At 51.1% G+C, this 246,332-nt stretch overlaps 11 protein-coding genes and 1 long non-coding RNA gene across 14 annotated transcripts; 6 read left to right on the plus strand and 6 right to left on the minus strand.

Moving 5' to 3' along the window:
- The first annotated feature begins 4,137 nt into the window (after positions 1-4,137).
- Positions 4,138-6,498, plus strand: Gjc2 (gap junction protein gamma 2). Its single transcript, XM_038329010.1, has 2 exons — positions 4,138-4,225; positions 5,160-6,498. The coding sequence occupies exon 2, from the start codon at positions 5,179-5,181 to the stop codon at positions 6,496-6,498; it is 1,320 nt and encodes a 439-aa protein (XP_038184938.1). The 5' UTR covers positions 4,138-4,225; positions 5,160-5,178.
- Positions 6,499-21,128: 14,630 nt separating this feature from the next.
- Positions 21,129-21,771, minus strand: LOC119812547 (peptidyl-prolyl cis-trans isomerase A-like). The gene has a single exon (XM_038327286.1). It carries the CDS (start codon positions 21,632-21,634, stop codon positions 21,320-21,322), a length of 315 nt encoding a protein of 104 aa, XP_038183214.1. The 5' UTR covers positions 21,635-21,771; the 3' UTR covers positions 21,129-21,319.
- Positions 21,772-23,250: 1,479 nt separating this feature from the next.
- On the plus strand, positions 23,251-34,678 carry Iba57 (iron-sulfur cluster assembly factor IBA57). Its single transcript, XM_038328639.1, has 3 exons — positions 23,251-23,634; positions 31,036-31,376; positions 31,564-34,678. Exons 1-3 carry the CDS (start codon positions 23,294-23,296, stop codon positions 31,956-31,958), a joined length of 1,077 nt encoding a protein of 358 aa, XP_038184567.1. The 5' UTR covers positions 23,251-23,293; the 3' UTR covers positions 31,959-34,678.
- A 15,257-nt stretch (positions 34,679-49,935) lies between these two features.
- Obscn (obscurin, cytoskeletal calmodulin and titin-interacting RhoGEF) lies at positions 49,936-192,326 on the plus strand. Its single transcript, XM_038326509.1, is given in 108 exon segments — positions 49,936-50,917; positions 51,351-51,620; positions 52,097-52,357; positions 52,678-52,986; positions 53,289-53,555; positions 54,167-54,448; positions 54,751-54,944; positions 56,555-56,828; positions 66,204-66,479; positions 73,539-73,814; positions 77,453-77,728; positions 81,528-81,803; positions 83,118-83,393; positions 86,257-86,532; positions 90,875-91,150; positions 96,619-96,894; positions 100,601-100,876; positions 103,516-103,791; positions 106,064-106,342; positions 106,484-106,750; positions 106,868-107,137; positions 107,974-108,240; positions 108,596-108,862; positions 109,043-109,152; positions 109,253-109,406; positions 110,156-110,260; positions 110,624-110,890; positions 111,141-111,410; positions 111,911-112,177; positions 112,274-112,540; positions 112,623-112,889; positions 114,212-114,484; positions 115,127-115,393; positions 115,567-115,833; positions 116,997-117,269; positions 117,744-118,010; positions 118,788-119,054; positions 119,150-119,413; positions 119,730-119,993; positions 122,714-122,977; positions 123,282-123,500; positions 124,042-124,305; positions 124,648-124,911; positions 125,265-125,528; positions 129,787-129,856; positions 130,473-130,666; positions 131,020-131,283; positions 132,740-133,006; positions 133,598-133,864; positions 133,985-134,257; positions 134,778-135,053; positions 135,500-135,696; positions 135,875-135,950; positions 141,843-142,115; positions 143,555-143,842; positions 144,066-144,383; positions 145,335-145,702; positions 146,687-147,563; positions 148,160-148,438; positions 149,176-149,254; positions 149,500-149,618; positions 149,818-150,015; positions 150,572-150,604; positions 150,806-150,904; positions 151,024-151,242; positions 151,745-151,805; positions 152,123-152,193; positions 152,981-153,103; positions 153,236-153,258; positions 153,261-153,377; positions 154,048-154,071; positions 154,073-154,228; positions 154,230-154,250; positions 154,407-154,489; positions 154,942-155,115; positions 155,971-156,127; positions 156,565-156,681; positions 156,784-156,948; positions 157,097-157,255; positions 157,445-157,622; positions 158,716-158,829; positions 165,283-165,450; positions 165,720-165,822; positions 166,136-166,265; positions 167,147-167,258; positions 180,669-180,781; positions 181,091-181,259; positions 181,397-181,475; positions 181,582-181,782; positions 182,470-182,530; positions 182,951-183,028; positions 183,298-183,470; positions 183,660-183,686; positions 184,578-184,730; positions 184,828-184,873; positions 185,242-185,319; positions 185,609-187,571; positions 188,188-188,268; positions 188,453-188,545; positions 188,646-188,813; positions 189,433-189,555; positions 189,703-189,873; positions 190,421-190,505; positions 190,702-190,941; positions 191,146-191,369; positions 191,575-191,650; positions 191,843-191,992; positions 192,149-192,326. Coding segments are annotated over 108 exon segments (24,093 nt in total).
- LOC119813547 (ras-related protein Rab-18A-like) lies at positions 60,901-62,022 on the plus strand. The gene is given in 5 exon segments (XM_042055029.1): positions 60,901-61,017; positions 61,392-61,545; positions 61,548-61,594; positions 61,781-61,943; positions 61,946-62,022. Coding segments are annotated over 5 exon segments (558 nt in total).
- A 3,120-nt stretch (positions 192,327-195,446) lies between the features above and the next one.
- Trim11 (tripartite motif containing 11) lies at positions 195,447-207,107 on the minus strand. 2 transcript variants are annotated; one of them, XM_038325685.2, is made up of 6 exons: positions 206,545-207,107; positions 203,601-203,696; positions 202,680-202,910; positions 198,432-198,454; positions 198,250-198,350; positions 195,447-196,805 (listed from the first exon to the last, which is right to left on the minus strand). In XM_038325685.2, the coding sequence occupies exons 1-6, from the start codon at positions 206,947-206,949 to the stop codon at positions 196,279-196,281; spliced, it is 1,383 nt and encodes a 460-aa protein (XP_038181613.1). In that variant the 5' UTR covers positions 206,950-207,107; the 3' UTR covers positions 195,447-196,278. The 2 variants fall into 2 exon arrangements, with proteins under 2 accessions (XP_038181613.1, XP_038181614.1); XM_038325686.2 differs by lacking the exon at positions 203,601-203,696.
- On the plus strand, positions 206,326-215,630 carry LOC119811722. 2 transcript variants are annotated; one of them, XR_006020789.1, is made up of 5 exons: positions 206,326-206,922; positions 207,412-207,656; positions 210,938-211,395; positions 212,943-213,196; positions 214,977-215,630. It is a non-coding gene; the product is annotated as an uncharacterized LOC119811722 (long non-coding RNA). The 2 variants fall into 2 exon arrangements; XR_005285002.2 differs by lacking the exons at positions 206,326-206,922; positions 207,412-207,656; positions 212,943-213,196; positions 214,977-215,630 and adding an exon at positions 207,696-208,282 and having other exon boundaries at positions 210,938-211,730.
- Positions 208,084-215,104, minus strand: Trim17 (tripartite motif containing 17). The gene is made up of 6 exons (XM_038325687.1): positions 214,676-215,104; positions 213,076-213,171; positions 210,800-211,030; positions 209,218-209,240; positions 209,020-209,123; positions 208,084-208,634 (listed from the first exon to the last, which is right to left on the minus strand). The coding sequence occupies exons 1-6, from the start codon at positions 215,102-215,104 to the stop codon at positions 208,084-208,086; spliced, it is 1,434 nt and encodes a 477-aa protein (XP_038181615.1).
- Positions 215,631-223,899: 8,269 nt separating the features above from the next.
- On the minus strand, positions 223,900-224,310 carry LOC119812361 (histone H3.1). The gene has a single exon (XM_038326976.1). The coding sequence runs from the start codon at positions 224,308-224,310 to the stop codon at positions 223,900-223,902; it is 411 nt and encodes a 136-aa protein (XP_038182904.1).
- Positions 224,311-235,890: 11,580 nt separating this feature from the next.
- On the minus strand, positions 235,891-236,283 carry LOC119812666 (histone H2A type 3). Its single transcript, XM_038327500.1, has one exon. It carries the CDS (start codon positions 236,281-236,283, stop codon positions 235,891-235,893), a length of 393 nt encoding a protein of 130 aa, XP_038183428.1.
- A 295-nt stretch (positions 236,284-236,578) lies between these two features.
- Positions 236,579-236,974, plus strand: LOC119812802 (histone H2B type 3-B). Its single transcript, XM_038327751.1, has one exon. The coding sequence runs from the start codon at positions 236,594-236,596 to the stop codon at positions 236,972-236,974; it is 381 nt and encodes a 126-aa protein (XP_038183679.1). The 5' UTR covers positions 236,579-236,593.
- A 4,214-nt stretch (positions 236,975-241,188) lies between these two features.
- On the minus strand, positions 241,189-241,712 carry LOC119812439 (histone H2B type 3-A). The gene has a single exon (XM_038327106.1). The coding sequence runs from the start codon at positions 241,702-241,704 to the stop codon at positions 241,324-241,326; it is 381 nt and encodes a 126-aa protein (XP_038183034.1). The 5' UTR covers positions 241,705-241,712; the 3' UTR covers positions 241,189-241,323.
- Positions 241,713-246,332: the final 4,620 nt, after the last annotated feature.

Raw genomic sequence — 246,332 nt, forward strand, 5'->3', positions numbered from 1 at the left:
GGGCACAGGTGTACTCACTGGGCAATTCCAAAGGAAGGCATGTAGATTTTGGTGGTGCCTACCCAGGCCAGCATCTCTGTTTCTGGAATGCAGTTTAGCTGAAGGCAGCTATTAACCTGTAAGAGTTATCCAGATTCAGAGTTGTGACTCTCATACTAGGCCCATGCTGACCCTTCTATTTTTCTGGATATCATCCCCCTGCCCCCGTTAGTTCTGTCTGCTTGAGCTCCCAGGAGGGTGTTTTGTATGCCAGTCAGGAAAGGTGGCAGGTGAAACCCCATAGGTCATAGAGGGAAGTGGGTAGTTTATACTGGATACCCAGGGCTTGAAACCTGGTACGGCAGGTCCTAATGCTTGTTGGCCACAGTAATTATCCCTGCACCCATTCCTCATTTGCATCTCCTGATAGTCCTGGGGTACAATCAAGGACCTCTCCCCAACACACATACACCAAATTACTGCCCATGTGTTTATTAACACACTGGGCCACATACAGTGCTAGCTTCACGGCTCTGGTCAGTTCAGGACCTAGGGCTGGATGTGTGAAAGAACTGCTTCAGTAGAGGGTACCACTTCTATTCTAGAGAGACTTTCCGAGGGAGACAAGGGCTAAATGAGCTATGTCTTGGGGGGACACCCCCTGATCAAGCTGAAGCACATCGCTACCACCGCAGAGTCTAATTCTGGATCAAGATGTAGGAGCTGCTTTGGAGCAGGAGTTGCTTGATTGAACCCCTTCAATAAGCTGTGAATGCTGGAGATGGCTCCACACCTCTGTTGGAGCTTTGTGTCTTCATGTTTAAATTCACAACAGAGTGGATAACAGTACAGAAACGTTCCCAGAGGACCTCATATCCCAGGCCCCATTAATATGAAGCATGTCACCGTATGAACTGGTGCTGCCTCTGTGCTAGCCGAAGACCACAGGCAGGTGTTTGCTACAGTCGCTGGGCCCTTCCTAACACTGGGGCACCTCTCGGAAGACAGTCTCCTTGTCTTAGCTGCCCATGGCTACTTGGATACCACCTGGGTATTTTGTAGGGTGCCACTCTTGGAAGTTGCTCGGTGTTTTCTCTTGCTCTGTTGGGTTATGGGTTTAGGGAAGAACACTGAGAGTGATGGGCCTTCTTTCTAGATGGTATCAACAGGACTTACGCCATGATGCCCCCAGGTGTCACTGCAAAGGTGCAGGTCCCTCTCATGCTGTCATCTGATACGATGCTGCTATCCACATGCAACTCCTGGAGTGGGGTGTGCGCCTCCTACTCCTGTGGAGACTCTGAGAGTGGTTGGCAGTTCCTCTGCACAGAAGCAGGGGATGTTTCTCCTCAGCCTGATGGTTGTGTTGGATACATGGATGCAGTTGCTGTCATCCAAGGTATCTATAACCACAGCTGCAGTCTGTAATCCTTCTTAGTCTATTGGTTAAATTGTTGCAGCTTCAGTGTGTCCAATCCACTTATCAATGTTCATAAGTGTGTAAGCAAGTTCTTCCTCTTTGAGCTTGCCCCACACTCTTCATCCCCTTACCTAGCCATCTGATCAGCCACTTCCCCAGGGATTCCCAATTCCTCTTATTGGATGAGAAGTTAGAGCTTGGGACCTAGATACGTTCTTTGTTTATTTTATGACTGGGGTTTGAGAAAGGGTTTCAGTGTAGTACAGGCTGGCATCAAACTCACCAATGTAGTGGAGGGTAACCTTGAAATCCTGATCTTTCTACCTATGCCTCCCAGTACTAGAATTATAGGCAGCATGATCATACCCATCTAAGAAAGTGCTTTTACTCCGGTGTTTCTGCAGTCAGGGCCCTTCAGAGGACCAGCCAGAACACACACACACCGCAGCTTTTCATGGTGTATCTGTAAGTATTTGCTGTGAGAGCCGGCCTTTACCAAGCTAAACAAAATGCATCCTGGAGTCCCCAGCACATAGATATATCAGAAAATTAACCCCAATAGTGATTGGGAAACCTCTGATAGGCAGACTGGAGTAATGAGTGTGCATAGGTGGAAATGTGTGTGTGTGTTTATAAAACTTGTATGGCCAGGTGATTGTGTTTGTACAATCAGGGAAAGGCAGCAGGTATGGGCACTAGCATAGCAGAGAGTATAGCAGGAGCCAGCTGAAGAAAGGGCAGGGCACTTAGCACAGTGGCTAAGTGAGACCCTGATATGTGCCCTAGCCAGAAATTACTGAAGGAGCTGAGCATTGTACACGCCTAAAAATCCCAACACGTGGCAGGCAAATAGAGGAGGATGAAGAGTTCAAGGTCATCTTAACTCTTACAAGTCAATGAATAAGGAGTCTGTGCCACATGAAACCTTGTCTTTTAAAAAAAAGCCATTGAGGGCTGGCGAGATGGCTCAGCAGTTAAGAGCACTGACTACTCTTCCAGCAACCTTATATGGTGGATCACAACCATCCATAATGAGATCTGGTGCCCTCTTCTGGCTTGCAGGCACACATGCAGGCAGAACACTGTATACATAATAAATAAATCTAGGCTGGGCTGTGGTGGAGCACGCCTTTAATCCCAGCAATGGGGAGGCAGAGGTTGGTGAATCTCTGAATTTGAGGCCAGCCTGGTCTACAAGAGTGAGTTCCAGTACAGGCTTCAAAGCTACAGAGAAACCCTGTCTTGAAAAACTAAAAATAAATAAATAAAAACAAAAAAGCCATTGTGCATGCATTTAATCCCAGCACTCGGGAGGCAGAGGCAGGCAGATGTCAGTGAGTTCCAGGCCAGCCTGGTCTACAGGGCGAGTTTCAGGACAGGCTCCAAAGCCATTGAAGGACAGCAGGGATAATCTGGTCAGTGTGCATTCTAGGGTACTCAGTGGGCATGGAGCCAGGTTTATAAGGAAGAGTGAAGCAGCTGGGACTAGAGAGACAGTGGCCACCTGGTGCAGGTGGCAAGTGTGGAAGGTTCAGGGTTTACTGATAAACGAAGATGTGCAACTCAGATAAAGTAATCCAAGGGTGGAGAGGTCACATTGGAGGAGAGATTGACATATGGGTCTGACCCTCTGTAGTTTGAGGTGCCTGCTGTGTTCCAGTGCCAGGGCTAGGCAGGAAAGTTACAGGCTAGAGGTTCAAGTTTGGAATCCCCCCCGCCCCATGGCCCGAGCCCAGAGTCCTGGTATTTCCAGGTCAGCTCTTCAACCATAGCACTTAGTGTGGTGCCTGAGAGTGATGGCTGTGATTGCATGCATGCACCGAGTGATAGGTCATTCCAAAGCAAAGTTCCACTGTCTGTCCAGGCCAAAGTCAGCCCAGGGCTAAGCTACGGTGTCTCTTTTGTTGCCTGTACACATCTTACAATGACAGGAGTAGGTATACCAGAGAAATGGCAAGCTGCCAAGCAAGGCTTTACCACAGTTAAATACTACACACTGTTAAGCAGCTCCACTCGGGAACTCCTAGTTCCAGATCCTGCTGGTGAGCCTTAGGCTCCTATGATTGAGGTTTCAAGTAGGGGCCAAGATTGCAGTTGAGGTAAGAGAGTTGAATCCATTCTTGAGAAGGCACCAGGTAGCCCAACTATGTGTCCATGTCTGAGGCAGAGAAGTAGAAGGAGTGGCCCCTGAAGGTGTAGCAGCCTGTGAATGTGCTTGTGTGGATGTGTTTATTCTTGACATGGGAGTGTGCATGTGTAAGGGATCATGTGTGCTTGAGCTCTTCTATGTCTTGATTCTTTGCATGTTGGTAAATAAGTGTATATGAGTGTTGGTATATATGAATATGTGTGTGCCAGCATGTGTGTGCATATATTCATGAGTGTACACATATTTGTGTATACATTTGTGTATAAATGCATGTGTATGCATATGGGTATACACAGTGTCTATGGATGTGCACCTGTGTGCATATGAGGGTAACTGTATGTTGTATGTGCATGTGAATGTTTGAATATATAACACACACATGTGTGCATGCGTGTATGCACGTGCGTGTGTGTCTCTGATTGCATACATGTAGTCCCAAGAGGGAATTCACAGATGTGAGGATGTGGGGGCATTTCCTCAGGAACCCCTGTTGTCCTGTTGGCTGCCCCCTCTTCCTGCCCTGAGGGGAGAGGCCCTAGCTACATAAAGAGGCCTGGAGCTGCCACTCCTAATGGTGGTCCATGCCTGCTGCTGCTACCTCGTAGGCGGGGGAGGGAGTCTGGAGTGTCAGTGCTGAATGCTTGGGGGACTCCTGCCCCAAAGTTTCCCAGGAGCAGGTACTAACTCTGTGGTAGCTGTGAGGAGGGAGGGTGGGCATCAGTGAACCACAGAGCCCTTCTCTGTCACATATCTGTTCTAGACTGAGTTGGTCAGGATGTTGCCATCCCTGAGGCTCACAGGTTCCCAAGTGTGGCTGTGTGTCAGTCTGTAGCCTCACCAGACATGGTCCTGCCTGGACAGATCTGGGACTGTCCAGGGGTTTAGGACTGGGGCTGGAGAGCCCTGGCTGGTCTCTGAGCAGTGGGTGTGGTAGTTGGCTGGCTAAGTGCTGCAGGACCAGCAGGGGGCTTGGGGAGGATGAGGGTCCTTTATAGAAGGGACTTCCAGAACTGCTTGCAGGTTGTGGAAGGAGAAAGATTGAGGCTGCTGGAGGGTTGGAAGCTAAACTATTGGGGAGGGCTGGGGCCCAAAAGGTGTGTATGGTTAGGGGATGATGGAGCCTCAGGACTATGGGGGGGCTGTTCTGACCACAAGAGCTGGGGAGTAGCAGAAGTTGTGAGGGTCTGAGTGGCTTGCAGGCTTCAGGTAAGCCCTAAGAGAGTGGCATCCGATCTGGGGCTGAGCTGGGCTGGCACTGCCCTGTTTTCCCCCTCTGCCAATAAAGGCAGCACACAGGCTCTATGGCTCTAGGGTCCTGGGACAGAGGTGCACGTCCCACAAGTTGGAACTTTCTTCTGGAGCTTTGGGAAAGAGAAGACAGAGGAAGGGCTGGAGCAGTTGTCAGTGGGAGATGTTTTGTCTCCATCCTTAGCACATAAGGTGAGGATGCAGACGAGGAAGAGCTTTTCTGCAAAGTAATGAGCTCAAGGTCATCTGGGGTATGTAAGTAGAACCCAATTGTTGGACCAGCCTGCCAGCACCTCAACTCTGCCGCCCCATCCCTCAGTTCCCAGTTGCCCCCTGATGACCACCAATCATACTTGTCTGTAGGTCCCACCTGCTCGCTCCCATGACCAACATGAGCTGGAGCTTCCTGACGCGGCTGCTGGAGGAGATCCACAATCATTCCACCTTCGTGGGCAAAGTGTGGCTCACTGTGCTAGTGGTCTTCCGAATTGTGCTAACGGCTGTGGGTGGTGAGTCCATCTATTCGGATGAGCAATCCAAGTTCACCTGCAACACACGGCAGCCGGGCTGTGACAATGTTTGCTACGATGCCTTCGCGCCCCTGTCACACGTGCGCTTCTGGGTCTTCCAAATCGTGGTCATCTCCACCCCTTCTGTCATGTACCTGGGCTATGCAGTCCACCGCCTGGCGCGCGCCTCGGAGCAGGAGCGCAGACGCGCCCTCCGTCGTCGCCCCGGCCCTCGGCGCTTGCCCCGGGCTCAGCTGCCACCGCCGCCTCCTGGCTGGCCGGATACCACCGATCTGGGCGAGGCGGAGCCAATGCTGGCGCTGGAGGACGAGGAGGACGAGGAGCCGGGGGCGCCCGAGGGCCCGGGGGAAGACACGGAGGAGGAGCGCACAGAAGATGTGGCTGCCAAGGGGGGTGGAGGTGATAGCAAAACGGTCGTCACTCCCGGACCGGCCGGGCAGCACGATGGGCGACGGCGCATCCAGAGGGAGGGCTTGATGCGTGTGTACGTGGCCCAGCTAGTCGTAAGGGCGGCCTTCGAGGTGGCCTTTCTGGTGGGCCAGTACCTGCTGTACGGCTTCGAGGTGCCGCCCTTCTTTGCCTGCAGCCGCCAGCCTTGCCCGCACGTGGTGGACTGCTTCGTGTCGCGGCCAACCGAGAAGACGGTCTTCCTGCTGGTCATGTATGTGGTTAGCTGCCTATGCCTGCTGCTCAACCTCTGTGAGATGGCGCACCTGGGCCTCGGCAGTGCGCAGGACGCCGTACGCGGTCGTCGGGGAACCTCAGCACCGGGTCCTGGCCCCGTGCAGCGCCCGCCTCCCTGCGCTTTCCCGTCTGCGGCCGCCGGCCTGGCTTGCCCTCCCGAATACAGCCTGGTGGTGCGCGCGGCTGAGCGGGCGCGCGCGCACGACCAGAATTTGGCTAACCTGGCCCTGCAGGCACTGCGCGATGGGGCGGCCGCGGCGGTGGCCGCAGATCGGGACAGCCCGCCATGTTCAGGGCTCAATGCAACCTCTCGGGGGGCACCCAGGGCGGGTGGCCCAGCTTCCGGAACCGGTAGTGCCACGTCGGGGGGCACTGTTGGGGAACAGGGACGACCCGGGGCTCAGGAACAACTGGTCACTAAGCCCAGGGCGGGCTCTGAGAAGGGCAGTACAGGCAGTAGGGATGGCAAGGCCACTGTGTGGATCTGAGGACACTGGGGAGAGCTCAGGGAGGGCCTAGCATGAGGGTTCAATGGAAATCTTTGTCCTCAACCAGTGGCCACTGACAGATCCCCTTAGGGGTATTTAGAAGAGGAAGCTGAAGACCCCTAAGAGGCGCTGGCTCAGGTACCTCCCTGCAGGATGGGAAGAGGAGTCATCAGGGACTTGTCTGTGGCTCCTTGGGGGCGGGGCGAGCTGTATCCCAGTAACTGACTGCCCCTCCAGTCTATTAAACAGGATGACCCCTCTGCTGGGCCTGCCAGCGCTTTCTTCTAGGCTCTCCCGCAGCTTCCGCGTAGAATACAAGTAACTGGCAAGAACCTTTTGGGGACTGTGTTTATCTTCACTGCAGCAGCAGGTGGGTTCCTCTACAGCCCCCTCGGCCCTGAGAAAGTCAGAGAACTCTCAGGTCAGGGACAAGTAGGTGGCTTCGGTCTTCTCCTGGCTCTTGGCTCCCTGCTTGAGGCAACTAAGTAAGACCTGAAGGAGACCTGGGCTGAGTACAGCCTCCTCTCCCTGAGCTGAGGTAGCCAGGCATGGGCCGTTTCTAGGACATCCTGGAAGTTCTGTCATGTCTTGCTGCTTAGATCCATAAGGCTGTGGTCCAGAGCTGTGTTTTTGGCCATGCTGGAAAATTAGAGCTCTGGGGAGCCTAGACCCATCTTTTGTGCCCTCCTCCCTGTTTTAAAGCCAACTTCTGGAACAAATGAAGTAAAATAAAACTAACTTTTGTTTATATCCAAGCGTGTATGTGTGCTTATGTGTCTGAGTCCACATTGCACACTGGTCACAGTGCACCCAGTGTGTGTGCAACCGTGTGTGGTGGGTCTGTGTCTGAGCATTCGGAAATGCATTTACTGCAGTTCATTGTGGGGAGACAGCTTAGTTGCAGGGAGGTTGGGAGAGAAGACCCCTCCTCAGGGACAGGCTTGGGAATAAAGCTGGAAACCAAACCCTGGAGGTCATCAGAACTATGATGGTGCCACTTGGTGCCAGGCAGCATGCCAGAGTCGAGTGTGGGGCTTGTTGGAGCATACAGATGTCAGAAACAAAGAACAGTCAGGCAGAAGGTCGGCCTGCAGCTCCGGGCACAGAGGTGGTCCATCTTGTGTTGGAGGTGCGTAGTGCTGGCCAGGACGGTGGTGTTGCCTTTGGAGCCCTCTCAGAGCAGACTCCAGGTGACCAGCTGCCTCCTGTGAGGGCCAGGACAGCTCTGCACTTCCCAGCTGCACATCCCTTCCCGGAGCCCCTGTCCAGCTCAGCTCAGCCTCAGCCTCACCTCAGCGTGACTGGAGTCAGAGCAGGCTGAGTCTCTTTTCTTCTGGAGCCCACATACCTGGTCCCAAGTCTCAAGAGAGCCCTTACTCCAGCTTAGCCCCACTCCCGGTGAACCCTGCCTTCAGGTGAACCCCACTAGTCCTCAGCTGAATCTTAGCCCAGGTGCACCTGACAACCAGGAGAACCCTGTTTCAGGAAACTCTGACTAGTCTAGGCTGAGCTTCAGCTGAACTTCACCTCTGGGTTAGCTTCTGCTCCAAGGTGAGTGAGCTTTGTCCCTGGGAAATCACAGGCCACGCTGGGAGTGGAGCCTCAGGAAGGAAAGTAAATCCAACCCAAAGCAGCGTCTCCAAGTGGGGTCTGGTGGGGTCCAGTGGAGTCCAGCTGATAACATCTCTGCTGAGAAAGAATCCCTGTCCCAAGCCATTGCGAATTTGGAGCTGTGCTGTTGGGGTGTCATCATAGAGTGGGGACAGGGACTCTATGCTGGGGGCGGAGCATAGAGTTAAATATGCCTGTTAACCAAGTCAGCTCTCAACTCTCCTTCTGCCTGTTTGTTCTAGTTAGACCTTCACCGGATTGGACAAGCCCTACCCGGTTTTTCTCAGTCTACTGATTCAAATGCCATTTACCTCACAGAGAAACACTCTCCCAGACACACCCAAGACATCATTTTTAATCATTCTTAACTGACACGGATAACTGTAGCATCTGATAACTGGGTAGGCGTCTAGAGCGTGTAACCGTCGGAGACAGCTACTGGTGTGTCTGTCTCTGAAGTGTTATTGTTTTTTAGTGCTTTTTAGTGTTGGAGCATTCAGGCCCTTCTCTGCACTTTTTCGACTGAGTATGTGAACAATTGTAAATTACAGCCTAAGAGCTGGCCAGGTATCTAGGCCCCGGTCTCTAGCCTGATGAGAGAGACAGAGTTAGGCAGTTTCCTTTTTAGACAGAGGAAAGAGGCCCCTGAGAAGAAAAACCTTTACAGACAGGCAAAGCCAGTTTCTCAGTGAGCTCTATGTGAGGTTCCCAAGGAGAGCAGCAGATTTACCAAGGCTGTGGGGACAGTGAATGCGGAAGCTGAATCCAGAAAACACACACACACACACACACACACACACACAAATTCATTTGAAATTAATTAAAAGCTGAAAATTTAGCTCCAAAGCCCTTCTTTCCATGAATACTGGACTGGGCCTTGGGAGCACAGTGCCTCTGTAACCAAGTTCCTTCTCTTTAAGTTAGCTTGGGAGTGGTTTTCAAAGATGGTTGACCACATGCTCTTCCTCTCCTCACTTCCTGTTCTTCCCTCAAATCCTCCTGGTGGGCTTTTCCTGAGCCCTTACGTGTCTGCCTTATCTCCCACTTAAACAAAGTTCCCACATCTATCCAATTCAGCTAGACAGAAACCTCTCAATCTGGTCCCTGGTTTACATGGAGGCCCGAGTCAAGGAGACTCAAGCAGTAGGCATGAGGAATGGCCCGGCCAAATCCAGGTCAACTGGAAGCTCCCTTCTGAGTTCCCTTCCTTGTAAGGAGCTGCTTCTCTACTTCAACAAGGCTTTGATTGTCCTTCTGCTGTTCTCGAGATTATTTATTTACTTGTTTATTGTGATCAGTTTTGAGACAATGAACCTAGGAACCACTAGCTCAGAATGACTTAGGTGGTTATAGAATTTCTGGAGCCCCAGTTCCCTGGGTTAAGTGCACTCAAGCCAAGAAATGGGCTCTGTCACATTTAAAGACTCCCGAAAGCCTAGTAGACACATAGAGTTTCCACTGTGGAGGATCTGGAGGTAGCCTAGCTTCTGCTTGGGGGAACTTCAGTTTACTCAGCTAGATAGGAAACCCAGTAAGCAGTAGGTAACCACAGTGCCTGTGGAGTCTGTTTCTCTGGAGACGCCCAGCTAAGAGCCTTGCCTGGAGGTACACAAACTCTATTTGCAGGTGGGTCAGTTTGCTCCACCTCCCTTTATGATTGCTCCATAATGGGTGCCTTGTGCATAGAATTGTGGTCTCCCACAGACGTGGGTGCTGCAAGCTGAGGAGCAGAGTTGGTGTAGGAATGGCTGCTCCTGAGGCCCCTCTTCTTGGCTTATAGACATCATCTTCCCACTGTATCCCCACAATGGCTGGATTAGGGCCACCCGTGTAACCTCATTTACCTTACGCACATCTTTGGTGGGTGAAACTTTTTGAGGCAGGGTTTCGCTGTAGCTCAGGCTACCCTCAAACTCTTGAGCCTCCTGCCTTAGTTTCCCAGTGTGTACCACCACACCCAGTTCCTTAATAATTTCTTTTTGTTTTTCTTTTCAAAACAGGGTTTCTTTGTGTAGCCTTGGCTGTCCTGGACCTCACAGAGATCCGCCTGCCTCTGCTTCCCAAGTGTTGAGATTAAAGGCCACTACTGCCTGGCCCTTAATAATTTTTGAGGCCATCTCTCCAAATGCAACCACATTCTGAGTTCATGGAGTTTAGGATGTCAACATATGATTTTTCCCATACCAAGAGGTACTTGCCCAGCTGAATGTTCTATGTCCATGGAAGGAGAGACCCTTGACAGTAATGACTTAGGTACTGTTGTTCCACCCTCATAGAGTGTCCCTGGCTGTCCCTGGAATTGTGCTGGTTAAGTCTCGACCTCCATGCCATCCACAAATCCTGCCTCTAAGACGAGCTCCTTGACAACATGGACATCACCACAATCACATGTGTGACCTTAGATGGAGAGGGTAGCAACCAACTAGAGAATGGGGGATGGTCTTCAAGTCCAGCTTAGTGAAACAGTGAGTTTACTAGGGCCTTTTTAGGAACATGGGTAACCCCATAGGCAACTGTATTGCCAGGAAGTCACCTGGGCAATTCATGGACATTTACACTGGAGAGTCCTAGGTGCAATGTGGATGGCTCATGAAAAATCTGCCCCATGGGAGAATCCCCTGGATGACTTGCAAGTAGCTAGGCTATTGAAGAGTCTTCTCCTTGAACTTCCCAGGATCCTTCCAGCTCCTGTATAACCTTGGGAAGGAGTGGACCAAGTGAGGAGCTCTTGAAAACCCTGTGAGCCCCAAGAGTCTCCTTGCTCCATCCATAAGGGAACATTAGTGACTTGATCTCATGAGTGACTGGGTGGTCACAGTTGCTCTGGTTCAAGATAGCATTGTCATGTCCTACTTTGAGGAAACAGCTACACAACACGTGTGAGCTCTGAACCTCAAGCTGGGCATGAAGTCTAAGATGCTCAACTCTCTTTAATTTCCTGAGGCTGAAGTCACCTAACTACTAACCTAGCGCTTACTAGCCACTTAACTTCATGCCTTAGATTCTCCACCTCCCTAGGATAAGCACAGGCCTCACAGGACATTCCTGACCAATACCCCTGGCTACCCTCCTCCCTCCTCACCTGTTGGCCCCTGAGCAGGCCTGTGGCCTGGCTGGAAGGCCCACCCTCAATCTGCACTGTATGGCAGCCATGCCTTGCTGGCACAGGATCAATTGGGAGCTGCCTTTGTCTCCTGTCCATCCGTTTCCATAGCCTCAGCCAACTGGCTGCTGCTCATGAGAGTTCATGGAGGGCCAGGGTGGAGAGGGGCATGTTCAGAGACACCCCTAGAATAGGGCAGTTCACTTCTTCCTCTGGGAAGGGAGGAAGCCCAAGGAGAGAAAAACAGGAAACTACCTCCATCCTGGGAAGGGGGACCTGGGAACCCCACCTGGCCAATTTTCCATTTCTCCCACCCCTCCTGATGGCAACAGGACCTGGGCCTAAGAGCTGTTGGTGATGACACCAGTCACAGCTGGGCTCTGAGGCCCAGATAGGCCCCTCAGTTCCCTGGAGCTTTCAGGGACCTGTCCATTGTACCTTCCTCATGGAATCGGGGCAGCAGTCTGGGTGCCAGTCTTGTGGAGGTTTCTGGATATGGAGCTGGGGTTGAGACAGAGTCCTGAAAGGTTCCTGGGCAGAGGCTGCGGCCATCACCAACACACCTCAGCACCAAGTTCCATTTAGTTTCACTGGAGTAAGATACATGGCGCGGACCATGGCTGCCAGAGCAGGCCTGGAGGGAGCTCTCTGAGGTATTCTGAGTGACTGTAGCTAGAGCAGGGCAGTGGGGGGTTGGCTAGATTTCTTACTTGCCCTTCCTGCCCTCCCTGCATGGGTGGAAGCCCATTCCTCTCGTTCTGGCTAGGGACAAATTGATGTGAGGCCTGAGGAATGTAACCCCCGACCCTGTGGGTGTCGCCCCCAGTCAGTGTTGTCCTGTTCCGATTTCTCTGATGTCCTCCCCTAGGCTGGCAGGGGTTGCTAGGTCACCCTCAGACCCAGGGAAGAGGAAGCTGTGATCTTCCAGGGGCACGCATTCCAGCCGCTGGGAGGGTAAATCAGGAAGCCTGCAGCCTGAGGGGAACTGAGGGCGGGAAGACATTAATGGGGGTCTGCCTGGACCTCAGTCAGGAAATATTACTCATGGTAGTTAAGGGGGTGGTTAATGCTAAGGTGGGTGTTCCAACACAGGCCAGGCCACCAGTGATCCAGGGCCTTACAGGATCTGACGTAGACAGGAAGGCCTTGAAGTTCAAGATCAGGGCCTGAGCCCTCATCCTAGCCAGGGGATGCATGTTTAGCCCCTACCCATCCTTTCTTTCTGAGAGGTTGGCTTGATCTTTCTATATAGATGAGGATGCCTTTGAACTCTGGACCTTTCTGCTTGGGCCTCCCAAAGTGCTGGGACTAGAGGCAGGCATACCATCCCCTGCTTGTTCAGGCCCTTTGATAGAGACCTACGTGGAATCATGATTTTTTTGTTTTTATCCAGTAATGACAGAGCTGCTATTCTAGATTTAGGGGTCTGGCCATGAGCTGCATGAAGATTCTCTGCTTGGCTAGATTGTAGTCTCTGTCTGTGCTCAGCCTTAAAAATCAAGCTTTAGTAAGAGCCCTGCCACAGCAGTTTAGTGGGAATCCCCACGCTGAACACTCAGTGGCACCGTTCTGTGACCAGCTCCTTATTCCCCAGAACAAGGTGCTGTGTGCACACCTGGCGGACCTCCAGCGGGAACCTGTTAGGTGGGCTAGGCTAGGGTCCCCTTCACCAGAAGTCTCCTCTTGGTTCCTCTCCAGTCACCAACTGCCCTGTTCCGGTAGGCTCCCAGATTGTTTTTGGGGTGGAGCCTGACTGCTTTCCGACTGCAAGGCCCTGCTGTTGTGGTTCTGGCACCTAGAAGCACAACCCCCACTGACCTATCAGCATGGTCTCAATTATATCTTAAAAAAAGACTTATTTGTGTGTGCACACGTGTGCAAATGCATATGTGTGTGTGCATTCAGAGCACAGGCGAAAGTGTCAGATCCCTCCAGGCTGGAGTTACAGGTGCTTGCAGGATGCCTGATTTGTTACATGGGTGCTGGGATCCAAATTCTGGTCCTCATGATTGTGCAGCAAGCGCTCTAGATTACAGAGCCAGCTTTCCAGCCCCAATTACAGTTTTTAACATCACCTTAGCAACTACCATAAGGAGTATTTTCTTTAAGCTGGACATAATGACACTCACCTTTAATCTCGACACTTGGGAGGCAGATACAAATAGGTCTCTGTGACCTTGAGGCCAGCCTATTCTGTGAGTGGAGTTTCAGGCAACCCAGGGTGACACAGTAAAACCCTGTCAACAAATTTGTTTTTCCTTTTAACATCTACATGAACTCCCACTTGCCTGGAGCTCAGAGATATAAAGAAGGACATTTGCAAGTCTTTGATGTGTTGTGTGAGGTGCAGAGCCCTGGAGAGATACAAGCTAGGCATCTGGAGGCTGACAGCATGGGACCGACGACGTGAGCAGGTTTCTTTCAGAAGATTATTGGAGCTACCCTGAAGTTAGGTGACCCACAGCGAGGAACGTGGTTCCTTCCAGCAGAGAGGCCACTTGTTGAAGGTGCAGCTTCTGGCCGGTGCTCAGGGCTATCACTCTTTGGAGAAGTATACAGTACAGTGGCTACAGCTACATGAACTGCACTTCCTGCCACCTGCATCCACTTGAGTTCAGCCATGGGGAGACCACACAGCACCTCCTAGGAGGACACAGAATCATGTCTAGGCTTGTAACGATGATGGAACAGAAGAATGACACCTGTGCTTGTCCCCAGGCGACACTTGAGCTGCTGGTGTTCCCATGGTTCAGCAGAGAAGATCGGCAGCACCAGCAATACAGTTGGCAGAGCTGGATGGACGAGGTAAAGCAGCAGTGTGGGAACAGTCGGCAGATGGAGCTCATCAGCCACGTGCTGGAACTTTTCTATGTAGAAAACGAGGCTGACTTGGATCATGGTGATCCTCCTGCCTCTGCCTCCTGAATGCTGATTAAAGGTATATACCACCACCCTCCATCTGTTTTTTCTTTCTTAATAAACTGTCTCTAGAAGAGGGAAGGAGAGTTGACCCGGAGGCTAAGAATACCTGTTGCTCTTGCAAAGGATCTGAGTTCAGTTCCTAGCACCAATGTGGCGGCTCACAACCATCTGTTAATGCCAAAACCAGGAGATCCAACACCCTTTTCTGACCTCAGTGGGCACTAGACACGAACATGGTGCACAAACAAACATATAAAATAATAACATAAATAAATCTTAAAAATTCTATAAACGGTTTCTCTATTTCTCACCATGTGTCTTGAATGCAATCCTTTGCCGTGGTGTGGTAGGGGCCTCTGAAATCCATGGAAAAGAAAAAGAGAAGACAGCCACTTGGGCTGAGCAATGCCCTTAAATATATATAAAAAATGATTACATCTTTTCTTCACCCCCATCTTTGCTTAGTGCTCCCAGAGACTTGAAGGAAAGGCAGAGCGGCTACCATGTGGTTTAGTTTCTGCCAAGCTTATGAGATCTTGCTACATTCCCTAAGTGGCCCCCCTCCTCTCATATCTAGGCCACCTTCAGAATCCCACCGTAAGGTTTTAAAATACCCAACAAAATGATAAGTTGCCATGTATGGCAGACAAGAACTCAAAGACCATATAAAAAGTACTGCTGTCACTTTCTTTTCTTTTTTTAAAAAATTTTTAAAAATGATTTATTTAACTTTATGTTCATTGGTGTGAAGGTGTCAGATCTCGTGGAACTGCATTTTCAGACAGTTGTAAGCTGCCATGTGGGTGCTGGGAATTGAACCCGGGTCCTCTGGAAGAGCTGTCAGTGCTCTTAACCGCTGAGCCATCTCTCCAGCCCCACTTTCTTTTTTTTTCTTTTTTAAAGCAAGAATTTCACTGAGACTGCTGGAGTAACAAAAACTGCTTTCCTGAAGAGTCTTGGTGTCTTGCCTCTTTGCTCATAATCCACAGCACTAGGACCCAAGGGCCCTCTGAACTCAGGCCTGAGCTGTAAACACACTGAACCTAGATAGGGGCCCAACACTAAGCATATTTCCCCTGTCCCTTCTCTTTATCTCTGGGTTCTGGCCAAATAAGCACATTTTCCCTTTCCCTGTTGGGGCAGCTGGCCCAATCCCTGCGTTCAGGGGCGTGGCTGCTCCAGCGGAGTAGCATTCCCCTTAAATAGGATCAGGGCGCCGGAAGGACCCCCGTTTTGTTCTCCCCTGCATACCTTCTGCTCCACTGGACCCTTGGATCTGTAAGTTCCCTTATTCCCCCTTTGTATTAAAACTGATTAATTATAAAAGGACTATCGTGGTTATTCCCTAACCCCTACAACCGCCGGTACCGCCGGCATTTGCCGGTACGTTTGCCGGTACATTTGGCGCTCCCAACGTGGGGCAAAACCCCGGGCAGCCAAGCCACCTGAAACCACCCGTACCTCACAGTCTGCTGCGGTCGGCAGATTCCTGCTCAAAATACACAGGCGGGCGGAGCCGGCTCAACTTTAATTCAGCTGATTGAGCCGGAGAACGCATTTTTTTTTTATTATTATTATTCCCACGCCTCCATTCGGAGCAACGCAGTATCCTTTACTGTGCCAGGCCTGCTGCTTTGCTCCGCCCAGGAGCTGTTTGCCCGGCCTCACGGGCCGCTCCACGCAGCGGGACCAGAAACCGCGGCTCGCTCCGGCGCTCTGCGTGCGTCCCCGTAGCCAGGTACAGCCACCGGCCGCGCGCACGCCCGCGCGCGATCCGCCCCCTCGGCTTCCCTCGGCTCCGCACCCCGCACCGCTCGCACGCCCCGCCGCACTCCCCCTCCCCCCACCTCAGGGCGCCGGGTCGCCGCCGCTTCCCCAGCTACTGCGCGGGACGCCATCTTTGGTTTTCCCAAAACACGTGAAACTCGGTGCACTGCGCCGTCTAGTGGCAGACAACGGTAATTACAGGTAATTTTTCATCTGATCGGAATCAAGCATTTAGATTGAAAATGTCTGATAATATCACTATTAAAGGATTCTATAATTTGTTTAATTACACGATGACTGAATTTTTGAGCGATACAGATGTGGTTTCCTTTGGCTGGATATTTACAGGGCTTGGTATCTTCTTTATTTTTGTTTGTTTCATTACAACGTGGTTGGAAAATAAAAAGGAGATAGAGTCCTTACAGGCAGGAGCTAAAAAACTAAACAAGGACATAACTGGTTTGGAAAACACTAATAAACAGCTTGAAAAAACGGTTGCAGCTCTCGAGGAAAGGAATAATAGACTTTCCTCTGAGATGGCTTTGTTACTTGAGAAATTTGGAACTTTCGAGGAGAAGTTTGAATTTCATGAGGAAAGGAATAACAGATCTCTCTCTGAGATGGCTTTATCACTTGAGAGGAAAATGCAAGGTATGGAATCAGGAACAGCGGATCTGAATCATAAGTTACAATCCCTGTCGGTAGAAACTGAAACATTATCTGAGAAGATTCGAACCGTTGAATGTATTAACAAGACTTTATCAAAGAGCTATGAAAGATTGCTGGACAGAATTTCAATACAAGATGGCACCATTCATGCCATGAAAATTCTGTCCAAGGATGAGACGTTATCGGTGTTGGACAAACTTCATACCCTTGAATCCTCTATGAAAGCCTTGAAACATAATACTGGGCAAGAGATTGAGGCATTGCAGAAGGCAATGGTAAATAGATTGAGACTTCGTCAACTAGCAGGCATAGACCCAGCAGAAATCATAGTGCCTTTCACTGCTGATGAGATACGAAAATTGTGGGAAGATAATGAACCATGGCAAAGAGCTTGTGCTAACTTTTTAGGAGAAATTAATAACAACTATCCAAAAAGCAAAAGGCTTAACTTTATAAAGAGAACTTCTTGGATTCTTCCTCGAATTGTCCGTGATGCTCCAATAACTGGAGCCCGCACGTTTTATACTGATGCTAATAAATCAGGGAAGGCAGGCTACAAATCAGAAGACTTGAGCAAGGTGGAACAAAGTCCTTACGATTCTGTCCAAAAGGCAGAGTTATTTGCCATTCTTATGGTGCTAAGGGATTTTAAGGAACCTCTTAACATTATTACTGACTCACAATATGCAGAAAGAGTTATCTTACATATTGAAACTGCTGAATTCATACCTGATGATACTGAACTAACCTCATTGTTTATCCAGGTACAAGAAATGATCAGGAACAGACTTTGCCCTATGTATATAACACACATCCGATCCCATACGGGTCTGCCAGGTCCTTTAGCACGTGGCAATGCAGATATTGATCAGTTATTGATTGGTAGTGTGCTGCAGGCTTCCAAATTTCATGAAAAGCATCATGTCAATAGCAAAGGCTTGAAGAAAGAGTTTTCTATTACATGGCAACAAGCTAAGGAGATTGTAAAGAAATGCCCTACTTGCTCTTTCTATAACCAAGCACCACTGCCTGCAGGGACTAATCCAAAGGGCACCAAAAGGAATAAAATCTGGCAGATGGATGTGTTCCATTTTGCAGAATTTGGAAAATTAAAATATGTACACCATACCATTGACACTTATTCAGGATTCCAATGGGCAACTGCTTTAAGCTCAGAAAAGGCCGATTCAGTAATCACTCACTTATTAGAAGTCATGGCCATCATGGGTATACCTGCGCAAATAAAGACGGATAATGGTCCAGCTTATGTCTCTAGAAAAATGAAACGGTTTTTTGCCTATTACAATATTAAGCATGTTACAGGCATACCCTACAATCCTACAGGTCAAGCAGTCATTGAAAGATCAAATAGGATGATAAAGGATATGTTGAACAAGCAAAAGGGGGTGGAGAATACCCCCAGAAATAGATTACATAATGCTTTACTAACTTTGAATTTTCTCAACGCTAATGAAAAGGGGACAACGGCTGCAGAAAGACATTGGATAATGGAAAAGTCTGTTGAATTAAATCAACCAGTTTATTTCAAGGATGTGCTAACCTCACAATGGAAGCCAGGGGATGTGCTGCGTTGGGGAAGGGGTTTTGCTCTTGTCTCCACAGGAGAAGAAAAATCGTGGATACCATCAAAGTTAATAAAGGTTCGGTTTGAAGAGGAGAAGCCCCTTGGAAAAGAAAAATAACAATTCATGCACAAGGATGGTGAACATACTGATGGTAAGAGACCTATAGTTCGGGGGCAGGGTTCTTTTCTTATCCCCACAGGAAGACGCTCACCTTCAAAGGACCTGAGGGACCCTGGATACCTTGAATATTGATGAATTGGAACCAATTGCAACCCAACAAGGATCAGCATTAACATTGGGTAAGCTCTGTGAGTATAAAAAACAATTTTTGTATGTGTGTCAATATGCATTTCTTCATAGATATTTAGAGCTGGTTTCTTGGAGTTGGACTCTGGCCCAGTCCCTCTCCAATTCCAAGCTTGTTTATAAGAGATTTCTCAGAGTTTCTGTCTCAGGTTAGGAGTCAAATTATGAGACAGAATATTAATAACAATAATGTTGATAATGGTACCAATATATTTGCCTTCTTTGCCTTCATTCATATCTATGGTTGTTTTTAATGCACCTTTCATTGAAGATATGCACGTATACGTCTGTATGTGTCCTTGTAGATAATGCTTATCTCTCTTGCAACAAACGACAAAATTTTTTTCTTCAGTAATCTTTGCAGTTTCCAGAATGAAGACGGGGCCCCGCAACATCAACTCCAACTGGTTATTATGACGTCATGTTTTTGTAGCGCTAATATTTGGCCTGTTTTTTGGTACCAATTGCACAGAACACTTTTGAATGGTGCACATTTTTGACAACATTCTGGCCTCATTTTCTAAAAAAATTCAGAGGCTGGACACATTTTTCCTAGATGAAATGTTACCCTGGGTATTCTACCATCATTTGCTTTCACAGGAACCCCTGGGAAGAAAAGTCGCCCCTATGTCAGCTGGAAGCAATCTTGGATGACGACGCCCCCCCTCCCAACAAAGTTTACCCTCAGATTTAGGGACACTAATTGGTGGCTGGTATAGGGTGGTCGGGTTGTGTAAGGCTTTATATGGACTCAGGGGTATAAATTATGTGTATATCTATATGTGTATATCTATATGTGTATATCTATAAGGGGGAGGGAGGGATTAACTGGTGATCTGAAGGAATAATTGATTTTTGTGAGTTATTGTTTTTTAAAAAAAACTATGAGTGTTGATTCTTGTATATTGATATATTGAACATTGTATGAGAGTATGATACTACCTCTGTTTGAAACAATTGTTATATTGACATTGCTTACTATATTGCAATGTACATCTCTACCTCTGATACTATTTATGTAATGACATTGTTTACTATATTGCAATGTACATCTCTACCTGATATTATTTATGTAATGACATTGTTTACCATATTGCACTGTACATTTCTACCTCAGATATTATTTATGTAAGGACCCTGTTTACATTTGGAAATCATTGTCTTCATTTATTGCACAGTTGTCTATTCTATTAGTCATACAGTTACATAAGTGTTGAGAATCATATGTTGGTCATATTTATATTTAGGACAATCAGGTTTTTTAGACACATAGAGGTTGTATTTAGTATAGATAGCATAATCTTCGACCTCTTTGAAGAGCTGTAGAACATGGCCTTTAATCTAACCTAGAGTTTTGTATTTATGAGACACAATCACTCCTGGCAACAATGCTCTACTCCCGAGAGAATGTTGAGCACCAAAGACACTCCACTGGGAGTTTGTCTTCTACTTGGCAGAACTGGCCTTGGGGCAAAGAAAAGCCCATACCTCCATTACTGACTAAAGTACGAAATATCCATAAGTGGATAAAACAGAATTGTCTTATCTTGCCAAGACAGGATAGGATAGTTCTACTAAAGGTTCCTTGCCATTGTATAATGGTATGTCAGGTTTTTTCAGGCCTCAGCCAAAGTTGGTTGCCTCAACATTGCTATCAAGACTTCGTGTGGTTGCCCAGGTAGTCAATTGTCTCTGTCTTCTGTTGCACATTTTGGAAGTTTCTCGTTTGTGCTTCCTGGTTGCTTTGGTAATTTTACTCTCCTTCTCAGATCTTTGATGGGGTTGAAGATTAGATAATGGTAGCTACCTTCTAGATTAGACTTCCCAAAGTAGAGTGATTAGAAAAATTTTTCGTTATATACTCCTCGCCTGATATTGTTTACTTCTTGTAATTTTATATGATCTGTTCCCATTGTATATAGTTGTATTTGGTTTCTGAATCTGTCTTATTTAGACAAAAGGGGGAGATGTTGGGGCAGCTGGCCCAATCCCTGCGTTCAGGGGCGTGGCTGCTCCAGCGGAGTAGCATTCCCCTTAAATAGGATCGGGGCACCGGAAGGACCCCCGTTTTGTTCTCCCCTGCGTACCTTCTGCTCCACTGGACCCTTGGATCTGTAAGTTCCCTTATTCCCCCTTTTTATTAAAACTGATTGGTTATAAAAGGACTATCTTGGTTATTTCCTAACCCCTCCGACCGCCGGCACATTTCCCTACTACTCCGGGCTTTCTCACTGCTTCCATGACCTTCATTTAAATGCAAAGGGCTCTGTTCTCCAAGCAGCTGTAGGATTTCCAGCTTACCTACTGACTCTCTATTTCTATCAGTGTTCCTATTGCTGTGCCGAAACACCAGAACCAAAATGCAAGTTGGGGAAGAAAGGGTATTTGGATTACACTTCTGCATTGTAGCCCATCACCGAAGGAAGTCAGGACAGGAACTCAACCAAGTGGGAGGCTGGCAGGCAGGAGCTGATGCAGAGGCCATGGAGGGGTGCTGCTTACTGGCTTGAACCATAGCCTGCTCAGCCTGCTTTCTTTAGAACCCAGGACCACCAGCCCTGGGATGGCCCCACCCACAATGGGCTGGTCCTCCCCCATCAATCACTAATTGAGAAAATGCCTCACAGTGGGATCTTATGGAGGCATTTTATTTTCTTTTTTTCTTAGTTTTTATTCATAATCATAAACTTAACTCTGCAATCCAGCTAGACTTGAAGGGGATTGAGGAAAATATGGAACCCAAAGAACTTCAGTGAGAGCAGAGATTACAGGGTACTGCGAGCAGATGGGGCTGGGGTGCTCTCCTGAGCTACAGAAGGAATGGTCTGGTGGGTAAGAAGTCCGCAAGTCAAAAGGATTAGAGTTGTCCACAGTCGGAAATGGTGATCTTCTTGCTGGTCTTTCCATTCCTGGACCCAAAACGCTCCATGGCTTTCACAATGTTCACTCCTTCTTTCACCTTCCCAAAGACCACGTGTTTGCCATCCAGCCACTCAGTCTTGGTGGTGCAGATAAAAAACTGGGAACCGTTTGTGTTTGGTCCAGCATTTGCCATGGACAAGATGCCAGGATCTGTATGCTTCAGGATGAAGTTCTCATCCTCAAATTTTTCTCCGTAGATGGATCTGCCGCCAGTGCCATTATGGCGTGTGAAGTCACCACCCTGGCCCATGAATCCTGGAATAATCCTGTGAAAGAGGAACCCTTATATCCACATCCTTTCTCTCCAGTGCTCAGAGCACGAAAGTTTTCTGCTGTCTTTGGAACTTTGTCTGCAAACAGCTCGAAGGAGACGCGGCCCAAGGGCGGCAAGAGGGGACAGCGGCATCTGCAAAGCCTGGAGGCATTGGATTGTGTCAAGTTGACGTAAAACCACCCAGCACACCTACTCCATTGTTTTTCTCTCAACGGCTCAGAAAAATTGCTCTCAAGTTTCCTTCCAAGGCCATTTCTAAAATCTTTTGTTTACAAGACTACCAAACTACAATAGGGAACTCCAGAACCAAGAACAGGGTCTCTAAGAGACATATGTACCGTCTTTTTTATAGTCGTGGCTCTCCCAGCATTTAGAAAGCAGACACCTCCCCAGTGCCTGCTGACAGCTGGATGCAAGGGAAGCATGGGCAGTCATGTAATGAAGCACAGTTTTTTAAAAGGGATGGGGATTCTAACGTATGGTGCGTGGATGGATGCTGCATGGAAAAAGGCGCAAGAGGACAGACAGGTACAGAAGCTTCAAACCCACGAGGACAGGAGGTAAACTGTGGGTGCCTGGATGTGTGTTTCCGGGGGAGTCAGTGTGGAGATGAGAAAGTTCTGGAGTGGGATGGTGTTGAGGGCTGTGAAACACAAAGCTAGACATGTCTGGGAAGAGGGAATCTTGAGAAATGCCTCCATAAGACTGGCCCGTAGGCAAGTCTCTGGAGTTATTGTCTTGGTTAAAGACTGATGTGAGAGGACCCAGCTTACTGTGGATAGGTGCTCCCGGGTTATATCAGAAAGCAGGCTGAACAAGTCCCATAAAGAAGAAAGCCAGTAAGTGGCTTTCCTCCATGGCTTCTGCTTCAGTTTTTGCCCCTGAGCTCTTACAGCAATGGATGTGACAGGAGAGTTTTCAGATGAAATAAACCCTTTCCTCCCCAAGTTGTTTTTGATGTTTATTATAGCAATAAAAAGACAGTAACAAATGTCTTTTTATTGCTATAATAAAAGATGGCATTTTTTTTGTTTGTTTTTGAAGACAGGGTATTTCTGTGTAGTTTTGGAGCCTGTCCTAGACCAGGCTGGCCTCGAACTCAACAAGCGCTGGGATTAAAGGCTTGTGCCACCATCGCCCAGCAAAGACGGTAAAGTTTATACTGTCTATATTCAACCACAACAAACAAACAAAAAATGCCTGAGTAATTTTTTTTCTCCTTTCTTCTGGGCAGTACCGGGGAAGGACACCAAAGTTTTTTGCCTGCTAGAAGGTGCTCTACTACGAGCTATATCCATCTCCAGCCCTCTTCTTGCTGTTTATTGGAGGCAGGATTTTAATTGCCCAAGCAGGTCTTGAACTGGCATCCTTCTTCCTCTGCCTCCCGAGAGACTGGCTGGGATTGCATACCAGACCCATCATAAAATGGCAAATTTCACGTTTATGTATTTAGCCACAACCACAAGCGGCTTGAACAGGAGCCAAGTAGGAGAAAGGGCGTCAGAGGGCTCTAGCCTAATCTGGGCTTGCGCACCCACCCACCGGTCGAGGCCCCGCCCACTTCTCCCCCCACGCACGCGCGCTGCCCGGCGCCGCCAGGGGCCGCTGTGGCTCCCGCCCTCACTCGCGCCCAAGATGGCAGCCGTGGCGCTGCTCTGGGGCGCGGCTGTGGGGCGCGGAAGCCCGGCCTGGCACTGGCGGCCGAGCTGGATCCCGAGGCGCTGCTTGGCCCGTCGCCCCGGTCTTCTCGGCGACAACAAGGAGGACGGCGTGGCCTGGACCTGCTTCCGGCTGGACGAGCGCGCCTTAGTGCGCGTGCGCGGCCCAGACGCTGCACCCTTCCTGTTGGGACTATTGACCAATGAACTGCCGCTTTCGGGTCCTCCAACCGGCGCAGCTCAGCCCTCTGCGCGTGCGGCGTACGCCCACTTCCTGAATGTGCAGGGACGTACGCTGTATGACGTCATTCTGTATGGGTGAGCGAGGGCAGCCGGGAGGGGCAGTAGGAACGGGAGCGTGCAGGGGGAACTGGCTGAGGAGGAGCACTCCTAGGAGTGGCTGGGCGTTCCAAGGGAGGATGTCAAGGATAAGATTTCCAGGGGATGGGGACACCACTGAGAAGAGGCCGAATTAGATGTCTCTGAAAAAGATTTCCAAAGGAGGATGATCTAGACTTAGGGAAGGGGTCACCTAGAGGCGAATGTCCTGTGCAGGGCATCCAGGTTGGGCCAGTTACTGGCCCGGAGCCTTGTGCCTCTGCTCCTAACCAGCCAAATCAGAAGCTGCTGTCCAGTGACTTCTGGAGTTACGCATTTTCAAGATGAGACTTCACTGGTTGTCACTCCTTCCTAACTGCATGCAAAGGGCTTCAGTGGCCCTTGGGGCTTTATTCAGAGAGCCACTCTGCACAGTCACACTCTCTCCACAGTAACAGATTGTTCCTTGCTTCTGGTTTCCCTTTGTAGGGCCAGCTGCTTGCCTGTGTGGTCTCATCACCCACGCAGACCTGATGGACTGTAAATAGCGTTTGCTGGCCAGTCTGGGCAGGGCCTGTGTGTGTAGCATTGAGTTCTCAGTTGCTCACCTTTCCAGGACCTAAGCTCTGAAATCTGAGCTCCATCTAGCAGGCCTGTGTGTCAGAGCTGATGACCCACCCTCCCTGGCCTGTCTAAGCTGCCTGATTCTCTTTCTAAGATGGGTTTTGCTAAGCATCTTCAGTGGCCACCTAGGCTCTCAAGAGTAAAAATATGTGGAGACCCCTCATGTCTTGAGGGTCTTCCCTGAACCCTTGAGGGTGACCATTCCAGGATGAAAGTGGTCATGGGGAATTGGCAGCCATGACATCGTTCTCCAGTAGTTGTCTGCTTTCTGTGGGGAGACCTAGAGCACCCATCTCCCGGTGCTGAAAGGCCACCATGATGGGCCTTCTAGAGATTTTTTTTTGTGTAATACATTGCTTAGTGGACTCTCTGAATCTGAAATGGAGTCAGCAAATGACAGCCCTTGGGCAGACTCAGTATGATGCTTTGGTGTATAGTGTTCCCTGAGAATCCTGGCACATCCATTTCCTCCCCTCAGTCTGGGACAGTGTCTTCCAAGCAGTGTTAGGGCTGTGATTGGCTCAGGTCCTCAAACTTAAACCAGTCACTCCCCTTTGTAGAAAACACTCATGGGCCGTACTCTGGAGGCTTGGATCTTACTACATTTCCAAGATGTATTGTCTCTGTGTGTTACCAATAGGCTACTGGGTGACCTGGGCCAGGAAGGAGAAGCTGTTCAAGCGCTAGTTTTTGGGGGCTTTCATTTCTCATGGTGGTTGGCCCTGCAGTGGTATTTGCCTATGGAGGTGGAAGCACGTGGGTGCCCTCTAGTGTTGAAGACCGCGAGCATCTGCAGCCTTGGCCCTACAAGTGTTTGCTGTGGGATCTTGTGGATCCAGGATACAGATTCCTCTACTCTGGGCCGCAGTCAGTGTTACAGCTCTTGTATGGATCCAGGAAGTTGGGATTCCTTAGGTGCTAACACCAGCCTTTGTCGCAGCTCCTCTGACCAGGGTCTTAGACCCTTGGCTCTAAAGGCTTGATTATCAGCTCTCTGCAGCTTCAGTGACCCGGGCCTACAGTTTCCCTTCTCTGGCTCTCTGCAACCTTTTCTCCTTTTCTAGTCTCAGCTCGCTACCCGCTTGCTGTCTCTCTGCTTCTGCTGCCCTTCTTCCTGCCCTGGCTGTTGTTGAACTCCCAGCTGTTGCTTCAGCTGGTAGCCAGCTGGCAGTCTTACCTTCTCTGCAACTTGTCAACTGCTCAACTGCGGCTGCCACTGTTGTTCCACTGCCTCTCCTGACCTCTGCTGTCGCTGCTGCTCCTTCCTCTGTTACCAGCCCAGCCTGCACTACTGAAAGTCAGCAGGAAAAGAGGGCAGAGAGAAGCCTTTTATCAGGCCTGGTACTCTCCCACTAGGGGTGAAGTTCAGGATAGTCTCCCCTCACACTCAGTGAGCCTCCACAGCCCGTTTCTATAGCCCCAGAGGGGTGTTGGGAGCAGTCACAGCCTTGCTTATTGGCACCTTCATAATGACTGGGGATTGTGTGTTGGACACCCTGTGTCTTTAGCAATAATTAACAGCAGTCCCTCTTTAGGTACCAAGAGATGTTGTCCCCCTGGCCTAAGTTAGAGGTGGTTGCAATGTCATCTAGAGTTCATTGAGATTTGTGATAGCAAAAAGTCTGATAAAAACTGTTTTAAACAACCCTGGTGGAAGTTGTGCTGTTAGCAGGGGCTCCTGGCATAGGGTAGCCAGGCTCCCTATTTGATAGTCCCTTTGCTCAGGGAAGCAAGGGAGAGTCCCGCAGCTGCCAATTAGTAAATTTCCCATACTCAACATCTTTACTTATTCATAAGAAAATAAGGGTTGTACGCAAGGAGAAATTTAAATTACTTGGTAGGACCTAGAAGTGCCTAGGAAACAAATATTTAGGCATGTCTGTGAGGGAGATTCTAGATTTGGATAACTGAGGTGAGAAGGCCTACCCTGAATAAGAGCGGCCGGCACCATGCTAATGGCTAGGGATCCTGGAGTGAATAAAAGGAGACAGCAAACAGCTGTGCTCACGTCTCTCTGCTTCCTGACTACACATGGCAAACAGCTGTGCTTACATCTCTCTGCTTCCTGACTGCACATGGCAAACAGCTGTGCTCACGTCTCTCTGCTTCCTGACTGCACATGGCAAACTCAGTGCTCACGTCTCTCTGCTTCCTGACCACACATGGCAAACAGCTGTGCTCACGTCTCTCTGCTTCCTGACTGCATATGGCAAACAGGAGTGCTCACGTCTCTCTGCTTCCTGACCGTACATGGGAAATAGCGGTGCTCACGTCTCTTTGCTTCGGTTTGCAGAGACCAGGTGGTCAGCAGCTCAAGCTCCTGTTGCCATGCCTTCCCTCAAACTGACTGTGCCCTCAAGCAGAGCTCAAATAAATGGCTCATTAAGTGGCTTCTTTTCAGACATTTGGTTACAGGAGTGAGAAAATTGACTAATACAAACACTAGCAGGCTTTGGGTTGTTTTGTAAAGGATTCATGTAGTTCAGACTGATCTTAAGTTCCCTATATAGCAACCCTGAATTTAGGATCTGCGAGTCTCCACTTCCCAAATCCTGGGATTACAGATGTGTGACACCATGCTCAGCTAGTAGTGATTATTTTTTTCTGAGACAGGGTTTCTCTTTGTAGCCCTGGATGTCCAGGAACTCTGTAGACCAGACTGGCCTTGAACTCAGATTCTTCTGCTTCTGCTGGGATTAAAGGTGTGCGCCACCACTGCCTACAGCTAACAGTGATTTAAAAAGAAGAACAAGAAGACAAAAAACAAACAAACAATCCCCCCCAAAAAAACTCACTCAGTTTTTTTTGTTTTTTTAGATTTATTTATTTATTATATATGCAACATTCTTTCCCTGTATGCTTGCATGCCAGAAGAGGGCACCAGATCTCATTATAGATGGTTGTGAGCCACAATGTAGTGGCTGGGAATTGAACTCAGGACCTCTTGAAAACCAGTCAGTGCTCTTAACCTCTGAGCCATCTCTCCAGCCCCCCCCCCCTCAGATTTTTACAGTACTCAATATGGTTCCAACTCGGGGATGGATGAGTCCCTCCTACGTGCCTCAGACATTTCTTTCTTTCCCTCTTAAGGCTTTTATATCTACTTATTTTCCTTAATTATCTAGGGCTTTCTGTTTTAGTGATTTTTGATATGTGTGATTCCTGACCTTCCATGGTTGGACCCTCTCCCTCTTGCGGTTCTGTGGATCAAACCCAGGGCTTCATGCAAACACTCTACTAGAGCTGTATGCCCATTGTGGATTTAGGACTTTTTTGACTGTGATGCGGTACAAAAACTATGTATATTCAGTAGAAACTACATTCTGAATTCTGAGTTTGGATCTTTTCCCAGGATCTTTGGCTCAACATTCATAGTGTCTTGAAGTAGCTATGACCAACAGGACTATTGGGAGATCTCAAGGATGGGGCGACTACATGTGTGCTGTGTTGCTGAGCTAGGGTGTTCAGCAGGTAGATGTATTTAAGTCTGATGGGCTTGTTGGGGTGAAACCACAGCAGAAGCTGAAGACCCATTCTATTCTGATAATGGCTGTAAAGATACCCTTGGTGATGTTATGTTGGGTCCCATTGCCTTCCTTAATGCTGCTGTCCCCTTTTGTCTTTCTCTGGATCCTCTCCCTCAGTAAACCAGCTGTCCTGTGAAGGACTTTGGTTTGATTTCTTTGGTCTTTTCCTTCTATTCATGTTTTCCTACCCGATAGAGTTATACCACCAGTTTTCATTAGTGAGCTGTTCTTTCCATTTTTCTGCCAGAGGGGACTTGCCCCCACCAGGGCGCCAGTGCCAGAGGGGACTTGCCCCCACCAGGGTGCCAGTGCCAGAGGGGGCTTGTCCCCACCAGGGCGCCAGTGCCAGAGGGGGCTTGTCCCCACCAGGGCATCAGTGCCAGAGGGGACTTGCTCCCACCAGGGCACCAGTGCCAGAGGGGACTTGTCCCCACCAGGGCGCCAGTGCTATAGGGGATTTGCCCTCACAAGGACACCTGGTCTGTGACTTGCTGTTCTGTATGCTGAGGACACTGCCCTCTTTTTTTTTCTCCTTTTTTTAAGTTAAAAGATTTATTTATGTGTCTGATTGTTTTGTCTACATGTTTGTCTGTGCACCTTATGCATGCCTGTGGATGGTGAGCCACCATTTGTTACTAGGAATGGAACTGGGTCCTCTGCAAGATCAAGTGATTTTAACTGCTGAGCTGTCTCTCCAGCCCCTGGTGTCATGTATGAATGAGTCTTAGCTCTCTTCGCATGCCAGGGAGTATCTGGAAGGGGCTACAGGAGGGTGGATTGGGTGGGAATCCAGGTTGTCCAGTGTTTTGTGAACCACCCTCTTTGATTGAGGTAGTTTTGATTGAGGTAGTTAAAGGCGCTAGCTCTCCTCTGCAGTGAGAAGAGCTGTTTGCCTGGCTATGGCCATTCTCTGCCAGGTACCTTTTCTGCATTTTTTTCTTCTTTTCTGTCTTTGTCTCTCTGTATCTCTTTGTGTCTTTCCCCTCTGTGTCTCTATTGATGTCTCTGTCATTTCATCTCTATTTCTGAAATTAAATATCATTTAAAGTCCATTTAAATACTTATTTGTGTGTGTATGCACCTGCTTCTCTGTGTGTACACCATGTATGCACAGTGCCTGTGGAAGCCAGAAGAAGGTATCAGATACCCTGTAACTGGAATCACAGACAGTTGTGAGCTGCTGAATGGGGGTAATGTGGATGCTGGGAGCCAAACCTGTGACCTCTGTACGAGCAGCAAATGCTCTTAATTGCTGAACCATATTTCCAGCTTCTAGTTTATTATTATTGTATGTGTATGTAATGTTGTCTGTGTGGTCATGTGTACATGCCATGACGTGTATGGAGACCAGAGGATAACTTTGTAGAGTTATCTCCATTCACCTTTATGTGGGTTCTGGGGATCCAATTCAGATCATACATCAAACTTTCTCAGCAAACACCCTTATCCGTTGAGCCATCTCACCAGCTCTGATACCTGAAATTAAAAACATTTTTTTAAATGTCTGTGTGTGGGTACATGTGAAAGCCAGAGAGATACTGTGGTGTCTTTATCAATTCTACATTGTTAATTTTTAAAAATGTTTATTCTTTATTTATTTTGTGCCATGTACACATGCCATGGTGAGTATTCAGACGTCAGAGGACATCTTTTTGGGAGTTTGGGAGTTCTTTCCACTACGCTGTTCCCAGGGGTCAAACTCTGGCTGTCAGTCTCGGCAGGTATCTTTACTGAGAATCTATCTCATCAGCCTTGCTGGTACCCTTCCTATCAGTAAGTTTAGATCTGTCTTTACCATGGAGCCAGAGAGGCAGTGAGGTCAGGTCCTGTGTTGGACTGTGGACAGGAGCCTGGCTGTGAGCTTCCTTGTGCAGTCTCAGTTTCTGTCTGGGCAGTGTGTCCCCTTAGTGTGTCTGCTTTACCCTGGTGCGTGTGTGGTACCCCAAACATGCAGGGACTAGAGTCTGCCTCCTCTCTCCAACTCCTGCAGAGCATCAGGCCTCTGATGCATCTGCCTGTGCTCAGGTCAGCTTGGGTCTTTGTGACCTCAGGCTACAGCTGGGTTCCAGACACCCTATGATTGGCACCGAGGAACAGGAAGGCCCAAGGAGGAGGCTGAGGCAGGTTCCTGGGCATCCAGTCACCTTCACAGGAACTGTTTCCCACGTGGTGACTGCACACTCTTGGTCTGACAGTCCATCTGTGGCCCTTGGGTAGTCTTGGCACCTCCTGGTGTATTCAGTCCATCCTTTGTAGGATGTCTGGGATCCAGGTCTTGACCTCCTTCTTGTCCTTTAACCTCACAGCCTCTGAGAACCCAGAGCTCTGCCACTTACCCTCCCCCATCTAGTGGGGTGAGATTCTCCACCACAGATCCTCTGCGTCGGCCACTGTGGGGTCTCTGGGCTGAGCAGCTACTCAGGGTAGTCCTCATTTACCTCTGTCACAGCTGTCATACATGGCAGCTGGGGGCTGCCTGCCTTGCTGAGCAGCCATAGTGCTCTGTGATTCTTAGCGGTGGTATGGAGTTCTGTTTCCACATGAGCTGTGCGGAACGTGCCTGTATGGGTCTGAGCACACTCTCAGATACCCTGGGGTTAGAGTAGGTCCCATCAGTACTTTTAGAAGCTCAGCCGTGTGTGGACAGACATGGTTGTCTTCTGTTGGTTTCTACAGTGTATTTAGTTGTCTGTATGGTCATTTCATCTGGAGGTGTCGTGTGTGGCTGAGGGCAAGGCTCTGTGCACCTGTCTGTCTGTCTATATTTGTCTTTTTTTTCATTTTTGTTTTTTGAGACAGTTTCTCTGTGTAGCCTTGGCTATCTTGGAACTCCCTCTGTAGACCAGGCTGGCCTCAGACTCACAGAGATCCACCTGCCTTGCCTTCTGAGTGCTGGGATTAAAGTCGTGCACCACCACCCAGCCTGCATGGGTTTCTTGATAAGACTGAGGTTTGCCTGCTCCTGATGTGGCAGAGCAGGCCTAAATCCCCAAGGCCATGGCTTTGTACATTGACTATCTCCATTTGTCTGTCTGCCTGTGTGGAGGCAACTCTTGAGGTAGTCTCATGTCATTGTGGGTATGGCTTTTGCCAGCAATGGGTATAGCTCAAGGGACACAGACTACACACTGGAAGGGCAGCCCCCTGCAGCCCAGGGTACTCTCCTCTGTGTTTTGGTCTTCCCAAGCTTGGTGAGCTGGCAGTGGGCAGGAACTCTGGCCAGCACTAAGCCCATGTCTATCTCCTACAGACTCCCTGAGAGCACCGAGGAGGCACCAGGCTTTCTCCTGGAGTGTGACAGCTCTGTGCTGGGCACCCTGCAGAAGCACCTGTCCATGTATAAGATCCGGCGGAAGGTTACTGTGGAGCCACGTCCAGAGCTCCACGTGTGGGCTGTGCTACCCTGTGCCCCCCACACCCCTGAGGCTGCACCACTAGAAGAGAGGGTGGAAGCCACCACCATCTTCACCCGTGACCCCCGGACTGTACGAATGGGGTGGCGGCTTCTCACTCAGGATGATGGCCCAGCCCTGGTGCCCAGGGCCCAGCTTGGGGACCTCCAAGATTATCACATGCACCGGTACCAGCAAGGTATGAGTAGGGTGATATGCCAGGCTGGTGTTGGGGAGGGGTGGGTAGATGTAGAGGAGTTCAGTGGACCCCAGAAGGGCAGAGATGTTGGGTGGCGTTGGCCTGCAGGGCCGGACTGCACAAACTGCAGGTCTGCACTTGTTGCTGGACATGCTATGCTCATTCTCTTTGCTTTTGAACCCCACAGGCATCCCCGAGGGGGTCTGTGACCTGCCCCCAGGGGTGGCCCTACCCCTGGAGTCCAACCTGGTCTTCATGAATGGTGTGAGCTTCACCAAGGGCTGCTACGTTGGGCAGGAGCTGACGGCCCGCACCCACCACACGGGTGTCATCCGCAAGCGCCTCTTCCCTGTGAGGCTTGAAGGCCCCCTGCCTGCCAATGGTGTCAGTCCTGGTACCTTAGTGACACTGACTGCAACAGGACAGGCAGCGGGCAAGTTCAGGGCTGGCCAGGGACGTGTGGGACTGGCTTTGCTGAGGTCAGAGATGATCAAGGGTCCTCTCCACATAAAGACCTCTGAGAGCCAACAGGTGGTCGTGACTGCCTTGGTGCCGGACTGGTGGCCCACAGCTGCCAAGTAGCTGGATGCCCTGGCGCTTCCCTGGCCTTAGAGTTACCAGGTGCCTCTGAGCCTCTGCCCAAAGTCTTCAGTCCTGTGTGCTGAGCCCTGCTTGGTGTGAGTTCCTTTTCCTGTGGTGGCTTCGTGGAACACACCCACTGGGAAAGTCCCATGTGTTCCCGGCTATGGATTGGCTGATGCTTCTTGTAGAGGGTCCTACTCTTGTGGGCTGCCCTCTCCCAAGAAGTCTGTGACTGAGATATAAGTAGCCATCCTGATTCTGGGAGAGGGAAGGATCTGAGCTCCCCTTTTGAACCAGATTCTGAATGAGATTTGATACCGACTATGATGTGAAGCCTATGTCCAGTGCAGGTCCCTAACCTTGTTTACCCTTGGAAGAAGGTACTCTGTGTGCCTGCAAAGTTGCTGGGTCAGGAATGCAGGCTTTGTGTTCTGTTGAGTCACATCTCAGGGTAGCAATTGTTTGAGTTGTGTGCAGGGTGGGGAAGCTGGGTTCCTTGGACTGGGACATGTGTTCTGTGAGCCACAGGGACTGTGTCCACTGTCCCAAGGGTTCCTCTCCTCAAAGTGAGCTGCTGTTTTTTCACACTCCCCAGGAAGCTCAGGAGGAGTGGAGTCCAGGGCTCAGGTCCCCCTGGGAGGAACTTCTGTGTGGCTAGCCTTTTTGCTGGTTTGGGATATCACTGTGTGCGTTTAGTAGAGAGTGACTTGCTGGTGGGTTGTATACCTTCCTCTGAACCATTCTTGCTAAGCTTTGTAATGTGAACTGGGGGTCTCGCCACAAGGCCTAACTAGTAAAGTGTGGTTTACAAAATGCCCCTTTGGAACTCTTGCTTCATTTCAGGAAGGTCTGGTAGAACAGACCATGGGACAGGTGCCCCTGAAGATCAGTGAGCACACCAGATAAAAGCATCCCACGATTGTAGCTATCTAGCCTGCTTGGTCTTACACTTGAGATCCTTCTGCCTCAGCTCCGTAAGTGCTAGCTAGATTGACAGGTATGCACCACTGAGTTCCACAAGATACACCCATGTCTCTCTCTTTGGAAAGATGTATTTTGTTTTTATGTCTATATGTATATGTCTGTGTATGCATATAGATGTATGTCTGGGTGTCTATGACAAAAAAAGAGGTCAGATACCCTGGAGTTAGAGTAACAGGTGGTCTGAGCTGCTGGACATGCACGATGGGAACTGGACTTGGATCTCCTGCAAGTGTTCTTAACTGCTGAGCCATCTCTTCAGACACAATGTATTTATTTCAGCAGAGTTCTGTGGGCCATACTGGGCTGGCAGGAAGTGGGGAGGCACAGGGAGTGGGTGCACAGGCTTCAGGGTTAGAGTGGATAGCTCTGAACTGTTTTCTTCAGTGCCCTCAAGGTGAGACCATGGAGAGCTGGGGTGAGGATAGCCTGGGTAGTTATTCTAGAGCCAGAAGCAGCAGGGACTCCTAAGAACTGTGACTTTGGAGATTATCTAGGCTGGGATTCTAGGCTCACTCTGTTCTCAAGTGCAGTTTGCAGCAGTTTAAATGAAGGCATGGGGGTTGGTGTTCCCTGAGTAGACTGGTGAGTTGGGGGTGGTTTCCCACTTAGGCAAGATGTGATGGGGCACCCTGCATGACCTCACTTCCCATGGTACTGAATGGGTGGTCAGTGCTGGGGACAGGGACCGGGCAGAGACAACTTAAAGGATGGATGACTTTGGCTCACAATCTCAGGGGTTGCGGTTCATAGTGGAGTTTGTGGCAGTGGGAGTGTAGCTGAGTCCCTCACATGGTAGGGCACCAGGACCCAGAGACAGGGGATCCGCAGGCAGGTATACCTTTCAGAACAGGACAGACCTCACACTCCACAGCTTCTACAGCCTCCCAAGCAGCGCCACCAGCTGAGGACCACCATGAGGCCAGATACGAGCCTGTGGAGGACATTTTACATTCAAACCATGACACTTGGGGCACACACCCAATCTGTGCAGGTCCCAGCATAACTGAAAGGCCCTACCTGTCCTGCTCAGATGGGTCGGCTGGCCTGGTCTATGACTGCCTTGTCTCTGGCTTTGTCTCCGGCTGCCTCTCCCTCAGGAGCAACACTGCAGTTGTGTTGGCTGTTGAGGTAAAACACGGAAGCCCGGACTCCTAGGGTCCTGTGGACCCCACCTAGCAGCTTTTTAAACTGACATAAGGACCTCTCTGGATTCCAGGCAGCTTCCTGTGGGGTTGCAGTCATGGGACTGGCTTTTGCTGTCTCAAACCTGATGAGGAAGTGTCCACACAGGGGTTGGTGCCTCTGGGCCTTGTCCCTCAGACATTCCAGTTTTCAGGAGGCCAGAAGGTTTTAAGGCAATCCTACTGGGTAAGGAAAGGGCAAATCCCAAAAGAGGCAGGATGCTGTTTTGGGCCAAGGCACTGTCTCATGAGTGCAGCTGCCGGCTGCCTGCTGTTGGGCTCTTAAGATCTGTCTCAGAAGTTCAACAAAGCAGCCCACACAGCACCGGGCCCACAGTGAAAGTTCTAATAGGTGGGGTCAGCTGCTGTGCGCTGGGCTGGTCTACAGGGATCTCAGGACCACTCCTAGTGGTCTTGGCATGCACTTGGTCTTCACATTCTCACTTGGGTCTGCCAACCCCAGTGTAGACCCCTGAAAACTCTTTAACTGCCTTTCTGTGTGTTCTGTAAAAAGTACAAAGCTGTGAAAAATAAAATGATTTAGGGGGAAAAAAAGTTGTAGCTGTTATTCTGGAGTTTTTTTTTTATTTGTTTGTTTGTTTGTTTCAAGACAAGGTCTTACTGTGTAGCCCTGGCTGTCCTGGAATTCACTCTGTAAACCAGGCTGGCTTCCAACTCACAGAGATTCCTGAACGGTGGGATTAAAGGCATGTACCACAAAGCCTGGCTTGTTTTTGTTAGTTTAAAACCTCCTCCACACCAGGCTTTGGGGAATGCATTTTTAGGATACAGGGTCCCAAAACTTCTGACACCACATTCAACTAGCTGTCTGTTCTGCTCTCTGCTAAGCAGAGGTCAGGAGTGGCTTTGGCAAAGGCCCCTGGGACCTGTGAGGCCAGAAGGCAGGATGGAGCAGGGGTAAATTTACCTGCATCAGGGTCGCCCAGGGTAAGGGTACAGGTGATGTAAATGACTTTACTGGGCTCAAGCTCCATTACTGGGCTCCTGGCACCCAGTCAGCAAGTCTTCCCAGCCAGGAATGTTTCAGATGCCAGAACCTCACAGGATACTGGAAAAATACCACACATGCTTAATAGAATCCTATGAGAGAGAGCCATCAGAGAGACAAGTCCACAAGTTTTAAGATAGAGTCGGCAGGCACATTGTGGAAGATATTATAGGTAAAGGATTTACGTTTGAGTAAGAACAGGGAGGGACAAGCGATTAGCAGAGAATGAGGCGGGAGGGAGATCGGTTAACAGGTACAAGGTCACAGCAGCTGAGACAAAGACATTCTCTTCTCCTACCCCGAAGGGTGACCAGACAATGACAGTGCTCATATCCTTCAAAATAGCTGGAAGAGCATTGTGAATGTTCTCATCACAGAGAAATAGTAACTGTGTGTGAGGGTGTGACCCAGCCATCCTGGAGCTGATCATCTCGAGACAAATATGCGCACCAGCCATCACACTGGGGCCCCAGAGACACGTGATAGTTTCCAGGTTAAAAATAAAATGTGAGGCCAGGCAGTGGTGGCGCACGCCTTTAATCCCAGCACTCAGGAGGCAGAGGCAGGCGGATCTCTGTGAGTTTAAGGCCAGACTGGCCTGCAGAGTGAGTTCCAGGACAGGATCCAAAGCAACAGAGAAATCCTGTGTGGAAAACAAAACAAAAAAAACAAAACAAAAAAAAAAGAAAGAAGGAAAGAAAAAAATAAAAATAAAATGTGAGAAAGTGACTGAGGGCTCCTGAACAGATCAAGCCCACTTGTAAAAAGAGAGGTTCTAAAGTAAAAGTGGGCTATGCCCAGCACATGCCCGTGACTCCGGCACATTGGAGGCTGAGGCAGGAGGATCAGAATTCAAGGCCAGTAACAACTACCCAGATCCTGACTGGGAAAAAAAAAATGCTTGCCCTGTAAGGAAGTCCTTGAGCATGGTTTCTGGAGAATTGGGAGCTGGGTAATCACTGAGCCTCAAAAATGATTGCTAGGGCACAGGAAGACAGAAGGATGCGAGCTAGGGTAACAGATAGGAGAGTCAGTGTAATACATCGTTCAGCAGCTTGAGGGCGGTTCCAGAGGACAGGAAGAACGCCGGCAGGGATGTAGTGTAAGCTATATTGGTAAATTGCCAAGTGCTATATGCTGTTGAAGCTTGTTGAAAGTGGGTTCTTGGAGTCAAGGAGGGTCCCCCATCCTAGACTCCAATATTTTTGTCTCAAGTCCCCCACCCCCAGCTCCTTGTCCTGAGTTGGGTTGGCCCCATGGCTCTGTAAATGAGGAGAAAGGAAAACAGAATACAGCTAGGTTATTAGAAACATCGTACTTGAAGAAAAGCTGGAAGGCCAACCCTTTTCATCACTGTTGTTTATGCTCTGAGAGGTCAGAGGTCCTTGCACCCTCTCCCCTGGGTGCCCTGTTGTTACCTCAGCTCCTACTCACAAAGAGCTGTGGTTTAAGCAGCCTCCCCATGGGTTCTTTGCCACATCCCTCCGTGGGGAAGAGGACCCTGTGAGTGGGGAAATGGAGCAGAACCAACCAGGTGGTATCACGTAGGTACAGCTTTCTCTTGGGTCCTTTTAGCCCTGTCTGGCCACACTCTCCAAGCTTAGTTTCAGGTGCCCCTATGGCCTGGTTTGCTTCAGGGCTAGGACATCCTGTATGGGGACCAACCTGGTGTCATGTAGGCACTGTGAGGACGCCTGTCAGCTGCCTTGTATGTGACAGGGACAGGCCACACTCCTCCCTGACAAGGAGGAAGTCAGTGGAGCAAGCACACATAGGTGGCAGCCCTTCCAGAAGGGGCTCCGTTCCTTTTGTTCTTTCTTTCTTGCCCTTTTTTTTTTTTTAAAAATTACTTTATTCAATGTACATTGGTGTGAGGGTGTTAGATTCCCCAGGAACTGGAGTTACAGACAGTTGTGAACCGCCATGTGGGTGCTGGGAATTGAGCCTGGGTCCTCAGGAAGAACAGTCAGTGCTCTTAGCCACTGAACCATTTCTCTAGCCCTCTTGCTTGCCCTTTTTAAAAAACAGAGTCTTATATATCCAGTACTGACCTTGAAGTCAATGTATAGCTGAGGATGATCTTGAACTTCTGAAACCTCAGAATCCACTCCTAAGTGCTGAGCTGACAGGTGTGGACCACACACCTGGTTTATGTGATGCTTCGTGCTTGCTAGACAAACACTCCCGGGTTTCTGATTTGACCCCTGCAGGCTGCCAGTCTGAAAGCAGATGGGCAGCCTAGCACCCAGCCTAGCACCAGACAGACAGGCGTGGCTGCAGAGTGGGTTTGGTTCCCAGTGAACCCTGAGCTCTGAATCTCCCATCTCCAAGCAGTATGTGATGAACTGTTTGTCTGGTTGTTTGTGGTTATGGCTCCAAGTCTCCACCACAGCCTCCCAGTCAACCCTGAGCCAGGGGGTTGCGGATTCTACTTGCTCAGACTGTTGCTTTAAGACATGTCAGGGTGGTGTCATTCTAGCATTCTTAAGCATGGAGCTGGTGTCACTTCAAGGCCATGCTGGGGAAAGTCAAGGGTCTCAAGTTGTGCATTTTTAAATTGCAAGGAATATGTATGAAACACACACGCTTGTATAAGAAAGTGCCCAGCACACATGTGGAGGTCAGAGGGCAGTTTTTAGGAGTTGGTTCTTTCCTTCTAATGTGGGTTTCAGGGATCAAACTCAGGCTGTCAGGTTTGGCAGGTACTGCCCCTACCCACTGAGCCACCTTACCTGCCCTTCCCGTTGTAAACAATGCTGCCGTGTGTAGTGAGGGGGCTAAAGGCTCCCAAATGCCCCGAGTTGGACTCCAGCCGTGAGTGTGTATGAACTCATTTTTGAACAGGCATTTATGGTGTTGAGCTTCTATCACACAGTTGAATCGATGAGTCATAGCTAAGAACTACGGCTTAATTTAAAAATATTTATTTTTATTTCATGTGCATAAGTGTTTTGTCTCCATGTTTGTCTGTGAGCTGCCCATGGAGGCCAGAAGAGGGCATCAGATGTCCTGGGACATGAGTTACAGATGATGGTGAGCTGCTCTGTGGGCACTGGGACTCGAACCGGGGTCCTCTGCAAGAGCAGCCAGTGCTCTTAACTGATGAGCCATTTCTCCAGCCCTCTGCTCTGTGTTTAATCAGCTTGAACTTTGCCTGTGATATTAAATTAGTTTCTATGACTTTTAAAATAAGTGATCACAAGTTGGGTGAAAGCTCTAAGATCCAAAAGCAAGGGAGGTCCCAGGGAGGAGCCTCCCCACTCTCTCCCCGCTGGCCCTGGTGTGTACCTGCTGCTGCTGCCGCTGCATCCCAGCCTCTGTCTTCCTCTCACATGGGTGTCTTCTGAGTGACTTCCTATCACATGGCCTCTGTGTGTGTCTGTAACTCTCTATGTCTACAGTTCCCATGCTTATATGAACACCATTTAATGCCCCCCCCCCCCCCACTGACCTTGTCTTGACTGGATTGCTGCTGCCAAGACATTCTTTCTAAATAAGCTTCTATCTCAGGTTCTGGAGTGAGACCTCAGCATAGCCTTTTATTTATGTGTGTATTTTAAATACATGGTTTTGTCTGCACATTAGAACAGAGCATCAGATCCCCTTGGGCTACAGTTAGAGATGGTTGTGAGCCACCGCGTGGCTGCTGGAAATTGAACTCTTGATCTCTGGTAGAGCAGCCAGTGCTCTTAACCGCTGAGCCCTCTCTCCAGCTCTTAGGGTAGCCCTTTGAGCAGATACCCTCCATCCCATAACATGTTGGAAGCAGCAGCCCAGCTGCTTTGTTTCTGAGAGAGCATCCTTCCCTCTCCTTCACAGGGACGCTTAGGTCTGGACATGTGAAGGACAGTCCCCGTGCTCTACACAGTCATCAGTGTGTTAATCTGCCCATGAACACCAATGAACAGTGCCAGAGCCACCAGAATCAAAGGAGAGTGGCTTTCATCTGTCCTAACAGAGCAAATCAAGCACATAGTCCCTGCTAGGGCCACAGCCCTGCTTACAGGCCAGTGATGCCTCACATAGTGGATACTACAGGGATGCCTCCCACCACTGTGGCTCAACCTCAGTTTCTGATCCTCATGGCCAAGGGTCTTTGTTTCAGAGTACCTGATGTGATCCTCCTCAGTTCACTTTTAGGAACATGCTTTCTTCTCTGTCTCCTGAATCTGCCCATTTACTATGACTTCCCTGTTCCTGTGCTGTGCTCTCCACTTCCTGAGAAGCTGGGTTATCAGGAGCCCTCTAAGTCTCTGTGGTTGTCAGGTTGGTGTTAGTTAGCAGAGGCTAGGGGCTCTGGCCTCTTCATGCTTGCACATACAGGTGTAGACCAGTGCACAAACACGCACGCACACACGCGTACACACACTAGTACATGTGGGCAGCTTTTCTTACGCTCTGTGCTCTCTACTCTCCAGCTGTGCTGGCTTTCGCCCTGCCTGCTGGAGAGTGAGCTAGTGATTGCCACATGCAGGTCCCGGGCACCTCGATGGTGTGTCTACAGTTGGTTCTGTCTGAGGCCCTCCCTGAGGGGCCTCAGCCCAGCTAAGGATGAGAAGACAGCGCAGGATGCAGAATGACCCGATGATGGCTAGAACCTGATGTCTGGAACATTAAGTTTGGCACTTGAAGCGCTTCTGAGAGATCAGAGACCCAGGTTGTTCTGAGTCACTTTTTAGGGTATGGGAGCAGGACGTGCCACTCTCTGTGATGGAATTGAGAGGTTGCCACATTAAGTCACCCAGTTAATTGCGGCTGTCAGTCTCTCTCCTAGGAATCTGTGCAGCCCTAGCCTTAGCTGCTGTTGGGGTGGGAGGTGGCACCCTCTTCCATGACAGCTCCTAGTTCCATTGACTCCACTTTTACATTATGACTGGGGAGCAGTGACTGGCGCTGGTGCGGCTGGCGCTGGTGCAGCCGAGCTGGTACAAGGCCTCCTGTGGTTTGTCTCCCTTGGACTTGTCAGAAAGGTTTTCACAAACCCTTTCTACATCCTTTTGCCCAAAGTAGTTTTTTTCTTGACATTTGTTTTAGCCAACATAAGATGGATTCTTAATGTTCTTGTGTTTCCTTAAAGTTGTTTAAATTCTTAGACAAGCTTTTCTCATAGAACATTTTACCAAGTTGGTCATTTTTAGATTTTGCACTTAATCTTCACAACAGAATTCCTCCTGGATATCACAAGAAAACAGATCAGGAAAGAAATGTGCAGAATTCACCCAAGAACCTCAGACTCCCTACCAGTGGGACGCTAGTTAAAGTGTTTCTCAGGATCATCATCATTTTATGCAAATTGCCTTTATTTGAATGCTGCGATTTAGCATTTTTCAAAGATTTCTTTTTTTTTTTTGATCTGTTGTGTGGATATTTCCATTTAATTGGAAGATTTCCTCCTGGAAGAAGGGGGTATTCTTAAGTCAGGAAGCTAAGACATCTTATGAGGCTCCCAAGTCCCCTCCCCAATTAGATACATACATGAAACTTCTGTGTACAGTTACTGGAACAGGGAGCTCCAAGGGGGCAGTTTTGGGACTCGTTACCCATAGATCAGTGGGCTTTTCAGCGCTGCAGCCTTCTGTGAGTCGTTCATGCTTCTGCAAATGACCCCAATGAACCCATTGTTTTGCCAAGATACAATTGTGTGAATGGTTCTTTGCTCTGTCATGGGTGCCCTATATGGGATGAATAAACAATTGTTCACATCTCCCGGGAAAAGTCACATGGCAGGCTGCTAAAGAGGGCTAAGATGACTTGTCCTTTCCCCATGAAGTCCATAGCTTGCTGCCCCTGGCTAGGGTATGACAGGTTAGGCAGTTACACACACACGCAGACAAAGGGACTCTAGATGATCTATCACATTTAATTTTGTTTTGATAAAAAAGTTTAAGAACTAAAAAAATAAAATGTGTGTGTGTGTGTGTGTGTGTGTGTGTGTGTGTGTGTAAAACATGGAGCTCAGAGGACAATGTCCAAGTGTTTGTGTCTCCTTCCTTTCCACAATGTGGGTCCTGGGAGTCAAACTCAAGCTTTTCACCTTGCAGCTGGCACCTGCTGAGCTGTTTGCCAGCCCAAGAGAAGAATTGGCTCCTATTCTGTTTTAAATGTAATTATTATTTTAATTACACACGTGTGTGGTCTAGTGTGATGATTTGACTCATGAAGACAGTGTGTACTGATCAGACTGGGCGGCTAGCACTCCCATGTCTTCCTCGTCTGTCTCCTGGCTGCTAGCCTCCTTCAGCTTTCCTTGTCTCCGATGACTTGTTCTGTTGCATGTGTGTTGATGTGTTTAATGGTGTCTTCCATTGTACTAAGTCTCAGTTTCCTTTCCTTGTTCAGTATATTCCTTATTTCTTTAGGTTGCGTACTTTCAGGCTACCTACAGCGTTACTGATTCTTTCGGTACATAAAATCTCCACTGAACCCTTTAGTGAATGTGTCATTTTAATTATCGGGCATTTCACCTCCAGGATTGACACTTGCTTTGTTTTCTTTTACTTCTTTGCTTATTTTGAGGCAGGGTCTCTCTGTGTAGTTCTGGCTGTTCTGGAACTTGCTTTGTAGACCAGGCTGGCCTCCAACTCAGAGATCTTCCTGATTGAAGGTGTACAACAACATCACACCCAGCTTTTATTTTTTTCCGAGATAGGGTTTCTGTGTAGCCCTGACTGTCCTAGAACTAGCTTTGTAGACCAGTCTGTTCTCAAACTCACAGAGATCCACCTGCCTCTGCCTCCTGAGTGCTAGGATTAAAAGTGTATGTCGCACCAGCAGGGCAACTGTAGTTCTCTGAGCGAGGGACGTCAGGATTAACACACAGAACACTTCAGGTTCTGCAGACAAGCCTTTATTCCACTTTCTCACACAGTATATAGCCCTCAGCAGGGGAGGCCGAGCCAGCAAAAGCAAGAAACTCATCACCTTAGGGGTAAACATCTTTAGAAACATTGCTGAAAACATCAGATTGTTCTTGTTTTCGGAACAACCAACCACAAGAGTGCAAAACAGATCAAGTGGGGGTGTGAAGGCCTGTCCTCAAGGGACCCAACAGTGTGCACCACTACCGCTGCTGTGGTGCTGTTTTTTTCTCTTTTCCATCCTTCTTTCCTTCTTCCTCCTCCCCCCCACCCCGGATCTCACCATCTAGTCTTGAATGGTCTGATACTTGATAAGTAGACCAAATTGGCTTCCAGTTCACAGAGATCTGCCTGCTTCTGTCTCCCAAATGCTGGGACTAAAGGCCTGCGACACCACCATCTGGCTTTTTTTCTTACCTCACTAATAGGATTTTCTGAGCCAGGATCCCATCCAGGGGTGACAAGACATTGAGTGCCCCTGTCCCTTGTCCCCAGGTCTGGTCCACATTTTTCACTCAGGAGAAACTGCTTTAGCCTTGGTCTGTTGTAGGCAGGAAGGCACCGTTCCTTGGGAACATATGCTAAGAGCCTGACCCGGAAGGGCACTGGAAGGTGAGTGTGTGACTGTGGGCCTTTGCTTCCTACGTTGGGAACATGTATTTGCCAGATGCCTGACATCCATGAGGCAACCAAGCCCTGGAGATGCTTTCCAAATAAAGTACCCAGGGTGGAATTAAACACGAGCTTCTCCAGAGTGCGCAGCTTATGCACAGACACCCCATCCTATAATATTAGATGTAACACACATGTAGGAAAGCGCTCCAGAATCCCCGGAGACCAAATTTTGTTGGTTTCTGCCTAAATTTATTTTCTTTGACCCCAGTGTCTTTTCTGAGGTGTAACTCATGAAGATCACGTGCCTTTTAGAAGTGAAATGGGACGAGCTGGTGTGTGTGCACACTAGAGAAGAATCCATGGCCAAGCTAAGGAGCGCAGTCATTACTGTCCCTGCTCTGCACACACGTGAGGGCTCTTCAGCTGGATCCTCTGGGAACTGAAGGAGACACACGGTTTTGCTAACACAGACACGGGGCTGTGTAAGAGTCACAGAATGTGCTCATCCTTTTATTTTTTGCACATTTTGGTCTGTATTTCCTCTGTTTCTTAAAAAGTTAAAACTATGTCCACCATTAGTCCAGCAGTGCCTATCCTGGGGATATAGCCAAACAAAAAGAAATTAGCCTGAGAGGCCTCTACACTCCTGCGTGGGCTGCAGCATGGTCACAACAGCCAAGGAACGGAAACAGCCCTGTGTTCATCAACAGATCAATGAAAAAAAAACAAAAAACAAAAACAGTGTGTACTGTTGTCATTTGATATCCTTAGGGAATTTGCTCCAGGAGCCCTTCCTCAACCCCGCTGTTGCCAAAATCCACAAATGTTCAAGTCCTTGATTCAAAATGGCTTAGGGGTTGCAAAGAAATTCCATATATCCTCCTTTCCTCTCTTGTTCCCTCCCTCACTCCCCCTTCCTTCCTCCTTCTTCCCTTGGCTTTTTGATACAGGGTCTTACATCACAGCCTGGGCTAGCCTCACACCCAGTCCTGCTTCAGCTTTCTAGTGCTGGAGCGATATAGCGTTGTACCACGCTATCCAGCTTCTCCCCTGTGTTTTAGTTTATCTCTAGCTGACTGGGAATGCCTAATAAAATGTTAAAACTGTGTAAATAGCTGTCTGCTTTGCTTGGAAATTAGTGACAAGAATAGTTCATATAGTTCAAGATAGACAATTCTTCTTTTTGGTTTGCTTTTGAGACAGAATCTCACTGTGTATCATTGGCTGTCCTGGAACTCACTATGTAGACCAGGCTAGCCTCAAATTCATAGAGATCCAACTGCCTTTGCCTCTTGTGGGCTGAGATTAAAGGTGCGTGCCACCACTGCCAGTTTTTTTTTTTTTTTAATATTTTCAATCTGAGTGTGTCTGAATCTGAGTATAAAGAATCCAAATATTAAATGGGGGTTAAGTGTACCCACAGAGTGGAGCCCTATTCTACCTAATGCAAAATTCTGTTATTATCGAGTGCATGGATGGAAGAGGATATGGAGGGACAGGTGCCAGATTTCTCACTCGAGTGTAGAGTAATAAAATAGATAAAAAAAATTCCAGACAGGCAAAGTAAGTGCTAGGGTCTGGCAAAGGGGCAAATGGGGAGAGCTGTTGGGGGAGGGTGAATTTGGGTTTTGCATGTGTTATTCAGACTCAGCATTAGTGTGAATGTCCTCGCTGGGGTAGAGAAGTGGCCAGGCCCCTGACTAGACGGACAAAAGCACAAATACATACACAGACAGAGAGGTGACCCACATCCTGAGGACACAGGGGTACAAGCCACTCCAGGTGCTAGCTCCCAGGCAGGAAAGGGGAAGGGCAGTTCCTCTTTCAAACAGACTGTCCAGAAGGGAAGTATCAAGGAGAGACCAGAAAAGGGCAATGCTGCGAAGGGGAGGGGTTACAGGGAGAGGAGCACAGAGTGGGAGGACACAGTCGGAGAGGAGGAGGAGTCATAGAAGAGAGGGAGGAGGAGCTGTAGAACAGGAGGAGTCCAGGCCTTGTCCAGGCCGGGGTTGATTCACTTTGGGCTGTGACAGCTTGGCGACAGTCCTGTTTGCCTCCAGCCTCTGTCTTATAGTATGTACGGCCGGCCGTTCTCCTTTAACACGTCTCAGCTGTGTAAATCCCTGAACGTGCATTCCTGTGGGAACTGGTGTCTCTCTGTGGGTCTAGAGTCAAAAGAATCCGCTTCTCTATTATACCCCACGATGATGAGAGAGGCTCAGGAAACAGTTTGTTTGTCAAAGGATGCAAGCAAGGAATGGGGCAGATCCTGGGCTGAGCACGGAGTCCTGTAGACTTTGATGGGTGGGAGATGCACAGGTCTGCAGGGCCCACTGCAGCTTCAGGAAGTTTTGGTGCAAGCATCACTCAGGCCTAGGTGGGAGTCAGAAAACTCAGCCAGAATGGCACTTCATGGGTGAGCCAGTGAGGTAAGGGTGAAGACCAACAGAACCTAGGGCCACCCTGGATTTAGGAGGAGTTGGGCCTGGTACCACGCACTTGAAATACCAGCACTCGGGAGACTGAGGCAGGAGAACTATGAGTGAGTTTAAGGCCAATCCAGGCTACAAAACAAAACCCTGAATGGTATCACTCAAGAAAAAGAAGATCCCACTTTCCCAGGAGGCTCTGGAGGTAGTCAGGGAGCTCGATAGTTTCCTGTGTCCTTCCATGCATGCCCTGGGAGGGCGTGAGGCATGCATGCCCTGGGAGGGCGTGAGGCATGCATGCCTCCACATAAGCTGACGTCTCCATACCCACGCACACACATGTGAACTAACACCTGCACAGACATTTACACTCACACCCGTAAGAGCTCATGTGCGTGTATCAACCATAGCTTTTCAGAGTCTTGCTCCTGGACCAGGTGTCTTCCATTTCTCTTTCCTCATGGAGATTAGGTGCTTCTCCTTTGAAATTCAAAAATTAAAGCCCCCTTTAATCCCAGCACTCGGGAGGCAGAGGCAGGCGGATCTCTGTGAGTTCGAGACCAGCCTGGTCTACAAGAGCTAGTTCCAGGACAGGCTCTAAAGCTGCAGAGAAACCCTGTCTCGAAAAACCAAAAAAAAAAAAAAAAAAAAAAAAACCAACTAAAGCCCCTCCCCATGTGGTACTCATGTTAGGGGTGGGGCTTTTGGGGGGGTCTGGAGGCCATGAAAAGGGAAACTTGTGAGAAGAATGAATGTACCCACACAGGAACCCCGAGAGTCCTCTTGCCCTCTCTGTCAGGTGAGGGTTGGGGATACTATCAGAAGAGAACCCTTACCACAGGCTCTGAGTGCAGGCAAGGACACAGAACCCTGGCTTTGGCTCCAGAATAGGGGCCAGAGTGGAGAGGTGAAGTAGCTCCCAGCCTGGGTCCCACAGAACTGGCAAGTGGGGGGCAGCTACAGAGTGTGTGGGCCACAGAAGACAAGCCTTGGAATTTCGCCTTGATTCCCCATGTCCTTTAGTGGGGCTGGCAGGAAGAATTGCATGCCTTCCTCAATACTGTCTCCTAAGGGTTCGGAAAGACCAAGGATCCCACCGCTAGTCCTACCCCAGGCTTCCCGGCTGCCAGCTCATCTTCTCCTTGGGCAGAATCTACTCCAAGTTTGGGGGGGAATGGGCAGTCCTGCTTGGGACACGAAGCAGCAGGTACAGCCAAAGTCCACAGTGGAAGAATGAACAGCCCTGCCCGGGCATGAGGCAGTCAGTGCTCAGCTCAATCCCAGCTTCAGATCCCATGGCCCTGGCTAGGTTGGTTCTTATTAGGGTTCCACTCTCATTTAAGGCCACCACAGACCCAAGCCAGCCTGAGCACGGCATGGGGACCAAGGTTGCCTGGGTTCTTCTAGGTGTGGACAGGGCAGAGCAGGTGAGTCAGGGACCAGTGTATGGCTAATGGCCATCCCCTTACACTACTGGGTCCTAGGTAGGCCAGGTGGGGAGGAAAACAGACTGTCCTAGTCCCCTTGGGGTAAATCTGATCTCTGATCCTTCTTAGGGCAGTTGTGGGTTTTCTTGGGTGCCCATGGGTTCCTTTAAAGTGCTTGGCGGGGGAGAGGAATTGGAGAAATGGCTCCACAGTTAAGAGCATTGCTGACTGCTCTTCCAGAGGACCCGGGGTTCAATTCCCAGCGCCCACATGGCAGCTCACAGCTGTCTGTTACTCCAAGATCCGACAAGCTCACACAGACATACATGCTGTCAAAACACCAATGTGTATACAATAAGAATAAATAAAGTGCTCCTGGGTCTTTGGGTTGATTTGTGTCCCCTTGGGCCGATTCTAGACCCCTATGTGGTCTTGTGACCCCTTAGATGTTGACCTGGTTCTGTGTGGTCCCCTTCATGGTCAGTGTCAAGTTTTGTCCTCAGGACTGCTTACTGGACCCTCTTGGCACCATCCTGGGACCCTATGCTCAGTCCCCCCCCACACTCCAGCTTGCTGGTCTGAGGAAAGCTAGACCAACTCCCTGCTGCCCACATCGCAGTGGGAGGACACAGGCATCTTCCTGCTCCTGACCACCTGCCCTTTGCCTGCTTGGGACTGAGGGTGAAACCGAATCCTGGACTGTGACACCAGGGGCTATTTTGGAGCTAGGCTGGGCTGGGCTGACCAGAAACGGGGGTGGGGCAGGGGCGGGCCCAGCCTTCTTCAGCTGACAGCATTTGCCCGTCCTTTCGTCCCTGTCCAGTCTGAGGACCGGCTGGAGAGTGGGCTGCTGGGTGGGAACCACGTCGGCCTGGGCCCCAGGAAGGAGGCAAGACCCAGCAGCCCCTAACTTACCATCTGTGCCCCTTGCCTGGGCGCTGCCCCAACACCTGGACGCTGCCCCAAGCCCAGGTACACACAGGTGAGGAGGCAGAGCTGCTTGGAGGGCCCACTCTTGCTCCTGGAGGTCAGATGGACTGAAGGTCATGGTGGTTTGTGGAACGTGGGGATTTTAGGGGCTTGGTCAGCCTGGGCCTCTCCCTGAGATGACAGTGGGCTAAATGCCAGAGCTTGGTCCTTCTGTGACTCTTGAGTTGAGACCTCAGAACGGGAAGGGACAATTTGCCCTCTGGGATTTGGGAGGGTTGGGGCTGGTACTGTGCAACCACTGGCCAGGTTACCCCCCGTCTTCCTGCTGCCTGGGGGTCTGGTTGCCCTGCCCCCAGCTCTTCCGAGATGGATGCCCGCTGACAGCTGGGGCTATTTTGGGCCTGTTGGCTCAGTGGAGGGGACAGCCAGAGGGGCACTGACACCTGACTCCGGGAAAGAATTTCCCGGGGAGCGGGGGAAGCCACAGTCCCGGGGTCTAAGGTGAGGCTGAACTCAGGGGCTGCCCTTGGAAATCCGCTCTAGAAGGGCACGGGGGCCACAGGCCTGCTGGTTCTGCTCTCGGAGTGGTGGAGAGGAGAGAGAGGGCCAGCAAGGTGGAGTTCCAGGGAGGGGATAGCCTGCTTCTGGCCAGTGTCTGTGTGTCACCTCCCACTGGGTTCATCCAGAAAACTGGTCCACCCTGCAAGAATCAAAGTGGCCAAGTTCTGTTAAAGTTGTGGAGGGTGTGGGTGATGTGGCCAGTTGTATAAGCCAGTGGCAGGGGTTTCTGCAAACCACCCTGGGCAGTAGCGAGGTCCACGGCACCTGCTGGGTTGGAGAAGTCCTCTAGGGGTTGAGGAAGAGCTGACTTCCGAGGAGGAAGAGGCTTCTTTGAGAGGATGGGGCTGGTCACCTGGACAGTGCCCTGCTTAGCACACATGTCCAGAGCCTCTAGTCCAAACCAGGTGAGAGGAGGGGCCTGTCTGGGATAGATTTCCCGAAGCTTCTGTCACAGTCTCTGTTTCCTCATCTGTAGGAAAGAAAAGAGAACAGATTCCCAGTCCCGGGAGCCTCTCTCTGGCCTTAGACCTGCTTGTCAGGGTGGCTGAGTAGCTCTGAGGCTGTCATTCTGACCCCATGATAGTGGCCAGTGCCTTGGTGTGCCACTGACTGGTAACCTAGTTGCGGAGGGAACCAGGCCTTGAGGTAGACTCATAAGGTGCCCTGCCATGCTCCTATGGAACCCGCAGACTGAGTATGGAAGCGAGAGAGACCTCTGATGCCAGGACCCTGATACTGATGTGAAGGCAGACCTTCTACATAACAGATGCCGGAAGGCGGGTCCAGGGGCTGCTCACAGACCCCAGTAGGTGCTGCCCCACAGCCATCCTAACCTTAAGAGATGAGGCCTGTTTGTGGGTGGGGGACAGAGGCTGACTGGACAGTGAGTCAGCAAACAGGCCAGTGCAGCTCAGTCCTAGGCCAGAGTCAGCCTCCTGGAAGAGGATTAGGGGGATTAGCTACCTGAATCACAGGACTGGAAACTGGAGGGTTGGGGGGGGGGGAATATAAACCCATCCACTGGCCGGCCCCATAGCAGGCAGCCCAGGAAGCTCTGGTAAAGCGGGGCAGATGCAGAGGTGGTGGTTAAGGTCTCTGCGCTGGGGTGCTCATGTCTGCCAGGGGTGGAGGAGGTGAGCCTGTTGAGCCAGCCCTGGTGCCCACTGTTCTTATATAAGACCCAGTGCAGGCAGAGAGTCTCATCCACTCCCTGGATCAGAAGCTGGCTGGCAGGGGCTAAGCCTTGATCGGGCAGAGGTCAATGTTATCTGGGTGCCGATGATTCCCAGGAGGGCTGAGGCATGCAATCTCATTCTTGCAGAGGGTCCAAGTTGGCAGGACCATGCTAAGGACTGAGTAGCGTGACCCGGCCATCAGGCCCCAGGCTAAGCTAGGCCCAGCTGGGCCCCAGCTCTCGTAGAGAGAAGCTGTCCGTACTGACCCCAGACCATAGGGACCCTCTTGCTAGCCTTTGTAGCCATTGGCTGCACTTTCCCACACCCTGCTCTTACCTGGGGCCAGGCTTTCCCTGAAGACTTGAGGGCAGACAGGTGCTAGTGATTACAGGGCCACCTGCAGCCCAGTGGCAGAGGGCACTTCCGTTAGGATGAGCTTCATTTCGGGAGAAGGTGAAGGTTCCTTTTCTGTCCAGCTGGTTGAAGAACATGTCCCCTTGGGAGGCAAGAGGACTTGCTGGTTTGGGTAGTGAGACTGGGGTAGGGGGTAGACCGGAAGTACATCAGGTAATTGAAGACGCTAGACTTCCAAGTCACAGAAAGGGGCTAATCGGAACTGCTGGATTTTGGAGCTACTAGGCTGGCTTGGGAGTGGAGGAGAAAATGAGGCTTACTGAGGAGGCAGCCCACTGAGTTTTCCTGTTAACCCTGGATAAGGAAGAGGGCCAAATGTGGCACAGGCGACTGGCTCATCTTAATAGCATCACGACCTTCATCTTTGCCCTTTGTAGACCCCCAGCCCTGCTATCATGGAGCACTCCTTCAGCGGAGCGCCCCGCTTCCTGACGCGGCCAAAAGCTTTTGTGGTATCTGTGGGCAAGGATGCCACGCTGAGCTGCCAGATCGTGGGTAACCCCACGCCACATGTGAGCTGGGAGAAGGACCGGCAGCCAGTGGAGGCAGGAGCACGCTTCCGCCTGGCCGAGGACGGGGATGTATACCGCCTCACCATCTTGGATCTGGCACTCGGTGACAGTGGGCAGTATGTATGTCGCGCGAGGAATGCTATAGGGGAGGCCTTCGCTGCCGTAGGCCTGCGCGTAGACTCGGAGGGCACATGCGCTGAGCAGGCGCCCCACTTTCTGCTGCGACCCACCTCCATTCGCGTGCGCGAGGGCGCAGATGCTACCTTCCGATGTCGCGTGGGCGGCTCACCACAACCTGCCGTGAGCTGGTCCAAAGATGGGCGGCGCCTGGGCGCACCCGATGCCCCCCATGTGCGCGTGGAAGATCACGGAGAGGCCAGCGCGCTTCGCATCCGGTCGGCGCGGCCTCGCGACGGTGGCACTTATGAAGTCCGAGCAGAGAACCCGCTGGGTTCCGCCAGCGCTGCCGCCGCGCTCGTGGTGGACTCAGACGCCGAGGCTGCCGGACCACCCGGAACCTCCACCGCCTCGCTCCTGGCGCATCTGCAGCAGCGGCGCGAGGCCATGCGCGCAGAGGGCATCCCTCCCTCCCCACCCGGCGCCGGCACACGCACCTGCACGGTGACCGAAGGCAAACACGCGCGCCTCAGTTGCTTTGTGACCGGCGAGCCCAAGCCGGAGACAGTGTGGAAGAAAGACGGGCAGCTGGTGACCGAGGGCCGGCGACACGTGGTGTATGAGGATGAGCAAGAGAACTTCGTCCTTAAGATTCTTTTCTGCAAGCAGTCGGACCGCGGCCTCTACACCTGTACAGCTTCAAACCTCGTGGGCCAGACCTACAGCTCGGTGCTGGTGGTCGTGCGAGGTGAGCAAACTGTCTTCTCCACACATGCGCAGGGGTGAGGCTCTTTCCCGGACTCCCCACACCTCGTCCTTTTTACCTGAGCACTAGGTGCCGTCCCAGGTGATAACCTGGTCCAAAGATTGGCCAGGGGCTGGTGGCTGCATCCCGAGTGGGAGGTCTGGGCGACTCTGGTTCCTCAAAATGAACAGGCGAGGATGGTTCCTGGCATGAACCACCGCAGGGAACCCAGTCACTATCCCTACATCCCTTCTTCCACACCTCTATTTCACACTACACATATCCCCTGCCGTTGTCTCTTCCGTGCTCTACTTTCTCCTTCTCTTACTCTCCACTCTATTTCTTCAACTTACCTTGCACCCTCTCCATTTTTGAGCCCTTGGTCCGTTGTGTTTACCCCCACCCCCCAATAACCCCATCGGCCTCTCTCCCGCAGAGCCGGCGGTGCCCTTCAAGAAGCGACTGCAGGACCTGGAGGTGAGAGAGAAAGAGTCGGCCACATTCCAGTGTGAGGTAGCGCTGCCGGCCACCGAGGCGGCGTGGTTCAAGGAGGAGACGCGGCTGTGGGCCAGCGCCAAATACCGCATCGAGGAGGAGGGCACCGAGCGCCGGCTGACCGTGCGCGACGTTTCCGCAGACGACGATGCGGTGTACATCTGCGAGACCACAGAGGGCAGCCGCACAGTGGCAGAGCTCTCTGTCCAAGGCAGGCGGGGCGGGACTGGGCGGGACTGGACGGCACTGGGCGGCACTGGGCGGCACTGGGCGGGACTGGGCGGCACTGGGCGGGACTGGGCGGGACAGAAAGGGAAGAGAGAGCAAGAGCACTAAAAGTGAGTCAGTAGGTGGGGAGGTTCTAGGGCATAGAGGTGTGCAGTGACCAGGTGCTGGGGACAGATGAGGCTGGCAGCTGTCAGAGGGAGGCTAGGGTTAGGGTTAAGTCTGGTTCTGGAAAGACAAGGGACCAGAAGAGGTAGGATTGGGCAGAAGGTGTGTGTGTGTGTGTGTGTGTGTGTGTGTGTGTGTGTGTGTGTGTGTGTGTAAAAGTGAAGCAGGTGGGAGGATGGGCAGGATGGGTAGAGAGATGAGATGGAAGCCACACGATTAGGGGTGTGTGCAAAGGAGTATGGGATACCCAGGGAAGGGGCTTGTCTTACCATCTTGGCAACCTCCCCACTCTAGGGAACTTGACCAGAAAGCTGCCTCGGAAGACTGTAGTGCGCACTGGAGACACAGCCATCTTCTGGGTGGAGCTAGATGTCCCCGAGGGTCCTGTCCGGTGGCTAAGGAACCAGGAGGAGATGGTGGCAGGGGGCCGGGTAGCCATCAGCGCAGAAGGCACGTGCCACACACTGACCATCTTCCAGTGCACCTTGGAGGATATGGGTGAAGTGGCCTTTGTGGCCGGTGGCTGCCGAACGACCACCCAGTTCTGCGTATCAGGTAAGCGTTGGAAGAATGGTCTTTGGGTGGCCCTCCTGGCAGGGACACGGTTGTACCCCATCCTCCCTCAGTGCTGCGGGCTCCCCTTGCCAGTAGAGGTCCTAGGGTGGCAGAAAATTGTGGTTGTGGGTCCTCCACTCTAAGCTCTTTTCTTGAGGAGGGGCCTTCCCACTGCAACTGTGTGGCAGCAGGTCTGGAGAGGGCACTTCCACCAGAGCAGTGCCAGGGAAAGACTCAAGTTCTGACATTTCCTTTCTGGGTGACCCGAGGCTGGAGGAGGGAGTTCTCAGTTGGTGAGATCAACCATGTCTTTCACACAGCGCCCAGGAGGCCTCCCCTGTGCCCCCCTGCTGATCCTGTGGTAAAGGCCAAGACAGAGAGTTCTGTGACCCTCAGCTGGTCCTCACCACCCCGTGGGGAGCGCCCTGTCACCATTGATGGTTATGTGGTGGAGAAAAGGAAGCTTGGTGCTTATGCCTGGAGCCGGTGTCATGAAGCAGAATGGCTGGTCACAACTGAGTTTACCGTTGCTGGTGTGGCTGAGGAGGGGGACTTCCAGTTCCGTGTGTCAGCCATCAACCACTTTGGCCAGAGTCCTTACCTTGAGTTTCCAGGGACGATCCACTTGGGTGAGTGAGACCATCTAGTAACATCACAGGCGGATGCCACCTGCCCTTGAGTTACCCACCCCCAAAGCGTGATTCTGCCTACAGGGGAGGAAGGATGAGAATCTTAAGGGGACTCTATATGTGGGCTGGGGGATGTTGAAGCCTCCTCATACAGGAGGGGATATCCTAAGACAGGACCCAGCAGCCTCAGGGAGCCAGGCTTCAGCTACTCCATCTCTGTGGGGGCAGGGCAGAGGAGGGAAAGCCAGAACCTGTGCTCTTTTCCGTCTCCAACTCTTACCATGTTTCTACCCTCCCTACAGTCCCCGGGCTGGCAGTAAAGACACCTCTGAAGGCGGTGGAAGCAGTGGAGGGAGGGGAGGTCACCTTCTCTGTGGACCTCACGGTGGCCTCTGAGGGCGAGTGGTTCCTGGATGGGGAGCCCTTGAAAGCCAGCAGTGTATACGTGATCCGCTGTGACCGTACCCGGCATACGCTCACCATCAGAGAGGTGCCCGCCAGATTGAATGGGGCACAGCTGAAGTTTGTGGCTGATGGCATTGAAACCAGCATCCAGATGGTGGTCCGAGGTAGGCCCGAGTCCCTGAGTCCTATTTTCTCCTCAGTGTGGTAGTAGGCAGGAGAGGTAGTCTCTTGGAGAAGATTTGTCTGAGGGCGATGTGATGAAGGGGGTAGGACAGTTGGGGGCTTGAGGCTGCTCACCCCAGGCTGGCAGTTGAAGCTGGTGTGTGTGTGTCTCTCTCTCTCTGTGTGTGTGTGTGTGTGTGTGTCTGTGTGCGTGCGCTCATGCATGCGTGTCTATGGGATACGGGATGCCCCAGGGCTGGACGGCATCTCTGACTGCCTCTTTTTTCATTCTCTCTTCTATCTATCCCTATGTCTCCTCTCCGCCTGCCTGTTCCCTTCTCACCTCTGCCTCACTCCCCCTACATCTGGCTTTCTACATGGTCTCCCTCTCTCTGCTCCCTTCTGTCTCCTCTTCATACCCTTCCTCTCTTGCCTTTCACTAACTTGCTTTCCTTCCAATCCACCCTTTCCCCTGGGTTTCTCTTTTCCCTTTAATCTCTCTTTCTCCATCCTCATATCCTCTCCCCTCTCCCTCACTGCCTGTGATTCCTTTTGCCCGCTCTCTTATGGTCTTTTTGTTCCTACCATCTGTCTGACCATCCCTGACCTGTAGCAGCTCTGGGGCTAGCCAGCAACAAGCTTCCTGCTGTGGCTGCCCGGGAGGTGCTGGCCCGGTTGCACGAGGAGGCACAGCTGCTGGCTGAGCTGTCGGATCAGGCTGCGGCTGTGACATGGCTGAAGGATGGCCGCGAGCTGCCCCTAGGACCCAAGTACGAGATGCAGGTGTCAGCTGGGAGGCGAGCCCTGCTGGTGCGGGATGTGGTGCAGGATGATGCTGGCCTCTATGAGTGTGTTAGTCATGGGAGCCGTATTGCCTACCAGCTGTTGGTGCAAGGTAAGCACAGGTTTGCAGTGGGGCTGGCATCATGTCCTGGGGCTGCACTGTCTTTCTGGATGTGTATCCTCTGTTCCCTAGCTCCAGGCATGCTCTTGAGGGGTTCTAGGGAGTGGGTAACTGTTTTCCGGTATGTATGTGTGTGTGTGTCTTAATGGTGGTGGATAGCTCAGCTCTGTAGGCCTTTCTAGCTGGGGTTGGAACCTCTCTGGTATGGGTGAGAGTCAGAGTCACGTGTAGTCTAAGTCTGGGCATCTGCATCCATACCCTGTAGGCCTCACAGCTTTTTATTCATGACATAGCAGGTGACTGTGGCTGCTGTGGTTGGGAGCCAAGTTGGACCCCAGAGGCACATGCTGGGACAAAAACAGCAAGATGCTTGGGTCCTTCTTGCCAGTGCTTCTTGCAGTAGGACATGGGGATATGGCATTGGCTGAGGGCAGCTTCAGACACCAGATAGGGCAAGGGTATCTCCTCCTGTTCCCTGCATGAAGATGCTGTAGACTTACAGCTCCGGTATAGGTGCATCCCACCCTTGAGAGGTCTGGGGTTCCCCACACTGGACTATTGGTGGGGGTCCATGTATGTCTCCACAGCTAAAATCTCTTTGATGCCTTCCAGAGGCGTGTGTTCCTCACACGGGCTCTAAAAATCCACACGCGCATAAATTCTGTGCAACAGCATTCTTAGTAATATATATATGACTTTTAAAATTTGACTGTTTCCAACAGTAAAAATCATGGTTCAGTCAGATTCCAGGTGGTAGAGAAAACTGGGGATGTGTTTATGAATGAATGGGACCTTCCTCTGCTCTGTGGAAAGTGTTTGGGTAGGTTAGGGAATTGGAGAATGCTGTCGTGGCCTGGAAGGTCTGGCCTGGGGATTTCCCGTCGCCACGCTCTGCCAATCGGACCTGGCACCACACATTGACTGGACACTGCACACTCACTGCCAAGCAAGGGGCTTTGGGAGTTTCCTGGATTCCAGAGTTTATTAACCAGAATCCAGGACTTAGGGGCTTGGAAGGAACCACTGAACAAGTGTCTTTGTCTGCCTGTTCCCAGAGGCCAAGATGGTGTTCACCAAGGAGCAGCAGGCTCGCAGCGAGGTGAAGGCAGAGGCAGGGGCCAGTGCCACACTGAGCTGCACGGTGGCCCAGGCCCAGACTGAGGTGACCTGGTTCAAGGACGGGAAGAAGCTGAGCTCCAGCTCGAAGGTTCGAGTGGAGGCCTCAGGCTGCGAGAGGAGGCTGGTGGTGCAGCAGGCGGGCAAGGCAGATGCTGGGGAGTACAGCTGCGAGGCCGGGGGACAGAAGGTCTCCTTCCGTCTGGATGTCACAGGTGGGTGCCAGGGTTGTGCTCAATGGGGTTATCTCAGGACATATTGGGTATCTTGGGCTGGTGTTCTCCCTGTCCTTAGACCTCAGTGTTCGTTTGTCCCAGGGTTCTGGAAGCCCTCATTGGCCATGTCATAATTCCCATGAGACCATGAATGTGTGCCCAACCCTCTCCACCCTGTCCTTGAGTCTGGGAAAAGGCCACACACCATAGCCACTATTTCCTGCTTGATTTTATTGCATTTTGCTGTCTTGCACTTCCTCTCTGCTGTGGTCCAGAAAGATGTGGGTTTCTGGTTTGGGATTGAGGTGGCCGTTCCTCCCAACTATGCCTCCTCCTGCTGTTTGTGGTCTCTGAATGTAAGAGGGCTAGGAAGCCATGGATGGCCTGAAGTTTCTGGGGGTTCCAAGGCAGGGCAGTCAGAGTTCTGTCCTTAAATGTCAGGACAGGTACTGTTAAGGGACACTGGCTGTGATGGCCTTAAGTGCTACCGTAGCTCACCTGCCAGCAAGCATCAGAGTGGGCCTGCAGGTTGTTAGGACAGTGACAAGACCCTGCATTCCCAGACCTTCCACGCATGAAGCTTCAGCAATGCAACTTGGGTCCCATGTGACACAGAACCTTGTTTACGATCACATGATGATCTGTCAGTTATGGGAAGTGTTGCCTTGGCCATGTCTGGGCTCTGATGAGGCCCTGAAAAAGGGTTATGTCTGGTTTGGAGTCTCTGACCCACCGTGTTCCTGTGTGTTCCCATCTGTCCCCAGAGCCCAAGGCTGTGTTTGTCAAGGAGCAGCAGGCTCACAGCGAGGTGAAGGCAGAGCCAGGGGCCAGTGCCACACTGAGCTGCACGGTGGCCCAGGCCCAGACTGAGGTGACCTGGTTCAAGGATGGGAAGAAGCTGAGCTCCAGCTCGAAGGTTCGAGTGGAGGCCTCAGGCTGCGAGAGGAGGCTGGTGGTGCAGCAGGCGGGCAAGGCAGATGCTGGGGAGTACAGCTGCGAGGCCGGGGGACAGAAGGTCTCCTTCCATCTGGACGTCACAGGTCGGTTGGTTAGACATTTGATTCTGTCATGGGACAACCCCGGGGGAAGTGGTCTAGTGTGGGCTGGGTGCTGGGTGTGTTGCACAGGCTGCACAAGGTGTGTATTGGATAGTTCTCCACAAGTAATCAGCAACCCCAAGTTCAGAGGCGTGAACAAGAAGTATGTTTTTGTCTCTCTAGTTCACGGAGTAGGAGACACCAAGTGGTCTGTGCTGATGGCTCATTTCTGTCCAGTGTGGTGCCACTGGGGCTGGGAATCCAAGCTGTGCGCGTGTTTGCATCTGACATCCTCACTGAGATGGCCCCGAAGGAAGGGGCTGTATGCGACAAGAGGCCTCTTTCCTAGCAATGGAGCTGACCTCAGTACTGCTTTGGAAGCCCTCTGCCTCTCTTTGTGGTCTCTCTTGCTTGGCAATAGCTTGTCCCTAGAGTGGTGGTCTCCATGCGGTCCATCTGGGCCTCTTCTTGAGGTTTCCCTCAGGGTGCAGGACCTCTTGAAACTCTGCTCCGGGAGACCAGTGTGTTACTCTGCTTGTTGTTTGGCCAGAGCTAAGAAGAAAGCGCGCCTGGTCCTGAGAGCATAGAGAAGGAGACCTTTCTGTGGGCACCTGAGTGGCGTGTCCTATTGCACAGGGGTCTGGTCACAGCGGACTAAATCCTGGGCTACCCTTTCTGACCTTTTATCACAGGCTTCCAGTTTGTGTTATCTTCTTTCAAATCCTTTCTGCCTCATGGTCACACATGGCTCCGACCGTCACCTTTAACTTTCAAAAGAGGAAAGATATGGAAGGATTAGTGCTTTCTCTCTGGGTATATGTGTGCGTGTGCGTGCACACACGCACTTGTGCATGCATGTGTGCATGCACATACTAAATTAGTTTTTATTTCTTTGGTTTTAGGGTCCTAGCCCAAATCCATTATCTGTATCAGTACACTGACTGAGGTGTGTTCCCCGCACTCCCCTCTAGTTGTCTCACGGTGTCTGATTTTATGTTTAGGTCTTTGATACATTTGAGTTCATACTTGAGTAGGGAGAGAGTTAGGACCTTCCTTAACTGGTCACTGTGAACTTTTTTCTGTTTTTGGCGGGTGGGGAAGGGGGTCAGACTATATAGTGTTAGCTGGCCTAGAACTTGATACGTAGGGCAGGCTAGCCTCAAATTTATGGAAATGTGTCCACTTCTGCCTCCAAAGTGATGTGATTCAAGGCATGTGCCAGTATGCCTGGCAAATCCCTGTAAGGAAAAAAGAGCCCGCATGTCTGTATACCTACCATATGTGTGCAGTACCGGAGGAGAAACATACAGGGCCGTAGACTCCTGATGCTGGAGTCACAGGTAGCTGTGAGCTGTCGTATGTGCTGGGAATGGAACTCCAGTCCTCTCTGAAGGAGCTGTGTGTGTTCGTAACTGCTGAGCCGTGTCTCTAGCCCCGGGGTGAACTGTGATGGTTCAGTAAGTTTTAAAACTGGAGATGGAACTCCACTAATTTTGTTCCTTTTGTTTTTCTTTTAAAATTGGTTTGTTTTCTTAAAACTTTGTTATTTTATATGTATGGGTGTTTTGCCTGAATGTATGTCTGTGAACCACACTTGTGCCTGGTGCCCATGAAAACCAGAACAGGGCATCAAATCCCTGGAACTGGAGTTATGAACACTTGTGAGCTACAGTGTGGTGCTGAGAGCAGAACCCAGGCCCTCTGGAAAAGCAGCCAGTGCTTGACCGCTAAGCCACCTCTTCAGCTCCTCTTTCTTTTAGAAAAGATTATAGTGGTCATCCAAGTTACTCTGAATTTCTGTTAACTTTAATGTCCCTTCTTAAATTTTACCAAGTAAGGATGCATAATTCACATGGCCACACAGATCCACCTCAGGAGTACTCCCTTGTAAAGATTAGGACTTCAGAGCTAGCGCTGCAGGCCAAATGCTGGGATACATCACTTGGCGCATGTATACCCCTTGATCTTACCCACCCCTACTCTCTCCCGCCAGCTCCTCCCGGCCTCCATCCAACAGCGCTCCCATGTCCTCCTTTCTTTCTTCTAAGTTCAATCAGTGCTGCTCATATGGGCATGTCCATGATCATCCAGTGGGCATGGGCATTCACCAGTGGCAACGTTCCAAAAGAAAATGACTCATAAGCTCCCAGATGCCGTTAGCCCCTCCGCTGATGCTCAGGTGGAGGATTGATTTCTGTGTATTCATCTTGTGCCCGCAACTGTGCTGAACCTGGAAGCTAAGTTCTGAGGATTTCCAGGCACAAGGCTGTAGATAGCAAGGGCTGTGCATCTTATTTCTGGTCTGGATGCTCTGAGCTTAGATTACTGATTCAGTCCTTTGCCGACTCTCTGGGTTTTCTGTCTTTTTTTTTTTTTTTTTCTTTTCTTGGGTCAGTTTCGGTAGTGTTTCCCAGGAAGCTGTTTGTTTCATCTAGGTTATCTTTTTTGCTTTTATGTTTCCTTCCTTCCTTCCTTCCTTCCTTCCTTCCTTCCTTCCTTCTTATTTTTCCCCCTTGAGACAGGCTTTCTCTGTGTAGCCCTGGCTGTCCTCGAACTCACAGAGCTCCCCCTGCCTCTGCCTCCTGAGTGCTGGGATTAAAGGCGTGCGCCACTACTGGAGGGCTGTTATCTAATTTGCTGACACACAATCATTCACAATGTGTTTTGAGAGTCTTTATAATAGTGGAAAGTCTGTTTTGATGTTTCCACTTTTATTTTGGATTTCATTAAAATCAAGCTATTTCTTTCTTAGTTGAGACAGTGGTTAGTCTGTTCTATTGATCTTTTTCAAAGAACTAACTTTTTATTTATTCCAATATACTCTTTTCTTTCTTTCTTTCTTTTTTTTTTTTTTGGTTTTTCGAGACAGGGTTTCTCTGTGGCTTTGGAGCCTGTCCTGGAACTAGCTCTTGTAGACCAGGCTGGTCTCGAACTCACAGAGATCCGCCTGCCTCTGCCTCCCGAGTGCTGGGATTAAAGGCGTGCGCCACCGCCGCCCCCAATATACTCTTTTCTTTCAAAGAAAAGGTTTATTTAAAATTGTTACTGACACGTGTTGCTGGTAGTGTTTGCGTGTTGGTGGCATCTCTGAGCTAGGCCATAGAGGACATATTCATCACCATGTGACTGGACAGGGCAGGTCTGTGGCTGTTAGCCATGGATGCCCCTCTTCCTGAGCAGGTGTACACTGAACTCAGCATTACATCAGGCCGTCACTGAGGTTGCCCAGGTGTGCAGACCTTTCTTTCTGAGCATGGCCACTGTGCTAGGAGATAGCAACACACTCCAAAGCCCTCTGTGGAATTTCATTCCTTAGCTTTTGGTTGGACTTGTTTGCTACAGTCTGTTCTGCACTGTCCAGGGAAGCCTGGAATTAGGCAAAGACTTCCGGTTGCCCTATGGTCCTTCCTGGGGACAGTGCTCTGCACTGAGAACTCAGAACTAATGGAGACAACCGTGAGTGAAGCTCAGAGACTGAATCCATGCATACATCAGAGGATGCTGGTTGTCTGGGGGCCTGGTCTGCCCTGCTCTGTCTGCGGCTGCAGACGCACCCCTGGGTTCAAAAGCACATTGGAGTAGAGGGGGTGAGGAACAGTGACATATAATTCCTCACTTGGTTGTCTGCGACCCAGATTCAGAGGTTTCTCTTGACCATGTCTGTTCATCCTCAGATTACTGTAAGCCACTGGCCAATTTTTCTTTCTTTCTTTCTTTCTTTCTTTCTTTCTTTCTTTCTTTCTTTCTTTCTCTTTCTTCCTTCCTTTCTTTCTTTCTTTCTTCCTTTCTTTCTTTCTTTCTTTCTTTCTTTCTTCTTTCCCTTCTTTCCTTCCTTTCCTCCTCCTCTTCCTCCTCCTCCTTCTTTTTCTTGTTCCTCTCTTTTGGTGGCACTTGGGACTTGGGCTAATGTTCCAATTTCTCTTATCATAGAAATGGAAAATGAACTTCAAATGCATTCAAAAGCACACACTTATTCTGTTGGGCCATCCCACACACCCGGGAGCATTTGAAGACACACGGAGGTGTCCACTAAGGGGAGAGGTCCTCTGTTCTTTAGATTCCTGGAGATAGGAACATGGAGATGATACATTTAGCTTCTAAGAGGCTAAATGGGGGAATTGATTTGGATGAGGGGAGACCAAAGGCAAGGAGAGCAGGTATGAGGCTCTTCCTTACTCCAGGAGGTGACGAGGTTAGGAGAGACAGTGACTCTGAGCACAGAGAGGAGGCTGAGGTTTAAGAACTGTTGTAGGGGTGACAGGAGCAACACTAAGAGGCATGGAAAATAAGGAAGAGGGAGTCGTGAGGTATAGTCTAGACTTGGGCAACAAGAAACAGAAAAACGGGCTGGAGAGATGGCTCAGCGGTTAACCACCATGAGGCTCATAACCACCATGAGGTAATGAGGTCTTGTGCCCTCTTCTGGTCTTCAGACAGAATATTGTATACATATACATATTAAGTAAATAAATAAATATTTTAAAAAAAGAAACAGAAAAAACGGTGGTTACGGATGTGCACATGCACAGGCCGTAGGGAAACACCGATGGGGACAGGTCCGAGTAGAGTGGACGCAGGAAGGATGAGGACGTGCTGACCACTCTGAAGGTCCTCATCTTCAGCGAGCGTGGGGTGGGTAAGTCCAGCCTGCTCCTGAGGTTCCCAGATGACACCTTTGATCCAGAACTCGCAGCAACAATAGGTGTCGACTTTAAGGTGAAGTGATTTCAGTGGATGGGAATGAGGCTAAATTTGCAGTGTGGGATCCAGTTGGTCCAGAGCGGTTCAGAGCATTAACTCCCAGCTGTTACAGAGGCACATGGGAGTTCTATTAGCTTATGATGTTCCCCAGAAGAGGCACCTTTGCTAAACTGGATAACTGGCTAAATGGATTGGGAACATTCTGTACAAGAGATGACATAGTAAACATACTAGTTGGAAATAAAATTGGTAAGGAAAATCGTGACATTGATAGATATGAAGGCCTGAAATTTGCACGCAAGCATTCCGTGGTGTTCATAGAGGCAAGTGCAAAAACCTGTGATGGTGTTCAGTGTACCTTTGAGGAACTTGTTGAAAAGATCGTTCAGACTCCTGGACTGTGGGAAAGCGAGGACCAGACGAAGGAGTCAAGCTGTCACACAGGGAAGAGAGCTGTGGAGGGGGAGCCTGCGATGGCTACTGTTCTGTGCTGTGAACTCTGGGGTTTCTTTCTCTTGTATATTTGATCAGATAGTGACGTCTTTCTGCATATAAACTCTCAGCTGCTATGAGGGACCTTGCAGTTTGCACATAATTATTTTTACCAGGGCAGTGAGTACTTGCAAGAAACCCCTCATCAGCTTTCCCAGACGAAATGCCATGGCAAGCACGTACAGTTTGCAGTCTCTAGGTTTTTTTTTTTTTTTTTTTTTTTTTTTTTTTTTTTTTTTTTTGTGTGTGTGTAACGTAAAATAGGTGTACCTTCATGAGTACATTTGATTCTATGAGTTACATTTATCTTGTCATTTTTCCTTTTTATTGATTTTTATTGAGCTCTACATTTTTCTCTGCTCCCCTTCCTGCCTCTCCCCTCCCCTTCAACCCTCTCCCCATGCTCCCAATTTACTCAGGAGATCTTGTCTTTTTCTACTTCCCATGTAGATTAGATCCATCTGTGTCTCTCTTAGGGTCCTCATTGTTGTCTAGGTTCTCTGGGATTGTGATTTGTAGGCTGGCTTTCTTTGCTTTATGTTTAAAAACCACTATGAGTGAGTACATGTGATAATTGTCTTTCTGGGTCTGGGTTACCTTAATCAAAATTATGTGTTCTAGCTTCATCCATTTGCCTGCAAATTTCAAGATGTCGTTATTTTTTTCTGTGGTGTAGTACTCCTTATCTTGATATTTTAAAAAAAATATCCGTCTAGAATGTGTTGCTACAAGTCTGCTTTTGTTTTCCCTTTTGCTCAAATACTCTGACCAATTACTGAATTACTTGGGAGCAGACTAGAACCATGGGGAGGTAAGCAGACACCATCAAGCCTATTCAGTTTCCCTCGAGGAGGAACAAAGCCCGATTTACAGCTTTTCTTGGATGCTTGAGAGTCTCAGTTCAGAATGGAGCCCAGGACGATCCATCACTAAATCTCTGTTTGTTCTGATGATGCTTCCAAAATAACATTGATAAGTTAAAGCAGTTTGGTATTTTAATTTACTCCAGTGGTTAGGTCAGTACCTGGAAATTTACTCTGTTGCATGTTGTAGTTGCATGGCATCTGGCAGGACGGCAGCGAGGCTTTTCCCTCATTTGGGATTCAGAAGGGCATGAACTGTATATTCTAACTCCTTTAATACTTCTGCTTCTAAAACCCAACATCTTTCCTCACGCCTGTTGGCGGTGTTTGTCCAGGTGTCTCAACTGTGGCTTGTGTAATGACTATCTGTATCCTATGACTTCCGTAAATGGCTAATTGGTATTCAAAAACCCATTTCTGTGTTTTAAAGGTGGGGGAGAAAATACTAAGTGATAATTTGAGAAAGGCATATTGCTTCCAGATTCTGAATGGTGGGGAAATGTCAGTGCAATGAGATGGTTGATAATTTACTGTAACAAGTAGCCAATAGTTTATTAAATACCAACTTGTACAGAATAATAAACCTTTTCCACAAAAAAAGAAAAGAAAAAAGAAACAGAAAAACAATGGTGGCATGGTGCCCAAAGCATTGAGAGAAATAACTGTCAGCTGCAAATCCCATGGCCCGCTAACCTGTCATTCAGGAGTAAAGGTGAAATAGCACATGTTCAGGAAGTATCTTTAGAGAGTTTACCATTCATGAAAACTTACTGAAAGAAGTTATATTCATTGTCAATGGATATTGACAATGCTCAGAATTAAAAACCTCAATCAAAAGCTAAAAGAATGGGATCCTTGAGTCACCAGAGTTTGGGAACCAAGGTAGATTTTAATTCAGTTATACAACTGTGTGTCCCTGTTTGTCTCCAGAGCCCAAGGTGGTGTTCGCCAAGGAACAGCAAACTCGCAGCGAGGTGAAGGCAGAGACAGGGGCCAGTGCCACACTGAGCTGCACGGTGGCCCAGGCCCAGACTGAGGTGACCTGGTTCAAGGACGGGAAGAAGCTGAGCTCCAGCTCGAAGGTCCGAGTGGAGACCTCAGGCTGCGAGAGGAGGCTGGTGGTGCAGCAGGCGGGCAAGGCGGATGCTGGGGAGTACAGCTGTGAGGCCGGGGGTCAGAAGGTCCTCTTCCGTCTGGACGTCACAGGTGGGTGCTGCGACACTAAATTAGTTTGCAAATGTTATGAGCCTGGTTCTACCGTCTTTCCACCAAGTATCATCTTTGCCTATCTCATCCCTGCAGCTGGTCCAGGTGGCCCTGCATCCCTGCAGCTGGTCCAGGTGGCCTAGTCCAGGTGTATTTGGTGCATATGTGTTCAGATTGGTCAGGGTCTCTTGTGTGCCTCAGGAGGTGTCTTAATCCTATAATGTTCTGTTTTATGTTCTCAGCACCTTCTTAGGTTCTACCAGTGTTGCTCCGTGCCACGGACTCTGGTCCTACTTGTGTGTAAGTCTGAGGTGACCAATGTCTGAGGTCCCTCCTACAGCTCTCTGTAGTCTCACCCTGTCCAGCATGAGCTGTCTCTTAAAGAGAATTTTTAATTCATGTTTAGCCAGGGTAAGGAGGAATTTCAGTCACATAATCATATTTGAAACTATATCAACACTGAACCTGGGGCTGCCAGGGTTCGGTTAGGTGTTTTTGGAATACTCTCCCAGCTGTCCCTGGGACTAACGCAGGATTGAGAACAAGACCTTTCTCAGTTCAAAGACCTTTCTGTGCTTGACCCAGAGACGTAAGGCACCAGAAACTCAATGACCACCAAAAGTCAGCCTGAGCCAGTGGTTCTTGGTTTGTTTCTTCATGCCAGAGAACATAAGAGATTCGGAGATTCGGATAACTTGTGGGAGCAGCAAAGTGGAAGCAGGTTTTGTTAAGAGAAATTAAGGAAAAGTGAAAGACCTTCCTTCCCCCCCCCCTTCAAAAAAAAAAAAGTGAGCAGGGATTCCAGAGAGGAAAAGACACCGAACTTCTTTTGTCTGGAAGGTTATTTTGTTTGTTTTTAAAGATTTACTTATTTTGTATACAGCATCCTATCTGTAAGTCTGCCTGCAGGCCAGAAGAGGACACCAGATCTCAGTACAGATGGTTGTGAGCCACAATGTGGATGCTGGGAATTGAACTCAGGACCTCTGAAAGAGCAGCCAGTGCTCTTAACTGAACCATCTCTCCAGCCCTGTCTGGAAGTTTTTTTATACGACTCCTGGCAGAAACTGGGCAGAGACTGAGGCAATTACATTTTAGTCAGCCAATTAGAGAGCCCCATACCCTGTCCCCGATCTCCTGGTCCAATCAGAGAGATTGCCTGCAGTGCCAGTCTAGTTAGGAGATTGAAGGCCCTCCTTTTCCATCTCTGACTCCAACTTGTACTTATTGACCTGTAAGCCATAGAGCTGGCGACGCTGTCCTCTGACCTTGCAGGTGTCTCAAGTCCAGTGAACCACTGTGTGAGCTCTCTATTCTCACAGCTACCAAGAGGTAGCTGAAGTTGTTGTTTTTGCTTATTTTTGGTTTTTCAAGACAGGGTTTCTTTGTGTAGCCCTGCTGTCCTGGAACTCGCTCTGTAGACCAGGCTGGCCTTGAACTCACAGAGATCCGTGTGCCTTTGCCTCCTGAGCACTGGGATTAAAGGTGTGCGCCACCACCACCTGGCACTGCAGCTGTTCTTAGTTAACTTCCAGTCTCTGGATGGTCAGGAGTGGCTTTAGCTTTCCCCATGGACTTTTTCTCCTTAGGTACCACACGGCTCGCTCCTGCTTTATTAGTTCAGGATTCCTGAATTCTTTGTGGAACACACGAGGACCTTTGGAGTGGTAGACAGATGCCGTGTGTGTGTGTGTGTGTGTGTGTGTGTGTGTGTTTGTGTACGCGTGCGCATGCGTGTGCTCATTCTGCTGGTGCCCGCTAGGGAAGTGCTTTACCACTGTGCTTCCCCCTTGTTCAGGCTGAACTCTTCTATGTGAGAATGTCCCCTCAAATCTGATTTATGCTTGCCGATGAGGACTGAGCAGCTCGTGGGGCGGTGGCTCACTTGCCAGCACCGAGTTACTGTTATAAAGTAGTGTCTAGTCCATAGTCCTTCACCAATGATTCTGCCCTGCCTTAACTGCCCCTGAAGCGATGGGCGGCATGTGTGGATGAACTGTAGTTTAATGCTGAGAGGTATGAGGGAGTTCATTCTCCCTCCTTTCCGGTAGCCTCATCCAGGCCTTTTCTCCATGTGACTTTCATAACTCAAATGGCTTCTGATGTCTGTTCCCAGAGCCCAAGGTCGTGTTCGCCAAGAAGCAGCAGGCTCGCAGCGAGGTGAAGGCAGAGGCAGGCGCCAGTGCCACGCTGAGCTGCACGGTGGCCCAGGCCCAGACTGAGGTGACCTGGTTCAAGGACGGGAAGAAGCTGAGCTCGGGTTCAAAGGTTCGAGTGGAGGCCTCAGGCTGCGAGAGGAGGCTGGTGGTGCAGCAGGCGGGCAAGGCAGATGCTGGGGAGTACAGCTGCGAGGCCGGGGGACAGAAGGTCTCCTTCCGTCTGGATGTCACAGGTGGGTTCTCTCTCTCTCTCTCTCTCTCTCTCTCTCTCTCTCTCTCTCTCTCCCTCCTTTTGTCTTCCTTCCTTTCTTTTTTGATGTTCTGTAGTGTGCATATCAGACATTAGGGTGAGACACTGGACCTATTTTCCCAGCTTCACCTATAGTCACTGCTCACAATTGCTGGTCTCTTTCGGGTGCCTTGGTTTTGTGAAGTACATCTTACTTATAAAAGGTTTTGAACTTCTCAGCAATTCTATGAGAAAGAATCCTGACTATTCCCATTTTAAGGTGGGCACAGAGGAGCTTTGACTTGCTGAGCCAGACAGTTGCAGAGCCAAGGTTTGGGTCAGCGCTGGCTTTCCTCCGAAGACCTCTGCCCCCTGGCGTTGCTGCAGTGGGTCTCCTGGTGTGTGGCTTCTCCAAACTTCTGTTTGAAAATACTGGTTTTTGGCAGTTGTGCTGGTTGGTTTTATGTCAACTTGACACAAGCCAGAGTCATTTGGGAAGAAGGATTATAAGTTGAGAAAATGTCTCTGTAAGACTGGCTTCTAGGCAGGTCTGTGGTTCATTTTCTTAAACAGTGATTGATGTGGGAGGGCCCTGCCCACTGCGTGCAGTGCCACCCCTGGGCAAGTGGCCTTGGGGTGTGTAAGAAAGCAGGCTGGCATGGGAAGCAGGTGCACAAATAAATCCTCTTCTGCAACCCAGAGATGATTGTCCAGTATGAGCTTTGGTACCCAAGGCGGCTCAACAGGGATGCCTGTGGTAGTGATGAAGTTTGAATATGAGGCTGGAGTGGAAGATCCCTGTGGATGGATGCTTGTTAGTGTAGCACTGGTGTATGCTGCATACAGATTAGCATTCCAGTGTGTTAGGGAGGAATATGACGTGAAGTGAGAACAGACCTGCTTTAGAAGGATTCCTAAGGTAAATTGTTTGAAGAAATTGCCAGAGATCCTCTAGTGGAGAACTTCAGAGTTGTCCTGAGTGTGTCTTTAATTCAAAGAGAGATGAGAGAATAGAAAACTCACAGACTGATAGCACAACTGGATTAAAGATATTTCTTTGAGAACAGGTTAGGTTCAGAAATCTTGAACTCGAGTGACCTCAATGGACAGTGAAGGGATCACAGGTGAAATCCCCCAAAATAATTTTGTCGATTTTTATACATTAAAAGAAAACTTTTTACACAGTTGAAAGAAAGAAAGAAGGAAAGAGAAAGAAAGGAAGGAAGAAAGGGAGAAAGGGAAGAAGGGAGGAAGGGAGGAAGGAAGGAAACAGGCTGAGCGGGCCATGAGGCGCACTTCTTCATGGCCTCTGCATCAGCTCCTGCCTCAGGTTCCTGCCCTAAGTTTTTGCGCAGAGTTCCTTCATGGTGGACTGTGCTCGGGATGTGTAAGCTGAAATAAACCCTTTTCTCCCCACATTGCTTTTGGTCATGGTGTCTCACAGCAACTGACGCCCTGATTAAGACAGTAGTGTTCCAATGAGGACCTCATATGGTTTGCTTAATATTGGGGGCCTGAGCATCTTGAGCCTGGGGGCTTATGTCTCTCTGTTGTGGGAATTCCTGGTCTTGGCTGTTTTGTCCCATCTGCCATCTGTCCCTGGAAGGACTCCTGTGACTCTGGCCGACCCTTTCATATTTTCCCTGTTGTCACACATGTGCTTCTCTCTGGTTAGTTACGTTCCTCTGTGCTTCCGACTCACTAATCTTACGTTGTAGCGCACATAATGACTGCCAGAGCCACTGGAAGTCGGTGTGCTTTTAACTGTTGCATTTTCCAGCGTTATCATTTCTGTTTGATGGAACAGAATCTATGGATTCTTGTGCACACATGTGCGTGTGCGCACGCAAACACACACACACACACACACACACATGATACACACATACACATTTTGGTGTTGCATCCAAGGCCTTTTACAACCTAATCACATCTTCTACCATTGAGCTCTATCTTCACGATGTCACCACGTTCGGTTTTATTTCTTCTATGAATGCACCCTTGTCTGACAGCTCTACTGAATGCGGTTGCTGTTCCTGAAAGGGCAGCCCCATGACCCAACCATGTCCCACTAGACCCCACCAGTTTTGCAATTGGGGGCTTTTCTCATATCCATTCCTGTCCTGGTGTGACAGAGAATTTTTTTTATTGACTTACACATTTTATGTTCCGTCTGCTGATTGTGATGATGTCCTCTAGTCCCTCTATTTTCTGGGTGCGCCAGGCTTTGTCTTTGGGGCAACCAACCAGCTCCCAAAACATGAAATAGAGTCTTCTTATTAGTTTAAATGCTCAGCCTAGCGTAGGCTTGCTTCTGGCTGGCTCTTTTAACTTGAATTAACCCGTTTCTCTTTATCTACCTTTGCCTCGGGGATTTTTACCTTTTTTTCCTGTATGTCTTACTTTTCCTGCTTCTTCCATGTCTGTCTGTCTGGTGACTGCCTGGCTGACTTTGACTGACTGGCTCCGGAAGTCTCCCATTCTCCCCCACCTTCTTTCCTCTTTTCTTCTCTAGATTCCTCCTCCTATTTATTCCCTCTGCCTGCCCACCCCACCTAGCCCTTCTCCTGCCTAGCAGTTGGCTGTTCAGTTCTTTATTAGACCAATCAGGTGCCTTAGGCAGACAAGGTGGCAACAGATCTTTACATAACTAAGCAAATGCAGCACAAACAAATGTAACACTTTTTTTAATTTTTTTCCTTTTCTTTCTTTTTTCTTTTTTTTGAGACAAGGTTTCTCTGTGAAGCCCTGGCTGTCTTGGAACTAGCTCTGTAGACCAGGCTGGTCTCAAACTCACAGAGATCCGCCTGCCTCTGCCTCCCAAGGGCTGGGATTAAAGGCATGCACCATCACCTCCGGGATCATCTTTACTTTGTTAAAAAGGCAGCATAGACAAATGTAACACATCTTTATATAATTAAATATTCCACAACGGCTGGGCAGGTGGGAAACACTCAGTATTGGAGCTGTTCCAGGCCAGGTACAGCTTGCTCATGGTTGCCTATTTCTCATCTATCCTGAGTCCTAAGCAAACTCCTCCTAGGACTCCTGCAGCCAACCACCCTCCAGCTCAGAGCATCTTTGCTGCTCTCTGCGGGGTTTGGGTGGCTGGCTTCTCATATAGGCTTGCATGTTGGCATTTGGTTCCCCATGTGTTGAGATAGGAGACATTTACAGGGTGGGCCCCGATGGAAGGTGCAGGCTGTGGAACTTCTAGCTTCATGATAGCTAATGCCAGGTCTTGTGGGACTGGTGTGAATGGGTTCTCCTGAGTGTCTGTCACCTCTCAGGTCCCTTTCCCATAGGCAGAGCTTTTCGTTGGTACCACCAGCTGGGTCTGTCCTGTCAGCTGGCTCCCAAATAACCACAGAGACTTAATATTAATTACAAATGCTCAGCCGACAGCTTAGGCTTGTTTTTGGCTAACTCTTTAACTTCAGTTAACCCATTTTTATTAATCTATGTGCTGCCTGAGACCCGTTTACCTCATCTACAGCCTTCCCATCCTGTTTGCTCTGGATCTCCTTAGACTCCTTAGACGTCTTCCCGGCCCTCTTGCTCTGGTTCTCCCACCCAGTCTCTTCCTGCCGAGCTATACGCCAGGCAGCTCTGTATTAACCAATGAGAGTGATGCATCTTTACAGTGCACAGAGACTGTTCCACAGCTCCTTCTTAGTCTCCTCCCACTGCTGCTCTCCTCTGTGGGTCCTCATTAGAGCCAAGCCAGTCCCAGGGCTGTTTCCTTGAACCTTTGCAAGTATGAACTGAACAAACCCATTTTAGTTATTCATTTATTTTAGTGAAGTACCAGCCTCAGGCTTTTTGTTCTAGCAACACACACTGACTCGGGTAACTTTGTAACCTCTTAGGCAGCTTTACAACTCACCCACCATGGAAGGGAAAGTTCTAGAGTGTGGACCCTCGCCCCACACTATTCATTGGGGGTTTGTCCTCATAAATTTGAGTTCTGCCTATAGGAGATGTCAGCCACCTCATTGATTGCTTTCCTATTTGTTTGTTTACTTTGTGGTCCCTCCCACCTCCTGTTTCTTGTAGAAACCCTGTGCCTAGACTCAGGTCTGGTTTCACGGTCACACTCTAGCTAGGATAGAAAGGCAGGGGTGGGAGTAGCCAGGTGTGACAGACACTTTTCCCCAGCATTCTGTATGCCACAACTCAGGCACCCACTTCCTCCCTCCTGCCCTCTCTCCTTCCCTCCCACCCACCTGTTTCTCTGTGTGTCTCTGGCTGTCTTGGAACTTTCTCTGTAGTCCAGGCTGGCTTCGAACTCACAGAGATCCACCAGTCTCTGTCTCTCTGAGTGCTGGGCACCTACTTTCTTGCTCACAGTTTCTACCAATGATATAGATCTTTTGTACTCCAATGTTCTACTTGTCTGGCTGTGTGTCCCTTAAATACTACTGCACACCAAGGCCCCTGGCTGTGCGTGCCTTAAATACCACTAACCACCAAGTCTAGGTCATCTGCTTCCTTTACCATGCCAGCTTTGATAACAACCTTGTTTCGTGCACGGGTGCACCTTCATCTTCATGTTATAAGTTTATGCCCCACCCATGAGACGGTGAAGTGTGAGCCTCTGCAGTCCACTGCAGGCTTCCTAGCTCTGGTTGCCCCTTAGGAGGCCCTCTGCTAACCTTGCCTGTGGAGGTGGTTGAATAACTCATCGAGGTGCTTCCCCAGCCTGGGATCACATTTTCTCTTCACCTGCACTTTTTCCACATAACATGTGCCTTTGAAGATTATATACTAATGACAAAAATTACAGCAGTTCCTATGTAAATTGTCTTAATAAAATATTCATTTAGAATTTAATGTAATTAAATCGCCTTTGCAATTTATGGACATATTAAATGAAAGCATCTTACCGATGCAGAAATGAGCAGAATCATGGAAGCTGGTGCTATATGACTATGACATAGGTTCTGATTAGAGACAGATGAAACACGCACAGGTTAAGAACATGGATGACAGCAGGCATGGGGTGGGAGATGGAGAACCTGTTAATAGAGCAGTGTCCCTTAAAGCCAGAGAGCCCTTTGTGCTGATTCCATCACCAAAGATGTAGCCAAGGATGTTCTTTTTTTTTTTTTTCGAGACAGGGTTTCCCTGTAGTTTCTAGAGCCTGTCCTGGAACTAGCTCTTGTAGACCAGGCTGGCCTCGAACTCAGAGATCCGCCTGCCTCTGCCTCCCGAGTGCTGGGATTAAAGGCGTGCGCCACCACCGCCCGGCTAAGGATGTTCTTAAGACGCTCAATTTTTTATTTATGTGTATGCCTGTGTGCAGGTATGTGCATACGAGTGCAGATGGGCTCAGAGGCCAGAAGAGGGTGTTGGATCCCTGCAGCTGGAGTTACAGGTGGTTGTGAGCTACCCTACATGGGTAATCAATTACTTTTCTACCTCTATGACAAAACACTGTGACAGAGTCATACTCATAAAGAAAGCATTTAATTGGACCATCGTGGTGGGGCAGTATGGCAGCAAGCAGCAGGCATGTTGGCTGGAGCAGCTGAGAATTTACCTTGATCTTCAAGCAGGAGACAAAGCGAAGGAGACACGCAGGGAAGGGTGGGAGACTCTTGTAACCTCAAAGCCTGCCAGCAATACACCTTCTCCAAGATCAAATCTCCTAATCCTTTCCCAAAAGACCTTCCACCAATTGGGGACCAAGTATTCAATCCTGGGTAGGGGGGCATATTCTCAGTCAAATCACCTCAGTGGGTGTTAGGAACTGAACTCTGTCCTCTGTAAGAGGAGTTTGAGTTCTTCACCACTGAGCCATCTCCACGGACACTAAGTATGTTTATAGCAGCTTTGTTGATTGTATCTCCAGGTGAATGGCCCAAATGAGCCGTAAGAAGGAATGGAAAAGTCGTTCAGTTATGGTTTTCAATGTGGTTCAACCCATAGACTGGTACATAACTCCTATGCTGGTGCATGTAGCAGCGTAAATGAATAAGCTTCTTGTTATGTAGCTCTCTCTATGTAGCCCTGACTGACCTGGGACTCACTGTGTAGTCCAGGCTGCTTCTGCCTCCCCAGTTAAAGTCGTGTACCACAATGCCTTACCCAATGAACAAATGATCCATGGCACAGATGAGTCCTTCAGACAAACCAAACGAAAGCACACAAACCCGCCAGAATACAACAAAATAAACATGATGAAGAATTAGTTGTTGGGTGATTTCCCATTGTGTGGGTACCACAGAGTGCAGTCACACAAATGGAGACAGCTCGAATGTTGCAGGGTAATACTACCTTAAGGGACCATCATCATAATTTTGGGGTCTGCCACTGAGTGGAGCAACACTATAGAGCATGTAACTGGCCTAAAGGGTGTGAAGTCAGAGCCCAGGCAGAAGTAACTGATGGTGACAGAAATCAGAGTAGTGGTTCTATGTGTGTGTGTGTGTGTGTGAGTCTCTCTCTGTGTGTGTGCTTACACCTGTGTATGTATATGAGTGTGTGCATGTATGTGTGTGTTTGTGTATGTGTTGTGTGTGAGCCTGTGTGTATGTGTGTGTGTTTTTGTGTACTTCTCTCTCTCTCTGTGTGACTGCCTATGTGGTGGCAGTCTGTGGATGGGGAGCTGAAATGCTCTGTTTGTTCGTAGGTTTGAGCTCTATGTGGAGAGAGAGATCCATTTGGCGTTCACTGAGCTGAATAGATGCTTGCGTGTACTTTGTGTATGGATAAAACCAGCAGAGCATGAGGCTATAGTCCGCAGAGCACACAGTGTGCCAGCTCTGGGATGTATCACCGAGCAATGGAGTCTGCTGCAAACATGACAGAGATAGTAGACACAAAGGTAGAGAGCTGGAATAGCCCAGCCACTTTCTTTTGGATCTTGAGTCATGATAACTTCCAAATGCATATCTGAGCCACTGAGACAAGACCCTGTGTCTATGAAGACTGTCTAACATCTCACTGGACACCTGATGTCCATGACTCCAAGGACACAATTTATGGAACCTTGCAGAATTGGTGTCTGTGAAGTAGGTAACATATTATATCTCTCACCGTGTGCCCCTTTTGTCTCCAGAGCCCAAGGTGGTGTTTGCCGAGGAGCAGCAGGCTCGCAGCGAGGTGAAGGCAGAGGCAGGGGCCAGTACCACACTGAGCTGCACGGTGGCCCAGGCCCAGACTGAGGTGACCTGGTTCAAGGACGGGAAGAAGCTGAGCTCTGGCTCGAAGGTTCGAGTGGAGGCCTCGGGCTGCGAGAGGAGGCTGGTGGTGCAGCAGGCGGGCAAGGCGGATGCTGGGGAGTACAGCTGCGAAGCCGGGGGACAGAAGGTCTCCTTCCGTCTGGATGTCACAGGTAGGTGCCAGGGTGTGCTCAGTGGTTATCTCAGGACATATTGGGTATCTTGGGCTGGTGTTCTCCCTGTCCTTAGACCTCAGTGTTTGTTTGTCCCAGGGTTCTGGAAGCCCTCATTGGCCATGTCATAATTCCCATGAGACCATGAATGTGTGCCCAACCCTCTCCACCCTGTCCTTGAGTCTGGGAAAAGGCCACACACCATAGCCACTATTTCCTGCTTGATTTTATTGCATTTTGCTGTCTTGCACTTCCTCTCTGTTGTGGTCCAGAAAGATGTGGGTTTCTGGTTTGGGATTGAAGTGGCCGTTCCTCCCAACTGTGCCTCCTCCTGCTGTTTGTGGTCTCTGAATGTAAGAGGGTTGGGAAGCCATGGATGGCCTGAAGTTTCTGGGGGTTCCAAGGCAGGGCAGTCAGAGTTCTGTCCTTAAATGTCAGGACAGGTACTGTTAAGGGACACTGGCTGTGATGGCTTTAAGGGCTACCGTAGCTCACCTGCCAGCAAGCATCAGAGTGGGCCTGCAGGTTCTTAGGACAGTGACAAGACCCTGCATGCTCAGACCTTCCACGAATGAAGCTTCAGCAATGCAGCTTGCGTCCCATGTGACACAGAACCTGTTTATAATCACATGATGATCTGTCAGTTATGGGAAGTGTTGCCTTGGTCATGCCTGGGCTCTGATGAGCCCCATGACCTGAAGAAGGGTTACATATAGTTTGGGGTCTCTGACCTTGTCTTTCTCCAGAGCCCACGGTGGTGTTCGCCAAGGAGCAGCAGGTTCACAGCGAGGTGAAGGCAGAGGCAGGGGCCAGTGCCACACTGAGCTGCACGGTGACCCAGGCCCAGACTGAGGTGACCTGGTTCAAGGATGGGAAGAAGCTGAGATCTGGCTCGAAGGTTCGAGTGGAGGCCTCGGGCTGCGAGAGGAGGCTGGTGGTGCAGCAGGCGGGCAAGGCAGATGCTGGGGAGTACAGCTGCGAGGCCGGGGGTCAGAAGGTCTCCTTCCGTCTGGATGTCACAGGTAGGTGCTTATGTGTCTAGGTGGCTTGTTTGCAGGTGATGGGAGATTGGCTGATGACCCCAGTGGTCCCAGTATTTTTCTTCTTAGAAAAACTCTCTGCATGTGGCTTCCTCTCTGGTTGAAATATTTGCTTCATGCTGGAATGTGTCTGTGAGAGAGGAAGGGGCTTGGGTCCCACAGTCCCCTTGGAGGGTACAATCCCAGTGACCTAGTGTCCCACTAGACCCCTAAATAGTAAAGTTTCCACCACCTCCCAGCAGCACAGTCTGGGAACCTAGCCTCTAACACGTGGGCCTTTGGGGAGCATTTCTGATCCAAACAGTAGATCCAAAGAAGAAAAGCAGGGAGCCTTTGCTGCACCCCGGGTTAGCCTATGCTAAAAATCACGTAATGAAGACTTGGGTGTCTCAGTGCAGGGATTGGAAACCAGACTGAAGGAGCAGACGGCAGAGCTCAGGGTGGACTCTGACAGCAATGGATTTTCCATCCCCCACCCCATCTACACCTCTCCTCTCCCCTCTGGGACTCATGGAACAACTGCAGACAATATGATTGTTTCATGAGAGATTATGAGAGATTATTCAGCTATACTGAGGAAATACTGGACCAGTGATCACCATATACAAATCCAACTGTAGATGGGTTCCAGACTTAGAATAGAAAGAGAAGCACAGAATTCTCAAAGTGACATGCAGGTATCCCTGTGACTCCACTTAAGGACTGAATTCATTATTTTGAACATATTTAACATGTAACACTCTTCAGAGTGACAGTGAGGTGCAGCGTGGGATCTGATAACATGCCAACGATGTGCACTGGTCAAACTTGGGCAGTCCGTGTTTCCAGTTCCTTTGATGCTTATCATGTTTTTGTTGGAAACATTCAAAGTCCTCTCATGTAGTTATCATGAAGTACTTAAGTTGTTCTGTACCGTACAGGTGAACACTGGAATTATGGGATGACTATATGTGCCAATAGAACAAATGTACACTTCTGGAACACACACACACACACTTACACACACTTACACACACTCACACACGCACACACACACACACACGCTGGGCATGGGATACAGAGCTCTGTGCATGCGAGGCACAGCTCTACGGCTGAGCAACCTCGGTGCCCGGGAACAAGAGAACAAACACAGTGACCACCATAAAACACATATGAATACTTCGAAAATGAAAACTGAGTTAGAGCCGGGCGGTGGTGGCTCACGCCTTTAATCCCAGCACTCGGGAGGCAGAGGCAGGCGGATCTCTGAGTTCAAGGCCAGCCTGGTCTACAAGAGCTAGTTCCAGGACAGGCTCTAGAAACTACAGGGAAACCCTGTCTCGAAAAACCAAAAAAAAAAAAAAAAAAAAAAAAAAAAAAAAAAAAAAAGAAAACTGAGTTAGGTCTGGTGAGATGGTTCAGCAGGTTCGGATGAGCTGGTGGGTGAGCAAGCCTCGGGACCTGAGTTCAATCCACGTCAGTGTGGAAGGAGAGAACATACCCACAGTGTTGTCGTCTGACCTCCACCCGAGAGCTGTGGTGTGTGCGACCCTCCTGGCCATGTCACGTACAGCAGTAATACTAACTGAAAAATTAAAGCCCAGCGATTTAGCAGAGCCTACCAGAATCAGCGAGAAGACAGGTAGCACAAGGGAAGTGTCTGGAGTGTATGCTACCGTCAGTTTACTATGGCGAGACTAGGAGATATGGACAGAGATCCTACGGTGGCTGCCTAGAAGAAAGGGTGCTATTGGAAGTTAGGCAGAAATTGGCAGGGAAAAAGCTGCCTAGTGACACCAGAAAGGAGTGATTGTGTCAAATTTTGCTACCCCCTGTCATCCATGGTTCTAAAATATATGGAAAATTTCAGAAATAAGCAGTTCATCAGGGGGATGCCAAGGGATCACTTCACTTCTGTTCTGTTGGTCCTTATTTTACTTGATAATGGTCTAGAGCATGGGCTTTTGTTACACTATGTTTCTTTAATTTTTCTATTTTATCACCAGCTGTTATGATTTTTTTGGGGAGGAGGGATTGAGGCAGACTCTTTCTACATCACCCTGGCTGTCCTGGAACTCACTATGTAGAACCAGGTCAGCCTTGAACTCACAGAGATCCACCTGCCTCTGCCTCCCAGGTGCTGGGGTTAAAGGTGTGCTACAGCACCCAGCTTTTTTTTTTTTTTGAGTCAAGGTCTCACTATGCAGTCTTGACTGGCCTTGCCCGGAACTTGCTATGTAGACCAGGCTAGCAGTAAACTCACAGACATCTGCCTTTCTCTTTTTATTGAGGGCTGTGATTAAAGTCATGCACCACCATGTCTGGTTAACGAGTTTCTCACCAAGCCTAATTTGTTAACTAAACTTTCTCAGGAAAAACATACACAGTATTTGGTGCTATCTGCATCTGAGGCACCGTCTGCAAGTCTTGGAATGTATTCTGGGTGGGTGAGGGAGCATGACTTTCCCTGTGTTTAGAGGCCCTGGGGTTTGTCCTGAGCACAGAGAGTGCAGGGCCTGGATGACATTCTGCTTTCCAGCTGACCCACCCAGGGTCTTTCCCACTGTGACCTTGCTGATCTAGATAGTGCTCTGACTTTGTGTTTCTATCTGTCCCCAGAGCCCAAGGTGGTGTTTGCCAAGGGGCAGCAGGCTCACAGCGAGGTGAAGGCAGAGGCAGGGGCCAGTGCCACGCTGAGCTGCACAGTGGACCAGGCCCAGACTGAGGTGACCTGGTTCAAGGACGGGAAGAAGCTGAGCTCTGGCTCGAAGGTTCGAGTGGAGGCCTCGGGCTGCGAGAGGAGGCTGGTGGTGCAGCAGGCGGGCAAGGCGGATGCTGGGGAGTACAGCTGCGAGGCCGGGGGACAGAAGGTCTCCTTCCATCTGGACGTCACAGGTGGGTGTTGAGATATCAGTTTGTTTGTGTAGACATGATGACTGGATCAGGTGCATCGCTGACCACTGGGTTCTTCCTGTCACACTTTGTCTATTACCATCCTCTGCCCTCCCTCCTGCTCTCTCATATCCGTGAGGAAAACAAGCAGGTGTAGGCCTTCTTACATACCTTGAGTGGTGTCCACATGGTGTAGCTAGCTGTGTGTTCTGAGAGCCAGCCCAGCATCTTTTGGTTGGTTCTGTTGGAATCAGTAAGTTCTTGGTTGTAAGGTGACCTGGTAACCTTCACCTGGGAGAGTGTTTGTCCTTGTATCTGGGGCACTGGAAACTTCCAGGGTCTCTTCCAGAGCCATGTGTGCTTCTCCATAGCCAGAGCTGCCACTTACTCAGGGTAAGGACAAGTCACAGGCCAGATACTCGGTCATACCTGTAACTGTCTCAAGGCTTTCTTGCTATTCTCAGCTTTTGGTTTCCTGTGCTCCCCTTCACTCCCTTTCCGGGGATTTGGAAGCCAGCCTCCTGCACACTTGTCTGTAGGAACTTGCCTCTTGGTGGGCGGCTGCACAGCTCGTGTGAAGTGCACAGAGCGGGGAGTGATCATGCGCGTCGATAGACACATGTCAGGGCGGAGTGGGCTTTTCGATCATGTCCTGGGCTCCTGTTGTTTTTCACCAGAACATTCTCATTGTCAGCCCTTGGCAGCTGATGCACAGAGTTAGCGTGGAGAAGCGCTAATGTGGTGTGTGGCCATGTTGCTGCGAGATCTGCCTCTCTCCTTTTGCTAAGTCATTGTAGGCTGCACTTCTGCTCTTACCCTGCAGGTTTGTGTTGTGTCCTTGGTGTCCTTCAGAGTTAGTTCCAGGATCCCCACTGCAGATGCAGGATCCTCGGATGGGCCGGTCCTTTATATAAAATGTTGGTGCATTTACGTATAACCAACACACATGTTCTGCATGTGTTCTTCTAAGATATATTTCATTTTTTAAAATGATGTGTGTGTGTGTCTCTGTGGGTATGTGCATGCGAGTGTAGGCACCTGCAGAAACCAGAAGAGGGCATCAGATCCCCTGGAGCTGGAGTTACAGGTGGTTGTGAGCTGCCCAAACTCAGGACGTTTGAAAGAGAAGGAAGCATTTTTAACTGCTGAGTCACCTCTCCAGGCCTCAGACCCCCTGGACCTGGCAGCTGTGAGTCACCATGTGGCTGCTGGAACCCAACTCAAATCATCTGCAAGAGCAGCCGGTGCTCTTAACTGTGCAACCATCGGAACCTGTTCTCTCTGGACATCTCAGCTCCTGTCCTGGCTGACTGTATCTGTACCGTGTCAGGGCCATCAGCTGCCCGTCTGTTATCTGGGGACTAATGACAAGAACAAGCCTACGCTTCTTGTAGATGCCGTTCTGCCCCACCTCCATATTTTCTGTTTGGTGCCGTTGAATCCATGATGCAGAGAGCCAACTATACCATCAGTTGTGAACACGGACAACTGTTAAAAAAGAAGCCTGCTGTTTCTTTGTGGGACATTGTTTGAAGAGGATATGACAGCTGATTTCACAGTTTAAAGAATTGGCAAGTTGTGACAGTTTGGCTGATTCCTGGAGAACCATTGCCAAAGCTGACAGAAGAGGAAACTGAAAACTCAGACAACGCTGTAAGCGTTAACTAAATGGAAGCAGGAGTCTAAGAACTGTTTCAGGGGCAGGGTGTGCAGCCAGCAGGGACATCATTCCAGAAGTTCTGGAGACAAATCGTCCTTAACTTACAGAAGCTCTCTTGGGAAACAGGAGGAATGCAAGATGGATCATTTTATGCAAACAGTGTGACATACAAACCAAACATGACAGGGAAAAGATGCAGAACTCGAGGCCACATCCACGCCAGGGCCGGATACTGAATGCCTGGTAGAAAACTGCTCTGCAGGAGTTGAAGGCTGTGTGGAAACGGGAGCCAGGCACGAGGCATTGGCTCAACACAGGCAGAGGTCGGGCACTGAGGGGGAAATGCACAGAGATCCAGCGCGTGTGGAGTGACAGGATTTCATAACATTAACTCTCTTGGGACTAGTGGGATGGCTGAGTGCATGGAGGTGTTTGCTGCCAAGCCTGAGGATCTGATTCCCGGGACCCACATGGTGGGAAGAGAGAACCAGCTCCTGCAGGTTGCTCTCTGATCACACTCATGGTGTGGCACGCACATGCTTACACACACACACACACACACACACACACACACGCCCACACACACATGCCTACACACACACATGCCTACACACATGCCTACACACACACATGCCTACACACACACACACACACACACACACACACACACAAAATAAAAAAAAAATCAATCACCATCTCATATCCTGAAAACTCTTCAGTAAAATTCATCATGAATTCTTTACAGAAATCAACAGCCCCTTCCCCGCCCAACTGTGAAAGACAGACCTGCAGGAAACAGCAGCTAACATCCCATTTTGGGTGAGAGCTTTACCTTTGAAATGGCAACAAGACAAGGCAGAGCAGGCCAGCAGGCGTAGGGTCGACTGTCACCGGTTAAGAAAGTTCCTGAGGCCAACAGTGTAGTGAGAGCCCTGGGAAGGATTGCCTCCCACAGAAACCCAGCCTGCAGGAGACATCGCTCCCTCCAAACTCCGCAGCGAAGGCCTGGAAAATGAAATTCTACGGAACACACAGGAACTGCAGGTGCATCGTTTTCTAAACTGATGCCCAACAAACGACATTGGAAGCCCAGTGAGGAAACGGTCGAATATTTCTGAAGGACTGTGAGACTGTGATGAACATCTGAAGAAGAAGAAGCTACTAGAAACCACAGAAGACTTGATTTCATGCCTGGATCAGGATCTAAACACATTTGTTTATTTTGAGTGTGACGATGAATGACAAACTGATCGCGAAGGTTCTGTGCACTCTTGAAGATGAACGTCTGAGAACATTTGCTTCCAGAGACCGGCCTTCATCATAAGGCCAGACTAATAGGACAGGGACCAAATGTGGCCCTAGGAGAGTAGAGCAGGATGAGAGTGGCTTCTGGACCAGCTCTTGACTGACGGTCGTCGTAGGCCCTACCCCTGTGGACTAGTGTGAGCATGGAGCTAGGACCGCCTTTCCCTATGGTACTAAGTGCGGTGCACATTTGGAAACCGTGTTAGCCCTGGAAGTCTCTCTGCAAAGCATACGCTGTAGTCAACAGTGTGCTGATGACGACCTCAGAGAAAACAGATATGACTGATAGCTGAGTGGGCCACGGCATCACCATGTGAACGATTTCAGAGCCAGTACGTGAGTACATGGCTTACAGAGAACCAGGGGATGTGTTGCTTGATGAAAATTTTTGATTTAACCAGAACACACACACACACACACACACACACACACACACGAGAAGCTGAAGCACACAGATGGGAGAATATTGTCAATAAATGTAGCTGGTGAGACTCTGGTACTCAAATACATACAGAGCCCCTAGGATCTGAAGACAATGCAGGTATAAATGGGGTCAGCCTGGAACAACGGACCACTGAAGGGGCTGAAAACATCAGGTCTCTGAAAACAGAGCCTCTGGAGTAGCCATCGAAGAGACAGTCTCCAGAAGAGCTCCTGCAGCAGAGGCAGGGTCTGTGCCTGGTCTGGCTCTGTGCTGAGAGGCACAGGGGCTTCTGGGCACCGTGGCTGTGGAGTCTGGGTGATGTTCTGCCCTCCAGTGGTACCACTACCATCAGACTTTTCCCCAGGTGGCCTTCCTGACTTAGTGTCTCTGACTCACTGTATCCCTATTTACAGAGCCCAAAGTGGTGTTCGCCAAGGAGCAGCAGATACGCAGCGAGGTGAAGGCAGAGGCAGGGGCCAGTGCCACACTGAGCTGCACGGTGGCCCAGGCCCAGACTGAGGTGACCTGGTTCAAGGATGGGAAGAAGCTGAGCTCCGGCTCGAAGGTTCGAGTGGAGGCCTCAGGCTGCGAGAGGAGGCTGGTGGTGCAGCAGGCGGGCAAGGCGGATGCTGGGGAGTACAGCTGCGAGGCCGGGGGACAGAAGGTCTCCTTCCGTCTGGATGTGCCAGGTACCTATTTGGCCTTGTGAGACAGTGGACAGGGGCCTGATTTATCTCTTTGACCTTCATCTTTCACATTTCCCATCCTTCCTCCTCCCCTGCACCTAGGCTGAGAATGAATACATAGGTGGAAGAGGGCTCCATGTTGTGAGCCGTGAGTGGCGTTACTGTGGGGGTAATCCAGAGTCTCACGTTCCCAGAACCATCTTTGCTGTTCTGTATGGCATCTGGGACTCTGACTGGACCTAGTACATAGTCTCAGTCCTCTGTCCCCTCTTACACAAAGAGTATAATCTAAAGCAAATACCACTTAGTCTTTACTTTCGGTTTGGATAGTGTACCAGGGATCCTCATAGGGTTCCTGCCCTGAACTCAGGGATGGTAAAGGGTGAAAAGCTCCCGCCATCACATCCAGGTCCTCAGAGGGACAAGTCTGAGACAGACAGATATTTGCCTTGTGTGCAGGTGGAGCCTTGGGGACTTAGAGGGTGGGCTGCAATTCCAGCTGGCCTCTGGCACTGCCACACTGCGGTGGTCTATCAGACTTCTGCGTAGCTTCTGCCATGTTTAGATATTGAGAAACGAGCTAGCGTCTTCATAGAGATATCATCATCATCATCATCATCATCAGGTTTTCTAGACAAAGTTTCTTTGTGTAACAGCTCTGGCTGTCCTAGAACTCACTTTGTAGACCAGGCTGGTCTTGAACTCACAGAGATCCACCTACTTCTGCCTCCCGAGTGCTGAGATTAAAGGCATGCACCACCACTGCCCAGCAGAAATGTTATTTTAAGAGGCTACCATAAGACATTTTATGGGAATAAATCTGAAAAGTTGTGACAGTTTGGCCGGTTACTAGCAAACTGTGTGAAAACTGACAGAAAAATTCAATAAATCCCATGTGTTTTTAAATAAGTGGAATAACAACCAAATCTTCAAATAATTTTGTTGGGAAAACATCAAATAGTTCTGGAAACAGTTATTCCATGATTGCAGAGACTTTTTCAGAGACCAGAGAAAGGAAGTGAACCCGTAGGTCATTTCATACAGTCAGCATAGCACTGACCTCCAGATCTGACTGGGAGGGTGGGAAGAGCACGGACCAAAGATCCATCTACTGTGAGTGCCACAGCGGAAGTCTACAGATAGTGCTGGGGGAGCAAACTCAGCAGAGACAGGAGGCCTTACACTGTGATGAGGGTTGTAGTCTTCACATCAAGACCGAGAAAGTTCTGTCCTCCATTGCCCAAGCCGGCTCTTTTCCCTGTGGCCTTTCTGACCCAGACAGTGTCTCTGACCCTGTGTGCCCTTGTCTGTTCTCAGAGCCCAAGGTGGTGTTCGCCAAGGAGCAGCAGGCTCGCAGCGAGGTGAAGGCAGAGGCAGGGGCCAGTACCACACTGAGCTGCACGGTGGCCCAGGCCCAGACTGAGGTGACCTGGTTCAAGGACGGGAAGAAGCTGAGCTCCGGCTCGAAGGTTCGAGTGGAGGCCTCGGGCTGCGAGAGGAGGCTGGTGGTGCAGCAGGCGGGCAAGGCGGATGCTGGGGAGTACAGCTGCGAGGCCGGGGGACAGAAGGTCTCCTTCCGTCTGGACGTCACAGGTGGGTGTTGCCGTATGAAGTTAGCCCTGTGTGGAGGTGGTGGAGGCTGGCTATGGCTTGGACAGATCCTGGTACTATTCCCTTAGAGATTGACTTCATTATTACTTTTTAATTATGTGCATATGTGTGTGGTATAGGCACACGAGAGCAGGTACAAATGAGTCCAGAAGAGGGCAGCATTGACTCCCCTTTAGCTGGAGGTACAGGCAGCTGTGAGTAGCCCAGTTTAGATGCTGGGAACCAAACTCAGGTCCTCTGCGGGAGGATTATGTATTTAACTGCCAAGCATCTTCCCAGCTCTTGCTAGTCCCTCTTTCTGCTTCGTCCTTCAACCCCTCCTTCTGCTTCTGATTTTCCTTCTTTAAGCTGAGCTCAGGGCAGCTTGGAGAGAAGAGAGAGGGCCTCCTGCAGCTTGAATACTGTTCCCATCACTGTATTAGGAACACTCTTCATGTTGTGGGTAGTGTGTCCTGAACAATCTTCCTCAGATCCCCTGGGGACCTCTGCTGAGATGTAGCCAGGTCCTTGGCATCCACCACAGAAGAGAGTCCAGGTTCAGTCAGAGTAAAGTAGGATTAGTCAGCTGATTGATGCCGGTAAGCGCAGTAAGACAAGACACATGGAGAGTCAAGTGCAGGCAGAGGAACACAGTTCCTGTTGCTGTGTATGTGATTTGGGGCTCTTGAATCTACTTTATCTGCAATGAAGTTTAAATATTAGCCAAAGGATGTGCTGGTGTATTCCTCTTCTTTTCAAACCCACAGAATTTTGTTCTTGACATCGGACGGAGACTGTCCTAAGTGGACTATGCAGGCTTGCAGCTGGGAGGAAATGCTGGTTAAACTCAAATGTTCAGCCAAAGAACTCGCTAGGGACACACGGGTCACAGGGAGGTGGACTTGAGGCATAGGTCGTTGGCTGTTTTCAGAATCTTGTTCTCCATGTTTCTCAGAAGGGCAGTATAGGGTTTTGATTGTTTGTTTGCAATTGATCTGATCAGATTTGTCAAAATTTCTAGCTGTCAGCCAGTGAGCCTCGGGCCTCAGAACCAGAACACAGAGGGGCCTTAATTGTCTCTCTTTCCTCACTTCTACAATGCTGGGCTTAACCGTTCATTTCAGAACACCTGCAGCCCAGGGCCCCGATGCTGCGTGGTAGACTCTGGATGCATCTGGCGTGTGGTGGTTCAGATATCTCTCGAGGGTCAGTCAGACCACCTGTACTCTGTGATCTGGCTGAGAGCTCTGGAGGGGAAGGTTACACACTTGAAGTAATTTAATCACCATTATTGTTACTGCCTGTCTGCGCATGTGTGGGTATGCATGCCATACTATGCGTCAGAGATGAATTTCGTGGCATCTGTCCTCTCCTCCTACCTTTCTGTGGGCTCCAGGGATCAAATCCGGCTGTCTGGTTTGCAGGGCAAACGCTTTACTTACTGAGCCAGCCCAGCATCCTATACTCTTAAAGAAAGCGCGAGCATTTTCCTCTAGTTTTGTCTGGGTTTACTCTACAGCATAGCAACCTGATCCGGGGCCCTCACTGCAGAGATAGCAATAGATGGAAAGAGCAGAGCCTTGGGCTCTGGAACCCACCCATGTGTGAACCCATTCCTCCTCCCTGCCCTGGATTTTAGACCCAGCAATGATGGGAGAAGGAATTTTTCATGAGAGTTTTGGGGCATTGTCTGCTAGTTCAACATCCCAGAGGTCAATTCCAGGTGTATTGGAGACACCAGGGTCCCAGGTAAACCGTAGTCCTGATGTGTGTTGCTTCAGGCTTTCAGGATAAGGAAAGATTTGTAGGAAACAAGCGCACTAGCCCCAGTGGAGCAATGATGATCTATTTAGCCACATCACGTTGAAAACCAGAGCGATTAGATGGGGCCGCTGTGTGCAACTATCGCAAAATAACAGAGGCCATGCAACTTATAAATCAGTGACTAATGAAGGTTCGGATGGCATGGTATTGGTGTCCTTGTGAGGGATCTAATTCCACAAAATGGCAGAGAAGTAGAAAGGAGCCAGGTTAGGAACAGGAGGGGACAAACACAGGAATATTTGAAGCTCTGCTCTTGTGGGAGGCCATTTGTTCTGTAGACTCAGCCTGTGTCTCCGGATCAGCGTTAACTCATAAGGGAGTGGGGTTCCGATGGTCCAGAACTTCCACTAATTTCTACCTTGTCAAAATTTCTCCACCTCAGCGTCACCACATGAGAATCCAGCTTTGCAACCTGTAAACTTTTGGGGGTACCAGCCACAACTAACCATCTGTAACTGGGGTCAGACCCACAGGTCAGACAATGAGAGGAGATAAGTCCTGTAATATGTAAACAGACTCCTGAAATAAATGTGAAGAAGCAGTCTTATTGAGAGTAGGGGCTACTTGAGCATCAGCTATATGGAGGACACACACACACACACACACACACACACACACACACACGGATGGCCAATGACATCACTGTGCCAGAGAGCAGAGGTCCACAGATGGCCCAGGCTCTCACTTGCAAGGGCTACAACTGATAATACACAGAGTAGGGAAGGGCGTGGAGCCTTGGGGATTCTTACCTCTGTGAGGCATGACCTACCAAGTCCTGGGAGACTCTCGATTGTCACTGTGGGACACGTGCTTGTGTTGACTCACAGCCTGTTCATGGAGGAGTGTAACCATGTCTCCCCTCGAGCGACCCTGCAGCAGCAACAGAATATGGGGATAAACCAGGGTTTTGTGTTGAGAGGCCCTGGGCTTCCCTGGACACTGTGTGCAGAGGCTGGGTGATGTTCTGCCCCATGTCTTTCCCCATGTGACTGTCCTGACCTGGATGGTGTCTCTGATCCCGTGCATCCCCATCTGTCCCCAGAGCCCAAGTTGGTGTTCGCCAAGGAGCAGCAGGCTCGCAGCGAGGTGAAGGCAGAGGCAGGGGCCAGTGCCACACTGAGCTGCACGGTGGCCCAGGCCCAAACTGAGGTGACCTGGTTCAAGGACGGGAAGAAGCTGAGCTCCAGCTCAAAGGTTCGAGTGGAGGCCTCAGGCTGCGAGAGGAGGCTGGTGGTGCAGCAGGCGGGCAAGGTGGATGCTGGGGAGTACAGCTGCGAGGCCGGGGGACAGAAGGTCTCCTTCCGTCTGGACGTCACAGGTCAGTCCTCTGGGACAGTTCACATGTGTATTCATAATTATTACATCTTTTATCTTCCATTTGGGCTTCTCAAGAGAGGCTTTCCCAGTAGTTATGGAGCCTGTCCTGGAATCTGCTCTGTAGACCAGGCTGGCCTCGAACTCACAGAGATCCGCCTGCCTCTGCCTCCTGAGTGCTGGAATTAAAGGCATGCACCACCACTGCTTGGCATGACATCTTCTTGAGACTGCTCCCTTTACTAAGGTGTAGTGAACTTCTTTGTCCCTCGGACTAACTTTAGCTTGGAATCTGCTTGGTGAACTGCAAACATAGCTACTCCTAATTTCCTCCATTTGTTTGACTCCTTCACTCCTAAGTCTGTATTTTCCGGTGAAACGTGTTTTTTTGAACACAGAAAATAGTTCCATACATATCAAGACAATTATTAACATACTTAAAAATAGCTTTAGATGCCGGGCGGTGGTGGCGCACGCCTTTAATCCCAGCACTCGGGAGGCAGAGGCAGGCGGATCTCTGAGTTCGAGGCCAGCCTGGTCTACAAGAGCTAGTTCCAGGACAGGCTCTAGAAACTACAGGGAAACCCTGTCTCGAAAAACCAAAAAAAAAAAAAATAGCTTTAGATTTATTTATTTTTTTTCACATGAGTGAGCATTTTGCTTGAATGTGTATCTGTGCACTGTGTGGATGTCTGGTGTAACTCATATCGAGTTCCAGATGGTTATGAGCCACTGTGTGGATACTGGAAATGGAGCCTGGGTCCTCTGCAACAGCATCAAATGCTCTTAGCTGCTGAGTCATCTCTTTAATCCCTGGATCTTACTTTTTAACCCATTGCTCTGTTGAGGAGTTAAGATTGTTTATGGTTAGGATTATTATTGAGAGGTCTTTTCTGATTCTTGTGCTTTTTTTTTTTTTTTGGTTTTTCGAGACAGGGTTTCTCTGTGGCTTTGGAGCCTGTCCTGGAACTAGATCTTGTAGACCTGGCTGGTCTTGAACTCACAGAGATCTGCCTGCCTCTGCCTCCCGAGTGCTGGGATTAAAGGCGTGCGCCACCACCGCCCGGCTTGATTCTTGTGCTTTTATTGATGATTTTGGTTTAGTTGGATTAGTGTGCTTTTTGTTTTTGTTTTTTGTTTTTGGAGACAGGATTTCTCTGTGTAGTCTCGGCTGTCATAGAACTTGTTCTGTAGACCAGGCTGGTCTCAAACTCAGAGATCCATCTGTCTCTGCCTCTTGAGTGCTGGGATTAAAGGTGTATGCCACCACTGCCTGGTTTGGGCTTACTATTCATTATTAAAAATGATTTACTTTAATTTTATGTTTATGAGTGCTTGCATGTTGTGTATGCACATTACATGTGTGCAGTGCTCTCAGTGGCCAGACGAGGACATCAGACCCCCCGGAACTGTTATACGGGTGCTGGGAACCAAACCGTGGTTTTCCACGAGAGCAGCCAGTGCTCTTATCTTCCGAGTCATCTCACCAGTTTCTTGTTCTTTCTTCCTCCTTCTTACTGAATTGGTCCCAGCTCAGTCTTTTTCAGTCGTCCTTGGTCACCCACTTTCCTATCTATTAATTCATGTGCTGCTGTGGTTAGGACTTTTCTCCTCCCCCAGCTTCGGGATTCCTGTTAGAATGAGACACCGGCAGAGGTGGCTTGGTTGTTATGAGTTGCTTTAGTTTGTTTCTCTTGCACCGTCTTTATTTCTGTTAATTTTAAGAGATAACTTTGTTAGAATGGTCCTCTTAGCTGCAGCTTTGTTTAGCTCTCTCTCAGGGCATTCCTTGTTTTCCTGGGCTTGGGGGTTTCCGCTGATGTCTGAGGTTACGCCATCCATTTCAATACTGAGATGTCTGAGGTTATGCCATCCATTTCACTGGTCCTCTTGCACTTTTAATAGTGTTTCTTTTAAAATAAACATTGTCTATTTGCTGAGTTTCAGCTTGTTTCTTATAATGTACTGTGAGGAGATTCTCAAGCCATGTTTATTTGGGGCTGTGAATAACCCATGTGTTCTGTGCCCTCTTCATTCTCTAAATGTGGGAAATTCTCTACTCTAATTTCATTGAGCTGATTTTCTGTGCTTTTAGAAGTTTGTATCTCATCTTCTTCTACCCCACAGACTCTTAGGCTTGAGCTCTTGACCGTGTCCCAGAGTTCCGGGATATTGTGATCATGCTTTTGTTATTTCTTTTCTTTGCTGCTGTCTGGCCGCAGTCTTTCCCTGTGTCCTCCATATGTGACAATCTTTTTAAAAAAATATTTATTGGGTTGGAGAGATGGCTCAGAGGTTAAGAGCATTGCCTGCTCTTCCAAAGGTCCTGAGTCCAATTTCCCAGCAACCACATGGTGGCTCACAACCATCTGTAATGGGGTCTGGTGCCCTCTTCTGGCCTTCAGGCATACACACAGACAGAATATTGTATACGTAATAAATAAATAAACTGGCCTTCAGGCATACACACAGAATAAATATTTATTTATTACGTATACAATATTCTGTCTGTGTGTATGCCTGAAGGTCAGTTTATTTATTTATTATGTATACAATATTCTCTCTGTGTGTATGCCTGTAGGCCAGAAGAGGGCACCAGACCCCATTACAGATGGTTGTGAGCCACCATGTGGTTGCTGGGAATTTGAACTCAGAACCTTTGGAAGAGCAGGCACTGCTCCTAACCACTGAGCCATCTCTCCAGCCCGGTAATCTTTCTTTCCTATGCTTGGTTAATCTATTATTAATGCTTTCTAGTGTGTTTAATTTTATTGAGCTTTTCATTGCTATCGCTTATATTTTTTCACCATCTTGATGTCTTTTCTCATGCATTCTGCTGGCCATCTCTTCTGTGTTACTGACTTCCTTATTTACATCCTGAGCTGATTTTGTTCCTTTATTCGTGTGCTCGTTTGTTTCCTACTTGAAGTCATTAGCTCTCTTTACTTGTAGACTTTAGATTTATGTGTTCTAGCATTTCAGCCATTTTGGTGTCTTTGAATTCAGTAATTGAAGAGTTATGACCTTTTGGAGGTGTGGTTTTGTGTGGCCCTTTTATGCCAAAGTCATCAGCCTTGGTAAGAGGTTTGAGAGTGACTTCTAGGCCATGGAATGGTGTAGGGGAAACACTGCTATGTTTGCACGAGAGGTGACATTTTTAGATCCACATGCCTGTCAAAGTCATCACCTTCCCAATTCCAAGTCCTCTGTGGTGTGCTGACACACTCTGAAAGACAGTGAAGAAGGTAAACTAGATGCATACAGTCTGCATGGACTGCAGGCCATCGTTCTTGGTTCAGATGCACCAAGGGACGCCTCTGTCCAAGTGGGAAAACATTGAGCCAAACCACTGTCAAAGATCAACTGGGGGGCACTGGCTATACCAGGTGCCAAGACTCTTCAAAAGCTAAAATAACCCAGAAATTGAGTCTAAAGAGAGGAGCCAATAATGAGACCTAAACAGTTAAGAGGTGAGCTCAGAACAGCCTGTGTATAAGCAGATCCACCCTCTTCCCCTTCCCCCAACCCCAGCGCCCTGTGAGGTGCACAGGACAGAGGGCAATAGAATCATATTTGGCATCCTCCTCACACCGAGGAGCCAGCTGCAGGGGGTTAGAGTCACCAAAGTGAAGTAAGCAGGACTAGAGCAGGTGTTGCAGGTCCTTTGCTGTTTCCAGGGTAACAGCAGGTTCTTGAGCAGACAATGGGTATCTTTGCCTGCAGTGGAGCTCACCGGCTGCTCTCTCAGAATATACCGCACGAGTCAATGGTGGGCACGGCAGTCACGACAAATACAATACCGACACGTTAGCAGGGAGTTACACGAAGGGCTCCTGAAGGGAGCATGAACACCACAGGGCCTTTGAAATTAGGCTAAACACTGGAGCTGCAGCGTGGAGCAGCGAGCACCAATGACCCAAGACTTGAGGTCCCCACCCTCAGGACCAGGCAATAAGGGCCACAGGTAGTTCAGGGTGTCCTCTGAGTAGAACAGCTGAGGATGTTTGGAGCTGGCAAGGGAGCGGAGCTTGGGAGACTCTGTGAGGACATGTTCTGCACCGTCCTGCGGGAGACTTTCCACTGTCACGTGTGTTCTGAGCCACAGTTCCTCCTCCTCGGAGGCTTGCTCAGACTCTGTTACAGAGGGCCCACTGGAGCAGCCCTTGGATCTGTGGCAGGGTGTGTGGGTGAACTGGTTTTGTTCTAAGAGACTCGGGCTTCTCCTGGGTATAGCTAGTGAGAACCTGGGGTAGGTTTTGCCATCCGGTCACCTATTCAGACTCCATCGCTGTGGCCTTCCTGACCTGCACAACGTCTCTGACCCTGTGTGCCCTGTCTATTCCTAGAGCCCAAGGTGGTGTTTGCCAAGGAGCAGCAGGCTCGCAGCGAGGTGAAGGCAGAGGCAGGGGCCAGTACCACACTGAGCTGCACGGTGGCCCAGGCCCAGACTGAGGTGACCTGGTTCAAGGACGGGAAGAAGCTGAGCTCCAGCTCGAAGGCTCGCGTGGAGGCCTCAGGCTGCGAGAGGAGGCTGGTGGTGCAGCAGGCGGGCAAGGCGGATGCTGGGGAGTACAGCTGCGAGGCCGGGGGACAGAAGGTCTCCTTCCGTCTGGATGTCACAGGTGGGTGTTGGAGGGTACTAACCTTACTCATTTGGATGAAATGCCAAGACTGACTAATAACCTGAAGGACCCTGGCACTCTGGTTCCACACACAGGGCTTGCTTATGAGAGCAGAAATGAAGGTGATTAAGTCAAGGGAGCCATCCTTATCTCTACGTGGTAGCATTTATTACCCCCAAACATCCCGGGGGTTCTCTGTTGCTTCTTGGTACCCAGGGACATTCGTGGCTCTTCCTCGTGTTTAGGATTAGGATAAGCTAAGGATTAGGCTCTGTGAGTGTTCAAGTGTCTGAAGGTCCTCCATGCCATAACCCTGCTGAGACAGCCATGCCTCTGGTGGGCTGACATCCGAACACTAGCTGCCACCTGCTATAACTCTTACGATCCCTGACAGTTCTCAAGAAGCATTTCATTCAATTTAAATAAAGCTAAGAAGATTTGGATTCCCTAATCATAATTGGATTTTCATGCAACAGAAGCTGACTTATTGTGAGTTCAGGTACCTGGCTACTCCCGCCTAGTTTCTGAGGTGCAGAGACCTCTGTGTGTACTGAGGTTGTAGGTCCACACCGCATGGCGGTGTCTGTATAAAGTAAGGAGAGAGCAGGAGGCTTGTGGGCGCACTGCCGTGAGAGCGGAACGCTCTCCTCAGGGAAAGTCTTATTTTCTAAAGCAGATAAGAAAACAAGCCAGTGTCAGTATTCTCCTTGAGCACCTTTAGGAAAAGAGAGAGAAGTAACGTATGATCGTTTTTCTATAAGGTGAGTTCCTCTAGTGCGGTTCTCCGCCCACAGTCAGTGTCAATGTCACAGAATCCCTCAGGAGTTTGTCTGTCTGCACCTTTCCCACTCATCAGACAGAAGTCCCAGGTGTGCATCTGTCTTCCTTCACTCAGGGGTCTTCTCTACTTCTGGGTGTCACCACATCACATTTTAAGTGTTTCACTACTAGGAAATGGTTTACGGGTGAACACACCATCAAAATAAAACAAAACAACAAGAAAGGAAAGAAATCTTGTATCTCTACTATTTTTTTTTTATTTTTAGAGAATATGTAATTAGAAAAATAAAACCATTTGACTATTTTCTAGAAATTTGTATAAAAAGAGACACAAAAAGAAGTAGAAATCTTGAGTAGTCGTAATGTCTTTTTGAAACAGAATCATAAAGGCCAAATTCATCATAGGAAAGGGTGTTAATACAGGAGCTTATGGATAAATCATATCAAATGTCCTAGAAGGTAATTATTAGTTCCTGTGCTTTATTACACAGTAAGATGATGATCGTTCACAATAATGTGCGATGCGTTTCCAAACAGCTAAGAGGATTTAAAATGTTCTCACCACAAGGAAATGATAAACAGTTGGTACAGCAGATATGTTAATTACCATGTTTGATTACAATGTAGATAGGTTGTTGAAACATTACATTGTATCTAATAGTTTATTGATTAAAAATAAAAAAGAGGAACCAGTCAGATGGGTCAGAGGTTCTTTTTTATTTTTTAAGATTTATTTGTTTAATGCATGCCATGCTCTATCTGCATGTATGACTTTATGCCAGAAGAGGCCTCAGATTCTGCTATAGATGGTTGTGAGCCACCTTGTGGCTGCTGGAAATTGAACTCAGGATCTCTGAAAGAGCAGCCAGTGATCTTAACCACTGAGTCATCTTTCCAGCCCTGGGTCAGAGGTTCTTGCCACCAAGTCTGATGGCATGAGTTTGATCCCGGGACTGAGTGAGTCAGTCTCACCTATTGGAGGCCTTAAGACCTCAGTACCTCCACATCGAGGACCAAATTTCCATCACATGAACTGTGGGAAATACATGACATCCCAACAAAGCACAGGAGGGAATAATCAGGTGACCAAAGTAATAATAATGTACCATGTGCTCAAAAATAGCTCAAAGAGAGCATTCCAAATGTGCACAGAAAACAATGTGCATGTGGAAATGGTTTATAGTTCGATTTAATTGTCAACTTGGTACAACCACAAAGCTCTTGGGAAGAGGTCTTACCCAGAATAGATTGCATGTGGCCACATCTATGAGGAACGTTTTTGGTTGATGATTAATGTAAGAGGATCCGGCCCACTGTGGGTAGCACCATCCCTATGTAGGTGCCTGGGCTACGTAAAACAGCTAGGCAATGGAGCTAGACAGTGAGCCAGTAGGCCGCATTCCTCCGTAGCTTCTACTCCAGGTCCTGTTCGAGCTCTTACCCTGTTTTTCCCCAGTGGTCGTTGTGACATGGAAGTGGAAGCCAAATAACCCTTCCCTCCCCAAGCTGCTTCCGGTCATGGTGTTTATCACAGTAGAACGCAAACCCGAATATGATGGATATTTTATCTAGTTTGTCTTCTTAACAGTTCCATGCTGTAACATGCATATATCAAGATGTCACATTGTGCTCCATAAATGTCTATGAAAGCTTTTAGATACAGTAGAGGACACTGAGACAGAAATTGCTCTTTGAGGCATTAGGATTTATTTAAATGACAGACAGACAGACAGACAGACAGACAGACAGAAAACAGCATGGTAGGCACTCTGAAGAGAGTTCAGGCTGTAGTACTAGAGACAACATGGTGGATGGATGCTCTGCAGAGGAATCAGGGTCCACATGGCAGAAAGGGGCGTCTCTACAGCTCTTTGAGGAAGAGGAAAGTTTTACAGCAGGTGCCTGCAACCAGACTGAGCTAGGAAAAGAATTAGGGCAGAGGGTATGACAACCAGCCGCCACCTGGGATGAAAACTCACGTCTCAAGGTGAGAAATCCTGCACCTGCAGTCCCTCAGCTAGCAGCTTACAGACAGTGTCTCTGTAAGGAGCTTGCCAGTGTCCCTGAGAGGGGAAAGATGCTCTGCTGTGGAGTGTGATGGCCCGGGCAGCAGCTGGATTCTAACATACATGTGTATAATGCACAGTATGATTCCAAGTTAAAATATTAGTAAAAAACCCAAATCATTATGTAGACAGCATTTCTTTTCATTGTCTAGTGGAACACCTTCTGGTGGAAGGTAAGATTTTAAAAGACAACACAAAAAGTCCATTTCTACTTCTAAATCTAAAAGGGATTCCTTTTTAAAAAATATATATTTATTATGTATATAGTGTTCTGCCTCCATGTATGACTGCAGGCCAGAAGAGGGCACCAGACCTCATTACAGATGGTTGTGAGCCACCATGTGGCTTCTGGGAATTGAACTCAGGACCTTTGGAAGAGCAGGCAATGCTCTTAACCTCTGAGCCATCTCTCCAGCCCTAAAAGGGATTCTTAAGGCGTCCATAGGGAAGAGTTGTTACAAGGTTTTGGAAGATAGTAAGAAGACCAAAGTGCATAGAAATCCACGGGCGACCCAAACATATTTATGTCTGATAAAAATCCAAGTGGATGTCTTACTTTGGGGAGTTGGAAGTTGGGAAGATTTGAGGAGGAGACAAGTGTGAACACACAAAGTGCCACAACTTGTGAACTGTCTCATAAACCCAACAAACAGAACAGGAACCATGACCAGACTTGTGAACAAAATAATTGCCTTTTTTTTTATCGGCAGGAGATTTGGCTCACCAGGTAAAACCACCCGCTGCCAAGCCTGGCATACTAAGTTCAATCTCTAGAACCCACATGGTGCGGGAGAGCTCTAAACCCAGAGGACAGGATTGCAGCGGATTTATTTGTAATTCTAGAATTGTACAGCAATTTAGTCCAGGGAAAGTTCTGCCCCAGAACACAGGCAGCTTATGTTAACAGTCAGAGAAGAGGGAGCCACACATATCAAAGGGAGGTGAGGTGGAGACAGCCGGATTGCTTTCCTCGGGTGCCTGTCTTGTCACATGAGTAACTTATAGCCTGATCACTTTAAGATAAATTAGAGTTGAACAGCAGCGGCAAAACTCTCTAGACCAGATCTAATCCAGTTTAATACAAGGAGACAACATATTCTCAATGCAAGAGTGGTTAACAGATAACAAGAATATATATGCATGCAGAAGGAGGTGTCTTAGTTACTCTTCTGTTGCTGTGAAGAGACACCATGACCAAGGCAACCTCGGAAAGAAAGCATTTAATCTGGGGGAGCACAGAGGATTAGAGTCCATGGCCATCATCATGGGGAGCATGGCAGCAGGCAGGCGTGGTGCTGGAGCAGTAGTTGAGAGCTTATATGTTATATCTTATCTGCAAGTTGGAGACAGAGAAATTGAAACTTGCCCTGGTGTGGGCTTTGAAACCTCAGAGGCACTCCCCTTGACACAGCCGCCTCCAACGAGGCCACACCCCCAATCCTTCTCAAACAGTTCCACCAACTGGGAACCAAGCATTCCAGCACATCAGCCTCTGGGGGCCAGTCTCACAGAGAGCATCACAGAGAGCAGTGTCCATCGGCCACCCCCTTAGCTTTCTACATCCGTGTGGAGTTTGTAGAAAGGGACAGGATCTTCACAAAAGGCACGTGGACCATCCTACTGTGCGTGGGAAAGACTGTATGGTTAGCATAGCACAAATGGCATGTGGACCATCCAACTGTGCATGGGAAAGACTGTATTGTTAGCATAGCACAAACAGCACGTGGACCATCCTACTGCGTGTGGGAAAGACTGTACAGTTAGCATCTGCACAAATGGCACATGAACCATCCAACTATGCATGGGAAAGACTATACGGTTAGAGTAGCAGCTCAGACCCCGTGATCGAATCCAGATGGGCTTCAACAAAGGATAGGAAGTGTCAGTGTGAAAGCTGAAGATTATGTCATGGTTGCTCTAGGGACGGCATGGGGAGCGTTCCAGAAATGCAGGTGTTCTCATCGAAACCCATGCTGGGTGCTTGGGAGCATGTGGAAACTGAATGCACTGATTCAGAAGGACCGTTAGCAGAGCAGTGGAGACAAAAGCCAAGGGCAGCCCTCTCCCACACTTTGCCAAATTAATAACATGTCACCATCCAGTGAACCGAGGCGTGAGAAAGAACCTTGAGTTAGGACAGCACAGTGCATATGCACAGCAAATGTGTCCAGAAAGATCAGAGGCTTGCCAGCATCAGGACCAGGCAATAGGGCTGTGTGTGGTCCAGGCTCCCCTGCAGATGCAGCGGCTGGTGATGGTTGAAGCAGGACAGGGCGTGCAACTGTAAGGACTCTGAGACCTTGTGAGAACACACCCTTACATGTCTATGGGAGACCCTTCATTGTCAGGGAGGGGCAAGTGGACAAATGTCATGACTCTCAGGCCTTTCCAGGATGAGCCTAGGAATGGGCACAACTCTCCCAGAACAGCCTGGGTAGCAGCGGCAAGCTGTGTGCATCTATTTTGGTTCTGTTCTGAGAGGGACCATGGTTTCCTCTTGGTTCAGCCAGTGACAAACCCGGACAATGCTCTGTCCTCCCCCTGTCCCATCCAGTACTTTCACCCATGCGCCCTTCCTCATGGATTACATCTCTGACCCTGTGCATCCCTGTCTTTCTCCAGAGCCCAAGGTGGTGTTCGCCAAGGAGCAGCAGGCTCGCAGTGAGGTGAAGGCAGAGGCAGGGGCCAGTGCCACGCTGAGCTGCACGGTGGCCCAGGCCCAGACTGAGGTGACCTGGTTCAAGGATGGGAAGAAGCTGAGCTCCAGCTCGAAGGTTCGAGTGGAAGCCTTGGGCTGCGAGAGGAGGCTGGTGGTGCAGCAGGCGGGCAAGGCAGATGCTGGGGAATACAGCTGCGAGGCCGGGGGACAGAAGGTCTCCTTCCGTCTGGATGTCACAGGTGGGTGTTGTGATACTAAGTTGACCTTGTGGGGGATTTAGTGCCTGGTTCATGCCCAGGACTGGCTCTGTGTCCTTGTGTCACACACTGTCTCTTCACCTCCCTCCTTTCCCATCTGCATGTTTAGTGCAGCATTGAGCAGGACACTGAGTGGCAAGGGTGTCCCAGGAAGGTCCTCTCCTCCCTGGCTACCTGGAGAGATATTCCCAGGTTGGGGAGTTTCATCTTCGTCATGTTTTTGTTCTTTCCTGGAGCCTTCCTGATATTGTGTAGGTCCATCTTTTTGACCAGAGTGTGGCCAGGTGGCCTCACTTGGGATCTGTGTCCAGGCTGCACTGGCTGTGCCTCCATGTGGAGCCGAGAGAATTCTCTTGTTCAGACCTCAGTGGCTCTGTGATGAGGGGAAGTTTTACTTCCTGACCATGCTCAGAATCGTCTCCAGCTCGGGCTTCAGGTTATCCATGGTTTGGTGTCCGGACAACCCTCTCTGCCTTTCCCTGGAGCCCTGGGCGCGCGGCGGTGCCAGCGTCCATGTTTTCCGGCAGCATCTGTGCAGAAGACCAATAACGCAGGGTCCTGTGCTTGGTACCTCTGAGCTTGGGATCTCCTTTCACAGAAAACCTTGTCTTTCTTTGGCCTCAACCAGAGTATTGTACAGGATTGTACCTCTTAAGAATTTTTTGTATAATCTCTTTCTCTCTCCCTCTCTCCCTCCCTCCCTTTCTAAGATTTATGTTTTAATATGTATACATTGTTCTGCCTGCATCTATGCCTGCAGGCCAGTAGAGGGCACCAGATTTCTTTACAGATGGTTGTGAGCCCTCATGTGGTTGTTGGGAATTGAACTCAGGTCCTCTGGAAGAGCAGCCAGGGCTCTTAACCTCTGAGCTATCTCTCCAGCCCTAGTTAGAGATTTCTAAGGCCTATGAATCTCACTCTATAAATGACAGTTCCTGTCAGGAAAGTAGCTCTTGTTCCACCATTTTCCACAATATCCTCAAAATTGCCTAGAAATTCAGGCATCTGTCTCTCCCTGCGGGGGGGGGGGGGCACCAACAGATCTGTAATGTAAAATGACATTACTTTCCGTGGTGAGAAACAATCAAGCTCGGGAGCTAGAGAGATGGCTGGGTACGTTAAGAAAGTTGCCACCGAACCTCATGACTCTTGTTTAGTTTCCTCAGCTCACCCAGTGGAAGGCAAGAAGGGATTGCCACAAACTGTCTCCTGACCTCCACACATACGTAGTAGCATGCCCCCCACAAAATCAAAAATAAAGATAGGTTAGCCTGAAGAGGGTGGCTTGAATCCCTCGGAGTGCCACCACGTGGCAGTGTGGGATTGTTTTCATGAAACGCCTTGCTGTGAAGACCAAGTGAAGAATCCCCGAGGACAAAGGATTTGAAGGAACTGTGACATTATATTTTGAAGAGTTGCATTAAGTACGTCAATTTCTTAAAACTGTTTCAAAATTTACAGATGAACAAACAGGGAATTCAAATAGCCCTATAGCCCTTTAAGTCGGTAAACACTAGTTTCAAAAAATGTTATAGGAGGGGGCCTGGAGGGATTGTTCAGCTGTTAAGGGTGCACAGGACTCTTTGTGGTAGACACAAGTTCAGTTCCCAATGCCCCTATTGGGCCACAGCTGCCTGCAACTCCAGCTCTGGAGGTTCTGATTTCTGACTATGTGAGTGACGTGTGCACGTGCACGCATGCACGCACGCGCGCGCGCGCACACACACACACACTCATACACACCCTCTCACACAATACTCCCACTCTTGCACACACACATACATACTCACACATAATTACACACACATGCACACACATGTGTACACAATCAGTTTTTTTAAATAAATATTATAAAAGAAGAGTTAAGTTCAGTAGCCTGTAGGTAAGTTAAAAATATTCTGGAAACAGATAGTTTGTGCAATGGTCTTTTCTCTAGACTTCAAAAAGTATGTATATACTTTCTCACTCACTTTATGTCGCTAGTACAATATTGACCAAAATGAGAGACATTATTAAAACTGAAAGTACAAGCCAATCTCTCACAGATGCTGAAATACTGTATACAAAATATTAACAAACTGATTGGGGCAATATGGTAAGAGCTGAGTATACTGGGATAATCTTAATTCAGGAATGCAAGATTGGCTTGATAGTAGAATGTAGATGCCGATAGAATCTATGATGTTGGAGAATTCGAGCTGGAGAGACGGCTCCGTAGTTAAAAGTGTTACCTGCTCTTTCGGAGGACCTGAGTTCAATTCTGTGACTCTGACTCTAGGGAATCCGTGACCTCCATTAGCACTGGTACACATAATTAAAAATTAAATAAATATATGTTTTAAAAGTTTTAAAAAGGAGCCAGGGGCACATGTCTTTAATTCCAGCATTTGGGGGGACAGAACTAGGTGGATTTCTGTAAGTTTAAGGCCAGCCTGATCTAATAACCAAAATCAAGTTCTAGTACAGGCAGGGTTACGTAGTAAAACCCTGTCTTGAAAAAAAATTGCATCCTATCTAGGAGATATGAAATCTAAATCTACTTATATGTATTAACAAATCCTTAGGTTGGGTATGTGGCTTCATGATACAGCCCTTACGCAGCCTCCCTAAGACCCTGGCTCCAGAAAGAGAATCTCTTGAACTAGTAAGAAGAGGATTCCTAAATTTCACCACGAGTGTATTGAGAGCAGCAGGTGTCATGTTTAACACGCAGTCATAAATGTGTTCTCTTTCATCGAAGATTGCAGAGAAGTTTAATGAACAACACATGGCCGGCATAAAGTCCTAAGGAGTACAAATAAAAGAGATATAATTTACAGAAAGATGGATGTCATAGATGGTGCTATTACCGTTTCTGTATTGAAACTAGCAAAAAGGAGTGGGAAATGATATATGAAAAAATTGTAATTTCTGGGGGTGGTGGCACACACCTTTAATCCCAGCACTTAGAAAGCAGATGTAGGTGGATCTCTGTGAGTTCAAGGCCTGCCTGATCTATGGAGTGAGCTCTAGAATATCCAGCTGTCTTAAAAACAAACAACAAATAACAACAAAGAAGAATTGTCATAATATCCCAAGTGCCAAGCTCCCAATTCAAAGTCCAGTGAAAAATATTCAGGCTTCTGAGGGGGAGCATACTTCAGGAAGACAATGGAAAACACTGGCAAGGGTATCAGTTGGTGACAGGCATGGAGAATCCAGAGAGGCCCAGTCCTACTGACCATCCAAGAGATGGTCTTTTGAGTGTGCAAGCCAAAAGATTTACGAAGGAAGATTGTAAGAACATTTCATCTGCCAGATGTTAAAAGTTATTTTTGTTTTATCTCTCCTGATGGTCCAGGCCACCTCTTCAACATAGCATCAGATGAATCTCAGAGAAGACAGGGGCCTTGCATGGTCCAAGGGGAGATTGTCCATTGTCTCTGTAGGGCAAGTGCATGTGTCTCCTGATGTAAAGTCCCTTTCCCAGGGGTCTTTTACAGATGCTGTCATCACATCCCGCTGCCACAGTAATGCGCAGCGTGGCAGAACTGTGGTTTCATGCTGGGAGGTGCTCACACTTCTTCTGGGCACAGTGAGCGCTGTGTCTGGAGGGTGTTCTGCTCTCCAGCTGCCCCATTCAGATCTCTATGTGACTGTTCTGACCTGGATGGTGTCTCTGATCCTGTGCATCCCTATCTGTCCCCAGAGCCCAAGGTGGTGTTCGCCAAGGAACAGCAAACTCGCAGCGAGGTGAAGGCAGAGGCAGGGGCCAGTGCCACACTGAGCTGCACAGTGGACCAGGCCCAGACTGAGGTGACCTGGTTCAAGGACGGGAAGAAGCTGAGCTCCAGCTCTAAGGTTCGAGTGGAGGCCTCGGGCTGCGAGAGGAGGCTGGTGGTGCAGCAGGCAGGCAAGGCGGATGCTGGGGAGTACAGCTGCGAGGCCGGGGGTCAGAAGGTCTCCTTCCGTCTGGATGTCACAGGTGGGTGCTGAGACACTAAGTTGGCCTTGTGGGGGTTCAGTGCCTGGCTCATGCCCAGGGCTGCCCCTGTGCTCCTTCTGTTTGGTGAATCCCAGCTTTGGTCCTCATGTATGCGTGGCAAGGACTTTATCTGCAGAGTCATCTAACTTAGTATGCTCCCATAGCCTTTTAAAGAAATGCAGCCCTTCTTCAGAACGTCATAGGAAAATAGTCAAGTTCAGTGACTTGTGAGTGAATTGTACAAAATCTTCTAGAAAGAGCTTATTCTGTGTTTTTCACAGTGATTCTACCAGAGATTATAAAGGGAATGTGCACTGCCCTGGGCTGCATGTTAACGGGACAGTGTTGACCCCGAATGGCAGGCATTCTCTTACGTGCGCTGAAGACGATGTCTGTACACACGTTTGGCAAGGTGAACCGAGCTAAGGGTTAGTGTGCAGGGGTGGAGATTGTCACCCAGGAGTGCAAGGTCGGTGAAACACGGAAGTGTGAAAGGGAAGAGGACAAAGACTTTTTTTAAAGAAAGAGAGAAGAATCTTGTGCATTTAATAAAAACAGAGCAAAGTGTTTGCTAAAATTTTAGATCATATATCAAAGGCAAAGTTTGACGTGTCCTCATGTGAAATCTCGCCTCGGTGGAGGTGCGGCTCTCAGAGCCTTGACCTTGCAGTTCTGAGGTCTTGGCACTACCAAGAACCTTGTGGCCTAGGAATAGGGGGTTCCTCAACCTCCGGAAGGATGCTCCTCAGAGCGGCAGACATCATGAAGAACTGCAGTTGTGCAAGCTTTCTCGTCACCAAAGGTTTCAAAGGGCCTTAATGTGACAGTGCATATCCAACATGAAGCCCTGAGGAAGAGCACACACTGAAGAAGTACATTTATCATAAAGGCAGATGTTACAGAGATGTTCCAGGGATACATGGTGGAAAAGGATAGCTCAGAAGAACTCAGGGACAGCATGTGTCATGGCTCTTCTTCCATGTCTAATGATGCATATTTAGGGCTTTGGGGGGAACTTTTTTAGGGAGAACAGAGAGGAACAGATCTGGTGTGGTAAACCAGATATGTTTATTTCTTTATTTTAATTTTATGGGTGCATGGGTATTTTGCCTGCATGAATGACTTGTGCTCTACATGGGTGCAATGCCCCCTGAAGCCAGAATAGGGCATCAGATTCTCTGGAACTGGAGTTATAGACAGTTGTTAGATGCTTGTGGGTGCTGGGAATCGAACCTGGATCCTCTGGATGAACAGCCAGTGCTCTTAACTGCCGAGCCATTTCTCCAGCTCAAGAGAGAGATTTATTCCCGATGGCCACCAAAGTGGAGACCTTCTGGTATTGTCAAAATTGACATGATGCTTCCAAGGCCCAAGTAGAGTCAAAGGAGTCATGAAGACAGAATATTTCATCTGCTAGATGTCCAAGGTTATTTTGATGCCGTTGTGCTGGAGACAACTGAATGTCAGTGTAGGTACGGGCAGCAGAGCCAGAAATGGAGTAGGGAACCTGAAAACAGACCCGGCACCAGTCAGGACCCCGCCCTTCCTTTGTGTGTGTTTTGACCATGGCTCTGGTTGGAGGCATGGAAAGAAAGTGCCACAGGCAAATGGTGATGCGGCCACGCAACCATCCACATCAGAACAGAAAGTGCAGTAGTGACGGATGTGCTCCCCGCACCAGAAAGACACTGGCACCCAGCAGCAGCAGACCCAGTGAACACTATGGGTTGTGTAAGACTCCGGGAGAATATGACTGGAACGGAATATGGATGCCCTCAGCACGAAGGACAACAGCACTTTTCCTTCGCCTGAAGCATTGCATCCATGTGACCTATGCTATGTCTTTACATCATCAGAAGATAGCACTTGAGAGGAAAAAGAAAGGCCCGTGGCTGACAGGAAGACACTAGTTCACAGTACTCAGAGCCCTAGTGTGTGAAAATATGTAGTCTGCATAAAAGGGCTTTGAGAGAAGGCTGGCAACACTATTGGTCGCTGAATAAACGTTACACTAAGGGGACCAAGCACTAACAGCCAAGACTTCCTGGAGAGGCATCAGGATAAGGTCTAACCATAGACAGCCAGCCCCTTCCTGACATAGCAGCTGACATCCTCTTAGCAGGCAAGAGTGAGGGGTCTCAGGGACCCTCAGCCCTGGTGATGTTCCCTGGACAATGCTATTGGTGGAGTTCTGTTGTCATGGAGGGGTCTAAGCATGTATGCTATGGGCCTGCGGTCCTTCCCTCAAGGAGGCTTGTCACCGACACTCTGCCACATGCCCTCCTGCAGTGTTAGTGTCCCATGTGGATGATCTGACTTTTGTTTGTTTTTCAAGACAGGGTTTCTCTGTATAACAGCCCTAGCTATCCTGGAACTAACTCTTATAGACGAGGTTGGCCTCGAACTCACAGAGATTCACCTGTCTCTGCCTCCCAAATGCTGGGCTTAAAGGCGTGTGCCACCACTGCCTGGCAGGATAATGTGATTTTGTACTGAGAGGCTCTGAAGTTTCTCTGCTGGGCATAGCCAGTGCTGAGCGTGGAGGAACTGTCCTCTAGCTGACCCGGCAAAGCTGTTTTCCCATGTGGCCTTCTTGACCTGGACAGTGCCTCTGACTCCATGCATCTGTTTCTCTCCAGAGGCCAAGGTGGTGTTTGCCAAGGAGCAGCAGGCTCACAGCGAGGTGAAGACAGAGGCAGGCGCCAGTGCCACTCTGAGCTGCACGGTGGCCCAGGCCCAGACTGAGGTGACCTGGTTCAAGGACGGGAAGAAGCTGAGCTCCAGCTCAAAGGTTCGAGTGGAGGCCTCAGGCTGCGAGAGGAGGCTGGTGGTGCAGCAGGCGGGCAAGGCAGATGCTGGGGAGTACAGCTGCGAGGTTGGGGGACAGAAGGTCTCCTTCCGTCTGGACGTCACAGGTGGGTGTTGTGATAGTAAGCCTTGTGTGGAAGGGATGACTGGCTCATGTCCATGACTGTGCCTTCCGTGAAGTCTGGTCCCTTTGCGTCTTTGTGCATTAAGCCATGGCTGACCGTGGCTGACCGTGGCTGACCATGGCTGACCATGGCTGACCCTATGCTCTCCTGTTACATAATCTCTTCATTTCTCCTCTCTTCCCATCCCTGTGTTTAGTTCAGTGTCAAGCAAGACACAGAATGGGAAGGGTGTCCTTTTCTTCTTGAGTACCTGGGGAAATTCATCTTGGTCATGCTTTTGTTCCTGCCCGGTGCCTTCCTGATGCTCCTTGGGTCCATCTTGTTGGTGTTTAGCAAGGAGCAGCAGGCATGTAACCTGGCTGCCTCAGACTCTACTGAGGAGGAAAACAGCTCTGAGTAGACACTATGGATTCTTTGAGATCTTGGGATAATATCACTACTCAACACAAATGAAAAGCCGCACTTTCGTCTCTGATGGGACCTTGTATTAGTGTATCTTACATCTGACACATGGCAGATGGGAAGATACTGCGAGCACTGCAGGCACCTTAGCATGCAACTACATAAAGAGTATCTAGAACTGACTGCCAATAGGGCAGGAGCAGGTTAGCCATGAAGTTAAGTGTCACATCCTGGAAGACCACCCCCTAGTGGCCAGAACCAGGAATGGCCCTCCACCTGTGAGGCATCAGGAATTGTAGAGAACCCTCCTGTTGCATGGTGGGATGTGTGCATGAACTGTGGTTTTGTGTCAAGAGGTACTAGGACTTCCTAAACCCTCAAGTATGGAGCCTGGAGGGTGCTCTGTCCTACGGCCACCATAATCCAACCCTTCTTTCTCTGTGCCATCTTCCTGACCTGGATGGTGTCTCTGATCCTGTGTGTCCCCATCTGTTCCTAGACACCAAGGTGGTGTTCGCCAAGGAGCAGCAGGCTCACAGTGAGGTGAAGGCAGAGGCAGGGGCCAGTGCCACGCTGAGCTGCACGGTGGCCCAGGCCCAGACTGAGGTGACCTGGTTCAAGGACGGAAAGAAGCTGAGCTCCAGCTCGAAGGTTCGAGTGGAGGCCTCAGGCTGCGAGAGGAGGCTGGTGGTGCAGCAGGCGGGCAAGGCGGATATTGGGGAGTACAGCTGTGAGGTCGGGGGACAGAAGGTCTCCTTCCGTCTGGATGTCACAGGTGGGTGTCATTGTGTTTAGGCAGAGATGCAGCTGACCCATTTGAGACACGAGGGTTCCTTGTCTGGTTCTCACAACCCTGTCTCTGACCGTTTTTGTTCCTCTACTGTCCCCTGCCTTCTACTCTGAGGACAGAGCCTCTTTCTCATGTATTCCTGACGTCCCCTGTACCAGTCTGTGTCCCTGTCCACCTCCTTCCTCATCACCAGTTCTGTTGGGCTGGCCTCTTTCTCTTCCTCCTCCTCCTCCTCCTCCTCTTTTTCTTGAGACAGGGTTTTTCTGTAGCTTTGGAGCCTGTCCTGAAACTCACTCTGTAGACCAGGTTGGCCCAGAACTCACAGAGATTTGCCTCTTTCTGTCTCCCGAGGGCTGGGATTAAAGGTGTGCATACCACCGCCCGGTATGGGCCGGCTTCTCCAGGTGTAAGAGCTGTTGAACCCCTGGGGAGAGGGCCTTGTTTAGGTGGGGCCTCAGTGGACCGTCCTGCAGTTCTGAGTCCTTGTGAGCTATGAGGTTCAGGAACCTGCTCTTCCCGTTGCAGGCCCGTGGGCCTTATATTGGCCTTGGAGTCCTGGTGGTTCAGCTGTAGCGTGTTGCCATGGTATTTGTCTGCAGTTGGCCTCTACTGTACCCACATAGCTGTGCTTGTCCTTAGCGGTGGCCCTGGACAGACCTGCACATCTCAAGCACATGGTTCGTCTAAGTGCAGTTGCTGGGCGAGGCTCTGCCGAACCATCTTGGTCTCCTGCATACCTACCCTTACTTTTGTTAATGATGTTTTGGCTCCCAGGCTAGCTTTTCAGGCAGCTTCTATGACTTCCAGTCTCATCCCAGGTCAGGCCAATCATACCCTGGGCTGCGAGTTGTCTACCCTTCTATGCCATTCTGCCCTGTGGGCTGACGTCTCCCTGGAGGCAGGACTCCTGGGATCTTGGTTGGGACAGTACTGGTGATGATGGCCCTTAGGAGGCATTATGTTCTTGCTGGACACAGCGAAGGCAGCAGCTAGCACTCATTGTTGGGGAGCCGTGTGTGCTTGTCTTTTCTTATATGCTTTTTACTTATTTCTCAGAACCAGAGCCCGAGTCCCAAATTCCAGAGAGACCCAGCCGCAGGGAGCCTCTGGTGATCAAGGAACATGAGAACATTGTCCTGACGGCCACTCTGGCCACACCCTCTGTGGCTGCTGTGACCTGGCTCAAAGACGGTGTAGAGATTCGCCGCAGTAAACGACATGAGATCACCAGCCAGGGTGACACCCACACCCTGACTGTGAGAGGTGCACAGGTGTTGGACAGTGCCATCTACAGCTGCCGTGTTGGCAAGGAAGGCCAGGACTTTCCAGTGCAGGTGGAAGGTAAGGAGTCTGGATCTCCTCCAGGGTCCCTGCATCTGCCCCAGAGACAAGTAAGCAGTATCCCAGAGCAGCCCCAGAGTGGAGCTCAGGACACTTGGCCATCTACCCAGATCACTGGTTGACACCCTTTTCTACCCTCAGAGGTGGCCACCAAGTTCTCCAAACCCCTGGAGCCTGTTGAAGGGGAATTGGGGGGCACTGTGAAGCTGGTCTGTGAGCTGACCCCAGAGCAGGCCGAGGTCGTGTGGCGCTGTGGGAGCACACAGCTGCGGCAGGGCAAGCGTTTCCAGATGACATCGGAGGGGCCTAGGCACACCCTGACCGTGTCTGGCCTCCGAGAGGATGATGCAGGGGAGTACATGTGTGAGAGCCGTGATGACCGAACCAGCGCACAGCTCACTGTCAAAGGTACCCGTGGGTGAGCTCAAGTGGCTTCCGAGGGGAGGGGTCCTTCCACGTGTCTGTCTCGGATGCTGCTCTGTGGAGCTTCTCCCGTGGCCCCTGAAGAAGACTTTCCCTCTGCAGTTCCCCGAGTGGTCAAGTTTACATCTGGATTGAGCACCGTGGTTGCAGAGGAGGGCCAAGAGGCCACCTTTCAGTGCGTCGTGTCCCCCAGCGATGTGGCGGTTGTGTGGTACAAGGATGGCACCCGGCTGCTGCCCAACGAGAAGTTTGTTATGGCACAGAGTGGGGCCACCTGTAGTTTGACCATCTTGGGCTTGACCCTGGAGGATGCTGGCCATGTCACAGTAGAGGCTGAGGGTGCCTCATCTTCTGCCACTCTCCGGGTCCGAGGTGAGCTGGAAGCCGGCAGGACTGTCAGGATAGCCAGTGGGTTCTTGCAATAGGTGCCTTTCCCTCCGCGTGAATGGATAAGGCAGCCTCATAGTGCTCACGTGTGTTGGGATGATCTGGTTGGCCTTGGAGGACATGGACTCCGTGGTGGCAACAGAGGTGATTTGGTGGCGGGGGGACTAGGTATTGCCTCTTCAAGTGTACTTGGTAGGAGCAGGGATAAGGCCGAGACAATCCAGAGAGACCTCTTTCTGGAGAAAGTGGTCTCTGGTTGAGTCTGCCGTGGCGAATCAGGTGGGAGGCTGCACTCAAAAGCGGAAGGGATGGGTGCACTTCGAGAGCCAGGACTTTATTTGAAGATGTGGCAGGCTCTTGAGTATGGGGGTAATGAAGATGGGTGGACCTCCCGGAGGAGGGGGGATGCTGGGTCAGCAAGACCCACATTGGAGCCATTGTCCTCCCCATATATCTTAACATGAGCAGGCATCCTGGGGCATCGTTAAAGGGAAGACAATGGGACAGTGGCTGAGGGGTTGTGGAGTGGCCCTGCTCAGAAGCTGAAGGCTGGCCGTTGTGTTATCTACCCATAGTTAGGAGTCCAGTACAGTTGATCACAGCCAGGCAGCAGGGCTTGGGCTGGGGGCAGGGGAGATGGGATTGAAGAAACAGCCTTAGCTTCCCCCATAAAATGCACCTATGTAAGGTTTGCAGTTGGGGCCTACCCTGATTGAAGCAGGACTGCTTGCACGCTGGGGCTCTCTGGCCTAGACTCAGGCTGGCCTAGGGTGGGGCCTGACCCCCATGACCAAGATGACCCCTGCCCTTCTGTATCTCAGAGGCACCAGTCCTCTTCAGAAAGAAACTTGAGCCTCAGACGGTGGAGGAGAAGAGCTCTGTGACGCTGGAGGTGGAGCTGACGCGCCCCTGGCCTGAGGTGAAGTGGACACGGAACGCTGCCGTCCTGGCACCCAGCGAGAACGTGGAAATCCACGCAGAGGGAGCTCGGCACCGCCTGGTGCTGCGCAGCGTGAGCTTCACTGACCGCGGCTTCTTTGGCTGCGAGACACCAGATGACAAGACCCAGGCCAAGCTCAATGTAGAAAGTAAGCCCAGGGTCGGGACCTCAGAGGAAGGGAGGGGTTCTTCCAGAAGTGGGGGTGTGGCTTTGTGTCGGCTGTGAGGTTGCTGGTGGGGTTGCTTTTTGGGGAGGCAGGCAGTCCACCCTGGTTCCGGCAAGTGGATCCAAAGAAGGAAGAGTTGGAGGAGGAAGTAGGGGGTCAGGCCTGGGGGTCAGCTGGGGTTGAGGCAGAGCTGGATGGAGGTGGGGGCTGGGGGGTTAACTCCTGGGGCCTCACTCTGCTCTGTGGCCTGTGGTGGTTGGCTGAACCCACATCTGTGTCTGAGTCCCGGCTGGTTGGAGGGTCTCAGCTTACTAGCTCACTGGAGTCCCTCTGACAGTGCGGCAGGTCCGGCTGGTTCGAGGGTTGCAGCCCGTGGAGGCTAAGGAACAGGGCACGGCCTCCATGGATGTGGAGTTGTCTCATGCTGATGTGGAGGGCAGCTGGACTCGAGATGGCCTGCGGCTTTACCCTGGGCCCGCATGCCACCTGACCGTGCAAGGCCCTGTGCACATCCTCACACTCTCAGCCCTGAGGCCACAGGACAGTGGGTTGGTGGCCTTCAGGGCTGAGGGCGTGCACACGTCTGCACAGCTGATAGTCACGGGTGAGTAGGTGAAGGCTGGCAGCCCCCCTCCCGAGCACACCTATTTCAGCTTCCTGAGTGGTCCAGGGAGGCAGCTGGGACCAGGCAGAAAGTGGAAAACCCCTTGTGTGGCTACAGTTAGCCCACGGCATCAGAAAGCGCCTCCTAACTCCGCGGCTTCTTCCCTGCCTCCCATCTCAGAGCTGCCGGTGAGCTTCACCCGGCTACTGCAGGATGTGGTGGCCACCCAAAAAGAGAAGGTGACCCTGGAGTGTGAGTTGTCACGGCCTGTAGATGTGCGCTGGCTGAAGGTATTCCTCCCTCCTCCCTGCTTCTCCCTGTGGGTGTCTGGGAGGCAAACCCCTTCTACAGAGCCACTCTAGGGCCTGACCAGTCCTCTCTGCCCCACAGGATGGTGTGGAGCTGCGGCCAGGCAAGACTGTGGGCATAGTGGCCCAGGGAGCCTGCAGGAGTCTCGTTATTTACCGGTGTGAGATCGGGGACCAGGGTGTCTATGTGTGTGATGCTCTTGATGCTCAGACTTCGGCCTCTCTGAAGGTGCAGGGTGAGTTCTGGTCAAAGAGGGCAAGGAAGGTTGGCAGGTATAAGTAGTGCTCTCTGGTACCCCAGCTCCCCACAGCCCAACGGCAAGATGGCGGCTGTGCTGGGAGTAGCCTATGCTTCTGGGCAGTGGTCTCAGTCAGTGTTCTATTGTCGTGAAGAGACCCCATGACCATGGCAACTCTTATAAAGGAAAGCATTTAATTAGGGCTGGCTTATAGTTCAGAGGTTTAGTTCATTGTCATCACGACGGGAAGCATGGTAGGGCACAGGCAGACATGGTGCTGAAGAGGTAGCTTGAGAGTTTTACATCCCGATCCACAGGCAGTAGGAAGAGAGAGACACTGGGCCTGGCATGAGCATTTGAAACCCCAAAGTCCACTCCCAGAGACACACTTCCTCCAACAAGGCCACACCTCCTAGTGCCACGCCCTAAGCATTCACATATAAGAGCCTATGGGGGCCAGCCTTGTTCAAACCTCTGCAACAACCCTCTTTCCTTTCCCCTAGGCCGCAGTGTTCAGATTACGAAACCACTGGAGGATGTGGAGGTGATGGAGAAAGAGGGTGCCACTTTCTCCTGTGAGGTGTCCCATGATGAGGTTCCTGGCCTGTGGTTCCGAGAATCCAGCAAGCTACGGCCCAGTGACAACGTGCGCATCCGGCAGGAAGGTCAGAGGGCTGCGGGGCAGCAGGGTGGGTTTCCCAGGCTGCGCTTCTCTCTCAGTAATACGGAGTGTCCTTTGTCTCCAGGGAGGACGTACACTCTTATCTTCCGGAGGGTACTGGCCGGAGATGCAGGGGAGATCAAATTTGTAGCTGAAAACGCAGAATCAAGAGCCCACCTCCGAGTCAAAGGTGAGGAGGGCTCAGGGGAGGACAGAGACTGGACATGGTGAGCTGGGCCTCGCAGGCAGCTGGCCTCCCACAGCTGGGATGCCTTAGGACCCCTTCCTGACAAGGCAGCAGTGACTCATGGAGAGGGGAGAGTATGGTCTCCTCAGTGGTGAGAGGAGGTGCAAAGACACCAAGCTCCACTTTGCACCCAGCAGACTCTCGGGTAGCCCTGGGTAGGATGCTTGACTTGGCCACCTGTTGGCCCAGGTGGAAGGCATGGGCAGCTGGTTTGGAGCAGAGGTCAGTCTCTTGGCTCCTAGGAGGTTGCCAAGGCAAAATGTCCATCCAGGTCACCATGCTGACCCCACTTGACTGTGCCCACAGAGCTGCCTGTGACCCTCCTGCGCCCACTGCGGGACAAGATTGCCATGGAAAAACACCGGGGTGTGCTTGAGTGCCAGGTGTCCCGGGCCAGTGCCCAGGTGCGATGGTTTAAGGGCAGAGTCGAGCTGCAGTCTGGGCCCAAGTATGAGTTGGTCAGCGACGGCCTTTACCGTAAGCTGGTCATCAATGACGTGCAGCCCGAGGATGAAGATACCTACACCTGTGACGCCGGGGATGTCAAGACCAGTGCCCAGTTCTTCGTGGAAGGTATGGGATGAAGGGGTGGACGGTCCTCCTGGGTTTTGGGGAGATGATTTGCGGTTTCTGTGGCTTTCCCTGGAGGTTCTGGTGGCTTCCATGTCACCTCTGAAAGGGGTCTGACTAGGGACCCTCAGACAGATGGGGAAGGATGCTTAGCCACGTGGTAGAGAGAGATAAGAAGGGACAGACAGCTTGTGGGATGGGGAGACTGGTCCCTCTGGCTGAGTTTCACTGGTGACCAGCTCCTCATCCACAGAGCAATCCATCACTATTGTGCGAGGCCTGCAGGACGTGACCGTTATGGAGCCTGCCCCAGCCTGGTTTGAATGTGAGACCTCCATCCCTTCCGTGAGGCCACCCAAGTGGCTCCTTGGTAAGACTGTCCTCCAGGCGGGGGGCAATGTGGGCCTGGAGCAAGACGGCACGGTGCACCGGCTGACACTACACAAGACCTGTTCCACCATGACGGGGCCTGTGCACTTCACCATCGGCAAGTCCCGCTCCTCGGCCCAGCTTGTTGTCTCAGGTTAGTGTACTTTCTGGGGCAAAGCTGAAGATGGACTCAGCTCGGAGACGGGGGTGGTCCTAGTCTAGGGCCGTGGGTAGAAAGACAGGAAAAGTGGCCAGGCACAGGTGGCCGGGGCTGAAGCAATCATGCTTGGGCTCAAGGCTGTGGGTAGACACTATTCAGTGATTTGACAGCATGTGGAGCAGAACACTGGTCCTGGGTGGTACATGGGTGGACTTAGTAGGAGCTGACTTTGGGAGTGGGGATATGGTCGGAGGCCTGAAAAGTGGGGTATAGGTACTCAGGCACGGCAGGGCGTTGGGGCAGGGCAGCATGGGGCAGTACATGTTGGCTGGGACAGAGGTGTGTGGGCAGTGAGGGGCTTGTGCAGCACACTCTCAAGGGAAGTGATCAGCACATTGTAAGGGCTGTGTTTGCAAACAGGTTAGCATCTGGGCTAGGCAGGGCGGTCTGGGTGCTTGCGGCTCCCAGCCCTGCCTTTGCGCTGTTCTCTCCAGACGTTCCCGTGGTATTGGCACGGCCACTGGAACCCAAAGCAGGGCGTGAGCTGCAGTCGGTAGTCCTGTCTTGTGACTTCAGGCCGGCCCCCAAGGCTGTTCAGTGGTACAAGGGGGACACGCCCCTGGCCCCGTCCGAAAAGTTCAAGATGGTGCTGGAGGGCCAGATGGCAGAGCTGCGCATACTCCGGCTTACTCCAGCGGATGCTGGGGTCTATCGGTGCCAGGCGGGTAACGCCCAGAGCAGTGCCGAGGTTACTGTGGAAGGTAGAGAGCTGGGAAGGAGTGGAGGGCGGTGGACCCCACTCCAGGGCCGGGGGTGGCTGATAGCACAGTACTGAGGTGATGGTGTGTGCCTTGCAGCTCGGGAGGTGACGGTGACTCAGCCTCTGAAGGATGTTGAAGCCACGGAGGAAGGCCGGGCCTGCTTCTCCTGTGAGCTGTCCCATAAGGACGAGGACATCGAATGGTCACTCAATGGGATACCCCTGTACAATGACAGCTTCCACGAGATCAGCCATGAGGGCTGTCTCCACACGCTGGTGCTGAAGAGTGTCCGTCAGGCTGACGCAGGCACTGTGCGTGCCACCTCCCCGAAGGTGTCAGTTTCTGCCCGGCTAGTGGTCAGAGGTGAGGAGTCCTGTGGAGTCTGTGGGGTGCCCTCCCCCTGGGCAGGCACAGGCTCCCCTCACGGGCCATGCCATTCCTTTAGCAAAGCCGGTGGTGTTCCTGAAAGCTCTGGATGACGTATCTGTAGAAGAGCGTGGCACGCTGGCCCTGCACTGCGAGGTCTCAGACCCCGAGGCACGTGTGGTTTGGCGCAAAGATGGCGTGGAGCTGGGTCCCAGTGACAAGTATGACTTCCTACACAAGGCAGGCACTCGGGGCCTTACGGTACATGACCTGAGCCATGAGGATGCTGGACTGTACACCTGCCACGTGGGCAGTGCGGAGACCCGGTCCAGGGTCAGTGTGCATGGTGAGTGGCTGGGACTCTAATGCAGGATGGCTATCTTAGTTAAGGTTTCTGTTGCTGTGGAGAGATGCCATGATCACAGCAACTCTTATAAAAGCAAATGTTTAATTGGGACTGGCTTGCAGGTTCAGAGGTTTAGTCTATTATCTTCATGGCGGGACGTGGTAGCGTGTAGGCAGACGTGGTTCTGGAGAAGCTGCTGAGAGTTCTTCATCTTGATCCACAGGTAGTAGAAGCAGCTGTGTACTGGGCATAGCTTGAGCATATATGAGATCTCAAAGTCAGCCCCTACAGTGACACGCTTCCTCCAACAAGACCACAGCTCATAATAGTGCCACTCCCTATGGGGACCATTTTCTTTCAAACCACCACAGGGTGCTAAGCCTTCTTCCATCCAGAGGCTCCAGGCTGCCCTTCAAGCCCGTAAGGCTGTTCTGTGTATCCAGGAGGTACCAAAGATGTTGTCTATAGCACATAGGGCTTAATGTAGCCCTTTGAGGTCCAGGGGCAGGCAGATGGGCTAAGGAACAATTGTCTACGGAGCCTCACAGTGTGGGGCTGGTATGGATCCTTTCAGGTCTCTGGCATTTGCTCTGTACCATGTGCTGGGACTGGGAGGGAATCAGCCAGGCATGTACGAGACACTAAGAGGTGTGACCAGGAGACAAACCGTAAAGGGCTCCCAGCCAAGGGCAGATGTGCTACTTGCAGGTGAACAGGCCTCCGGGCCATCTATGCTCCTGTTCTTTACAGAGCCCCAGCAAGGCCATAGGTTCATAGGTGCTGCCCCACGCAGCCCCGTTATTTCAAAGAGGTAGGTCCCTTTGAGCACACCTCTCTCAGCCTGGCCAGCCACCTGGCTCTGGCTCGGGTCTGGCATCCTGGCTTGGAGGAGACAGGTTGGCAGCCTGTTCATTCATGGTCTCTCTGGGGCTCCGGGACGGCCTTATGGGAAGGGAGCACAGTGAGGTTTTCATAGGACAAGACTTGCTCTCTCTGGAAGGGGTCATTTATGGGGTCCCTGTCCCTCCTCTCCTGGTGTTACAAGATGGTTAGAAGCGTGGAGGAGCCTCCTTCTCTCAACCACCTTAATTGACAGCTCAGAGGTGTCAATCATGCAAACACTAGGCCATGCCAGCTTGAAGCTAGGCTTTTGGTGCCAGTTTTGTGATGGCACTCTTTGTTGTCAGGTGTGGAGCTAGGAACAGTGGGAAACCAGGTCCTGCAGTGTGACCTGACCTTTCCCACTGCCTGGCATGGGGACTACTGTTCCCTGAGGTTGACATCTGTGGGCTGACTGGTGACCTGTTTCTTATATCCCACAGATCTGCATGTGGGCATCACCAAGAGGCTAAAGACAGTGGAGGTGCAGGAGGGAGAGAGCTGCAGCTTTGAGTGTGTCCTGTCCCACGAGAGTGAGAGTGACCCAGCAGTGTGGACCGTCGGCGGGAAGACAGTGGGTAGTTCTGGCCACTTTCGAACCACTCGCCAGGGCCGCAAATATACTCTGACGGTCAAAGATGCTGCGCTCAGTGATGCAGGGGAGGTGGTCTTCTCGGTGATGGGCCTCACATCCAAGGCCTTGTTCATCGTCAGAGGTGGGTGCTGTGGCTGGGGCCAGGGGCCTGATACCATGGACTGGGGCACTGTTGGGATGCTGCTAGGGACTGTCTACTCATCATGGTGGGGACCCAATATGTCTGGTGCTGGGGGAATTTTGATTATTGAACGGAGTCATATCCCTGCCTGAACATATTTGAATTTCTAGAGTGAGCTGAGAATTTCAGTCTCTCATCCATGGGCTGACTGCTCTCAGTGTGTGTGGCTGACTCAGCCAGTCTGACCCTTCAATTGAGGCCAGGGAGGCAGGGAAGTAGCCTGGTGTCTTGGAGCTTGTGTTCATGGGTGCATCTGCACATGGACCAGCCAAACTGCGGCCATAGCCTTGTATGAGCCTTAAACGAGCTACCCTTATAGCCCATGCTTCCTAGATCTCACTGTCACAGTGGGGGCTTCCAGAACTTCAAAGTCTTGAGTCTCTAGCTGTCTAAGGTCCCAGGAGTCAAGGGCTGTAGGTTTTGATCTCTAGAGAATGCATGTTCTCCAGTGTCTGCCTGTTTTTATCCTGGCCCTGGCTGAGGCAGTTTATAAGAGGTTATTGCAGTTGCAGTGTGCCTTAGGTCATGGCTGATTCTGCGGCCAAGGGTGTACCTCATGGGAACCAGCCTTACTTATTACAGAGAAGCCAGTGGAGATTACAAAGCCCTTGGAGGACCAGCGGACAACGCTCGGAGAACACGCGACGCTGAGCTGTGAGCTATCCAGGGCGGGCACCTCTGTGCGCTGGCTGAAGGACGGGAAGGCCATCCGAAAGAGCCAGAAGTACGACCTGCTCAGCGAAGGCACAAGGGCTGTGCTGGTCATCCGCGAGGCCTCACTCAAGGATTCCGGAGAGTACACCTGTGAGACAGAGGCTTCCAAAAGCACCGCCAGGCTCCTTGTGGAAGGTAAGCACGCGACCTTGTCAGCCTCCCCTGCTGCATGGCCTGGGGCCACCCCCGGGACCTCAGTGGAGGTACCCCCTCAGGTCAGCCTGTGTGCCCAGGTTGTGGGGGGACGGTGCCTGCATGGTGTAAGGAGCTTTAGGCCCTTATCTCTGCCTGTTTTGTCCCTTACCCAGAAAAGGCAAACCGTTTCACGGAGGAGCTGGTTGACCTGCAGGTGGAAGAGAAGGGCATGGCTGTGTTCGCATGCAAGACAGAGCACCCAGCATCCGTCGTGACATGGCGCAAGGGCCTCCTGGAACTGCGTGCCTCAGGGAAGCATGTCCCCAGCCAGGATGGCTTAACCCTGAAGCTCACCATCAATGCCCTGGAGAGGAAAGACAGTGACACCTACTCCTGTGACATTGGTCAAGCCCGGACCCAGGCCCAGCTCCTCGTCCATGGTGAGGCAGCCCTAACTTGCATGCTGCTTTTGGTTCCTTCATGGCTGCTCTGGTCTTCTTGATCTGAAGCGGATCAGTAGTTAGTCATTAGGCCTCTGCTTGTTCTGGACCAGCTGAGCCTCAGTTTCTCCATGTCTAAGGGTAGAGCAGGTTGCCTGGGCTTCGAACTCACAGAGAACTTCGAACTCCGCCTGCCTCGACCTCCCAAGTGCTGGGATTAAAGGTGTGAGCCATCGCCAGCAACAACGCTACCCTTTTTAATTCAACAGTCAAATATTTCTGGGAATGTACATATTCTGTCCCCTGTGTGTTTGGATCTGAGTGTGTTTATGTGTGTATAGGTACCTGAGGAGGCCTTGTGTTCTCTGGAGCTAGAGTTCCAGGTGGTTGTGAGCCATCTGATGTAGCTGCTTGGTATTGCACTGGAAGAGCAGTCCAAGTCTGTGAGACACAGGGTGATCATTGGGTGTGTGTTGGGATCATGTAGGGATCTGATCAGGCTACCGGGCATTTCTGTGCTTGAGTAGTTATCAATTTCTGCATGTCGTGAGACTTTAAACTTTCCCCTGAGGTCTTTAAAATGTAGGTGAAGTAAGCCAGGCACAGGGAGTCAAATACCACAGATTCTTTATGCTTGTGGATGCTGAAAACCCCATCTCGTGGAACCAGAGAGGAGAATGGAAGGGACCAGATAGAGAGGAAGTAGGAAGGCTGGAGTCGGTTGACTCTGCGGCAGAGTGGGGGTTGGGGAGCCGCGGCCTTTTCTCACCCACCGTTCATCTGTCGATATGAGATTGCCTGCGGATGACTTGTGCCGTGCTGTGGTGAGCACTGCTGGTGTAAGCGGTTTGGGGAGTGGGTGGTCTATTTGTTGGCAAGCCCAGTTCCGTATGAAGGGCAGGAGAGATTACATGAGCTTCAGCTGGCTGTGGGCCCTCCACCATCTTAGCAAGAGGACTTCAGAGGGGGATATAGGTTTGGGGTCAGAGGGTGACGTACAAAGGACTCCTTGGCTCAGATCTGCTTTCCAGTTTCATTGAGGTAAAAAGTAGATCACTTGCTTATGACCCCCATCCAGGGTCTTGGGTGAAGCTGTTTCTCTTGGCACTCAGTCAAGCCTGGCCCTAGGCTGCAGGAGCTCTGAGGTGACTCTTGCTTGGCAGGTCAGAAAGTGCGCATTACTGAGGACCTGGAGGACACTGCCGTCCAGGAGGGCTCCTCTGCCAAGTTCTGTTGCCGCATCTCCCCTGCTGACTACAGCCCCGTGCACTGGTTCCTGGATAAGACCCCCTTGCACAGCAACGAACTGAACGAGATCACTGTCCAGCCTGGAGGCTATCACGTGCTCACCCTACGGCAGCTGGCACTCAAGGACTCAGGCACTGTCTACTTCGAGGCGGGTGACCAGCGGACCTCAGCTGCCCTGCGGGTGACTGGTGGGTTTTGTGTCTAAGGGCCATCCATGATGGGGACACTACATGGCCTAGAGAAGCCTTGAAGAGGGGCAGATGACAGCTCTTCCCAAGCTCTGCCTTGTGCCCAGTGTGGTCCCGGGGCTGATGGAGAGACAAGATTAGCTGTCAATGGCAAGGGGGTCTCTCATTCCACGGAGGTAGTGAATGACATGGGGGGCATCTCCCATCTCCTAGGAGTTGGTTCAGAAGACTGAGTTGGGTTCTTTCAGAATTAATTTCTGAATTCAGAATTTGTGGGTGATGTGATGTGTGCTGTCTTCCTCCAGGATGGGAGCTACACAGAGTCTGCCTTTCTGCCTGGCTTAGCACTTCCGTCTGGCTCCCGCTTAAGGGCAACAGACAGATACGGGTCCAGGCCTTGCATGGCCTACTGTGTTAGTTCTCTCGTGGAGGAACCACAGTCCTAAGTACCTTTGCCTTTTCTCTATCCCCCAGAGAAGCCGAGCGTCTTCTCTCAGCCACTCACAGATGCCACAGTCACAGAAGGCGAGGACCTGACTCTTGTTTGTGAAACCAACACTCTGGAAAGCTCTGTTCACTGGACCAAAGATGGGAGGACACTGAAGCCATCTGCACGATGCCTACTGAGCTACGAAGGCTGTCGGGCCCAGCTGGTCATCGCTGGCACCACCATACAAGATGGCGGGCGATACAAGTGCGAGGTTGCTGGAGCCACCAGCAGCTCCATTGTCAGGATTCACGGTGAGTGCCAGGTGTCCATGTTTGGGGTAAGAATAGAAATATGTCCACAGGAGACGGGGGTCCCTGGAGCAGATTCTGGTTCCTTTCCTTTGCCTCCACCTGCTATGTGGGCACTTGACTTCCTTGTGTCTCAGGGTCCCTACTGCCCCAGGAGTCTCCCACTCTCTCTTGGCCTCCTGACCCCTGCTTAGGGCCCATTCCCGACTTGGCTTTGGTGGACTCCTCTGGAGTCCCTCTTCCTGCCCTGTGGCTTGCCTCTGTCTGGGCTGCCTTAGGCCAGCAGTACAGTCAGTCAGCTTGCACAATGGGAGTCTGTTGTCTACCTGCTGAATAGGCCAGAAGTAGGAAATCAAGGCCTTCTGGGGTCTGCCTCCTTGGCTCTCAGATGCCACCTTCTTTGTAACTCCAGGTGCTCATTCCTCTCTGCTGGTGCCCTAATTAAGCACACCAATCCGATGAAGTAAGGATTCATTCCAACAACCTTATTCTGTTTTATCTCTTTGAAGTCCACACGGTCAAACAGTCACATTCTGAGATCCCAAGTCAGAGCTTCAACATCTGGATTTTCGGGGGATACATTTCTGACTGTAATAATTGCCTTTAATCTGTTCCATACCCACCTTTCCATTTATGAACCTTCAGACCCATCTTTCCCAGAGGTCTTTGGGGTCTTGCCACTGGCATCCACTCTCTGAGTTGTCCCACAGCCTAGAGCTGCTTCTGGACCTCAGGTGGGGTTCTCCTCCAGGAGGCTGAACTGAGTCTGCCTGTTCACAGCTCGACCAGTGCACTTCAGGGAGCCCCTGAAGGATGTGGAGGTAGCAGAGGGCAGGGCCGCCACACTGCGCTGTGTGCTGTCATCCGTGGCTGCGCCTGTGGAGTGGCGTCGTGGAGAAGACATCCTGAAGTCCAGCAGCAAGTACAGCCTGCGCCAAGATGGTGCTATGCTGGAGCTGGTCATCCGGGACCTGCAGCCCCAGGACAGTGGGCAGTATTCCTGCTCCTTTGGGGACCAGACAACTTCAGCCACACTCACAGTGAAGCGTAAGTATGCCTGGCTGTCCTGTGCTCAGGCTCCAGTGGGAAACTCCCTGCAGTGACTCATGCAGGTCTTTTGTATCTATCTGTACCTGCTGCAGCCACCTCTGCCCAGTTCGTAGGAAGACTGAGAAACAAGGAGGCCACAGAAGGGACCATGGCCACACTACGGTGTGAACTGACCAAAGAGGCCCCCGTGGAATGGAGGAAGGGGGCAGAGACCCTGAGGAATGGGGACAAGTACAGCCTGAAACAGGATGGGGCTGTGTGTGAACTGCAGATTTGTAACCTCGTTGTGGCAGATGCAGGGGAGTACATGTGTGTGTGCGGACAGGAGAGGACTTCAGCCACGCTGGCTGTCAAGGGTAAGGACCACACATGTGGTCATGTGGGTCAGTGGTTTACCCAGGAGTTGACCTGGCGCTCCAGCTCCCCCAGTGCTTTTCCCTCATGTTTGTGCACCTTCTCTTCATCCCACCGTGGATCCCACCCTACTCCTTAGTCTTTATATGAGCCAGGAAATACTAGTATCCGCAGCTGGCTTCCTGCTCTTGAGCCCTGGAGGGTTCTGTCCTGTTGCTCTGCCGTATTCTGTCTTGTTCCCAATCCCGTCCTATGTCATGTTCTATCCCGCAACACTCTATAGCACATCTGATGTTCCTGTCTGTCTTACTGTCCTAGCTTTGCCTGCCCACTTCATTGGAAGACTCAGAAGCAAGGAGGCCACAGAAGGGGGCACGACCACACTGCAGTGTGAGCTGAGCAAGGCTGCCCCTGTGGAGTGGAGGAAGGGAACAGAGACCCTGAGAGATGGGGACAGATACAGCCTGAAGCAGGATGGGGCTGTGTGCGAGCTGCAGATCCACAGCTTGGCTGTGGAAGATGCTGGGGAGTACTTGTGCATATGTGGGCAGGAGAAGACCTCAGCCACATTGACCATCAGGGGTAAAGACCGCGTGTGTTCCTGTGTGCGGGTGCCCTGTGCATGGGTGGCTCTATGCCTGAGCGTCTTCTCCTACTCACCTCCCCTGATATTCTATGTCTCATCTTTATCCTGTTAGCTGGTATTTCTCAGGCTTGTTGTACAGGACCCACTTTAGATGCCAGAAAACAATGGAGAATCAGGTTTTTCCCAACTCCAGGAGTGTCCTGGTTGGGATAAGTGTGTGTGTGTGTGTGTGTGTGTGTGTGTGTGAAAACAATTACAAAGATGCAATTATAGGTCCTTGGGGCACACCAGGAAAAGGGGGAGGCAGGAAATGGAGGAATGGCCCACCCGGCAGGAATACAGGAAAGACAGCTTTGACGTGTACCTGAATGGGAAGGTGAAGATTCACCATGAGTCAGGCAAGGTTGAGGGCCCACTCCCTAGGAGTCATATAAAGGTGAGGCCCCACTTTTTGGGAGTCAGGGTGGAGGTAAGGGTCCAACATGCACAAGTCAAATGAAGATGAAGGCATACCCTATGGGTATCAGGCAGAGGTAGGCACCTGACCCATGGGGAGTCAGGTAGAGGCGAGGGCTTGTCCCGTGGTGGTGAGGAGAGGTGAAGACAAGTCTGTGGGGGGTGAGCTTGACACTGCTCTCCCTGCACTTTTCTTGGTCAGTTCCAGGTCTTCCCACTGAAGAAGGACTTGACGATCCTGCCTCTGGCCACTCTGTGTGTTCTGTGTTGTACGTGTACTATCTGTGGCCACTTTTGTCCACGGCTACAGAGTTTAATGATCTTCTTTGTGCCTATGTACCCCCCGAAGCTGTGTATCCCCCACACAGTTGTGAACAGAACTTCACAGATAGTTAGAGGCCTGGGGAGGGCACTACCGGGAGTAAGGTCACACTGTAGTGTGAACAGAGCAAGGTACCTCCCTGGACATCAGGATATTAGGACATCAGAGACAGAGGCACTCACAGATTGAGGCAGATATGATATATGGAGCCCTGTAGCCTGGCTGTCATAGATCCTCGGAGCCCTCATGTCTATACCGGCAGCAATAGACCTTCCTAGAGTGGCTGACCTGCTGGCCTGTGCTCTTTCGGCACTATTGTGCCCAGGAAACTGGAATTTATGTCTTGGTGTAACTGGTGATCTAGGGATGACTCAGCTCTCTGTCAGGGGTCCTTGGAGGGTCCGAGCATCTCCCTTCAGAGAACCAGATGGAATGCACAGACATTATTTGAGGACCCTGGATATCTTGGAGAGTGAAGATGGAATGAAATTCCCACAAGTGTGAAGCCCTGGGCCTGGTGGGCTCTGCTCTTCTGTGAAGAACTGACTACCAAGGGTGCTGAAGAGGAAGGTATGGTGAGGCCTGGCCATCTTTGTCCAGGCTGTGGCAGGTGGCTCCTGTCATCATCACAAGCATTAGAGACACTTGAATGAAAACCAATTGCCATGTAGATGGATCAATGTCAAAACACAGAGGCCTGGCGCCGTCATGCATTCAGACATTCCAAGAAATGACAGAAGGATGCACCCGTGGCCTGTCCCATGGCTGAAGAGTTAGAGAGAGGTCGCGGGAAACCCTTCTCCCTATTCCCATCCCCAGGACACACGGTTGATGGCTGAGGTGTAGAGGGTCCTGGCAACCAGCTCCTTCCAGAACTGGGTTTGTCTCAACAAAGACTGGACCATGATGGATACCTTACCAGGACCTTTCTAGAGAGTGCTGCATTTTCAAAAGCTAGCCCTGGACCACAACGTCCCGAGAATGCTCCAAGCACGCAGAGCTTGGTGTTCATGAGTTTTCAGTTATGGCCTGGTAGCCAAAGGAAGGCTTCAGCTTTGGCAAACAAGAGCCGGTTCGTCCCTCCTCTTCTCTGTGACCACTTCCCACATGGCAGTGAAGGACTTGTTCCTCTCATTGTTCACTCATGGACATTCAACACTGCTCCCTCACACCAGAGAGTTTGCCTGCACCGTGAAGATGGGGCAGAGCCCTGCGGCCACCTATTCTAGGCTGACAGTGCCAGGAAGAGACCCAGCTAAGCTGTTCCTTCTTCCCAGTCTGTTAGGAGAAGTGGGGTTTGCTATGATGGGGTGCTGAGGTCCAGGCACCCTGTGATCTCTCCCAGCATCATCGGAATGATAGCACAAGAACTATGTGGAGTCGTTCACAACCATGACACGCTGTGACCTAGCATTCAAGACACTGAGCATGGAGTTTGTGTGTGGGTCATGGTGGGCACAGAAGCTATGGGGCCAGGGATATTGTAAATGCTTCTGCTGTCCAGTTCCTGGGTGCTCTCTCTAGACCTCCTTATCTTGAGGTGCTGTTACTTTGCTGCTTCAGCAGGGTCAGGATGACCGTTCTATATGCTGGCCCATCTGTGCTGTTCCCCACGCTTGTCTGCTTGTTCATACCTTACAATCTCCAAGGTGTGCTTTACTGTTGTATGTTGTGTGATGATCTTGCATCATCAGGATGTTGTCCCCAACCCCACAAGCCAAACTCATATGGTCTGAGGCCTGTGGAAATCACAGAATGGGCTGTGGCCACGAGACACAGAGTCTCCACCAGGCCAGGTCCCCTTCTCAGCTGTGCTTGTCATGCCCGGTGTGTGGTCTGTGTGTGGTCGGGCTTCCTGTTTTCCCTGTCCATCCACATCTAGAGTCTTTCATGTTTTCAGAGAGTGTGATTGTGCCTGTGTCTTTCTGACCTCCCTAGCCCTTCCAGCTAAGTTCACAGATGGTCTGAAGAATGAAGAAGCTACAGAAGGAGCCACGGCTACCTTGAGGTGTGAACTGAGCAAGGCATCTCCCGTGGTATGGAAGAAAGGAACAAAGACCTTGAAGGATGGAGACAGATACGGCCTGAGTCAGGATGGAGCTGTGTGTGAGCTGCAGATCCGCAGCCTGACCACAGCCGATGCCGGGGAGTACTCATGTGTGTGCGCACAGGAGAAGACCACAGCCACGCTGACTGTCAGGGGTAAAGATGGGTCGTTCAGCTTCACGTTGTCCCTGTCCTGCCTTCTGTCTTCATATGTGACACAGCCCCTGTGTTAGCTACTGTCCTCACGCTGATGTCCTTTGAGTATTTTTTATTTGCTCAAGTGGATCTTCCTCCTACTGCTGTCCCTTCCCAGCTCCCTGTCTTCTTCACCATGGGTTCATAAGCTCAGTCGTTCACACCGTGGCTCTTGAGTAATGTGTGTGGTTCTTTTGGGGTTCCATGTCCACACAGAGACCTTGAGAGAGTTTCATGTTCTCATTGGTTGCTTGACCCTTTCCAGGCCTGCCTGCCGAGTTTATAGAAGACTTGAAAAGCCAAGAAGCCACAGAAGGGGCAACAGCAACCTTAAGATGTGAGCTGAGCAAGGCTGCCCCTGTGCAGTGGAGGAAGGGGTCTGAGACCCTGAGAGATGGAGACAGATACAGCCTGAGACAGGATGGGGCTGTGTGTGAGCTGCAGATCTGTGACCTGGCCCTGGTGGATGCTGGGGAGTACTCGTGTATGTGCGGGCAGGAAAGGACCTCAGCCACACTGCACATTAGTGGTAAAGATGTGTGGCTGATCCGATCTGTGTCTTGGTGTCTATGGACATGCTGCTTTTCTGGCTCATCCCATATTCTGTCCCTTTGTCTGTGTGTCACCTTTCATAACTGGACAGAGTCCCAACTTTTTGGGGAACTATATGAAACAGGGAAAATCACATATGCAGCTTGTGCCACCATGGGTTAAGTACTACTTTTCTGGTAGAGTCCATGTCCTGTTGTTATCCAGGCTGAGTCATGCCTGCTAAGGTTCTACAGAGAATGTGGCACCCTTGTGTATTTCTGGCCCCCTTTGACCATCATGCCAGCTCTATGGAAAGGACCATGGTCCTGACATTAAGAGGACATGCCATGGAACATAAAATTAGTGGCCTGTTCTCAGCATAGCAGCACATGGCCCACCCTCAGAGGGGTTTGTGTATTCACAGTGCTGTTCATGTCTTGTCCACTTCGTGTGCTCCGAGTGTAATGATTCCTGTGCCTTTCCGACGTTCCTAGCCATGCCTGCCAAGTTCACAGAGTGTCTGAGGAATGAAGAGGCCACAGAAGGGACCATGGCCATACTGAGGTGCCAGATGAGCAAGGCTACCCCAGTGGAGTGGAGGAAGGGAGAAAAGACCCTCAAAGATGGAGACAGATTCACCATGAGGCAGGAAGGGGCCACATGTGAGCTGCAGATCTGTGGCCTGGCCATGGAAGATGCTGGGGAGTACTCGTGTGTGTGTGGGCAGGAGAGGACCTCAGCCACATTGAGTGTCAAGGGTAAAGGTCATGTGTGGCCCCCTGAACCTGTGACTTGATGTCTCCATGTTATCTCAATGCTATGTCTGTTTTTCATATGTGGTACAGCTCCCATGGTGGCATCTGTCCCATAATTGGGGTCATCTGGGTTCTCTACTTTCCTTTTTCCAGGTCTAGGAAATATTTTCATGTTTGTGCCTACCCCACTGCCCTCTCTACACCTCTCTGGGTTCTTGCTTCCTCCCCGTCTCTTCACTGTTCCTGTCAAATCCTTCCATAATGTGTGTCTCTTTGTGTATTCCATGTTGTGCACAGCATGTCCTTTGGAGTTCCGTGTTCTCAGTCGCTGCTTGGTCATTTCAGCCCTGCCCACCAGATTCATAGAAGACCTGAGAAGCCAAGAGGCCACGGAAGGCACCACGGTGACTCTGAGGTGCCAGATGAGCAAGGCTGCCCCTGTGGAATGGAGGAAGGGGTCTGAGAGCCTGAGAGATGGGGGCAGATACAGCCTGAGACAGGATGGGGCCACGTGTGAGCTGCAGATCCGTGGCCTGACTGTGGAAGATGCTGGGGAGTACTCGTGCGTGTGTGGGCAGGAGAGTACCTCGGCCACACTGAGTATCAAGGGTAAAGATCGTGTGTGGCCACCTGAACCTGAGACGTGGTGTCTCCATGTTGTCCCATCGATGCTTCTGTCTCCACATGTGGTTTCCTATGGTGGCCCTGTGATCATCTATTCTGCCCCTTCAGTCATCTTGGCATCTCCACCTGTGCTTTCCACGTCGTGCCCAGATGTTCTTGTGTTCACATCCAGGCCACCGCCCTCTCTGTTCTGCACAAGATCACTGCCTCATCATCTGCACCTTCCATCACGTGTTAATGCTGTGTTCCTTTGACAGTGTGTCATTCTGTGTGGGTGTGTGTCGTGTGTGCCGTGTTCTCCAGCTTCATGTTCTCAGTGAATGCTTGGTCCTTCCCAGCCCTGCCCGCCAGATTCATAGAAGACCTGAGAAGCCAAGAGGCCACGGAAGGCACCATGGTGACTCTGAGGTGCCAAATGAGCAAGGCTGCCCCTGTGGAATGGAGGAAGGGGTCTGAGAGCCTGAGAGATGGGGGCAGATACAGCCTGAGGCAGGAAGGGGCCACGTGTGAGCTGCAGATCCGTGGCCTGGCCGTGGAAGATGCTGGGGAGTACTCGTGCGTGTGTGGGCAGGAGAGGACCTCGGCCATGCTGACTGTAGATGGTAATGACTTTGTGTGGCCACCTGATTGGTCTGCTTTCTCCCATCTCTCCTGTGTAAGCTTTGCCCTCCTATGCCTCTCAGTGTCATCATGTCGTGCACAGTCACATGTCTGTGATCCATTCTCCCAAACCACACGGGGTTAGCCCAGTCTAGAGCCTGTCCTAGGACATGAACCCAGGGAAACTAGTACACAGTTGTAGAGGAGTTACTGGCGTATTCCATCGGTGTCCAATGGGAGATCTGCTAGAGCTACTTGCATCTTGCTAAGGCCTGCTGAGACTTTGGGTTCTTTGGTTCCAGGCTTGCAGTTGACAGATGTCTGTCCCTTGACGGGCGTGCACAGCAGTGTGTGGTCCTGGCTGGAGGTAGCCAGGCAAACGCTACTGAAGTTTAACTGTTGCTTTGAGATAACGCCAGGCTCTGAAGGGCTTCTGCCTGAGTCGGCTCATAGTTCTGGAGGCTGGAATTCCTTTGCTGATATATTGGCAGTATTGTTGTTTCCCCCGAAGATGTCTCTTTTCTCCGACTCTTCACATGGTCATTCCCTGTGTCTCTGACCTAATAGATCTATGCTAGCCACTTTGCACTTGAGTCTAGCCTGACCTCATTTTGACTCATTATTTACTTAAATGTTCTTGGAAATGGAGTGACTCCCGGGGGCACTGGGGAAATTGCAGCTTCAATGTGTGTATGAGGAGGCGGCACAGTTTAGCTCATGTGTAAGTCACTTGTCTATTGCTGTGATAAAAATGCCATGGCCAAAGCAGCATAAGGAGTTTATTTGGACTTCCAGGTCCAGAGGAATAAGAGTCCATTATGGGAGAGAGCCGTGGCAACAAACAGTAGGCGTGGCAGCAGGAGCAGGAGTCTGGGTCTCAAATCTTGACCCGCAAGCATGAAGTGAAAAGAGTGAATTAGAAATTTTATGACTCTCAAAATCTCTCAAGGTGACAAACTCCAGCAAGGCCACACCTTTTAAATCTACCCAGACATTGCCACCAGCTGGGAACCAAGTATTCAAATGTCTGAGACGATAGGGGGTGGGTCACTCCAACCACCATAGCCTATAACTTTCCACCTCCTGGCCTCTGCAAATCCGTCGTTCTTTTTGCACGTGACAATGCATTCCTCCGGTTCCTACAGCCTGAGGTCTGTCTCTTCTAATTGTGATGTTTTAGGTTTCATTCACACAGAGGCACATTTGCCTCTTACTTATGAAGCTACAGACCCAGGTAGAACCATAATGCTAGAACAACGGTTCTCCACCTGGGGGTCAAAAACCCCTTTCACAGGGGCCACATAGCAGATAAGCTATGGAGCAGATGTTTACATTAGGATTCCTAACAGCAGCAAAGTTACAGTTGCGAAGAGAAGTGAGAACAGTTCTATGATGGGGGTCACCACAACATGAGGAACTGGATTAAAGGGTCACAGCTTTAGGAAGCTGGAACAATGACAGGGCATGTGGCAGATGTCCTTACCCAAGGAGGAGGAAATTGGGATAAAGAGATGGGATATGGAATCCACCAATCTGAAACAGCTGGGCAACTCTACTGGATTTCAAGGCAGGAGAATTATCTCTGGCTCAAGTCCCTGTCCTCTAGACCAGCCCTCATCGTCCTGAGTGGAGATGACCCAGGGCCAAGGAGGAGAGTGCCTTCTCCCCAGGCCTGTGGCCTTGGGGCTTCTGGTGGCAGTGGCACCGCTTTGATCTTGATCCGCTCTTCTGAGTCACTCTCTTTAAAACTTGTTTGCTATGCAGCCCTGGCTAGCCTGAGTGGTTAGTGTAGGACAGTCAGGCCTAAAACATGTGGGATACCACCTGCTTCAGCTCCTCAAGTGCTGAGGTTACAGGCAGGAGCCAGCCACCCAGCCATGGCCATCTACCTGAAGGGTCACGTATCGCAGATGGATGATGGCTCTGTAGGCTCATCAGGTGTGATCGCCTTCTTCCTTCCCTTATCCCCATCCTTTTCTAGTCTAAGTGGTACTCCACCTGGCCTGACATTCTCAATGACCTTACTTTCCTGTAAATTCCCAAAGGGTCCTCCACAGCTTTCCTCTCTGTCTGTGACTTCTGCAGAGATGACACGGTTAACTACATACTGGAGTTCTCTTCAGAACATACGCTCTCTTTAATTTTTAGCAGCATGGGTAGGCTGTAAAAACCTCAGAATCTTCGATTCCTTTTCCATTTTACTTATTAGTTCTTCAGTTTATCTCTCTATTATCTCACTCTTAATGTAAGCAGAAAGAAGAATCCAGACCATGCCTTGAACACTCTCCCTATAAACCTCCTAAGATAAATGTTCGATTTCAAATTTACAAATTCTGCAGCCCACAAGGCACTAGAAGAGAATTTGGCCAAGCTCACTGGTGCCGACAGAAGGGTCACCTTCCTTCTTTCTAGTTTTGTTTCCCCATTTATTTCTGAGGCCGGACTAGATGTGGAATTAATGTCCATATTTCCCTTAACAGATCTTTCCCAGTGATCTTGATTTTCTTTGATATATACATCAACAGCCACCTAGCCTCTAGTCGTCAACTGCTACCAGACAGCTCCAGATTCTTAGGTTTTTGTTACAATAGTATCCTCAAATATGTGTTGTTTGGGTTACCATCACAAAGAACAGTAGATCAGGACTCTTAGAAGTTAGTTTCCTTCCAGTTCAGAAGGCTGGAGGCCTGTGAGTAGACGGCCAGCAGGGTTGGCCCTTCCAAGGCCTCTCGCTGGCTCCCAGGCAGCTGTTTTCCCCAGGATCATCTTGTTTGTGTCCAGATGTCTTATAAGGACATTATTCCTACTGGATTAAGTACTTATCTGCATGGTTTCATTTAGTATTTTTCTCCTCTCCAGGGCCAACCTCCAAATACACTTATTTTCTGAAGCTGTATCAATTAGACATTTAATATACATTTAGAGGGGCACAGTCAATTACAATATAACCAGGATGAGCTCTGACCAGTCAGTGGGGAGGACAGCAGGATAGATCCAAGGGTCAGAGGCCTGCCTAGGAGTTCCCAGCTGCAGTCTATCAGGGACCAGGAGACACGAGCCAGGGAGGTGGCACCAATGGGTGGAATGTGGTTCTAGTAGTGTCTGGACAGGAGCATGAAGTCTAGGAGATAGGGCCTTGTATAAGCTGTCAGGGCGAGTCCAAGCATGGACAGTGATGGATGGAGGCCCTGGGTGAGTGGGCATCTTATCTATAAGGCTGGAAGGCATCGCAGTTGGGAGATGCCTGCCGTGGAGGTCGGTCAGGAAATGTGTTTGCATGCACGATTGATCTCAGATGCCTGGCATGTCTCCTAGTGATGAGAAGACCACAGGAAGGCGAGTCTGAAACGGTACCCACTTTCCAGTCCACCTGCATCTCAGTAGGCACAGCACAGGAACCTCTGCTCACACATTTTGATCTGCTCCTTCCCATGATCTCTAGCCTTTCTGCTTCTGATTCCATCCTGGGTACTCATAAAATGACCTTCGAAACTTTCATAGAGTTTGATGGCTTCTGTCCACCTGATCCTTCTTAGCCCTGCCCACACGGTTTATTGAAGAGCTGAAGTCCAAGGAGGTTATGGAAGGGTGCACAGCCACTCTGCAATGTCAGCTCAGCAAAAAGACCTCTGTGGAGTGGAAGAAGGGCACAGAGACCCTCAAAGATGGAGACAGACACAAGCTGCGGCAAACGGGAACCATGTGTGAGCTGCAAATCTATGACCTGACCATGGCAGATGCTGGAGAGTACTCATGTGTGTGTGGGGAGGAAAAGACCACAGCCATGCTGACCATCAAGGGTAAAGATCTGTGTGATGGTACCCAAGTCTGCGCGTCATCTGCCCATCACTGCGGGGGATCCATTTCTGCTTCCTGGTTGTGTTACCCAGAAGATAAGAACATCTGCAGCCACTTCTCCACTGCCGTGTGCTATGCGGGGTTTGTGTTGTTGGATCCTGTGTCTCTTGTTCTCACTGTCGTGCTCTGAACCCCAAAGTTCTCTAGGAAATCTGAGGTTCTCCATGCTGTTCTATCTTTGACTCTGCATGCCAGGTCCATATGAAATATAGGAGCCAAGGAAGCTGCAGATGGAGCAAGGTGGACCTGTGCACAGTCTAGCCCAAGGAATGCAGCCCCAAGTTCTCAGCACGCTCGCATCTGTCCTTTGGTTGAGTTCTGTGTCTTCTTTGTGTCATCTGTGTCCTGTCTTCCACTCGCTCTGACAGAATGACCGTGCCTGTGTTTTTCTGACCTCCCTAGCACTACCAACCACGTTCACAGAGGGCCTGAAGAATGAAGAAGCCACAGAAGGGACCATGGTGACTTTGAGGTGCCAGCTAAGCAGAGGAGTCCCAGTGGAGTGGAGGAAGGGAACAAGGATCCTCAGAGATGGAGACAGATATAGTCTGAGACAGAACCAGGCTGTGTGTGAGCTGCAGATCCGTGGTGTGGCTATGGAAGATGCTGGGGAATATTTGTGCCTCTGTGGGCTAGAAAGGACCTCAGCCACACTGAGTGTCAAGGGTAAAGATCATATCTGGTCACCTGAACCTGAGGCATGGTGTCTCAATGTTATCTTGATGCTATCTCTGTCCCCCATATGTGACACAGCTTCTGTGATGACCTGTGGCTATCTGTCATGAAACTAGGGTCATCTGGACATCTCCATTACTAGTTCTTTTTGTTGAGGAAATATTCTCATGTTTGTGCCCACCCTACCACCCTCTCTACACCTCTCTGGGTTCTTGCTTCCTCTCAGTCTGTTCACTGTTCCTGTCAATTCCTTTGCCAGAATGTGTGTCTCTTTGTGTGCACATGATGTGCACAGCATGTCCTTTGGAGTTCCATGTTCTCAGTCACTGCTTGGTCATTTCAGCCCTGCCCACCAGATTCATAGAAGACCTGAGAAGCCAAGAGGCCACAGAAGGTACCACGGTGACTCTGAGGTGCCAGATGAGCAAGGCTGCCCCTGTGGAATGGAGGAAGGGGTCTGAGAGCCTGAGAGATGGGGGCAGATACAGCCTGAGGCAGGAAGGGGCCACGTGTGAGCTGCAGATCCGTGGCCTGACTGTGGAAGATGCTGGGGAGTACTCGTGCGTGTGTGGGCAGGAGAGTACCTCGGCCACACTGAGTATCAAGGGTAAAGATCGTGTGTGGCCACCTGAACCTGAGACGTGGTGTCTCCATGTTGTCCCATCGATGCTTCTGTCTCCACATGTGGTTTCCTATGGTGGCCCTGTGATCATCTATTCTGCCCCTTCAGTCATCTTGGCATCTCCACCTGTGCTTTCCACGTCGTGCCCAGATGTTCTTGTGTTCACATCCAGGCCACCGCCCTCTCTGTTCTGCACGAGATCACTGCCTCATCATCTGCACCTTCCATCACGTGTTAATGCTGTGTTCCTTTGACAGTGTGTCATTCTGTGTGGGTGTGTGTCGTGTGTGCCGTGTTCTCCAGCTTCATGTTCTCAGTGAATGCTTGGTCCTTCCCAGCCCTGCCCGCCAGATTCATAGAAGACCTGAGAAGCCAAGAGGCCACGGAAGGCACCATAGTGACTCTGAGGTGCCAGATGAGCAAGGCTGCCCCTGTGGAATGGAGGAAGGGGTCTGAGAGCCTGAGAGATGGGGGCAGATACAGCCTGAGGCAGGAAGGGGCCACGTGTGAGCTGCAGATCCGTGGCCTGACTGTGGAAGATGCTGGGGAGTACTCGTGCGTGTGTGGGCAGGAGAGGACCTCGGCCACACTGAGTGTCAAGGGTAAAAATCATGTGTGGCCACCTGAACCCGAGGCGTGGTATCTCCATGTTGTCTTTTTCTGTCTGATGGCACCTATGGCACAGCCTCTGTGGCAACCCGGTAGCCATCTGTCCTTAACTGGAGTCGTTCTGCTTGCTGAAGAGATACTTGCTTGTTCTCAGGCATCTCACTGCCCTTTCCTTTCCTCCTGGAGTTCTCCCCCTCACCATCTCCACCTCCCTCCACCTGTTCTCTGTGGTGGTTTTCGTTCTTTGTGGGTTGTGTGTCCTGTGTGTCCAAGGTTCTCCAGTTTCATGTTCTCAGTGACTTCTTGGTCCTTCCCAGCCCTGCCCGCCAGATTCATAGAAGGTTTGAGGAACCAAGAGGCCTTGGAAGGTGCAACAGCCACACTGCGGTGTGAGCTTAGCAAGAAGGCCCCTGTGGTGTGGAGGAAGGGGTCTGAGACCCTGAGAGATGGGGACAGATACAGCCTGAGGCAGGATGGGGCTATGTGTGAGCTGGAGATCCGTGGCCTGGCTGTGGAAGATGCTGGGGAGTACTCGTGCGTGTGTGGGCAGGAGAGGACCTCGGCCACACTGAGCATCACAGGTAAATGAGCATCCTGTGGCCACGTGATGATTTTGGACTTCTGTTCCTACTCTCTACCTATCCTGTCCTGCTCTACCTCTCCCCACGATGTCCTCTTTCATCTTTTCCGTGATGCTGTGTTTGTCCTGTCTGATCCCAGCGATGGTATTCTCAAGGGTCTTGGTGTCTGTAACTTACCACTTGTGCCCTCACACTGCCAGCCATCATGTTGGGGACGGGCATGTTATTCTGTGTTCCCAGATATCCTACCCTTTGCCATCTACATTCAGGTTCTGTGTTTCATGCTTAACCGAATATTCTCTTGGACTGGGGCAAATTGGGTGTTCAGAGGTGACATGTGGATCCCCTAGTAGGTCCTGGACCCTGCAGAATGGGGTCATGTTCCCATTGTGGCTCTGTAAAGCCCAATGACTGCTGTTTCTTGATGTCTCCAGACCATGGAGGCCAGAGCCCTGCCTGATCTTGAGAGGACTGGCTATTTCCTGGGGTCTATGAGGGACCATTCCAGCAGCCAGGGAAGAGCTAAGCTATGCTCTGAGGTCTGGCCTGAGGTTGTGATCTTGGAGGACAAAGCCCTTTCCTGGGTTCTGGTCTGTGGGGACATGACTAGACTTGATTCTATTCTGGGTAGTCTGACATCGGTGCTCCCTGGATCCTGTGGATGTAGCCCTGTAGGGGACTGGTCTGTCTAAGCGGGAGGCAAGCACCCAGCGTCAGATCTTGAGTTCTTCCCAACCTCCCCATCTAGCCCCATGGTCTTATTCAGCATCAACCCCAGGCAGGGCTGCCCTAGGACCCTGTCTGTCTGCCTTCGGGTGCTCAGGGGTGCACCTTGAGTTGAGTCTGTTAGCTTCTCATCCTCTCACAGCCCCACAGGTGGTGTTCCAGAAACCACTACAGAACCTGAAAGTAGAGGAAGGATCCACGGCCAGCCTGCAGTGTGAGCTGTCAATCCCCAATGCTGCTGTGGTCTGGAGCAAGGGTGGCCTGGAGCTGCAGGCCGATGCGCGCCGAGAGTCCCGGCAGCGGGGGCCTGTGGCGGAGCTGCTTCTTAGGGATGTGTGCCGCGAGGATGCGGGCGAGTACAGCTGCACCTGTGGTTCTCAGAGCACAAGTGCCACGCTCATGGTCACAGGTAGGTGTCCCAGGCTGGTCAGCTCAAGTGGCGGGGGCTGGCTGTGTGGGTGCAGTTTTCATGCTGTCGTCCACGGTTGCAGCCCTGTTTCATGGGTCCCAGCTAGGAGAAGTCATTCTACTTAGTGGCCCTGAGGTCTGCCTCCCTCACCAGTACCTGGGTCCCTGAGATTCTCCTGGGCATGTCCTTCATTCTGTCATTGTTAGGTGACCCACCATCACATGCTGTCCCTCTATAGTGGCTTCTCCACCGTCCTGCCAGGTGACTCCAGTCTTTTTGTGTTCTCTGTCACTCTCCATATCTGCCCCATAGTTCTTTTTGTCACCTGCTACAGTTTCACTGCCGTGTCTCTGTGACCTTAGCTGTTCCTGCTCCCTGGCCCTCAGAGTTATTTCTTCAGGCGTTCTCCCTGCCCTGGTAGCTTCATGGGCAGGTGCAGCAACTCCACTCACTGCTGTATTCAGGTCCCTAGTTCCTCCTGGCAGCAGTGTCCCGTGGATCCTGACCACAGATCCACTGTGGGTGGTTCCCTGACAGGAACTCCATTCACGACTCAGGGACCTGCTCTCACGCAGTCCCCCAACCTTGCAGCTGCTCCTGTGCGGTTCCTCAGGGAGCTGCAGGCCCAGGAGGTGGATGAGGGGACTAGTGCACACCTGCACTGTGAGCTGAGCCGGGAGGCCGTGAGTGTGGAGTGGCGGAAGGGCTCCCTGCAGCTTTTCCCCTGTGCCAAGTATCAGATGGTGCAGGAGGGTACCACGGCCACACTGCTGGTCCGTGAGGTGGAGCAGGAAGATGCAGGCGAATACATCTGCGATGCAGGCCACGCCCAGAGCGTCGCCAGGCTCTCAGTCCGAGGTGAGCTGCCTGTAGCTGTGCCCAGCCCCCCTCCTACTCTTAAGAACAGGAGATCTTGTTTAGTCAGAGTCAGGGGATGGAACCTGAGATTTTAAGTCTTTTTTTTTTAATACTCCTCAGCCCCCAAGCCCAAGTTCAAGGCTGGCCTGCAGAGCACACAGCAGGAAGCAGGGGGCGTGGCCCAGCTGTGTTGTCAGCTGAGCGAGACTGAGACGGGGGCTCCAGTGCAGTGGCTAAAGGAGGGTGCGGAGCTGCATGCCAGCCCCAAGTATGAGATGCGGTGCCAGGGAGCTGTGTGTGAGCTGCTGATCCATGACCTGGAGACTAAGGACACGGGAGAGTATGCCTGTGTGGTGGGTGGCCAGAAAACCCTGGCCTCCCTCAGAGTCAAAGGTGAGTAGCTAGACTCCAGGAGGAGAACTTGAACCCTTCCTGTCATGCCCATCCCTTAGGACTCTCCTGGGTGCACCTTGTATTGGAGCCAGGACCATCACATCACAATTCTGTCCCCGTCATTCCTGCACTACTTCCAGGTCTGATTCCCCAGCTGAAGGGCCAGAGCAGCCAGGACAGACCTCAGTCCCCAAAGGCAGCCCTGACTCCTCTTTCCCAGAAGGCAGAACAGCATTGCTGGCCTTTGAGGTGTTCTCTGTGCCTGACTTATTCCTATTGAGGGTTTTGCTTCATGGTGACCTAGCCAGGATAGGGCTGGCAATAGCATTAGGGCCAAACACAGCCCTCACCATTGTATGCCCAGTTTCTCTCTCGGCCTGTGGAGAAGCAAGGGCCCCAGCTCAGCTTCCATGCCTGTGAGACCAGGTGACAGGAGAACCCTGGAGTGTCAAGAAAGGCTTTCAAGGATTCGGGCTCAGGCTGATCAAAAGCCTCTCTCTCCTCTGTCCCTCTTCTACAGAGCCCGAGGTGACCATTGTGCGGGGGCTGGTTAACATGGAGGTACAGGCTGATGAGGATGTGGAGTTTACCTGTGAGGTGTCGCAGGCAGGAGCTGCGGCTGTGCGGTGGAATCTCCAAGGTCTGCCACTGCAGTGCAATGAAGTGACAGAGGTGGCGGTTCTTGGAGATGGCCGTACCCACGTGCTCCGACTGAAGGCTGTGACACCGGAGGATGCTGGCACCGTCTCCTTCCACGTGGGCAGCCATTCATCTTCTGCTCAGCTCACAGTCCGAGGTATCTGGCTCCGGGGGACCTGGCCTTCTCTCACCTGGGATGAGACTTTCAGGCTCAGATCATTTTGGGGAATGATAGATACTCTTTTTGGGAGAGGGAGGTTCTGGTAGTGGGGAGAACCTGTGTGCTGGTAATTCTCCAGCTGCATCCGGCTGGTAGGCAGGTTCAGTGGGCTCCCAGAAGCTCATATTGAACCTACCCACCAGCCCTCAGGACATTCTGCAGACTGTAGCAGTCCTAGCCCTAGGTCACCTCTAGATTCCCTGTGGGTCAGAGCCCAAGCTGTGTTATCTATATAGATATAGGTAGAAGGGGGTTGGTAGCGTACTCCCATGGGTTCTCAGGGATTGGGGTGAGGTATCAGGGGGTTTCTGGGATATGAGAGCTCTGCCATTCAAGGGAGCCTTCTAGATGCCAAGGCTGACGCCCATGCTTCCTGTGTCTAGTCCCCGAGGTGACCGTTCTGGAGCCCCTGAAAGATGTGCAGCTCAGTGAGGGCCAGGATGCCCACTTCCAGTGCCGGCTGTCCAGGGCCTCGGGCCAGGAGGCCCGCTGGGCTTTGGGAGGGGTTCCCTTGCAGTCCAACGAGATGAACGACATCACTGTAGAGCAGGGCACGCTCCACCTGCTCACTCTGCATAAGGTGGGGTTCTGGGACCTGCCTCTGCCTCAGAAGGTTCAGAGTCCATTGGGGAAGATTCTCCTCTGGGGCAGTGGGCTGGGGAGGTGACAAGCCCCTATCATGGGGTCTGGGAAGATGGATCGGCCCCTTTTGATCAGGATGAGGTGTAAGGGCAAGCATCTACCTCCTGCCTCCTTAGGTGACCCTGGAGGATACTGGAACCATCACTCTCCAAGTGGGCTCATGTTCCTCCGAAGCCCAGCTGAAGGTCACAGGTGGGCATCCCTATCCTACACCCAGCCCATGCCCATGAATGTCTTGTGTTTCCTAGCCCTGCATCCGTTCGAGGGGAATCAGGAGCCCCAGACTTCTAGCTGGGATTTTGCACTGGGGATGTCAATTTTGCAGTGTGTGGTATCTCAGGCCAGAGTTGATTCTGCCTCCGGGAAGAGCTAGAGGGTCTGACTAGCACAGGCTTGGGCCTTGAGTGGAGACAGGATCAACTCTGTGGTTTAGGTCCTTGCACATGCATGCATGTCCATGTCCATTTGCTCACTCACAAGGGTGCAATCACATACCAATGACACAGGTATGGATTTGGCCATGGTAAACATGGCTCCAGTGTGCAGGTAAGGCTTTAGGAATCTTCACTTTAGAGTAGACCTTGTCTCCAGAATAAGTCCATTGTATAGAGCTTGGCTTTGAGCAACCTTCCTGTGCTGCCTCGTCCTGGTTCTCAATGTGATGCCATTGCCCCTCCATCATCTACCCTCTTCCTGGTTTATCCTCTATCCATCTGCCATGCACAACACATCCATCCACTTATGGTCACCACTTGTCACCCACCTAAGCCCATTCTTTATCAATTTTCCATTCATCTATCATTCATCTTCCACATCACACTGACCCACTTATTGAGCTACTCATGATTTGTCCATCCATCTGCTTATCATCCATCTAGCTATCCATTCATCCATCCTACCATCTGTGCATTTATTATCTGCTTACCATCCAACCACTCAGCCATTCACCTACCATCCGTCCGTCCATCCATCCATCCATCCATCCATCCATCCATCATCTCTCCACTGTTCATCCACCCATCATCTCTCCATCCATCCATCCATCCATCCATCATCTCTCCACTGTTCATCCACCCATTATCTCTCCATCCATCCATCCATCCATCCATCCATCCATCCATCCATCATCTCTCCACTGTTCATCCACCCATCATCTCTCCATCCATCCATCCATCCATCCATCCATCCATCTCTCCATCCATCCATCTCTCCATCCATCCATCCATCCATCCATCCATCCATCCATCCATCATCTCTCCACTGTTCATCCACCCATCATCTCTCCATCCATCCATCCATCCATCCATCTCTCCATCCATCCATCTCTCCATCCATCCATCCATCCATCCATCCATCATCTCTCCACTGTTCATCCACCCATCATCTCTCCATCCATCCATCCATCCATCCATCTCTCCATCCATCCATCCATCCATCCATCCATCATCTCTCCATTGTTCATCCACCCATCATCTCTCCATCCATCCACCCACCCATCCATCCATCCATCCATCCATCTCTCCATCCATCCATCCATCCATCATCTCTCCATTGTTCATCCACCCATCATCTCTCCATCCATCCATCCATCCATCCATCCATCCATCCATCATCTCTCCATTGTTCATCCACCCATCATCTCTCCATCCATCCATCCATCCATCATCTCTCCATCCATCCATCCATCCATCCATCCATCTCTCCATCCATCCATCCATCCATCCATCCAAGCCCCTATTTGCCACCCAGCCATCTATTCACTATTGGCTAACACCTCTGATCTACCCTTCGTGTCTAGGATTTCAGGATGGGTTATACAGACAGCTTTGCCACGATGGAGCCCTTGGTCTACTGAGGGGAGCTAGATTGTATGTAGAATAGAGCATGTTCTAGAACTTCAGAGATGGTCAGGCATGGTCAATTCTATGGTCTGTGGGGCTGAGAAGGACTGCCAATTGCCAATATATGACGTGAAAGTTGATTGATGAAGATTTTATAGTTGTCATGAGTACGGGACAGGGCAGTAAAGGTCTGTGTTTCCTAGGGTACAGCATGGAGCTGCAGGCTGTGTTTCTGTCCTGCTCTAGGCTAGATGTTCCCATTCTGAGAGAACTGGCTTGTGTACAACTTTGTGTGGCCTTGGGAGGAATGGTTGTCCTGGTAGCTTTGCTATGGACAGGCTTGGGAGTTGGTGCTGGAGGAGGAGCATCCATGGGGAATTGTGTGGACAGACTTCTAAAGGAACCCTCTGGGGTGACCCTCAGGGCTGCCCCATCTTGCTGGGTACTGATGTCTCTACAAATGGTTCCTGACTGACTTCTCAGTCTCATGCTATGGTGTAGAAGCAAATGCATCAGAAACATCTGGACTTTATCAGTTGCCCCCAGGAAGGCATCTGGTAAACGCTCAGGGAGAAGCATGGGGCGGGGTGCCAACCTCCTTACCTGGTCCCAGGTAGCAAGTGTAGACGAGACCCCACTGTTTTTTTCCTGTCTGTCCTGGGCCTTTGGAAAGCCAGCTATGAAAGCATGCCTGCCCTGGAGTGCTTGGGCTCTCCACCTGCTATGGGTCCCTCAAAAGGTAGATGGGCTGCAGGGAACTGGGTTGGAACACATCTACACCTGAGGCTTCTGAACCTGGGGCTTGCCGTGAGGTGGAGAAGCAGTATACCCAGCCATTAAAGCCGTGGGTGGCAGGATCTCGAAGGACATCTAGACAGACTGCCCCTGTCTGCTTCTATACCCTGAGGAGTAGACTGAGCCCCCACATTCTCGGACCACCAGGTCCTAGGATGCATCCTTCCTGCACCATTAGATCAGAGGAGGCACCTGTTGTCAAGAAGAGCCCCAAATGTGGAGTTCATCCATTGTTCCTTCTGAAAAAGATGCCAGATAGGTGCCATTGGCCTCCTGGGGGTGAAGCCAGGAGTGCTCCGAAGGTGTGTGGGATATTCAGTGGCTCACACGCTTTTCATGTGCTAGTGTGGATGGCCTCTGTGCTTTTCTCTTTGAATAGGGTGTGCTAACTGTCTAGGGTGGGTTTTTTGGACCTTTGGTCCAAACTATTCTGTTCTGGGTAGTGCCTGATCCCAGAAGATGCCACGTGGCTCATGTCAGGCACTCTCAAGATTGTTCTAGTAAATTCCCTCGGGACCCCTGTCATAGGGCACAGTATTCTTACTGCCAATCCCCTCTACATTCTGCACAACACAGGACACCTGACTAGAACAGTGGTTTGCCCACACACCAAGCAATCCTCCAACAGACACCAACTGGATGCAGTATAGCTGGTTTCAATTCTGGCGTTCCACAAGTTAGCACAGATTCATTCTTCACAGGAGAGCGCCCCCCCCCCCCCCAATAAAGTCAATGCAAACCTAACCTTGCTAATTAAGTGGGTGTGAGCAGGGGGCTCTCACTGCCCACCTGGGTTGGACAGCTGAAAGTCATGAAACAGTTGCTGTCTCTGGTTGTCACACAGGGCATCACCCAGCAACAGTCAAAGACTAACACAGTGAGGGGGGAAGTTGACAGGCGCCCCTCCCTGTTTCCATACGTCCTTCTCCACCCCTTTAGTCCCCAAGACCATCAGATTTGTTTACAATTATCCCCAGCCTTACTGCTCTCCCTGAGGCTGGTAGGTTGGGCTGGACATTTGAACCCTCTTGTCACTTGATCTTCCTGGTGACCGGACCCCTTCCTGGAGCTGGCATCTCATTAGCATAGCCTCTGATGTGATCAGAAGGTGTTGGCTATGAGCAAGAGCACTTGTGACACTCAGGAAGTTCTGTGCTAGGAACTGGGACAAAGACCTATTTGGCAATTGGATCACATTCCCACACCAGTGCCCCCGAGTGTGGCCCCATTCCCACAGACCCCAGGGAGCCCCAGCCCAGACTTCCTTCTCGCCCTCTTGCACAGAGGCAGCCCTGTGCCTGGTACGTGGCTTGCAGAATGTGGATGTCTTCGCGGGGGAGGTGGCTACGTTCTCCTGTGAGGTATCTCGTGCAGGTGGGCCCGAGGCCCGCTGGTGGCTGGATGGCACCCTGCTTCAGAACAGCCCTGAGAGTGCCATCACTGTGCAAGAGGGGACTGTTCACTCCCTCATGCTCTCGGGCCTGGGGGTGGCCGACTCGGGCACCATCACCTTCCGCACAGGGCCCCTGGTCTCCACAGCCAAGTTATTGGTCAAAGGTATTGGCCAAAGGGGACTTCCCCACGCTGGCGCTTCTGCCCTTGCTGTCCCCGCATGCTTCCTGCAGGGTCCTGGGGAATTGAACAGTGTCAGGTACTGACCCCAAGGGCCATGGTTGAGGCATTACTCTCTGCCTGTCATGTACTCAGGGCAGAGGATGGGCTTCCACTCACCTCCTGAGTGGGAGGGTAAGTCTCTGTGAACTGTTTTGTTTGGAGACTGGCCTCCTGAACATTTGCCGTGTGAGACCTACACACACTGACCCTTGTTTACTGCCCTACTGGGTAGATATCCCAGCCAAAGGCTAGCTTCTTGAATGGGGGTTTCCGGGGCTCCTGATGGAGAAGCCACTGCTTCCAGTTCTGGTTTGCTCCTGTGCACACCTGCTTCTCTTCCTGTGCACACTCTTCTGGGGAAGCGCTGGCTGGATAGGGAGGGCAGCAGGTTGTCAGGGGCTCTAAACGGCTCCTTTCTAATCTTCCCCCCAGTGTCTTTGCCTAAGGCCTCCTGTAAGGCCTCATAGAGCCAGATCCAGGATGAGCCGTTATTGGTTGTGTAGGATTTCAACAGGTGGGGATGGGGTGGAACCCCAAGGGTGTCAGCAAGCATCCCCACACCCTTGGAGAGGGACAAGATGGTCTGCAGCTGCAGACTTGCAGGATCTGGGGTCCAGGTGTGTTTAAGATGGGACCTGGTGTTCACTTTGGGCTAGAGGGGCCCAGCTTAGACAGACATTGTCCTCTGCCTTGGCATTATCATCTGCCATGGGTGCAATGAGGCATGTCTGGTGTATAGGGCAGCTGTGATGGGTCCCCTTCCTGGCCACATGCCAGGCACCTATTGCTAAGCCATTGTCCACCACAGCTCCATGCTTGCAGCCGCTGAAGCAACTAACATGGACAGCAGAAGGTGGGTGGGCCATGGTGGCACTGTCCTAGGGGCTGATGCTTGTCTGGGATGTTGGCCGACAGATCCCACAGTGGAGGTGGTGAGTGCCATGCAGGACCTGGTGGTGGAGGAGGGTGGCTCGGCCGAGCTCCTCTGCCAGTACTCGCGGCCCGTGCAGGCCACGTGGAAGATGAACGAGCGGGAGGTGTGCGCAGATGGGAACCGTGTCATCATAGAGCAGGACTGGACCGTAGCCAGGCTGACCCTCAGGCCAGCCCTGCCCTGTGACAGCGGCATCTATTCTTGTGAGGCCGCAGGCACTCGAGTTGTGGCACTGCTCCAAGTGCAAGGTGAGGCCACCTGGCAGGCAGGCCTAGCATGATCACGGTAGAGAGGCAGGCAGTGGCCGCTAACCTTGCAACGCAGGTGACCTATACAGTGAGAACATCCATGTGGGTGGCAGCACAGAGTTGTAGCTAGGTTAGGACACAGTCTCGGCTTGTGGCTTCTATGAGAAACAGTGATTAATATAACTGGAAGGAGGGGAGAAGGGGGGTATGGATTGGGAGGTCTCCAGTTGACACCGATTTGAAGATAGCATCCCAGGCACCAGGACAAGTCTAGCAGGGCTGGGTGGGGTTCTTGAGGAAAGGGTGTAGCTCACATCTTGAGGCTATAGGCACCATTGTGGGAAAGGACAGATCTGCATCTCCAGTGGGCTTGAGTCTGGGCTTGTGAGCTTCTGGTCTGTGAATACCTATGGCATTTCTCATCTGTGAGACACAGGATGCCCCTGCTAATGTGAAGCCTCTGGAAAGGGTGATGGGATGGGTGGGGCTGGGAAACCATACCTCCTCCGGAGGACCCTGAGTGCCACCCTTTACAGTGGCTGCTGGAGTCCTGTTCCGTTTAGCCTACTATAGTTTTGGAGGGCTCTTGCAAGAAACAATAGTGAAAAATTTTTGGAGGTTCAAAAAGCCCTGAACCCTGCTTTCTTCGCAGCCAAGAACACGGTAGTGCGTGGCCTGGAGAATGTGGATGCGCTGGAGGGCGGCGAAGCCCTGTTTGAGTGCCAGCTGTCCCAGCCCGAGGTGGCTGCCCACACCTGGTTGTTAGATGATGAGCCTGTGCATACCTCGGAAAACATGGAGGTGGTCTACTTTGAGAATGGCCTGCGGCACTTGCTGTTGCTCAAAAACCTGAAGCCACAGGACAGCTGCCGAGTGACTTTCCTGGCAGGGGACGTGGTCACGTCTGCATTCCTCACCGTGAGAGGTACTGAGAGAGGGCGTGGTTGGGTAGATGGGGCTCTTCCCCAGGAGGCTGAGCTGCAGGCAGAGGTGGTAGTGAAGGGGGTCGTCTTAGAAGGTGATTCTCTGAGGTCTCGCCATCGAAGCCCGTGCAGGACAGGAAGGATGTTGGATCTGAGTTCCTTCCATGGGGCTGCTATCTCAGTGGAACTCAATAGGATGGAAGGACTGGGGCCTGGGATGGGAGCCACAGGTGGGAGAGTCATTTCCAGGGTGAGATTCTATTGCTGCTCCTCAGGAGTGGAGACTCCACTGAGAAAGATGACAGTCCTTTCCATAAAGGCTCTACCTGCCTGGGAGAGTCAGGTTTCAGCTCTCCAGACTCTTCCCATTGGCTGGACCTCCTTGGTCTACAGGGATTTAGGGGCGCTGGGCTGGGGAGTGGCATAGGAAATAGGAGACACCCTCCTACCAGCCCTCCCTGAAATCTCCGAGGCCCTGGTGGCTGCCAGAGCAGTGGGAGCGAGGCTGCAGGTGAGGGCTGTTGGCCTCCTGGACTCCCCAACACGAGGCCTTCCTGGGCCAGGAGAATTAGGTGGATCAGTCTGAGATACCTTCAACTTGAGGAGAAGTTGGGGGAGGCTTTGTAAGGGCCAGAGGCCTTGCATTTCCCTTCTGGATCACCCCTCCTGCTCATCCATCCTGCTCCCCACAGGCTGGCGCTTGGAGGTCCTAGAGCCCCCACAAGATGCATCTGTGAGAGCTGGCATGCAGGCCTCCTTCACGTGCACGCTCAGTGAGGCGGTGCCTGTGGGCGAGGCCACTTGGTACATCAACGGGGCTGCTGTCCAACCCGACGACACCGACTGGACGGTCACCGCAGATGGCAGCCACCATGCCCTGATGCTGAGCAACGCCCAACCCCAACATGCAGGAGAGGTCACATTTGCAGCACGTGATGCTGTGGCCTCTGCACGCCTCTCTGTGTTGGGTGAGTGGGTGGCAGAGGTCCCTCCCCTTCAGTTTGGGTCTGGGGCACACCTGACCCCTCCCCCCAACTTAGTGACCATTCAGAACTGGCTTCTGTGCAGTCCCATTAGACCCTACGAGCCTGAGGATAGTGGCTGCAGTAGCTCCTGCTGCAGGTCCAGGAACACTCTCTGAGGCCCCTTGAGAGTGTACTCTCTTCTTTGCCTACTGTATATCTAACCCCAGCTCTTGAGGGAAGGGTCAAGAGAAATGAGATCCTCCAGTCCCAGTGCCTGCCCTTAATGGTGGGTGCTTAGATGCACAAATACAACCCCATCGAGGCACAAGCAGTCTGAACCACTGGGTTCAGGGTCCGACAGGACTCATAAGGGAGTCTACCCCCAAAGTATATGCCATGTTTAGTATTGGACCTCAGTAACTTCCGGAAGGACTTCAGATTCCAGTGTGTGTGCTAACCAGCTCTCTTCCACACAGCTCTCCCTGACCCCCCTGAAGACGCTGAGGTGGTGGGCCGTAGTGGCCATTCTGTGACCCTGTCCTGGGTGGCTCCCATGAGCGATGGTGGCGGTGGCCTGTGTGGTTATCGTGTGGAGATGAAGGAGGCATCCACAGGCCAGTGGAAGCTGTGTCATGAGCTGGTGCCTGGGCCAGAGTGTGTGGTGGATGGCCTGGTCCCCGGCGAGACCTACCGCTTCCGAGTGGCAGCTGTAGGTCCTGCAGGTGCTGGGGAACCTGTACATTTGCCCCAGATGGTCAAGCTAGGTGAGTTGCTGTTCTCAGTCCACGAGAGTGCCCAGCTGCACAAGCTGGAAGGAGAGAGCTCTTTAGGGTTGGCTGGTGACCCTGGAATTCATCGTGGCTGATGTGGCTTATCATCTGTGAACACTGTTTTCTTTTTTTTTTTTTTCTTCAGCAGAGCCAACAGAACCAGTCCCAGCCCCAACCCCAGCCCCAGCCTCAGCCCCAGCCCCAGCTCCAAACTCAGCCCCAGTCCCAGCACCAACCCCAGCCCCAGCCCCAACCCCAACCCTATCCAAAGCCTCAGCCTCAACCCCGGCCCCAGAGACATGTCAGGCAGTGGTTGGGGAGGACGTGTGTCTAGAGTTGGAAGTTGCGGTTGAGGCCGGTGAGGTTGTCTGGCACAAGGGAACAGAGCGCATCCAGCCCAGCGCACACTTTGAGGTCCTCTCTCAGGGACAGCGGCAGATGCTAGTGATCAAGGGCTTTAGGACAGAAGACCAAGGAGAGTACCGCTGTTGTCCCACGCGGGGCCCGCCCTCCTCAGGGACAGCCACTTTTAATGGTAAGTCTGAGCTCTGGGGTTGGATGCTGTGGGAGTGGGGAAGAGTTGATTTGGGTTTTCTTCTTGATATGCTCCGGACCTAAGGCTGAATCCATCTCAAGACTCCATGCGATGTGCAGAGAAACCAAGGCTTGGCCAGGCCAGGCGGGTCTCATGTGATTGAACTGTGCTGTAGGCTAGCCTCCTGTCCCCGAGTAGGATTGGTGGTGAATTTCTTAAGTCCTGGGACTCCTGCGCACAGGAGTTCTGAGACCTCTTCTGAAGCTCCTTGTAGTCTCTTCTCAGTCTGCTCTGCCTTCCAAGACACTCCCACACACCAATACTGTCTGCACCCCGACCCACCCCTGCTCTGAGCACCATCCTCGAGAGGCTCCCTCTGCACCAGGCACTTTGACCTTCTCCTACTTCCCTGTGCCTGAGGTCCCACCCACACTGAGTCTCCTGTCCCTTGTCCCATGCTCCCAGACCTTCCATTGGTATTGAGTCTATACTTTATCAGCCCTCCTTCCCAGAGCCCCTCGGTGTTATGCATATCTCCTCCACACGCTGTCTTCTGAGCCACATTCTGTACTGGGGTCTCCTCCTCTCACATTCTGAGCCTGCCCCATTGTGAGCATATCCTCTCTATGCAGTGTTAATGTCCCTGCGAGCCTGGGCATCTGTACCAGCAGCAGTGCTGAACAGGTGGAAATACATCTAATTTTATTTTGCTGAGCGATTCCCTGTCCAGTGACTGTGTGCCCCTGGCAAGGGGTAGGCTGAAGGGGGAAAAAGTGACGGTGGGGAGCTGGGTCTTGGAGCATCTCAGAACAGATAAGGTTCCTGGTGCAATTTGGAGAGCAGAGGTCCAGAAGACCACATCCAGGCTGTACCCCATCCAGCAGCAAAGGCAGGTGCGGGGCTGCAGCTCTGTCTGACCTCACCCACTGACTGCCCTGTTGCCCTCCACAGTGGTCACGACCTCTGGGGATGAGGTCCCCACACAGCCCAGCCTGCCCCCTGAGGCAGCCCAGGAGGGTGACCTGCATCTGCTTTGGGAGGCCCTTGTCCGGAAGCGCCGCATGAGTCGGGAGCCCACACTGGATTCCATCAGCGAACTGCCCGAGGAGGACGGCCGTGTGCAGCATCCACGGCAGGAGGCCGAAGAGACAGCCCCTGATCTCTCTGAGGGCTACTCCACAGCTGACGAGCTAGCGCGCACAGGAGAGGCTGATCTCTCACACACCAGCTCTGACGATGAGTCCCGGGCTGGCACCCCTTCCCTAGTTACCTACCTCAAGAAGGCTGGGGGTCCTGGGATCTCACCCCTGGCCAGCAAGGTGAGCCTCCTAGTTGGCATGCAGGAGAGGGTTGGAGGAGGTCTCAGATATTGCATATCCATTTCTGTGCCTTAATCCCATAATTTATCCATCTATTCATCCATCTCAATACCATGTACCTGTATATGCATGCATAGTCTTACCATCCTAACGTCCATCAGCTGACCTGTCATTCACTCTCCCCTGTCCTTGCATCTGTCCATCTATCTGTCCATCTATTCATTCTCGACTCACCATCATTCCATTTGTATATCAGTCTCTCCACCCATCCAACCATCCTCCTGTACATCTGTCCATCCGTCTGCCTATTTGTCCACTCATCTGTCACTCCTGCACCTGTTGAACCGTTTGGTCACCTACCCGTCGGCCTGTCCCCACCCACCTGTCCATGCATCTACTATCCATACCGCCTGGACTTATTTTCCAGCTTATCCGTTCATGTTCCCATCTGTTTACCCAGGCATCCACCTCTCCGTGGTCCACTCCTCCAGTATCACTTGTTCTTCCCCCCCACTCACCCATTTACTCACCACCCCCCATCCACAGTTCATTTGCTCGTTACTCCTGTATTTGCTCACTGGCTTATTTACTTTTCTCCTGACTACATCCCCACCCATCTACCCAACTGTCCTTCCATCCGTTCATCCTCCCACTACCCGCTCAGCCTCATAACCAGCTGCCTGCCTATTTTTTCTTGCCTTCGCCATTCACCTCCCCGCTTACCTACTAAACAGTTACAGCTGAATAGATGGGCCTGGCCTTTCTGGTGTTCCCCACAGTGCTGTTGGTCCCCATCTGGGTCACTGCATACTGGTATTTCTAGGACGAGCGTTTGCTTTGGGGAGCAGACAAAGCAGGGGTTCAGCCAGCACCTGGGCAGCCACTCCGCTGGAGGCAGATGGAGTGCCGGAGGGGTACAGGGCCTGGAGTGTTATTGGTCGTCATTTCCCAGTCTTGCTCTGACCTCACATCCTGTGTCCACAGCATGCAGCCCAGGTTGCCACCTCTGTGAAGCCACAAAAGCAGCAGGAACAAGGAGTGCCCGGGGGCTCACTGCCGGGAGACTTGAGTGCAGCCGACTTGAAGGATCCATCCCTGGACAAGGCAGCTGTGAAGATCCAGGCTGCCTTTAAGGGCTACAAAGTACGGAAGGAGATGAAGCAGCAGGAAGGGCCTGTGTTCTCCCGGACATTTGGGGACACAGAGGCACAGACTGGGGACGTGCTACGCCTGGAGTGTGTGGTGGCCAGCAAGGCTGATATGCGGGCCTGCTGGCTGAAGGACGGCGTAGAGTTGACGGACGGGCGGCACTACCACATAGACCAGCTCAAGGATGGCACCTGCTCTCTGCTGGTCACTGGTCTGAGCCCCACTGACACTGGCCGGTACACCTGTCAGGTGAGCACCAAGTTCGGCCGTGTGAGCCACAGTGCCTGCGTGGTGGTCAGTGGGACAGAGAGTGAGGCCGAGAGCTCCTCAGGAGGCGAGCTGGACGACGCCTTCCGGCGGGCAGCGCGGCGCCTGCACCGGCTCTTCCGCAGCAAGAGCCCAGCTGAGCTTTCAGAGGAGGAACTCTTCGTCAGCGCTGATGAAGGCCCCGCCGAGTCAGAAGAGCCTGCAGACTGGCAGACATACCGAGAGGACGAAAACTTTGTGTGCATTCGCTTTGAGGCACTTGAAGAGGCCCGCCGGGCAGTTACCTGCTTCCAAGATATGTTTGCCACCATGGGCATTGGGGTGGAGATCAGCCTGGGAGAGCAGGGACCCCGGGGAGTGGAGATGCGCATTGGCAAGGTGGCTCCCACTGTCACCCCCAGGGTGCCGCTAGCCAAGACACCTGGCCTGCAGACTTCAGATGCTGGTGAGCCATGGGCCACAGTGGCATGGGGTGGGGGTGGCAGGGCTTGGCCTGAGAGGGTAGAGGGAGAAGAGGATGGGGGCTGAAATGAGGCAGAACCAGAAGGGAGCTCTGACTGGTTGTCCCCCAGGCTGTGGGGGAACATGGCAAAGACACAACTTTGAGGTTAGACAGTTGACTGTGAACCTCAGTTTTATCTTTCACTAGCGGTGTATGTTGAGGTCCATTCTGTATGGTAGTTTCTGTGTCAGCTACTGGAAGTAAGACAACTTCACCATGCACTTGAGTCTCTCCCAGGCCACGAGGAGGTTATAATGAATGACCCTCAGTCCTGAGACTTCTCCCTAGTTTAGGGTACCTGAGGTTTAAACTTCAAGCCTGTGAATCCTTTCTGTCTGCACTCCTCTGCCTCACTGGGAACCAAAAGAAACTTCTAAGAGAAGGATGGAGAGAAGCTCAGAGTGTCTAGCTGTGGAGTTTAGGGAACCTCTTCTAGGAAAGCCTGCTGTGTCACACACCACCAGCCTGCATGGGCGTGGCATCTGCATGTATGGGCATTCCAGGGTTAACTCTCTGTACCCTCTGCCTGTCTGTGCTAGCCCCAGTGTTCCTGACTGAGCTGCAGAACCAAGAAGTACAGGATGGATACCCGGTAAGCTTTGACTGCGTGGTAACAGGCCAGCCTGTGCCCAGCGTGCGCTGGTTCAAGGACGGGAAGCTGCTGGAGGAGGACGACCATTACATGATCAACGAGGACCAGCAGGGTGGTCACCAGCTCATCATCATGGCTGTGGTGCCAGCAGACATGGGTGTCTACCGCTGCCTGGCAGAGAACAGCGTGGGCGTCTCCTCCACCAAGGCGGAGCTTCGTGTAGAGCGTGAGTGCTGGACTGAGCTGGGTGTCTCCCGGGTGGCCTGGGTGCGGTCTGATCACCTCCCAAAGACTCTGCCTCCTAATACCAATACCACTCTGGCTCTTTTTTTACATTGTATGTGCATGTGTATGTGCGCGTGCATGCGCGCACATATGTGTTTCTGTGTGTGTGCCATGACACTTGTATGGCATTCAGAGGATAATTTGTGAGAGTTGGTTCTCTCCTTCCACCATGTGGGTTCCAAGGATTGAACTCAGGTCATTAGGCTCGGTGCAAGCACCTTTACCTGCCGAGCCATCTGGCTAGCCCAAGATTAATGTTTTAACATGTACATTTGTAGGACACAAACATTGGATGTGTAACAGCATAACTGTAGAAAAATCTAGTCTCTCTTACTATATCCTGGCTGGAAAGTCCTCGGCTTGTTGGTTTTGAAGCCAGTATTTCTTTAACCCCTCATGGTATTGTAAGATGGAACTGGACATCCTGCCTGTGCTGTTGTAACTCACGGAGACAGCAAATTGTGTGACGCCTGTAGTTTGTTGGGTCAAAGAGGCCTGCAGTTAGTTAGAGCCTGGAAGTGTCGGCCCCGTCACGGGAGGGTACGCGCAGCTGTTGCCCTTCTCCAAGCTGAGTACGGTATCTCCCTGTAAGGTTGCACGGTCAGAGCCTCATACAGCCAAGGCGGCCCTGGTGCACTGTGCTTTAGGCCTGTCCCTGAGTCACGCTTTCTTCTCCAGTGACCAGCACAGACTATGACACTGCAGCAGATGCTACTGAGACCTCATCGTACTTCAGCGCCCAGGGATACCTGTCCAGGTGGGGTCCCAGGATCTCTGAGGAGGCAGCCATTGCTGCTGCCTGGGGCAGGGGGTTAGGGTCCTTGGATTGACAAGCCAATTCTCGGGGACTTCCACCAGGCCCTGGTGGCTCTGCTTCCTCTGTCCCGCAGTTCAGGAAACTTCAGGATCCCTCCATGTCTGACATCACTCCTGGGACCCTCCTGCCTTGAACCTTCTTACTTACTGCTTTATGGGCGTTCCCTTGTTTGTCCTTCCTGACAGCCGGGAGCAAGAGGGGACCGAGTCAGATGAGGGGCAGCTTCCCCAGGTGTTGGAGGAGCTGAAAGACCTCCAGGTGGCCCCTGGCACACGCTTGGCCAAATTCCAGCTCAAGGTGAAAGGTGAGGAGCTGGCGAGGAAGTGGCACTGTCTTACTTAACAGAGACCGAGTCCTACCAGCCACAGTTGGGAGGGGACCCCAGCCAGCATGGCTGGTCATGTGTGTGTCCTTTCTGAATAAGGAGGCCAGCACCCTTTGGTCTCTGAGGGACCTTGCTCAGGGTCTTCTGTCATCACAACCACCTGCCTTTGTGTCCCCAGGCTATCCAGCCCCCAAACTGTACTGGTTCAAAGATGGCCAGCCACTGACCACATCTGCCCACATCCGCATGACTGACAAAAAGACCCTGCATACCCTGGAGATTGTCTCAGTCACCCCGGAGGACAGCGGCCAATATGCAGCCTACATCAGCAATGCTGTAGGTGCTGCCTATTCATCGGCCCGGCTGCTAGTCCAAGGTGGGTTCCTCAAAGGACTGGACAGAGCTGACCCGCTACCCTATCAGACTTGGGTCCAAGGCTTGAGGTCATTGCTCCAGTGAGCAGAGACTCGGGTGGCCAGAAGTCATCCCTGCAGGGAGCAGGTGGCTATAGCAGCCTTGAGGCTCCTTCTTCCTGAACATGGGAAGTAAATTCCAAACTTGAACCAAACCTATCTTGCTAGGAGGGGCCCAGTGCTACCTGTGGCCTCTTTTGCCAGATCTTGGAAGATGCTGCTCCCTAAGATGCTGGGTTGTTCCTGTGCCTATACATTTGTTTGCAGATCAAGGCTACAGGTCTGGGGAGGCTGGGAGTAACAAGAACGGGTTAACAGTATGTTATCTATCAGGTCTGTGTGATCTGTGGCCATCCTCATGCTAAGTGGTGACTCCCACAGCTCTCTGACTAAGGTTTCAAGAGGTTTGGGTATCTTTGCCCTGGGAGTGGAGCTACCAGGGCAGCTCAGCACCATGTATGGGATTAGAGATCAGAGCACCTATGAGTGTTTAGTATCTGACTCTCTCTGTGTTTTCAGGTCCCAGTGAACCAGAAGAGAAGCCAGCATCAGGTGAGATAGCTCCAGATGGGCACAAGAGGGTGGTAGACCCTGGTCAGGAAGCCAGAATGGATGGACCTGGGGCTGGCTATTGTGGAAGTGTGGGTGGTCAGTGCACATAGGTTTCAGGGGATCCTCTGGGATTAGCACACTGGGGTGGGGTGGGTTTCTTTTATGTCAGGGGGTCCTTATGGGTTGGCCGTGTCATTCCAGATGTGCACGAGCGGCTGGTGCCACCCCGGATCCTGGAGAAGTTCACCCCAAAGAAAGTGAAGAGGGGCTCCAGCATCACCTTTTCAGTGAAGGTGGAAGGTGAGGCAGCTCTCCTGGAGAGGCTGACAGCCACGTACTGCCTGTCCCTGGGGGCAGGCCCAGTTCCTGGTGGGGTTCTGTTTCTGTCAGGGATGGACTCACTGCCCTCTGTTCCTCAGGACACCCAGCCCCCACTGTGCATTGGCTCAAGGAGGAGGCAGAGAAGGGAGTGCTGTGGATTGGCCCCGATACCCCTGGCTACACTATGGCCAGCTCTGCCAAGCAGCATAGCCTGGTCTTGCTGGACGTGGGCCGACAGCACCAGGGCACCTACACATGCATTGCCACCAACGCTGCTGGCCAGGCACTCTGCTCTGCCAGCCTGCACGTCTCTGGCTGTGAGTGAAGGGTCAGGGGGTAGGCAGGTACATATGAATGGGAGGGGACCCAGAGCTGGGCAGTGCAGGCTCACGGACTTCTTAGAGCATGCAGATGTTCAGCCTTTGTATTTCTCATCCTTCTGTGGTATCAGGACACCTCCAGAGCACATCCGGCCTCACGGGTGTAGGGGAGTTTGGTGTGGGGCTTCAGAGTTTCTCAGGTTCAGCACTCGCCCTGCTCTGTATGTGGGGACGGGTTTCTAGGGTGAGCTGAGTTCTCTGCTCCAGAGCCTTGCTCAGTCCCCCATAGACTGGCATTCGGAGGGTAGACTCATGTTCGTGGTTACCATTGAGGTGACCATGGTCAGGAGCAGGACAGTACCATTTCAGAAAAGTGCCTGCTCAGGGCTCAGAGAACAGAGTCTAGGTTCCTGGGGCAGCTCAGATGTCCTGAGTATGTCTGAACCTGAAACTTCAGAGTCCAGGACTTCATGCTGATGGCTCTCTGCTCTCTTGACAGTAGCCAAGGAGGAAGAGCAGGAGAGAGTAAAAGAGGCCCTCATTTCTTCCTTCTTGCAAGGGTGAGTGGATGCTATCCAAGGCCCCAGGGCCAAGATCACAGAATAGGTCTGGGAACTGGGCTCAGGACAGCTATGCTGGTGGAGATCACCCTCTCTTGCAGATAGACCAGTTCTGGCTTGCACAGGGTGTGCACTTGGGCCCCCTTTTTTCTTCGCATGCCTCAGTTTCCCCAGCATAGAATGAGGGTCTCCCAGGGTCCCTCTGATGTGGAGATGATGACTGATGTCCTAGACCTTTGCCTCCTGCTCAACGGTGGAAGGTGGGAGACGGTGGTAGCTCCTACCTCAGGCCTCTCAGGATGCCCCTGTCTCCACAGGACGAGCCAAGCTGTCTCAGCCCAGATGATGGAATCTGCAGGTTTTGCTGATCTTGCCGGGCAAAGGAAAGGTACGGGTGGGATGGGCACTTTGAGCACCCTTCACCCCGAGCCAGGCCAGGTGAAAGGGACGCTGCTGGCAACGGTGCTGGGTCAGTGGTCTCCTGTGGCCTGAGCTTTGGTTGGAGTCAGAGCCATCTATGACTCTGTAGATCTGGGAGCTATGGGATCCCCAAGGGAAGTGTAGCCTAGATGCAGCGCTCATATCAAATGGGCTGTGGAGGCCAGCAAGCCAGGCAAACAAGAGCAGAGGTGGCATGGGCCATACCCCAGGTCCTCCACAGCCTGATAGCCAAAGTCTGAAGCCTCTGCCACTTTGTCTTCCCTTCTTTTCACCCTCTACCCTGTAGCCATGCTGGTCAGCGTATCCACTGTCCATAAGCTACCTGCCGTTTAACTGTGCCTACCATCCCTAGTAACTGTCTGGATCCTGGCTGTGTTGTCCAGTCCCCGATTGGCTGCTGTCCCTTGACTGCCCAGTGGGTACCCTGCTGATCCTCAGCCACCCCTAGTGTCCCTCAGCTACACCTACTGTGTCCCCTCTGTCCGGACTTGTTCGCTTTATTCTCAACCACATTGGCTGCGTATTGACTCAGACCGCAGCAAGCCTCTGTCAACGGCCGGCCTCAACACCCCTGTCCTGGAGGCTAGTCTCCTTTTCAGACCCCAGCACCATTAGGAGGCCTGGTCTCCTGTGCCTGGCATCCCCCAGGGCTAAAATTGAGCCTGGAGTGCAGGGGGTACTCAGTAGACACCTGGGGGAGGATGGTTGCTTAAGGGTCACTTTTGCCACCCCAGGGGAGTCCCTGGCGGCTGACGAGGCCCATGGTCACCTGTCCCTTGCTGAGGTGGGCACAGAAGAGTTCCTGCAGAAGCTCACCTCACAGATCACCGAGATGGTGTCGGCCAAGATCTCACAGGGTGAGGAGCTAGTACGTGTCCCAAGGGGGCGGTGGGCCCAAGTGCTCTTGAGCAGGGCGGAGGACTGTCCTGCCTCCATGATCTAGAAAGTGGCTATTTGGGGGGGGCATCACCACCCTTGTGCCCATCCAGCCAAGCTCCAGGTGCCTGGAGGGCGGACAGCGATGAGGAGTCCAAGACACCATCTGCCTCTCCTCGGCACGGCCGGTCTCGTCCTTCCTCCAGTGTTCAGGAGTCATCCTCAGAGTCAGAGGATGGGGACTCCCGTGGTGAGGTAGGTGGGTCAAGACCCTTGGAGAACACTCTGGGGAGGGGACTCCTTGAGGGAAGGTATAGGGATGAGAGGCACAGGTCAGAATCCCAGGGAGGAGGTCTTGGAGGAGAGCGAGTTAACACCACAGGCCCTCAGGAAATGCGTTCCTGGCTGAGGGCAGGGTACTGGATGAGGAACTGGGTCCATTCCCCAGGGATCCCTGGAGACTGCTTCTCCTGAGTCCTCCTCACGCCTTCTCCCCTGCCTGCTCCCTTTTCCTTCTCCCATCCCCCTCTCCCTCTGGTTTGTAGCAGGCACCCCGTAGGTCCCAGGCAGCAGGTGGACAGGTAATAGTATGTGAACAAGTAGTATAGGCAGCTCCAGCTAGAGACCCTGAGGGTGCACTGCTTTCTTTCGGGGGAAGACAAGGGAGAACATCCACATTCCTGCTGTTTGTATGGGGTTGAGAGCCAGTGTCTGCACTAAATGTCCCCAAGATTCCTGTCCTGTGTTCTGGACTTGACAGGTTTGGCTGATACCTTCTTGGGACTTCCTGACTCAGCCTCTTCCCCAGGGTTTTGTGGAGACTTCTCATCTTCCCTTCTCTGGTGGCTACCAGGGGTACTGATAGGCTAGGTCTGCAACGCCTCCCCTTCCCCGCAAACTCATGTCCTCTCTCTGCCCCAATCAGATCTTTGACATCTACGTGGTCACAGGCTGACTATCTGCCCCTGGGGGCAGAGCAGGATGCCATCATTCTGAGAGAAGGCCAGTATGTGGAGGTCCTTGATTCGGCCCATCCTCTGCGCTGGCTTGTACGCACCAAGCCCACCAAATCCAGCCCTTCTAGGCAGGGCTGGGTGTCGCCTGCCCTACCTGGACAAGAGGCTCAAGGTAGTTGGCTGGGAAACTCAGTGAAGAGGGTCTTCAGGTCACCAGCCCAGAGGACTCTGGCATTGTTGTTCCCGTTTGGAGGCTAGGAGCCCCCAGCCTCTGCAGGGGCAGATCCAGGGCCCAACCCGCCTCTGACAGACACCTGTTTCTCACCAGCTGTCTCCTGAGTGGGGGCCCACTGAGGCCTCTGAGTTTCCTGGGGAGGCCGTGTCTGAGGATGAGTACAGAACGAGACTGAGGTGAGTTTCTGTGGAACTTTCCCTGGCTGGCCCGCTGCCCATGGGACCTGTTGCCTGCCTCTTTTAGGGTCCAAATGGAGTTCTGACCATTTTATGGGGGCCTGTGAATGCCTACTCTACACTGGGAATGGGCAGAGGTCGAGAACAGAGTGGGCACCAGTTTGACTCTGATTCCCGCAGCTGGCCTCTCATGGGCTATGCCAGATTACTTCTGTGGGGGTCGCGGTAGTCATGTGGAGGAGTAGTTCCTCACGGGTACCACTCATCCCCTCTCTGAAAGTTGACAGAGGGGTTCTGGTAGCAAGAAGTGCCCGAATCCAGCAGTTGAGAGAATGGGGCTACGAGAGAGTTGGCATTCCTGTAACAGCGCTGTTCCCAGAGCCTTGACAGGGGCAGGAGCCTGTGGCCACTGGAGCCCCCAAGTGCCCCGTAATGGCTTCTCCTCCTGCCAGCTCTGTCATCCAGGAGTTGCTGAGTTCAGAGCAGGCTTTTGTGGGCGAGCTGAAGTTCCTCGAGAGCCACCACATGAAGCACCTGGAACTATCTCCCCGTGTGCCTACAGCGGTGGCCAGCCAGAAGACAGTCATCTTTCGTAATGTGCAGGACATCAGCCGTTTCCACAGCAGGTAGGAGGGTGGGACTGCATACAGGCACGTGTGTCTATGAGCACCCAGCTCCTACTGCAGGCCAGGTCTCATGGCAGGGTGGTGGAAGGGCAGGAACGGAGGAAGAGGGAGAGCCTGTACTAGTGTGTCACTAGGGTAGACCTTCCCTTTCTGAGTATCTGGCTCATGCAGGATGAAGCCCTTGCAGTATTCCTGCCTCTGACAAGTGTGTGCACAGCCATATGCATGTAGATTTTCATGCGCAGGCACATACACACACACGTGGCATGCGTGTGTATAGGCATAGCTGCCACATTATGCATGCACATGTGCTTGATGTGGATGTGCATATTTGCACACACATGAAAAACTCATGCGTACATCCCTGCTCAAGGATATAATATATATATATATATATATATATATATATATATAAAACATTTCACATCGTGTACATATACATGCTAACGGTACACACATTGTGGTTGTCTAATATGTGCACTGTCACACAAGGCATACAAGTACACACGAGCATACATATACTGTATGCGCCAGTACTGAGATTCATGCCACACCAGAATGTGCACACCACGTTGCACATAGACAATGTCTGTACATGTATGTGTTCACATTTGTACATGTTTATGTGTATAGGCATGCATACTTTTAGAAAACCTGCATATGCTATTGTACATGTGCACACGTGATATATGTGGTACTTGTGCATCGGCAGATGGGAACACAACTGTGCACTTCTTGCACACATAGCTCAACATACTCTCTGAGGGCTCAGGCCCTGCTAAGGCTTCTGGCCTTGAGGAGAAGGCCTGGACTGGTAGGTGGAGGGAGGCGCTGACGCTGTCCCCTTCGTGGCAGCTTCCTGAAGGAGCTGCAGTCCTGTGACACAGATGATGACGTGGCCATGTGCTTCATCAAGAACCAGGAGGCCTTTGAGAAGTACCTCGAGTTCCTGGTGGGCCGCGTGCAAGCTGAGTCCGTGGTTGTCAGCACCCCCGTCCAGGAGTTCTACAAGGTGCTTCCTGTCTGTCACAAGGCCACCCACCCTACTTGCTCCTAGACCTGAGCTCTTGCCCAAATGCCCTTTGAGGTATAGCTCTGATGGTCCACATGGCTAGCCCAAGCTTGTCTTCCTCAACCTACCTCACTGCCTGCCCCACCACCCTGCCTGAACCCTGGCTCAGTGGGGAGATGCTAGTAGGAGTACCCACAACTTTGCAGTCCTCAGTCGTTACGTAAGCTGCTCAGGCCCTATGCCACCACCAGTGAGATGGTGACCCAGTGACCCTCGTGCAGGGCTGTGTGTCAGCACCCTTGGTACCCTGCTCTAGCTCACAGGGGACATAACCGTGCCTAGGGAGTTCAGGGCCGTGCCTGCAACACCCCTGCAGTGACTCTAGCCACCCAGGGACCACACATTCATGCGCAAAACCACTTCTGTGGCTCCTACAGAAATATGCAGAAGAGACACTGGCAGCCAAGGACCCCACGCAGCCACCGCCACCTCCACTTCAGCACTACCTGGAGCAGCCAGTGGAGCGGGTGCAGAAATACCAAGCCTTGCTGAAGGTGATATGCTCCAGCCTCGTTTGTGCAGGCTGCACCTGTTGAGGGAGGGGGATTCCTGGGTTCCGAGCATCCTGGACTCATGACTCTTGACGCTCACCCCAGGAACTGATCCGCAACAAGGCCCGCAACCGGCAGAACTGCGCGCTGCTGGAGCAGGCCTATGCTGTGGTGTCTGCCCTGCCGCAGCGCGCCGAGAACAAGCTGCACGTGTCACTCATGGAGAACTATCCCGGAACTCTGGAGGCCCTGGGAGAACCCATCCGCCAGGTGGTGCCGTGGGATGCTGGGGGGTGGGGCCCTGTAGGAGGCTTTTGGAGGTGGGAGCCTGTAGATGACTTCATGGTTTCAGTGCGGAGTGGGATACGTGGGTGTCATGGGGGAGGCTTGGTTGACCAGAGTCCATTCACACCTCTAGGGCCACTTCATAGTATGGGAGGGGGCACCAGGGGCCCGGATGCCTTGGAAGGGCCACAACCGGCATGTCTTCCTCTTCCGAAACCACCTGGTGATCTGCAAGCCCCGGAGAGACTCTCGAACCGACACCTTCAGCTACGTGTTCCGGAACATGATGAAGGTCTGTATGTGCAGGGGCTGCTGAGGGCTCTGTAGGCCAAGTGGCTGTGCCATGGGTGGAGTCCCGTTTCCCTCTCAGGCTGCGGCGTGGATACTGGTGGCTAGTCCGTTGGCCAGTGTGTCCCTCCTGGGTTATCCCACATCATCCGAGCGTGGTCACATCCTCCCTACTGATGTCCTCTCCCCACAGCTGAGTAGCATCGACCTGAATGACCAGGTAGAGGGGGATGACCGTGCCTTTGAGGTGTGGCATGAGCGGGAGGACTCTGTGCGCAAATACCTGCTCCAGGCACGGACCGTCATCATCAAAAACTCATGGGTGAAGGAGATCTGTGGCATCCAGCAACGCCTGGCCCAGCCTGTATGGCGTGAGTGTCCTTTGGTGGGGCTGGGCCATAGTGGTCAAGATCAGATGGGGGACATGACCCTTAACCCTAGGTGTCCAGCTTGGGTGCACCCAGGCTGCGGAGACCCTGAGTCTCAGGTAGTAGGGTGACACTGCCTTGGCTCTTGCCTACTGGGTATAAGGGGTGCTTTTGGGAGCAGAGGGCTCCACTCTCTCTTGTCAGCTCTGGGTGGGGTATAAGAACTGCACCCTCACTGCGAAATCCAGGTGGAGTATCAGGTTACCCTCAACTAGGGAGAGGGAACACTTGGGGAAATCATAGGGAGTTCCCACACAAAGACCCTAAGATCAGGACATCCATCTGGATTCTGCAAGATGTAGGGGAATCTTGTAACTTGGACCAGATTCCTCAGCCAGACCAAAAACATATCATCCAAACCATATGTTTTTTAAAAATTAATTTTTAATTAATTAGCCAAGCGGTGATGGTGCATACCTTTAATCCTGGCACTTGGGAAGCAGAGGCAGATGATCTCTGTGAGTTCAAGGCCAGCCTGGCCTCCAGAGTAAGTTTGGGACAGCCAGAACTGTTACACAGAGAAACCATGTCTTGAAAAAAAATTAATTGACTTTTGGTGATATATGCATATGTGTATACATGTATGTACCCATGTGTGTTGATATGTGGGAATGTGTACATGTGATGGAACCAGAGGAAGAGATCAGGTGTTCTGCTCAATCACTCTCTGCTGGGATTTCTTACTGAATCTGGAGCTTACGTTTTAGAGGGAGGCTGTCTAGCCAATGAGCTCCAGAGATCTGCCTGTATCTTCCTCCACAATGCTAGGAATACAGGCACATGAAGCTACATGATGGGGCTGCAAACTCAGGTCACAAACTCTTTATTTTTTTTACTATAGCCCCTACCCCTTCCCACTCTGTATCCAGTTTGCCTCACTCACCTTTGATTCTACATTGGGACCGCAGATGGTAACAACCACACTGCTGAACATGGAGTTATAGTGTTGGGTAGGGTAACCTGCCAGGGCATGTGCAGTTGAGACGGTAGGCCTGGCCTGTACACATAACATGAGGACCTCCTTATGTATCCTCAGGTCCCCCTGATTTTGAAGAGGAATTGGCTGATTGCACCGCTGAGCTGGGCGAAACAGTCAAGCTGGCATGCCGAGTGACTGGCACCCCTAAGCCTGTTGTCAGCTGGTACAAAGGTACCCAGGGACGAGGGTCTCCAGCCTTACTGTGGGGTGCTGGCTCTGCAACAGGGAAGGACCTCTTGAGAATGTAGGCTCTGTCCAGTGGTCCATGAGGCCTGAGAGGCAGGAGACAGGACAAGAGGATGATCAAGAGGAGGAGGATGTAGGGTAGGGGACAGGTGATGGACCGATAAATAAAACCTAAAGCCAGATAGTGTTGTGTGCTACCCAGAGGACTAGTGGCTTGGGGGCAATGACAAAGACAAAGCAGCCCTCTGAGATAACAGGTCTGAAAATTCTGCATGAGTGAGAGACAGACGCGAGGGCCGGAGTAAGCAATAGCCATGGCATTGAGGAGCAGCTCTGGTCAACAAGTCACATGTCACAGCACACAGTCACATGAGGAACTAGAGCCGAGAGGATGGAGAGGCTTGAGACAGTGTTGGGATTGAGGGTCATGATGCTCACGCCTCCCTCAGCTGTGATGGGAGGAGCCTCAAGGGTCAGTCTCACCCGACCTCACCACTGACGCCACCTGCATGTTTGGGTTCCCTTAGAACCTTTATTCCTGACATAACTGTGGCTTGAAAGGTCCTCAAGAGCACTTAAAAAAACTTCTTTATTGACCCTTTGGGAGTTTCACATCATGCACCCCAGTTCAGGTTCACCTCCTGGTCCCCCCATCCTTCCCTCATCCCTGCCACACTCCCCCACATAAGGAAAACAAATCAGAGTAAGCAAGGAAGTGAACAAAAGCAAAGCAAACAAAATTAAAACCACATTAGAAAAATCTCTTTGCTTCTCTTTCTTTCCCGTTTCTCTAACCCCTCTTCATTCGCCCTGGTGACAGTGGAGGCTCCAGTGGGCCTTATAGTATTCCTCTTTGTCCCGTCAGTTTTACTGGCAAATGTCAGTTGCAGTGAAGTCGCTGGTCTGGTTCAAGGCCTCTGTCTCCCGGTGCACCATCATCACTGGGCCCTCACAGGAACTCCTTCTGGGGGTCTCCTGTGGCTGGCACGAGTCTTGGAGATCGTTGTGGGTGCCGTTTCATAGGGCCAGTCCTTTCCCCAGTTCTAGCAGGTCCTAGATAGAGTAGATGCTAGGGCAGGGTCAACCCCAGGCCTGTGCTGTAGGCCTGCATGGTAAGCCCAAGCTTGGTCAGACTGGGCCCCTGTGGGTCACCCACCTTGGGCGAGTAGGTGGAGTCAGCTCCCCTACATGCATGCCCTCAGGGTTGGTTCACCCTGGCCTATAGTGAGGGGTGGGGGGGCATCTCTCCAGTGTGCAGAGACCAACTCTTTTGCTGTAGTGGCCAGCGAGAGGCAAGGCCAGCTTTCCCAGGGCCAGCAAAGGGCAGGACTGGCTCAGCATAGCCCCCTGATTTCATCTCTCATGGTTCCTAGGGCCTCCTGCAGTGACACAGGCCACAGACATCCCCACAGAGACCCAACTGTAGCTGGGCCACAGACCCAGACGGGCCCACGGCAGCAATTTGGGCCTGGGGGACATCCTGGCTCTGGGTGGAGGGACTGGTCAGTCAGGGAGTACCTGGTTTCCTGATGCCAAGTTCAGAGATCTCCAAGAGCACCCACAATTCTGGTGCCAAGTTCGGGAATCCCCAAAGCCCTCTGACTTAACACAAGCTGCAGGCTCAGAGTTCCAGGAGCCCCTTCCAGTTTCACAATTCACCCCATGGACTCACCGAAATGCTCTCTTCAGGGTTGTATTTTACTGCAGTGCAAGGGGCCAGGCTGACGTCATCTGGGCAGGGTCCATGAGTTGCCACGCATAAGTTTGTGTTTATCCCTCCCAGTGTCACGTGGCCAGCTCCCTTGTCCCCCAGCGTCGGTGCCTGATACAGAGAGCAACAGAGTACTGTTAGCCAGAAATCTCACTTGAGCCTTCCATTTCAGGATATTACCTGGATCTGGGTCAGTGGCCATGCCTGACTGCTCACACGGCCAACCTCAGTCTGAAGTCAGGCTGACACTGCCAGAGCCCGGAGTGCCCACCACAGACACTAATAGGAGGTGTCTGTAAGGCCTGAAGCTTGTACTGTGGACTTATCATTGGCATTAGTGGGACCATGTGTCATCTGACTTCCAGAGTCTGGAGAGAGGAGGAACAGTGGGGGCGGGGGGACGGGGATAGACTACAGTCAGCAAGGATGAGGCAGGTGACCAGCTTGACAATGACCATCACTTAGAGCCAGTCCCAAGACTGAAATAAGCCTCTGTGTCCACCTGCCTACCTATGGACCACCCCATCACAGATCATACACACTGCACATACTTGTATATATATGACACAATATGTAATTTGAACATTAAACCAGTACATACTAAAACATGTCACATGTATGAATATAATGCAGAAGTACACACTAGACACACATGCATGCCAGATATGCTCTAGCATGTGTACACATACACAAAGATACAAACATATATTCATATGTATACTACACAGGTATATGGACAGACAGTGCACATGCATACAAACACACTGCAGACACAGGCATAGAGACTCACTAATACATATGCACAGATACAAATGCTCCACACATTTACACATGCACACATACATGAACATCACAAATATATATGTACACAGACATGCCACACACATACACAGATATATGCACACACAGACCTAAGGTCTAGGACAAAGACATGTTTGCTCCTGTGATACAGCGGACAGTAGTGTCCTGAAACATGCCTAGTTCTCACTGGGTGGTGGGAATAGAGGAATTGGCTCCTGATGGTGACTTGAAAGAGCTGCCCTGGGTGTCATCTCTTGGCTCTAGAGAAGGTCACTTGTGACCATTGCTCCTGGGACTGGAAGGTTCCTTCACAGCTAACTACACAGAACCTTCCCCTTTACCCATCTATCCAATCTCCCCCCCCCCCATGTTCAGAGGTCAAGTGTAGAAAGCAAAAACCTTTTCATAAAAACAAGTCAGAGGTCAGTTTGAACCCCTGGTGCCTTATCTCTCTTGGCTGGGTTGTTAGTGGGCAAATGAAGCCTTGTAACCAGCCCCTGCCCTTTTTTCCTATTATCCCAGTAAGGAGCCTGCAGGGGAAGAGACAGTCTTTTGGGGAGGAGGGGGCAGCTACTTTCAGTGACCCAAAAAACCTTCCTGAGGAGCATGGACCAGAGGGCATGAGGGACAGCCAGGTCCTGGAGTGGCTATTGTGGACGGTCATCAGATGGCAGGAAGCCCCCCCACCGTGGCATCATGTGGCTCATGCTGGCCACAAGGCCACATTCACTGATCAGAAACAATATGTCTGGTTTCATGGGACCTCCTGCCAAGGTGGGGTGTAGGTACCCCATATGATGTGACCATGCTCTCTGTAGACTTGGAGAGCATCTCTCAGTAGCCTTCTGTCTGGTGTGAACATAGCTTTGGTTCTGCCTAGCTGGTGGTGTTGTGTTGTAATGGCTCCATCCAAGAGTTCTGGTGGTCTGGGTTAGGTGTCCTCAATCTTTCAGGTGTTTATTTGATTTATGCTTTGTGGTCCCAAAGAGGGACTCCTTTAACCTGTCACTAGCTGTTTACATGGCAAAACAGCTGGCTAAGTAATGATGTAATGGTCTTCACTAAGGAGAGCAGCATGGGGCAAAGCTACAAGAATGGCTTTGAACTCTGCCCACTGAGCAGAGGATGGCACCTCTGTCCAGCTGCAGCGCTTGGTCTGTGTGCTGCTGACTTTCTGCTTATCTGAACAATGAATGATTCATGGGTCCAGACCTTCAGGGAACCAAAGCAGTTCGGCCTTGGGACTAGAAAGGTAGAGTACCCCATCCTGGGAGGGTCATCGCTTTTCATGTGAATTTGGTGATTGAGCTGGCTGGGCACTGCTTGTCATGCTTGTCACAGGCATCTGAACTGGCTCATCATAGAACAGACACATAGAGTATCACTGAACTGAATGTCTGGTTTCCACCAGAGCCCCAGAGCATGCAAAGAGTTGGTTTGGGGAAGTGACGTGTCTAGTGGCCATGTTGGAAAGAGGTCAGATCCAAACCCTAGGCTGGGCTTCCTTTGCCAGAGTCTTCAGTTGGCAAAATGATGAGTCTCAGAAACTTAAAGTTTGCCCAAGACCATGTAAAAGCCTGCTGGCATTTGGGCTTCTGTTTCCTGTTGCTGTAACAAAGCAACAGATTTTTTTTTAAGGTTTCTCTGTAACTTTGGTGCCTGTTCTGGAACTAGCTCTGTAGACCAGGCTGGCCTTGAACTCACAGAGATCTGCCTGCCTCTGCCTCCCGGGTCCTGGGATTAAAGGCACGTGCCATCACTACCCGGCTAGAAATTTTTTAAATAAACTTAATGTTTAATAAAAACATTGTATTGGAGGCTGAAAGGCCTAAAAGCACAGTGTCGTCTGGTGAGGCTCCTATTGTCTGTCTGCAGTACAGTGTGGCCGCGGGCACGGCGATGGGAATATGTTAGCTGGAGGGAGCAATTATGGTAGACCGTAAGGAAGAGGGACTCCATCTGGGCTTGCTCTCCAAATAACTCTTGAAAATTTGAGTTACACTTATAGATCAGTATCAGTCCCTTCTCAAGGCGCTTTTATCCGTGGTCTAATCCACTTCCTCCGCAGCCCGATCCACTGTCCTCCGTGGCCTGATATACTTCACCTGGAGCCCTCCACTAAGGTTCTCCACAGTATCAACACTGGGGACCAAGCTTCCAACACAGGAACTTTCAGGGGACCCACACTGGACCCAGAGCAGTGCTCACGGGAATCCCTCCTACGGGGAAGTCCAGAAGGTCCACAGCTAGCTGCAGCACTCTGAGAAACCCTCAGGTTAACCCCAGACTGACTGGCTGAGACCCAGGAGAGGGTATAGGTGGGGCATACACTGTATCCCAGCGTCCAAGAGTCCCATAAGGCATTCTCCCATAGAGGACGCAGAAGACAAAGATTGGTTATTGTGAATGCCGACATAGTGCTGAGGCACTCCCCACCAGGAACAGACCCTGAATCTTAGGTTTCTCAGGCCGCCCTACTGGTGAGCACACTCAGGTCTAAACATCTGCGATGGATGCTCCTAACTGACCAACCAGAAGAGCACTGATCCCGTAGAAATGGACCGTTAAAGGACCTTGAAGGCCAGAGTGCTGAGTCCAGACTTAGAGTTCCAATAGATGGTCACAGACCTGGTCTTGTGAACTCAAAAAGATTTTGACAGTTGTTATCCAAGACAAAAAGGAGCCATGTCTGATGTCGCTAAGATGGCCATCAGCAGCTGCTAGACTCACCAAGGATGTCCACACCAGCGGAAGCCACATGGGCAGTGCCTGATCTGACTGAGCCAATCCATTTCCTGTAGCTAGCACCCTGCCACCATCCAAGGTCACCAAGGAGGACTTGACCTCCAATGATCCTTGGACTCTTTTCCCTTCTGGGTTTTGTGCTGTCTCTGTCAGCCAATCTGGGAAGGGACCAGGAAGCTGGGTTGCCTGAGATGTTTAGGTGGATGCTTGTATGATGACTTAGCCTTCACACACACACACACACACACACACACACACACACACACACAAACACATTTTGAGACAGGGTTTCTCTTTGTAACAGCCCTGGCTGTCCTGGAACTTGCTTGCAGACCAGGCGGACCTCAAACTCACAGAGATCCACCTGTCTCTGCCTCTGTCTCCCAAGTGTTGGGATTGAAGGTGTGCACCACCCTGCCCAATCTAGCCCTCGAATCCTTTACCGTGAGCCATGCTTTGCTCTCACTATTGTTTCAGAATTTACTGCCAGTCTTCAAATAGGTTTTACCAAGGTGATGATTTAAAAGATAGGTGTCTAGTGTGTCTGCCGCAGATGGTCCAAGAGTGCCTAACTTTAGGGTGAGCAGGGGTATCCCTGAAGGAGATGCGTTTTCCCTAAATGGAGAGGGGAGGTTCTGGTTGCTCATGGCTGAGGAAACTGGAACTTTACCTTTGAGAGGAAAGGCACAAGGGTGTGGCCTGGGAGGGGGGCTTGGTACTGAGGTCTGAGCTGTCTGCTGGGAGTGGTCTCCACTTGCTCAGGGGAAACCCTGGTGCTTGTCTTGCTACAGGGGATGGCTGTAGGACAGGGTTGGCGGAGGGAGGAGGAGGAAGGGCCGCTAGGGAATGGCTCATGCCGTTAGGTTTTCAGGGTGGAGGTGATTGATGGAAGAGGAGTCCACATCACGTATGCTGGGTGTTGTTGTCTTGTAAGATACCCAGAGCAGGTGCAGTTGTTGAGGAGAGGAGGTGACCAAGAGCCAGCACCCCGACAGTTCAGACCCTTTCAACACCCTCTGTTTCTAGAATGTTCAAGTTGGACGGAGACAGATAGCTGAGATCGATAGCCTTTGTGGAGAGGCACTGGGGTGGGGGAGAAAGAGAGGGAGAGGAAGATTGTGCCTAGCCTCTTGTTCTCCCTTTGGGACCTTATTCCATAAGAGCCTGCCCCTGCTTTCCAGATGGGAAGCCAGTGGAGGTAGACCCACACCACATCCTCATTGAAGATCCTGATGGTTCCTGTACCCTCATCTTGGACAACCTGACCGGTGTAGACTCTGGCCAGTACATGTGTTTTGCGGCCAGTGCGGCTGGCAATGCCAGCACCTTGGGGAAGATTCTAGTACAAGGTGAGCAGGATGGGTTTCCTGGTGTGGTGGACACCCCACCAGTCCATTGTCAGTGGTGTGGACTCTGCCCAGAATACAGGCTGTGGGAGGGTGGTGTGTGGGATGAGCCTGAGGATGGAGCAGGCCCGGTGACTTGGGGGTCTCCTAGAAACCCCCAGAGGAAGGTCGCTTCTGGAGGTGAAGACACCGCAGTCCCCACCCCAGCTCTCCCTCAGTTCCATCACAGACATCTTTCTGTCTTTCCTGCCCTTGCCTACCTCTGCCCACAGTGCCCCCACGATTTGTGAACAAGGTCCGGGCCACACCCTTTGTGGAGGGGGAGGATGCACAGATCACCTGCACTGTGGAAGGTGCCCCATATCCTCAGATCAGGTGAGACCTGGGCTGCAGAAATGGGAATGCAGCTCCTGCAGAGGCGGGAGGGCTGGGCAGCATGATCTCCTAAGCCAGGGAGGTTGTCCATGGCCACTGATCTTGGGCTTATGATTCCCTCTGTAGCTAGGAAGAAATGGCTGGACTGTGGCTTCCAGGAAGGTAACTTAGCTAGGGACACTGGATCTGTGGTAACCTAGTAGGGGTTTTAAGCACTAGTAGCTCTCTTTGGAGGTGCCCTGAGTACCCTGAGGGTACCATGAGGATGGCTCTGGCTGGACACTGGCTCACAGGGCCTCCTGACTGGTTCCAGGTGGTACAAGGATGGTGCCCTGTTAACCCTGGGCAACAAGTACCGGATGCTGAATGAGCCCCGCAGTGGAGTGCTGGTGCTGGTGATCGGGGCAGCCAGCAAGGAGGACTTGGGACACTATGAGTGTGAGGTGAGGCACGTGTGTGAGGCATGTGTGTGATAGCCTTCCTCAGAGGTCTGACGGAAGCCAGGTTCCACTGTAGATGTGTAGGTGTAGATGCTCTAGGCCAGCCATAGAACGTCAGGCTGCTGGCACCCACCCTCCCCAGCCACCTGTCCTCTGCCTTGTAGCCTGTCTTCTGTCACATTAGGCTGTGCCCTGTTACCTTGTCCCCTTGCCATTGTCCCTACCATTTTAAGATGATGCTTAGCATCTGCCTGGTGGAAGGGACCTGGTGCTGACCTCAGTTGTCACTCACTAAGGTAAAAATGTAGTGCCATTTACTCAGTGAGTCTGGCATTGCACGTGCAAAGCTCACCCTTGCCCCAGGCACAGCTACCCTATGTCTCTGTGCTCTTCATCCTCAGATCTGAGGTGGAGACCAGCCTGGGTCCTCTGGCCTGTGTCCAGCTCTTACTAGAGCTGTTGTCTGGAAGCCAGCCCCCTCTGTATGGCTTCAACTGCAACCCTAGGACACTTGTCTCCCATCAGGTTTCCTGGAAGCAAGGGCACTCTGGATTAGATAGCACAGATGCCAAGGGACCATGTAATGACTTCAATAAATTAAAGTGGAGTCCACCTGCAGGTTCCTGCTATTCTTGTTCAAGTACCCAGCCCCTGCCCTCCACCCCTAGCTGAGCAGCCACATCCTGGCCAGGGAAGAAAGAGATCAGACTCCACATTATGGGTCTCTAGGGAGCCCATGGTTGGGCTAGAAGCCCTTTCCCCTGTGCAAAACATATTCAGCGGAGGGCCCAGGCTCACCAGATCATTGGAGTGGTTCTAATGAGAGGGTCCAGACCCCTTGAGCAGCCTGGGTTCTTAGTGGGCCTTTGTTGTCCTTTTGCCAGCTGGTGAACCGGTTGGGCTCAGCACGTGGTGGGGGAGAACTGTACATGCAGAGCCCTGCACTGCGTGCCCGGGACCAGCACCATCGGGAACAGCTTGTGGCTGCAGTGGAAGGTAGGTTCTGTGTCTGTGCTGTCTCAGTGACTCGCGAGTTCTAAGCCCCAGGCGTGAACCTCCACCGGCCTGGAAGGAGCCTGGTGGAACTGAAACTATCATCCCTGCCAACCAGGAGGGGCCTCTAGGAGGAGGGGGCTAGATCTCAGGGTGGGAAATGATGGAGGCCAAAAGCTGGGGAGGCTGTGCAGGAGGTCAGAGGAGGCGGCTGCGGGGTCATGTGTGCACCTGTGGGTGATGGGGAGGCTGTAGAGGCAGTCAGAGGAGGCGGCTGTGGGGTCATGTGTGTACCTGTGGGTGATGGGGAGGCTGTAGAGGAGGTCAGAGGAGGCAGCTGTGGGGTCATGCATGCACCTGTGGGTGATGGGGAGGCTGTAAAGGAGGTCGGAGGAGGAGGCTGCGGGGTCGTGTGTGCACCTGAGAGTGCTGGGGAAGACATGAGCCCAGAGTGAGAGCAGGAAGTTGCCCTGGATAACGGGCATCCCACAGTCCTGCTCAGCCTTTATCTCTGCAGAAGGGACAGAGCAGGGCCTCCATCAGCTTGACTGGCAGTGGTCATGGAGGCTCCGTGCAGGTGGCATCAGGAGTGGGTGAGGGGCCCACGCTGAGTGCAGAAGGCACGGCTGCTTGGAGCAAGGGCAGGTGTCAGGACATCCCGTGGGTATGGGCTGCCTGGAGCAGGGGCAGGTGTCAGGACATCCCGTGGGTATGGGCTGCCTGGAGCAGGGGCAGGTGTCAGGACATCCCGTGGGTGTGGACTGCTTGGAGCAGGGGCAGGTGTCAGGACACTTGTGGGTGTGGACTGCCTGGAGCAGGGGCAGGTGTCAGGGCACCTGTGGGTGTGGATTACCTGGAACAGGGGCAGGTGTCAGGGCACCTGTGGGTGTGGACTGCCTAGAGCAGGGGCAGGTGTCAGGACATCCCATGGGTGTGGACTGCCTGGAGCAGGGGCAGGTGTCAGGGCACCTGTGGGTGTAGACTGCCCGTGAGAAGCACAACGCTGCAGTTCAGGATTCTGATCAGGGTTACTGCTGGTGTACCAGGGGTAGGGGTGGGAGTCATCTCACTAGGGACTGGAGAGATAACTCAGTGGTTAAGAGCATTTGCTGCAGCCGGGCAGTGGTGGCGCACGCCTTTAATCCCAGCACTCGGGAGGCAGAGGCAGGCGGATCTCTGAGTTCGAGGCCAGCCTGGTCTACTAGAGCTAGTTCCAGGACAGGCTCTAGAAACTACAGGGAAACCCTGTCTCGAAAAACCAAAAAAAAAAAAAAAAAGAGCATTTGCTGCTCTTGTGGAGGACCTGAGTTCAGTTCCCAGTACCCATGTCAGGACACTGCCTGTCAATCTAGCTCCAGTTGGGCACCTGACACCATCTTGTCTCTGTGAGGGTCAGCACCTATGTGTACAGAGATAAAATCAAAATAATTATTTAGAACAAGATATAGATTAGCCTGACTAGGGACAGAAGGTGAGTTTTGTTAATTGTCCTGGAAGATGTAAACAGACATCTGTCCATTTACTTCTGATAGCGCATCAATAATGGACCAAAGAAATAATTCTACACAAGTCTTAGTAAGCGGATGAATTTGTTGGGATTGCTTAGAGGCATATGGGTAGGTGGTTACTTACAGAAACATGAATAACTCAAAGGCAGCTGCCTCACCAACAGGTCCATCCCAGCATGGGTATTGTATGACCCAGCATTGGATGACCTGGAGGGGGGTCTTCCTTCCTTCCTGTGTCCCCGTGGGTTTCCCTCATAGAAGGCGTGGTCCATTAGTTCAGTTTGGAAGATGGAACCACATCATACTCCACCCCTTCCCCAGACTCTTCCATTCTTTCTGACTCCTTTTGTTGTTTGATGTTCTCTGAGCCTCAGAGGGATGGTAAATATGTCGGATTATTTTCTTCTATCTATGGCTGAGTGTGGCAGAGAAACAGTCATTTAGTTTCGGGAGCTAATGGATTATGGGTCTCTGTAGCACACCCCTCCCTGGAAAAAAATAAAATTTCCTCTATGACTGATCAAAATGACTGACCAAAGCTAACAGCAGCAGTAATTGATGGGTGTAAATACAGATGTTTAGAAGGCAGTTTGATAGGCACATCACAGCCAGTGAAGAAAGCAACACCAGTTGCCTCCACTCAGGGACCATGGGCTTTCCTTCCTTGCAGTACTGTATGTGAATTCCCTCTCATGGAGCAGGCTTTGAATCTAATAGGAAATCAGATGGTTGCCCCATGACGGCTGTGCCGCCATTGTCCTAGCAAGCACAACTTGTGTGCCATGTTAGTGTGGCATGTTAGTGTTGTAGTGCACATGGCCACTCCTAGCTGATGATGACCATTGGTGACCCAGTGGTCCAAGCAGCGCCTACTGGCACTAGCCAGCAAAGAGGGAATTTCCACTTCAGTGCTAACTTTATTTTCCATGTCCTGTGTCACAGTGTGTCAAGGCTTCAGCAGCAGGTTCTTACCATTTAGACCTGTTATGCAGCCGTGACAACAGCCTTTCTGGTTTGTAAGGCCCTGTAGAGGAGTAGCCCAGCCCTGGCTCTGGGACTTTTAGTCCACACTGTATGCTTCTACGAGCGTCTTCCTGTCCATGTAGGTGCTTTCATTTCAACTCCATCACTGTTCTAGATGCTTTAACTAATCTGTAAGAGTCTCCTCAGGGGTCAGCACTATATGATATCACTTCCTTTTTAAGCAGAAGGTGGGTGGGTTCTCTGAAGGCCAGCCATCATCCATTCTAAGTATCAAGTGGTCTTGGTCAGCTAGGGCTTTACTAAAAGAGAAACATTATAAAAGGCCAGTATATAGTAGGAAAAGATCACATCCGTTGCTTCATCCGAGAGTGGTGTCAGGCACAGATAAGAGGTACTACTTCATTTAGCCTTCCATAATTCACAGACATTTGTCAACGAACCATCTGGTCTCCTCATCCTGAGGTGCCATGGCTGCTGCAGAACTCATGGGCATCACCCCACTTTCGATGGCCTCAGCAGGGTGGAACCTGAGTTGCATATGTCAGCACCCACTGCAGGATCCGTACAACCCCTGCATCCCACGTGTCTCTCACTCTGCTGGCCCCTCTGCAGCCACCACTAGTGTTCTGTGACTGTTACTAGTGAGATGAAATGTCTGTTTGTCCCAGATATGGCATGGATGACAGACTGAAACATTTCTACTGGAGTCTCGATTAGCGAACCGGTGAGATGGCGGGGGTTACGTTCAGGAACACGGGTGACACAAATGTGGGCATATTACTGGAAGCCTTCTTTGGCAAGGGCGAGGACTCAAAAGGCCGTATTCTCAGAACTTGTAGCACAGCCTGAAGGCTGCTCTGCTGGGCTCCACTCCCCAGTAGTTGTTACTGCTTAGGTAACTTGGGAAGCCGGCAGCGCCTTGGAAATTTTGTGGACTTCTTGAGTCTTAATGAACCTCCCTTAATGAGCGGGTGTTTCAAATTGTAGTAAGTGGCTACCTTAGGAGGGTTATGACAAGACACTTGCATGGACAGTCAGGACGGGAGGAGCCAGCTAGTGCTGTCCCATCTGGAAGGACTCCAAGACACTGGAGAGCCTCACATCCCTGGGGGCATAAAAACAGAGACTGGACCAGCACCAAGTGAGCCACAGTGCCCATAGTAGAAGTGGTGACATATATATCTTCTGAACACCGAAACTGGCTCATGTGGTCCCTTGGCCACTGGAACCAGTTCCTGCCATCTAGACCCTCTCAGAACTGAGCTGCTCAGAGCCCAGCAGCTCAGCCTTGGGACCTCTGATGTCCTCCACTGTCCTCTCAGAGATACCCCTTTCTTTGATGAGCAAAGGTCTTTGATTCTTGTCTCTCATAGGGTCAAAGACCCTTTTCTGTGACTTGCCACACACAGGCTGTGTCTGACCACAACCTGGTTACTGAAGCACCATGCATACTTGCGTCTGCCGCCACCGGCACAGTCTCTTCCCATGTGCATCCTGTTGGGTACACACCTCATGGCGTGCAAGTGCATCCTACACAGTCATTTACTTGGTTGTCGTGATGAGTCTTTTTCTGGGACAGAAGAGGGGTGGCAGCATGGAAGAGCAGGCCCAGGACTCACTGGGATTGGATGTGTATCAATGCCTTGGGGAGGCGAGAAGGCTGGTCCTGGAAGACCCTGGAGCCAGAGTCCAGCCAACCTGCTTCCTAACCCCCGTCCTGCTTCCTGTTAACCCTGCGGCTCTGCAGCCAGAGTGGCCTGACAGAACTCTGTGGGTGTGGCTGCCCTCTTGCTTTGTCCTGCATCAGGCTGGGAGCCCTGCTTCGCACAATTGCAGCCTGCCTGTGGCTGCCAGTTACACCCAGGCCCAAAGCTGGTCATGTTGATTCGCTGTGAGCAGAGGGGCCAGGAATGTAGCATCTCAGAGGTGTTGTGCCTGCTGCTCTTGAGAGCAGTGAAGTGGGATCCATTAGGGAGGGTGAAGGTGCTAGAGCAGGTGGGAAACACGTTGCTTATCTGTGTACACCGAGCTCTGGGGCTGGAACCTAGACTCTCACTGCGGGGTCCCTTCACATTAGGGGAAACCTTTACACACACACATTTACAAACACATACTTGCCTATACACACATGTGTATGCATATGTGTAAAAACTTATGTATGTACATATATAAGCATGTATGTGCTTTGTGAAAGATAAATATGCATATATGTGCCTATACACAACACATAATAAATGCATCTTCTATACACACAGACTGATGGTACCTTATCTCACATGCACCTCGGCTGAGAGAGGCTGTCACGCTCTGTTGCCTTCCTCTGTGTGAACTTGCAGCAAACCAGGACTTATGAGATAGTGTCCTAGGCTACTCCCCTGGGCAGTTTCCCCCACAAGGTTATAAAGACCTCTACTAAAATGTGAGGGTGTAGGCTGTCTACGAGCTGCCTACGGCCCGGCTGCTGAGCCTTTGCGGGGCATCTGGGAGAGTCCATCTGAGGGTACTGTAGAGAAGAGCCCTCTTGCTGGATAGAGCCAGAGACAGTCTGGTCCCAAATGAGTCCCAGCCAGTTTCTCAACCTAGAGCTCCACACACGAGGTGGGAGCTGCTGGTCCTAAGACAGAGACATGCTGGGGTTGTCTCTCCTGAGAGACAGGTCTTCCCATCCTGAGACACTGTCTAGGGCTGTTGCTAGAAGGACATCTGTGGCCTCCCACCACGGAGCTCAGCTGTGCCATTTTTGGAACTCTAGGGTCCATCCATCCCCGCTTTTAGTCTTTGTGATGTTATTGTAAAAGAGGCATCGGTCATCCTATCCTGGTCTTATGTGGCTGTTGGCTCCTTGTGCAGCTCCAGCCCCACCCCTGGCCCTGCCTGGGGTTCAGATTCTATGTCTGAGAAGTAGAACCTTATGTGTGACAACTTCACAGAACTCCCATGGCCTATGGACTGGGTGAGGTTTTATACTGAGGCAGGCTCTTCTTCCCACCCCCCCCCCCCCCCCCCCAGCCCTTGTGATACCCTAAGGTCACTAGGTCCTCCATGTGAGATGCAAGGTTGACACTTCCCATAGAACAGGTATTGTTCCCTGTTTCACAGAGAGGGAACTGGATCCCCCTGCTGCAAAGGTCTTCCCAGGAACACTCAGATAGGCAGGGCCAATGCTCCTACACCAAACAGGTTGCTACGCTATCAACACTACTCAGCTCAGTCCCCGAGTGCTGCTGGTCTGTAACGGTTGCTGTTCCGACTGTTTTCTTTGTAGTCACTGAGCAGGAGACAAAACTCCCCAAGAAAACCGTCATCATGTAAGTGCAGGCGCGACTCTCATCTTCCTTTTGACTGTCGTGCCCATGCATGCATGCTACTAACTCCCTCACCTTACCAGCCTGATGTCCTTGCTGCCTGCCAGCCTGCCTGCCTGCCTGCGCACCTAACCTTCACATTCTGCATGGGTCATCAGCATCTTGTGGATTCTTGCAGGCACCTAGCCCAGCCACTTCCTGGGGTCTGTGGACTCTGTACACACCACAGCTCTCTTCTGAGGCCTCAGAGCACACGCCGCAGGGTGCTGTTATTCTACATATTTCATGGTGACTCACCAGGATAGTGGCTTTCCAGCATTTGGGGAGAGCTGGCAATGAAATCTATTTCCCTCAATAGGCTCAAGACAGGTTTCTGCCCTTTGGTGTCCGAGAGTTTAGGCAATGTTGGTAACAAGTCTTTCTGCAGCGATGGAGTCCCAATAGAGTCCCATTCCATAACCTGCCCTGCCCAACAGCATTTTTTAAAAGATTTTATTCATTATATATACAGTGTTCTGCCTGCATGTACACCTGCAGGCCAGAAGAGGGAACCAGATCTCATAGATGGTTGTGAGCCACCATGTGGTTGCTGGGACTTGAACTCAGGACCTCTGGAAGAGTAGTCAGTGCTCTTAACCTCTGAGCCATCTCTCCAGCCCCCACAACAGCATTTAAATATGTCTAGTGCATCAGACAGCCAAATCTTAAATGTGACCCAGTTTTTATTCATTGGATCTAACCTAAATAATGCTACCATGGTAGGTATCATAGCCCTGGAGCATTTGGGTCTCCAAGCCCAGCTGTTACATTTAGAAGATGGGGAAACTGAGGCTCTGGGAAGTAAGGAGGCCATCTGAGAGCCACTTCCACCAGCCAGCCTTTTCTTCATTCTCTAGTGCTTTAAAGCTCAAACAAAAATCCTATGTATGAATCCCAGGAGCTCGGAGCATGGCGACCCCACTGAATGTGGGATTTTGGGGACCAGGAGAATCTGGAGACGAGAGAGGGTACAAGAGACAGGGAAGCCCAATAAGGGGAGGTCTCTTCTGTGCCATGGGTGGCCATGTTGCTGGAGAATTCTGTCTGCAGACCTTGGATGACGTCTGGGTTATCCCTTATTGCCCCATATCCACCTCTCTCCGTCTAAGGCAGCTGCTCCCATGTTGCCACCCAGCCTGTGCTCACCACCCCAGCATGGCAAGGCCCCATGCTGGAGGTTGGCACAGATGATTACCCGTGTCTGCCATATGGGTAGCAGTATTATCAGACACCTTGAGGCATCCAGATCATGGTCCCTGGTTCCAGAGGAGACCCCAGATAGCCAGTATTTGTGAACTAGCCTTTCCATTTTTTATTCCTACCTCTGCTGGGAACAAGAAGCAATTGAGCCCAAACTTAAAAACGTGGAAAGTCCTAGCCAATGCCTGTCAACTCACTCTGGTGCTCAGGTTTTACCTCCTTCTGCCACCTTCACTCCCATTTTGGAAGGTGGAACTTGAAGAGGGGATGGGGTATGTGAGAAGTCCCAAAAGGCCTATGGCAGCTCAGACAGGTCCAGACAGAGCTAAGTAGCCCCTTCAAGTGTCCTTGTTGGCCTGGGGAGCCCTCACTGCTCTCATCCATTCAAACCCAGAGACCAGGAACCCCAGCTGCAAGTCAGAGCCGGTGGCACGCTGGACTTGCTATTGTGCATATGGCTGCTGCACCAGCCAGCCATCAATCCCTATTAGCCGAGGTGCTTGGGGCACTGAGAGCTGGCCAGGCACCATCCCTAGGGGACAAAGCACAAAGCCTACTCCAGGGATGGGAAGGAGGGGTGACCAGCACAAGGGACATTTGCAAAGCACACCTCACTTGGTGGTGGGAGGTACCCAGTACTCTTGTTTCAGATCACATCCTAATGTCAGGGGGTTGATCACTGGGACTTTGTGCTTTGTTCCTATGGTTTTCTTAGCAAGGGCTGTGCAGGGTGGGCTCAAGCGCATGTGCAGGAGTTTGTGCTGTCTTAGCCTCTGTTCACTCACACATGCACTAACCAGGGCTCTGGCATATGCTGATGGCACTGTGCTGGGTGAGGCTGTGGGTCTCCGTGCCCATCTCTTCTTGGGCCCTCTCCCCCTACCAGAGAAGAGACCATCACTACCGTAGTGAAGAGTCCCCGTGGCCGACGACAGTCCCCGAGCAAGTCTCCCTCCCGTTCACCCTCCCGCCGCTCTGCCAGTCCGCTGAGGCCAGGGCTTTTGGGCCCCGAGATGCTGTACCCACCAGGGAGCAGCCCATCCCGGAGACTTGAGGTAGAAGCAAGCAGGAAGGCCCCAGTACCTGCATTATATGTGACAGAAGCTGAAGCCGTCGCTCCAGCCTCGCAGCCCAAACCCAAGTGGTTAGAGGTTGAGGAAACCATTGAAGTCCGGGTGAAGAAGACAGGGTCACGGGGTGCATCTCCTGTCCGAGAGATGCCCAGCAGTGGAGAGGGAATCCTCTTCACACTGCCTAGTGGGATCGCTGGCAGGGACCCAAATGCCAACAACTCCAACAACAAGAGTGTGTCCCAGGAAGCTCGGACCTGCAGTCCCCCTATAGTCCATGTTGGTGAACCCTTCATCTTCCATGTGGACCCAATGGGCAATGTGGAGTGGGCAGCTGCCAGCCCTGAGCCAAAGGAGGTCAGAGCCTCCCAGGAGGAAGGGAACGTTGCAAAGGATGAAGGAGACAGTGACAGAGAAGAAAATACCTTCCTACTTGAAGAACCCCAGGACGCAGGTAGCCTTCATGGCCGTGACCCCAAAATCCTCACGCACAATGGTCGGGTGCTAACATTAGCTGACCTGGAAGATTATGTACCCCAGGAAGGAGAGACCTTTGGCTGTGGGGACCCCACCCCCAGCACCCCTGATGAACCTCCCTGCGAAGTCTCCGTGCTCCAGAGAGAGATCAGAGAGCCCACTGTGGGGCAACCTGTCCTACTCAACGTGGGGCGTCCTCCAGGCCCCAGTGCCATACCCAGCTTCTTCAGGTCAGGACCCCAGGTCCACAGCCCCGAGGGTGTCTCCTTCCGCTTGCGTGAGGCCTGGACAGGACCAGTGAGTGCCACCCCTTGGACAAGCTCCTTCCGCACCCATGTCCAGAGCTCTGTAGATGGCGGCCAGAATAGCTTCAAGACAGAGGTCTCTACCCGGACAGTCAGCCTCGGGGCCATAGGAGAGACAGTCACTCTGCATATTAACCCAGATGGGGGAGAGGCTCCAGGCCCCTCCCAGGGTTGATGCCACACCCTGGGGACAGAACCTGGGGACAACAAGGTAAGGCAAGTGGCCCAGAGCCTTGGGCCCTGCCAGGTACCAGCGTCTACCCTGGAACCCACAGCTTACCTCAGGGACCTCCCACCCCCTGCTCTTCTCCAGCCTGGGATGGAGTCTTCCTTGCTTTCCTGCTCAGTCCTTCCTACCTCACTGGACTTGTTCTCTGCGGGGAAGACGGGGAAGTACCTGCCGTGTTAGAATACGCTGCTGTCACAAGAGCTCTGGCCAGGAGCAGCTTAGAGACCCCGGCTTTGGACTTCACCCCGCAAACCTTCTGTGGGGCTCTCAAAACAAGATGTGGACTTGGGTGTTTGCCCTGAGACATATCCCCACTGAAGGTCTTCCCTAGGGCTACACCCAAGGCATGTGTTGGCCGGCCACCAGCTCTGCGGATCTTCAGGGCCACATCTATGGTGGACAGGCTGCAGGGTGGGGGGACTCCCAGGCCATTACCGTGACGAGAACAATAAAACAAGTCCCAAACCCTCCTCTCTGCTTCTTCTTGATTTTTCACCTGGAAGTTTAGGGTCCTATTCTCATTTTTTTTTTCGAGGTCACATCTCAGGTCATATAGGATCCCTAGGGTGGTTGGCTATCTGTGTACCCTGATGACGGGCATGCAGGTCCCAGTCTGTCTTGAGCTCCATGGGTAGAATAGGGTCAGCAGTGAATCTTTCCTTGACAGTCTATGGGGCTGGTCCTTGAGACTCACAGTGTGGACCAGGGCAGCCGTCATGCTCACCTTTGGCCTGTCAGAATCTGGGCGGATCTTCCTAAGCCATGGATAGTTGAGGCTATTGTAGGAGAAATGGGGAGTCATGAGTGAGACTAGGTGACCTGCGTGCCCTAAGCTCTCAGCATATGGGGTCAATTCCATTGTCTTCAGAGGGGATGACCTACAGTCCTTGCTCTTGTCTGTGAGTGCCAGGCAATCTCTAGCCCTGGGGCTGTTCTAAGGGTGCTGTTGACCTCTTGGAGTTGGGAAGAGTGTCTGGGTGTCCATCCAGCCTGGGTCTGTAAGCGTCAGAGATGCCTCATCAGCAAGCACTGAGGAGGATCTGGGTGGGGAGAAGGTTCGGGCAGGGGACTTGCTAGCAAAGGAGAGGTAAGCAATCCTGGGGCAGCTGTGTGGGAACCTCATGTGGGTCTGAAAGGTACAGGGGAGAGAAAATGAGCCACACAGGGGAGGGTTAGAGGATACTGGGGTTGCTCACTAGGAGCTGGGGAAGGACACAGGCCTGGGCTGGGCTTGGACCACTTAGGTAGGGGCAGGAAGCTGTCAGTCACATGGGGCGAGGCCTACGTGCCCTGGGAGATGAAATTTGGGCGTGGCTTCCTGAACACCCAATCCTCGGTTCCCCTGGCCCTTGATAAGTGCCAGTCTGTCTAAGCTTTGTAGTCTAGAGCTGGCTTTGAGGGGAGCCAGGTCTGGATGGAAGGTGTGTGGGACTGGAAGCACGTTGAAGACAGGGGCTTTCTGAAGGAGATGTGCTTGACCTTTAGCTTCAAGGAGGGTGGCCCTGGGGGTCCATGGCTCTGGAGGAGGAAACAGTGGCTCTCTGTCCCTGGGCTCAGAACTCCTCACTGTCCCATATCCTCCTGGGCCTCCCCATGCAGGTGGTTTCCAAAGCAGGGAACAGCAGACGGCAGGACAGGCGTGAGAAGGCAGTCTCTGAGAACTGGGGTGGGCACTCAGAGCCTGTGCCTGGGATTTCGGTCCCCAGGCCAGACTTACCTTGTGTTCCCATTCTCCTGTCCACAGACGCCTCTGTGGAGGACTCTGTCCATCCCACCCAGGATGGAACTGACCAAGAAGCCACTTCTGCCCTTTGGAGAGTGCTGAGCTCAGAAGCCCCCAGCCCCTCCCCAGGGGATTTCCCCTACACCAGACAAACCGAGCCGCCTGCACTTGAAGAGGCTGCTCCCCAGATCCCAGGCATGACAGCTTCAGGTACACCTGGTGAGGCCCAGTGGGGAGCTGACTCCAAAGACTTCTCCTCTCCCTAACTTGCTAACCCCACCCTATCCTTGGCCATACGATCCAAGGGGTCACCTTGATTGCCCGCTACATGCTTTCAGACTTGCAGAGCTCTGGGTCACCTTGGAACCTTTATGGCCTCATGTGCTGTCATGCACTTTGCCTGGTCAAGGTCTAACCTTAACTTGTCCTCAGTTTTCCTGTCTGTGAGCTGGGCCCACCCATGCCATGTACCAGGACCCAGAGGTGCCCACTCCTACCTAGAGTCTCAGTTTCCCCAGATGTGCCATCTGTCACTTAGTTTGTCCCAAACTCTTCTTTTCTAACTAGTCAGTGTGGTGTGTCTTACCTTGTCAATGAGTAAAGTGTCCTCCATGGGGTCCCACACTGCCACCTGTGTCCTGCTCTCATGTCACCGTAATGCCAGCCTGGCTGGGTGTACAGGTCCCGAAGGGCAGAGCTTCTCCATCCCAATGCCAGCCTGGGCAGAGCCTCTCCTTCCCAATGCCAGCTTGGTTGGTGGGCTAGGATATCAGGCTTGTCACCTTACCAGGGAACTGGAGGACCTCGATGTCTGGCTTCAACAGGACAGCCAGTGTCCATTACTATGCTGTGGGGGTCAGGGCTCATTGTGGGGGCCTGGTTCCTACTGAGGGCCCTGGTCCTGGAGCTGCTCTTGACTTTGCGATTCACCCCACACTGGCACATGGGGTCCCGTGCTTGTCCTCCTGACTCCAGCCTAGCTTCAGCTCACCAGGCTTCCTGTCTCCTACCAGCCGAGTCCCCAGAGGTCTCACAGCCTGACACACACAAAGGCCTGGAGCAGGAGACAACAGCAACTTCTGGGACCCAGGAACGGACTGTACCCATTCGGTAACTTCCTGAACTGGATGGGTCGTGTGTGGGTGGACCTGCCCTCCGAAGGACGTCCTGGGTTGGCAGAGCAGGTTGGCCCACCTGCTCTGGCTTCGTGGCCTTGAAGAGTTGGCTCTCCAACACACTTCTTACAGGTTCCAGCCCAAGCTGGTGGGCAGGGGAGGGAAGAGGGACCCACCCTAGAGCCTAAGGGAGAAGTCTGGGGCCTCTGCCCATACATCTGACCTCACAAATAGGGACATTAGGGTTACCATCCCGTCCTGAGGCACAGCTGCCTGAGAGGTACAGAGTCAGGGTGCCTCACTGAGCAGAGACCACCCTACCTTGACTCCAGGGTGGAGGGAACAGCCTGGCCAGGTGCAGGAACAGGGCAGCTGCTCTTGGATGTGCACAGCCAAGTCATCATGGAGACCACGCAGAGGACCTATGTGTACCAGGCTGCTGATACAAGTGCCACAAGTATGGAAGTGGGCCATGCAGAGGGGGTGCACCCATGCCATCCAGTGGGGGTGCACCCATGCCATCCAGAGGGGGTGCACCCATGCCATCCAGAGGGGGTGCACCCATGCCATCCAGAGGGGGTACACCCATGCCATCCAGATGGGGGGTGCACCCATGCCATCCAGAGGGGGGTGCACCCATGCCATCCAGATGGGGGGTGTACACATGCCATCCAGAGGGGGGTTCACCCATGCCATCCAGAGGGGGGTGCACCCATGCCATGCAGATGGGGGTGCACCCATGCCATCCAGAGGGGGTACACCCATGCCATCCAGATGGGGGTGCACCCATGCCATCCAGATTGGGGGTACACCCATGCCATCCAGATGGGGGTGCACCCATGCCATCCAGATTGGGGGTGCACCCATGTCATCCAGATGGGGGTGCACCCATGCCATGCAGATGGGGGTGCACCCATGCCATCCAGATTGGGGCCATACCCATGCCATCCAGATGGGGGCTGTACTCATGCCTTCCAGATGGAGGTGCACCCATGCCTTCCAGATGGGGGTGTACACATGCCGGGCGCTAGAGGCGTTTTTATGAGGGTCTATGTCACATGGCATGCCTCAGCCCACGTTCCCCACCCTCCTCTTTCTGAGCAGCCCCTTCCCTCTTTTCTGGGAAGAGACCACCAGCAGCAAATGTGGTTACCTGCAGGTTCTAAATTCGAGAGAGCTTTTTAGCATTCTGCCTGCTTTGGCTTGACTGTCCATGTGATTGCTTGGCTGGCTGAAATTAAGGCAGGGGAAATAGAGGCTGGAATGAAGAAAGACCTTTGCGCCCGCTAGATGCCCAGGCAGTGAGGTGGTTGGGGTCCCCGTCACCAGGGAAGGAGGTGGGCTTTCTGGGCCCAGGAACACACACCAAGGCTCCACTGACCACAGATGTACTGACTGTGCACCTAGGGCTGTGAAGCCTGAGGGGCCACACATGGGTTCTCTTTCCCCCTCTCCCAGGGGCCCCATCCATGCAGGTCACTATTGAGGATGTACAGGTAGAAGCTGGTGACGTGGCACAGTTTGATGCTGTCATTGAAGGCAACCCACCTCCCACAGTGACCTGGTACAAGGTAAGAGGAGGCCCAGGCTGCAGGGGGAGGAGATAGGCTTTGGGGGCTGGAGGGTATGGGTGCATGTATACATTAAACCACATGGGCATATTGGGGCTCATGCACCCCACCATGCAATCTGCAACCCCCACTCCATGGCCCCACCCTGCTGTCCTATCCTGTACCTTCCCATGCCACTTCTGGCCTGCACCTGGGGCTGGGCATACAGCAGGTATTGGAAGCGCTGTTCCAGGAAAAGTGTGCGGGTCCAGGTGCAAGTATCTCCCAGGACAGGCTGATGGTAGCCCGGCCTGCCTCTCATGTGTTCAGGACAGCAACCAGCTGATGAACAGTGACAGGCTGAGCCAGCGGCAGGATGGAACTAAGTATTCCTTGGTGTTGACTGACGTGGCTCCAAACGACGCTGGCGTCTACACGTGCTTTGCCCGTAATGCAGGGGGACAGGTGCTCTGCAAGGCCGAGCTGCTGGTCCACGGTGGTGAGTTGCCTGGCTCCTGCCCGGTTCTGGGTGGGGTACAGGGACCAGGGAGCAGTCCCCGTCATTGTGTGGGAGAACAACCGGGCCAAGGCTGTCATCACTGCCTGAACTGTACATAACCTGTGCTTTGACCGTAGGGGACAAGCTAGACTCAGAAAAGCAAGTGTATCGGAGGAAACTGCATTCCTTCTATGAAGTCCAAGAAGAGATTGGGAGGTATGGCTTCCCCATCTTCCCCACAACCTGCGGTGCTCCCAAGGACTCCTCTTCCACCCTCAGCATGACACCTATCGTGGTTCCCTCTCTCCCTCTTCTCCCCCAGGGGTGTGTTTGGTTTCGTGAAAAGGGTTCAGCACAAAGGGAACAAAATGTTCTGTGCTGCCAAGTTCATCCCCCTGCGGAGCAAAACTCGGGCCCAGGCATACCAGGAACGAGACATCTTGGCTACGCTCAACCACCCGCTGGTCACTGGGCTCCTGGACCAATTTGAGACCCGGAAGACTCTCATCCTTATCTTGGAGCTGTATCCTGCACCTGGACCCTGGGAGAATCCAAGAGACATCGGGTCCCAGGCTAGGGTTGGAGTTACTGAGAGTGGGGTCCCTGGGCTTGGGCGTTATAGTGACAATTACTAGCCACACATGTGAGCATTCCTGTTCCTGATGTTGTGACTATGTGTGACAACAGCTCCAGATCCTATAAGTTAGTGTGTCGTGATTTGGGGAGGAGGGCACTAATCCTGAAGGTTCTCAGCAAGAATAGCCTGGGGTTCCTCTCACAGGTGACCTCTTGCATATTGGAGAGGATTTTCCCATCCCAGCTCCTCTAGATTTCCGTCACTGTCATAGGGCTTTGTTTGAGGGTCTTCTGTCCTGCATGATCTGGCTGCCCTGTCATTCCCAAATCTGTGTCTTGGGATCCTGGAGAAGGGGTGTTTAGTGTGGGCTTTTGCAGAGATGAAAGGGTACTGCTATTCCAAAACACTATTGCCCAACAGCCTGTCCCCGGGGTCTTTCTGAAGACCACTTTCTCAGGGATGGTAACCAGCTGGGACCCTGGAGGTCTCCATTTCACCCTCTTTTGCCTGAGAACCAGCACCGCTAGATCTAGATTGCAGGAGCGTCAGGCCCTGCACACCTCTCTGTGAGTATAGGTGCCCAGGAGTCAGGCGGGTTCCAGTCAGTTGCGGCTTCTCCTTGACCAAGCTGAGGTGCTCATCTGAAGAGCTGCTAGATCGCCTCTTCAAGAAGGGTGTGGTGACTGAGGCCGAGGTAATCATCTTTACCCTCTCCTTGCCTGAATGGGGCCCTAGGGTCAGTGTCTCTTGACCTAAGACCCTTGTAGCTTCCAGGGTACCCAGACATATCCAGCTGTCTCCTACCCCTCCCGGCCGTATCTGTCCAGCTGCGCTGGTGGTGCCCGCTCCTCCCTGATTTGAACAGGCTGCTGCTTCCTACCTACGCAGACTCAGCCCATCTTTGGGGACTCCCCTCCCCAACCCTGGGGCTCACAGATTTCCTGAAAGACTTTCTCAGTAACCTGTCCTGTGGGGCCTGAATTAAGAGGGGGAAGGCTTGACTACAGGGGCAAGCAGGAATGTAATAGAGGAGGAGGAGGCCGAGGCTGGCCCCTCACTACCCGAGCCAGCCTCTTAGGGCTGGTCCCCATTTTAACCAGGCTTTTTACCACAGGTCAAGGTCTATATCCAGCAGCTGGTGGAAGGCCTGCACCATTTGCACAGCCATGGTATCCTCCACCTGGATATAAAGGTACTGACCCCAGGGTACCTCCAGAACTCAGGGTGGGGATAGATGGGAGCCTTCCTGTGCTTGAGTTGCAGTGAGCATAGAGGACTTCCCAGCCCCCGGGGAAGGGTTTGGATCAGAAGGAGTAGAAGAGGTGATGCCGGGTCTGACCTTGGGGCTCCCCAGTGCCCTTTGCTCCAACAACTTTTCAGTGCTCCCCGAGGTCCAGAAGGAAAGGTGTCGCCTCTCTCATGACACGTAGCCCTCAGCAACTCCCCAACTCTGCCTGACAGCCCCCCAACATCTTGATGGTGCACCCAGCCCGGGAAGACATTAAGATCTGTGACTTTGGCTTTGCCCAAAGAATCACCCCTTCAGAGCCACAGTACAGCAAGTATGGCTCGCCTGAGTTCGTGTCCCCAGAGATCATCGAGCAGAGTCCTGTGAGCGAGGGCTCAGACATCTGGTAAGTGGATGGACCACAAGGAGGGCTGTGCTTCTGTCTGTCTTCTGTCTGTCTGTCTGGCATCTGAGGATTCCCTGAGCCTCTGACTCCTATCCCAGTCCCAAGCTCCTCCAGCCCCCACAAGCACATCCCCTGCCTGTGGGCCAGGCCTGGTTTGACTCACGGTGTGTGGTGCTTTCATTCTTGCAGGGCCATGGGCGTCATCTCCTACCTCAGGTGAGCGGACCCTGCCCTGTTGCCTCTTCCAAGCTGACCCCTCCATGTAGGCCACACACACTGCTAGCCACTGCCTTCCTAGATTAGCCCCGAGACCCAGCAGGCGGCTATTTTGAGACCAGGCAGGAGGCCAACCCTGATAAAAAGGTTTCCTTTAACACTTCTCACTGACAGCCAGCTGTCACGAGGCAGAGCTTAGCCACTTCCCTGCAGCTCTGGGGGCTTGCCCATGGGACACATAGTGGCCATTGCTGCCCTGAAGGTGCTAGTGGTATAGCCTGAGCTTGGATCTCCTCTGTGGGCTGAACCCTGATCTCTACCCTGGTAAATGTTGGTCCTACTCTAAGTTGACCTTGAATCCCATCCCCTTCTGAACCTGAAGTTCTGCCTCGGATTGAGGCTGGGCGCCACCTCAAACTGACCTTCATACCTGGATCAGCTTGAACCCAGATACGTCCCTCACATTAAGGCTAAATCCATATCCTAAGCTGAAGCCCTGTCTCCCTCCTATTTTGAACATGAGTCCCCATGTCAGGATAAGGGCAAGTAACCACCCTAGGATGAACCTTTATCTCTACCTGGGTCAGAGCCAAGACACCTCTTCAGGCTTAGGTCATATCCCCTCCTCAAGCTGAGCCTTCTATAGGACAAGTCCTAACCCCCACCTCAGATTCTTCCTTGATCCCTATCTCAGCCTAAGCCTGGATGTACACCCTAGTCTGAGTCCTGAGAATGGCTCTAGGCTTTGCCTGGTTCCCTGCTCCAAGCCAATCCTGGATCGCTGTGGTCCAGCCTGAGGCATCTGCTAGAGCCCTCAGGTCTAGATGAGTGTAGTGCATATCCAGCCAGGGACTCTCCTCTAGAGTCAGTCTTTCCCTTTCTGGCTTTCAGCCTGACCTGCTCATCCCCTTTTGCTGGAGAGAGTGACCGTGCCACCCTGCTGAACGTTTTGGAGGGGCGGGTATCTTGGAGCAGTCCCATGGCTGCCCATCTGAGTGAGGATGCCAAAGACTTTATCAAGGCCACACTGCAGAAGACCCCCAGGTGAGTGCACACCTGTCCCTTCACCTGCCCAAGCTCTGGTCACCCTGTCATGGGACCACTCGACTGACTAGCCCACCTGTTTTTCTTCTTCCTCCAGGGCCAGGCCTAACGCTTCCCAGTGTCTTGCCCACCCCTGGTTCCTGGTAAGTAAGCCCATCTTGGACTCAGCTCCCTGCTCTGCAGAAAGGGAAACGAAGGCCAAGATTTCTCATCATCATGGATTGTTCTAGCCTGTTGTCCCAGTTCAGAGGACATCAGTCCCTTCATATGGGCCAGAGGGTCCTGGACCCTCAACAAATTGCTAGGCAGCTAGAAACAAGGTGTTCCTTCTGCTTTTGTGGGCATCTGGGTAAGGGACTTGCCCTCAGAGTGTCTGAGTGGAGGAGGTCCTGAAGCTTGCAGCGGGGGCCAGTCTGCTGCCTCTGCCTTTCTGGGCCTGGGCATCCTCAGAGGGACCCCACCAGGGTACCAGTGTCTCTTTGTCACCATGGCCACTCTCCTCCCACTGCAGAAATCCATGCCTGCTGAGGAGGCCCACTTCATCAACACCAAGCAACTCAAGTTCCTCCTCGCTCGAAGTCGCTGGCAGGTGAGTCCCCTTTCCCCAGGAAAGAGGCGCTGAGGCCAGGGAAGGGAGCCTGAATCTAGCTGTGTGTGCCGTAGGCCAGGAGCACAGGACTCAGGCTGGTCTGTTCCATGCTTCTGGGTTCCCTTGAGTGTGCCAGGTATTGGGGGCAGAACAACAGAACACCAGATGCGGAAGACCCAGATGCCCTGGGTAACCCCGCTGGGCCCCCTGGAAGCATAGAGGCAGTGGGCACCCCACCCCTGCCATGCCCAGCCATGCCCAGTGGATGTTCCTCTGTCCTCATTTCCAGCGCTCCTTGATGAGCTACAAGTCTATCCTGGTGATGCGCTCCATCCCTGAGCTGCTCCAGGGTCCTCCAGACAGTCCGTCCCTAGGAGTGGCCCGGCACCTACGAGGGGAAGCCAGTGGCTCCTCTAGCTCATCGTCTTCCTCGGACAACGAGCTGGCCCCCTTTGCCAGGGCGAAGTCACTGCCGCCTTCCCCTGTGACTCACTCCCCGCTACTGCATCCGCGGGGCTTTCTGCGGCCTTCAGCCAGCCTCCCAGAGGAGACAGAAGCCAGCATGCCCCCTGCTGACGCAGCCCTGTCAACATCCCCCCAGGGTGCTGGACCTCCAGCAAGCCCAGGTTGCGTGCCCCGACACACTGTCATCAGCAGCTTGTTCTACCAGCAAGGTGGCGAGAGTTCAGAGCGTTCAGAGCGTGGGAGCAAAACCTTGGGTGCCAAGAGGCACCCGGCTCGGAGGCGGCACCTGCTGAAGGGCGGGTACATCGCAAGGGCCCTACCTGGTCTTCGGGAACCACTGATGGAGCACAGTGTGTTGGAGGAGGAGGCTGCTAGGGAGGAGCAGGCCTCTCTGATGACCAAGACGCCCTCCTTTGAGACTGCCCTGAGACTACCTAACTCCAGTACCCGAGAGGTCTCAGGCCGAAGCCGCTCCCTGGACCACAACCCACCGGACACCACTGGCCCCTCTCCTGGGGAATGTGGGGGGCAATACCTCTTCCCACCCTCCTCAGGGGTGACTCATGAAGCCACTGCCAAAGACATGGGGCACTCAAAGGGGTTCTTGCAGGGGTCTGCCCCCTGTTCACCTGCTAAGCAAGAGGGCTCTTCCCAGGGCAGCTGTAGAGGGAAAGCACCCTCTTCCTGTCACTCTGACCTGGGTTCTGGCTCCCAGGAGGGGTGTGGCTCTCCATCATCACAATCGCTTGGCTCCTTACCTCCACAGTCTTTGAATAAGGACCTCTTGACACCCTCCCTCTCAGGACAGCCTCAGGCAGCCCCATTCCCAAGCCAAGCAAGCCCCTTTCCTGGTTCTAAGGAGCCTCAGGATAGCTCTCTACAGGGAAGGCCCTGTCCGGGTCCCTCCAGTTTCCCAGGGCCAGCCTCCCAAGTGGGTGCCTCCCTAGATACTGAAGGCTTGTCTGAAGCTGAAGACACATTTGACCTCACACCCCCCCTGCCGCGGCCTCAGGAGCAGGCCACCACCCGGAAGTTCTCCCTGGAATCCCGTGGGGGCTATGCAGGGGTGGCAGGCTATGGCACCTTCGCCTTTGGTGGGGATGCAGGGGGCATGCTAGGGCAGGGTCCTCTTTGGGCTAGGATGGCCTGGGCTGTGTCCCAGTCCTCAGAAGAGCAGGATGAAGCTGGGACCGAGAGCTCTAAACCTCTAGACAGCCCAGGGCCCATTGCTGAGGCCAGTGGGGTTCCCCTAAGGACTTCTCCGAGCTTCCCCCCATGGCAGGAAGTTGAGCAGGTTTCCCTGGTACAGATCCGGGATCTGTCTGGTGATGCGGAAGCAGCTGACACCATCTCCTTGGACATTTCTGAGGTAGATCCTGCCTACCTCAACCTTTCTGATCTATATGACATCAAATATCTCCCCTTTGAGTTCATGATTTTCAGGAGGGTCCCCAAACCTGTAGAGCAGCCAGAGTCACCTGACTCTGAAACTGAGGCCGGCCAAGGGCTGGCAGACTTCCTAGAGGAGACGGCGTGGCCCTGGCCAGGAGAGCTGGGCTCGCATACTGGCTTGGAAATCACAGAGGAGTCAGAGGAGCCAGAGGACCTGGAAGCATTGCTGGGAGAAGCTGCCCTGGGCAGAAAACGCAAGTGGTCCCCTTCCCGGGGCCTCTTCCAGTTCTCTGGGAGGTGCCTGTCAGGGGAGGAGCCTGTGGAGCTCGGGCTGCGCCAGAGGGTGAAGGCTTCCATGGCTCACATCTCCAGGATCCTGAAGGGCAAGCCGGAAGGTGACCTTCCCCGACATCTCTCATGTCCATGTGTCCCTTGTGCTGCACCCATGGGGCTACTTCATCCTCTTGTGCCGCTTCAAGTCCCATTGTCCGCCTCCCTGTTCTATGCTACCCACACCAACTGGCCTGACTTCACAGGACTTGGCTCAAATTCTAGGATCCTCTCTGCAACCATGACACCCCTCCCTGACACGTAACAGCTGCAGGGGCCTGGAGCCAGCAGCAGGGTCAGACCTTTGGGGAGAGATAGGGTTCATGGATCAATTCACCAGACCCCAAATCTCTGGCCCAGGAGCCACTCCAAACCCAGACTCTCTGACAGGCCCTCAGTGACCCCATTTCCCTTCCTCTTCAGAGCCTCCATGGCCTCTGGGTTTCCTGACACTGGGCCCAGCCCCCAGGTACCCTGAAGCTATCTATCTATGTCCTGTGCTCAGGCCTGTGTCCTGTATGCCTGTAGCCGAGGGAGGTTGGTGGTGGCTTCAGCAGCTTAGCTCTGGCTTCCCACATACTTTCTAAGGTCTTGGCCTTTCCCCTGGCCGATTTCCCAGGTTGGGGAAGCTGATGCTGTCTTGCTTCTCCCCATGAGCTCCTGGCCCTCTTTCTCCTGCAGGTCCTGAGAAGGAGGAGCCCCCCAGGAAGAAGGCGGGCCTGGCTTCTTTCCGGCTGTCAGGCCTGAAGGGCAGGGACCAAGGTGAGCAGGGATCACAATTGTGGGAGTCCAGTGTGGGTTTCTGGTGTAGAGGTCTAAGTCATTTTGGAAGGCTTCTTTTGAAGCCGAGGGAAGAGCTGAGCAGGGTCTAGCCTGGGCTGTCTGGTCAGGAAGTCTCCCTCAAGGCTCATCTTACGCCCCCTCTCAGCACCGTCCTTCCTAAGAGAGCTTTCAGATGAGACTGTGGTCCTGGGCCAGTCAGTGACACTGGCCTGCCAGGTGTTGGCCCAGCCAACTGCCCAGGCTACCTGGAGCAAAGGTAAGGAGCTGTCCCAGAGACTGGGTGCTGGATTGGTACAGTCCCAGTGGGATGCTGTGGCTGTCCTGGGGAAACCAAGGCTGACTTTGTTTTGACACAGATGGGGCCCTCCTGGAGAGCAGCGGCCACCTCCTCATCTCGTCCACCCTGAAGAACTTCCAGCTGTTGACCATTCTGGTGGTTAAAGAGGAGGATCTGGGTACATACACCTGTTGTGTGAGCAATCCGCTGGGGACAGCAGTCACTACCGGTATCCTTCGGAAAGCAGGTGTGTAGGCCACACCAGACGTCTCTGCCAGGCCAAGGAGGCTGGGCTGGGGGTTCCAGGAACCCTGATCTTGATTAGTGAGCAGGACGTTGCTGGCTTCTTATGTGAGGGTCCATGCAACTGGGACTCGGAGGGAACTCAAGGAAAGTCAGAGGTAGATAAAGCTGCTAATGTCATCTTGTGCCGATCAGAGAGCTTCCTCTCCAGATGGTTCCACCTCATTTTCTTGTACTGCTTTTTGAATTGGTTCCTGTAGCATCCAAGGGTGTTTCTGGAGCAGTGAAGAAAGGGACTGTTGGCCTGCCTCTGGTACCCGTCCATCACTGGGTGGCCTGTATGCCTTAGGCTAGGGCACTCAGAAGAGATGAGGCACTAACCAGAGCCACTCCCTAGGGTCTTGAGTATGCCCGGTGAGGTGCCAGCTGAGAGAGATCGTGACAGAGATAGCCAGGCAGATATCCCTGCATCCCCACAGCCTCTTCTCCTCATCCTATCTTGAAACCCCTCTCCAGAACCAGTAGAGGGTCGGCCCGGCAGTTGTTGAGAGTGAGATAGGTGTGGCCAGAGATTTCTCCTTGTGGGTTGAGCATCCATGCTGATCACAGGGTTGCCCTTGCAGAGCGCCCCTCGTCCTCTCCACGCCCAGAGATAGGAGAAGTGTACACGGATGCAGTGCTGCTGGTCTGGAAGCCCGTGGAATCCTGCGGCCCAGTGACCTACATAGTGCAGTGCTGTATAGAAGGTACAGGCTTCCCGAGGCTTAGGTCTCTGTGCAGGGTTGACACGGAGAGGCACTGTGGGTGCGTCTGCTCTGTGTCTGTGGGTGGCCTCAGGAAACGGGTTCCCTTGATTTGCCAAGACTGCTTCTCACTCTCTCCTGTGTGGTCAGGAGGCAGCTGGACCACCCTGGCCTCTGACATCTCTGATTGTTGCTACGTCACCAGCAAGCTGTCTCGGGGTGGCATGTATACCTTCCGAACAGCATGTGTCAGCAAAGCAGGAATGGGCCCCTACAGCAGCCCTTCAGAACAAGTTCTCCTGGGAGGGCTCAACCACCTGGGTAAGCTTTGGGGTGGATGGGGCAGAGAAGGGCGGCCATCAGATCAGGCATAGACACCCTCTTACCCATGGATGATCTACTTGCTGGCATTCAGCATTCAGAGCTTACACTCCCTGGGAACCCTAGTATCTTCCTGTCCCCCTTCACTCACCAGCTCCCTCCTCGTGTTACCCCGGGAGTTGATCATGGTTGATTTTTACTTCTATGGGTGCTGTGTTTGCATCTGATGGGAGATTGGAAATGGCTGGTGTAGACTCCAGAATGGCAGATGTCATTTGATTGATTGCTATCTGGCTCCCCCCTGGAATGCCCACCACCATTATCACACACGCAATCAGTCAAGATGGCAGACTCTGCTACGATCCTCCCTTGTCCAAGTTTCTCCTCCATCGCACACAAAATTGTTCAAGAAATGAGGGGTCAAAGTGCATGGGAGCTTAAAGAAGGGCCACATTTCTGGGGTCTGGTGAGGGACTATGAGAGATGCGAGGGACAGGGCTACCTGGATGTCCCTCCCTGACTAGGTCCCCTATCTCTCCTTCTACAGCCTCTGAGGAAGAGAGTGGCCGGGGGAGGCCAGCCCAGCTGCTCCCCAGCACAAAGACCTTTGCCTTCCAGATGCAGATCCGGAGGTGCAGGGGTGTCTGCAGAGGGTGGGAGGGTGGGACGGTCCCTTAACTCCGCCCGCGGGCTTTTCATGCCCAGTGTCCCAGTGCAACTGCCCAGTACACCTGTCACTGGCCCCTTACCTTATCTGCTCATTGAGCTTGGTCCCTGCTGCTCTAAGTGTGGGGACTCCTCACGAGCACCTGTGTTTCCTTTACGCAGGGGCCGCTTCAGTGTGGTACGGCAGTGTAGGGAGAAGGCCAGTGGGCGGGCGCTGGCTGCTAAGATTGTCCCCTACCGGCCTGAGGACAAGACAGCTGTGCTAAGAGAATATGAAGCCCTTAAGAGACTGCATCACCCACATCTGGCCCAACTCCATGCCGCCTACCTCAGTCCCCGGCACCTGGTGCTCATCCTGGAGCTGTGCCCTGGCCCTGAGCTGCTGCCCTGCCTGGCAGAGAGGTGAGGGGTAGCACGGGTTGCCTGGGAGACAGGCAGGCAGGCAGATGTCTCTGGGAGAGACCGTGAGAACTGTGACCACATCAAGCAGGGACTCCTTTTTGGCTTTTGCCAGGACAGTGTATTCAGCCTTCCCCATGTGTGCCTAGCCCTGGCAGAACATCCCCACCTGCCTTGGGCCCATCCTGAGCCCTCTGTTCCCCCTAGGGACTCCTACTCAGAGTCTGACGTGAAGGACTACCTGTGGCAGATGCTGAGTGCCACCCAGTACCTGCATGCCCAACGCATCCTGCACCTGGACCTGAGGTCCGAGAACATGATGGTCACTGAGTACAACCTGCTTAAGGTGGTGGACCTGGGCAACGCTCAGAGCCTCAGCCAAGAGAAGGTCCCACCCCCTGAGAACTTCAAAGACTACCTAGAGACCATGGGTGTGTATGTGACTCCCGGTCTGTGGAGGGGGGGGGGAGCTCGTCCCTAACTGGCTTCCCTCCCTCCCAGCTCCACTGACACCTCTCACATGCTGGGCATCTGGGCTCAGATGCCTGGCATGTCACCTGACTCCTCCACTGACATCCACCACCTGACCCACCCAACTGTGTCCAACCACCTGTGTCCACCCATGCTCCTCTGCAGCTCCGGAACTCCTGGAAGGCCAAGGGGCTGTTCCACAGACAGATATCTGGGCTATTGGTGTAACAGCCTTCATTATGTGAGTCCCTCAGGCGTTTGGGGAAGCTGTGCTAGGTGGGTGGAACAAGCCCCGCCCCCCCCCCAGCCCTGTGGATCCCCACAAATACATCCAGAATTTGGTCCCCATATGCCATCATTCATTATGGTGGGCTTGATGTCCCTACATCTCTTATCCATCTCTGAGCGTCTCCTGTGCCTCTCACCCACGCAGGCTGAGTGGCGAGTACCCTGTCAGCAGTGAGGGGACTCGTGACCTGCAGAAAGGCTTGCGCAAGGGACTCATCCGGTTGAGTCGCTGCTATGCAGGGCTGTCTGGAGGTGCCGTGGCCTTCCTGCAGAGCTCACTGTGCGCTCGACCCTGGTAAGGAGTCCAACCTGTGCTCTGCCCGCTCTCGCGGGCCCTGCCCACCGTGCTGGCCTCACCCACCGTGCACCCTTCCCTCTCTGTTTGTTTTGCCCTACACCCCGCCCTCCCAGCCTAACCCTCAGACCCTGGATGGTTCACTTAATGTTTCAGGGGCCGCCCATGCGCCACCACCTGCTTGCAGTGCGGGTGGCTGACAGAGGAGGGTCCCGCCGGTTCCAGACCCACGCCCGTGACATTCCCCACCGCACGATTGCGCGCCTTCGTGCGCGAGCGCGAGAAGCGACGGGCGCTACTCTACAAGAAGCATAACCTGGCCCAGGTACGCTGAGGTCCTGCTCTGCAGGGCAAGATGTGCCTAGCCACAGGAGGACACCTGCGCCAATAAAAGATGCAAAACAGCCAAAAGTTTCCTCATTGAGTCACCTTCCTGGTGTTTGGGATCTTCATTCATAGAGTTTTGGAACTTGAGAATCACAACTTGTGTCCCAAGTCATATCCAGTCACCCATCCTCAATAAACCAATTAAAATGTGGCTCCATTGGGAAGAGGGACAAAGAGACATAGCAAACCCCTCAAGTCTCTCTTCAGCATCGGAAGTAAGACTTAAAGTTTAGAGGGCCAAGGATAATGCACATCTCAGCAGTGCCGGCCGAGACGTGGGTGGTCTCGTCCATCCTGGCCATCTGGGTTCCACCTACATCTTGTGAAATGCTCTGACGGGTTCACAGAAGTGTTTGAAATCTTTTCGGAGATAAGTGGCCCCTCTGGATGGTGCCTTTTTCTGGGGTGGGGGTGGAGGGATGGCAATGACTCCTATTTCTTTAGGGTCTGTTGATAAAATTGAGAGACACAGGTGCTTCTTTAGAACATTATTGCTGCCAGACTGGTAACAATTGGAGCAGACCCCCCAGGAACCTTTGGCTCCGGAAGCCTGAAGTGGTATAGTGATGGTCTCATATCCTGTTCCTGTATTTCTGTTAATCTTTGGGCCTCAGCTCCTCGTTGTCACAGAAGCCCATGGGCCCCTCCCCTGCCCCAGTGTGCAGCTGTGACCTGAACATCTTGGTTGTGTCAGTTCTTGGTCAAGAGATCAATCAGGAGGCACTGCTGGGGCTGAACAGATGGCTCAGTGGTTAAGGGCACGGACTGCTCCTCCAGAGGTGCTGAGTTCGGTTTCTAGCAACCGCATGGAGGCTCACAACCATCTGTAATGACATTTGCTGCCCTCTTCTGGCATACAGCTATACATGCAGACAGAGCACTCCTACAGAAAATAAATATTTGAGTAGGTAGGAAGAGTACCTCTTGGCCATGAACCCCTGAGGTCTTTATCTAGGTCTTGTCTTGGGATTGCTGGTTCACAGCCATGGTGAAAACAACGCCATCCTTCAACATTACCTATACTGTGTGTGGCCTTGGATCCCCTGCTTTTACATATGGATGTTCTGATGAAGTCGCCCCATTGCATTCTCACGAGAGACTGTGGTGAAGAAACCCATCACTGCCTCTTCTCAGAGCAGGAAAAAAAAATTCCCCTTGGCCAGGATCCAAAAAGCAGTTTTACTATCTCCCCAGAGGGCTGACCTGAGGGACCTCCCCACAGGGCCTTGACTCGCTAAGATCCTAATGTCCAGTAGCAGCACACTAAAAAGCAAGCCTGTGACACTTAGATGCCTGAAGGCTAGTCCACCTCAGGACTGCAGAAGCTCAGGCAGGGACATCTAGAAGCAGGCAAGGAGGGAGGTCCCCCTCTTGGAATAAACCCCCTTGCAGAATCTAACGTTAGGGGGCAAGCCCTTTCAGCCAGAGCCAGGCCCCTTCTGCCATGGATAGAAACAAGGCTTTGCTCCCCTTTTATCATGGACATAGGCCAGCAATTCCAAACCAGTCTGAGAAAAACCCCGAGTGTTCATGGCCAGTGGTTTCTCCTGATTTTCACTTAGTCAAAGACTGACTTGCGCGCTGGGTGCCAGGGGTTGCTGCTCTGACTAATCTCCTGTGGCTGAGAGGCTTTAAGGCACCAGTTTGTACTGTCTCTGCTTTTTGAGAGCATCCAAGCTGGAACCGATTCTTGTTTACTGGCCCCTTAGGTCTTTTTGCACCTAGGGTACCTTGATCTCAGAACTGGGACTGGTCCCCATCTCGCCAATCTTCCCACTGCTCCCATCTCCCTGCTGTCTTGATTTCACCAGGGCCTGTGCACAGACATGCCCCATGTTTGTCGCTATAATATATATAATAATTATAGTATAATATAGCACTCGAGGCTGCTGAATGTGACAAGGATCATTTATCTTCTCATTTGGGAGGGCAAAGTCCAAGTCTGTGCCCCCATGACTCTGCCTCTGGTGACAGCCCCTGACTGTGTCACATCCTAGTGGATGGTACTGACAAAAGATAAAATGAGATGTCATCATGTTAATTATGAAAACTAGAGGGTGGGAGAATGAGATAACAGCTAAAGCCACAGATGCAAACATACTACAGAACCTAGGCTTCAAGGTCCACCTACTGGGATAGAGCTCAGCCACTGCTATGCTAGAGCTCACCCACTCATTAATCTACGTCCTTGAGTCTCACTCACTGCGTGGTGTCTGCTCCACTGAGGAGCTCCTGGCTGGATGTATGCTCCCTCGGCAGGGGCCCTCCCTAGAGACCCATATTAGCAGCACACTAGACTTACAGAACCCAGTATTTGGCTTTGGTCATGGACTTCATCCTTCCTCAGAACCTGTGTCCAGCTCTTTTCCAAAGCCATGGCTAGGGCTCTGAGCCCATGTTGGTCTCAAGCACATGGCTGTCCCCTCTGCTCATCAGGGTTTCCTTGCACCAGAAATTACACACACGGGACACTGTCTATAAGCCACAGCCAGTGCTAATGCATGGTACAGGTATTACATTTACCTGCTAGGCTTCCCCTGCCTGGAACAAATATGTGGAAGTGTCATAGGGCATCCTTTTCAAAGAGAGCTGGTTACAGGTCAGGAACAAGATGATGAGCTACGTGAGAAAGTACCCACTAACCCCAGGGGATCAAGTCCTTTTGGTGCCCCCCACACACAACACACATGTGGCATAAAGAACACACAGAACCTCCAGTTTGCCATGCCTGTGTGGGAAAGAGCTGTCTTAGATCTTAGGTGTCCTGTGAGCCTCGTTTCTTCAGCGACTACCTCCTTGAGCCACGTCTGCCCGGCATGTCAGTTTTTTCTTCTTTTGCTTTTTAACTGTGTGTGCGAGAGGGTTTTAAGCAGCGTATGAGTGCAGATGCCCTCAGAAGCCAGATGTGTAATTCCTGGGAGGCGGAGTTACAAGCAGTTGTGAGCTGCCCAACCTGAGAACTGAAAGCAAAGTCAGTTCAAACTCTGCCAAAGCAGCATGTGCCTTTATCTGCCTTACCAATCCAAGGTCCCAGCTATTTTACCCACAGGATAAGCAGAGGACACTGTTCCAGATGACCGTTTATTTAAATGTTTCCCTTTCAATAAATAAAAGCTAAAACTCCCGGAAGTGTAACACGAAAGCAGTCACTGCAGGCTCCTGTGCACTCGGGAGGGGCTGTGTGGCCCACTCTGCCGCGGGCAGTGTACCAAAGCTAGCCAGACGCCAGGGGAGCCCCTCTGAAGGCAAAACCAGACAAGTCTCAGAACAGAGGGGTGTGTTCAAGTGTTGTTTCCGAGTTCCACTTCTGGGCCCCTTTTGTGCTGAATACAAAGGTGGACTCCTTTAGGATTCCGCCCTCAGCAGACTTCCACCTCTGGGGCCAGGCTGCTGCCCGCTCATCCTTCCCTGTAGCCACACCCACCATGGTAAGGACTCTGAGCAACCCTTCCATTTACTGGACCAAATCCTGAGATGCTGGTGGTCTTGAAGCTGGCTCCCTACCTAACCTTACCTAGTTCATTTTGGGGATGGCGTGGCACGCTTTTTGGCACAGCAGTGTGGACAGGCCTGGATTACTTCTGGAAAAGCCCCTCCCATCACTGGAACCTCAAGTCAGAGGTGCTGGTGACACATGGGACTTAGAGTGATTTGGTGAGGGCTTTTGGCACTAAGTGCCATCAGTGGCGGAGAGGATCCCCACCCTGAGAACAGAGCCCGGTCTAGCGTACTCCCACTCATCCTGTCTCTGAGACCGAGGACTTGTGATCCCCATGTGTGGTCAGAAAGGCACTGTGTGCGTCTCCTAATACTCACAGGACATCGTCTGCCTCCTGGGCCTCTGCATGGTCAGGGCCAGGGACCAGGAGAGGTGAAGGGACTCCTCTAGACTGTCTGGGTCACTGGGGACCTATCAGCCTGCAAATGGTCATAGGGGCCGGACTACTAGACAAAGGTGAGAAGAGGGGCCGGAGTGTACCTGAGAAGGGGGTCTCAGGGAAAATAAACAACAGCGACCCATCTGTGGCACTGTAGAAGGAGAGATGACCAGCTTCATAGTCCAGAAAGATCCCCACACGCTTGGGAGGGTCCCGTAGGGGGGAGAAGGCCCGCTCGGTGGAATTATAGAAACTCCCCAGGAACACCAGAATCCAGAACCCGTTGCCAGCTGACAGTTCCCCCTTCTCCTTCCTGTTGACATTTTCTTTACATACACCAAGCGCCCAGCTGGTACGGTCCCCAACTTCTACCTCCCAGTAATGGCGGCCAGAGGTAATGCGTTCCTGGCCTAGCACACAGGGGCCTGGGTCAAACCGCTCTGGGCTGTCAGGCAGGGCCTGCCGCTGGTCACCACGCTGCACACTCCTCCGGTCCTCAGATAAGACCAGCTCCGGGTTGGCGGTGTCTGGATCCAGAGTTATGTCCCCTGTGGAGAGGCCCGAGGTCAACCACACTCCCAAGTCATCCCCATCTGCTCTGGCAATCAGCCAAACCGTCCCCTGCTGTTGGCTGGAGCCTCAGGTTGAACTAACTATCCCCAGTGAAGAACTTTCCCACCCTGGGAAAAAACACCTACTCTATCCTTACCCAGAATGTTCTAGAAACCAGTCCCACATCTACTTCTGATTACGAGAGGGCATTCTGACTGCTTGCTTACTACACAGTTGAGGGTGACCTTGAAGTGTGGATTCTTCTGTTCCTGCCACGTCCTGACCACATTTTACATTTGGTTTGTTTTTTTTTTTCTTTCACTCCCTAAAAGGAAGACTGGGTTTGGGTGGCAGCAGCACCCTGGGCCCTGTAGGATTCTAACAGAAACCGGCTCAGAAACTTCCAGGACCACAGTCTCAGGGGACTTCTGGTCTACCTACCTCTGGGCCTGGTGTACCCCCACCCAATTCCACCTTTGACTTGAACCAAGGGCAGCGGTTCCCTGGACAACCAAGGCTTAGCAACAGAGTCCATCCCTGGCTCCTGAGGAAGGCCTGAAAATGTGCTCTGCCAGTCGTAATGGTCCCCTCACATCACACCTGAACTTATGCTGTTAAGATGGTTCAGGTGGGGCCTGCTGATGATGTCAGGATGGGGCTCGTCACCACAGCCAGCTGTGGGATGGAAGAATGTGCACTTCAGCCTCATTCACGGCCTCCAGGAGAGGAGAGGAGGCAGGGGTCAAGTTTGCTCATAATGATCTGGCACACTGCACCCACAGAACAGAACCTCCCCCAAACTCCTTAAAGGTGGGGGTCCAAGGGGATGCTGAGAGAGGAAGCTCATCAAGGTGCCAGGAGGGCAGTGTCCAGTGAGGGCGGGAAGGCTCCGTGCCCATCCTCCAGCCTTGTCCACGCATCTTTTTGTTGTTGTTTTTGTTTGTTTTTTGTTTGTTTGTTTGTTTTTCGAGACAGGATTTCTCTGTAGCTTTGGAGCAAGTCCTAGAACTTGCTCTGTAGACCAGGTCTGTAGACTAGGCTGGCCTCGAACTCACAGAGATTCGCCTGCCTCTGCCTCCTGATTTAAGGCGTGCACTACCACCAACCAACCACATCTCTTTTTTAACTGCAGCTTTTGTAACAGTTAATACTAAGCAAAGTGTCTCCTGGATTTTGTGAGCCACCCTTGCAAATTATCTGACATTAGGTAGGGGCTGTCCTCACAACCCTTTGGAGGAAGAGCAGGGAGACAGAAATTTGGGCACCCCTGGGTCTTGGAAGTGGCACTGAAGTCTTGTGAGGCTGGGCCTGATGGAGAACGGCTTGGTTTGGAAATAGCCATGCATGGTAACACGTCCCTAAAGCAGAGGGAAGTTTCTAGAACAGCTGCTCTAAGCTACTGGATCCATGACAGCGCTGCTCCCAGGACTGAACACCTACCTCGGAACCTCCGCAGGATCTCCACCAGCCCTGGGACCCGGCACACGGTCCTCAGCTCCATGGGCACCACCTCTGGAGGCTGCAGCTTCACATCCTGCACCCTACAGGGGACAGCTCAGCTTCATGCTTGGGGCCAGCAGCTAGGCCCCACCCAAACCCTGCCCGGCTGCCCAGGCCCATACCTGCATAGGGCGTCCTTAATGTCCTGTAGGAGAGAGAGGGAACACTCATTACCAAGGCTTATGACCTCACCGTGGGGCTCCCCAGATCAGTCCAGCCCCATTTGGCAAAGACACACGCACAAGTGGGATCAGGTCACAGGCCAGACACCGGAATGCTACAGGGGTCTAGAGCCCTGCAGATAGATGTCCTGGAGGGTCGACCAGGCCCAGGTCAGGCTCTGCTTTTTCTTTTCACTTACAGGAAATGATGGGTCGCTGCCTGCTCTGTCCACAGAATCCCACGTAGCAGGACTCCCTGCTACTCTTAGGACAGGACAGGCATATGTGTTTGCCTCATGAATGGGAGTGCTGTGTCAGGTGAGGCCCTCATTAAGAGCCCACAGCCCTGTGCCCCCACTATGAACCCACTGTGTCCTCTGCCCCTTCTCCTAACACTGCCTCCAAGGTCCCACAGATGCCCCGGCTTGGCCCTATGCCTTGTTCATCCTTCCGTGTCTGTTTATCTAATCTGCACCAGCATTGCAGTCAGCAGCCAAGCTGCGTCCCTTCCTCCTCCAAACCTTGGAATGTAACTGTATTTCAAGATACAGTCTGTCAAAAATTACTATTAGATACATCCCTATTTTTTTTTTATTGATCAGAGAGGTTCCAAATGCCCCCCCCCACCACCAAACACAGGCTTACCACTGCTCTTGGTTACCTACCATAAATAGAAGGTAAGCCTCTATTACTGAAAACACAACACATTTTGGTTTGCAGGCCATAGAGAAATCAAGTTGAATGGACCGGAAATTACCTCCCTGATGGCTAGCTTTCAGAGGACCAAAGTCATCAACGGACTCACTTAGAGGTAGATCCTAAGTGCAATGCCAACCTATGAGGCAAGATGTGCCCCTGCCACAATAGTGGCATGGAGGCTATGGGGGCAACCAACTGCTTATCCACTGGATCTGAGATCTGCTCAGCAGGACGAAGGAATTTATGCCTGTAAGGCTGGGGAGGCCGCAGGCCCTCGAGGGGAACCTACAACTGTTGCTTTGCTAAGCAGACATTTGTCAAGCCACCTTCTAAATGTTTATGTTTCTATCTATAGGCAAGTGCTGCCCTCAGCCTTGGCTAGAGAAGATTCTCTCTGCAGGAGGCATTGCAGAGCCTCAACACTAGTCAAAATCCAGAGAATGCTCAACGAGTCATTTCTGTCCGCATGGGCATCCCCACAAGGGACATCACAGGAGGGAGCGGAGGATGAAGAGAAATGCTGGGAAATGCTGTCTCTGGACCTGACACTGCCCACTGGGCTTAGGAATTCACGGCAGCTGTGGTTACCCGCACAAGACCAAGCCAGTCAGGAAGTCCAGCATGGTGAGGGAGGGCTCATTAGGTGACTGCCAGGTTGTCTAGCACGTATGGGCAACACAAACTGGACTCAGGGTCATTTAAATGAGAGAGAGAGAGAGAGAGAGAGAGAGAGAGAGAGAGAGAGAGAGAGAGAGAGAGAGAGAGAGAGAGAGAGAGAGAGGCAGAGAGAGACAGAGACAGAGAGACAGACAGAGACAGAGAGAGAAGACAAGACGAAGGGAAGAGCAAGTGCTGGGGGTGTCGGGGAGTAGGACATAAGTGTACAAAACTTAAAAAAAATTCTTTCCTTTTTTTTGGTTTTTCAAGACAGGGTTTCTTTGTATAGCCTTGGTTGTTCTGGAACTCACTCTGTAGACCATGCTGGCTGGCCTTGAACTCACAGAGATCTGCCTACCTTTCTCTGCCTCCTGAGTGCTGGGATTGTGCGCCACCACCACCCAGTGAGAATCAATAAAATTTCTTAAAAAAAAAAAAATCGCAGCAGGGAGGTGATGTTGCACACCTTTAATCCTAGCACTCAGAGGTTGAGGCAGGCAGATCTCTGTGAGTTCAAGGCCAGCCCGGTCTACAGAGCGGGTTTCAGGACAGCCAAGACTACAAAAATCCAGGGAAAAGAGGAGCAAGAAGCAGTGGGATACAAGTGGGAGAAGATGGGGCACAGGTGCAGCTAGGCAGCCTGGTGGTGTGACATACGAGTGGATGGCCAAACCCACCACATACAAAAACAAATTCAAATCTGGTATTCACACAGATCTCTGCACCCCCAACTCCAAGTCACCCCTTCTTCCTAAAACCTTCCAGCATTTTGTTTTCCTATAGCCCAGGAGGGTGACTGTGGCTAACAACCTGTACCCTATCACGTCTGATGAATCACAAGAGGGGTTTGACTTTTCGTGTTTCCCATCTGGACCAGTGAGTCTCACTAGTTGCTCACATGAGTATGAGTATCTTATCGTGGGTACACCACACACACGCACACACACATACCACACACACACAAAAAAACCTTTTCCTAGCAACATACAGAAATGTGTATTTATCTTTGAGGGGCATGAGATTTGAATGAAGTTAGCGTGCATGCGCGGGCACACATACACACACACACACACACACATTAGGTGAGAGGCATGTCAGTGCATTTAATCTGCTCTACTGGCAGAGGCCTCTGTCTCCTTCCTCTCTGTTCCCCTGGTCTTCCCTTCAAGAGCTCCCAGAGACATTTCTATTTGGCAGGTTCTAACCACCTGACAGCTTGATAAAGGTCAAAATCCCTGGGTGTCTCTTCCCAGTGAGCCACCCTCCTGCTATGTACACTGCCTCTGTCCTACATGAAAGGCAAAGAGCCAGTCTTAGACCCCACATCTACATACCAGGGAGATGGCACTAGGGCGTCGGGTGGCACAAAGCACAGCCAAGTTCCTAAGGAAGGGCAACAGTGAACCCCACAGCCTGCACTCAGCAGGCACCCCCTGAATCCCATCAATGCCCACTTGACAAATGGGAAGATTGAGGCCCTGAGCCTGTTGAAGGGTCCTAGAACTGACTGCACACTGTTCATGTCATCTAGACTGCCCGGTGACAGAGGGCAGAGGGACAGAGTGTTCTGGCTTAGGGGAAATGAAGCCAAGATTCAGGGAGGAGCAGAACGGAGGCATACATCTTGAGGATAACTTTGAAAAAAACATCAAAGAAGAAGTGGGGTGCAAAGGGACCGGCTACATTTTGAGATACATATGGAAATTTAATCCCTACCACGAGATCTTCTGAGGAGGACTTTTCTGAAGTGATTTGTCCTAGTGGTTCCGAGAGCCATCAGAGGCTGTTGCCTGACCTTAACTCCCCAGTCTCACATTGCTGTAGCAGAAAATGATGGGGACGACCCCCCACAAAGACAACTGGACATTCAGGAGTGAGTGGGGAGTAGGGAGTTTCACAAGCTAAAAGGATTGGGGTGGGAGTCCTACTGAGAGCTCTCAGGGTCCAGGAGCAAGGATGAGTAACCAGCGAGGGACAGAAGTGTCCCTCTGAGCTAAACGAGTCCTATCCTGTCCCCCAAAGTACATGGGCTGGCCCACATCCACTCTGTGGTGTCCACAGAGAACAGCAGGTGAGGCCAGCCAGACTGAGAAGGTGGGAAGCTGTTGCTGGGACTCCTTTCATGGTCTGCCTCATGGTGTGCCCTCGTTTCACACCTGTACACTCAGCTGACTGTGGGTTGAAAGTAAAATCACATCTGGACTGAACACATGACATTTACCCTTCCCATTATCCCTTAAAAATGGTGCAGCAGCTGTTGACAGCGTGTTCTGAGTACTCAGACTGTCCGGTCAGCCCGCAGCAACTGAAGGCAGGCAGAGGATGTGCAGAGCTGATACGCAAACCCTGTACCCTTTCGTTTAAGGAACTGGCGCATCCCCACTGGGAGCCTTGGGGGCTGGCATCCCTCTCTGTGGACATCAAGAGCTACTTCTCTTTCTTTTATTCATCACACTGAGTGTTGGGTGGCAGAATGCTGGGACACCCATCTTAGTCGCTAGGATATTTACAGAAAAGATGGGCAGGCCAGGCTCTCTGTAGACTTGAGTCTGTTATGGACAAGCTCTGCCAACGCTTTCTCATTCTGAATCCTTTGCCAGCTCACCCCCCTCACATGGAGCACAGTATGAAATACCAGGCCTGCATGTGGCCAGAGGTGGAGGCAGAAGGCAGACAAGTGGCTGGGACTGGGGGTTGTAATGCATGCCCCGTGGTGACCCTGCAACAGGAAGGTGCAGACCCTGTGTGTCTGGAGAGGAAGCAGCGTGCCCAGCAGTGTGGTGAGGGGTGCGGACCCCATGTTCCCCTTGGGAGTACCGTGGACCTCCAGGACATTCCACCCAGCCCACTCACCTGCAATAACCCCAGCGCTGGCAGCTGGCAGCGGCTCTCAAGCTCTGAGATGAGGGCTGCCAGCTGTGTGCTTTGCTGGCCAAGTCTCGTGGCACCTTCGCGCAGCCGTGGCAGGACCTCCAGCTCCTCTTCCTCCAGCTTCTGCAGCAGTTGCTGCTCCTCCTCTGCCAACAGGCGGCGCAGCCTCTCAAACTCGCCCAGCACATTCTGCCGCTGGCTCTCCACCATCTTCTGTAGGGCAAAAGAAAGACAGCTGAGGGTGAGGCCTGATGCCAGACAGAGACTGTCCATTTGGGGATGCCCACACCCCAAACCCTAGGCTGATGAGACACAGAATAGACCATCAGGAGCTGTCTAGACCCCAAGAACTGAGAGCGCATCCAATCTGTCACCCATGGCTGCCCAGATACACTGACAACTCTGAGCAATTCGCAACCCAAACCTACCCCTTGAGCCATCAGACCTTCAATCTACCAGCCAACCCCCAATCTACCACCTGTGGCTACTCAGATTCAAGATCCATTCCTGGGACCAGCCACACCCAACATCTGTCACACAGGCCCCAAGTCCATCCCCAGATGTCAGCCAGACAAAGCTGCCACTACAAAGCTAGACAGACCAAATTTACCCTAATGCCAAATACCTCCCTGACCCCTAAATACACTACTGGAGACCTCCCCATACCTGGCTGGCTCCTGACATCCATCCAGATCCACCCTTGGGATCTCTCATGTCTGTTCCCTCTATGACCCTGAACTCAAGCATGTCAGGACCCCAGGAAGGGCAGAAGGACAGAATCAAACTTTAGCATCCTCGATTACACGCACACACACACACACATTCTGGCCTGACCACAGGGTGTCTCAGGCTAGTCTGGCACCCAGCTACTGCTCCCTCCTTCACCCCAGACCCAGCACCTGCCTGCCACAAGGCGCAGGTTTCCTCAGCCTGGGCTTGGAACAGCATCGCATCCTCCATTTGTTTCCGCAGGTGCTCCAGTGACTTCTCCAGCCTCCCCTGGTGGGATGGAGACCAGGCGGGGCCATGAGAATCCCAGTTGGCATCGGGCCCTATAGGTGGGGCCCAGACACAGAAGTCTGCCTCTCCTCTTCCCTCTTGACCAACCTCTTCCCCACTGGGTCAAATTTGTCCAGATAATGGCAGGACACAATGCTCCCCAGTGGCAGGTATCCTCTTGATTTGGTTGTATCCCCTTTAGTGACAAAGGCTACCCCTTCCGAAACTTACCAAATGTCAAGGTTTCTCCTTATTTTCAGTTCTAGCCCTGTGACCTTACGCAAGCCCTGCTCGCCTCTGCAGAGTAGACAAGCTTGTTCCCTGCTTGGTGCATGCATCCATGCTCCCTCAACAGGACACACCCACCAAGCTGGCACTGAAGACTGAGCTTCCCTCCTCCCTCCAAGCCACTGCCCCCTCCTCTTCCCATGTGGTCATAAGGGGTCACAGCAATTCAGAGGCTAAGATTTGTGTGTCCCCCAAAATTCCTAGGTTGAATACCTGATCACCTAGGTGATGAGCAAGACTTTTGGAAGGTGACTGAGATATAAGAGTAAGGCCCTCTGGATGGGATCTGAGAGTTCCTGCTTCTTCCATGGGAGAACGTAACAAGAAGGGGGCCACTTGTGAGCCGGGAAGCAGTCCTTACTAGACACACACACAGTGCCCTTGGACAGCCTCCAGGGCTGTGTGCCACAGCTGTCTGTGGTTAAGACAGAGGCGGGAACGTACCACGGGGGTTCAAACCAGATGCAGATATGACTTCCCATCCCACCTTTTCTCCCAGTGCCTCATCGTCTGGGTTGGATCTGATCCCGTTTCCATTTCCACGTTCCTGCAGTTTTGTGTACCCCAGAATAGCAAGCATTCCTATGAAACGGTCAACTGGGTAGCGTGTGTCTGTCTCCAACAGAGTCTGTTTATATCGACCCAAACCTTATCAACTCCAGGCCTGGACAAGGCTAGGGGAAATCCTGATGTCAGTCAGGGAGGAGAGATGGGACCCAGCTGGCAGCTGGGCTGGGCCGTCATCAGGGCTATGGCAGAAGCCACGGGCCTGTCCCAGATGCTGTGTAACTTCTCTTGTCAATTGGCCCCATCATTATGTATACCTCCAGCTTGCGATCCAGGTTCTGTCCACGTCTTTCCCGTGTTTCTCCCAGAACACAGGGCCTCACACATGCTAAGCGAGTGCCTCACCACTGAGTTACACCTAGCCCTCTCTCTATGTTGTAACAGGGTCTTACTGAGTCATCGGTACTGGTTTTGCACTTACTCTGCAACCCAGGTAGGGCCTGAACTTTGATTTCCCTGCTTCAGCCTCCTGAGTAGCTGGACAGACATGAGCCGCCATACCCAGCCATTTTCTCATTAAAAAAAATCCTTATTATCTTGATTACACATATGTCTGCAAGTGGGATGTGCACCTCAGTGTGCATGCCTGTAGAGGCCAGACGTGTCAGCTATGAGCGGCCCAGCATAAGTGCTGGGAACTGAACTTAGGCAATCTGAAAGAGCACTAAATTCTAACTACTGGAGACATCTCTCCTGCCCCCATTTCCCCATTTTCCATGCTGAGGTCAGGGACAGCATTTTAAACAGAGTGACCTTGTGAAGCTGCAGCATGTGACACCAGCAAAAGCTTCAAGTTCTGGTTGCCCTGGGATAGCCTGGGTTCTCCCCTCAGCTCCCAGTTCCTGCTTATGTGAACCCTCCTCCCATCTCTCTGATTTTACTGCAGAACTGGAGGCTCCCCTCTGGGTACTACTCACTCATGGCCCTGGGAGCCACAGCCAAAGAGTGAACTTGTCACCAGTGCCATGGAAGCCAGCATGGCCCAGGGGATCCCATGCCAAGCTCCGATAAGTGGAGGAATGGCAGAGCCACTGATCACAGGTAAAAGCTGTTTGATGATTTCCTGGTGTCCCTGCTAAACTGTGTCTCCATTCGCAAACCTGCCCAGGTGCTGTGAGGTTTAGGTGGAGGTGAGCACTTCTGAACAGATACAGATATAGGCGGACAGGAGGCAGAGCATCTGTTCTGCAGGAGACACTCTGCCTTTAGCGTCCTACGTCCTAGACAGGTCCACAACTGCTGAGACCAGAAAGTCCGGGTCTCTTTCTGTTAACTCCACCTGTTTGGGCAAGAGCCCTAGGATAACGGCTTCTCTGAGTGTTTCTTTCTTTTTTCTTGTGTCGCCCTATGCAGGAGAAAATGCTACCTAAGCTGTAACTTCTCTCTTGTTGATCTGTCTTGGCAACTTAATTGTTATGTTCAGACAACGACCCTAACAAGAATGAGGACAAGGCTTTTCTTCTTCTAATAGGGCAGTTTTAGTGTTGCCCTGCCAGGATTTATCATGTAACTTCTGGAAAGATGTGGGTCCCTTTCAGCACCATCAAGGGGCTTGCGGTGGCAGAAAGGTAAACCCACCGAACCAATGAATCCGGTAAGGCGCAAGCAAAACCAAAACCACAGGGATAGCTGTTTATAAGGTTCGATCCCCTGTGCTGAAATCCAAAGCAAGGGAGGCTTGGTGCCTGTTTATTCTGGTGACCCGAGTTCATGCTGGGATGGTAACATACTGGCCTAGTGTCAACTCTGACGTCAGCCAAACTGTTCACCTCACAGCGGCCCCTTCAGTTCTCCCAGCCCAATCAAGACTGACTGCCAACACCCGGTTTTCCCGGAATGCCGGTGCAATCGTATCCTGGGAAAAGACAGGCTACACTTCGACCACCTCACGGGACCAGGATAACTGTAACTTACACTCCCTCACCCAAGGAGGGACAGTGACGGGACTTCCCTTCGCTCCAGGCACGGACCGGTTGCACCCGGCGGAACGCACCTTGAGGTCCTCCGCCGCGTCCTGCAGCGGTCGTACCCGGTGAGCCCAGTGCTCTGAGCGCTCGCAGGAGGGACACAGCAGGCAGAGGTCGTCGCCGCAGAAGGTGGCCAGCGGCTCGCGGTGCGCCGCGCACACGCCCTGCGGGACGGGCGACGGCGGGTGCAGGCGCCGGGCCATTTCTGCCATTTTGGCGAGCGGGCGGTTGGGTCGCAGGTTCCTCTGCGCCGACAGCTCGCGGCACTCGGGACACGCATACGGGCCCTCGGGCTGGCCCCAGCAACGTCGGATGCACTCGCGGCAGAAGTTGTGACCGCAGTCGGTCATCACCGGGTCGGTGAAGTAATCGAGGCAGATGGCGCAGGTGGCCTCCTCCTGGAGGTTAGTGGACAAGTCTGGGGCGGCCATGGTGCAGCGCCTGGACCAGGCTCTTGGCGGTGAACGAGGATCAGGCTACTCCGCTAGCGGGGGCTGAAAGGGGCACGGGCTCGGGACCAGGTGAACACACTCCCGGCCTCCCGTGTAGTCGTATGCCAGGTATTAGGCTCGCAGACTTCCGCCGGAAGAGGAACCGTGGCGGAAGCAGGAAACTTTTTTTTTTTTTTTTTTGGAACCCGCTTTTGTCCTGGATTGGCCGGCTGCTTGTCACACGGCCTGGGGGTGGGACCGAATTGGAGCGCATTAGAGCGCCTATTCTCGGTGACAGGTCTCCGCAGGTGGTGTCCCCGCTCCCCCAGGCTGCAAACTTTGGCCGCGGATCCGGAAAGAGATGTAGAGGAATACCGAGGCACAGGACGACCCCGAGGACATGCAAACACCCAGGCTATGGAGTTGGTGGTTTCTCAGCGCACTTTCACCCTGTGTCCTCAGCCCGCAGCACCCCTGGACTGTTGTCGCTCAGACACCCCCAACACCACCCTCATGTCTGGGGGCAGACCCGAAGAGATCAGGGATGGGAAACGAGAAACGGTGTCCGGCGCGGGGTCCAGAAGGCTCAGAGTGAAAACCACTTCGGAAATGCGCGCGCTTGCCAGGGTGCCAGTAACTTGTAACAGGAATGGAAAGCGAGGGGTCCTTCGGAGAGGGAGTGATAGGAACCGGCACTTGGAGGAAGGGTGAGGAACCCTCCCTAATTATCTTAAGAGGGCGGGGGCGGGCGCGGGCTCCGGCTCCACCTTTTCTGTGAAGTATCCGAAGGCCAGAGGGCACTAGGAACCAAGACGTCAGCAAGCTTTGGGGCGGGACCAAAGCTAACAAAACGGAAGACCAACTTGCCCGGTGAGCAGGTATATGTTTAGAAATTAGTTCACTCGGAAATGTCGGAACTCTTTCCAAAGTTACCCTCATTTAGCATCTTATCAGTAGTCGGTTCAGAATTTGAGCATTTTAATCGTGGTTGTAATTCGGGGAATTGTCCTGACAGCACAGGTATTGGCTCTCAGCGCTCCCAGTGAAAGCCTGGGTAGGTAGCCACGGTGGTGAAGTGCCCTGACTTCCGGGGAACCCACGGCACGCTCAGGGACTGTGTCTGGTTCCAAGCCTCTATCCCTTCACCCACATGGTCACTGTGGAGATGACCATCTGGCCCGACTTTGGAGTTCCCAAGCAGAAGAACGGCAGCAGCGGCCCAGGGAAGGCAGCCTGGGAGAAGCTGTGCAAGTGACACCCATCGTTCACACTGTAGAAGGACACCTCCCCAGCCTGGAAGTCCAGGAAGATGCCCATGTGGCTGGGAGGCTCAGTGAGTGTGATGGGAGTGGAGTCGGGTAACAGGGAAAAGTGCTTCTTCCCCTTGGACAGCTGCACTACCCAGAACCCATTTTCCGGGGATTTGGGCACCCTGTCCTTCCGACTCACGTTGTCCCTGCACACGCCTAAGGCCCAGAGTGCATCCCCGGTAAGATTCATGCCCACTTCCCAGTAGTGCCTTCCAGAGGAAAAGCTCTTCTGTCCCACAGCGCAGGGGTAGGCCACGAACCGGTCCTTGCTGTAGGGGGTGCTGCCCTCTGGTGGTGGGCTCAGGTACCGCTTTTGGCGGCTCTCGTACAGGAGAAGATAGGGGTACGCAGAGCTGGGGTCCGGCACCACATCTTCTGCAGAGGGTCCAGGTGGACAGAGAAAAGTAGGGGTCATTCAAGGTCAAAGGTGGAAAGGTCAGAACTCTAGGGGGTGAGGCATGGTGGCCAAATGGCTCTTTTCCATACCCACTCAAAATCCTCCCTCCACCAGTTCCAGCTGAGAACTGGGGTTACCTAAGGGTTCCACACTCCAAATCCCTGTGGACATTGATGACGGTGAGTCACTGGGGATAACTGGGGAAAGCTTAATTCAGCAGATGGTCAGACTTGGAAAGACATTAAGTACAGTTTAAGGCACTAATCTCCAGTTGGTGACTCTGATCCTGCGTGGCATCTGGGTAAGGTGGAGCAGTGTCCAGGGAACTGGGACTCGCGATTGGAGACCTGGGTGTCCACTTACCTTGGAAGCTTTTGAGCACTTCTATCTGCCCTGGAACTCGGCACACGGTCTTGATGGCCACGGGGAGGGCCATCTCTGGATACTGCACGCAAAGGCTCTCCTTCCTCCAAGGAACATAGGCTCATGTGTGCTCTGGCTCTCCGTGTGGCCCTCCCTCACCCACCTCCACCACGACCCCTACTGAGGGCGACAGGGTACCTGGCCAAGGTGTCCTTCACATCCTGCAAACAACGGGGAAGAGAGCTAAGTTTTGGTCCTGCTGGTTACCTCTAAGCTACCTCTGTTGCCTGCTGCTTTGGGACATGTCCCCTTCCGGACAGCCCCTTCCCAGATAGCAGGTTCATGCGCTCCCTGGATCTTCCCTTTCCCTCCATTTGGCAGGCGCTAACCATCTCCTCACTGCACGGTCACAAGCCTGAGATCAGCAGAGAGTAGGTGGCAATTTCTGGGAAACCTGCACCACTTACCTTTGCAGTCGTGGGGACAGAACACAGGGCCCCTGCTAAGCAAGCACTCTACCACTGAGCCACCCCCCACCCACCTCTTTACCCAATACTTCGTTTGAGGCAACTAAGCCATGGATCAGTTGTCCTTGTATGGACCACACCTTTGCCCTTTGCAAGTCTGGCATAGAAGATGCTAACAGAACAGCACCACCCCTAACAATAGAGCAAGTCTGTGTTCCCCATCCATCCACACGACCCCAGCAGGTGACCTGCAGAGAGCTTTGCTTGAGGGAGGCTGCTCAGGCATCTCCGTGACACAAATAGATTGCCAACTTCTCTGCTCCTGTGCTTCGGAGCCATTGTTAACTAAGTGCACACCCACAATCCATGCCCCCACAGTAGCTTTGACAGCCGAGACAGTTGTTGGTGATAACACACAGGTACCGTGAACTAAGGATTGGTTCACACCCTGGGTGGATTTTATCTGAGTATCCCCAGAAGAGCATGTGGTTTAAAACCCAAGGATTCTCTGCTTTCTGGATTTTTTTCCCCCTTAGGTATTTTCAGGTTGAGCATAAGTGAAGCCATTCAGGAAGTAAGGCTGTGGATAAGGAGGGCAGGGTCCTGAGTTTTCCTTCTTTGGGCTCTAGCAGCTGCAGCTCCAGTTAGGGTGCATACAGCAACGGGGGAGCACAGTGGGCACGGTTTGAGGAGAAAGAGCCCAGGGACCCTGGAGAGTTTCTAGAAACCCAGAATCTACAGACACCATTAACATTCTGGCCTGGGAAATCCATGCATTTATAGTGTTTCCCAGTGGTTCACAGTGTTGAGCAGTCACAGTGTGGGCCCTTAGGAGGTGAGGAGGCCACAGGTCCCTCGGGGTAAACGGAGGTGAGAGGGGGTAAAGAAGTCAGCCCGCCTCATTCACGCTGGCATATGCTGGCTGACTTTTGTCATGAGGCCTTCACCAGAGGAGAGCAGCTGGCAGTACCATGCTCTTGGGCTTTCAGAACTCTGGGCTAAAACAAGCCTTGTTTTTTTTTAAATGCATTTTATTGTCTCTCCCTCAGAGTGTGTGTGTGTGTGTGTGTGTGTGTGTGTGTGTGTGTACTGGTGGGCACTGTGAGATGTTCGCTGTTCAGCACTGAGATGGGATAGGTAGTTGGCCCTCAGCCCAACCCAGCCCCATCCTGTGTGTCAGGCTGCATGTGTTCTGCAAGCTCCTGGGCTGAGCGCACATCCTCAGACCATGCCCTCCCCCATTCATGGTGCACCCACAGGTCTGTGGCAGCACAGGGAAGATCCCAGGGATTCTCAGCATCCTCTGGCCTCACCTGCAGCATCTGGAGGGGCTCCTGCTGGCTCTGCTCCTCCAGCTGCAACAGGAGCAGGTCCAGAGTGCTGCTTTGGCGATCCAGGAAGGCCTTGCTGTCCTGCAGCCTCCCTAAGGTATCCTCTTCCTCCTTCTTCAGGACCTGGAGAAGCCGACGTTCCTCTTCCACCAGGAACAGGACCACCTTCTGGAACTCCTCCAGGATGCGCTCTCTACGCTCCTTCACTTTATCCTGTGGCAATGGGGTGGGCCCAGACAGGATGGCTTTCCTTCAAGGTTGCTATACAGCAGTTCTGGACAGTTGGTGATCTAGAACTCTTGGTCAAAGTTGGAAACCAGGACCTTTGACAGAGGTCCCCATGCCATCCCTTGTGAACCCTAACAGATCAGACCCTGAGTGGCAGCATTCACACATTCAAATGTCTGTGTGTCCTAGTGTGGGTGGGTTCAGAACATGCCACCTCAAGGAAGGACACAGGTATGATTCATAAAAAGGACAGCAGGCTCCTAATGACCAGGCTAAAAGTCAGACTGGAGTTACCCATATCCCTGAAGCTGACCAAAACTCTTAAGAAATCAGAATTTCACAGACAAGAGGTAAACTTTCCAATAGGCCCCTCCCTCTTTGCTTTCCTCTCTCCTACCCCCACAGTGTGTGTGTGTGTGTGTGTGTGCGTGTGTGTGTATGTTATGTACTTGTCTTCCTTTTTTTTTCTGAGACAGGCTCTTCCCAGGTAGCCCTGGGTGGCCTAGAACTGGCTCTATAGTCCAGGATGACCTTGAAACAACAGATCTTGCTTTTGCCTCCATGAGCTCTGGGGTCACACAAATGTGCACCAATAAGCCCCCCCCCCCGAATAGGCCATTTCCAGTGAACAGGAGGAAGTCAATCCTTGCCCAGCGGTACCACAAGATAAAGGACTGTTAACCCTTTCATGTTAATCTTTGAGCTGCTGAGGATTCATGTGTGTGTGTGTGTATGTGTGTGTTCACATGCCTGTGCTTGTCACTGTGGAAGTGTGCTTGCACATATTTTCTGTGTAGACGTGTTCATGTGTAGTTAGAAACATGTTTACCTATGTGCAAGTTTGTATGCACATGTGTCTGCATGCCTACACGCAGCCCCTGTGTTTGTGCATGTGTTTGTGTGTCCATGTGCCCTATCATATTACAAAAGCATTTGTTCAACTATGTTCATAGCAGCATTATTTGTAATAGCCAGAACCTGGAAACAACCTAGATGCCCTTCAGTGGAAGAATGGATGAAGAAAGTGTGGAATATATACATATTAGAGTACTACTCAGTGGTAAAAAACAATGACATCTTGAATTTTGCATGCAAATGGATGGAAATAGAAAACACTATCCTGAGTGAGATAACCCAGACCCAAAAAGATGAGCATGGGATGTAGTCACTCATAATTGGTTTCTAGCCATAAATAAAGGACATTGAGCCTATAATTCGTGATCCTAGAGAAGCTAAATAAGAAGGTGAACCCAAAGAAAAACATATAGTTATCCTCCCGGATATTGGAAGGAGACAAGATTGCCAGGCAAAAATTGGGAACTTGGGGGTGGGGTGGGATGGGGTTAAGGGGAGATGGGGAGAGAAAAGTGAGAAGGGGAGGATGGGGAGAGCTTGGGGGAATGGGATGGTTGGGATAAAGGAAGGGTGGATATGGGAGCAAGGAAGTTTATATCTTAATTAAAGGAGCCATTTTAGGGTTGGCAAAAAACTTGACTCTAGAGGGTTTCCCAGGTGTCCAGGGAGATGTCCCCAGCTAGTTCCTTGGACAGCTGAGGAGAGGGAACCTGAAATGGCCCGATCCTATAGCCATACTGATGAATATCTTGCATATCACCATAGAACCTTCATCTGGCGATGGATGGAGATAGAGACAGAGACCCACGTTGGAGCACTGGACTGAGCTCCCAAGGTCCAAATGAAGAGCAGAAGGAGGGAGAACATGAGCAAACAAAACCTTTTGTTTGTGATGTGCTGTAATTTGTCCTCTGACAAACTTCATTTGTTCCAGCAGGCTCCATCACCTGAGACTCATTTTTCGTTTGAGGATCATCCTCACTGTTTTTAAAATCATCTTTTTAAATCCTGCTTACCTGTCTTGTGTAAACTTAACTCCCAGGTCAGACACCAAACTTTCAGAGTCCAGGAGCACCTCTCCTCCCTGAAGCCTCCCACCTTGAAAGGGCCCTTCCTGTCATGGGATGAGGATGGATCTGGACACACAGGGTGGACGACAGCCATTGGGCACCCACCTTCCATTCAGTTAAGGTCTCTTCCCCCTTGGCTTGCAGCGTCTCTGTCTTCATTATCTCCTCCCGAAGATACTTTATGTCTTCCTCCAACTTCGTCTGGATACACAAACACAGGCTTCAGGTAAGTGAATCTCATCTCTGCTTATGTCTGGACTGTGGTCTTTCAGGAAGCTCTTACAGGAGCTCAGGAAACCAGACAGTCCCCACACCCAAAAAGCCTCAGCCTCCCAGATAGCAAGAACTATAGCCATGCACTTCTGCACCTGGCTAGTTCGGATAAATCTTTAAAATTCATTTTGCCTGCGTGTGTTTCTGAAAAATGTGCATGCAGTGCCTGGCAAGGCCAGGAGAGGGCGCTGGAACTCCTGGAGTGGGACTTAAAGATGGGAGAGCCACTTGGGTGCCTGGAATCAAAATGAAACGAAAATCCGAGCACTTTGGCAGTGAGGTGTTCAGCAGACAACACGCTCGAACAAATGACCTTCAGTCAGGAAGTAAAACTGGACGACTGAAGGTTCCAGCTTCCCACTCCAGTGGCCATGCCAGGCTGTGGGCCCTGAGTTAGCCCATGAGACGTTCAGGAAAGGAGTCTTTATTGACCCGGGTTTGGGAGGTTAGATCACTCACTGTAATATACACAATATTTGTAGATTGTCTATGCTGTTTGAACTCACTGAGCAGCTGGCTTTGGAAGCAGGGTAGCCTTGCATCTATTTTACACCCAGGCATGTTTGTCTCAAAATGTCCTTGAAAGCCCCTTGTCCTGGGATTGGCTGGCCCCCTAACTGTGATAAGTAGGGGGAAGAAAAAACAACAAGCAAACCGCAAAAATAGCCCAAGAATAAAAAATGTGCCCTTGAGAACAACTAGAAGACAAGGCATTTTCCAGAAGTTAGAATTGTTGATCCTGTGTTAGAAAAATGCATCATGAGAAACATCCGTGGAGAGAAAGCTCAGTTAAAACAAACAGAAGACTCCAGCTGACTGCCCCAACTGCCCCAGTCAACTCTGCTGGCGTTTCTAAGTCCCTGATTTGGCAATGTTAATCAGGCTCCTCCCTCAGTTGTCTCCAACCCAAGTTGTCAGCTTGCTGTTGTCAACTCATTGGATGAAGTTTTGCGTTTCTCTACTGCTTCCATTCTACTCATTGTCTTTACTTTTGCTTGCTATACACCTGATTACATCACTCACTAATAACGTGCTGCCCTAGACCCTCCTTGAGAACAGGCACATCGGTCATACTGATGGGGGCAAAGGACACTTCCTTCATGTTGCTTGGCCTCCTAGCATGCACATGCACATGCATTTCTATTCTCTCTCTCTCTCCTCTCTCTCTCTCTCTCTCTCTCTCTCTCTCTCTCTCTCTCTCTCTCTCTCTCTCTCTCTCTCTCTCTCTCTCTCTCTCTCTCTCTCTCTCTCTCTCTCTCCCCTCTCAGCAGTGCTCCTTTTATGAACTGAAATTCTACATTCCTCACACCTTGAGTAGAGGCCAACTTGACAGATCCCCCAGCCCCAAGCATTGATCACTAGCTCCTGGTCATTCTTCCCCAGTGCTGACCAAGGCTCCTCCTGGACAGGAGGCCCCTGATCTTGCATTCACCTTATACTCCCTTGCAGCCTCGTCCACAGGCAGCACACTGTGCACCCGGTGCTCCTGGGCCTCTCTGCAGACCACACAAATAGGGATCTGGTCATCCTGACAGAACAGCTTGAGGGGCTCTTGGTGTGTCTGGCACAAGTCTCGCTTCTGCAGCCCAGGGTGCTGGCGGGCCATCTCTGCCACCTTTATCAGTAGGCGGTTGGGCCTCAGGTTCCTCTGAGGGGACATCTCCCTGCACTCGGGGCAGGGAAAGTAGCCCTTCTGCTTCTTCTTCCCTTTCTTGCCCTTCCCTTTCTCCCAGCTCATCTGGATGCATTCTCTGCAGAAGTTGTGGCCACAGGAAGTCATCACAGGATCAATGAAATAATCGAGGCAGATGGAACATGTGGCCTCTTCTTGCAGCCTTCTGGCAAGTTCCACAGCATCCATTGCTCCTGGGGAGAAACAAGGGGAAGTTTCCACTGTAACCCCCTGACAGGCAGAAGCACAGAACTGGCACCCCATGTCTGCCTCCTCTGTTGCTCTTCATGGATGAGAACAAATGCTGGTGTCCGAATGTGGCATACAAAGACACTCTGAACAAATGCTAGCCAGACCCCTGAACCTTGGCTGCTATGCATGGACTTGGTCCCTAAGTCAGCTTAGCCACAAGCTCCTTCCCATACCTTCTGGGACTCCCCAGCTGTTGTGCATCTGCAGTCAAGTCCCAGCTCGGCCCTAGGGCCACACTCCCATCCCAAAAGGCTGCCACAGAGTCAAGTGCCAGAGTACTGACTTTAGCAAATCCCTGGTAAAACAAAGGAACTTAGAAAGGAAGGGGGATCCTTTCAGTTAAGATGCAATGCAGAAAGGACAACACAGGACACACAGACAGAGGGGCTCCATGCAGACACATGGACACACGAACACATGCACACACAAACACAGGGGCTGCGTGTAGACATGCAGACACATCATACAACATCATACAAACTTGCACACAGGTAAACATGTTTCTAACTACACATGAACACGTCTACACAGAAAATATGTGCAAGCACACTTCCACAGTGACAAGCACAGGCATGTGAACACACACACACACACACACACACACACACACACACATATGAAAGGGTCCAGGAATAAGAATATAAAAACGTAGATTCCAGAAATAGGAATGTAAAAATAAAGAAATATAAAGTTGTAAGCCTAGGAGAATGAGAACAGACTGTCAGCAGCTTCCTCAGCAGCTCAAGGATTAACTATTAACAGTGGGTTACTCCATTTTACAACCCATAGCTCTATTCACAAGGCCAAAGCATCTCTCTGCAAACTGAGAGCTAGCCTACAGACATGAGCTGAGTCAACTTCTAGGAAATAGATATATGGCTTCTGGGTTACGCATTATCCCTGCTATGTGAAACTGGCACCCTCAAAAGGGAAGGCACAGGGTTCAGTAAACACTATCTGGAAGTACCAAGGAAGGCAATAGGCTAAGCACAAACATTAGTTTAACTGAAAAATGAAGATTGTAAAGTAAGGTAATCTGTATCTGAGTTTTACCTTGAGATTGTGTGAGAAGCTTTCTGCTATCTTCTAAGTTCCCAGCCTAAGAACCAATTATTCTAATTTATTAACCCTCTGATATTACTAGCAGTCCCTTTTTCTGACTAATTGCTAAAGACATCTGTTTTCTTGCAATTAGTGACTTTCACTGTAATTTCCTCTGAAACATGTTTCATGATAGCTGCCTAGTTACCCATTGACGTTAGAACCCACTCCCCCTTAAGGTCTCCCTTGACTAACCTGCGGTCAGGGCAAGATCATAAAAATTCCTTTGTTCAGCCCTAATGCTTGGTGTCCCTACTACAAAAAGATGGGTTCAGAAACCAGCCGTTTGCCACAGCCTAACAAACACCATCTCTGGCTGTGGTCTCAGCTAGCTGATAAGCTTCTGTGCCCTGTGGTGTTTTTATTTTTATTAATTATTAATATTAATATTAATCATAATAATTTTTAAGTTTGCTTCTGGTTTTCCTGGAATAAAGTTTACTTCTGGTTTATTAGACTTTGGTGGTCTGTCCCCATCTTTGCACGGCCCCCCTGGACCCCACAACACACACACACACACACACACACAAACATACATACACACGTTCATAAACACATGTACAATGGCTCCCTGGAGTCTTCCTACCCTGAACTTTCGCCATCCTCCTTGCCAAAATCCCCACTGAGAGTTCGGAAATGAAGCTGACCCAATGCTTCCTTCCTGTCCCCTCTTCTCAATCCTTAAAGTCAAGGCATTTTCGGACATTCCGGAGTGGTTGCCACGTTAGTTCATCTGAACGTTCTGTGAGCGGAGCACAGGGCATTAGCTCCTCCTGAACCTCAAGAGCCCTGAGGGGTGCACCGCTGACCACCTGGTCAGAACGGGAGGGAGGGCCAAAGGGGGGAGGGGACCTGGCTCCACTGGAATAGAATCAGACCTCGAGGCTCTTGGTTACCTAAAGTCCTTTGTCAATGAGGGCTCATCTAGGAGACCTATGGAGTCAGAGTGATTCACGGTTGAAGCCTACAGTTTGAAGTGTAACCTTTGATGGGGACAGGATAGTTGACTGAGACGGAAGAGCACTGCGAACTAGTAGTACAGGAGGGGCCCCTAGAGTCTCGGCTCAGGGGATGCTGGAGAGTTCTCTGGGTGGCGAGTACTCACAGGGAAGGAGTCTTGCACTGCGCCAGATGCCAGGGCAGGTGCGCCGTGTAGGGAGAAAGGTTGAGTTTGCCCCTTAGCACTGGGAGAGGCCAGGGGCTGGGGCAGAGGGGCTTTGTGACGTCAATGCACGCAAGCTGGTTTCCTAGCAAAAGAGCCGCGGGGGCGGGGCTGAGACTGCTACGCGGAAGGATGGAGGTGGGGCCTCACTGGTAAGGGGTGGGACCAACGAGAAAGGGGCGGGGACAGACCAATGGATGGCAGAAGATGAGGGATGGGGTTTATGGTTCCGATGGGGCCTTGGTGACCTGGTTGATCCTGTAGGGAAGGAAGGTATGGGATTTGCAGGGATGGAGGCCAAGAAAATAGAAAAGGGAAGGTTTAAAAGTTGGGGCTGAAAGCCAGGCTGTGATAGTGTACGCCTTTAATCCTGTCACTCGGGAGGTTAGAGGCAGGTGGACCTCTGAGTTTGAGGTCAGACTGGTCTACAGGCCTATAGGAGTTCCAGAACAGTCGGGGCAGACTACACAGAGAAACCCTGTCTCAAAAAGCCAAGAAAAAAAGAAAGGAGGCGGGGAGGAAGAGGATTAAGTAGTTGGGGCTGGGTCGTTAAGGACAGGGCCTGGCCTGGGGTCCTTGGACTTGCCAACCCTAGCTCTCCTACTTTGTCAGCTCCTAGACCAGGGAGGAAGGAAGCAGCTGTCCTGGTGGACGGTAGGGAAGGTTACTGCCAGCATTTGCAGGATTTTGTCTGTGAGATTGTCCGGCTTGTGTAGCACTGGCTGTACTGAAAACCCTGGCAGGCTCCTGCCTCAGCTTCTCCAGTTCTCCAGGTGGGAACCACCAAATGGGTTTTTGGGGTGGCTTTGATGTAGTGGCCCAGCATGCTTGGAATCTCAGTCCAACTGAGAAACTGATGGGACAGATAAAGCTGAGGCTGGGGTTATTGGGAAAAGAAGGAGACAGAGGTCAGATCCTTGGGTGGCTAAGCAGCGCCATGATGTCATCCCCATGGCTAGACAGCCTGGCTCTCTGTGGAGATGGTGTAGCTCACTGGCTTTCCCAGAGCTAGCTGGGCAATCTTCTCCCTGGCAGGTGTGTACAGCAGTCAGTGGGAAACCAGCAGACACTTGGAAAGCAGGAGTGGGCGTGGGGGGCAGAGCCCTGCCTTCTGATGGCCATAGGTGCCTCATGTCCACCAGCGAGCGGATTCTGGATCCTGAGCCTGCTCACATTTGGAAAAAGGAACCACAGAATTTTAAAGGAAGTAATTTTTAAAGCCAAGCAAACAGATATCAGCACTAATGAACACACCCTCCCACTCCATCACCCTCCCACCCCATCACCCTCCCCACATCAACTGCCTAGACAGCATCTTGCTGGTCTTGCTAACTGCTGAAGTTCCTCATTGAGAGATTTTTCTTGCAGAGCAGAATGTTTTCATCTGTGGGTGAACCTCTGGGTTTTTGTTTGCACTGTAGGCATTTATAACTTATTATTTATTTAATTGTATATGGGGGAGTGCCATGGCACACATGCGGTAGTCATAAAAAAAAAGCTAGCAGAAATTGATTCTCTCCTTCCATATACATCCTGGGGATCAAACACAGGTCTCGTCAGGCTGGCAACAAGCCCCTTTACTTGCTGAGCCACCTTGCCAGTCCAGCACTGCCCGGATAAACAACAGTAACCCCTGCTGGAAATAGCTTTTCCCTCTAGCTATTGCCAAGGGCAATGCTGTTTTAATGCCCTTGGTTGTTTGCTGTCCTCCTTTCTCCCTGTCACAGGATTAGGGGGCTTAGCCTGTTACATGGGACACTTGAAGAGAGTCAGCTCTCAACCAATAGAAACAACACATGATAATTTATCAGTATAATCTGTATTATACACTACGCCATGAGTGCTTGTTATAATTATGTTGGAATGTCCTCTAAAATGCCATGCATGAGGCCTTGCCACCATAGTGTGGCACCAGTAAGAAGTGGTAGAGGCATGGGTGTTAGGACGCCTGGGTGTGTCCACGAAGGGCGTTAGAATGGCAGTCACTTTTCATCTTGTCTTTTTGCTGACGAGGTGAACATCGTGACCTCCAGTCGTGTTCCTGAAGAACAGCAACAACATGAGCCCCAAAGCAATAGCCAGCCACACTGAAACGCCTAAACTCATGATCCAAAATAAAGCTCCCTCCTTCGAAGGCGATCACCTCAGGCATTCATTCTGTCACTGGGACACAAACTGAGCAACAACAGGCGTGCTTTCGTTTTTAAATTTTATTTTTATTTTTAATCGTGTATATGTGTGGGTCCCTGCAAACTTGGGGCTGGCCGTGAAATGAACCCCAGAGGTAAGAAGGAAACCCAGTTCACCAAAAACTTAGCCGGGCTGGTTCAGACTTCTGGAGTCTGGCCTCCAAGTGGTTCATTTTTGACATATTTAAGCACAGCATAACTCCGGAAAAAAGTTTCCTTGTAACGATTATCACAATAAAGCTTAAGACGTGTATATTGAGACTCCTTTGCCTAGCACATGTCTTTTGCCAAGTGCCTCTTTTATAAGAACGGGTTCTGTTGACTGAGAAACATGGCTGGGATAAGGATCTAGGGAGGAAGCGTTTTTAATGAGCATAATAGTAAAATTCTTGCAAAGTATATGGAACCTCTTTCATAAGAATGGGTTCTATTGGCTGAGAAACAAGGCTCAAGAGTTTCGGGGGTTGGGGTGAAGCCTGGATCTACAGAATAGCAAAGATTACCTGGCTACAAACAACATCCATTCCCAGCCTTCTGGGTGAAACGGGTGTAAATCTCTTCCACTGAAGAGGAGAGCAAGCATGTTTAACAATTCTGGTTTCTCTATTGCCGTCTGTGTGCACGGGGACCTCATGTCATTTTACAGTGTATATGGGTCTGTATATGAGAGAGCATTGCCCATGGAGGCCAGAGGTGTAGAGACCCTGGGGCTGAAGTTACAGTCCTTGTGGGCTGCTCCACGATATGAGTGCTGGGAACTGAACTTGGGTCCTCTGCAAGAGCAGCAAGTGCTCTTAACCAGCTCAACATAAATGAAATACAAAGTCCTAATGACCTGTTCCCTATCTAAGAGTTGGGCAGCCCAGGGAAAGGGCCATCCAGCGCCAGCAACTCCTAGATGCCGCTGCAGCCTAAAATACAGAAAAGGGTAGGCTGAGTTCACCTTTGAAGTAGGAAAGGCTCTTAGAAGAGACAGACACACCGAACACTCTGGAGGTTTTCCCTGGACCAAGAGAGGGAGAGGGGCTTGAAGAAAAGGCAGAAATTGCTGAGGTTGTCTTGGTACAGCACAGAATATACCAGGTCCAGAGGACACACTCAGGGGCCAACCTGCATGGCACCGCTCATTTGCAAGCACGTGGAATTTTTCCTCTGGAGTCTTTTCTGCGTTATCAACTTACAGGAGGTTGGAGGAAAGAACATTAGACTTCAGCATTCTCTAGATGATGCTGTGCCCCTCAAGCAAGCCACAGAACTGATTTGAATCTGTTTTCCACACATCTGATCGGGATAGGGCACTTTACAAATGAGGTCTTGGGAACATGGTCCCCAGTAATTGGCTGATCTAAGGCCAGTCCAGCACCTCAGATCCGAGCTGGTGATCATCTGTTTTTCTCTGCAGGACTATTTCCCCTGCAATAGCTCCAGAGTCTCATAATTCCTACTATACTTACAGGTACAGCAAGAGTACATAGCTTCTCTTGTTTTGAATTCCAGAAGGCCTTCCCGGTGCTCTGCGAAGGAAGGAAAACAAAAAGTATTCCTTTTGTTGTTGTTGTTGCTGCTGTTGTTGAGGAGCTGTGGTAGATAGGGTCTGAGCCCCGAACTTTGCCAGCTAGGCAAGTGTTCTTCTGTGGTTCCTGCAGAATCCTGCAGCTGGTTTGATTCCAGAGTCCTAGCACCTAGCTTTGATCTGCCTTTTGTGACCGCTACCTTTGGTGCCCAGTACCCACCATTGGGAGTATGTAAATCTTATCTGAGAGTTTTCTAAGGGTTCAAAGCTTATGCAAAACCTGGTCTCAGAAGGACTCAGCAAACTGAGACGTCCTGGGACTTTGGGAATTTGTGTTGACATTGTCTCTAAGGGGAGCTTAAATATTTGGTTTTGGTATACAGAAATTGACTTGCTAAAGGTGTGAATTGTATAACCATAAAAAAAGCCCTTTGCTGAGCTACAGTGAGCAGTTTGCCAGAGGCTGACTGCTCCACACCCCCCGCCCCGCCCCGCCCCGCCCCGCAGCTGGAAAGGCCAAAGAGAAACCATCCTTAGCTCGCCTCTGTGTCTTCTTTCCTCGGATCAGTGGGAACCCACACCTGATACAACATTCTACCAGCAAGTCACACCAACTGTGCTCATGCTAGGGGACTGTATAGGAGATTGTCATAGACATTTTTAAAAAATTGTTCTTATTGAGCTATATATTTTTCTCTGCTCCCCTCCCTTCTTCTCCCCTCCCCTTCTACCCTCTTCTACTATCCCCATGTTCCTAATTTACTCAGAAGATCTTACATAGACATTAAAAAAAATATGAGGCTTTCCTATGTATTCCAGCCTGGCCTGAAGCTTGTGGTCTTCCCATCTCAGTTTCTCAGGTGCTGAGACTACAGTAGGCATGCTGCACCGCCGCTGGCAACACTGAATTTCTTCCTGTCGGAAAGGTTCCAGAGGGCTGCCTCTTTAAGGCTGCTCCTGGCTTGCAAGTCTTCTCTAGGTCCTGTGTGTCTGTGTCCTTGTCTCTTCTTACAAAAACACCTCTCACCCTGGCCTCAGACCATCCCACCAACTTTAATATCTCAACGACCTTCAAAGTCTTAACCATGTGAATGTTGACGTTCAGCCCCCGAAGACCCCCAAAGGCAGGGGATTACTGTGAATGCCCAGTATGATGGTTACTACATTTCAAGTGACTTTTCATGGCAGCCCATATATGTATATATGTATGTATGTATATATATAATTCATGGTGGTTTTGAGTAAATAAGACCTAATGGGTTTCAAATCTCTTAAGTTGCGTACTAACACCTCATGCACACACTTTGTTAGGAGTACTTTTTGCCATCGATGCCGAAGCATACCGCAGGTCTTAACACTAAGCACCTTGAAACCAATGGACACAGATTGGAATGGTCATGTTCCCAACACTAGGCGGTGGGTGCTTGATTATGTATTTAACAAAGCCATTAATGGGTGATTCCACTATGTAGCAGAGGTAAATTTTTTTAAAATTAACCTCATGGTCATATATTCAGGCTATTCCCCCCAGGCCTCCACTATGCAGTTCAGTTAGGTTCCTTCCTGTTTGATTTCTGAGCAGGCTGGTTATTCTCTATGACTGTCATCCCTAGTACACCATCAGCTCTTTGTATGATTCAGAAGCCTGTTACACAGTACTGGACACATGAGAAATCGGGGCTAGTGACATCCAGAGAATAAAATCCCTGGGCAAAACATCCTCTTGAACTTCTAGAGGATCCTATTGCTTACCACTTAGGGTGAATCAACAGCTATTGGCTAAACATTCCTACCCTAAGTGGAGAGTCAGAGTCTAATACAGGATCCTCTGGATTGATGTGGGATTTCCCTCTGTATGCTGTGATTACCATTAATGAATAAAGAAACTGCTTTGGACCTATAGCAGAGCTATAGGGGAACAGAGCTAGGTGGGGAAAACTAAACAGAATGCTGGAAGAAAGGCGGTGGAGACAGAGAGAAGCCATGTAGCTCCACTGGAGCCAGATGGAACTTTACCCGGTAAGCCGCAGCCACATGGCGATACACAGATTACTAGAAAGGGGTTAAGTTAAAATGTAAGAGCTAGCTGCAAAGAAGTAAGAGCTAATGGGCCAAGCAATGATTTAATTAATACAGTTTCTGTGTGATTATTTTGGGGCTGAGCAGCCGGGAACTAACTAGTGGCTTCCTTACTACACTGGATGTGTCCCTGGAAACTTTTTCTTTAACTGCCCTAGCAGATGGGCAATGTTAACACAGACTAGACTTTAATAAAACACACAGCTCCCTGTGCTTTCCATCATAGGGGAAAGACTAACTTTTAGTGCACAGGAGTAGCCAGCCTTTTTAAACCAGGTGAGTTATCCAAAGCACAAGATCTGCTGGGCTCCTAGTAATGGGCAGTTAACACAACTGGCAAGTGGAGTTAGTACAGAAGAGCACACCAGGCCAACACTATAGTTGTGGTAGTGGGTTTGCCACCTGTGGGGCTTCTTTTACTAGGCAGGGCCAGTCGCAACTGCCAACCTTGAGGCTACTATGCCTTGTAAGCGAAGGCCTAGGTTAAATAGAGACAGAACTGCGGACCAAAGAGCTTAACGGGTAAAGGTCCGTGGCTAAGCCTATGTACTAGGCTTCCCTGTCGACTTGTCCTGATGGCCACATACAAGGTGGGTGGGGAGCATGAGATCCAACCTAGGTTACAACCACTTTTTTAGGTTTTGTGGGTGGCTCTGAAAAGAGCCTTTGGGTTGTTGGTGGTAAGGACCTAAGCCCGCTCTCCGCGGATGCGCCGAGCCAGCTGGACGTCCTTCGGCATGATGGTCACCCGCTTGGCGTGGATGGCGCACAGGTTGGTGTCCTCGAAGAGCCCCACGAGGTAGGACTCGCAGGCCTCCTGCAGAGCCATCACAGCTGAGCTCTGGAAGCGCAGGTCGGTCTTGAAGTCCTGGGCAATCTCACGCACCAAGCGCTGGAACGGCAGCTTGCGGATCAGCAGCTCGGTGGACTTCTGGTAGCGCCGGATCTCGCGGAGCGCCACCGTGCCCGGGTGGTAGCGGTGCGGCTTCTTCACGCCGCCGGTGGCCGGTGCACTCTTGCGCGCCACCTTCGTGGCTAACTGCTTGCGTGGAGCCTTGCCTCCCGTCGACTTCCGCGCCGTCTGCTTGGTGCGAGCCATCTCTCTGAAGCCCCTTCCTTCGCTGCTCCTCAAAGGCACAAAATAGCCTGCGGGCACGGCTTTTATAGACCCTGCTGCGTTCCTATTGGCCGCCCAGCAGGCGGCTTGATTGAATACTGCGCTCTGATTGGTCCATGGGGCATTCCTCTTTACAGCCTGCTCTTTAAATTCTCTCACGGTGGCACTATTTCTAGAGTTGTTAGCCGAGGCTGTCTGGGTAGGACGGCAGCGGGGATTGTAGAAAACTTTAATAAGTCATTTTCTCAGCGTCTTTTTTTAACAACCCTGCCTCAATTGCCAAGTCTCAAAGAACCTAGAACGTCTTCGTGCTTCCTTTATATGGCAACGAGGCATAATTTTCCCGAGTTCTGGGTTATTAAAAAGTAGTCGAGGTCTGGAGGTGGTTCAGCAGTTAAGCGAACTATCTGTCCTTTAGAGTACCACGGTTCAATATCCAGCACCCATATGATGGTCACGTCCACTTGTAACTCATCTCAAGGGATCCAACCCCACCTTCTGCTGGCACCAGGTATTCAAATGGTACACAACATACGTGCAAGCAAAATGCCCGTAAACACACAAAAATATCTTTATAGTAAAATATTAAAATTTTTGTTTTGTTTTTTGAGACAGGTTTTTTTGTAGCTTTGGAGTCTGTCCTGGAACTAGCTCTCGTAGACCAGGTTGGCCTCAAACTCACAGAGATCCGCCTGCCTCTGCCTCCCGAGTGCTGGGATTAAAGGTGTGTGCCGTGCCACCACCGCCCAGCCTAAAAAATATCTTTATATTAAAACATTTTAAAATATTTAAAATTAAAAATTTTAATTTAAAAGTATTTTAAATTAAAACTATTCTAACATTACAAATATTTTAGCACTAAAATATTTTAAAATTAAAAGTACTTTAAAATAAAAAATATTTTAAAATTAAAAGAATTATTTAAAAAAATCTAAAAATGCCCCTGCTGTGTCCTTGCTGGCCCATGATAAAGTCTTGACACAAGCACCACAGGTTCCCAACTTTGCTACAGCAACAATTAGCTGAACTTCTATCTCTCACTAATCAATCTCAACAGATGTGGTCTTTTGTTTTGGTTTGTACCCCTGCCCCAACTTTGGATCAGCTTCTCTCTTCCCTTAAAGACCCATGCGGTGGTGTGAATAGGAACAGCCCTCATAGGCTCACATATTTAAATGCTTCCTCTCTAGTTACTGTAAATGTTTTAGGAAGGATTAGGAGGCGTAGTCTTTAGAGGAGGTGTTTTCCCTGGAGTTGGGCTTTCAGGTTTCCTAAGCCCTTACTAGGCTTGCTCTACCTCCTGCCTGCCTATCTGGGTGTAAGAAAGGAAGCTCTCTTCAGCAAGCGCTACTTGAGCAGCCCCTGCTTCAGCAGCCCACTGCTGGCCTGTCTGCCGGCCACTATGCTGATCATGGACTCACCCTCTGAATCTGTAAGCCAAGTCCCCAACGAACTGCTTCCTTTTATACTCTGTCTTGGTCTTAGTGTCTCCTTGGAGCAATAGAAGGGTTACTAGGACAACTTTTTTAGAACAGGCCCATGCAAGATCGCCTGTCCTTTAGACATCCTTCATCCCACTGACTCAGGAAAGCCCCTTCTACCTGCCCCACACTTTCCCAGAACCAGACTCAACTTTTAAGATCTCAGTGATTCTTCTCCAGCTGTTTCACACAGTCTCCGATTTTCATTCAAGACGATCACAGGAAAGCTGGGCATATTGACACCTATGTGTAGTCCCGAACTTGGGAGGTAAAGGTAGCCAAATCAGGAAGTAATCCTTGCCCACATAGTCCACATGTAAAGGTTCCTGTAGGTCTGATTCCCTTGTCTGGGAAATGTGATACTGGGTTTTTTTTTTTTTTTTTTTTTTTTTTTTTTTTTTTTTTTTTTTTTTTTTTTTTTTTTTTTTTTTTTTGTCGGTGAGCTACCTATGTTTTTTCCATAATGAGAAATGACTAATTCTTACTTTCAGAGTTTACCATTTATAACTGTCTAGTAACATCAAAATAATGTTATGTTTTAGTAATGCTAGAGAAGTTTTATTAATTTTAAAAGATTTATTGATTGATTTGTATGTGTGGCTGTGTGGGTTTAAGCGCACCATTTTGTGAGCCACTGGAAGAGGGGCAGGAACTAAACCTGGGTCCTTTAGAACAATAAGGGCTATTAGCCAAGGAGCCACTCTTATGGTGACATACATTTAATTGGAGCTGGTTTGCAGATACAAAAGTTTAGTCTGTTAGTGTCATGGTGGGAAGCAGGCAGACATGGTGTTGGAGAAGGAGCTGAGAGTTCTACATCCAGATCCGCAGTCAGCAGGAAGACAGACACTGGGACTGGCTTGAGCGTTTGAAACCTCAAAGCCCACCTCCAGTGACACACTTTCAACAAGGCCACAGGTCCTAATCCTTTCAAATAATCCCAGTCTCCATGAGCCCATGGGGACCATTTTTATTCAAACCACCACACTGTCAAATATGATGAGTCATGCTTACAAAGTTCCTTGTGTTAAAAGATCACTGTCCTTTGAATATCCTAGCTTCATCGTGGCATCAGGAAGCTATGGTTTGTGTCTGTGCTCTGAGCAGATGATGTGCTATACCTCAATTCTGTCAGATGTCAGATTTTCCTACACCATGATTTGAATGTAATCCATAAGATAGGTCTTGTGCTAATGAACTTTCCAGCACAATGCAGTGTCTATATCTACACCCCAGAGGGTTTGATGGTGGGATGTGGCTCGAGCTTAGTAGAGCAGGGCTGGGTCAAAGGTCACACGACGCATGCCCCCAAAGTCTGCACCCAGTTGTCAGCAACAGGAAAGCTACGAGAAAATGGCGTACCTCATATTAGTCTGCTGGGAGTCGATGGGAAAAACTGGATCTGACGGAGTTTAATGAGGTGACCGATTGGACTGCTAAGAAGCTTTTATTTGAATCTTCACAGAACTCAGGGAATACCGATATATTTTTTGCAGACCTTTTTTTTTTTTTTTTTTTTTTGGTTTATAGATAGGGTTTCTCTGTGTAGCTTTGGAGCCTGAACTGGAACTTGCACTGTAGACCAGGCTGGCCTTAAACTCACAGCCTCTGCCTCCGAAGTGCTGGGATTAAAGGCGTGGGCCGCCACTACTCTGCTTGCTTTTTTTTTTTTTTTTTGCAGGGTGGGGGTTTGTTGAGACCAGGTTTCTCTGTGTAGCCCTGGCTGTTCTGGAACTAGCTCTGTAAACCAGGCTGTCCCTGAACTCAAAGATTCACCTGCCTCTGTCTCCGTGTTCTGGGATGAAAGGCGTGTGCCACCACTGCCTGGCTTGGGTGCAAAGACTATTTTAAAAGATACAAATGGCCAGTGGGTCCTGAGCACAGGAGTTTCTATCCCTGCAGTGTCACTTGGCACTCCCTCCTGGTGTGTGAGATTCTTCACCTTGGGGGCATTCCACGAATCCCGTGTCCAGCAGCTCCCTTACTGCACAGCCATGATTAAAGTGTGCACAACTCTCAGGGCACAAAGGTTATGATCTGAAGTGGATGTAACCGGCTAAGCCCAGCCAGACCCATCTCCTGGAATTTCTTTTGGTCTCTCTGTGGAGCAGACACTCCAATGAAACTTGGGGTGTGTGTGGGGGGTGGGGCTGTGATCATCGAAAAGGTAGGTTGAGAAAGTCTGTGTGGCTGGCTCCAAGGCAGAAAGGCACGGGAAGGTTAGAGGATATTCCTAGGTTCTGTGACCTGCCTTGAGAAAGAGATATTCCAGTCTCTGTGGCCTGCCTACAGAAGGGAAAGGATTAGTTTAAAAAATACAAAGCAAAAAGGAGAGTGTGAGTAGATACAGGGAGGGACAAGGGGACGGAGGGTTTCCTTTCTGAGGCCTAACGGACCCCAGCATACAAAAGATTATTTCTATAGTTCTGAATCTGACCAAAAGTTGCTTCAAGGGGCTGAATAGGTGGCTCAGCCATTAAGAGCATCTGTTGCTTTTCCAGAGGTCCTGAGTTCAATTCCCAGAAACCATATGGCGACTCATACGCTCCCCTCTGCCCTCTGAGATCTGGTGCCCTCTTCTGGCCTGCAGGCAGACATACAGGCAGAACACCGTATATAATAAATAAAAAAAATAAATAAATCTTTTTTTTTTAAAAAAAAGTTGCTTCAAGAATCAAGGGAAAAGGCCAAGTACCTTAATAGAACATATGCTTAGGGTTTTTGTTGCCTAATTTAAAAAGGGGGGTTCTAGGAGTTATAAACCAGGTCTATGGGCCAAAACAAAATACATAGTAAATTTTAGTTACACACACACACACACACACACACACACACACACACACAAAATCACAAGCTATGAAATTATATAGACTTGGCAATTTATAACATCAGAGACTCATTTCTCACAGTCTGAGAGCTGGAAAGACAAAGCCAAGGCCCAGGCAGGTGGATTTGATGTCTGGTGATGGCCATGGATAGAGGCTTCTAGCTGCCTTTATTTGTAGAGTGAGAACCTTTACCCCAAGCCCTTTCTTAAGGACTCTCGCTCGACTAGCGCCTCCTAAAGGCCCCACTGTTTACCGCTCTCACACTGGTGACCATGTTTCTTTTCAGAGTGTGACTCTGGGGACACATGCAGACCACAGCACTAACCTTTGCTCTCTAAGCCAAGTAGCTAAAAAAGAAAACCTAACCTATCTGGTTAAAGGAAACAGACTACTTTATTCTGTCAGTAACAATGGAATATGGCTGGGCAGTGGAGGTGCACGCTTTTAATCTCAGCCCTTCGGAGGCAGAGGCAGGTGGATCTCTGGGTGTTTAAGGTCAGTCAGGGCTACATAGTGAGATACTATTTTAAAAATGGAGGGGTGAAATAGAAAAAAAATAAAGAAATGAGAAAAAAAGTAAATTAATGTTATTTTCTGGAAAAATGGATAGAACTCAAGATCATTGTGTTAAGTCAAATGAGCCAGATCCAGAAAGGAAAGCAGTGCATAGATTCTCTAGCATGTGAAAACTAGACACTTTTTTATAAAGATGTGAAAATGGGGAGGGGGTATTTATGAAGAGGAAGGTGACAGGGGAGGAGGGGAGAGATGGTGTGTGTAGATATGAACAAACAACATTATATACATGTATGAAATTATCAAAATGAAAACCATTACTATGCACAGTTAATATATGCTAATAAATCTAAAATATACGGAAAAAAAGTAATGACTCAAAGACTAAGAATAGCAGGGCATGGTAGTTCATGCAACATTTGCAGCACTTGGGCTGAATCAGGATAACAATTTTGAGGGTCGCTTAGGCTACTTTGAAAAGACCCTTTTTCAAACAAAATAAAACGCAGCTGGATCTGAAAAACAAAAGATTTCTTGAGGCCGGGCGGTGGTGGCGCACGCCTTTAATCCCAGCACTCGGGAGGCAGAGGCAGGCGGATCTCTGAGTTCGAGGCCAGCCAGGTCTGCAAGAGCTAGTTCCAGGACAGGCTCTAGAAACTACAGGGAAACCCTGTCTCGAAAAACAAAACAACAACAACAAAGATTTCTTGGGGCAAATACTTTCACGGATGGGCTAGACTCAAGGGTCTTCCACAGGACACTACGTCACAAGTCACAATCTGGGCAACAAGAAATAATAATGGTTATTTAGACCATGTCAGAGTATGGAAAAGGTAGCCCACATAGTTCCAATCGCGAGTCGAGAAAAAGACAGAAATCAAACTGTGTTGCATTTTTATGGATTTGGTAAAAAAGGAAAGCACTGACCATTATCGTGCTTTGTTTCTAAATATGTATGTGTAGTCTAAACACAGCCGCGAGCGAATATCGCAAAGGGAAGCAGGAGCCGGGTGTTCAGGGATGCGGCCGCGGGGAGGCGCTGCATCATCCCGAGGAAGGGGACGCAGGTCGTCCGTGGGTGGCGCCCGGAACCGGGTCACCACTCTCTGGTACACATAGTGATGTGAGGAAAATGGCTTCATTTTCAGAAAGAACAAACCGTATCTCTTTCTTGCCTCTGGGAATACACGACCTTTTGAGACACCAGCGGCGTACGGTATTTGAAATCCTGAGGGAGTTAGGGATGAGCTGTGGCAGAGACCGGGAGGCGGCGGAGCATCCGCCCGGGCGGCCGCATCAAGGAGCCGACGAGATCAGTCAGAGCTTTCGGACTGACCACTCGGAAAACGCCCTTGAGCAAGGCCAGGTTCTGGTGCCGAAGCGTGCAAAGAGCACCGGTTCTTCAGCACCCAGAGTCAAGGCGCCCACCAGAGGCCGCCGGAAACCTTCCCTGAGCCGGGCGCTCACACTCCTACACTCTGGCACCCCAGACCTCCTGGAAGGCCGAACTCTGTGCAATCGTCGCCGGGGTGGTTACCAAAGCTGTGCACTGAGCCCACGAGTCCCACGGCCTTAATCTTAAATCTGTTTTGCAATTCCAACAAGTCTAAACTGAGCTTCCCAGAGAGGAGTCGCGCCATGCAACTGCAGAGCAGCATCTTAATATCTGGCAAAGAACTTCTTTCTGGGGCCCGTAGTTTCCTTTTCCTGTCAAATTTCTCCCAATCAGAACCCGAGTCGCACTATTGGCCTTGTAGGAAAAGATCAAATGGAGGTTTAACTTGTAGTATTAAGGGTGGAAGGTGGGGATGGAGGTGGAACATGGGAGCGGGAGCTCAGCTGGGGGACGCCACTACCCCCTCAGCTCTATTCTGCTTGCTGTGGGAGCTCAATTTCTTTCCTTCTCTACATCACTGACCAGACAGGGAAGAAGTCCTTTGTTTTAAATTAATTTTATCAAATACCTGTTCAACATTATGTGCAGGGCATACTTAACACAAATGTGCCTCTCTGCCCCTCTCTATGTCGCTGTCAACTAGGGTAGTGAGGTGGTGAGCTGGCCACAACATTGCAGAGTTTATCTCCTAGGCAGGAATAGGGTGATATAAAGGACTATAAGCTTATGAGAGTCCTGGAAAAAAGAAGACGCTTTTTTTTTAAAGCAGCCATTGTAACAGGAATGAGGCGACACCTCTTGGTTCTCTGATTGTTCAATGACAGTAGGATGTCAAAGATCATGTGTATCTTTACAGAGTCCCTATTCAGGTCCTTTGCCTAGTTAGAACTCGAGTTGTTATTGAACTCTAAAGCTTTGCTATTTTGGGTATTATTCTCTGATCAAATGTATGGTTACAAAATAATTACTCCAGTTGGGTGGTGGTGGTGCACGCCTTTAATTCTAGCACTCGGGAGGAGGAGGCAGGCAGATCTCTGTGAGTTCGAGGCCAGACTGGTCTACAAGAGCTAGTTCCTGGACAGGCTCCAAAGCTACAGAGAAACCCTGTCAAGAAAAAACAAAAAATAAATAAGCAAAATAATTGTTTCTCATTCTGTAGGTTGCATTTTAATTTAATTGGTTTAATTATCACTAATTTCTGTGTGCATATTTTTATCATAGCAACACAAGCATACACAAAACAGGTATATTTTGTCTCTTTTTCTGAATCGAATCACCAGGGTGAGGACCACCTCGTGTGATCTTGGCACCAGTGAGGGTGAGCTGCCATTGGCAGTTCGGTGGGACTGTCCAGCACGTGCTGTAGGCATGCAGCTTGGGGAAGAGGTGTGGGCTTGTGGAAGTCATGGTTTGGGGTGATAACACAGAAAAGGGGGGCCCTCCTTGGCAGCAGCCTACACATGTGATGTGCAACACTGAAGCCTGAGACCCCTCCCTGCCTCCTGAACACAGGGCCTTGCAGCTCATCACGTTAGGGAGGAATTGCTGCTTACACAGCCCGAGTGCAACTGGCCCAGTGCTTGTGTGAACCCCAGATCATAGCTGGAGGGACAGTGCTTGGGCGAAGCCACTAACCCCCTGGAGAAGCTTTGATGACTCTCCAGCTAACCTCTGCTGATTCTTCAGCTGACCTTTCCCGGTGCTCCAGTTCCTTCCTCTCTCTCTCTCTCTCTCTCTCCTCTCTCTCTCTCTCTCTCTCTCTCTCTCTCTCTCTCTCTCGTCATCTCTTCTGAAACCACAGAGAGCGTTATGAGAATGATTCTTGATCAACCCAGCACAACTACTTACCCTATACTTATGTCACATTATGTACTAGAAGTTATGTTGGCTTAATTTAAAGTACTGGGGTCCCTGTGACCAATCCCCCTGTAGACGCCAAGGGATACTGTAATGTCCTCTAGGTTCATCTCTATCCACATGATAACAAATGCAATTCTGTTTTTCAAACCTATGTAGTATTTAATCCGTGTGTATGTCTTTTTTTGTTTGTTTGCTTTTTGTTTTTCAAGACAGGGTTTCTCTGTGTAGCTTTCGAGCCTGTCCTGGAATTTGCTCTGTAGACCAGGTTGGCCTTGAACTCACAGAAATCCGGCTACCTCTGCCTCCTGAGTGCTGGGATTAAAGGCATGTGCCACCACTGCCCGGTGTATATACCACATCTTAAAGATATATTTGCTCCTTCATAGACATTTAGGTTGGTCCCATGTCTTAGCTCTTGACAGCGCCAGGATGAGCATTTCAATACATATGTCTCTTGCACATACTGATTTCATTTCCTTTGGAAAGACACCCAGGAGCTAGAGAGATGGATCATATACTAGGTCTATTTTTAAGTTTTTGATGTGGGGGATTATTGGACATGTGGATGAGCCCGCAAAGAAATGGTCCCACAGAGCAGAGACAGAATGTGGGAGGCAGGGTTGGAGGAAAGACCTACACCTAGAAGAGAAACAGGATGCTGGAGAGCCAGGTGGAGAGCCCCCACACCCTGCAAACAATGTCTGGAGCTCTTTCCAGGGCTGGCTCCAGCTGCATGCTTCTGGAACCCTCTATCTCTTTTTCTTGTCTTCAATAAACAGCAGTGCACAGAGACACATGGACAGTGACTAAAATAATTCTAATACAGGCTTGTGGGTCAGGAAAAGACCTCCATGCTCCCACACAGCACGCATATGGGCCGGACTTTCCAAGGCCAACTGCGAAGGTTGGTCCAGAGGGGCTGCGGTATCAGGATGTCCATACCTGCTCTTCCACGTGGTCTCTGATGATGGCAGCTCGGGTACCTGAGTTCAACCTCCTTCTACCTGAGCTGGGTCAGTGTTGTTCTAGAAAGCAAGCACAGGAACACATCGGTCTTCTTTCTGTCTTCCGCCCCGCTTCCAGGCTTCCATCTCTCCCTCCCTCCCCCCCTCTGTGTGTGTGTGTGTGTGTGTGTGCACATGTGCATGTATGAATGTCTGTATATGTATGAGTGCAGGCAAACATGTGCCTCATGTGTGGAGGTCTGAGGACCATCTCAGGTATTGTTCTCAGGTTCCACCTTGAGGCAGGGTCTCTTTGTTAGCTGCTGTGTATAGCAGGCTAGCTGGCCTGGGAGCTCTAGCGATTTTCCTATTTTCCTTAGGAGCATTGGAATTATGGTCAAGTGCTAACCTGGTCCTGCGCTGCTCTTTATTCTCCCCATCTCATTAGTCCTTCTCTGTTTGGTACACACTCCGACTTTCTTCAAATTTAGGTGAGATTTACAAGATACGATGAACCACTTTCATGTGAGCAGTTGAGGGACATCTAGTACATTTCTTTTGTTGTGACCATCACCTGTGTCTTCTTCCACGACCACACGAGGAAGTTCTGTTCTCTCCCCTTACAGCTCCTGTGTCTATTGTTGGAACGTGCCTGTTCTGGACTTTGAGGTCCAGTCATGTGCATGAATCAGTGTTTCATTCCCTTCCGCTGACTAGCAGTCGGTTATGAGGACAAACCCGTCTTGCGAATCTGTTCATCAGCTGATGGATATTTGGGCTCCTCTTTTAGCTTGTATAAGTGATACTATTGCTGCATCTGTGTAGCTTCTGCTAGATATCTATTTTCATTTTATTGGGCATATACCCTAGGCATGGCCATGTGGTGCTGAATCCAGTGAACATTCTCTTTTCAAGGTAGCTGCTACTGGTACTTTACATTTCTGGAAATGGTAATCCAGAGGACCAGGTTTTAGGTCAGGGTTGTTTCATTCCAACTTTCTGTAATATTGTAGACACATCCAGAATCTGTGCTCTCTAGGTATTCACTGGCCACATAACCCTGAGCAGTAGACAAGCCACATCTTTATGTTTTCCCTAATGGAAAATTAAATATTCCTTTTGGATGGTGGTTGTGCATTTGACAGGAAGCCTTAAGAGGTGGGAGATGAGAAGCTAATCCAGAACATCTTCCTCTACAATGCTTCCACGACACCATTAAATAGTAACATCCAACTCCTAAAAAGTTCAACTGCCACTCAAGAGATTAAGAAACTACAATGATCTATGAATACATACAAACTGAAGCTAGAACTGAAGAGTCTCCCTGAAAACATAAGGGGAAGATCTCAAGGTCCAAACCTTGGGCGTTGCTTTACTGAAACCACCCACCAGCAGACTGTACAATCTATATGCAGTTTTTGTGTCTATTGTGTGGTTGAGACTCACAGTTGAATACACTGCTTATTCTTAGGCAAACAGGTTTTTGAGATGTTGATATTTTATACTGATTTGTGATTACAGACAGTGTCTGAGGAGTCCAGGCTTGAATAGACCCAGTTTTGGTAGGGTATATATAATGAGCATTATATAATTGTCTTGCTGTCCTGTATTGTTAAAATTTAAAGAGAATAGCACAGTTAACAGGAAAGGGGACACATGTCGAACTCGGTGGCATTTTAACGAATTGTAATAACTCATTTAATCCCCCTTAACCCTCACTTTTCCCGCTGGTAGTGATTTTATCTGTAATTCTTTATTCTGCCCGTGGAAATCACAATCCTCTCTAAAAACTCCCATTTTACTTGATGTGATGCTAATCATGTTCTCCTTTAAACTTTACTATTGGACATTGCTCTGTACTCTCAAACCTAGTTTTACCAAAACCGACTAATTATTTTGTTCTTCAAGGTTAAGCTACTTAAATGGGTAGGATTGTTTGATCAATTCCAAATACCGGCTGGACCACCATCATGGCCATCTATCTGTAATCCTACCACTTAGAGGGCAGCACTGACCTGTGTCGCTCCCCGTCCCCGACAAAAGAAACCGAAAAACTTCGAGTTGTTCGCTAAAAAAAAAAAAAAAAAAAAAATCCCTGACACTTTTGGAAACCTCAATGTGATTAGATTCTAACTCGAATGGACTTACGTTTTGGTAGAACCGGAAGCATTAGCTTTCATTAGAGACATCAGTTTCTAACCTACCAGTGCCTAATGCTAACTACAGCCAAACCAAGTGTCCCCTAAGGTTCAAGCACGAACCTTAACGGAAACCGAGTGTTTAACACGAGAGTGGTGGGGACAAACCGCGGGGGCAGAAACAGATCGTAGGCCAACTGCAGATGGAAGCCGTTGGCCTAAACGGTCACCACCCCAGGCGCCGCGCGGAGATGCACAAACGCATGAAGGAATCGGGAGACCAAGCCCTGGCCAGTACCTGGCGGTAACAGGCTCAGCGTACAGCTCTTTTTGAGGTTGTGGGTGGCTCTGAAAAGAGCCTTTGGTGTCCGTTAAGTAGCACTAAGGACCAGAAGGGCCTCACTTGCCCTTGGCCTTATGGTGGCTTTCGGTCTTCTTGGGCAGCAGCACCGCCTGGATGTTGGGCAGGACACCGCCCTGCGCGATGGTCACGCGGCCCAGCAGCTTGTTGAGCTCCTCGTCGTTGCGGATGGCCAACTGCAGGTGGCGCGGGATGATGCGCGTCTTCTTGTTGTCTCTGGCCGCGTTACCAGCCAGCTCCAGGATCTCGGCAGTCAGGTACTCCAGCACCGCTGCCAGGTACACCGGGGCGCCGGCACCCACCCGCTCCGAGTAGTTGCCCTTACGAAGAAGGCGGTGCACACGGCCCACAGGAAACTGCAGACCGGCGCGGGAAGAGCGGGACTTCGCTTTTGCGCGAGCTTTGCCGCCCTGCTTGCCACGACCAGACATCTCTAACTGATAACCAAAAGAGTAACACGAACCCACGAGAAAGCTAGCGCTAACGACCCCGCAAGCGCCAACAAGCCCTTATATATGATCAGGAGGGAGGCTAGACTGCGCCTTTCTATTGGGTAGCAGCGTTAGCCAATCGTAAAAGGAACACGGCAAGCCTAATTTGCATATCCCTTGCTCTGCGATGACATAATGTGAAGTTGTAGTCAATCAAAAGCGAGCAATTTTGATCCTTCATTTGAATATGAGGCGTACAAATAGAGTTGGTGAAGCGGGCGTACGTGTCTCTCCACAGTTGCTAGCCAGTATGCCTGATCCGTCCAAGTCCACTCCAGCCCCCAAAAAGGGGTCTAAGAAAGCCGTTACTAAGGCGCAGAAAAAGGACGGCAAAAAACGCAAACGGGGCCGCAAGGAGAGCTACTCCATCTATGTATACAAGGTGCTGAAGCAGGTGCATCCTGACACTGGCATCTCGTCCAAGGCCATGGGCATCATGAACTCGTTCGTCAACGACATTTTCGAGCGCATCGCCAGCGAGGCCTCCCGCCTGGCGCATTACAACAAGCGCTCGACCATCACGTCCCGCGAGGTGCAGACGGCCGTGCGTCTGCTGCTGCCTGGGGAACTGGCCAAGCATGCTGTGTCCGAGGGCACCAAGGCTGTCACTAAGTACACCAGCTCCAAGTGAGGCGCTGCGCGGGCGTCCTCAATCCAAAGGCTCTTTTCAGAGCCACCCATACAGTCGTTAAAAGGGTCTTGAACACAGTGTATGGAGGATCTGATGGTTGCCACGCACCTGATGGGAATTCCCTGTTACTGGTTTAGACCAAGAGAGATGTGTTTGGAGTGAGGAATGTAGGTAGGGCTGCAGCTGCTCTGTCTGCTCTTCCTGAGGGTGGGATGTGGTCGATTGCCACGGGAGGAGGCAAGGGGCGTGAGTCCCCTCCCCAAGCCTCGAGTCTTCCCCAGGTGGGCGAGGTCACAAGCATAGTGGGATTCTGGGTGCCGCGCGTCCTGGGTGGCCTCTGATCTGCGTTCCTTTAGAACGTTTCCTGGGATAAACTGGCGTCTTATTCCCTGGATATGACCATTCTGGCATTATAGCATCCAATAGATCCTGCCCTAGCGGTTTGCTGGAACCGAGGTTGAAAAGGCGACACCCTGAATGCCTGCGTGCAGAAGCTGGATCTAGCCAGCGGCAGCAGCCGGCAGGTTTAGTGGTTAGGGGATGGAAGGATTTGGGAAAGAATCCTGTTGTTTTGAGCAAATGAGTTGCTGTTCTAAGCTGCTTTATTTTCTGTAAAGCACTGGTATCAGAATTTTCCACACTCTGCATTTTTTTTTTTTTTCTCGGAGAATGCCATTTTGGTCTGGCAGGAAATCTTACCTGTGGGAAGAACACAGCTTCCTTTGGTTTGGCTTTTATTTATGGAGAGAGGATTCATGATAATTACTTGAACTGTTATAAGATATATTGAGAGTCTTATCGCCGACTCTAGCACAGAATAATAGGTACGTTTAGACTGTTGCTAAGGGACAGTCGCGGGAAGAAAATGTCTCCACTGGTATTTTCTACAGTAGCTGTGCCGCCTCCCCCTTTCCACATAAAAAGGATTTTTGACAACTTCAAACGCTTTAAAGTTAGCATCTGAAAGTCAAGTAGCTGCAAAGATGAAAATGGCAACATAGGACTCTTTTTTAAAATTAGTCTTAAAAATACCATTAGAACATTAACACGAGTCAGTTCAAAGTAAATCAAGTTCTTTAACAGATGTTTCAGATTATTTTCTCTCAGAATTTGTCTTTATTTTTCTTCTGCCTCAAATTCTGCCAACAGCAATTATATGTATATTACATTTTACCAATTGCTGATCTCCAGAGTTTTCTACTGGAGTTTAAACATGCCAACCAAATTATCTCTGCGTTCAAAAAGGTACACCAGGAAAGCAGACAATTGTTTAAGACACGAATCATGGTACGTTAGTGAAGCTGAGTCTTCCGCTGAGTCTTGATTGGAGGAGGGGTTGGGTGGGAGACTACACTCTGGACCTCTAGTATGTTAGCCAAGTCTCTACCACTGAGATGCCCCTCATCCCTCTTCTTTCCCCTATTCAAATCCATTCATGGGTACAAGTAGTTAGTGTGTAATATAGAGCATTATTTTCATTCGACATCTTTTTATAAAAATATATAAGTATATATTAATAGAAGCCTTGTCATAATTGCTTGACCCAGTACATTTCTTCTTTAGTTACAACTGAAAACATAAACCATGATCCATCATCATAGGGGAGACCACGTTCTGTCTTGTGTCTGCTCTCTCTCTCTCTCTCACACACACACACACACACACACACACACACCATTGTGTCAGTGTCATCATGTAGGCCTTGCTGGTCTAGAACTCACTATATAGGCTGTCCCGGAACTCAGAGATCTGCCTGCCTGTGCCTCCCTAGTGCTGGGATTAAAGGCATTCACCACCATGGACCCATGCCAGTATTCTTAATCATCTCCAAAATAGAGGATTTGGAAGCCAGACGTGGTGTTGTCGACTTGAAATGGCAGCGGTTGGGAGGAGCAGAGGCAGGGGAATCTTTGTATGTTCAACACTAGTGTGGTCTGCATATCAGGTTCCAGGCTATTCAGAGCTACACAGTGAGACTGTCACCAAACAAAACAGAAACAGGATTTACATTAAAAAAAAAAAAAAAAAAAGGCTGAATACAATCCTCTGTGAACTGATTCTAAGTGACTGTCAAGGCTTCTGACACTTTTGCTATACTGAGGAAGTACTCCATTACAGACCTGGATGGCCGGCCCCGGAGTCAACTATCCATTTTAAAATTTTAGCTATGAATGTTTCCCATGCATTTATGTGCACCACATGTGTGCAGAAGTCAGAAAAGGGGGTCAGATCACTTAGAACTAGCATTATTGATGGCTGTCAGCCATTAATGATCCAGTCATTGTGGGTGCTAGGAATTGAACTCAGATCCTCTGCAAGAGCTATTAGTATTCTTAACCCTGGGCCATTTCTCCAGCTCCAGTTTTAAAGGAATATTTGCAGCTGCTTTGTTTAGGCTCGGGACAACATACGGTTTTAATAAACTCTAACCTTTGCCTCTAGGAGAAAGACGAGCCTGGCAGAGGAACCTAAACATTTTTAGTACAAAAGATAGAATCAGCGAGCAACTCTAACACCCAATCATAATTTCCAAGTATAGTTCTATAGCAATACATTTATAGTTGTTGGTAATACAATGGTTTAATTTTTAAAAAATATTTATTTATTTATTTATTTATTTATTTATTTATTTATTTATTATGTATACAATATTCTGTCTGTGTGTATGCCTGCAGATGGTTGTGAGCCACCATGTGGTTGCTGGGAACCGAACTCAGGACCTTTGGAAGAGCAGGCAATTTCTTAACCACTGAGCCATCTCTCCAGCCCCAATGGTTTAATTTTTAAATTTTTTTCTGACAAAAACTGGAAGTTGAGAATAAGCTGCCCAGGTGTGTTACTTTGGCAGCTACAGCTCAGAATGGGGAAGATTTGTCCTCCTGTAGGATATGAATATTAAGGAGGTGACAATGTGGAAAACTGTCTGTGCTGCTGAGATTTTATAATATAGAAAACGGAGAGCAACTAACTGTGTCCAAACTCAGAGTCTGCAGTTCCATGTCATGACAGTGAAAGGCCAGGTGACAGTGTAGCAGTGAACAGCAAATACGTGAGAATTTGTAATAGCAACAATGAGGACAATGCAAATAATGTGTTTTCTGGATCTGAAAAACTTAATGCTAGTGAGGGTGGAGGGGGAAAGAGGGATCCGCAGGCGTGCAGTCTGAGATAATGACGAAACAGCCATTCCCCAGTCTCAGCTAGATGCTCAAGATAAACTTGCTAATTATTAGGGAACAGACTAGGAATTTTGAGCAAGGGAAAAAGCTGTCTCTTTAAGAAGAAGTTACCGACAGAAAGACTCGCCTTTCCTGTGAGACAGTAAGAGGTTAAATGTTGACAAATGAGCGCCTGTCACTGGAGGTGGTGTGAGGAGAAAGTCGCCATTGTCCACCCGAGAAACCAACATGCAGTCGGAACCAAGGGCAACCAGGAGCTCATGGAAGATGGGCTTCTCCCACATACAATGAACCACTCATATTGGAATTTTAGAGGGACAGTAGTTTGACTGTTCTTGCACTTAGTCATTAATGTGGACATAAATTGAGCAGAGCACATATAGGTTTTGGGTTTTTTTTTGCTGTTGTTTTAATTAAAGGCACCGATTTACTTAATTTAAAAGGACGTTTCACCATTTACTAGAGTTGTGTTAATGTATACACACATTTTTATGATCTATATTCACAGACACACACACACATGTATACATTGAGATGAAACAAAAGAACATTTCATCGTTTAAATACATGCGTGGATAAAATGTCAGAATTTTCCCTGGTCAGATTTTGGCTTAGTGGTAAGGTTGGTGAGCAAGGGGCTGTGCATGGCATTTTTAGGCGTTTCGAGTAAAATACCACAGCATACCTGTCTAAACTGTTTTTGTCTGCAAGAGCGCTAAGGGTCTAATCCTGGCAAGGGGAGGAAGGAAGCAAAGGGATGGAGGAAAATGGCTCCGAAAGCATCAGTCACGAAAGCACAACCTGAGCCTCAACACAGCACTCCGCAAGACATAGGGGAGGCGGATGGAGAGGGTGAAAAGATGAGAGATCCTGCTGCTGACGCCCCCCACCCCAACCCCAACCGCGCAGTCCATCCCAAAATACCCCCGGAAGCCATCCACTTAACTACATTTTCTGTGGCCAAAATTGAACCAAATCAATTTCTTTATTAATGTATCTTTATAAAGAAGGCATGTATTACCTTCGTGTCCCAATGTCCAGTACAACCCCCATCCCAATGCACATCAAATAAATGACAGTTCTTTATCATGCCAGGTAGCACGCTCCTTTTTTGAGATTGGAAGGTGGCTCTGAAAAGAGCCTTTGGGTTGGGGACGCCCGCGCAGCGCCTCACTTGGAGCTGGTGTACTTGGTGACAGCCTTGGTGCCCTCGGACACAGCATGCTTGGCCAGTTCCCCAGGCAGCAGCAGACGCACGGCCGTCTGCACCTCGCGGGACGTGATGGTCGAGCGCTTGTTGTAATGCGCCAGGCGGGAGGCCTCGCTGGCGATGCGCTCGAAAATGTCGTTGACGAACGAGTTCATGATGCCCATGGCCTTGGACGAGATGCCAGTGTCAGGATGCACCTGCTTCAGCACCTTGTACACATAGATGGAGTAGCTCTCCTTGCGGCCCCGTTTGCGTTTTTTGCCATCCTTTTTCTGCGCCTTGGTAATGGCTTTTTTGGAACCCTTCTTGGGGGCTGGAGTGGAGCGGGAAGGCTCCGGCATCCTGCTGCACTGGCTGCACCAAGACGAACAGGGAGACGGCGGAGGCAGGGTTATTTGTCATCCTTATATTTAAATGAGGGCTCCAAAGCAGTATCATCTGATTGGACAAACCTAAAATGTTGTAACTAGGAGACACCAGTTCTTTTTTCTTATTGGACAGTATCGCAACCAATCCGAAAGTGCGTTGACTGAGCCAGCTCAGGTGTCTCATCTTTGTCTGAACCCTTTGTTTTAACTAGGAAGATTTAGCTTCTCTGGCCCTTGTGGATGTGGCTGAAGGGACAATGCTGCAGGATCCGATTCTCGTTGAGCCAAATCACCGGCCGTTTGTTTCTCATTAAAAACGAGGAGAAGCTTATTGCCTGCTTAGTTGGAGGAGGAAATGACAGCTTCCGACTGCCATTTATTTCACATCATCGTCCCCCTCCAGGGGAAGCAAAAGCAAAAACAACATTTCTATGAGAATCCTTGAGCGAAGTTCAGCAGTTCACGGGAAATCAGAAAACATACTAATGTAGTTTCACTGAGAGTGTGTGATTTTCATCTGGAGAAGGGGTTCTTGGGACGTCCATAATGCCAGGAGCTGGAGCTAAGGCTGGTGTAACCTTATCGATGGGTTCCGTATTTACAGGACGCAGCAGGTTATAGAAGTTACACCTCTCATAACAGTTTGTGCGCACGCACCTAAACACACACGCACACAACACACACGGTGCTGAGAGAAAAATTAAAAGGCTGTATGTTTACATCGTTCACATTTCAGCATCACTTGGAGAGCTGGCTTTAGAAAAGCAGACCACTAACTCCCTGCCTCATACACACTGAGTCATGATCTGCATACTACAGTTGAGGAATCCCGGTCTGAAGGCCAATTAGCTGCCATACCTGGGGTAAGTAATCTACTTCCTTTGCACCTCCATTTCTTCATATGATGGTGGTATAATGCCTGTTGGATGCGGTGAGTTCATATGGGTGAACAGGCTGGAAAGGTTCCCTGCACAAGCTAGTGCCTAATTCCTATGAGCTCCTTTTACATCAACACACTCCCTTTCTATCTCCCACCAAAATACAGAGTGAACTGTAATTCCTCATGCAGAGATGTGGCTGTTTTACCAGTGCCTACAGGGCGAAAGACAACATGGCATCCATCAGATGCCCAGCCAATGCTTGGTGAAAGAACAGACCTGGAAGCCCATTCAGCTGGCTGCTGAGGTATTGGGTGTCTTGATATTGGGAGACTTCAGGGGTAGGGAGCGTGTTTTAGTTATCAGCATGAGAAAAAAGTAATTTTGTAAAAAAAAAAAAATCACCTAGAGCCTAGTGGTGATGGTACATGTTTTTAATCCCTGCACTCAGGAGGCAGAAGGAGGTGGATCTTTGAGTTCGATGCCAGCCTGGTCTACAGAACAAGTTCCAGGACAGCCAGGGCTGCACATAGAAGCCCTGTCTTGAAAGACAAAAACAAACAAACAAACACCTTAGGAAAAACATATTTTGAGTGTTAACCCTCCTATACACACAATGTAAATGAACTTTGGGTTAAAATTACTTGCAGCTACCAAGAGTCAAAAGGTGAATATTAGAAATATCTATATAAACTAGAGAACATTTACAAATTGTTTAAGGATAGGAATAGGAAAGGGAATCTTGAAAAATAACTACTGCTATTGATGTATCATACTAATAGCAAACAGATGCTCATTAAAACAAGGACAAATGTTTCACCGACTAAGATTCTGGTGGGTGAAGCTGCATAGTTCAAGCAAGAACACTGCCATTCACAAAGGAGGAAAGCTGGCAATATATACCACGATTTTCTACAGTGTGCTAGAAAGCCCACTGTCAACTGCAGTCTCCCAAAGTGACAACCATGTTTGCAAGCAAAAATCAACATTTGCTTTCATAGACAGCGTGTGTAAGAAAATGTAGAAGTGATGAGGCCCCACCACAGATGTGAAGATGCTTAGTAAAGTTAATCGCAGCTCACTTTTGCAGTGGGGTTTGTTATCATCAAGACAAGGCCTCAGGTAGCTCATCCAGCCCTGAATTCTTGGTGGTCTTGCTGTTATCTCCAGTGGATTAAGATAACAGCTACCACACCTGGCTCATCACATTGTCTTAAGGCTATTTAATGACAAGTGAAAATAATATTAAACCAAACTTAATAAGAGCAATCAGCATCTTAGTCCCTTTCAGTCCCCCTTGGCAGTGTGCTGCTGTGCCTGCACTGTGTGCAGAATGGATGAAACCCCCCCTCTCTCTCTGTCTGTCTCTCTCCTCTCCCTCTCTCTCTCTCCCCCTCTCTCTCCCCCCCCCCCTCTCTCCCCCCCCCCCCCCAGGCCACGTTGCAGTGGAGACTCACCTATGGCGGCGGCTGATCCTGAATAAAAGATCTTCCTGTTTTCCAGTTCATTTACTGTTACAGAAACAGACCCAATGGGTCTGGTATGGTGTAAAGTATAAAAGTTGTGAGAGTGAAAAGAACTCCTGTCAGTCTTCACAGACTGCAGGGAGCTGTGGAGGGGCGAAGTTGAGAGGCAGGGAGGGAAAGGTGGCTTTCTGTCAAATGACATAGTATTCCATCACAAGACTCCAGAACCACGAGCTTTTAAACTCACAGAAATGTTAAAGTCTCTCTAAGGGACTGAGGGTCATAGGTTAGTTAGCTACAGTCTGAGTTTAATATTAATATGCCTCAGGGCCCAGCAACACATGTGCAGACACACGCACACACACACACACACACACACACACACACACGCACACACGCACATACACATGTGTGCGAGAGAGTGCGCACGTGCAGACACGCATTACTTCTATATGGATATCTTCCCAACAAGTGCCTGTCCAATCCCAGACTGCTGCCCCTTTTGTTTATTGGTAACTTTGGTCAAAGATTATCGTTTAAAAATATCTTACACAATCCTTCTCATTTGTGTTTTTTGTTTGCTTCTTTCGTTTTTGTTTTTTCGAGACACAGTTTCCCCGAAACGAACGAACGGCCTTTAGGCATCTTTTGTCCTCTGCAGTTTCCAGCTGGCATTGTTTGGACAAAGGCCTTCCCACCATTATCCTGACTCCAATGACATCTCTGGTGCGGTGGGGGCTGGGGCGCTGAAGAGTCCTTTGGTTAAGGGCGCTGTTTTCTCCTATGTGAGGAGGTAAGCTGGCCTGTTCCTCGCCTGTGTTTGCTGAAGGGCCTTCTGTGGACCATTACTCCTTATATCAGCAAAAGAAAAAGCGAATTATCGACGATGGGAGCTATTGAGGCAAATCTTTGCAACCAATCCATTCAGCCTGAGAAAAGCCGGGCTACCATCTGAGAGCCGCGTGTACCCTACGTTTTGTGTCTTTGTGCACCAGATTAGCTGCTCCAGCCGCATGGGCTCTGGCGAAATTTTCTTCGATGTAAGTGACCACCTCCTCCTGGCGCCCTTAAGTAATTCACGCTTCTCCACCTGAGCACAGTAGTTAACTGTCTTAGGGGCTGCTGAAAGGGAACTGTTTACTCGACCCGACCCGGACTTCATAAGAGTATGTATTTCCTCAAGACCGTTGGCATTCGCGCTGAAAGAAGGGTCAGGAGGAGGGGGTAGAGGAGCCTCGGTGGCCCCAGAGAACTGCTGGGAGTGGGGTGGGGAGAGGAAGGCGGACCTGGAGATGGGTGAGAGAGTCAGGAAGGAATGTAGCCCAAAAGCAAGCTGCAGGTCACATCCCAGACCTTCCCCAGGAAACACCAGCGCCTGCCCGGCCCCAGCTTCCCTACCCACCCCCACCCGGCTCCCAGAGCACACTTATCCAAGGAAATCATCGTGATGTCCGAGAACAAGGGAGAAAATATGAAAGTACAAACGCTCAAGAAATAGAGCAAATTCCTCACCAGGAGGTGAGGAGGTAAGCTGGCCTGCTCTGAAGGCCTCTGCCGAGCCGGGAATAAAGGACCATTTAGGAAAGGCGTTGGAGCTGCAGGCGATGCAGCTCTCTGCTCCTGTCGGTAGGAGAGTGCATTGAATGTAACCATTGAAATCATCCCAGGCCTCTGGATTGGATTAATCCACTCTGGGACGGATGGATTTGTGGGTTCTTGCTGGGGTGTTTTTGTTATAACTGACTGCTGCTGGCTCTGTCTCACCCTGTGATGGTGCTCTGAACGCCTTTATTCTGGAGAGTCCCCATAGCAAGACGGCTGTCATCAGGTGCAGCTCTTGAGCTTTGGGAACCCAGACAAGCTTTTCTCTATAAATCATGCAGCCTATGGTATTCAGTCACAGATGCCCAAAACAACGGGTAAGCCCCCAGCTGCCCTGGGAGCCGTCTCCTTGCAATACTTGTGGCTTTGATTTCTCAGTCACTTCTCTCCGTGCGGGGAGAAGGCCCCGCTGTTGCAGGGCACCAAGTACTCCACCCACGTCCCAGACCTGCAGTCGAGGTGCTTTGCTGCTCCCCACTTTGTCTCCTTCTCTTAAACAAGAATTTTGCTTTTTAATTCAGGTATGGTAGTGCCAACTGAGCAGAAGACAGAAGACAAGGGTGAACGCTGTCAGAAGCAAACATGGAGCCGGTCTTTGTTGTAGGGATGGGGTCTGTCTCCTCTAGGCCTGATATGACCATGGGTCATCATGGGG

Source organism: Arvicola amphibius, chromosome 4 (genome assembly GCF_903992535.2).
Source record: "Arvicola amphibius chromosome 4, mArvAmp1.2, whole genome shotgun sequence".
Taxonomy (NCBI): Eukaryota; Metazoa; Chordata; class Mammalia; order Rodentia; family Cricetidae; genus Arvicola; species Arvicola amphibius.

What these genes read in the sequence shown, in the direction of transcription:
- Gjc2 (XM_038329010.1), top strand. Translation starts at nt 5,179, where the DNA reads ATGACCAACATGAGCTGGAGCTTCCTGACGCGGCTGCTGGAGGAGATC.
- LOC119812547 (XM_038327286.1), bottom strand. Translation starts at nt 21,634, where the DNA reads ATGGGCCAGGGTGGTGACTTCACACGCCATAATGGCACTGGCGGCAGA.
- Iba57 (XM_038328639.1), top strand. Translation starts at nt 23,294, where the DNA reads ATGGCAGCCGTGGCGCTGCTCTGGGGCGCGGCTGTGGGGCGCGGAAGC. An exon ending in TATGACGTCATTCTGTATGG is followed by an intron (nt 23,635 to 31,035) that starts GTGAGCGAGGGC and finishes TATCTCCTACAG; the next exon opens with ACTCCCTGAGAGCACCGAGG. An exon ending in CATGCACCGGTACCAGCAAG is followed by an intron (nt 31,377 to 31,563) that starts GTATGAGTAGGG and finishes TGAACCCCACAG; the next exon opens with GCATCCCCGAGGGGGTCTGT.
- Trim11 (XM_038325685.2), bottom strand. Translation starts at nt 206,949, where the DNA reads ATGGCCGCCCCAGACTTGTCCACTAACCTCCAGGAGGAGGCCACCTGC. An exon ending in AAACCTGCGCCTTGTGGCAG is followed by an intron (nt 202,911 to 203,600) that starts GCAGGTGCTGGG and finishes TTTGCCCTACAG; the next exon opens with AAGATGGTGGAGAGCCAGCG. An exon ending in ATTAAGGACGCCCTATGCAG is followed by an intron (nt 198,351 to 198,431) that starts GTATGGGCCTGG and finishes TGTCCCCTGTAG; the next exon opens with GGTGCAGGATGTGAAGCTGC.
- Trim17 (XM_038325687.1), bottom strand. Translation starts at nt 215,104, where the DNA reads ATGGATGCTGTGGAACTTGCCAGAAGGCTGCAAGAAGAGGCCACATGT. An exon ending in AGGCTGCAAGGGAGTATAAG is followed by an intron (nt 213,172 to 214,675) that starts GTGAATGCAAGA and finishes TTGTGTATCCAG; the next exon opens with ACGAAGTTGGAGGAAGACAT. An exon ending in GTGAAGGACACCTTGGCCAG is followed by an intron (nt 209,124 to 209,217) that starts GTACCCTGTCGC and finishes TGTTCCTTGGAG; the next exon opens with GAAGGAGAGCCTTTGCGTGC.
- LOC119812361 (XM_038326976.1), bottom strand. Translation starts at nt 224,310, where the DNA reads ATGGCTCGCACCAAGCAGACGGCGCGGAAGTCGACGGGAGGCAAGGCT.
- LOC119812666 (XM_038327500.1), bottom strand. Translation starts at nt 236,283, where the DNA reads ATGTCTGGTCGTGGCAAGCAGGGCGGCAAAGCTCGCGCAAAAGCGAAG.
- LOC119812802 (XM_038327751.1), top strand. Translation starts at nt 236,594, where the DNA reads ATGCCTGATCCGTCCAAGTCCACTCCAGCCCCCAAAAAGGGGTCTAAG.
- LOC119812439 (XM_038327106.1), bottom strand. Translation starts at nt 241,704, where the DNA reads ATGCCGGAGCCTTCCCGCTCCACTCCAGCCCCCAAGAAGGGTTCCAAA.